The sequence below is a fragment of the Bemisia tabaci genome, chromosome 5 (genome assembly GCF_918797505.1).
Source record: "Bemisia tabaci chromosome 5, PGI_BMITA_v3".
In the NCBI taxonomy this organism is placed as follows: Eukaryota; Metazoa; Arthropoda; class Insecta; order Hemiptera; family Aleyrodidae; genus Bemisia; species Bemisia tabaci.
The window spans coordinates 34,045,535-34,269,051 of record NC_092797.1 but is presented as its reverse complement, the minus strand read 5'-3'; the positions used below and the strand labels follow the sequence as shown (position 1 = coordinate 34,269,051).

The 223,517-nt window shown below is 38.4% G+C and overlaps 8 protein-coding genes and 1 non-coding gene across 22 annotated transcripts; 3 read left to right on the top strand and 6 right to left on the bottom strand.

Moving 5' to 3' along the window:
• Window positions 1-7,585: 7,585 nt before the first annotated feature.
• Window positions 7,586-19,107, bottom strand: LOC109037535 (retinol dehydrogenase 11). Of its 2 annotated transcripts, XM_019052264.2 has the most exons (7): window positions 18,777-19,095; window positions 16,654-16,774; window positions 15,115-15,345; window positions 13,215-13,382; window positions 11,230-11,364; window positions 9,326-9,551; window positions 7,586-7,874 (listed from the first exon to the last, which is right to left on the bottom strand). In XM_019052264.2, the coding sequence occupies exons 1-7, from the start codon at window positions 18,930-18,932 to the stop codon at window positions 7,730-7,732; spliced, it is 1,182 nt and encodes a 393-aa protein (XP_018907809.2). In that variant the 5' UTR covers window positions 18,933-19,095; the 3' UTR covers window positions 7,586-7,729. The 2 variants fall into 2 exon arrangements, with proteins under 2 accessions (XP_018907809.2, XP_018907810.2); XM_019052265.2 differs by lacking the exon at window positions 15,115-15,345 and having other exon boundaries at window positions 18,777-19,107.
• Window positions 19,108-22,786: 3,679 nt separating this feature from the next.
• LOC109037462 (retinol dehydrogenase 12) lies at window positions 22,787-69,352 on the bottom strand. 7 transcript variants are annotated; one of them, XM_019052143.2, is made up of 8 exons: window positions 60,654-60,882; window positions 44,068-44,344; window positions 41,314-41,434; window positions 38,041-38,244; window positions 31,846-32,007; window positions 30,735-30,857; window positions 24,848-25,058; window positions 22,787-23,716 (listed from the first exon to the last, which is right to left on the bottom strand). In XM_019052143.2, exons 2-8 carry the CDS (start codon window positions 44,122-44,124, stop codon window positions 23,593-23,595), a joined length of 1,002 nt encoding a protein of 333 aa, XP_018907688.1. In that variant the 5' UTR covers window positions 44,125-44,344; window positions 60,654-60,882; the 3' UTR covers window positions 22,787-23,592. The 7 variants fall into 7 exon arrangements, with proteins under 7 accessions (XP_018907688.1, XP_018907687.2, XP_018907694.1 ...); XM_019052142.2 differs by lacking the exons at window positions 44,068-44,344; window positions 60,654-60,882 and adding an exon at window positions 68,657-69,352; XM_019052149.2 differs by lacking the exons at window positions 44,068-44,344; window positions 60,654-60,882 and adding an exon at window positions 66,796-66,978.
• Window positions 69,353-74,161: 4,809 nt separating this feature from the next.
• On the bottom strand, window positions 74,162-86,863 carry LOC109037520 (retinol dehydrogenase 12). Of its 3 annotated transcripts, none has more exons than XM_019052239.2 (8): window positions 86,312-86,863; window positions 85,264-85,449; window positions 84,466-84,586; window positions 83,695-83,898; window positions 79,104-79,265; window positions 76,769-76,891; window positions 75,823-76,033; window positions 74,162-74,634 (listed from the first exon to the last, which is right to left on the bottom strand). In XM_019052239.2, exons 2-8 carry the CDS (start codon window positions 85,318-85,320, stop codon window positions 74,511-74,513), a joined length of 1,002 nt encoding a protein of 333 aa, XP_018907784.2. In that variant the 5' UTR covers window positions 85,321-85,449; window positions 86,312-86,863; the 3' UTR covers window positions 74,162-74,510. The 3 variants fall into 3 exon arrangements, with proteins under 3 accessions (XP_018907784.2, XP_072156700.1, XP_072156701.1); XM_072300599.1 differs by lacking the exon at window positions 86,312-86,863 and adding an exon at window positions 85,772-85,906; XM_072300600.1 differs by lacking the exon at window positions 86,312-86,863 and adding an exon at window positions 85,851-85,869.
• On the top strand, window positions 75,043-75,115 carry TRNAV-AAC (transfer RNA valine (anticodon AAC)). The gene has a single exon. It is a non-coding gene; the product is annotated as a tRNA-Val (tRNA).
• Window positions 86,864-93,320: 6,457 nt separating the features above from the next.
• LOC109037451 (DNA repair protein complementing XP-C cells homolog) lies at window positions 93,321-102,273 on the bottom strand. Its single transcript, XM_019052125.2, has 5 exons — window positions 100,043-102,273; window positions 96,542-96,783; window positions 95,393-95,618; window positions 94,748-94,916; window positions 93,321-93,750 (listed from the first exon to the last, which is right to left on the bottom strand). The coding sequence occupies exons 1-5, from the start codon at window positions 101,951-101,953 to the stop codon at window positions 93,464-93,466; spliced, it is 2,835 nt and encodes a 944-aa protein (XP_018907670.2). The 5' UTR covers window positions 101,954-102,273; the 3' UTR covers window positions 93,321-93,463.
• Window positions 102,274-102,336: 63 nt separating this feature from the next.
• LOC109037452 (small integral membrane protein 8) lies at window positions 102,337-104,633 on the top strand. The gene is made up of 2 exons (XM_019052126.2): window positions 102,337-102,620; window positions 103,780-104,633. The coding sequence occupies exons 1-2, from the start codon at window positions 102,525-102,527 to the stop codon at window positions 103,936-103,938; spliced, it is 255 nt and encodes an 84-aa protein (XP_018907671.1). The 5' UTR covers window positions 102,337-102,524; the 3' UTR covers window positions 103,939-104,633.
• A 271-nt stretch (window positions 104,634-104,904) lies between these two features.
• On the bottom strand, window positions 104,905-126,700 carry Sur (Sulfonylurea receptor). Of its 3 annotated transcripts, none has more exons than XM_072300596.1 (28): window positions 126,213-126,700; window positions 124,175-124,556; window positions 123,532-123,750; window positions 122,984-123,190; window positions 122,208-122,357; window positions 121,716-121,877; window positions 120,812-120,949; window positions 120,091-120,253; window positions 119,128-119,306; window positions 118,736-118,861; window positions 117,409-117,856; window positions 116,893-116,998; window positions 116,218-116,479; window positions 115,646-115,783; window positions 114,421-114,642; window positions 113,607-113,878; window positions 113,198-113,290; window positions 112,519-112,637; window positions 111,805-112,007; window positions 110,843-111,064; window positions 109,831-109,988; window positions 109,235-109,430; window positions 108,122-108,362; window positions 107,642-107,766; window positions 107,246-107,433; window positions 106,732-106,835; window positions 105,858-106,054; window positions 104,905-105,173 (listed from the first exon to the last, which is right to left on the bottom strand). In XM_072300596.1, the coding sequence occupies exons 2-28, from the start codon at window positions 124,553-124,555 to the stop codon at window positions 104,979-104,981; spliced, it is 5,214 nt and encodes a 1,737-aa protein (XP_072156697.1). In that variant the 5' UTR covers window position 124,556; window positions 126,213-126,700; the 3' UTR covers window positions 104,905-104,978. The 3 variants fall into 3 exon arrangements, with proteins under 3 accessions (XP_072156697.1, XP_072156696.1, XP_072156698.1); XM_072300595.1 differs by lacking the exon at window positions 126,213-126,700 and adding an exon at window positions 124,990-125,194; XM_072300597.1 differs by lacking the exons at window positions 104,905-105,173; window positions 105,858-106,054; window positions 106,732-106,835; ... (1 more) ...; window positions 107,642-107,766; window positions 126,213-126,700 and adding an exon at window positions 124,990-125,194 and having other exon boundaries at window positions 108,145-108,362; window positions 109,221-109,430.
• Window positions 126,701-129,496: 2,796 nt separating this feature from the next.
• Window positions 129,497-135,330, top strand: LOC109037385 (tRNA methyltransferase 10 homolog A). 2 transcript variants are annotated; one of them, XM_019052012.2, is made up of 7 exons: window positions 129,497-129,632; window positions 129,723-129,906; window positions 130,695-130,851; window positions 131,569-131,712; window positions 132,541-132,696; window positions 133,507-133,612; window positions 134,728-135,330. In XM_019052012.2, the coding sequence occupies exons 2-7, from the start codon at window positions 129,767-129,769 to the stop codon at window positions 134,955-134,957; spliced, it is 933 nt and encodes a 310-aa protein (XP_018907557.2). In that variant the 5' UTR covers window positions 129,497-129,632; window positions 129,723-129,766; the 3' UTR covers window positions 134,958-135,330. The 2 variants fall into 2 exon arrangements, with proteins under 2 accessions (XP_018907557.2, XP_018907558.2); XM_019052013.2 differs by having other exon boundaries at window positions 129,510-129,632; window positions 129,701-129,906.
• Window positions 135,331-136,046: 716 nt separating this feature from the next.
• On the bottom strand, window positions 136,047-220,288 carry LOC109037384 (Cbl-associated protein). Of its 2 annotated transcripts, XM_019052007.2 has the most exons (23): window positions 216,828-220,288; window positions 193,741-193,970; window positions 193,129-193,240; window positions 192,315-192,461; window positions 190,604-190,699; window positions 189,352-189,458; window positions 188,460-188,532; window positions 187,187-187,225; window positions 185,696-185,864; window positions 185,083-185,194; window positions 184,120-184,152; window positions 183,487-183,560; window positions 182,375-182,544; window positions 173,340-173,408; window positions 144,248-144,455; window positions 143,223-143,369; window positions 142,375-142,489; window positions 141,823-141,934; window positions 141,034-141,156; window positions 140,137-140,228; window positions 139,275-139,366; window positions 138,348-138,598; window positions 136,047-138,027 (listed from the first exon to the last, which is right to left on the bottom strand). In XM_019052007.2, the coding sequence occupies exons 1-22, from the start codon at window positions 220,003-220,005 to the stop codon at window positions 138,427-138,429; spliced, it is 5,670 nt and encodes a 1,889-aa protein (XP_018907552.2). In that variant the 5' UTR covers window positions 220,006-220,288; the 3' UTR covers window positions 136,047-138,027; window positions 138,348-138,426. The 2 variants fall into 2 exon arrangements, with proteins under 2 accessions (XP_018907552.2, XP_018907553.2); XM_019052008.2 differs by lacking the exon at window positions 173,340-173,408.
• Window positions 220,289-223,517: the final 3,229 nt, after the last annotated feature.

Sequence of the window (223,517 nt, the reverse complement as noted above, 5' to 3'; positions counted from 1 at the left end):
TACATGTATGTCATCTGTAGTAGATGTAAGATGTGCAAAAAATTATGAAACCCCGAACTTTTAATGTTGTAGAGCTTTTAAAGCTCATGTCACTTAAGTCCAATGTTAATAGCGTGAGAGATATGTCGTTTCCGCTAGAAATGTCAAGGTGTGGGATTCTACCTGAGTGACTCGAATAAACAATAAAACAATGGAAAAGCTCGTGAAGGGCTCCTCGTTCGAAGAGTTGAGGAACGGTGCATCGCTCGGGTTCAAGGTTCAAGGTCCAAGGTATAAAGGCTAAACTCAATTTTTCCTGCATTCTTCCGGCTTCGATTTGTGGCATTGGTCAATTTACTTGATTGCTGAATTTCTATTAATATTTACAACAGATAAACAGCAGGTACAAAGTAAGAAGGCATGCGCTGCGTCGCGCCGGGACGGACCAAATATTATTAACTCTTAACGGTCGAAATCCGTTTTTTTTTTTTTTTTTTTTTTTTTTTTTTTTTTTTTTTTTAAATTAAGCATTTAAAAGTAACATAATAAATGGAAATTTCTCCAGTAAAGGGACTGTGAAATTATGTACATTTAGCTATTCCTCATCATTTACAAATCTGAGTGCTACGTCAAAAATTTTGATATCGACGCAGCTCGAACACAAAATGGTGTATTAAAATTGAAGAACAGTTTTCCCTATACATATGCGTATAGGGTCCGCGAAGCGGGCCTGAGGGCGCGAGGCGCCCTCCCGGGGGCTGGGCCGCGTAGCGGTCAGGGGCAAGGCCCCCTAGTAATATATATTAGTTGCCCGAAATCGGAATACGCTCATATCCGATTGCAACGTACGTCTGCTTATTTTTTTTTCATTATAAAGGAAACTAACCGACAGAATTTCTTAAGACCCGCGGATCCTCACCACTCTTTCAAGAATATTCACGGAAATTTCAAAGAAAATGTATCGTTGGTTTCCCTATACAGACAACATATAATCAAATCCTATAATCCCTATAATCAAACATACTCGGAGATTTTTGAACATTGCAATGGAGTTATGCAATTTTCAACTTTAGCCTCTTTATGCGTGATCAGCACATCGATGGTGAAACTAGAGAATCATTGAGAACATTATTTTCAATAATTCAATCATTTAACATTGAGAATTCCGCGGCACATCTCACAGTTATGGATGACAAGCATGGAGTGGTTTGTAATTCAACTCTGCCTTCACCAGGTCATCATGAAGAATTACCCACAAACATGGGCGAAATTAGGGGCCTTCTGCCCCCCCCCCCCCCCCCAGAAATCTACTCGGCCCCTTCCATTAAATGTAAGTAAGGAATTTGGCTAAACAAGTCCGAGTCATATGTTTGTTTGTGGATATTGTGATTTGATCAATTTTCCGGTGGAACGGATCAAAATTTCTCCCAAGACAACTCAATCTTCCAAATTTTTCCGGGAGAGGTCCTTCGGACGCCCCCTTTGAAGCTAGGGATGTTCCTCGAAATCTCCTCTGGGGCTAGGGGAATCCCGCGGACGATGGTAGATCCCTCTTAATGGACTGTTTTTTCTTGTGCCCCCTAGATCCCCCCCCCCCCCCCCACGAAAAGTTCTTAGTTTCGCCCATGCTTGCAAATATCTCTGAAAACGTATGGTTTAGAAAAAAGGAATGGGTGTAAGGTAAAATTTTGCAGCAAGATTTAGGAGCAGATATGTCTGTTGATAGTTATACCATGTATATACAAATAGGCGACCTTTTCTTGTCCAGAATCCTTATGCGTCATCTTGAAAATTCGGTGTTTCGGGTGCCTCTTGGTTCCCTGCCCCCCCCCCCCGTCCCCCGCCAATCTCCCCCCCCCCCCGTCCCCCGCCAATCTCCCCCGCACCCCCTCTTTCCCTTCAGAGATCATGTCTTGCTCACGAAGACCTCAAAAGTGGAAATGTATTCTCGAGTGCTAAATATTACACTTTTCAGCGACCACTGCTAATTTAAATATAAATACGTTTCTCATATCATGCTGCCGTAATAAGGAAGAACGCCGTATGGGCCTTTAGGCGTTTACACGTTTCCTCTGATAAAACTCACATTTCCTGGTGAATTTATGATTACAGTAGACTCTCGATAGTTCGAAATTGAAGGGAATCGGCTTTTTCTTCGAATTAGCGAGGTTTCGAAATAAAGAGGGTTCGAATTAAAGAGATTTATGCGGAGGGATTTCGAATTAGAGAGGTTCGAATGTAGAGAGGCAAATGGACGGATTTACGTCAAAAGGAACCAAATATATCACTTTATTTCTTTACGGAGGTGAGAATTACACTAAGTTATTATTAAGTATTAATTATTTATTTTTAATTTTAAAATTATTAATTACATGTTTACATTTTGACAATCCTATCAGCTCTTTCAGACACCCAGGTACATAAACAGTTGGCTTCGAATTGTAGAGGGAATGAACCGCCTAATTTCGAGTTATAGAGGGAGGACCATATTTACTTCCCACACTTCGAATTACAGAGAGAATTTTCGTCGCAATTTCGAATTATAGAGGGTCGAGCCAGCTTAAAAATTTCGAAATAACGAGGGGAGAAAAATACATTGATTTTCTTCGAACTATCGAGAGATTTCCTAGGGAAACGGACTTTCCTTTGAATTAACGAGGTTTTCGAATTATCGAGGTCCGAATTATCGAGAGTCCACTGTATTTTCTAGTTTTTCAGATAATATTGTTCGCAATTTCACCTAAAGTTCCTGAAAGTTTCAAGGAAAAATATTCATAACTTTCCACTAAAATAAACATTTTATCGAAGGAAAGAGCTTGATGCAAAAACGGCTTTTTTCGCCCCCCTCTGGAAGTTCTTCAGACTTTGTCTATTGATTACTCATACTTGAGCGCTTCTTTTCCCAAATTTTCAGACCCCCAAAAAATTTTGGGGGGGAGCTAGGGGGGGTGGAAGTCAAAACCTGTGAACCTCGATATCTCTTGAACGAAGAAAGATATCGAGGTCCGCTTTGGACAAAAAATCGTCTAAAATTGCACACTTTAAGATTCTAAAGGTCGAAATCCCGATATCACATTTTTAAGTTAACATATGTGCTTTTTCCAGTTTTTAGGTCTAGAAAATTTCTTTTAAACAAAAAATTTACAAAGATCTCAATTTTTTATTTGAACCATAACCAGTTTTTTAAATTGTTCGTCTTTTTTCGCATCCAACGAGTGGTCCATTAAGCTGGGGAACCAAACGGTTCCGGAGTTATGATCGATTGAAGTTTCCGCTCAACGCGCGCCGACCGATTTTCGCGCGCAAAAAAGTCGGATTTGACTGTTATTAGATCAGATTGAATGTTCAAACTGAGCAAAATGCTTTATTAGGGACTCTTGAGGGTCGCTGAGTTCAGAAATTACCGATACTTCCAAAAAATTCACGTTTTTAAAATTGCAGCTTCGGACAGGACCACTGAGCGGCCGGTCGGCGCTCAGTGGGCGTCTAAAATAGCGCTGCGGAGCTGTAATTTTAAAAACGTAAATTATTTGGATGTATCTGTAATTTCTGAACTCAGCGACCCTCAAGAGTCCCCAATAAAGCATTTTGCTCAGTTTGAACATTCAATCTGATCTAATAACTGTCAAATCCGACTTTTTTGCGCGCGAAAATCGGTCGGCGCGCGTTGAGCGGAAACTTCAATCGATCATAACTCCGGAACCGTTTGGTTCCCCAGCTTAATGGACCACTCGTTGGATGCGAAAAAAGACGAACAATTTAAAAAACTGGTTTTGGTTCAAATAAAAAATTGAGATCTCTGTAAATTTTTTGTTTAAAAGAAATTTTCTAGACCTAAAAACTGGAAAAAAGCACATATGTTGACTTAAAAATGTGATATCGGGATTTTGACCTTTAGAATCTTAAAGTGTGCAATTTTAGACGATTTTTCGTCCAAACCGGACCTCGATATCTTTCTTCGTTCAAGAGATATCGAGGTTCACAGGTTTTGACTTCCAACCCCCCTAGCTCCCCCCCAAAATTTTTTGGGGGTCTGAAAATTTGGGAAAAGAAGCGCTCAAGTATGAGTAATCAATAGACAAAGTCTGAAGAACTTCCAGAGGGGGGGCGAAAAAAGCCGTTTTTGCATCAAGCTCTTTGGCAACTCTCGAATGTTCATACGCGGTTCTTCCTTAGCACGGCAGCAGCATGGCACTCATTCTCCTGCGGACCGATTATTGAAACTGATAGATTAAGCGATAGACAAAGACGACAAAAGGGATTTGGAGGGATCCTATTGGTGGAAACGGGTTGTTGCAATGGACAAAGGAGGTAGGTAATCGACTAAGTAAGGCAACCCACGAGAAACCCGACAGTTAGTCTATCATTTTCCCCCTTAGTCGATGAGAACCACCCATTTCAACCAATAGAATTGCTTTATACCCCCTATGTCATCTTTGTCTATCGCTTTGTCTATCAGTTTCAATAATCGCCCCGCAGGAGAAACATTACTCTCAATAGTGGGGCCGATAAGTGGAAAATATCATAACAATCGTGCACTTCTGGAAGAAAGCATGAAAATTTCAGGGATTCATCTCTACCCTATAGACATTCGATTTAGACATAGACCCCAAAAATCTGAGCCCCCTGGGGGGGCAGGGGGGCCCCCAAATTTTGAATTTTGAATAACTACTGAACGGCTAATGTTAGCGTAATTTTTCTTTAACAGGACGATGGGAAATTTTATTAGGAACAAAAATGATTCTTATGAATTTTTCTGTGGGATCGATATTTAAGGCTCCAGACGGGAAAAACCATCGGGGGACGGGGAGTCGGCCCTTCTGATGCAGATCCGCGCGCTACGCTGCCTGCCCGGGACGCGCGCCGCGGCGCAGTACGGTGTTACCGACGACACAGCCGCTTGTATTGGTTTAATCTCAACGATGCGTGGTTTTAAAAATATTATGAATTTACCGTAATGCCTAAATACTTTGCCTTAGTAATATAAGCCCCACTTTTTATTAGTAATACATGAAAACAAGCAAAAGGCGAAATACTCCAATGTGAGAGCGCCGAGTCAATGGGAGGGGTCGGTTATCGCGCATCACGCGTCTTGTTTTCTCTGAATACAGAGCTTTTCCGACCTCAGTACAGAGTAAATTACCTCTTCCTCACGTAAGATTTGTAAAAAATTACATTTTTTTAAGATACTAGAGCGACATAACAAGTTTTAATACGATTTTGACCCACTTTTTCATGACTATTGGAAATGGCGGATCCTTGATAACTTATTTTTAGCTTATTTTTCATGTTACTTTCGGCGAATGGGACCTTGAGCTGCTTACGTAAGCAAGGATTTCGAAAAAGATGATGCAAAGGCATTACTTGAGGAGTGTGGAGAGGGTGGGGGCATAGAGAAAAAAAGGAGGTGTTTGCATTTCGGGCATCTTGGAGTATTTTGATGACTTGATGACGTAGGTGGGTACAGCTGGGTACAGGGACGTCCCCTTCACACTGTACCCACCTACGTCATCAAGTCATCAAAAAATTCCAAGATGCCCGAAATGCAAACACCTCCTTTTTTTTTCTATGGGGTGGGGGGGCTTCACAGTCTCTTCGCCACTAAGGTTACCAGATTTCCCTCACTTTCCTCTAATATCGTTTTTCGTCCATGTTAAATGGTTTCTCGCAATTGCATAGGTACTGATACATACGGAACATTCCGACAATGTTCTTTTCTCCTCTTTTCCCTCCAACCAGTCAATAGAAGTTTTTATTTTCATGAACTCCCCACTCTTTCAGTCATTCAACAAATATGCATTTTTCAAAAAATAGAAAAAATATATTAAATGAATTAAAAAAAGAAGATATCTGAATACTATCGCTTCTTTTTATCGAGTCACCCTTGAAGATATTATTGGTCCTTACCACGAGACATAAAAAATGGAATGAGCAGTACAAAAAATCCATGTATGTTATCTTTTATTTTGTTCTTTGGAGTTTGGAGTGGAGTTGGTAACATTTGTATTGAAAAAAATATTAATATGGGAGGAAATTTATTTATCATGCAGGTTCTGATCCTTTAAAGAACCTCTGAGAAGGACCAGTACCTCAGGAAGAAATTAATTGCATTTCTTTTTTTTCAACCCGCAAATCTCGTACTGATTTTTGATTTGTATGGAGCTCATGGAAGAGTTATAGGTAAGTAAGATGGAGACAATTGTCAAGAAACGGGACTTGCAAAATATGCAATGCAGAAAACGTACACCTTAAACTTTATCGTAAAGTATAGCACTGATCGAATTAGCTTTAGAGATTATCAAAAGGTCAATTTCTGGTCAAAATATCAACAAATCAGTCAAAATCAATAATCAGTAATCAGTTGCAAAATTACCGAGATTACGGGATATCGTATGATGCGCGATTTAATTGATGACATAAGAGCAGGATAGGTTCCCAGTAGGCGCGACTTCCTATCACTCAAATGGACCGTCTTTACAGATTAGCGGATATTGGCGGCTAATTATTACTTAATAATATTCTTTGTACTGTACAAGAAACAGTCCAACAAAGGTTTTATAGGGGTCTTATATCCGTATCAAGCTTTCTCAAGATTCTTTTGACGTTTTTTTGGAGCAAGTTTTGAAGGTGGTTTTGGTCCTCTTCAAAAAATGCCTAAACGTAGCAATGATGTACCAAAATGTTCCTTAAAGAGAGGAGAATAAGCATGTTTTTATGTGTGCTCATTTTTTACAAAATTAGGTTCCCCGTCTTTAAAGTCTGGCTGGAAGCCGTCTCCCAGGAACTTTAGGGTATGTAAGCATATTTAGATACCATTCTGGTGGCGCAGCACCGAGAAAAAGAAAAAAAAACACTTTAAAATCATTTTTCAGGTCATCGTGGTATACAAATAAGATTTGTGATTTTTAGCCCCCCCCCCCCTTCGCGAGACAACTGTGCGTCAGATTTTATTCCGTTCAACTGATGTCTGATACAGTTATTTCGGATGCTTTAATAAAACTTGACAAACCCATACAACAAAACAGTCCGGAACTCCAGCACATAACCCCATTCTCCTTCTGTTGCCGTGCGCTTTGCTTGTATACCTATATTACCTGCAAAAGTTAAGCCCTATTTTAAGGTATTTAGGCATTACGGTAAATTCATAATATTTTTAAAACCACGCATCGTTGAGATTAAACCAATACAAGCGGCTGTGTCGTCGGTAACACCGTACTGCGCCGCGGCGCGCGTCCCGGGCAGGCAGCGTAGCGCGCGGATCTGCATCAGAAGGGCCGACTCCCCGTCCCCCGATGGTTTTTCCCGTCTGGAGCCTTAAATATCGATCCCACAGAAAAATTCATAAGAATCATTTTTGTTCCTAATAAAATTTCCCATCGTCCTGTTAAAGAAAAATTACGCTAACATTAGCCGTTCAGTAGTTATTCAAAATTCAAAATTTGGGGCCCCCCCTGCCCCCCCAGGGGGCTCAGATTTTTGGGGTCTATGTCTAAATCGAATGTCTATAGGGTAGAGATGAATCCCTGAAATTTTCATGCTTTCTTCCAGAAGTGCACGATTGTTATGCTTATCGGCCCCACTACAACTGCGAAACAGAAAATGCGGAGAGATGAAACACAAATGTGCATTTATTTCCGAAGTGAAGAAATGAGGGTTACAGAAGTTATCATTCATACATACATGGGCGATCAATTTGTTCACTATGTTTACTATTTCATTATCAATCATGGGTTCCTTATTCCAATGACGGCTAATCGCTCACATAAATGCTCTCCTCATAAAAGCCAGGCTCCAGCACCCCAGCTATTGCCAGCTTCCTCATACTAAATTCCCAGAGTTTTTTGTGTTGTGCCGTGTCTTGCGCCAGTTTAGTAGGAGTTTTCTTATGGCAGTTACTGTTAACAGGACCGCGATACAATTATTAAGATGCAATGTACAAATTACTTAACAAGATTTGAAAACTAAATTGAAGTTATACAACAACTAGCATTTAGTGCCCAATGGCACACGGGGTCATGCCATTAATTGGGATACATGTGCGTGGCGAGAAATTAAGCATGTTAAACCACACTATTTTCTCCTAGTAATTTCCAGTAGGGCACGGCGAGCACATCTAATATACATAGGGTGTCCCAAAACAACTGAGACCAAGTCTGTAGTTCCCGAACTATATGATAGATATCGAATTACGGTTTGTGCCGTGGGAGGTTGTAGTCCATACTATTAGCTAGAGTCCCTTTATACACCCTCATGGAGTCACAAACGGGAATAAAGATTACAGAAATTGAACGTTTTTTGTAATCTTTGATCAGCCCATTCTCAAATTCCTTTCTCCGTTCCTCCTCTCGACATTCCGTTTGTTCCTTGCCGAACCCACGATTCCCTGGTCCATTCCAGATTATAATCTTTGCAATCGGTGAAAATGTAATCTTTATTCCCGTTTGTGACACTGTGAAGGCCTAAAATACGGGAGCCAATCAGATATGGATTCACATTGTCTTGACTCTTAGTATAAAGGGACTCTACTATTAGCTATCAAACCTCAGAATTTGAGCTTATTCGGTTGAAAACTCACTGAATTGTAGCAATTTTTCGGGGACGAGTTGAAAATAACCCTATAGGACTTTCAAGTATTTTTTTGTTTCGCGAGCTGTTCCTGAGCCGCGCTGCAGATCGCGACGCTGTGGATTATGTGAAGGGATCATGTGGGCACTATTCTGGATGACGGACCTGTTAACATGTGTTTTCATCACAATCGAGAAACTTCGTCCACGGCAGCGGTGCTGACGTTGGCCCCTGTCGCCGAAATTGACGGGCGGCGCACAGTGGATTGAGTCAATTGGAAAGGTCGGACAAAATTTAGAAACATTAAATGCAAATAACTCCGTTCATACAAAACTTTAAGCTTCTAAAAGTGGTTCCATTGGTTTCCTCGTGAAGTTGTCTTCTTTAAGCACCCCTTGAAATGTAAAATGTGACAAAACAGACGCCAAAATTTGCAGTTTTAGTACAGAAATTCCATGTCCGACCCCTCTAATTGACTCGATCCACTGTGCGGCGGCGGCCATCATGCGGAACCAAAGCTGCCGACTCTCGACGGTCCGGGAAAGCATTTATACCGGCGAATAATAATACTTTTGCTAAGCCGATTTAGTCTATAGGTAAGCAACTATCATCTCATTGAAATTATCAGTGGCAGGAAGACCACGGCGAACGCAATAGCGAACACGGAAAAAATAACATGCTTTTGGATAACCCTGCATGAACACAAACCTGTACACCCTGGCTATTGAACCATGGGACACCCTTTGTGTATCATACATCGCTTCCAAGTGAAGAAACTTACCTGTAGTAGAGGCCAGATTCATCTTTGACATCTGTGGAGAGAGTGCAATACAAAGTGGTTTGAGCCCCCTCTTTAGGTGTCCGGAGGAAGTATTTCATGAATCCTGTTTCAAAGAATTTGTGTAACGATTCACCAACCCACCTCCACTTCTTCACGTTACGGTATAAGGGTGTATGGACGATTCCAGGATGTAAAGAGTAAGTGTTCACTGTTGTAACGCCATGGCCTGCAATTATAAAAGAACAACTTACTTTGGGGAAAAGGCTGCAAAAAAAGAACATAGGATAAACCTAACCCGGAACGTTTCAAAATAGTTACAATTTCATCTTCAACCGGAAAATAAATTAAAAATAAAAACGAGCCGTCGTTACGCTGTTATTGCGAGACCGAGACTCAAGCTTTTCTGCAGCCTTTTCCCCAAATTAAGTTGTTCTTTTATCATGTGTATTTTGGCTGATTAAGTTGTTTTTCATTCTGCAATAATAAAATCGATTCTTTACCATGGCTTAAAATGGGGAAACATCGATAAATCGATCATTCACGCCTCGCCACTGCGCTCATCAAATCAACAATCAGCAAGCACAACAAGCAGAATAGTGCGTGTATTCACGGAAAAAACAAGATTAGTGTTGAGCACTACTGGCCGTTTAGTGGTGAGCAGTTGAGGGCTGGCGTCAAAGCGCTGTACAGCTCAACACAGGAAGGCAGTAGAGGTTGGCACTGATCACCAGTAGTGCCAATCAGATGCCGCGAGACGCAGTTGCGCTTAACAGGTGTAAATTCGCTCACCCGATCTACAATCCGCTATAGCCTGGTGGTAACGCGCTGGTCTACCATCAGTGCAACCCGGGTCCAATCCCAGACGGAGGCGATACATATTTTACGCTCGCCAGAGTTACTGTAGGGTTGGACACTACTATTTCCTTAGTGACCCACCCTCGAACTGTTTAGTGTCCAGCACTACTTTGACTAGGTGGCTCCATTTGACCTAACCCTCGTTAGTGTCCAGCACTAACGTGTAGGTCCCAACCCTAAACTCGTTTTTTCCGTGTTGTTATGCAGCACGCATTAATATAATTTGAACATGTATAAACGCAATAGTTCATTTCTTTCGAAAAATCATTGAAAGAGGGTTCATCTACGAAAATAGTATTGAACTCGATACAGCAATTAAATTTCGTAGCGGATGCAAATTTTTTCCTCAGGGCAAAATCTAGTTTTATTTCTTCGAAAAAGCCGTCTTTTCTTCTTCTACTCTCAGATAACTCTTTATACAAGGTTTTTTTTTTTTGGGGGGGGGGGGGGTTAAAACTCACGGTTTGTCCAAATACTTGACGTACTCTTTACGATATGCCAAACGTCAGTTTGAACCAAACCGGATTCGGGGACAAATCTTTTTAAACAACCGCATAAGTGCTCTCTCGCTACGTTTTCTACCGATAGATAGGTGATACACTGAAAAAAAAATTCTTGTCGTTTTTACCAAGGTCCGTTGGTACCTTTACCATCTCACTTTTTTTACCAATTATTGGTAATTTTACCAAGACAGACTGGTAAGCTTACCTAAAAACCGGTATTTTTACTGGTTTTTTTTCAGGTAAGAATACCACTTTTATTGGTAATCAATTCCCGGTAACTTTGCCATTTTATCTCGGTAATTCTACCACAGTCGATACAAAATATTGGCGTTTTTACCAAGGTCCAGTAAAATTACCGAGAAAGTTAAATAATTTTATCGAGATTTCTCGGTAAAACTACCAATTCCACAAATGGTAATTTTACCAAGAAAAAACTGGGATCAAATAGAACCCTGAATTCTTGGTAATTTTACCCTTTTCTTAGTAAATACACCGATCTTTTTTTTCAGTGTAGATAGGTGATAGTATTTTGCAGATTTCATTTACTTCTGAGTCTACGGGAGAGTTCTGCTGAGAACCAAATGTTAAATAGCTTGCTCCTTGCGTAGGCTTGCCAGCGTGAGTACTTTTCTGGATCCATTTGGAGAGCCTTCTCATTCTCGAAATCTATTACCCCGCCTCCTAGAATACCAAAGAAGGACAAATATGAATTCTGTGTAAAAACTTAATGTCGAGATTTTGCACTGAATTTAGAGGAGGAACGTGATCTCTCACTGTAAAGCCAGAGTCTTTACTTCGATCTGCATCTCTTGCAACTCTCGGTCCATACGTATGTATTTGTATGAACAGTACTAGTTGATCGGTCATGAAAGTACTTTTTCGGGGCTCCGCCGCACAATGGATCGAGTCAATAGAATAGGTCGGAAAAAATGTGGAAACTTTAAACGCTTATAACTCCATTTTTACAAAACTTTGAGGTTTTAAAAGTGGTTTCATTGGTTTTCTCGTGAAATTTTCTTTCAGAACCACCCCTTGTTGTATAAAATATGACGATTTAAACATTAAAATGTGCAGTTTTAGTTAAAAATTTCATGTCCGACCTCTCCTATTGACTCGATCCACTGTGCGCCGGAACCTCTCACGGTGATTATGGCGCTCAGGAGCCACTTTCGAGCCCCACTCAGCGGCCACATGAGCTGAAGTGTATCTATCAACGCAAAAGTACAGCTTTAGATGTCTTCAAACTGTTTGATTTTACAAACTTAGAAGCGAATGGAGTAAAATTACAATGAGGGGGATCATAAAGGGTCACTCGAATTGGTATCACCATGCTTGTGCTTCACGGAGAAGAAATCCTCGTGCGTGGGACCCGAAGTTTAGGTCGCATGGATCTCTGAAGTTTTCAGACTGAGCATCTGAACACTTCTGGTCTAGCTGTCGAGGTTCGGATCACACATCTGAAACTTCAGTTCTTACATTTGAAGTACTTCAGATGTGAGAACCGAAGTTTTTCGGATGTGAAAACCGAAGTACTTCAGATGTAAGAACTGAAGTTTCAGATGTGTGATCCGAACCTCGACAGCTAGACCTAAAGTGTTCAGATGCTCAATCTGAAAACTTCAGAAACCCCAATGACCTAAACTTCGGGTCCCACGCACGAGGTTTCTTTCTCCGTGTTCATATCTCTAGAAACCCTGCAAATCTGTGCGCTTCCCTGATGTCTGAAAGTAATCCTCTGAATATGGGGAAAAAAGCGTATGTTTGCATCACATTTTATCCTCCTCTGTAAACTACTACAAAAGGAAACTTAAAATATACTGTGGTAAATTATTACCACAGTATACTTTGAGACCAACCACTTGTAGAACCTCAAAATAGTGTATACAAGGGGTTATAAGCTTTTAAAATTTCCAAATTTTGTCCGACTTCTCCTATCGACTCGATCCACTGTGCGGCGTCCAGTTGGAAGTCCCGAATATATTGACTTACGAGTCGTCCCTAGAAAGTACCCCATGATATTTCCAAATGGACGTATTTATGCTAAAAGGAACTATATGTATAGGGATTACGTTCGGCATGGTTCTTTTTAGCATAAATACGTCCATCTTCGTATCATCTTAAAAATGTCCTAGACTGGGACTAGCCAAAATTACCAAATTGACACTTTCCAAATGAAGGAGGGCAATCGTTACCTTTTTCCTCCGAATAGCCTCTTGCTCATGAGTAATACAGAAATACAATTAACACATCGATATGCTCAATGATTTGATATTGTATAAACCACTGAAAACTACCATGAATTTATTGTTAATCGGGCGTATTTCTCCCAAACCGAACTATGTGCAATGTGCATTATGACGTGAGCCCTGTTATGCATACATTCTTATGGGTCTCAAGGCTCATGCCTTAATGCACATAGTTCCGTTTGGCAGAAATACGTCCAATCTGACTATAAGTCGCCTGCTTTAATAGGATTTAGTGCAGCAAAATACTGATTTGACTAAAAAATATCATCGAATTTGAATACGCACTCCAATACTCGTGAGCCTTAGATGACACTGTCACGATTCTGGAGGGACCACTTCGGATAAGTCTCGGCAAAAGAAGTATGGTGAGAAAAAAGTGACCCAGGTGGTTGCTCTGGATATGCAATTCTGTCTTGGTGTCTTCTATCACTTGATGGTCAGCTAACATAACCCCTGAAAAACACACAACGAACTCTCTTGAAAAGTAAATCTCATAAAAAACAAGCGGGAAAGTTCTAATACTGTCGTATTAGAAAAGCGCTCAGGTCGCTAAATGTATTCAGTGAAGAAAGGACGTATAAACTCCGTCGACTTGGCTGGGTAATGGAAATAAAACATCAGCGATAGCAAACAAAGGTTACCAAGGAAACCGTAAACGCGTATTTTTGTTTCCCGAAAATGAGCTCACCGTTGAGCTCATCTTGTCATCAGGCGCGTTTTTTTAGGCTTCATTTGAGTTCAACGATCAATTTCGATAAGAATTACTCTACCGCTGAGGAATTTTCTTATAGACAAACGATCGAAAATACCTGCGCATTACGTTAAAAGCATAAAATACAGTTTTCGCAGCTTTATTTATTTTAAAAATGGACCCCCCCCCCCCAAAAAAAAGCCTACACATCGATGAGCTGGTGCGCCATTTAAACGCATTAGCACTAGTATACTAGTACTCAGAGGCAAGTCGAAATCAAAAAGCGCTGCCTATCGGCTGAGCGCTTAATATTTGAATGTTAAATTGTGCCGCAAGTTTAAAAATCCTTGTGAGCTGACTTTTGTTATCCTCTCTTTCTGAATAAAGAACATTCATCAGGTGTGGGCTCTATCAATGTTATCAAAAAAAATCATAACAGTGAAGTGGCGTCACCATGCGCGGAGTTTCTCACGGCGAGTAGAAATGAAATCAGGAAAATGAAGGAATTAAATAAGTAGGTACCCTGGTGGTAAAATGGTGCTGGGTCCGCACTATTTGGCAGGGAAAAGGCCAAATAGTTCAAAAAATTCAATGGGCCTCTTGCAAACTTTTGCTAGAGAAAAATTAAGATTTGTTACTCATAGAAAATGTCTCAAAAATCACGAATAGCGCATTGGCAAAGTCTGCAATGCACTCCTTACTTCACGATTTGCATAAGAAATTTGCGTCTTTTCGAGCTTCCCGCCTCAAAAACGATATCACGGCACAGGTGAACATTTCGTCAGGGAGTCATTTCATCCAACCCCTGCTCACAAGGATACCTACCACGCAATATTCGATCAACATAGCCGACGCCAATCCGCCGAAACACATGTGACGGGACTCAGATTCTAACCACCTTATAAAAAATCGGCGTGTTTACATTTATATTTTTCTCGCGTTGATAGATAGCCGCCTTGATTGACCTCGTGCTCTCCTCAACTTGTAAAGTTGGGAGTGTATTTCAGAGTTTGCCGATGAGTCACTCATCGTGATTTTTGAGACATACCCTATAAGGAACATTTCTTACTTTTGCTCTAGCAAAAGTTTGCAACAGGTCCATTAGAGTCAAACATTTTGAACCCTAATGAGCACCAGGACAAGACTGAGGGACTTTTATCACCTTGTTATATATATATGGGCTAAGTTTCTCGGTGTTTTTTTCTCTCTCTCTTTCTTTATTCATGCAAGTAGACCCATACAACAGATGATAACAGACGCGAGATGAGGTTTCGAGGCTTTAAAAAGCCTCAAACCAATAAAGTTTCATTGAATTATATAGTTTTCATTTAAACTGTCAATTTAAATTAATGCTCTGGCTATTGAGGATGAGTCAATCTGCTATGGTCGATATTATTATCGGTGAAAATGTTTTGATAGATACAATTTTTAAGTATATTATTGAATGTTTGGTAGGTATTATACGATTGCTAATGTACTACGGAGAATAGTTACCTGCATTGTTTATTAGCACATTGATATATTTCTTGTTGGCTAAGAGCCATTCGGCAAACCGTTTGACTGAATCAAGCTGGTTCAGATCCAAATAATAGCACTCAATATGCCCATGCTTAATTTCCTCCTCATGTCCGTCTTTGATTACAATCTCTCTTGGTTGTTCTTTAATTTTTTTAGCCACCGCATCGCAAGTGTCACTGTTGCGATTTCCAATTATCACATGAGCCCCTACACTCAATCAAATTATGTAAACATATAAGTAATAAAAAGAAAAGGAAAAAAAAACAATAAATTGGCAATGGCGATTGGGCGTCGCAGAGCGCGAGGCTGCGCTATAAAAGCGGCTTAATGTATGTATGTAAACAAAGTAAATTTTTATTTTTTGTTCGTTTGAGCGTTCTACCGGGCCGATTTCCATGATTTCTGCGGTTATCGACAAGTGATGATCCCTAGTGGAGCCTGCTCTAATTAGAATTCGAAAATAGGACCCAAGTTTTTATATATAAGAGCAGACCAAAAAGCTTAGGTAGGGGGCCAACATTTGAAGTTCCCGTCAGTGAAATATGGCGGGAATTTCAAATTTAGCGGAAAATTGAGATCAGCGGGAAATGTTGAATCTAGGTCTGTTAGAAAGGCAAGGTAAGTGAATCGAAGGTATGCTCCATTGCTACAGACTATCCGAAAGTGACGAAACGCTCCGTTCGGTTCGTTCCGTTTCGTTTCAGTCTTGGCGTGAAGTTAGATATAAATACCGATTTCTTTATTCGATACTTATTAGTCCAATCGCTTCCGGCTAGAGGGAGATTGGGTAAATGAGATTCGAGTATGAAAATTTTTTATTTTTTTTTGGTCGTTCTTTTGTCGAAGCGGGCCTAAGAGAACGCGAAGCGCCCTCTGGGGGTTGGGTCGAGTAGCGGCCAGGGGGTATATCCCCCTAGTTGCATAAAATTATTGGGAAAATTATGAAAATATGACATCACTGGCGAAGATACTTAACGGAATCCTCGCTTTTGATTTGAGGTCAAAACCATTGAATGTGGGAACTATATTGGACGTCCAAATTTCTTTAAATTTTGAGAATTTTCCGTAATAACCAATCCAAAAGGGCCGAATCCTTTAACAAAGAAGCAAGAAGTTGTCCCCCTGTCAAACAAAAGAATCCCTCATTTTCGGATTGTTATTGAGAAAATTTTTGTGATTCAGTTACACAAAAATAATCGTCATCATTATTTGAATTTTGACGTAGAATTTGAGAAGCTTTTTTAAACGTATTTGTACATCAAACTATGTTAGATAATATCCTTTTCAATTCTTTTGGAAAATACGAAACTTTTTTTACTCCAAGTGAATGTGTGCGTGCCAACAGTGAGGAATAGATTCCTTATTCAACGTGGATAGCAACTCAAAGAGTGTGGAAATCCTAAAAAGTCTTTTTTATCTCAAAAGGGTCACCTCATTAACTTATCCGAGACACTCTTCAGTTTAGCCTCGTAATAAGATTTTCCGTCATGTCTCGACTTTTAAAATTGTTTTTACCTCTTCTGTACAGTTCGGCAGCAGTTTCCTCCCCTATTCCAGAGGCCCCGCCTGTTATCACGACCACTCCATTTTCCAGTCTCTCGGTGCCCTTAAATCGTTTGTAAAATGGTTGCATAATCTGAAACAAATGATTATTTTTTCAATCCATTTTTCAGAATAAATGCAAATACCACCCCTAGTTTTTTTTCTAAAAAAAACTCAAAGTAATTAAGCAATTTGAAACATTTTCTTCAATTTGTCGTCATTTTTGGTGCATTTTGGTGGAATCTGCAGCACGTCGACGCTGCGATGTAAGTCTGCAACCACTTATCTCGTTTGCGGTGTTTGAAAATCTCCGCTCTTATTTTTTTTTAAAGAGAACAAATAACGACATCATTCCTTGAAGTTCTCGCACAATTTTCTTTGTTCAGGAAAGAAAAATCACAGCAGTTTTTAGGCACTGCCATTGAGTAGTTATTTCCATTTAAAAAATGAAGTATGACAGGAAGTCTGCCACGTCGCAAACCGAGATACACACGTGGTTGCAGAATTACACCGTCGACGTGCTCTTAGGAGCTTTGAGAATCATTGCAGCTACTTTTTACTAGGCACGGCAGAATGAGCTCGATATCAGAAAATAACTGCACAAGGAAAAGAGGCACGGGAAAGAGGCACTGCGTACTTTCCTGGAGCCTTTTAAATAAATGCTTACATTTTAGATTAGATATACAGCGTGCAAGAGTGACTCATCAGAGGAGGTGAGAGACTTAGGGGATCAAAGGTGAAAAGCACATCGATGGTGAAACTACCAAACCGCGTACCTCAATTTTTGTCGCTTTTGAGTTGGCTGCACAAATGAGCTGTAGGAGATATCTGCCATCAAAATATTTTCGTCGAAAAAAATCGGGAAGTTACGCAAAAAGAAAGTTAAAACATTACATATCTCTCACCGTCGCGAAGTTATCGTGCACATAGGAGAATCAGGAGCCTTCAGCTGAGGCAAATCAAAAGATTTACTCGGTTGAGATAGAGCAAGATGGGATTTTCTTGAAAGATAATTAAGTCCACTTGTACCATAGAGGTGCAGAAAGTTTTAGTGAATCTTCCCTTAAATGGAATTGACGCTCCTCCATTTTTATCAAAAATCTCAATTATATACTTTTCGCCGGAAGGACCGAACAAAAAACAAAAATCGAGCAAACCCTCATTCTTCCAAGACATTAAGCATTTTCATCCAAAAAATCATATCATGAAAATGAAATGAATTGGTCATTTTTTCGTGAAAATTCAATTCTTCGTATAAAAATACTCATGTATCGATGTGTTGAACTGATAGCATGTGTGAACAACGATTAGAAGCCCGCGGCAACATCAATCAACAAGAAAACTGCAAAAATTAGGAGGGATTTTAGCCCCTTTGCCCCCCTCCCCTCGTGCTCCGGAAATCGTTCCTAGACTAATCTTAAATTAATTTTAAGAGCTTTGGGTCATTATCAGCTTTCATTTAAACCCAGGTATAAAGTTCGGCAAGGCGCCTATTAGATCGCAGAAAATATAGCCAAAATTAAAGGTGCGAAATCCACACTAGATATAATGTATGTACAATGTACGAGGAAGTCAGGAAGCAGTCAATTTTTGCTATGATTTTTCAACTGCAGTATGAGGCTGGAAAATTTCATGGATTGGTAAAGAAAATAAATTGATGGAATTTTCCCGGTCGTGCTTTAATCTTCATTTTTCGACTTGATAACTTGAAAATTCAATACAATTTTAATACCTTTTGTAATCTCCATAATATTGTATTAATCTTAAGACCAAGAATAATTTTGTTAATTGTGGGTTGAGAGGGATTAGGGATATCATCATTTGCTCTTATTATATTTTATCAAAGTATAAAATCAACAGAAAAATTTACAAGGCGTTCTCTTGGGGCGTAAATCCACCCCCTGTCGATCCGATTTTTTTTTTTTTAAAAAAAAAACCCAGTGAAACTTATACTGTAAAATTAAGTTTACTTATATTGCGGTGGAATTGATACGCGGAACTTTTTACCATCTATTCTCCTGAGGCAAAAAGTCAATTCATACATACATAGCTAAGTCGTTTCACAAATATCAAAACAGTCTTGGAAAGATTCTTACCCGTGGAATATGGAGTTTGCGAAAAAAATTTCGGAATCCACCCCCAGATTTAGGACTACGACTTCCGGATTTAGGACTTCCGGACTCCAAATCTCCTGGAAGTCCTAACAACACTAGGAAAACTAAAATCACCGAAAATGAAGATCTCAGATCCATGACGACCTCCACTAAGCACGGGAAGTGAGTAAACTGCCCCTTCGCTGTGCTCCTCTCCTGCCCTTTATTCCGTTTTTCTTTCTAAAAAAGTTGCCTACCCACGTTAGTCATACCATCGTAGAAAAAGTCGCTCAAATTGCCGTCGAGAGTATACTGCAGAATGACGGAATTTCCTGCCAGTGAAATCTGACGTGATATGGCGTATGCGACGACAGCCATTCGCCGTCGCCCGTGATCCGCCCAATGACGTTTGTTTTCCTCAGGTATGAACGCTTTTCATTTTTTTGAGACTTTCATATCAGTATCGTGCCATGCAGAGGTCGCACGCAAAGCTCAAGAGGAAAAAACCAACGATATTATTAAAATGAAAACGTACTGATTGAGACCATATCTCATTTTTAGAGGGTCCGCATTTTGTCCTGGAAAAAGCTGAACTCGATACCTCCCATGGACGGTCAACAATTTCCGTGTTTTTAGTTACTTTTGGTTCAATTCTTTCGGTTTGGTCAATGGAAACAATTTGGTTAATCAACCTAATTTTTGGCTAAATCCAACCGAAATCTTAGGTTACTCAGAGACATTTGAGGATTAAGGAGGTGTCCTGCTGATCTAATATAGTCACGTTTTCCTCGCTTTCATCCGTCAGTTGCGATTGGCGAGTGACTTCATTGGATTGTCTATACGAGAGTCAGGTTCTATTCTAGCCGTCAGTGCCTAGATTATAGTATAGTATAATCATTTTACGACTTTAAGGCTTTTGAACCCGAAAATCTGATTTTATCAAACGTGATCCAGTCAATCAAAGTGGAAGAAAAACGGCCCCTAAAGGAATTAACGCCAAAAGTTTGTGTTATTTCGTTTTCACCCGCTATTTTTACACAAACTTGTGGTTACTTTCCCTCTCTCTGTATTCTCGCATGGATTTATCGTGGCCGCGGTACTAACGCTCAATGACAGCTAAAAGCGTAAACGGTAAACTCTTGTTCTTTTGGGCGTTGTGCTCACATTATATTCTGAGCTAGAGGAAAACAATTTTTTCTCGGTTTAAGGTGAAAAATTTTCCTCGGCTAACCAACCCCCGACATCTTCTCCGGAATCAATCGACGACGCGATATCATGTGATTGTGGAAGTTTCTGTCAAAATTTGTTTCTCAATTCGAGTATTCTTATTGAATTTAAATTACGATGTTACAATTTTCCAGTGAAAAACATGGAACTATAGTTTCAGGCTTAAAGGAGGGCGTGATTTATTTCGCACAGGAAGCTTCAATGCACTGATTTAGTGTCTACGATTGCATTGTTAAAATGGTTTGTATGTTGCCTAGCTCTCATTTGAAGGGGCCCCATTTATTGAAATTTATTGCAGTAAAATTGAAATAAGTTGCAATTTTCCACTGCATTGCATATTGCCTATGTTTTTGACACATGAAACTCATTTTGTTCATTGTTTATAATCGGCATAAATTAACTGAATGGTGCAAAAATATTGCAATTCATGGGGTAAAAAAATTGCAATTTCAAAAAAAAATCCAAAATCAAATTGCAATTTAATTTTAATATTTTTGTTGCAATTTGCTACTCGGGCACTGGAACCGGCGAATGACGTAGCCACTAAATAATCGTATCCTTCATACGTTAGCAGCCCGACACACTTATTCTCACCCTTTTGGACAGCCTGTCAACGTGCACATGCGGGTACACTACTACACTCACGCATCCACAAAATTAGTGCAGACAAAATGGCGTGACGTGAGACGTTCTTGTGCGGACGATATTCGACGTTAATGAGGAGAAAGTGTTTTGGATCGATGTGACGTAACCGCGTGGGAGAAAAAGTCAAAGCCACGGATGGCCGGATGGGTGTGCGCACTGTTTTTGGAAGTCAAATAATGTCTACCAGCGGGGCGATTATTGAAACTGATAGACAAAGCTATAGACAAAAACGACAAAAGGGATTTGGAGGGATCCTATTGGTGGAAACGGGTGGTTGCAATGGACAAAGGAGGTAGGTAATAGACTAACTAACGGCAACCCACGAGAGACCCGACAGTTAGTCTATCATTTTCCCCCTTAGTCTATGAGAACCAACTATGTCAACCAATAGGATCGCTCCATACTCCCTATGTCATCTTTGTCTATCGCTTTGTCTATCAGTTTCAATAATCGCCCCGCAGGGCCGGATTTACCTACTTGCCGCCCATGGGCCGCCTGTATTTTGCCGCCCCTTCTCATTCGTTTTGAATTATCGATGCAAACCATCAAGTGAACGTGCTAGAGGAGGAGGGGTGCGTAAGACGCGTTTACTCGCGTTGGACACAGTTTTTGTGTCATCACTAGCAAAAGTTCACGGAACTTTGCGCGGAAATTAAGTTCCGTAAACCTATCCCTGTGTGGACAAGGCCTTTCATTTATGAGAAAAGAACGAAAAAATTATGAAAGAGTAAACATGAATGTGGTTTAATGATTTTAATTTCTGCCACCGCGCCAACCGCGCTGTGTTTGACGCAATGCTTGAAGTATTCTTGTAGTCTTGTAGGCACTATGAGTTTCACGCCAACCGCTGCTGACAGCACTACGTTTGACGCAATGCGTGAAGTATTCGTCGAGTCTTGTAGGCGCTAATATGTGTTCCATGCTGACCGGCGCGCCGAGGGCTTCTCCTTTCCATCCATCTCAAGTCCTCGTCATCATTTTTGCTCTCTACGCCGCGCCGCGCCGGGCCAAATTGCGTGTTTGGTTTCTCTCTCAACTTCTGTCTCTCGTATAACCGAATGACGAACAAATTAGAAATTACTATACTTTAACTCTCAGGAAATGAGAGATTTTTTAGCCTTTCCTCGTTTGTAATTTTTTTCTGAATCAAATTGTCGTTACTGCATGAGAGTGTCGTGTAAGTTGCCTATCTACTTATTAAAGGGGCACTTCTTGTTAATATCAATGGCATTTAGTTACAATTCGACGGTGAAACTTCCAAACCTCGTAGGTATCTCGGTTTACGACGTTGAAGACTTCCTCTCTTACTTTACTTTTTAGATGAAAAACTGCTCAACGTCAATTCTTGAAAATCTTTGTGATTTTTTTTCTCTGTGCGAGGAAAATTCAGTGAAAACTGCAAGGAATGGTGAAATTGTTCGCCTTCCGAGAAATAAAATGGGAGCGGAGATTTTCAAGCACCCTAAACGAGGTACGTGGTCCAGTAGTTCCACCATCGAATTTTTCTTTGCATTACAAATTGCCTATCCCTCTGATACACGATAAAGCTCATCTTATTGATCGTTCGATATCGGAATTTATAAAATATAAATAATGTAAAAGTTTACAATTTCATGTTCAAAAAATTGCGATTTTATTGCATTAAATCGCAATTTTATTGCAAAATTTTCATTGCACTGGAATTTACTTGGTATAAATCAGGACAACATTGAAATCTTGATTTTAGAGAAAAAAAATCGAAACGGCAATTTGTACTTTTAATGTTTAAGTTGACTGAAAATTACAGCCGGATGTATGCATCTCGCATACTGCGGTGTGTTAAATTGCCTTGGTCAGCTGTACTGTTGATATTACATGAGTAGCTATGTATAACATAGACGTGGAACATGCAATGCAAACAAAAAGTAGGAAAAAATTTTGTCTCCGGCGGAAGCCATATTGATTTCAAAATTGAGATAATGGATTTTCAGGCCCGTAGAAAAAGCGTTGCATAAGTTAATGACTTAATGAGAGCTTAATAGGAAGAAAGGTTTACTTTTGAAGAACAACATATGACGAGTTTGTTTCAAACAGAGCGATTGAGTAACAATCCTGCTGGTGGTTGCGATTCGATTGGTGAGGAAAGGAAAAAACGAAGTGCATACTTCAAAAATGAGATGTATTTTTACGTAAAAAGAAATCACAAAAATCCATGAAAATATGTATTCACATTTAGGATAGACAAGAATGTAGCGTGCAATTGGATTCACGCGTTTAAATTCGATAATACTCTTGTGGGTATGGAGGAACTTCACACACTTAATCTTAATGGCGGCACAATATTATTCGGTGATCAGAGAGAGAGAGAGAGAGAGAGAGATACGCAATGCAAAACAGAGCTAATGCTTTACGCCTTAAGTAACACCTTTGTGGTTTGACGAAAAAGGTGTAATGATTTGGGATTAACTATGCAATGCTCTATCAGGATCAGTGGCGTGGCGTGTTTTGCGATTTGTCGATTGATCGTATGGAAAAGGTAAAGAGTCGCATTTAAACGTATGGGAGAGGATCGATTTACAGGGTGTTCGCAAATAACACCTTAATAATCGATCCTTTACCATAGCTTCAAATGGGGAAATATTGATACCTAATCGATCATTCACACTTCGCCACTGATCAGGGTGGTAACTTTACTGCAAGTACTGAAACCATCGTAAGATATTACATTAAATCACCTTAGATCCTCGTTAATTCAGAAATTATATAGATTCGATTATCTTAAGGTCGTGAGAAATTTTATTGAATTTGGTATTTATAAAGTAGCTGAAAATACCCCTGACCTACATCAACCTTCGAGAAGGGATAGTCTAAATTACGTATTCCCCCTGAGCAAAACAGTATTTTCTTTCAATTATTCGTTTAAATGTAGATTCTCAGCTGACATCTGACTTTTTGACGCATTGAGGTCCTATCCTTTGACGAATGGATCGTAATCCTTAGGTAATCCCACTGCGCCCCAACTATACTCCCAAAGCTGCTGGGCCTTAGCTTCGTTTCGCGCTCTCTTGGCGGGTGTCCTCGGCTTGCAATCACTAAAAAGAAAAAAAATAGAATAGTCGATCAACTATAAAATGGCTATGAGCATTAGAAACCCTCCAAATGTCGAGCGAAAGTATCACTGCTGAAATTTTTCAAAACAGACGTGAGCGGAACTAGTTTTGGGCCGGAAAGCCTGCCCTCGGAAGTTTATTTGAAGCTCCCCAAGAAATGTCAGGAATTTTGCCAAGTGAGTGTGTAAAATATTTTTTATCTTTGAGATTTTCATTCGATTTATTTTTTGGTAAGGACACCTCAAAATTGCTCATGAGACGACTTAATTTCTCAAAAGGCCCCACGCTCCCGCGGGTCCTCCTTTGAAGCGAGGAAACTCCTCTAAACCCCCCTTGGAGCTGGGTGAGTTCCACAGATACACACTGAAAAAAAATATCGGTGTATTTACTAAGAAAAGGGTAAAATTACCAAGAATTCAGGGTTCTATTTGATCCCAGTTTTTTCTTGGTATAATTACCATTTATGAAATTGGTAATTTTACCGAGAAATCTTGGTAAAATTATTGAACTTTCTCGGTAATTTTACCGAACCTTGGTAAAAACGCCAATATTTTTTATGGACTGTGGTAGAATTACCGAGATAAAATGGCAAAGTTACCGGGAATTGATTACCAATAAAAGTGGTATTCTTACCTGAAAAAAAAACCAGTAAAAATACCGGTTTTTAGGTAAGCTTATCAGTATGACAGGAAGTCTGCGACGTCGCAAACCGAGTTATGCGATTGCCGACTTACACCGTCGATATGTGTCAAAAAATTCAAAAGTAAAACTTCATTGGACATTAATGGGTTTCCTTACCACATGATACCTTGAAACGGGGGAAAAATGTGGTATGACCTTTCTGCTCTGAGATCTTAATATGCACCCGCGCTTCTCATTTTTTTAAAATTAAGACCCATGTTTTAGTTTATTTTTTTGTATAGACCATGGGCATGTATATTTCGGGAATGTTTAAAAAAATATACTTGCGCATTTCATTTTATCCATCAACTATCGACTTACCGATTGTTTGTGTATGACCATTGTATCTCTGTATTGACATGTCTTTAGATGAACATGTCTGGACTAAAAAATGTGAACTATTCTTTCTGTGTTGATTGCAAGATGTGTTACCTGTAGTAAAGACCGTTCTCTTTCCCTGCTTTCTCGTCAAGACTGCAGTGAAGAGTTGTTTGAGCACCTTGCCACGGTGATTTTTGGAACATGGTGCAAAGGCGGCTTTGGTACAGGCGTCTGACGATTGGGGATATCGCCGTGTCCAAATGACGAGACAGTTCTGTGTCGATAACTCCAGGATGCACACTGTACGTCGTCACGCCGGTGCCTATGGAAAATTGAAAAATAAGAAAAATAAGCCTATGAAAAAATTGCATTGCCAAAAAATTCACACGGGTGTAAAATAGGATTGAAACATGCATCGAGTTTAAGATAGAGGAATCAAGTTTTTTGGGAAACAATGGGTGATCTGCTCTAGGGAACCTTGAATAAAATCGGGTACTCGCATCGCCAAAAATGGACAATAAGGGATTCCTTGTGAATCCAAATTTATGGTTTTTATGGATGTGAATCATTGGTTACGAAAAAATCGACAAAAAACATGGTTACAAAATCCAAACTCTTTCTGAGAAATGTGCCGGAATGAAAACAATTGTTTACGGACTTCTTTTAAAAATCGGGCCTCCTCGGGCGAGGACCCCGCTGAGATATGTTATACTTAAAGTATTCGGGCCACATTATTAGCGTTTTCCTCTCTTATATTATATTTATGTATACAAATTTAGAATTTTCCAATTTCTGGGAATATTCGTCGATGTTCGTTTTTCGCTGAATTATAACAATCCATATATTGCACGGAGAAAAAAACCTTGTGCGTGGGACCCGAAGTTTAGGTCATTTGGATCTCTGAAGTTTTCGGATTGAGCATCTGAACATTTTAGGTCTAGCTGTCGAGGTTTGGATTACACATCTGAAACTCCAGTTCTTACATCTGAAGTACTTCAGATGTGAGAACCGAAGTTTTTCGGATGTGAGAACCAAAGTTGTTCGGGTGTGAAAACCGAAGTACTTCAGATGTAAGAACTGAAGTTTCAGATGTGCGATCCAAACCTCAGCAGCTGAACCTAAAGTGTTCAGATGCTCAATCCGAAAATTTCAGAGATCCATATGACCTAAACTTCGGGTCCCACGCACGAAGTTTTTTTCTCCGTGTAGCACGTGGAAATGAGAAATTAGGCTACAGTCAATAAGCTTTGGCCCATCGAAAAAGCAAGAACGCACATGCGTCACCGCAATTATCGTAGATTTTAAAATTCAGAAAACAAAACTGCAAAAACAACGTACCAATTTAGGGCACCTCGAGAGTAAACACATTTTTTATATTCACGCAAGAAATGTTTACGCACCCATTTCCGTTTGACGGAGAGACAAATTTCCTCCTCCGCTCTTCCATGATTTTCAGGAAAAATGGAAGTAATTTCTTTTCAAAGTGAACGAATCACAGGCTCTCGCTCTCGCCTAAATAGAGATATATCAGATGCTCACCCGATTGACGCGAGCACTTGCTCAGTGCATGAACAAAACATTTCCACGGTTCCATCAAAAAAACTCCCTCTTGCGTGGGTAGAAAATCAGGAAACGCCGATCCTTTTGAATACTTTCTTTCCTGAAGAGGAAGAGAGTTGTGGAAAAAACCATTGCTCGTCATAAATATATCGACTATTTTCGAGCTTCTAAAAGACCCACGCGCATATCATTTCGACCAAAAAGCGATTTTTTTAAAGCCACTTTCTTCAGTGCGGACAGAAAACTTGGTCCTAAGCTACCCTGTCGATGCATCAAAGCTACAGAGGATCGGAAGAAGCGAAGAAACGAAGCAGTTGTGACTCACAACGTCACAATGTCATAACGACTCGTTGTCAGCTGAGGCAATAATTGCTCTGATTGAAAATTTAAGAATGCCGATGAGAGATATCGTTCCCATGATGTGGATGAGAATATCACAAGCGCCGAACTGTCAACTTTGCGAGAGACAAGAAAACCTGCTTTTCGACGGCTGTATGAATTATATCGGCGTATAACTATCTATGTATACGTTAATATAACATACTTCTCATGACTGCCAAACCTGGCGTTTGTTACATTTTCTCTAGTCATACGTTTACTTTAATAGTTTTTAAAGAATTGAATTACTTTCATAGAACCAAAAAGTTTTATTTTGTACATTGAAGGGTCCAAGAAATTCGGAACCATTGATAACTCAATCAACGAGAAAAGAGCGTGGTTGCTATATTTTTCGCGAAAAGAGACAAAACCACCACAAGCGGGAGTGCATGGGAGCGAATTTTTTTCCCCCTCTCCACTCCTCTATAGAGGCACCAATGCGGAATTGAACGGACCACACTGCATAGAAAACGACTCAAGTTACAGACATGTTCACCACCAATCAACATCTACTTCTTTAAGGAAACACCGAGGCACCGTTCTGTGTGGGTGCAATGAATCCGAAAACAGCTTTTTTATATCCTTAATGATATTAATATCCCTCTCATATTTCATTCAAAAAGCCTGACTACGTTAAGGTATTTGATGAGCGAGGAGTTTGCAAACCAATTCCATGGTCAAAATTTCAGCTGAAGTGCATGACCAAACGAAGTCAAAGTCAGATTGCTAATACATTCGATATCGCCGAGCAAATAATTATTCCTGCAAATTCGGCTAGTATATCCCACAACTTAGGAAATAGTGGTGGTTCGATTTTCTCTCATATGTAAAAACGATGCATCGAGGCCGAACGGTGGCCTAAAATATATCAATGATGACTGCGTGGAATGGAGCCAGACAATTCATAGGGATCTCTTATTATAATGATTGACTAGGATATCTACTGGGCAGAGGCCGTTCCCGATAAGACATGTGGGTGTATAAATTGTATCCCTGGTAAAAATTGGCAGCAGAATCTGTGTTCGTAAATACCATAGACCTAAAGCCGGCTGTAAGATTTTCAATAGCTTCTATAACCGGATGCACAATTTCTTATAGCCTTTATTGGCCGATGGCGACTAAGCAACAGCCAGGCGATAAAGTGTACCTATGCTAAATGTTACTAATAACGGATGCTAGGACTTATTGAGTTTTTGGACTACCGCTCTATTTTTGGGCCATAGTATCTTGATTTATTTTGCGCAGAAAGCTGCGTACTTTTGAAGGATGCCTGCCATTCTTAATATGTTGTTCAATTTCGTATGATACTGTGCAATACCTCTGGTGAGAAATAGTTGCTTCAAACGCCGTGGCGCCGTGGCACACTGCAGCGCGGCGCGGCGGGCGGGTAGCCAGCGCGAAAAGCGCATTAGCGCCTACAAACCTAACAGGGATACTTCAAGCATTGCGCAATGCGTGAAGTATCCCTGTTAGGTTTGTAGGCGCTAGTGCGCGCTTAACTCTGGCAGCACGCCGCTCCGCTCTGTATCAGGCTCCAATATATATCTCGCGGAGTCAGCGTTTTCAGCCCATGATTTTAAAATGTTTGCACATCCTGTATGGATTATTCTCATTTTAATTGATGGAAAAAAATATGTATTAAAGGAAAATATAACATGTGTTTTGTAAATATTAGGGTGGTTCCGTATCAAACTTAATGATTTCCAAAGCGCACGAATTTCGACACAATTTCTTATAGCCTTTTATAGTCGATGGCGATAAAGTGTAAAGCCTGGCTATAGGAGCTATAGCCCGGCTGTATACTTTTCTATCGCTTCGCATAGCCCGGCTGTATGATTTGCTCCGCTTTCTACAGCCAGCTATATGATTTTCTATTGCCTTCTTTAGCCGGCTATAAGAATTCCTATGGTATTTTGAAACGCAGCTCCTTTCGCCAATTTTTACCAGGGATTGCATTTATGAAAGACAGTTCTCAAACGTTTCATGATAATTTCTCTGTATAAAATGATAAATTCTCTGTGAAAAATAGGAAATTGGCTCTTTATTTTAAGCAAACTCAATCATGACTTAAATCTCTCACGTCTAAGCACTAACACTAACATAAGGCTCTTGCTGTAGGAGTGAATATTCTAAATCACTTAGTTTGTTAAATATTAATCCTTTATTCAAGTAAATAATTATTTCTCCTCTCTTAAAAGGAAAATTGATAAAGTAAAATGCAAATCTGTTCGATTTAAACAAACGCCCTATTAGTGCGCGAAGAAAAAGTTCTTCAGGGCAATTTTAGATGAGATCATGCTAGTAATAACGAAGCACAGCTTCCAAGATGGAGAAAAAGTCATTTGCAGTCGCATCCATTTGATTGCAGCTAAACTATATCAAAATCAAGGCGGTTGCCAAGGAGTATCGTCAGCTCTTGAACACAGTATTTTATTCAAATTTAGACGCAATGAGTAATTTTTATTCTAGTATTCCAGTTTGGCTAATTTTTTACAAAAAATCTTAAAAATTGTGTTGAATAACTTGAAAATTATTGGCCTATAGTTTGTACCCATGAAATCATCTATTAATTATAATGATGAGAGCTATTAAATCATAACTTTTATCCACGCAAAATCGCTCATGAATGACGAGCATCAATCTGCAATCGAATGAATTCGCGGCGAGTGGAGGTCAAGGTCTTTCATAAATTCGTCTAATGGGTGCTTAAAAGCTCATTTTAAAATATTTAAATCGACAGCGCTCCGCTGTAAGATAGGCATGCGGTGATGTGATACAGTAGAATAATCTCAAGTATCGTCGCTACTCTGACGTAAAAGCGTAACTCCAATTCCATATAAACCCTAGAAATCATGCAGGTATATGGACAATAGGGCTCAACTCAAAAAGTGTTCACGCCCTTACGTCAGGAGAGCGACAAAATGTGCAACTTCGGAACACCCGGATTTGAAATTGTTAATTTTACAGGTGGGAGGTGGGTTTCATTCATCGAAGTAAACGTCTCGTCTTCCTCTTTTATTATCGAAACAAGTCTTACTTTTATCTTGCTCTTCCTCATTCTGATTTATGTTGATTATTCGGACCGTCTAATCCAACCAGAGCTGAACTTCGATACTGATGTCAAATCAACGCAATAGCCCTTTATACTGAGAGTTAAGGCATGAGGAGTTCATTTCTGATTGGTTCCTGATTTGTCATAAACGGGCAAAAAGATTTTACTCTTCGAATTACAAATTATAAATTGGAATTGTCCAGGGTAGGAACCAATTAAAAAGGCACCACAGAGAACAAACAAAATAAGAGTAGGAATTTCTGAAAGAAATTCAGGTATGAATTCACCAAAGCTTAGAAAAACCCCACTTGATGTATATCGCTGTGGTGGTTAGGCGTCGCAGAGCGCCGGTGAGCGCTGTGAAAGAGACTCTTGGGTGTAAGTATGTGGCAACTCAGTGTGGGATTCAGTGTGGCAAGACATTTTTTAATAACCATTTAAAGGAAATTGTTTGCGTGGATTTACTACGGACTTTCAAAAAGGGTATACGCCCAAACTTGGCCTGACTGTCACTCCATTTCTAGCTACATACATAGGACCGCTTTCGTAGCGCTCTCTGGGCACTCTGCGACGTCTAACCGCCACAAAAATCGGTCCTCCCACAACCCATCATTGAGTTGGCACTCCTCATTTCATTTCATGCCCCCTGCCGCCACTCTTTCACTGCACTCTCTAGCTGCTGAATTCAAAAATTGATATACCAATGAAAAATCTCATCCAAAGTAAAATCGCGCATCATTGCATTGGTGCGAGTAGGATCTGTAATGAAGAGGCATGAATGGCCATCCGGATTAAACGGTTGTAATCAGTGGCGTGGCGTGAATGATCGATTATCGATATTTCCTCATTTAAATCCGTGGTAAAGAATCGATTATTGAGGTGTTCGTTGCGAACACCCTGTTAATCGATCCTTTTCCATGTGTTTGGATGACAGATCAATCGATATATCGGAAAGCACGCCACGCCACTGGGTGTAATGCAAACAGTCCTCGTGCTGCATAGGCTTACCTTGAAGTCTCTTGGCAAGTTCATTGGTGAATAAGATATTAGCTAGCTTGCTCCTCCCGTAGGCTGCCGTTGGCGAATAAGACTTCTCCAAAGTGATGTCATCGAAATGCATGTCGCCGTCACCTATAATGTAAAAGACCAATTATTGATTTACACCCTCAATTTTTGTGTAACTCCTATTTAATTCAACCTCGAAAATACTAAATCATGCACTGCAAAAAAAGTTACGGGTTTTATAGATATACCGTCCGTTTCAGACTCAAAGGCTGAAAGTTCCGGGTGCTAGAACCGTAGCTTCGACTGCTCTGGGTGCTACACCCGTAACTTTTGGCCTCTGCGCCCAGGACGAGGACAGGATGTCTATATAGCCCGTAAGTACGGCTTCCACGGCCGGGGTTTTTTTTCAGGGTGTTTAAAATTTAAATTTAATTTATTCATAATTTTAATCAAAAGTTTAGCTTAAAAATAAAAATTAAACATGGCGTCTCCGGCACTCGTTTCCTCACCACCTCGTGCGTTATGCCGGCACATACTCCCCCCTTCCCTACAATCCATGTCGTAACCTCCGAACCTGCGTCATTTAGGGAACATCATGCTACATCAGGATCTTCAAAAAGACCTCCTCCTCCTTCCCCTAACATTTTTTAATGGATGCAAAAATAGGAAATTGAAAATTTATAAGTGCTATCTGAAAGGAGAAAATCCTATAAAGAATAGAGGTCAAAATCTTAGGGGTACCCTCTCATGGAGGGGCACAGGCCCCGTACCTTTTCATTTTCAAATCGTAACCCCTAAGATGCGATGCATCGTTACAGATAGTGTAAAAAATGACATTTTTGGCGCAAAAGGGCGAGTCTTGAGCTATTGGCGATTCAAAATATCAGCCGGTTGAATTTTTGCAAATTTCACTTAACCGGAACGCCATTTTGAATTGTTGATAAGACAGGTTCCTTTGGGTTCGCCTCTCTCTCTCTCTCTCTCCCCCTTTCTCACTCTCCCTCCTCTCTCTAACTATTCAAAAGTTTAAGGACCTAAGTTAAAGTCGGAGGACTTTCAGGATACCTCGCATTCATATTTCATCAAGTATTTTTAAATAAAAAGTACAACTTACCCCACGTGTGTGCTAGTGAGGAGAGATTCACAATCCTTGCCGGGGCTGACTTGATTATCCTCGGCAGAAGAAGCATGGTGAATAAGAAGTGTCCCAAGTGATTCGTTCCGAACTGAAGTTCATGGCCATCTTCTGTCAGCTCTCGGGGACACATCATGACACCTGCAAAAAAATTTTACTGTAGAGGTTTCTCTTTTCAAACTCCTTATACGTGGACATCATAATAGGATCAGCCAAAAATTACCTGAAACTTTAAACTTAGATGTGTAATCAGTATGAATCTGCGCATTGCTATTGCGCCTTCAATTTCTGAGGTAGACTACGCACCATCCTCTGTGCAACAATATTTAATCATCCAAGATGGTATGTGTCGTGCGTTTTTTGTAGATCTTGCCTCATGGTGAATCATGCAACTTAAAGAGTGTTGATGCTTGTTCTGTTTTTGTATTCAAGTTCTTGTGATAGATGATGAAATAAAAAATGTGAAAAGAATAACTCACTCCCTTTCACACAAAAACAATGCTTCCCTGGCGTAAACAGAGAAAACAGCTCTAAATCGTAGAAAAGTTGAGTGTCTTTAGGCTACGCGGAACTAAGTATGTGAAAATTAATGAAGTCAAATCGAGCTGTGCACTTATGATTTGCGTGATTCACAGTTCATATGATTCGAGTGGACTAAATCTGGCAGTTAGGAGCTACAATTTCTGGCTCGGCTTAAAAACAACGTATGTATCATTAGTTTTCTAATGCACTTAAGTGTTTACACGAATGAGCTCAAAATTGTAGCTCCTGATTGCATAATGTAGCCCGATTAATCAAATGGTCCTGTTGAATACAAATTCCTGTCACACTTTATTTTTTAAGTGGAAAACTATTCAACGGCAATTCTTTAAAACTGCCGTGATTTTTCTTCTCTGTGCGAAGAAAATTCTACAAAAACTTCAAGGAATGATATAAATTTGTTCTCCTTCAAAAAAATAATATAGATGCGGGTGTTTTCAGACACCGCAAACGATCTATGCGTGATTGCGGACTTACGCCGTCAATATGCATTCGGGCAAATTCTTTGAGGCTAAGTGATAGCAAAGTCCGAATGACTGCGATAGGCAATTTCTTGGCACTTGAAGTCCCTGCATGCACAGAATGGTTACTTTGCGTCTGCATCGAGAATCTGTCTGAATATGTGGAAGCAGTGGACATTCCTAAAATCGCAAATTCCATCGGTATTACGTCCTAAACTTTGAGAGCAAAACTGGTGACACTGTCGTATTCTGCCATGCTAAGGAAGAACGCCGTATATGAGCATTCGAGAGTTGCCAAATTTCCCTCGATAAAATTTGTATTTTTGGGGAAAGCGATGAATACTTTTCCTTGAAATTTTCAGGAAGTTTAGGTGAATTGCTAACAAAAATATCTGAAAAATTGGAAGGAAAATATTCACAAGTTTACCAGGAAAATTGTGTTTTATCGAAGGAAATTTGGCAACGCCGGAAGGTTCATACGGCGTTTTTCCTTAGCACGGCAGTATTTTCCGAGAAATTTTTAATATACGATTTTTGTCGAATCGCAAAAGTCCCCGTCCTTGCGGGAATCCCATTCTTTTCAACGCTGATGACTTTATTCACTTGAGTCCACGCGCTGTTTGCTTAGCGCAGCGCATTATTCAAACAAAAAGAACTCTGTATTTACACGTCAATCGTAGCAAATAGACTGGCGTGACGCGTTAACGACACGGGCTGATTATTTTATCCTCTTTATTCCTGATTGATGGAATTAATGGAGGAGCAGCTATATACCTGGTCCCGACCGCAGCAGGATTACAGGATCTGATTGACCTTGAACCTCGGCTGTACTCAAGGACCCGGCGATGCCACACTGAGCAGATCTCATTACAATCAGGTGTTTTCATGAAAATTCAAAAGTATTTATCCTCGACAGACCGTAGATGGGTGTGTGAGGCGTTTATGAAATCAAGTTAGATCTCAGGTAGCGGAGCCACGGATCGGCTAATATAGGGACTCAACGGCCAACACGTCCAGGATGTGAGTTTTCTGTATGAATTTTAGAGCTCTGCAAATGGACTGATTTGGACATTGCCAAGTTACGAGTTGATATTGAAATTCTCGGAGTATACCTACTTTTTTCTGATCCAAATGAGATGGTTCAGAGAAATCGAATAATGGAGAATTTGCACTCTTTATTATTGTCTCGTCTGAGAGTATAGCCTTGGTTCATGAATTAAACAATTATTTGAGGTGATACGTCAAAATTATATAATCTGCTGAAATACCGTCCGATGACGTCACTAGACGGTGCATTTCCTCAATTTCAAATATTGTTTTATACTATTTCCCACCTCGGAAAAATTATTTAAAAATGCGAAATCAGCTCTTTAAGTTCATTCAGTAGTTTTCTCTTCAGTACGAATTTCATCAAATTTCAGCCACCTGCAAATTATCCATTAGATTCATTTTCATGCGTCGATATTTCCCGTTATAAGTAACTTTGTATGATCCAAACCATTCTAGCTTTTAGTTTCAATTAATACTTTAAATAAGTCCCTTTCTCACTGAAATTTTTCAAATAATGGAAATTTCCTAACCACTTTAGACAAATTTCCTAGAGCATCTGTACGAACGTTCAGCAATTTTTCATCGGCTTTATGTTTCAAAATGTTCTCTCGCGGAGAGAGCGCGTTCGTAATGAACGAGTGCGTGGAATAATGGGAGTTGAGGAAGATATTGTGCACGATATCAAAACCAGGTAGCTGGTTTGGTATGGACATGTGCGGAGAATGGCAGATAGTAGGTTGCCCAGGAAGGTATTTGATTGGGTTCCTCCCGGAAGAAGGCGGCGTGGACGTCCAGTAAAAGGTTGGCGGGAGGGAGTGGAGGGGGAGATCAGACGGTGTAATCTGCCCGATGATTTGTGGGAGGATCGATTCCGATGGCGATTTGGAGTCACAGAGCGCTGTAGTGCGCTGAGGTAGCGGCTTGTTATGCATGTACAGGGTGTTTCAGACCACCCGTACCAGGCCTTTTTCTTGGTTGGTATAGGTCGTACGAAGTCGGAGACCGCGAGGTTGAATAGAGAATTGACCCCAAGGAATCCGAATTTCGTGGTCCCGAAACCCCCCCGATCCCCCTTGGGGGGTAAAGGGGGGGTCACGATGCTAAAAGTCACGGTTCCCGACCGAATTGCGGATAGATCGCATCAGAATTGAAAAGCACGGAAAATTTCACGTGGAATTGACCCCTAAAAATCCAAAATCGGACCATCCAAGGCCCAAAAATGACCCCCTAAAGAGGGGGACAGTACCCCCCTCCATAATTTCTCTTTGGTCTCAAAATTGACGTAAATCCTCCAGAAAAAGACGGTTTCCCAGGTAATTGACCTCAAGAAATCCAAATTTCATGGTCCCGAAGCTCCTGTAGCTCCCCTTGGGGGGTAAACAGGGGGGCCAAATTTTACAAATCGGGGCTCCTTTCCAAATCGCAAATTGATTGCATCCAAATTGAGGAGCAGAAAACATTTACATCTTAAGGGACTCCTAAGAGTTCTAATGGACCCCTTGAACGGCAGAAAGTAACTCCCTGAAGAGGGTGGCTTCGCCCCCGCCAAAAATTTCTCAAGATTCCTCTTTGGTCGCAAAATTGACGTCGATTCTCCAGAAAAAGACGGTTTCCTATGTAATCGACCCCGATGACTCTAAAGTTCATGTTCCCTGAGCTCCTCGGGGTCGATTACATAGGAAACCGTCTTTTTCTGGAGAATCGACGTCAATTTTGCGACCAAAGAGGAATCTTGCGAAATTTTTGGCGGGGGCGAAGCCCCCCTCCTCAGGGAGTTACTTTCTGCCGTTCAAGGGGTCTATTAGAACTCTTAGGAGTCCCTTAAGATGTAAATGTTTTCTGCTCCTCAATTTGGATGCAATCAATTTGCGATTTGGAAAGGAGCCCCGATTTGTAAAATTTGGCCCCCCCGTTTACCCCCCAAGGGGAGCTACAGGAGCTTCGGGACCATGAAATTTGGATTTCTTGAGGTCAATTACCTGGGAAACCGTCTTTTTCTGGAGGATTTACGTCAATTTTGAGACCAAAGAGAAATTATGGAGGGGGGTACTGTCCTATTTCAGAAGTCCCGTTATCCGGTCGGGATTCTCGTCGTCGTGAAAAGAGCCGATCCGAACAATAAAAATAAGTTGTCTTAAATAGAAATCAAATGAGGAAATTATCAACAGGAAATTTTTTCTCTGTATACATGCTGAGAAATCTGAGAATTGCTCCCTTCTTGTCAAATGAAGGAGAATAATTCTAGGTTGTTACGAACTGAACTTATTTCCGCTCGTTTTGACGGATGCATAGATTTTGACAGTCGAAGGGACAGAATTTATAGGCAATGCCACGACCTTAAAAAATCCCTGAAAAATCTTCGTATTTCGCTGGTTGGAGTTATTCGTTGAAATCTTCAGCGAGGCGCACGTAGAGCTCAAGTAAATCCTGTCGGTTTGGCTCCTCGCCATCCGACGGAATTCTCGTGCATACAAAAAGAGTTTAAAGAGTAATCTGATTTATCGGATTTTTAAAATGACTGTGCGGGCAGGGTGTATTTTGCAACGCAATTTCGTCTCTTTTTCACTCCTCTCCTCTCATAGTACCGCGCTGGTGGGTAATACTAACTCGGACTCCCCTTAACCTTGTAAGCAGAAACCTATCTTCATATTCCTATTTTTTATCCATTTTTTTTAAAAAATTGTGATCAAGTCTCAGATACTGCCATGATTATTTTGGATTTTGAATTATTACGTGATGCTAAGTTTAATTTTTCCTCTCCTCAACACTATAGAGTAATACTTTTGGTCACCTCCGAAGATGAAAAGTTCAAAGCACTTAATTTTCTGGAACAGTAAATGATGAAAATGCCTCCCAACATAGTATTCATATTGTTGTACGTAATTGTGCAGACCAGCTTAGGTGCGGCTCCCGAAATATCTCAGTTTTTAAGGATTGGTACCCTTTTTTAAGTTAACTGGAAGTGTGATTTCTATTTTGGTCCCTTAAAATTTGGAGTAAAGACGCAAAATTTACAGCGCACGTGTTCCCCCTGCAGTTCAGTCCATATCCACTAATATCTCAACTTTTCGGAAAGTGACGCATGTGGTTTGTGCCCCTTTTCCGACTAGACTTTTATATGCGTTACCTTTTCAGTTTCTTCTTTTCGAAATCATAGTAACTTTAATTAAATCTATACTGGTCCAGCGTTCTGATTCCTAGGTTATTTTGCTGTGCTGACTCTAAAGGAAAGAAGACAACTCAAAAATACAAATCCGCGGTATCAATTTTATAGCAAGACCGGATTATTTTAAAAAATAACGCAAGAATTCTTGTCCTGTCAACTGGACTGAGATTTAGAGCAGACTTGAAATTTGGCAACCCACTTAAAAGGATACTCTCAGTAACGACGGATTCAAAACAGGTTATGAAAGAATTATGAAGTATCAGCTAATATGAAGAGAGCTGGAAATATTTAATAGCCAGCTCTACGTGGACAGGGTCCAGGGAATGTTATAGAAGCAGAGGGCCAAACACCAGTGAATTTCGATGAATTATTGCTGTTTTCTTGCTTTCCAAGCCTGTTTTGGTCAGTTGTGGAAAGTCTCACTCCGCCGCAGTGGATCCTAAAATTAGTCACCTCTAGAATGTCTTAACGCATACCCGGATTTAATAAGCTTTTCATAATTTTACTTCAAAAGAGTGGCCTTCTTTTTATTTTTATACATAAGTGGATTTTCTCAATAGCCTTAGGTTAGCAAGTCCACGCTCAGAAACCACTACTACCTTGGAAAATGCAATCTTTCCTTACGAGGAAAAACTTCTACCATTTTTTTTATTAACCTCTTGAATTGAGGGCGAATAGTGGAATCGTCATTATTACTATAAATTAAATGTGATCATTATTCGCCAAAAGTTCACCTGGGTCTGCAATCCGCCAAGTTAACTAACTTTTCCATCCTCACTTTCCCGTTTCGAAGAGCCTCGCATTTCTGCTATCATTTTGCGTCACTTTATGAATAATGATAAAGTTAAAAATTTAGGTCCTTCGCACCCTCGTCCATATTTACGTCACATTGCGTGTCATAAAATTGCGTTTGCATATCACACCCATCAGAGCAAAACAAGGAGATGCCCTGGTTACCTGCATTGTTGACTAGAAGGTGGATATATTCTTCCGATGCTAGGATATCCTCTGCACATTGACGTATCGATTTGAGGGATGCAAGGTTCAGTTCTTTGACGACGATTTCGCCGGCGTTTTTAACGTCTGCGGTTTGCTGTCGAATGTCCTCCGCGGCAGTTTTAGCTTTTTCCAGGTTTCGACATGCCATTATCACTCGTGCTCCTACATTTCACAAATCAGAAAAATTGAAGATTAGAGTAAGGGGAAATTACAACGGGAGAAGGCAAAATTGAAATGTAGAACTTTTGCTGAAATACTGATTCCGCTTTAAAATGTTGGCTGAAAATGGATCCACATTTCAGCTGTTTCCTCTTGGAGAATTTATTTTGTAAACCCGGGTATAAAGCTTAAAATATCCGAACACGAAATACTGCATCCGATTGGTCAAATTGAATGGTTAATTTTCACGTACAGATACTTTCTCTTGCAGCTCTAAGTCAGGTCTTCCAAATGAGTCTAGAGGCGGGAATGAAACGGCTAAGATATGATTCTGGGAAAAATAAATTCGTTTTTTGCCAATAAATTTAAGAGGTAGCCAATATTTTAATAAAATTTCTGAGATATATCTATGTTCGCTGACTCCCCGCATGGACCTATACACCTGAAGCGCTGGCATCTGGTGCGTGCAATCAAGCCATTTAATCGTGAATCATGTTTGTAGTTGATGAAGATTTTCTTCCCCTTTTTCTTATTTTAACTTAAGCATCAAGAGTCATCGCACACTATCCAGAGCGATTATAAATATACGTATAACTTATTTTATTGCCTCTGATAGGTACTGAATTGTTCTATAACTGGCCGTTAATTGCGTTATAGAGTTATCTACATGATTAGGAGGGCCGCAAAGGACAACGCCAGAATTCTCGATTTCTTACTTAGAATTAAATCAATTAATTTCGATGAACATATCTTGTCCTATGGATGTAAAAATTAGCCGAGCCACTTTTTTCAGGCACTATACTGCCGTGCTAAGGAAAAACGCTGTATGAACCTTCAGGCGTTGCCTAATTTCCTCTGATAAAATACGAATTAATTGGGGGAAATTGTAAATATTTTTCTTCCAATTTTTCAGCCAATTTTGTTCGCAATTTAATCTAAAATATCTGAAAATGTCAAGGAAAAATATGCATGAATCTCGTCAAAAATACAAGTTTTATCCGGGGAAACTTGGCAACTATCGAACGTTCATACGGCGTTCTTCCTTGGCACGACAGTATACTGCTCCTGGTACTTTTTTTTTGCATTCGGTTACGTCAAATGAGCGAATAAAAAAAATTGTAAAGAGATGTTCGAGCTATATTCGCTGATTTCTTGGAAATCCTACTCAGACAGGTCTCCTCCGATATGTGATTAAAATGACGCAGCTGTGAAAATAGGTAGCGTGAATGAATTGAGCTTTGCATGATTGTGCACACGGTTTGACATATTTTTCAATTAGAAAAAACACACATTTACACACCCTCTCAAACTGACATCAAAAACTAAAAAATTATTTGGGTCTATTGCCCTTTTAAAAAAAATTTAAAATGATGTTGTGGCCTTGTGGGACCAAGAACTAAGCTGTACGCACTTTTCAATTTTTACATGCAATCCAGTGAGAATGTAATTCCACTGGAAATAGGCGGCCGCCGTTCATAAAACACGTAACGCTAGACATATGGTTTTTGACACCTCTCCCTTTTTTCTCCTTCGTAACTCACTCGTAAAACAGGTCTGGTCTGATATATCCCCCTAAAATAAATTACTTACAGCTCCGTTTGTCTCCCCCCCCCCCTCAAAATAACGTTTTGTGATCAACGTTGAATGCCAAATTTCCACCCTGGTAAAAATTGGCGAAAAGAGCTGCGTTTCAAAACACCATAGGAATTCTTATAGCCGGCTAAAGAAGGCTTCAGAAAATCATATAGCTGGCTATAGAATGCGGAGAAAATCATACGGCCGGGCTATACGAAGCGATAAAAAATTATGCAGCCGGGCTATAGTTCCTATACCGGGCTTTACACTTTATCACCTGGCTGTTGCTTTTTCGCCATCGATTATAAAAGGCTATAAGAAATTGTGTAGAAATTTGTGTGCTTTGGAAATCATTAAGTTTGATACGGAACCACCTTAATATTTACAAAACACACGTTATATTTTCCTTTAATACATATTTTTTTCATCAATTAAAATAAGAATAATCCACACAGACTGTGCAAACACTTCAAAATCATAAGTTGAATAACGCTGACTCCGCCAGATTAAATATTAGAGCCTAACACAAAGCGGAGCGGCGACGCACTGGCGCCTACAAACCTAACAGGGATTCTTCACGCATTGCGCAACGCGTGAAGTATCCCTGTTAGGTTTGTAGGCGCCAATGCGCGTTTCGCGCTGGCTGCTCGCCTGCCGCACCGCAGCGTGCCACGGCGCTTGAAACAACCATTTCACACCAGAGGTATTGCACAGTATCATACGAAACTGAAGGCGCTCTAATATATTAGGAACGGCAGGCATCCATCAAAAGTACGGAACTTTCCTCGCGAAATAAATCAAGATACTACGGCTCAAAAAGAGAGCAGTGATCCAAAAACTCACTAAGTCCTAGCATCCGTAATTAGTGACGTTTAGCATACACTTTATCGCCTGGCTGTGAGTTGCTTAATCGCCATTGGCTATAAAAGGCTATAAGAAATTGTGTAGCCGGCTATAGAAGCTATTGGAAATCTTACAGTCGGCCGTAGGTCTATGGTATTTTGGAACACAGATTCTACTGCCAATTTTTACCAGGGCACCTCGCGTTAATTTTTTATCTTTGATTTTAGAAAAACCTGCGCCCATTCTAGCGTTACGTATGTAGCCCTGAACGCTCGCCTCAACCCTGTAGGTAAAGCACGTGCAGCCCAGGATTAAACGCCACCTCTTCATATGTAGAGCGTTACGTGTTTTATGAACGCGGCCCTTAATCAATATTTTAAATAATTTTACTAAACTTAATTGTACGCGTTTCAGACGCTGTACTCAATCATCATTATAACGAATGCATGGTGGAAATTAAAAATGATATGTTTAATTCAAATTATTTTAGGAGAGATATCCATATGAACTAAATGTAACATGTTTGTAGTATTTGCGCATATTTTTCACCATTCCGCATTGGCGCATTAGTCACAAACAAGGAGCAAATTTCGGTATTTTTCCGGAATCAAATCGTCATTGGGGGAAAAAATTGAAAAATAAGAGATAACATACCTCTTTTGCAAAATTCCATCGCCGTTATTTTTCCTATGCCAGTGTTGCATCCTGTGATAACTGCTACTTTGTCGTCCAGTCTTGCATTGCTCGTGCATTTTCCACAAAATAGCCAGGCCATCTGTAACACACATGAGAGGTCCGCGGTAATTGTCACATTGAAATTATTGACTTCATACATATACTTGTATAAGAAAAAGCATACAGTAAAAAACTTTCAGGATATAATAGAATGGTTTCTTGTTTGTCCTATTTAATTGGTATACGCGTGTGTTCGAAAGGTATCTTTCTAAACCATTGTTTACTCTAGAATTCACCATCACATCCTTTGATATTAATACAAATTTCAGGGTCGCAAGCGATGGTTTCAAAGTTCTAAGCATATTTCAGAGCCGTAGATAATGTTTGGACACTAAACGAAATTGATGACAAATATTTCAGAATACATTTTGGGGGAAAATGGTGGAAATTACTGTTTTGCTTTTGCTGGTTCTCTCGCGAAAGAAACGGGTACTAGATTTGCCGGTTCAGCTGTTGCTGTACACCGTGTATGAAAAGGAGCTAAAAAGAAGGGTCGACCGCCTAAATCTGATCTACTTCTTACTTTGTTTTTGAAAAGCTTACAACTCCAAAAATTGACGAATTTCAGAAAATGAAGAATTTAAAAAATTTTTGTCAGCCGATGTAATGGGCGAAAGGAAAATACGTTTCAAGTGGATGTTGTTCAGCTCCAAAACAGGTTCCTGTAGCCAAAAACATGAAACTTTCCGGTCCTTGAGTGGGGCGGGGTGAAAGTTCTGAACATTATTATAGGGTTGGCCATTTTTCGAAAAAAAAAAAAAAAAAAAAACACCAGAAACTGTGCCTATCTTTTCAATGTATCATAAAATAATAATTTGTTTAAAAATAAATAAATAAAAAAAAAGATGAGCGAGGCCCTAAGCCCTAACAACCACCTCTCGGCAATGAACAAGAATTTTCATAATCCCGAATTTGGCAGTATTTAAAGCATAGTATTCGAATATGCTGCGACACGACGGAACCGCCCGGAAATACCGCTTCGGCAAGAATGTTTAAGATTTAGAGTTTTTAAAAACAAAAAACACATAACATAACTCACAATGTAAATCTTTAGAATAATCACACAACCACGCTAGTACGAAAGAGAGGAACTTGAAAAAAACAACGTTACGGAAATTGAAGCCCGTGCAACGAGATATTTTAAGTCAAAAACATGAATGAACTGCCTCAAGTGAACTAGCAGCCACAGCGATTCGTCGAACATTGACTCACTACTAGTTGACCTCATCCTCATCTATTTATCCATGGACCAATGGAGTGCGGCCAAGGGTCACCAATTTCTACTTCAATCCGTCCAATTACATCGATTTAAATGGAAAAATTTGGGGTATTTCCCGCGTAATTCACCAACCATGGAGCGGCCGTTGCAACATAACGTGAGCCTGGTTGAACCAAAATGTTTACAGATCTGAGGAATGTAAACAGATCCATCGAACAGATTAAAGTGAGTACAGTTTGACGGTATGGAAACGGAAACGACTTACACGCACGCAGGGGAATATTAGCCGATGAGTTTTTATTAGCATGGATATTAGTTTTTACGATTCGACGAAGCACTCAACTTTGACGAGTGCCGAGACTTATCGGATGCGTAGGAAAATTATTGCGTGAGTATCACCCATTGATTGAGGCATCCGTGGAATAATGCTGTGTGAACTGTTACATGATTATAATAGAGGCCTGCCGGATTTTAGTCGGCCCATATTGTACATTTCTGACAACTTTATTCTTGGACGAACCCTGAGTTCTGTAAAAATGCATGTATTCTAAGACTCTTCAGATGATGGATTTATTCGAATTTAACATCCATCGATTCATTCCGTGTAAACTTGAATACAATACCGCGAGCCCTTTTAAAAAATGGCAAGATGGATGGCAGGTCGTCGATAATTGACAGTCGTATTTGCAACCAATAAAAAAATCGGGAATTTTTTCCTTTACCCGCGTTGTCTTGCTGAGGGAAATGACTGATCATGAAATAAATATCAATGCTTATTTATCTCTGATGATAATTTTTAAAACATTTTGTGGATGAATAGTCGAGTATTTTTTAAACTGAAAATCATAGTAGTTGCTGTGGATTTTTTTTTTTTTTTTGGAGACGTTGTTAAATTTTTGAGAGGCTGGCAAGTTTTTTGATTAAAGTATTTGGAACCTATGAATTCATAAAATTTACGACTGAGTATATTGTCTGAAGCGTTCAACGCAACATTTTGTAAGAAAAGGATAATACCGAAGTTTCCATTTTTTTCCCCGTCAGTAATTTTGGATGCAAACATAGATGGTTCTCCCTAAAAATGGACCTTGACATTATTGCCATTTTTATTATAATATCTAAGAAGGAGTTAATCTCCCTCTTCTTCTTTTTAACGGCTAATGACCGTAAAATTTTACCATTGTATGAAGTGCATGATAAAATGACAAGAAATTACAATGTTTAATACAGGATCCCTGTAAGAGACACCGAGACGATTATTTTGAAAACTTTTAATATAGGTACTTCAAAAAGTGTCAATGATTGAACCTTCATTGAGTTGTTTGGCAGTTTCTGGATTATTCTTTTCTGCGGAAGAAAGAATATGCATGTATAATATGTAACGTTAAAATATATCAAGAACACGAATATAATATGATCACGAACATACAAAAGTATAGTATAAAATAAAATCTTACCCCATTTGATGTGACCTCTCTCAAATAATTTTGAGTCCAGACAAGTGCGTCACACATTTTGATAAGCTTTTAGTTGATTTTTCACTCTCGGGGATCTTAATAATTTTTTTGGTTTCTTTTTGCACAAATATTAAAGCCACGTGAAAAAATTCAATCCTACCAGACAGACTCGATTTTCACAAACAAGAGTTAGGATCTAAATACAAACGTGGATCAATTCATTATTTTATTTATCACACAGTTGAAGGTCCGATCGGTCTTGATATCTATCGGGTGTCTAAAATTAAAAACACGAATATTCAGAAGGTTATGTCAAGCACTGCACGGTGTTTTCATCTTACCATTAACAGAGTTGATTTTTGCATGGATCCTTTCGAGTTTAATTAACATTCCTATAAGAGGCCGTTCGTTGAATACATAACGTCAAAAATCGGATTCTTTGGCTCCGTCTCTGTCCCTCCCCCATAACAGACATGTAACACAATTCTATTCTCCCTTTAAAATAATAAGCAACGCTCAGCTTAACTCCTTCATCCCCAAGTATCAATGCTAAATTTCAATTTTTCCCTTCCTTTTTTTTCATTTGCGAAAAAAATTAACAAACGCAGAGATTAGGAGAATGATAAAGGTAAAGTGAGTAGAGTGGTTCAAACATATTTTTCTCGTAAATTTTGAAGGATTAGATCAAGTGATGAAACTGAAAAGAAAATTAAAAATAAATTAAATTTAATGGAAACTCTAAAAATGAAAAGAACCCCGCTCTAAAAAAAATAATACAATGCCAAGCGTTACGTTTTGCAGTCACGGACCCCTCCTTCTCTCCTGGAAGGCACTCGTAGCACAGGCTCGAACCCCTTTCTCCTTAAAGCGGTATGTATTTTATGAACGGCCTCCTAGCTTCAAAAAATATGTACTTATCAAAACCTATCGTAACGTCAGTTATGTTTTCCCGTAAAGTGAGCCCATTCAATGTTGCGTGTAGTAAAGGCGTGGAGGTCTAGAAGACAAGGATTATAGAACTAATGAATGATTTGAGTTTCCGATATCGTGGACAAAATAGCAGAAGAATGTCATTTTCTACCAGCACTGGGCTCTAATTATCAGAGAAAGTAGTATTTAGCACATTGCTGCAGTTCAGCGAGATATTGTTGGTTTAATTTTAGTGCGTCCCAATATAATCCCACAGGACTGAAAGACCAGTCATTACGACTCACCTTCAATTCGCGTGTTCATTGTCAACGAAAGTACGAGTTCTCCTCATCATATATTCATATACTCGAGTGAATTTAGCTGTTCGCTCATTCTATAGAATGGGTTTATCACTTTTGCATCTAGACTAACTTAGTCTGACGTACTCAGATCGTGCGCCCCCTTTCCCTCGTATTTTGTGTCAAATGAGGACAAAAAAACGAAAATGATTCATAAGTTGCTGAAGTTGCAGTCCAATTACAAACGATTCACTTTAAGTTGTGGTTTAATACTCAGAATGCTCTAAATTTTTGTTATTTTGCAAACAAATTTTGCGAGCTGCAATTCTCACAGAAGTCGCTTAGGGAATGAAAAGCTCACGAGCTCGCAGCTTATGAAGCAAAATAAATGAGTTGTTTAAGAGGAGATAACTCTATTCATGCTCCTTGGTAGGTTTGTTGCCTATGCCCAAATTTGAAGGCGAACTTCAAATCCCCGATTTTTACCGCTAAGTTTACCGTCGTTTATTAGTTCGATCAAAGCTTGAGCTGTATGATTTGGTGTTTTTTGTATAGGCAACTATTCGCGCTCCTCGGCAGGTTTTTTGCCTATTCAGCAGAATTGAAGGCGCCTCTCGAGTTGATCACATCTGCCATGCCAATAGATTTACTAAAGGTTCAATCAAAGCATATATAGCGAGATATTAGATCTTTTTTACATCAGAAAAACACGATGAAGCCTTTCTTTTCCTCAGGTTCCACTTTTCCTCGCGCGTTGAACTTATTCAAAACAAAATTCTCCAATTTTCGGAGTTGTTACTGATTTCCTTACATGCAAAAATATTTATCCTCATCTCTTCGGCGGCAAACCAAACCATGAACCATTTTAGAATGCATCGCGCCAAAGGTGAAGATCCACCTTAATTACCCTCCAAAACGGGAAGAGTCAGGAGATTAGTCTGGAGTGTGCTTTGTCATTTGATGTGAGTGCGCATTTCCTGTTTAATGTAATGGCTTTAAATGACACTGGAATCACTAACGCACTGTCATCACGAACCTGTCGCCTACCCACGCTGATTGAGGCAAAAGAATAGTGCAGTGCCGGAAAATTCATGATGGAAATTTTGATTTTACCCTCGTCGTTCCAATAAATGTTTACAGATTATTGACTTTTGAATAGTATCCGGCGTGAAAAATCCTAAAAATAAATTTTTATAGTACCGACAAAATTTGACTGCAGTTTTTGCCACTTATTGTCTTCTATTTTTCAATACTTTCAAAAGGTTAATATTTAGAATGTTTGTGTGTTCTTTGGGATAAATGATTCAAAGTTAACCCATCTAAACATTAGCATAGTGATCTCTTTTTGCTTCTTTTTCCAACTTTAGGCACATTGTGTCTGCATGACTTCATCATAAATCAAAACGGTGATGATATGCGGAGTCTAAAAACTGAGGATCCTTGCTTAAAAAATGAGGGTCTCAAAAATATGTCCTCGTTGTTTAAACTTCAATATCCAAAGTCCTTCGTGTGAAATTTGACCCGTATCTTTGAATGTCACCGACGCCGCACAGTCGATCGAGTCAATGAGACAGGTCGAACATGAAATTTGTAACTAAAACTGCAAATTTCGATGTTTAATTCGTCACCTTTTAAATTTCAAGGGGTGCTCCCAGAAGAAAATTTTACGAGGAAACCAATGGACTCACTTTTAGAACCTCAAAATTTTAAATAAACGGAGTTATCAGCTTTCAAAGTTTCCAAATTCCGTCCGACGTCTCCTATTGTCTCGATCCACTGTGCGCCGTATGGACCCGAGAAGCGAGTGGCCGAGACCCTATGAACGCATCCAAGTCAGGCTGGGTATTCTGTTACGCTTCGTTTCAAACCACGTAACCGTAATCTCAACCTCGGCGCGGAAACGTTGTTCTTTCAGAACCGCAATCGTGTGCGTTGACACTGAAAGCTCCAAGCTCCTGACCGAGACCGGTTTCTAGCGACAAGGCCTTCGCACCGCATCGAATGAGATACTTTGGTAAATGGCGATGCATTAACGGCCGTTTAGCTATTTCATTCCGGTCCACGCCCCGACTCGAGAAAAGGCCAGTCACCCAATCTAATTAAGGAAAGAATGGGTTTGTTGCACAAAAATGATACAGATGAATGGATAGACGAAATGAGCGGGGCTTGGAGGACAAGGTGCGTAAGTGCGGTTTTTGCTGTTTCGAGAAATACGCATTTGAAGTTTCGATATTGCATGGATCCTTATGGTGAAAAGAAAGTTCAAACTGTCTTTTTGACGCGTGATAATGTGAATTTGGGAGCGAATTTTCCACAGAATATTCAATAAGACTAGTTTTACTTAAAATCATTAAAATCTCAGGAGGAGAGCATTCTGAGGAGTGCATTCCAAACTTTCTTGATGTGGCCATAATGATTCTCGCGTAGATTCACGTTTGAAGAATGTATTCATTTGATTATTTTGCATGCAACCCACGTGCTCTACCCTCGGAAACGGCAACTTCATATTTTCACAAGATCGTTGCATTTTCTTAATTTTAATGAAGCGCGACTGTGTAAGACCTTCCTGTCATTGTCTTTAATGTGTTTGCACATAACTACTTTTACAGCGATGAGAGTCAGGTAAGAAATATTGACAGTAGTGGATGGTGTTAAAAGAACTGTGAGCTGTTCATTTTGAAGCGGGCAGGATATTCTTAAAGGTGTCAAAATTTGATGAGCAGTTTTTCCGTCATAAGCTTTTAATTAAACGCAAATATACAATAGGTGCCAATAACGCTACAATCCGACAACATGGCAAAAAAGCTTGCATTGATATAGCTACAGTACATTTCACCGTAAAAAATAAAACACTGTACGCTTTTCTTAGAGGTGTATGCGATCCCGATCTTCCAACTGACTGTGTTGGGCGTTTATTTATATCCTGAGTGGGGGCAAAGTGCACTCTATTCTAACACCCTGTATTCTGTTCGCTCAACAGTGACATCTGAATTTTTCGGTGGAATCCCAAAAGCTCCAATTTCCAACCTACTCGACTCACATCCCCCTAATGGAAATATTTCGCTAAGTGGACCAAAAATCAGTTGGATCTTTAGAGAATTAAGATATTGATCATTTTGCGTAAATCTAGTCTAAAAGTATTAAATGTAAAAAAAAAAAAAAAAAAAAAAAAAAAAATTTACTCAGGCTCTTGTCTCATAACACCAGTTTGAACTATATTTTTAAACCATAAAGCATTATAGCCCATACAATATTTCAATGTCAATGTTTTCCTCGGATTACCAAAAAATGGCATTTGAGACTTGACATGTTCACGTACGAGACCCTTTAAGTTTATAAATGAACTAGATAATTTGCATACTCGTTCAGTGGTAGTGAACAGTTGTCAGAAACGTATAATTCTATTTTCCTAGAGAAAAACAAAGGAGAAAGACCGTCACACACTCATCAGCTGGCAGAGCTCTCTTATTTCCCACTTTATACTCATGCGAACATACTTGAGCTATAAAGCTTTTCATCAGTAGCGGCACTTGTCGAGATATTGCCCACTATGGGATGGAATAATTGTGTTCGAGGTTATTCAAACTTCCAAAAATGTAGGTCCTGATTATTCATGGCATTTCATTTAAATTGAAACTATTGGGTTGTGAGGAGGGAAAAGAAGCATTGAAATGCATACTTCCTGCTCGTGTCACATGGCTAACAACCTGCAAACTTAGTCTTAGAGGAAAACAATTTTCAAAAACCAATTTTGAGTGTACGAACGTTTTGCGGTATCTAACGAACCTGGGGCGGTGGCTGAGCTCTATAAATTTGATGGCTCTATCATGTCTCGCATTCTAATTTGTACATTGTTTTCCTACATATCGCTTCCCTGTTGGTCAGCTCCTTAGCATCCTTCTTCCTTGAGAATGGAACTATTTGAAATCAAAAGTCCCCTCATGGAAGGATGCACTATAAGGCCGGATCAGCGCTCAGGGGTCCGCGGTGCTGGCAGGTGTAAAGGCCCGCACATTGTTGTCAGTGGCGTGGCGTGAATAATCGATTATCGATATCTCGCCATTTGAAGCTATGGTAAAGAATCGATTACTAAGGTGTTCGCTGCGAACACCCCGATAATCGATCTTTTTTCATAGGTTTAAATGGCATAACGATCGATAAATCGCAATTCACGCCACGCCACTGATTGTTGTATACTTCGTAAATTGAAGGCGGCTCACGTTTCCAAGAAAACGAAGGGTCCTAGATGCCCTTACACTGGTCCCATGAAATAAAAAATACTGATTTAGGAGCTTTAGAGCCCCTTCGAAAAGAGTTGCAGTTTTTGAGGGGTCGCACAAGAACAAAATATCTGAGTCAAGCTGAAGCTCGTTTTCCCTTAAAGGTTTTTTTTGACGTGGGGAATGAGTAAGGAAAGTACATTCTTTAAAATGAAAGGAATGTGCGAAATTTTCACGTCATCAGTGCCATGTTTCTACTTACAAATATTTCTCCTGTTTTTCCTCGTTTTTTTTTGTTTACTTTTTTCTCATGTAAAAGTGTGTACTATTCTCGCATTGGCATTGGTGATGATGCCTTCGTTTCCTAATAAGTAAAATAGTGATGGAGAATTTTCGCTCTGCCTAACAATGGCACACACACACACACACACACAACACAAAAAAAAAAAAAAAAAAAAAAAAAAAATGTGCTAAAGCTTGACTGTGATTTTCTTCTTTCTTCACTGACATTGAAGAGGAAAATACAGTGAATCACTGTACTTTCCTCAAATGTTCTGCTGTTAGGATGAAATGCATGCGAGGTGTACACGATCTTCAAAGTTTTTTCTCGCGAAATTTTGACGTCAGCTGTGCATTTTTTCTTCTTCTTTTTTATTTTTTTACTATTTACGGAGAGAAAGACCTCAGTGTAAGAGGGGAAAATTTTCCAGGAAAAATATGTTTATCATTGTCACTTTTAGGTCGAAGAGACGGATTTTGAAATTTCGATAACAAGCTCTATACAGCGTCCTGAATAATAACTTGCGAGCGCTTTAGTACATTTTTTGTCTCAACAGCGAGCGTAAAATGAATTGTTATCTTGAAATTTCATACTCAAAACATGAAGAATTAGAGTTTTAGATACTTCCCTCCTAGATTACGTTTCATGAGCTGTAAACTTCAAGCCCCTGAAAACTCCTGTTAAACACTTTTGAGAGTTTTACGTCCCTAAATAATCGTAGAACAGTAAAGCACCTCCTCGATACCATGGTACCGGTAACTCAATTTTAAATTTATATAGATCGATGTCTCTTTTTACTGGGACGGCCACCACACTGAAAAAAAAACTGCTAAAATCAACACATGAAATAGTGAAAAAAGGTGACAACTCATCAAAATAGATTAAGGACACCGGGTTGATTTAACTAATTTGGTGATTTGTCACCTATTTTAGCAATTTTTTTTTTTTCAGTGCATGATTATTATTATCTTATGTCACCTACAATTGGACGTATTTATGCTAAAAGGAACTATGTCACACGCAATCCCTATGCACATAGTTCCTTTTAGCATATATACGTCCAATTCTTCGACATATTTGTCAGCTAATGGAGACTTTGCACGCAAACTATCTGTTGCCGCATCGGAGAATGCTTTAAGAGGTGATTTCTCGATTTCTTTCTTCAAATTTCTTAATATAGGGAGTATTAACATAGATTTGAAAGTTAGAAATTGCATCGCCTGGTGACGTCATCTAGTGGCATTTCCCGTCTAAACACATTTATGTCAGCAGATTAGATTATTTTGTCATATCTCCTCCAAAAATTGTCCAATTTATGAACCAAGGGATATCAGTTCTCTCAGTAGCTTCCATTTAGACATGGGACTCATCAAATTTCAAACACATGCAAACTCTCCATTTCAGGAATTGATGTATTTCTGCCAAACGGATTTACGTGCATTATGGCGTGAGTCCTATTATGCATACGTTCTTATGGGTCTCAGGGCTCATGTCTTAGTGCCCATTGTTCCTTTTGGCAGAAATACGTCCAAATAACCCAGCAGTGCTAAGTCCGCATATAAAGTTCACAAAATGTTTCCTTTAACTGTTAAGCATTCACTACTTACGACGTTATATGAACTGTTGCTACTACAAACGACCCACCCTCTCGATTGCCTCACCGAACCACTTGTCCCGTATTTTTTTCGCACTCGACACTCAGTACTGCAAACTGCGCGTGCCTCGTCGAAGGAGGATCCTCCACGGCGTATCGGAGCTAACTACGTCAACGGAGGACGTATAGGACCGACGACGCCATCATACGCGATGAAAGAATAGCGGGATGATAGATTGTCTCCGTCGAATTCTGAATGGAAGCGGAGTGAAAGCGGGGAACTAGGACTGGCCGCACTCAGCCTGACAAGCATTAAGTACCTTGAGTGCAGTGCACCGCACTACACGCTCTTACGTAGCCGAGTTTCCATTGATTCGCTTACGAGTGGCGAGGCGTGAATGATCGATAATCGATATTTCCTCATTTGAATTTACGGTAAATAATCGAGTACTGAGCAAGCACCCTGTTTATCGATACTTTGCCATAGGTTTAAGTGGCAGATCAATCGATACCGCACGCCACTGTTGGTCACGTCTAAAAGTTTCGATTCGACAGTCCAGTCCCCAGCAGCGAAATGAGGGGGTTTACCTTCGTTTGAATGTAGTGTGCGAATGAAGCGGAAGAGAGGGGGAATCAGACCCCGATTTTAAAGCTTGGTGGGGTGCGTGGTCTGCGTGGCGGGCGACCCTGAAACATTTCTTTCTGAAAGGGTTGAATGTGTTGAGCTGAAGAACGAACGCCTTTCAGAGGGTCTCGCGAATTAGCTGGCCAAGGTTCCGATAACCTCGCAAAACAGGGGGTCGAGGACATAGGTTTCGCGAAGGGTACTTTCCGGATTCCGAGAATTTCCGTGAGAGATCTAATTGCTCGCGTAATTTTGGAGGGGGAACGCACTTTTTTTTTAATCTCCGCATTGATACCCCCCACTTTGAAAAGAGAAAGATGTAAAAATATGTACATTCTAACCTGCATGTATTTCAACGCAATGATCGTCTGAATCTATAGATTAGACGTGGCGGGCGACCCTGAAACATTTCTTTCTGAAAGGGTTGAATGTGTTGAGCTGAAGAACGAACGCCTTTCAGAGGGTCTCGCGAATTAGCTGGCCAAGGGCCGCAGGTATTTCAACGCAATGATCGACTGAATCTAGCTCTTTCGTAGGAAAAAATTATGTGAGATCACGAACGCGCACGCCTATGTCGTTGGAGACAAATCAAGTTGTGCTATTGAAACACATACACCATTTAAACTCAAACTTGATGACTTTTATTAATGAGAACAGAATCACCTGTTCACATCGAAAAAATTAGGTAGAACAAAACCTTTCTTTCAGTTTACAGCTCGTAAACGTTCAACTTACATGGTTCTATTCCAATTATTGTTGAGTCATTCTGTAGTGGGAACGGTCCTCCTCACTATTTTCCTTAAGGTCCATGTCCATAATACAATTACTAAATTGTTACACTCGTGATGAATCTTAATTTAATTCGATAACGCTTGTCAGTGCCTCGGTTATAACTGCTATCTGTTACCAACTCAAACTGTGACTCCTGCATGTGCACGGTTTGAAATAGTGCACGCAGCACAGTGATTACATTTAATTCGGGAAATCGGTTGGAAAGGCACATTCGCGTAGATTGCTTGGGGGTTCCCTGAAAAGAGAAAATGGCGAAAAGCGAATCGTTCGTACCACGTTTATTCGATTGAATCATCGTTACGTATTGGAATGGAGCGTGTGGAATTTGTTACCCGGAACAATCGATAAAATCGCCGGTTCCCTCTCACTGTTGATAACACTCTACTAACACTCTCTATGATCAGAATTTGGATTATTCCATTGAGTCATGAAATTTTATCGTCACTTGTGGATTACGGTTGTAGACTTCTGTTTTTTTCTTTCTTTCTTTTTCTTTTCTTTTCTCCATTATTACGGTCACTTGTCCTTCGTTTTCCGAGAGAACTGACATCCAAAAATTTCATCTCGCTAAAATTTATCATTCAAATAGCCTTGCGTAAAAATTAGTCAAGTTCTCCCTTTTGATTTTCTTTTTAAATTTTGTTTTCGTTACTTATTTCCCCCCTCCCTTAAAATATTAAAGCATCACAAGACAAATGAAGCATCTGGGATCGGTCCTGCGCGATTCATCGGCATCTGAGGATTGTTTGTGCCGTTAATATTTAAAATAGGCTTCAGCAAACATCAGCGACTCGGCTCACTGCGAAACTGCTCAAAATAATAATTACGGCCAACTTCAAACAAGCATATTGCTTGCTTGTCTGTTAACAAAATACTCGAAGGAAAAAGAACTGAAAAGTCATTATGTATTTCACAGATTTTGATGTCATGTGCGTTGAACAGGAATAATACGGGGTAACTGGTATGAGCAGCGAGCGGCGCTTGGAATGCTTGGATACAATGAGGGTCACGCGGAAAGCCAGAGCGCCTGCATTGTTTAATGTATGCAACGCGGACAGCTGTCAAGCAGGTTTAGTTGCCTCGATGCGCCTAGTAATGTCAAGTCTCATTTGATGTGCTAAATTCCTATCTGAGGGAGTTTTTTTAAGGCGTGCCTCAAGTTTGCTTCTATTAAGAGACGACGACGACTCCTAGAGACGTCTCGTAGAGACGGTAATGGTTTTTTTTTTTTTTTTTTTTTTTTTTTTTTTTTTTTTTTTTTTTTTGCAAACTTTCTCTGAATCGAAAAGAGGGATCGTCTCTGGGGGAAATTGCTCAAAAACTCTATAATACGCACACCCGCGGTGTTTGAAATTCACTCCTAACTTCACAATCTGCGTTTAAAATGTGTGAATTTTTTAACTTCTAGAAGCTCAGCAGGACCAAGAAATAATTTGACGGTCAAAATGACGTCATCCCGGTTTCAAAAATCCACGCAAAACTCAAAAGTACCGTCGTCTCGCGTCGCAATTTCAAATTAAAAACACGCAACACAAAAAACAGCATCTCTCCCGGACGCCATTTTAAGTTCCTTACGCAAATTGTGCAATTAGGGGAGTATTGTGGACCTTAACGAGTCATCGTGACTTTTTCGTCATTTTCCTGCGTAAATATCAACCCTTTTTTTGCCCAGCAAGTTTTTTTAACACCCATTAAAACATAAGTGCGACATTCCATGTGCGTTACCACGCTTGATCTCAACACTTAACAGCAGAAAAGTTGTTCGGAGACAAATTTTGCAGCTATTGTTGATGACGCGGCTTGTTTCAAAATGCAATGGTCAAACTCCCCATCTAAAATGACCTTATTCTCCCATACCTGCAATGTTACTGAGCACGCTTCCAAGTTTAGTGGTGGTATGCTGGTTCAATAAATGGACGTATCCCTGCCGAACAGAACTAAGTGCATTATGACGTGAGCCCTGTTTTGCATATATTCCTATGGATCTCAGGGTTCATGTCTCAATGCACATAGTTTCGTTTAGCAGAAATACGCTCATGAGATTCTACTCACGCTCGGACTAAACAGTGCCTAATACGGCACGCAAGCTTACAGATTAGTCGCATCTAAATTTCATCCTGCGTTTGTTCAGCCTAATCATATCGAAATTATAACGTCGTCGCTTTTAATAAATCCTCGTCTAATAAGCTCCGATATGCTCTGAACTTCATCTTCAACTAAATTTTCTACATAAGAATGCTTGTCCATTGAAGTGCCTCTAAATTGCTACGGACGGGTCATTTTGGTACGGACATAAACAACCGATCGATATACAATTTTTTCAGAAAAACCGAATTTAGTGAGTCGCTACTAGACAAGGCTTGAACTAGGAACAATTGTCAAACGTTTCCTTTCTAAAATCTTACTCAGAAAATGAGTCACACAACGAGATGCGTGGGAACCAACTCCTGAACGAAATATAAACATGTATTAAACCCCGATCAAATGGAGGTAGATTATACAAATGACGTTATTGGTATATTTTTGTCATTCAACCAAGGTTGATTGTTAACACTCATGTCTTGTTTAGGAGCTGATTTCCAAACTTCCTCCGAGACTTTTTTTCCTCGTGAGATTTTGAAGAGAAAACATGATGCAAAGTTCTTTAATTCATACCTTTTCTACAGACACACAGTCTCTCTTTTCCAGAGAATTCACTCAATCGCTCTTCCATTAAAAAACTAGTTGTGAGTTTGCTAATTCTGAAACGTTGCGGTAGACTTGCGTTTTTATGCAAACAATCTATACAATACGTCGGTATATTTACATGCGAACAGGATTCGGAGGGCTTGTATTCCCCCCCCCCCCTCCCCCTCGAGGTGCGAGCATTAAAGCTCCACGTGGTTATATGATCAGGGTGGTATTAAATTTTATTACGACGATTTGATTACCCTTTTGACTTGTCCGTTCGAAACAAAAGGAAAACAAATGGAACGAATACCTCATGATCACCTTCATATTTTATTGTCAGCGTGATGACTTTGTTGCAACGCCTTCGTCTAGGTTCATTTTAAGAGGAAATATAGGGAATCAAAGTACTATTATGTGGAAAAGTCAATGACGGGTATCTAAAAATAACTGTATATACTATCATTACTGAGCAAGTAAATCAGTCTTACAGGTAGCTGCCAGCAGATTTATCTACATTTTAATTATTAGCAACTACGCACTGGGAGCAATTATTTGTACTTGATAGAATAATTCCATCGTCAATGTAGGATCTTATCCACGACTTGCTCGTTTCTTCGCTCCTCTGCCTGACGTAAGGGCGTACCTCAATTTCCATGCACGTGAGCCCTAATTCACATATAAATCCATGCTTTCTAGGGTTCATGCAGAAATCGAGATACGCCCTTACGTCAGAGGAGCGACGATTTACTCATGCAAAAATGTAGCAAGTTTATATGATACGACGGAAACCTCAATTACGATTGGATTAACATTTGCCTGCTGAGATATTCGCATTTTCATTGCGAAGGAAAATCATTCATTTAACACCAATCTGAGTCTTGACGTGAAAAAAATTAGTCATTACTGATACTGCTCTGGGGAAGAAGGAGCAAGTATTAAAACTCCATCTGAATCGCATCTGCAGCAAAATTCCATCATTTTCTCCTGGTATTTTCATTAAGATGATGAGTTGTTTTCCGCCAACCATAAACATATTACGCACGCGATAAAGAGAAGTATCGTTCCTCAGAGGGAGGGTTGGATTTCAGGTAATGTACACAAGTATTGTAAAAAATACACTGAAAAAACAACCGTCAAAAGTTGACTTAAAAATAAAGACGATAAAGACGTTGGTAAATGAAGACGATTAGTTTTCATTTATGTAAATTTTTAGGTCAATCCAATGTTTTCTTAACTTTTTTTCTACTCAGCACCAGAGCTAACAAAATTTCCCATGCAAATTCAACCGTGCAGATACTTTGATTAAAAAGTCAATGGGGACATTGTGTTAATGAGTTAGTGTTGATAAGTCTAACCAATTTCGCCCTTTCAGTAAAAAAAGTGCATGAACGAAAGGCAGGTACAAGTGGAGTCTCGGCATCAGTTCAGGAACGCTCTCATCTAATCGATATCCAGGTGCGCTGAGCGATTTTAAAATCTGCGTTCCGACGACCGCATAACCGCATAAAGACATCAGGAAACAATAATGTAATTGAAAATGCAGTTAAGTCGCCGTCACTTTTCTTTTTGCATCAATAAGAACTGAAGCAGCCAAGTTTGTTTCCTGAACCACAATTGACTATTTCATTGGGGCCGAATGAATTCAACTGGCAACTGTGTGATTCATTCACCCTGTCTATGACCCACATTAAGGTCGCGTCGCGAAACCCTGACAGTCAGATACTTGCCGTGCATTATACTTTTATTTCCATTATTCTTGCATATTTTACACGTTCTGACGGATTTCCATACCAAGCGATTGCGCATAATCGCTCACTCTCGTTCTCTTTGAATTCGAAGGAGATTTAGAGTATTTCCAGTAATTCGCAGAATATTTTATGAAAATTCCCTTTTTTATCTTCCTCGCTGTTTTCGAACTTTACAGGATCAGAAAATAGACGGGCTGTGATATTCTAAGTATAAATAACGGTTAGGACCGTATTTTAGAGTCGTTATGAATAAAACAGTTTTTTTTCTCTCTTTAAAAACCTATTGAGGTGTGTATCGTGCAACGGGACTATTCAAGGAGATCTCCTTTTTAAATAACTGAGTATTTATTTCGCAGGTGAAACTCATGGATGAAATTTCGCGTAAGAATATCTGAAACGGCAAGTAATGCAAGTGAAAAGAAATACACAAAGAAAATTCTATGAAAATAATAAAATTTAAAAATCTTATGCATGAGCTCTCAGATTCCCAAGTTTTCTTGTCTTTTTCTCTTTTTTATCATAGGTAATTCATTCTGCAAGCCAGCCAAGCCAGAACTCCATGATTATTTCAGATCAGCAGGCAATAACGTATAGAAGAGTCCGTTCTCTAAAAGTTTTGATTTACGACAACGATTTTTAAATATTAGGAGATAAAATGATGAATTTTTACATCGAAATAATGTAAATTTTGGTTTCTTCACAGTTCGATCTTATGACCTCATGGGCCAATTTTCATTAGTTTTATGGCTACTGAAAGGCAATAATCCCTAGATATGATCGTTTTCTTTAAATTTTTGAAACATGATCCAGAACACTGCCTTTGGAGGGTGCGGAAGGTTCTCTGGAGGTTGGATAGGGGATGAGCAGTTGAGCACCCTTACCATCTGCTTAATATTTAGCGGCGTGGCGCGCTTTGCGATATATTTATCGATCCGCCGTTTAAACCCACGGAAAAGGATCGATAAACAGGGTATCCGCAACGAACACCTAAATAAGCGATTCTTCGCCATAGCTTCAAATGCGGAAATATCGATAATCGATCGTTCACGCCTCGCCACTGTTAAAATAAGTAAAGTGTAAGGAGAGACTTCCATAAGTGAATGAATCACCAAAATCGCCATCATGATCTTGCACTCCTCAATCAATTGACTCTATCATATAAATATCCCTCACAAGTTTGCAAATAAACCGGCCAAGCTTGGTTCCATGCACTTGAGCCCTAGGTTAATGCCCTACCGGAACATGTTTGACTCAATTCGAACGTGGAGTGAGCGTTTCCGTTACATGTTTTCAAGTGTAATTGCCTGACCGAGAGCGGAGGTCGGCATTCGCACTCCGTTCCATGCAACCCACTAGCGCAGAATTGCAGCTAATTATAATTGGGCCAGGACCAGAAATAGCTATTGAGCTCGACTAAGAGTCATTCACTCATATTTAAACGCCGACAGAAAATTGGGGGCGTTTTTAATGATAGACTGCCTCGATCGAGAGGACTTTGAATGTGCTTACTTATTTAATTCATATTGCCTACCAGGTTCTTAAATGTATAATTGGAGGTATTCATGCTATGAGGAGCTTTGAAGCACGCAAGCCCGATGTACATACTGCCTTTTCTATTTAATTCAGTTGCATGTAGTTCCTTTTGGCATAAATACGTCCAACTGAAACTACTCAGTCTCGTTGCAGGTGAAAGTGGTATTCGATGAGTAAGAAAATCATTTATAAGTAAAAATATTTTTAAGAGTTTTTCAGGTTCTCATCAAATAATTAAATTATCAAAACTTCACGTCTATTGATAGTACCATTGATATATCTGACTATGTTGCGGTCTCCTATACCCTATCTCAACATTATTTTCTTCACTATCGTAAATATCATGGCCCCTTTGTTTTCTTTTTTGTATCATTTTTCATTTGCTCAATAATTTTTTCATCAGTTGATGGTTTTCAGGAGAGCTCGTAATAGTTACACGAGATTTAGAAATTGAATAAGTCAATGTTAAAATACGTATTATTTTTTTAAAAGTTATTTTCACATCATATTTTAAAAATACTTTCCTTTAATACTTCGTCTAACATATTGATTTTGTAATGCAGAGATAATCTCTATTCAAAATATCAGCACGAAGGTTGGTTTGCACCTCTAATGTTCAAAATTAGTGTTTTTCCTTAACTTTTATTAATCATGTAGACCTCTGATTGATCGGTTGCGAAGTTTAGAATCATTAATAAACACGCTGGTTTGTTCGTAATTCGCTCATAAGGTAAGAGCTGTGAAAGCTTCTGCTGAGAGCATTAGTATCAACTCTGCCTTGCTAAATCAGAAAGCCGTGCGAAAATTCAAGAGTTGCCAAATTTCCTCGGACAAAACATGTATTTTGAGGAAAATTATGCATGTTTTTACTCGAAATTTCCAAATTTTTTAGATTAAATTGTGAACGAAATTATTTGAAAAATTGGTAGAAAATATTCACAATTTCCTCAGTAAATTCGTTTATTATCATAGAAAATATGACAACGTCTGCAGGCTCATGCAGTGTTCTTCCTTAGCACGGCGTACTTGTGGTGTACTTTTACAGTACGTTCATAGGGTACCTATTTTGAATCAGTTCATTCTTTTCCTACAGAATACTCATTTTTTGGAGGGAGCATTCGTCGATTTCCACGAGTTCCATTTTTATATTTTTTTTGTTTGTGTAAAATTTCACTTTCGCTTATTATTACTTATGTTAAGGTTATAGTTTTTCGGTTTTAATAACGATGTCCAGCTGTATTTCCAGACGTCACTGATAAAAGTCACACGTGATCACGTCATTGGTTTTTAGATAGATGTACCAAATTTTCTTCTTCTCTTATCAATTAATCTGTTTGATGAAGATCCTTGTAGAATCGTTTTTCTGGATTCGCGAGATTGGTTGTTCCATTTGACTACCTGAGTAAAAATTGAGATATTTTTCCGCAAACTTTACTGAGTGCATGCCTTATACCGTTGAGTCCATACTCAAGCAGTCCTATGTCTCAACTTCGCCAAAAGTGGTACAAATGATGTTTTTCAGCTCGGCCATGTAGATTGGCTCTTTTTCAAAACGCACCCAAACTCTATGGGTCTATAATGCAGAATAACGAGGAATGACGCTTTTTTTTACCTCCAGCCTATATCTACACGCAACAAAGTTCTATAGTTAAAAAAAAGGAAATTAAAAGGAAAAAATTTATCACGAAAGCAGATCACAGTTTAACTTTGCCATCGATTCATTCATCATTGAATTAAAGGGAAACAAAGTTAAATGGCAGTTACTGCAGGGAAATGAATAACTGGGGGCCAAACAACACATGTAACATGAGTTTATCCCTTAAAAATATAAATTGATGAGAAAATTTTGTCAGTCAAAATGTCGCTCTACAGGATCCCCACAAAATCCATGCAAAAATAACAATTTTATCACAAACCGGCATTTTGAAACTTTTTACACTTGAACTTAAAGCGGGAAAAATTGGTGACGCACAACGTAGACGCGACACTAAATGGCCTGAGAAAAAAACTGACGGCAGCGGCGGAACTTCGATTTTAAAAAAGAAGGGAAAAGGAAAAAAATCGCAAATTAGTTAAAAGGGAAGAGCATCACGTTCGCTGGGTATTCCTCGATGGTGAGCTGCCAACACTAACACTGTCCGCGCCATAACTGGAGAACTACTGAACAAGGCGTCTCGGTTTCACAGAAAACGCAAAAGCAGCCTCCAGAGCTCCCGCGTTCCGATCATCCGGTGCACGGTTCGTGAACCGAGGGCCCCTGAACAAGGTGAGGCGGGGGTCCGTCGGGGGATGAATAATTATTGATGCGAGAATATTGCCAAATCTATACTTCGAAGAACAGTGGCGTGGCGTGCTTTGCGATATATCGATTGATCGGTCATTTAAACCTATGGAAAAGGATCGATAAACAGGGTGTTCGCAGCGAACACCTTAATAATCGATCCTTTTCCATAGGGCCTTTACCATTGGGTTAAATGGCATAACAATCGATATATCGCAATTCACGCCACGCCACTGTCGAAGAAATAATAGAAAAAAGCGTTTTTGCTTACTCTGCCGGGTTCTTTACTTCACAGATGAGAAAAGAGACTTGTTATTGTTAAATTTTTCACAGTGGAAGGTCCTATCTACTTTTACAGCTGTTGTTACAATGTTACCTTCCTTCCTCGGGGTACGCCAGATTTGGGGGGAATCGATGTCCCCCCTCGTTAGGCGCGAGAGAGCAGATTCTACTTTCAATTAAAAAAAAAAAAAAAAAAAAGTTACCTTGGTGGTTGTGGTAGCAATTCTGCCGTGCTAAAAAGAACGCCGTATAAACCATCAGCCATTGCCAAATCTCCTCCGTCAAATCATGAATTTTCGGGAAAATTTTTTAATATTTTTTCCCGATTTTCCCAGAGAATTTTGCTCTTAATTTGATCTGGAAAGTCTGAAAATTTCAAAGGAAACTATTCATAACTTTCTTCAAAAATAAATATTTTCTGAGAGAAAATTTGGCAACTCTCAAATGTTCATACGGCGTTTTTCCTTAGCACGACAGAATTCTTTTGGACGCAATGGCAGTGATAAAAATAAAAAATAAAAAAAAAAAAAAAAAAAAAAAAATGTTACTTTAGTGGTTGTGGTAGCAATTCTTATGGACCCGGTAAAAATGCTGACCGGGACCGGAATAATTGTCACCACAAAAGTGACATTCTAACTCCGACTGGAAAAGTGGGCAGGATCTGAAATCCACCATGAGCATTGTTAGTGAAAGGATTGTAATTGTTTTGTTTTTTTTTTTTTCAATTTTTTTGTTTTAAGTACCTTTTTATTTTGTTCGTGTGAACCGAACGCGGTTTCGTTTAAAAAGTTAAACGAGTATTTCAGGGACTGAAATTATATGTATACTGCGTACCTCCAATATTGTATCGTTGAAAATCATTCAATTTAATCTGACTTAGACCCACATATTTGGATTTCTTCTTCTCCTTTTTTGGCAAAATGATTGTAAACAGCTCCTTAGGAGCAATGTTGTCAATATTAAACTCTCCATTTTTTAAAAACTGATTTTCCTCTGATCTTTTCCTCTGCACAGTCACAAATTTAATAAATAGATTTCAATGTCAGCTCACCAGAGCTCGGCAAGAGGTGGCAACGGTTACAGCTACATCTCATTGCATCGGCATGCTCTGAATGAACGAGAAAATGCGGAGCTGTAATTGGCGGGTAGGTGTCAGTCTGGAGCGTGTGCAATCACTGGTGATTATCACAATTGTCAGATCGCGGCGTGAAATTTTTTATTATATCCGCTCGCGGCTGGGTTGAAAAAATCGAAAGTATATCAGGTGAACTCGCAAGCTTTTTGAATCGCAAAAGTGTGAACGAAGAGGTATAATTACTGGGTTGAAGGTTAAGGTTGAGGTTTCTTGTAAAAAGAAAAACCAGAGAGCTTGTAGCTAAGAAATAATAATTTGCCTCGAGGAAAACTCTTCCTTCCATGTCAACTTTAAATGGTTTTGAACATCAAGCTGTGATTTGAATTTACAAAAATGAGAAATAACAAAAATTGGATATTTTATAGGAGAAGGTGAGTTCTCATTTTGAACTTTATATGGCAAAAACTGCCAATGAGTGAAATGATCTTGCGTGCTTTACCTTCAATTTCTCCCACTTCATATTTATCAAAATTACAAAAACGTTTGAAACAGCAGAGAACCCTAGTTTTGGTTAAAAAAGTCAGTGACAGTGATTTACTGATAGGTTCAAGATATTTGAGATAAAAGTTTCAAATTAGGTTGCTATATAAAACCTCAAAGTACGTTTTACCTAGATTAATAGAAAACATACAAATGGCAATAAAGACGCATAAATACTGTTGAGGCGTTTCAAGGAGCCGATGACCTTAAATTGAGAGCATATTTCATTTAGGACCTCATACTTAGACCACTAAGAAGTAAAAATGTGGCAACTAAGCCCTTGAAATACTTAAGTCGTATTGATATCAATGTATCATCGGCTAATTCGAGTTGATTAGTAATACGTGAACATTTTTGTAATTTGGTCCTAAATGAGAGACGGAATTTTTTAAATAGTGTTATCCCTCCGACTGTCCGAGCCTAACTCCGGAATGCTTCAAGATGCAACATTGTAGAGTGTCTCGATAGAAAAATAATGTCTTGCCTCGTGTGCTCCTTAGATCTAAACCAATCCGATATCAAAAGAAAAAGGAAAATTACAAAAAGTTAAAAAAGTACGTGTGTTTAGGCCTCTTAATAATACTTTGATAAAAAAAAACTAAAACAAAAAAAAAAAAAAAAAACACAAAAAAACAGGGAAATGATTTTATAACAATATGGTTTATTTTTTGAGCAAAATTTCGACTTAAAGCGCCTTCAAATGCCCGTGATACTCTACGCGTTGTCATGCAGTTAGTTTAGTTGTCTTTTTCACTCAAATCCGACTTCTGGCCCGAATATAAAGTTTTCGTTATTCTTTTTTCAAATACGATTTGTGTTTGAAGCGTCCTCTCTGTGAGGGCATACTCTCTATCGCCATGCATGATTTTCTACTGGTTGATCGCAGAATATCCTGTATTCTGAATGTAATACAACTGCCCCTGGGTTTTGACGAGTTGAGAGAAAACGCGCAGAAATTAAATATAAGCATTATATTTGGACTAAGATAAAGATTTTTCGTCTAAATCCTCGTTATCTGCCCGAAATGTTCCCAAAAAAATGTTACGAACGTCACTATGTGCCACGGTTGCCAAATTTTGATAAAAAACCAGATGGAAAAGAGAAGTTTTGAAATTCCTTAAACCTGAGATGACGTGCATACCAGGACATGTTTTCCTTTGAAAAAAGATCTCTTTAGGGCTCTATACTTGGCTGTATCCGAATTGCGTCCCTGGCCATTCCGAATTGCATCCCGAGCTCTATCCGAATTGCGCCCGGCGCATATTAAATTGGGAAGGGGCAACACCGCATATGAAAGGCGATGTCAATCGATGATGATCGAGCATGTTCAGGGAAAAATTGCCGGTGTTTTTTAAAAGTTAGTATCGATGGCGAAATTACTGAATCTAATACGAAACAAAATCACAAAAAACTTGACGATAACGATTTGACGAGACAAAAAGTCAGCAACTCTGTAGGAAAAAAAAGCAGCAGCAGCAGACATTTTTTGCCAATAAAAAAGTATTTTTTCAAGTGAAACTACCGTGACGAAAGGGCCCTTCACACCCTGGATTATTTGTTTCAAAGTGGAAAAACTACCGTGACGAAAGGGCCCTTTACACCCTGGATCATTTGTTTTAAAGTTTATGACGAGCCTCTCTTGATCTCCATTCGCCAAACGGTTTTCGTAATGTGGGAACGTTATGTCAACCAAACCCTACCATTCACCGCTCTATTCCTATTTATTTTATTCTACTTTCCGGACATTGGTAACAGTATGAGAAAAAGGTGAGCAACGTTGTCATTTACACCTTTTTCTTAAGAATTAAATGGACGCGATCTGGGACACAGTTCGGAGAGTCCCACCGGACGCAATTCGGAGTCTTCGGGACGGAATCCGGACTCACCTCGAAACTTTTATAGGTAAAGATCCTCCCGCATGAAGAAATATTGAAATGACGTTTTAACATCCTAGCAGAGGCTTTTGTCTTTACTTAGGTTTCATCTAATCCACATGTCAAAAAAATCTCAATGGGCCCCGAAAAAAGGCTACTTTGGAGGAGGCTCTTTCAAAGCTAAAAAAAAAAAAAAAAAAAAAAAAAAAAAAAAAAATCAGTCCCTGATTCAGGTCACGTGGGTTCAAAAACTTGGTCCTCGCAAATAATTAAATGTGAAAACCTCCAGGAAAATTTACTGCTATCGGGCGCTTAAAATTATTGTTGCCCTGTTTTCCACGATCCCCGAATACAAACCGATCATGAAAACTATGATGCTGGAAGGGCGGGTATCCAGGTAGACGAGTTGAAGAGCAATGAAATGATTGACTTCGAAATGTCATTAACGAGGAGTTTGCGCGGTCGTAATAAAGTGTTAATGATGCAAAGAGGCGCAAAATGTTTACACGGTGTCACGGCCACCTATAAAATGTTAATAGCGCACGAATAATTACCTCACGATATACTGTTGGTTAATGGGGAATAAAGAAATTGTCGAGATACTACTATTATTTACTATCGTTTTTTTTTTACGTAAAATTACTGAATGGTTTGTCTCTGAATATGGACGAAAAATCTCCTTAAAAAAATAACAACGGTGTAAGTCCACAGCCACGTATCTCGGTTTTCGACGTCGTCGCATACTTCCTGTCATACTTTATTTTCAAATGGAAAACCACTCAACGGCAATTTTTAAAAACTGCCGTGATCTTTCTTCTCTGTGCGAAGCAAATTCTCCAGAAACTTCAAGGAATGATGTCAATTGAAGACTTATCATCAATAACGTGCTAAGTGCCAAAAAATGGAAAACGGAGTTAGCACTGGAAATGCATGCTATGTGCCATTGACAACATAGGGTAAAGCGTGCTAAGTGCCATTGCAACGATTTGCAACGAAGTGCAATGACACTTAGCACGCTTTACCCTATGTTGTCAATGGCACATAGCATGCATTTCCAGTGCTAACTCCGTTTTCCATTTTTTGGCACTTAGCACGTTATTGATGATAAGTCTTCAATTTTTTCTCCTTTAAAAGATGATATCCCAAGTAGCCGCAGAGGTTGCAACAACTTGCAACAAAATCGTTTGATTCTTTCAACTTATAGATTGATGTGCAGATTGCCTACTCTCTCCTCAGAAGGAGCTATCATTGTTGGAACTAGTTGTAATTAAGTTGAAACATGTTTCAACTTCAAAGTATTGCTGGTTGCCTATCTTTAGATTTTAAACAACTTTGGTTCAGCAATTTTGCAATCTCAGCAGGTGGCAACTTTGTCTACCGATCATGCAGATCGCTGATAATCGGCACTAATCGACCGAAAGTTGACCGAATACCAACATTGTTTCAGCTTTTTGCAACTTTTACATTGAAAAATGATACTTGGGATGGAGGCAGATATTTTCACAACACCGCAAACGAGATTCGTGGCTGCGGACTTACGCCGTTAATGAGCTCTTCCTATTTTTGTGTTTGACGAAAAAAAAACATAAAAAATTGTGCTAAATTATGCAGTATACTAAGGAGCTATAGTATGTAAACAAAATAAAATAATGATATGTTAGTGCGAAAAGAAAAATTCACTGATTAAGGCAATGATGTCTACATTAAAAACTTTATAAGAATGCGCCGAGACTTACCCTTGGCACAAATGTATCAAATACAGCAAAAATCCTCATGGCTTGTAAGCTAACTGTGCTTTGGTATCTGGCACAAAAGAAAAATAGAAGAAATACGATCTGAGCTTCCGAAATCACTAAATTACCTCGCACATTTCTCTAAAATACCAATAAAGTATAGAAATCTATGGATATTAAGGTAAGTATTGAACTAATCGTCTTTAAGAGCACAATCTGTAAGATTCGCTGAGGAAAAAGCAAGTTGTGTAATTTGCAAAAACTGTGATTTACCTCTTTCGATAGAAACGAAGCAGAGTTAAGTGAATGGTGACAGAAGTAAGATCTCAACTGAAACGAGTCGATGAGATAATATTCGTCTCTTTTGTTTTCAGACTTGCTTTCTAACCTCGGGGTATCTCCGACTGAGCAAACTTGGATTTCAACCACGGATAAATTAGAATGATAGGATTCTTTGATCGGGCTGGTTTATCACTCATTTTCACTGGAAATTTTTCTTCTTTTTGGCGGAACCTTCCACTCTCCAAAGCGTGGGTCCTCCCATTAACGGTTGAGTTGAGGGCACCCTTCTCATCCCGCCAATGAGAATCAGTAGAACATACGACGAACATTTGCGACGTGTTGCACGATTTCTCGTTTTATGCCTAAAAATATTTTCCATTTTCATCCTATAATGTTTGTTTGTTTTTCCGAGATAAAATCAAGTAATGGAGGACATATCAAGACAACACCAACTAGAAACTGTGTCTTTTTAGCATAGTGTAAATGTACTCTTTGCTTTTTAGCTTCATAATTGATGCGTCTTGTGAATGTTCTTAATGGACCAAAAATTCCTATTTTAAGGGGTTTTTTGAGTTCTCATCGTTCGTTACAATAGACAAGGCGGGGGTAAAAGATAGGAGACACAAATCCCAGTAGTATTTACAGGTCAACGAGGTGGACGTTGCAGTGATGCCCTCCTCTATTTTACCTCACACTTCGAGATACCCCTTTCAGGATGCATCTTCATTTTTGACGCTTTGATAAAAGTGAATCATGACTCGAGCGAGATAAAATCATTACGTCTACACCAAAAGTAGAGAAAGTGTATTTTGAAATTAACTCCACAGGCTGATTCCATATTTTTAGTAGGTATAGTCAATGAACCCAACCCTATACCCCTTAGTTTCCGAAGGAAATACATTATTTTTAGGGCACAAATGTACCTACTCGCAATTACAGAACTTCGAGCATGATAGGAGGATGGGTTTATGTGCACAAAAAGCTTATTAAGAAATCATTTATACCCCCCCCCCGCCTCCTCTCCCCTAAATACTCAGATCTCAGATCTCTCATCTTCATAGGAAGAGGTCATCTCAAGTAAATCGGGGAGGGGGAGGGATAAGCTGTTGAGATGCGACTAAATTCGTTTGAGGAGAGTAGTATTTTCAAGAAAATCTTTGCAAATTCCTTTAAAGTGAGCCAAGTTGATGAGAGATCCGTAAAGAACAGACAACTTTAAGCTGTTGCAGGAGAAGAATATCGACGGTGAAACTACCAGACCACGTATCTCGTTTGCGGTGTTTAAAAATCTACGCTCGCATTTTATTTTTTTGAAGTAAACCAAATCAATATCATTCCTTGAAATTTTCACAGAATTTTCTCCGTGCGAAGAGGAAAAATCACAGAAATTTTCAAGACTGGACGTTAAGTAGTTTTTCATTTAAAAAATAAAGTATGACAGGAAGTCTGCGACGTCGCAAACCGAGATACGTGGTTTGGTAGTTTCACCGTCGATATGTGGCTCTCTCTTGACGTCCTAACGTAGGCGGACCTAGACACTTCGAACGGGGGTGGAGTGGGTCCTGGCGGCTCCCCCTAGAAAATTGTCGAAATTTTAAAGCATCTGACAAGCAGTTTGAGTCAATTTTGTCATGAAAAATTAAAAAATACAGGCGTCCTTCCATCTTCTTTCCTCTGTTCCTTCTTTCTTCCTTTTCCCCCTTTTTCCTCCGCCCTTTTCGGGCGAACGGGGGGTGGGGGGGGCTTACGCTCCCTCCGCCCCCCCATTTGGATCCGCACATGCGTCCCAAAGCCCATCAGATCAATCATAAATAATAGTTAGAGCATTAGAACTTAATTCGACCGTACTTACATTGACGTCAATAAAAAGATCCCATAAATTGAGCAGAAATCCTGGGAGAATCAGATCACCAACGTACTCGGTCAACATCGGTGACAACCGCGTGAACTTTCGGAATCAAATATCACACATTGAAAAAATCACCATCAAGTTCACAGTGAACACGACGACTGGGAGCTAGAGAACGATGGCGCTCTTAACACAATAAAAAAAAAAATCACTCGCTTACAACCGCGTGCCGACGCATACGCACTGTCGAAATTATCTTGGAAAGTTTTGATAACACAACAACGTATTTCCAGTTTGAAATTTTCAATGTAAACAGTTACAGCCAGCCCGGACGTCTCGTCGCACAGCACGCCGTGATTAAAGCAAGTGCACCTCTGATGACAGCGCACTCTGTTGCTGGGGAAAACACCTTATGAAAGCTCTTCAAAATAATTACACTTGCAATTAGGAGCCTCCCGCGATGATGCCTTAAAACGAACCCGAACAAAACGCGGACGACACAGTTGAGGTGTCAACTCCTTCGTCTAACGGGAACTTGATACCTCTTGTCCGGATTTTCTACGGCTTCGCACTACCGGTGTTGAACACTATCCAATATTTTTGCCTGCCTCCGGATAAAGAGAAGGTTAAGACTCACGCTGACGAGGGAAAACGCTATGAAATACTGCTGCGTGCGTGTCGCAAATTGAAAAGAAAATTGAGAGCCGGGATAATGAGAAGATCAAAGGGGCTCGTGGATGAAAATGGGAAAACAAGGCTTGCTATTAGATGACACGAAAACGCAAACAGAGTCAGGTGCAGCCTTGGGTGCATCGCGGATGCGCCTAGCCTCAGATTTCAGCGATCGATGTTGCAAGCTTACGCTATAATTACACCAAGTTATGGTCGCGAGTTATGGGTTTTCTGGCCGCCATTACCAGGAACAAGTAACATTGTTTTTAGCTTTTGTTTTCTTAGATTTTTAATTCTTTTCGACAGTTGGATTACATTTTGCAATAAGGACCCACTATCTCTGGCTCTCCCATAAAAGCACGTATCTGCATAGGGAAACCAATGGCACATATGTTGTTTCTAAAATGGGCCAGAAATAGTGGTTCCTTATTGCAAAATGTAATCCAGTTGATAATGACCGGGAGACCTGGTCAATACGTTCCATGATTTGTAATTATTGTGTGTTTTCTCAGCCACGTCCCCGCCTTTTCCTGTCTATTTTTATTCTAGTTATGGAATATACTGTCATTCCAAGGGAAAACGCCTTGTGAGCCTTCGAACGTTGCCAAATTTCTCTAAATAAATCACTATTTTCTTTGGAAACTTGTAAATATTTTTCCTCCAATTTTTCAGTGAATTTTCTTCCTAATATAATCCAAAATATCTGGAGATTCAGGTGAAAAATATGCGTAAATTACCTCAAAATTACATTTTTTATCACGTTGTATTTGGCAATATTGGAAATCTCTTACGGCGTTCTTCCTTGGCACGGCAACATACGCTATCGTGTTATCAGAGAGTGCAGTGACGGCCGAATTCTCAAAATCAAAGTTTCTTCAAAATGTCTTCCATCCAATTTGAATTGACTTGATCAATTCCGCTAAAAGTACAAAATTTGCCCTCTTTGTAAAAATACTCGGGTTGTTAGAGATCGCACCAAGTGCGTAAGAACTGACGTCATTTCCGGAGAAGTAGCAGGAAGACCGGCATGATGTCACGAGAGAGTCATACTTACTGCTGTCTTGTGCAAAATAGAGTTCATTTTTCTGCCAACATCTGCACCTAAAATGTGTTTGTCATTTGTTTGAAACGTAAATAAACAAGAATATCGATTATGGAACTGCACGAATGCATACCTCGGTTTGCGGCGGTGCTTTCCTGACATACTTTCCTTTCCACATGGAGAGGCATACGGCGGTCTTGCCTATAACATGACATTGATATGTCATTTTCTAGTTACAGTTGAAGCCTGCGTTCTTTACCGATTGAACGATAAGTAAAATGGTCCTTCAGATGAATATTGAAATCTTACGAAAAACGGAAAACTAGTTCAGTCAAATGTTCCTCTCGAACTGCAACAGGTCCATCTCCTCATTCGTGGACTTACTGCTAGATATTCAGTATACGACAAAAAGCACACCGCACGCGGTATAAGTATTTAAACGTTTTCTGAAAAACTTATACATTTTTTCTTAAATATTTTATATAGCATTTTAAAACATTTAAAAATAAGTTGTGAGGTGAATGAACCATTTTAAAAGGTTGTGTAGCTGTTAAAGATTTTAAAATGTTTTACTTCGCAACATGAAATATTTCGTAGTTTGATCTCTGCAGTTATTTTGCGAAGTAGAAGTTAGATCTATTACGGTATGATCAAAAATCAGTCTAAAAATTGAGACCAATGTGTCATTAAATTACATCATTCCATCTGATCAGAACACGTACGAGACATTAGGAGATTAAACGACTAGACGTCTTATTGACGACTAAAGATGTTCATTAGAAGGCTCATGTGTTTTTTACGCCAACAAAATATGAACCTCATCCTCATGAGTGAAAACGCTAAGTGCGTCAATTTTTTCGTATGATCGACGGCTATACGCAGACTGTGTATATCATTACATTTTAGTGTACGTTCAAATCGATTTAAGTGCAGACTCCCCATTGACAGCATCGAACGATGGATGAACCGGATGATGAGAGAAGTATCCTAACTCTTAAGCTAATGAGCGTTATACGCATTGCAAGCGTTTAAAAAAAAGTCCATTACTGTTTCGTGCATGAGCGTTGAAAAGTGGAACAAGTTTTTAAAAAAAAGTTTAGAAAAGAAAGAAAGCGAAAAACGACTTCGTTACTCACACTTTTTCATCAAGAAAAGTTGCGGTCATTGCGGTCAGCGTGAAACGGATAGCGCCTACAAGACTGCGTGAATACTTCACGCATTGCGTCCAACACAGTGCGTTCAGCAGCGGTCGGCGTGAAACGCATAGCGCCTACAAGACTGTCTGAATACTTCACGCTTTGCGCCAAACATGGAAGGCCTTGTCCACACAGAGATAGGCTTACAAAACTTAACTTTCGCGCAAAGTTCCGTGAACTTTTGCTAGTAGTGTTGACAGGGCTTTCCCAAAAAATGTGTTCAACACGAGTAAATGCGTCTTATGCACCCCTCTCCCGCTGGCACGGTCACTTGATGGCTTTTATCAAGTTTCAAAACGAATGAGAAGGGGGCGGCAAAATACAGGCGGCTCATGGGCGACAAGTAGGTGAATCCGGCCCTGGCAACAATTTTTAATGAGATTGACGGTAAGGTGCGGTATAATTGGACGTATTTCTGCCAAAGGGAGCTATGTGCATTACGACGTAAGCCCTGTTATGCATACATTCTTATGGGTCTAATTTGATTCACATCGTTTCTTTTAGCAAAAATACGTCTAATTAATACTATCAAAGTCGCGCGGAAGCCAGTAAAATCATCCTGGTGAAGGTATATTTCTGCTTTAATTCATCAGTCATAAACTCTCATGAGAATACGACTATGAGGAGTCCAGTTTACGTAAAACAATAACGTGGAATTGGGTAGGGATAGAGTATTAAAATTGTTATTTTTCAAAAACCCGCATTAATTAATTGACCAATGAGAGAGCATTGTTACCTATGTGCACGATGTTTACCCTTCACTTAAGCCACATGACATTTATTTTTTCCCCTTCCTTGGTAAATAACATTTTTAGGCGAGTCAATGTACCTTTACTCTTTCTTTACATTGATCTTCAAGTTTATAAATAACCCTTACATATTGCAGAATGGTTCAGGAAATACAAGGGTAACAGGTTGACATAGTTCTGAAGCTCTTCTCATCCCTTTTTAACTAGGAATGTTGCTGTCCACCCCAAAACTCCTTAAAATTCGCATCGGCATAGAGGAGGATTAATTTAATACTGTAAGTAAAGCAATGGGTCGAAGCAAAAACGGGAGCAGAGAGATTCAAATCTGAAAATGTAATTAATAGGGGTTCATTTTTGAAACCGTTTCCCATAGGACTTTCTCCAAAATCAATCCACCCTCTCTCACTATACGCATATGATGTGAGGTTCTCCACCTTATTGACGCTACAGAACAAAAATAAAGTGATCGTCAAATGTGCCAGGTATTGAGCATACACACATACATGTATGAATCATCCCATTGGTCGCAAAATTACCTGATCGTAATAGGCCCCGCACAAAAATGAAGGTACGACCCTGAGTATATAGGCTCGGATATTCCGAAAAATAGGGAGGGAGCTGCGATAATGATTAATGATAGGATTATCGCATACTTGCTTTTCTTCGCCGTTTGAAAGTCCCTTCAAATACCTTAGCTGCAACTGTTTATACATAATTGTGAGCAACGAGATTCGATAATAACCGGCGAGTTCGCGTCACGGTGGTAGCTTTCACGCACACTGCATGTGCTCAATTTTGTAGCTGAATAATCTGTTGAACAAGCGCTCGAAAGTGCCTTCAAATACTCTAGATGCAACTTCCTATACATGATTGTGAGCATACATATGTAGACTGCATCGAACATGATGAATGATTATCGATAACAACCGGCGAGTTCGCGTCACAGTGCTTTCACGACTGCTTTTACGCTGCATGAAACTTCCAAACCACGTATCTTGTTTGCGGTGTTTTAAAGTCTCCGTTCCTATTTTGTTTTCTTAAAGAAAAACACCCCTACATAATTTCTTTCTTTGACTGATTCAGTTTTTGCTTTGTACGAAGGAGATAAATCACAGAAGTTTTTATTAATTGACGTTGAGTAGTTCTCCAATGAGAAGTTATAATGACATGAAGTCTGCATCGTCGCAAACCGAAGGTCGCGCTTGGTTTAGGAGTATCACCATGGATGTGCTCTATTTTACAGCAAAAGGGACTGTTGAACATACAGTAATATTCACCGTCATAGCAAGTCTTCAGAGTAATGAACTTGCATTGTGTTAAAATAATCAGAAATTGCCTCAATGAAAAGATCTTTTTAAAAATGGCTTATTGAAAAGTTCCGTGTTACAACACTTACGGTCACATGCACCAATGCTCTGATCAATAATTCATCAAATTGAATCTCATATATTTGAAGGCGCTCTTGGCATCTACACACACGTTCACATTTACCAATTTACCAATTAGAAATGTGCCTACGGGTAAGAATAAGTACCTATTTTTTCGCTATTTGACATTAGTGTGCGTGTGGAACAGTTCACTTTCCATCTTCACGTATGAAAATCCTGGAAATTTATTGAAACAAGGACATCATAAAATATCCGTAATGAAATTTAATACTGCCACATGACATTTATTAGTGTTCTTAAATGAAAGAACTTTAATTAGTTTCTTTCATCACTTGACAAACCATCCACTGGATATGTTTTGTGTTAAGCATGCAAGTTCGGACTTCTTATACTTAAGTATTGGCAGTGCGGAGTTTCCCCGAGGGCAGAGAGGAGAAATATCATGCAGAACGGCGAATCAATTAAAATAAATAAAATAAGTTATTTATATTTGTATGTGCTCTCATGGCTCTCAGGTAAAAATAATACTTTCAGTAAAAAATTAACATTTAGATATAAATGCAAAATACCTACTTATATTCAATTTTAAACGTTAAGTCTTACGTCGCATTATGGTTGTTCGACCATGCAGTTCGATTTAAATAAGAAGAAGAAAGATATGCTCAGGCAAGATCAAACTTTCAGTTTTCATGTACCCTTCTTCTTGAGCTCTTTGATTGGCAAATCAGAACATTTCGCTTTTCTGCCTTTTTATACACTAGTATCATTTACATTGCATAATTAATAAGGGCTCTGCTGCAATTTTTGGGATTAACCTTTTACGAATGGATCATAATCCTTAGGTAAACTAACTGCATTCCAGCTGTATTCCCATAATTCCTTAGCCTTTTCCTGGTCCCGAGCTCTTTTGATGACTACTCTTGGTTTGCAATCGCTGAAAAAAAAAACAACAAATGAATGATTTAAGAGAAAGAAGAAATAAATTGAATACTAAGGAACCAGCCGATAACTGGCCGTAATCAAAGTCCAATATTTTTCTCTTTCATACATTTAGTTTTGATACAGGCAACTTTGTATTATTTTTTATCTTTTTTTCAATCAAAATCTTCTTATCTACTAGTTAATATAGGTAAATAAGAGACTAAAAAATCTGCCTCGAAGAAATGGTTTCGTCTTCTGAATTATCCTGCTCGGAAAGAAAAGTGAGCTGTATTTATCAAATCTTCGGTCGCCAGTCCGTGAAAGCCAATTTTTCGCTGTATCATTAATTTTTATTGACATTCACTGAGAATACCTATCTGCACGGTTCTTGGAGCCGCGACGATTTCATTTTACTCTATACGTTTTCGTGGTGTAGTGGTTATCACATCCGCCTAACACGCGGAAGGTCCCCGGTTCGATCCCGGGCGAAAACAGATTTTTAGTTATTCGTCATTATTTAAAAAAAAAAAAAAAAAAATCACCTATCATGTATGTAGCGATGGCTAATCAAAAATCTTGAAAAAAGAACATTCTTTGTAAAATTATGAAAAAATATTTTAAAAAAGCAGTGAAAGCGAATCCTAAAACGAAAGGATAAATCACATCCATTTTCCAACATGGATAAAAATACTGACTTTCTTAAGATATAGTTGAGAATCAGTCTCTAGTTTGAAAAATCCACTTTATAATTTATACCTCAAACTTTGAAACGGTAAGTATATTTCTTACGCACAAATTCACAAACAGAGCAGTCAAACATTAAATACTGAAAAAAAAAATGCACGCGAGATTTTTTGCAAGATTTTTAAAATTTTATTCTATTTTTCATTTAAATCAGAAGTTTAGATTCTCGGACTATTTTTGGACTAGATACATTTTGCAATTAAGAACTGCAATTGGACTAGATACATTTTGCAATTAAGAACTGCAATATCATTGTTCATCCATAAAAACACTTAGGTCCATAGGGAAAATAATGGTACATACGTTATTTCTAGACTGAGCCGGAAATTGTAGTTCCTAATTGCAAAAGGTGGTCAATTTATGCCAACTTCCCCTTAATGTTGATTCTTACTGAGTGATTTAACCTACCACGGCTTAAATATCTTAATTCGACTGACACTGCACTTATGAAACTCACCAGTAGTAAAGCCCACTTTCTTTTCCCGCTTTTTCATCGAGACAGCAATGTAGAGTTGTTTCAGCACCTTGGCGGGATGATTTAAGGAAAGTTGTGACGTACCGACTTAGAAACACATCTTGAAAAGTCGGAGACACCGTCTTATCCAAATGACGGAACAGATCTGTATGAACTAGCCCAGGATGCAGGCTATAAGTTGTCACTCCCGTGCCTGCAACAAATAGAAAAAAATGGCGACAAAGATTCAGCACAATGATTAGTTCGAAAGTGCGCGAGGAAAGTCGGTGCGCGCCTTCCTCATTTTGGATATGCAACATGGACATCCGTCAAGTTAAAATAGTTGCATGTATCAGGCGTTCATGAATTCTGCAACTACACACGAAAGAATAGGGATGTTGGTTTAACGTTCTGGATGTAAAAAAAGTGTGCGAGAACTCACAAAACGCTAAATTACCCGCTGCCGCAGTTAGTTTTACATTTTGACATTGCTGAAGTAACTGCTGTAGCGGTTAATTAAGCATTTTGTAAGTTCTCGCACACTTTTTTAACATCCAGAATGTTATATCAACTTCTCTTTTTTTGGTGCACCCAATAAGTTTTAAACGCACGAAATTGTGCATTAAATGACGTTTCATGAGCAGTTACTGCGGGTGACTTACCCAATTCCAAAAGGAGGCTTTAGAAAAATGTTTAAAAATTGAGGCGCGTGACTTGAAAGCAATTTTGAGCTTTTCTTGCTGAATGGATTGAACTGCGATTTCAAACACGACAAAAATGTCACGCACTTTTTCCGTAGAATTCCCTAGAGAGAAACAAACCCGGTTTTAATTTGAGGAGAGGCTAGAGATTGGAACCCCCCCCCCCCCCACTTCTCCTAGTTCCCCCATGTTCACATGTAAATATCATGTGTACATCTACATATTTTAGTGTGAAATTATTTACTTACCTTCGAGTTTTCTTGCTAGCTCAGTTGTGAAAAAAATATTTGCTAGCTTGCTTCTGCCATAAGCATCAGTGGGTGAATACGATTTTTCGAGAGTGATATCATCGTAATGCATTTTCCCATCGCCTGTGCAAAGGATGTAATAACTTCATGTGAAAAATGTGTTTGGCTACATTAAAATCTTGAGTTCGGGAAGAAAGCATTAGGTTTTTACAAGATGTGGATCAAGGTTTCTGATAGAGTTAGGCAAAATGCGCTGGGAGTTGAAAAATGTGGAAATCTAAATTGCGAAAAACCTGACTTTAAGTCAAAAATAGGTATCCATTCCATTCCCAGTCCATTGTAAAATAATGTTTTGTTTCATCTATACTTTTTGCGCTGCCTGCGCCTCTATGCATTTCGAATGCGTAAACAAGGCATAATGTTTAGAATAATGCTTTCGACAGTTCATCCGTAAGAGATTTTCAGACTTGTGCGGGTTATGATCTAATTTCAATTTTGTTGAGAGATCTCGATATTATATCTTGTGTTGCGCAAGCTGTTCAATAAACCCGATACCTTATGATATTATTTTAAAACTCTCGTTATCAATCCTACCCTTAAACATCCCTACATCCTTACGCAGTCGTCAGTGCTGAACCCTTTCAAATTCGCTGGGTCAAAGCTTCAAGCCACAATTCTGTGTACGAGCATTTAAATTCAATTGTTAAGAAAAGGAGCAACAGCACTGGCAACATTGAACAGTGCTTTTATCTGACTTCTTCAATTTTGGTCCTCCAACTTTGATTTGCTACCAAAGCGTAATTTTTGGAATTTTTAGGTATTCTTTGCGTCAAATAATACAGAAATAATCCCTTTCAAGCTGTGGCATTGTAATCTCGTTTTATTGCTCATTTTTAAACACATTTCATCAAAATTCACCAGTTTTAGCGGGAGAAATGGCGCTCAATGATTCCTGCTCATTACGTGGAAAAATCATGGCACTTTCAAACACCAAAGATTCAATCCCTGGTAAAAATTGGCAGTAGAATCTGTGTTCCAAAATACCACAGACCTACAGCCGGCTGTAAGATTTCCAATAGCTTCTATAGCCGACAACACAATTTCTTATAGCCTTTTATAGCCGATGGCGACTAAGCAACAGCCTGGCGATAAAGTGTATGCTAATCGTTACTAATTCCGGATGCTAGGACTTAGCGAGTTTTTGGACTACCGCTCTCTTCTTGGGCCGTAGTATCTTGATTTACTTTGCGAGGAAAGCTCCGTACTTTTGAAGGATGCCTGCCATTCCTAATATGTTGGAGCGCCTTTAATTTCGTATGATACTGTGCAATACCTCTGGTGTGAAATAATTGCTTCAAGCGCCGTGATACGCCGCGGCGCGGCGCGGCGGGCGGGCAGCCAGCGCGAGACGCGCATTGGCGCCTACAAACCTAACAGGGATACTTCACGCATTGCGCAATGCGTGAAGTATCCCTGTTAGGTTTGTAGGCGCCAGTGCGCCACCGCTCCGCTTCGTGTTAGACTCTAGTATTTAATCTCGTGAAGTCAGTGTTTTTCAACTCGTGACTTTGAAATGTTTGCACACTCTGTATGGATTATTCTCATTTCAATTGATGAAAAAAAAATATGTAGTAAAGGAAAGTATAATGTGCGTTTTGTAAATATTAAGGTGATTCCGCACAAACTAATGTATTTACAAAGCACACGAATTTCTACACAATTTCTTATAGCCTTTTATAGCAGATGGCGAAAAAGCAACGGCCAGGCGATCAAGTGTAAAGCCCGGCGATAGGAATTATAGCCCGGCTGTATAATTTTTTATCGCTTCGTGTAGCCCGGCCGTATGATTTTTTCCACTTTCTACAGCCAGCTATATGATTTTCTATCGTCTCCTTCAGTCGGCTATAAGAACTCCTATGGTATTTTGAAACGTAGCTCCTATCGCCAATTTTTACCAGGGATTACTGGATATTTTAACACATACGTATATTTAGGTAAAATCAAAACAAGTTAGAGTCTTCTTTTTTTCGTATTTCTCATCATCTCCTCCTTTTTTTTCTTCTCCTCTTTTTCATTTTCTTCTCCTTCTCCCGATTTCTAAAGTTCCTCATCCGAAATTCTTACGATTTGAGTCCGTCATATTAAGGTCTATTTCAAATATAAGTTAACCCCCTTTTAACTGCCTGCGTGAAGAGCAGTTTTGCCTTGGTTTTCGCACAACCTAATAGATTAGCTTAATTTCGTATAGAATGGAATCTACCTAACTTCGTTTTTAAATAAATCCACTAAAAATGTCTCAAAAAATAAATTAAAAAATAAAATTGCAGGTCCTTACCCCACATATGAGCCAATGATGCGATGGTAACAATCCTTGCTGGAGCAGACCTGATTATCCTCGGTAACAACAGCAAGGTGAATAAAAAATGCCCCAAATGATTTGTTCCGAATTGAAGTTCATGACCATCTTCGGTCAGCTCTCGAGGGCATGCGAAAACACCTGAATAAAAAATTTCATACGAACTAAAGTGAACACAGCTTCTCAATATGTTCAGGAAATGATTGGAAAAGGGGGAAGAGGATAATGAATGATAAATTATATGTTTATAATTCTACATCCTCAATTCATTTTTTATCTATTCATTTATTGTGTATAGAGATCAAGTCAATTGTATATAAGTCTACTTGTATCTTAATTTAGTCGAATGTAAAATCTAGCATCTACTTTTATGCGGAGAAATTGTGTTTTTACCGCATGCACCTGGCGTTAAACACAGTATTATACTTTTGTGATGGCAAGGATAATGTTCATTTAAGGAAAATTCCCCCATGCATACACGTGCACCTACTTTACGATCGAAATCATAATTAGAAAAGAACTGAATATTTATTCAGTTCTTCTCTAATTATGATACATCCGCACTAAGGAGGCCGTGCGAGCATTCGTATTTTGCATTTCGTAATTTACTCAATTTTTAGGGGAGATAGTATGATTTGTCCTTTAAATTTTGGAGTATTCTTAATCAAATTTTGAATGAAGTTGTTTTTAAAAAAAAATAAATAAAAGCACTTCACAATTATTTTCCAGAAAATACGTCTTCCGTCTAGAGAAATTTGGCCGCAACAGAATATCTACACACTAGTCCAGTCAAATAAGCCATGAAAGGGGCCATAGCCTGCAAAAATCCCGGGTAGCAATGTTTTCATCGATTCCTATGTAATTTTTGACGCTGAATCCGAATTTCAACTTTGCGCCATTAAATTCGGACCGGAAAGTTGCCAAATTTGGCAAAAATGGCCTAAAATCGGCATTTTTTGCGGATTATGGCCTGTAACTCGCCAAAAATTGATCTGACGACAAAATTAGTTTTTTTCAGAAATAAAGCTCGTTAAATTTCCTATAAAAGAGATCCTATACATTTTTTGCCTAAGGGCAAAATTAAGCGCGCTGGCGGGCGCCAAACTTTGAAAAATGAGTGAAAATTGCGTTTTTTTGCGGATTATGGCCTGTAACTCGCTAAAAATTGATCTGACGACAAAAGTAGTTTTTCAGAAATAAAGCTCGTTAAATTTCCTATAAAAGAGGTCCTATACAATTTTTGCCTACGGGCAAAATTAAGCGCGCTGGCGGGCGCCAAACTTTGAAAAATGAGCGAAAATTGCGGGGTTTTTTTGCGGTTTTTGCTTTATGTCTCCTTTTTTACCCGTCCGCAGAGTAATTTCTGGACAAATTAAGTAAAGATAATAAAATTTACACTGAGTTCCATGAATCGATGTGAAAAATAAGGAGCCCAACACATTGCAGTGTTGCCAAAATTACCTAAAATTGTTTGTTGGCGGTTTTGGACCATTTAATTGCCTTATTATCCGTCTATTTGTTTAGTCTCCATTTTGTAAAGCGGGGATAATGAATCGAAATCAGCGGAAAGGAGGATGAAATAATTCTTTGTCACATTTTTTTTCATCAGAATGAGGTGGGAACACTTCAGAGGGTCGTGCGTCCACTAAAGTGCTCTATCGTGACACTTGTAGTGCAGTTGCGCCAGGACATCGAGCTCCTTGAAAATGGCATAGATCGAAAAATGCAAAGTATGAAATTAGTTTGGCAATTTATATAAAATTGATTAACTTCATTTTATATAAAAGTAACTTACATATTAAGGCAGAATATAAAAATATAATTATTAGTACTTGCTTCCACTCCACCCAAGAGGTCCAGTGCATGGCGCGTTTTATTTTTGCGTGGTGTCCCCACAACCTGAGACCAAGTTTTTCACGAAACTTAAATTCTTAAAAATTACTCTTCTCAAAAATGGTAGGTATGTTTTAGTTATTATTGCCTTACATATAAACACGTGCACGCGTACATTCACATTCAGTCACTCAATCATCAGCGGCCAAGAAAAGACATTCAAAATCGGCCATTTCCAACCTCGGCCAAATCTTCCTAATATTTTCAGGGTTGATAGAGGAATACTTCCCAAGTCCAAAACACTGACGATTTTTGAATTTGGATAATTATGGCGGGTTAAAGTTAAAACTTTATACGGGCATATCTCGTGAACGGTTTGTCGTAGAGAGATGGTCTTGGTCTCAAAATTTAGAGAAAATTATCAGATTTTAGCTGGTATTCACGAAATTGGTCCATTTTGAAATTTTCATCCATTGTTGCCACGTTGCCGTAGCTCAAAATCTCAATTTTTTACATTTTGAGCCGCAACGTTGCAGGGAACGCACGAAAAATTACAAAACTATTATTTTATGAAAGTAGACCGTCTAAGCTTTAAAAGAAGCTCAAGATCATCCATCCAGCAACTGCACTACAAGTGTCACGATAGAGCACTTTAGTGGACGCACGACCCTCTGAAGTGTTCCCACCTCATTCTGATGAAAAAAAATGTGACAAAGAATTATTTCATCCTCCTTTCCGCTGATTTCGATTCATTATCCCCGCTTTACAAAATGGAGACTAAACAAATAGACGGATAATAAGGCAATTAAATGGTCCAAAGCCGCCAACAAACAATTTTAGGTAATTTTGGCAACACTGCAATGTATTTGGCTCCTTATTTTTCACATCGATTCATGGAACTCAATGTAAATTTTATTATTTTTACTTAATTTGTCCAGAAATTACTCTGCGGACGGGTAAAAAAGGAGACATAAAGCAAAAACCGCAAAAAACCCCGCAATTTTCGCTCATTTTTCAAAGTTTGGCGCCCGCCAGCGCGCTTAATTTTGCCCGTAGGCAAAATTGTATAGGACCTCTTTTATAGGAAATTTAACGAGCTTTATTTCTGAAAAACTACTTTTGTCGTCAGATCAATTTTTAGCGAGTTACAGGCCATAATCCGCAAAAAAACGCAATTTTCACTCATTTTTCAAAGTTTGGCGCCCGCCAGCGCGCTTAATTTTGCCCTTAGGCAAAAAATGTATAGGATCTCTTTTATAGGAAATTTAACGAGCTTTATTTCTGAAAATAACTAATTTTGTCGTCAGATCAATTTTTGGCGAGTTACAGGCCATAATCCGCAAAAAATGCCGATTTTAGGCCATTTTTGCCAAATTTGGCAACTTTCCGGTCCGAATTTAATGGCGCAAAGTTGAAATTCGGATTCAGCGTCAAAAATTACATAGGAATCGATGAAAACATTGCTACCCGGGATTTTTGCAGGCTCTTTTCCTTGTTTGCCTGGACTAACACGGTTTTTCCTAAGCATGGCAAAAAGATGGTAAGATCGTAAACTTCAGGAGCTTCAATCAGTTTTGAATTCCGCTTGTAAAAAAAAACCAGTCAAAAAGCGAAAAATGCCGAGTTGGGTAGTTTCATTTTGATCCGTGCTCTAGGTTTTCTTTGAGGGAGGGGGGAGGGGGGGATTCGGCTGAAAAGATGCACAATCTAAACATCTATTCAAGTGCTTTATTCCTTTCAGCAAAATCAGCACGTACACATGTATGCGTTTTGAAAGACCCAACTAGCCATTATTGTCATTATTTTTTTATTTTATTTTTTTTTTTTTTCATTTTTGGGGTGATTCTTTTTTTTGGTCTCGAATTTAACGAAGACTTTTGAGGAGAACACAAGCGCTGTGGACCTAAAATTCCAACTTTGTGTACTGACTCCTTAAACCGCGGAAGAGAATCGTAAACTTGTTGACTACTCATTAGTGCATCGAGCATGTAAGAGAATGACACGTAAGAACTGATCTGGTGTCTAAGAAGATCTGAAAAATGTCCTCGACATCAAGACATCGTTATTTAAACATGAGCTGTAATTATCAGATAGTCATCCTGCACGTCCTATTGCATGGGGGGGGGGGGGGGGGGTTTCTAGGGTGTGGTAACATAGTACACACTGAAAGATTCGTCTGCCTTGGGTGTTTTCCCCCCTTTTTTTCGCTCTCAATCGCTGTGAAGTTTTCAACACCACTCAGCCGCAGAATAGCGCTGGCCGCTATAATGATAATTCAACAAGAACCGGTTTTTCTTGTATTTATGTTGGTATGCACAGCTTTTGTAGGTTTTGTTACTGGAAAATTTGCGAGAGTTTTCCTTCCAGAAATAAAGCTGGAGCATTTATCTTATTTATATAAATCCCCGACCTCGTGACTACGCGACTGGCCGGTGGAGAGTAATCGTTGGCGAAAATAAGTTCCAAAAACGGGTTTTAAAAATGAAAGGACCGTCCACAGTGTCCCTTGAGCATAAACATTTAGCTTTGGCAAAATTTAACCACATTTTCTCGAATTTCCTAATTATCGTTCTCTAACTTCGAAATGATGGGGAAGGGTCAAATTTTTGGTGTTTTTTCCCCCTTCATGGTACAGAATTATCCTCACTAGGCTATGTTTTAGTTACATCATTTTTACTTAGATATACCGTAAATACCATTAATTGGCTTAAACCGTCATGGATAAAATTGATTTTACCTGCATTGTTGACGAGAAAGTGGATGTGCTTTTCTGAAGCCAGGATATCATCTGCGCATTTGCGGATCGACTTAAACGACGCTAGGTTGAGTTTTTTAACAACAATTTCGCCAACATTCAAGAGGCCCTTAGTCTCGTGCTTGATGTCCTTTTCAGCTGATTTAGCTTTTTCTAAGTTCCGGCAAGCCATGATCACACGTGCACCTAAACATTTTATCGAAGTTTAAAATTAAAATTAGCCGTAGACATAAGTTTGCAATTAAATGTAATTGCGCGTGCCAAAAAATTTACCATCACAGAAAAAAAAAATATTAAACATTACGATTCTGAAGTGGCAATAAATGCCACGATTCATTTGATACGTTATTGATTTAATCAATTAAGGATACAAATTTTCTTCTAAAATTATTTGTGGTGGCTGATTTTCTTTCTTCCTGTCTTGATATTTCAATCTTTCTTCCCATTTTGTAACAAAATCTGTACTCCACTCACATCACAGAGATGTGAATGGCGCCAAAGTTGCTCAGGTACCTCCATAAAAGGAGCAAATTCCACTGCTCCTACCCTCCACTGCTCCTCTTTCTCTTCATTGTAATTTCATCAAAATTCTGAGAAAAATTTCCCTTCAAACCAGTATCAGTCTAAATAGTTGTCGGATGAAATTTTGCAAGGTCGCAGTGCAATTAAGCCCCTCTGACTCTCTCCATTTTAATCTGACGTAACAGCAGTGCGAAAAAAAAAATATATATATTCTCTCTCTTCATGGCTTACCTCTTTTGTAAAATTCCAAAGCGGTTTCTCTGCCAATTCCTGTATTGCACCCCGTTATGACGACCACTTTACCATCCAATCTCGCCTTGCTTTTGCATTTGCCGCCGAATAAACATGTCATCTTTGACAACCGAAAAAAAGGAAGAAAAAAAGAAAGTGTTAAATTCACTTTTAAAGCAAATTATTCTAGACCAGTAACATATTCTGCATGCTCCATTGTGGCGTAGGTATACCACCCAACAATATCCACTCCGTTAGAAAAAAGCGATCTCCTGAGGTCCATACCTTCATTTTTAGCGCATAGGCAATAAATCTACCTGTTATCGCAAATAAAACGAAGCAAATGCCTATTTGCAAATCTCACATCTTTGTAGCTCCATCAGCTTTGATTGAATGGATGAAAAATATTGTAAACCTATTGGTATGTGTTGTTAATTTGGTGTGCGCCTTCATTTTCGCCGTATGGGCAACAAACTTACCGGGAAGCGCGAATAGTTATCTATTCTAAAACACTCAGTTTTATCGATCCATAATTTTTGGTGAACGTATGAACAATATTGTGAACTTTGTACCTGTGAGTCGCCTTCAATTTAGCCGCATAGGCAACAAACCTACTGGGAGGCGCGAATAGTCATCTAATCAAAGAACATACACTCACTCCGCTCCACAAGCTTTGAATAAACAGGGCTGTAGGCTTTTTGTCCTCAAGGTATATCTTCCGGGGGAATTGAAGCCCATCGTTAGGTAATGCTTGGAAAAAAATAATATTGTATGAAACTGAAATAAGAAATTTCTCACCGAATTTGCTGCTCCGTCTCTTAGATAATGCCATGCCCAAATGAAAACGTCGCACATCTTGATCGATTTCTGCTCCTCTTGTCAAAGAAAGTTCTGGCTCATAATTACCAGGTTTAACTCGTATTGATATCGATGACAATCTTAGAGAGCTCTAAAAGCCTTTATTTCCGAGGTCGATTTTGCGAGCTGTAAAGGAAACAATGTTTGCAGTTAGTTTGAAGAATTTTTGTAGTTCACGGTTCGAAAACTTCTATCTTGGCGAAAGATTTCATTTTCCAGACGGTTTTATTATGTTTGCCATGAGATATTGTTAAGAAACTTTTTAGATATGGCCACAATAAGCTAAATAAAGTAGAATTAGATCAAGTTGACTGAATCCTATTCTGCCGTGCTAAGAAAGAACGCCGTATGGGCCTCCAGACGTTGCCGAATCTCCTTGGACAAATCACGAATTTTGTGAATAATTTGTAAGACAATGTCTTCCAAATTTAGAGAACTTTGCTTGTACGTAGTGTTGTGTTCCGCGTTGATGAGGATGACTCAAGTCGGCGAGGATCACTGGGAACACGAACGAACGGGAAACTCACAGTTACGAGGATGCAAAAGATTTATCTTGGACGAGAGACAGACGACTGGTGCACACAGTCATGACATGATGGACAACAGACGGCAAATATGGCGCTGACAGTGTAATCAAAACTGCATTTATTACAGGTAGGTAATTTAATCGAAAGTGTTTGAAAATGTCAAGGAAAAGTTCTTCAAAAATAAATGTTTTCTTGAAGGCAATTTGGCAACATCCGAATGCTCATACGCAGTTTTTTCTCAGCACGATGGATGACAGTAATATTCATTATGACGACATTAAAACGAGCCAAGTTACTATAAAAAATAATGAGAAGAGAGGGAATGAAAAATGAATTTTTAATCACTTAATTAGATGTTTGGAAGTAAAATTAGCGCCGAGAATAACTAAATATCCAAATAGCTAAAGCTTGTAAAAAGTCCTATTTATAAAATAAATGAGGGGAAAACCGTACATAATTACCTAAATGTTTAGTCACCTTGTCACTTCATTTCGTGTATAGCGGTGGATACGGCTGATGAATCTTGTAGTGTATCTATATAACTTATTTTTTGAAGCACAGAATGAAGATCGTCACAGTCACTATAAATAAGTAACGTACACTATTTAATCGAATTTCTTTTTAAATATATGTTTTAATAAAAATATGAAAAAAGGAAGAACTTTAAAATTATGAACTTAATTATGAAATTTATGAACTTTAAAATTTTGCTATTTCCCCGTAGAGAGCCCGATTTAAAACACGAAATTTGACGAGAAACACCGCGAAGTTATTTCATTGGAAAATCAAAATCAAATTGATATTTTTTGTGTTAATGTCGCACAAATGTAAGTACATGCCAGAGAGAGTTAAAGCCGCGTTATAAACGGTGCCACAATTTATTTACTGAATTGCGTCTTGATCGAGAGCAATCACTACGAAATACAACATCACAGGAAAGCAAATTATTAGCGATTACAGCAGCATAGCTTTACATACGGGAGAAAGGCCGTCCTCGCAGTCCGACTGAAAAAAATGATCTGGTTCAAGATTCGCGAGGATTCGGCTGCGAGGTGATCGGAAATAAAGCAAGGTCAATTCCAAGTCCAAGGCCTAAGGCCACCAAATGATGAACGAATCTCTATTAAGACGAAATGTGTAAGTCTAGAGGTCATTGAGCCTTTCGCTTTATTGTTATTTTGTAATTAAAAAGCTACTGCACGAAGATTGGAATCACAATGCGTGAATGATGCATTGGAGAGCGCGCAAGCCAATCTTGGGTGGGAAATCCTCTCAAAATCTCCCATACTACCGTGCCATGAAAAACCGCCGCGTGGGCGTACGGAATTTACCATAATATCTTTAATTAAATACGGATTTTCTGGAGAACCTTTTGAATTTTTTACAGTATTTAATTCGCAAGTGAATCTACCTACAGTTTATAAAAATTTCTTAAAACTGTCTTTTACAAATGTTTTTTGCGGTGCAGTTCACATGCAATCTCTTTTCTTTCAATTAGATTAGTATGCGTAAATAATTGGCCTCCAAGCCGTTCGACTGCCTGAACAGGTTCCGATAATTTGCAATACAAATGAAAAGCGTTAAGAAAAATGAAACTATACTAAGCAGTTCTAGTCATATGGTGATGCAGGATGACCTGATAATTGATGGTCGGGCTTTAAAAAAATAGAAAATGATGGCTGGAAATTTGGTAACAGTCGGAAGTTCATCAGACGTTTTTCCTCAGCAAGGCAGCATAGTTTTCATCCCTAAACTACGATTCCATTTTCATCGCAAAATAAGGATGATGCTGCTACAAATAGCGTAACAGTTAGAGCGCCGCATCGATTGGAAACGAATAAGCTGCTAGTTCGCCTTCAAAGGCGATGCGACGCAACCCAGCCCCACTCCGAAGTTAATCAAGTTGTATCCACCTATTCGCTGCATTCCGAATGTTTCTACACATCCTGAGATGGACATGGGCAGTACTGCCTTGCTAAGGGAAAAAGCCGTATGAGTCGACAGACGTTGCCAAATTTCTTTTGATAAATTGCGAATCTTTCGGGAAATCCGCGAATATTTTCCCTCCAGTTTGAAAATTGCGTTCACAATCAGGTCCAAATATTCTAAAATGTAAAGAGAAAATATTCGTAACTCTCCTTCAAAATTAACATTTTATCGGAGGAAATTTGACAACTCTCAAATGTTCATACGGCGTTTAGAAGATGGACATCTATAAGGAGACTTTAACGCAAAACAAAGAGCATAAAAATAGAGGCCTCTTTTAAACTCTCATTCTCTAGGTATTTCAATCTCGCATCATTTCATCTCATCTTTTTCTTTCATCTTTTCATCTATATAATTCATTATTGATTTGTATTTTGCTTATTTGGACATCGGTAAGTAATACTGATTGTTAATACTGAAAAAATCAAATTAATAGCAGATTTTTTTGCCTGCGAAGTGTTATTTTATTTTCCTGATGTAATGTCAACGATCCATCACCACATGGGGACCGTGACACTTGCTCCAATCTCAATAGGTAAGTGAAACTCTTTGCGCTGGAGTGGTTTTATTCCCTTTCCCACTCACAAAAAAAAGTTGACTGTGAACTTTAATTCTGTTTTTAAGTACAAACAAACATTTTCTGTGATTTTAAATACATTCGAGATCCCGATAACTCGTTCCCTTCGGATTGTGACGGCGAAGGCTTTCCCTTTACATTTTCGCTCGGTCGAATATAAAATAGGAGAGTATTTTGCGTAAGAAAATGTCATTTTATTTTCCTGGTGTGATGCCAAGAATCCATCAGCACATGCTTCCTGGTCATTCGCGGTTTCTTTGATGTCCTTTTGTTTTCAACGAGTCCATTGCAGGTTCTCGACCCCGCGACAATAAAACCAGAGTTGATAATGGAGACAGGGTCAAAGCCGGGGAGTTAATTTGCTTTGAGCCCGCCAGAGGCAATCCAAGAGGATAGTTCTGATCCACAGTGGCGTGGCGTGCTTTGCAATATATCGATTAATCTGCCATTTAAACCTATGGAAAATAATCGATAAACAGGGTGTTCGTAACGAACACCTTACTAATCGATTCTTTACTATAGCTTCAAATGGGGAAATATCGATAATCGATTGTTCACGCCACGCCACTGCGCTGATCCACGGTGGTCGGAGTTAGTCCCTCTTTTTTTGGCAGCCACCGATCGACCTTTTGTCGCTCCAAGATGGCAACTTATTTTTCCTTTTGAAAATCCTCATCTTGTAATTGAGAAAGGTAATTTTTCTTGAGTGTACCATGTTTTAAATTTGGATATTTTGCCTTAAGTAATCTAAAAAAAGAAAGCGCGCTTCCGGGGAGAGATATTTTTCGATTCAAAACGGAACAATGCCCGGCCTCCGAGAATTTATTTTGCAAGCTGTTTCGATCGAATCGATACAATCATCAACTTCCACGGTACCATAGAGAATTTTATTGGATACACTGAGGGGTTTTAAGTGCGGTTTCTATTGTAGAATGACCGTAGCGAGGGGATACCTGCGGATACGGTATAATTGAAATTGAAAATGAGGATGAAGAAACTGAGTAGATAATCAAGGAACAAATTGACAGAACAAGGGGTTATAGGACATTTCGTCAACGATTTTTCGTCCGCGCTCCTGTTTTTTCCAGTAATTTACGTCCACGCGTTTTTTCGGCACGGGAGTTTTGGTCCAAGTGCCAGTTGAGACCCAAAGTTAATTGGCCCACATGTAAATACAAACGACAATTGCTCACGATGTTTTTGGATGGAAAATATATACCTAATGTCTTGGAAGAATGAGGGTTTGCTTGTTTTTTTGTTTTGTCTGTTTGGTCCAACGGAGAATAATATATAGTTGAGAGTTTTGGTAAAAATGGGGGAGCGTCAATTCCATGAGACAAAATTCACTAAAACTCTTTACACCTCTTTGGTGTAACAGGACTTAATTATCTTTCAAGAAATTCCCACCTTGTTATACCTGAACCGGATAAACCTCTATACTTATTTGCCTCAGCTAAAGGCTCTTAGATTTTTCCTGTGTACGCTAAGTATCTTGATTTATTTTGCGAGGAAAGATCTGTACTTTTAAAGGATGCCTGTCATTCTTAATACGTTCAATTTCGTATAATACTGTGCAACACCTCTGTTGTGAGATACTTGCTTTAGGACCCTCGAATGGCGGGCGGGTGGCCAGCGCGAAACGCGCATTGGCGCCTACAAACCTAAGTGGATACCTACTTCCAGCATTGTGCATAGCGTGAAGTATCCACTTAGGTTTGTAGGCGCCAGTGAGCCTCTCGCGCTGGCAGCACGCCGCTCCGCTCTGTTCGGCTTTAATACTTATACTCGCACAGTCAGCGTTTTTTAACTCATGATTTTGAAATGTTAGCACACTCTGCATTGATTATTCTCGTTTAAATTGATGGGAAAAAAATATCTCACACAAAAAACACACTTTAAAAACACATAAAAAACTCTCTATGAAAAATTACGTTACGCTATACGTGACATAAATAGTATTTACTATAAATATTTAACAACCCGTATCAGCAGAAAATTTTGTCCTCTTGATTTTTCCTTTTTTTTTTATTGAATACTGCACCAATAATTACAATTATTATTTGTTTAACGTAATCGAGACTTAAGTGATTAGTTCGTCGGCAAAAATATAGGTATCTTGGGACTAATCCTTTCAGTCAAACATTCTATTCAACCTCATCGTTGAATCGGTACGCAGTAGGCACGCGATACGGAGACTTTTCATTATGAGTTTAAGTGCTTCGGTGCATGGAGAGAGTTAAGTTCGTACATCTACAGTAAAATGAATGCGTTAAAAGTAATTTTCCTCCTTTTTTTCCTGGATATTTCGCTCTTTCGTGACCTTGGCGAACGAATGAACATCTTTGGTCTGAATTATTTATTCGTATTCACACAAAAAATATATCATGCAGTTATGTAATCCGAAGATCTATAAGCATTTTGACGGTGTAAGTCCTCAACCACGTATCTCGGTTTGCGACGTGGTAGACTTCCTGCCATACTTACTTTCTTTTTGGAATGGAAAGCTACTCAACGGCAATTCTTTAAATACCGATGTGGTTTTTCTTCTCTGTGCAAAGAAAACTCAAGAAAACTTCAAGTAATAATGTCGATTTGTTCTCCTTCAAGAAAATAAAATAGGAGCGGAGATTTTCAAACACCGCAAACGAGATACCTACGTGGTTGTAAACTTACACCGTCGATTTATCTTTTTTACATCTGACTATTGCCTAGTAGCTGTAAAGATAGTCCTATTCTGATTATATCGTAATTTCAGACTTGAAAATGCGATCGCATACAATCAGCAGTTATATGTTTTATTTTTTCGACAGATCGTTAAAAAAATTATAGGAATTGGAGACATTACTGGCCAATTTTTTTTCTTATTTACTTATGTTTGCACTCTGAGCTCCCACGAGATCGAATAGTTGTATCACGCCCCATGGGCACATAAAGATTTATTGCTATATAATCCGCCTTGTATTATAATTGCATTTGACGCACCGACCAGCGACCGCACTGTGTTAGGCGCAATGCGTGAAGTATTCATACACTCTTGTAGGCGCTAATATGATTCCGCGCCGACCAGCGACCGCACTGTGTTTGGCGCAATGCGTGAAGTATTCTTGCACTCTTGTAGGCGCTACCTAATATGCTTATCGTGCCGACCAGCGACCGCACAGTGTTTGGCGAGATTAGAAACGATGAAACAGCATTAGATTTGAAAGAATCTGTAGAAACAGAGGAGAGATAATAAGTTTGAAGGACGGCTGGGTAAAATTAATGAAACGGTTCATGCAGAGAACAGCCAAAACATTCGAATAATGAGTCCGTTGAAAATTACATGAAAACAAGAAGCAGAAGCTAATTCGAGTAAATTTTCACCGTGAAAAAGAGACTTTGATTGGAGGAAAATTGTGACGTAAAGAGACAACATTTATTTTGCCAAAGAATTGCGCTGAAGAGTTTGAAAAGGAAATAAGGGCAGATTTGCGGAAAAAAGTGAATAAATTTTCATTTAAGAATGTAAAACTACCTAGACTTCTTGAAAAATTGGAAAATCTTGAGGAGGAATAGGCTAAAAACTGATTGATCTCGCAGCGCAGCAACACACTATTCACAATGCATTGGTAAGTTATATCGTGGTTTTTATTCTAATTTACCGCTTACTGAAGCGGATAATGTAAATTTGAATGAAGAATAACGTTAGTTTTAACGTACCTACAAATAACAATTAGGTATGAGTTTCTATTGAAAGAATCGCCTAAAGACAGAGTAAATATTTCAGAGGAGACACTGAAGTCAAAATTACTTGAAATACTTGGCAAACGCACCTTTATAAATAAGCCTGGATTAAATCTATTGAGGAGAGAAAGTTTTACCGAGATGCCTGGTACCTATGCGAAAGTGCCACAAAGAAGGAGATAAGCGACTGAGAATCGTGAGCATGGCAACTTAATTAAAGTGGTTTAAAAAGAAACAATTCTGATTAATACTACCCTTATTCCTGTTACATGATGTAAGGAACGGAAGAAAAATTTCTGAAATCCCTAACTATATTTTTAAATGATGTGATTGCTCTCAAATGATAGGTCATTGTAATGATTGTTAGGGCACCTAATGAGGAACTGGCTATTTATCAGCAGTAGAACAAACAAATATGAACCAAAAGCAATGTGATTACACATTCGCAAGTCGCTAAAAATCAGGTTTAACAATACCATAGAAAGATGTAAGCCATTTTAGTGGCTTAGGATTACTTAAAAATGAGTTTCTTGAGACTCCTTCATTGGCGGCTGAGGCTGTGGTAATGGGGGCCCGGCGGTTTTTCAGCGGTATAATCCACAAATATCAACCAAAAGAGACAAAACAGCATATTAGAGGTAAGTAAAATTTATTCAATAATTAGGAAATGCAGCTACTTCAAAAGTAGATGAATTCTCACCAGATTTTTACTCCATTATATTTATGATAGTATATGTATTGAATTGAGATAAAACATACACTTCAATGAAAAGACAGGTGGAGGATCCAGCCAAAATCTTAGTTAATTTCAAGAGAGTAGATATAATACGTAATCCAAGAGGCAACAAAGAGAGCTTCATTTAAGTTATGAAGTTATGGCACTATAATGATGGACCATTATCCACGCCAAATTTTGGAAAACGCAAGCTGAAATGTTGCCAAGCTTTCTGGAGTTCACATGAGATGATTTTTTGAAGAATGGAATCTTAGTGATGGGTAACTGTCTTTTAAGATGGGCCAAATTTTGTACAAGCAAAATTTAGAGCAAACTTATGCACCCTGGTAGTAAGATTCTAAAAATTGGACAAATTTCATTGCAAAATCAAGTAATACTGACAGTTTTATTTTAAACTTAATGATAGTAAGTAGATAATAAAAGAGCGTTCAAGGAATATTCGAACAACTTTTAAAGTAACAAGCCAAGATGGTTTCATTTTTTATTTATTACGAGTACGGACTAACATTGAGCAATCTTTTTAAAGAACTTCATTCATTAAATTAACAGGTACTATACGGCTTAAGAGTTAATGTTTTATTTCTCTGTCTCTCAATCATCATTTCTCATGTACCTCAATTTCACTCTGTTAAGAATGAGAGCACCTCTTATCAGGCGTTTCCAGTTTTTATAAACTCTAGCAAGTCTCTTTTCTTCCTCCTTCTTGGAAGCATTATCCGCTTCTTCATTCCAGGCATCAAGAATTACATCCTTGAACTCCTCACAAACTACATAGCCTCCAATAACTGGATGAGATCCTCCAGAGTGAAAATCAAAACCAGTGACAGCTGCTGCACAGTCAATATTCAACTTCCGAGCTACCCGATACACTCCAGGTACTGAAAAAAGGTATAATTATTTTAAAAACTATTTCCAAAAGAGGAAGAAGGGTTTGTGTAATCATCATAAAATTAGTGGCTGTTCAGGGCACACCTACGGGAGCTTTCGCAGCCAGCGAAGGGACTTTTGCCACTTGGACCCCAAAACGAACACTCTACTCTTGTTATGGCAAAATTGCGCATGAGCACGGTTAGTTTAAAAATCACTTTTCTCATGAAGTTTAAGTATTTTTAATAGAAGTTATACCGATTTGTAAACGTTTTTACCTATTAACTGTGGACCAATTCTGGACCAGTCACCTTATTTGCATTAGCGAGAAATGTTCAATTTTAAATATTAGCCGAATATTGCCCCACTGCTTAGAAGTAGCAACAGAAGTAGAGGTTTACAAGTAGTCCACCGGTTATGGTAGAGTCATCTAAGCGTTTATTGTAGGGATTGTGCGGGACAGCCTAGCAATGAAGGTCTTCCCAGATGGAAATACCAAGAGAATGGATAAAATGACTTTGAATGCTAGAGATTTCTGGTGCTTTTAGCATGAACTGCATGGGTGGTGCTGGGGTGTTCATGGGTTCAATGATGACACTAAAACTGAGACATTATGTTGAAAACAACATCAATGTTGATATAAAGTCTCATGAAGAGTTAAGCCAATAAACCTCTTATTCTCTTCACTTTTTGAAGAAAATGTGGGTTTCACACAGGAGAAAAGTGCTGATCTATAGCCAAAAAAATCGAAAATTCGAGATCAATCCTGTTTTTTGAAATGGACATATTTTTGCATACTTCTAAGGATCTATGAACTTGAAACGAAATTCCGTGTAATTTTTTAATTTAAGGGCCCAATTTCTTACTCAAGACAATTTGTCACAAGGGTTTTCATATTCTACTCATTTTTTGGAATATTTTTAACTGTAAAAAGCTCAGTACACATTAGAATCGAGAATTTAACATTAGAATAGAAGAGAATGTAGTCTATCTATACAATTTACTTACATTCAAGGTAGACTGTGCCTACTGGTAACATGCTAGGCTTGAACAAATCAACATTCCCATACGCATTCCTCGGGACAATCCCATCTTTAGCAATAGGAGGCATATAGTCTTCTGTTTGCCATTCTCCAAAAAGCTCTAGAGGTATATCAGTTTTTACAGTTCCTGTGAACTAAACAATTGTATTTATTTAATGATTTGAAACAAAAAAGGCGTTCATAGTTGGCTATACCTATGAACGATTAATATACTGATCAAAAGGTAACAACAAGTTTCATAAATTCTGATCATTTATTCGACAGGAAAAAACCAGTGTGAACTAGAACTTCAGCTATTGCTTTTTATTAATAGTCAATATGGTTTAGGAGAGGTCAATACTTAGTGTGCTTCCATCCCCTTAAGGCTTGACGAACTCATTTTTCAAGTCGAGTCATAGCAGAAAATGGATCGCCCTGACATTTTAATTTTCAGGAGATGATTAGAACCAATACCAATTTCAGTTATGTTCTGCTCTACATCAAGCAAAAGTTATTTAACCTTGAGTGGGTAACAAATCAAGTGAATTACAAAGCAATAAGATCTTTCATCGTACTAATTGTTCTACAACAGAAGAGAAAATACATTTTTAGAATTGACAAGATTACTCACTTTATCATACTTAGGTCTTGCTTTAACAATTTTGTAAGGGGTCTCATTCACACGAACCAATTTTGCCTCTTTGAGCCATGTTTCTCGGGAGTGAAGTTCTCGAACACATTCTCTAGCATAAATTGGTTCTCCCTTCAAAAATCCAAGAGGAGGGGCATCCGGTGGATATATTGCTTCAAATTTCAATAAATGCCTTTTCAGGGCATACAGTGGATGATTTTTATACCTAAAAAATGAAGGTTTTTTGTAATTCATTTTATTAAAAAAAAACAGGCTCCAAGGAGCCCAAACACACACAAAAATTACAATTACAAAAACCAAGGCGAAAATCGTGAGGATTTTCCAAAATAAATATGTAATTGAAGAAAAGTTGGTTGCTTATCAAGGGTTATAGAATTCTGTTAACAGCAAATTTGGATCTTTTTACAATATTTTTAAAAGGGTTTCCACAGCTTGAGAGTTTTTTCTTTAAAAAAAACAATAAAAAAATGGTTGCAGTGCTCCAAAATTTCTGCTCTTCCTCTAAATGCTCACCCAAAACTAAACTGCATGACTAGAATTCTACCACGAAATTTTGAAAGAATATCCTTACATTCTTGGTTTAAGAAAAATGGAGAGATTTCATCAATTGAAAACAACTGGTTACTTTGCTGCGACAGAAACGGATTCATATCAAAGCAATTCTCTGAGGGTGGCCTAGCTCTCACTTCTCCAGAAGGGGTCTGGGTCTACTAGGTAGAAAGAAGTGTTTTGGCCCCCTCCCTCCTTAGAACATGTTGAAAAATTGACCTTTCATTGATGCATTTTACGGCTTTCTTGATGCAAAATTTAGTCTTAAGCAATCTTAAAGTTCAACTCTACCAATAATCCTTGAAAAACATCAGAAACGTATGAAATGAGACGCGGAAATTTACAAGTTTCGAATTTTCAGTTGAGCACATTTTCTGAGTTGGGGGGGGGGGGGGAGCAGATACTACTATTTCAAATTTTTGGGGAGCCTCACTCCTTGAAAGTCAATCCCATGAACAGAAAAATTTACAGGAGGTTTGTACCTACCACCTTGAGATTTTTTCCAATTTCCTTATTGATATCTGATATATTATATCTGATTATATATCTTTAATAGTATCCAGATGTATTGATACTTACTCTGCTATACTGAGTGGTTTGGGCTGATCATGCATCAATTTATCAAGATCTTCATCCTCTTCTTTATCTCTAGCACTGCGGGCGCCACGATATGGCCGCAAGGTCTTCTCCATCCAAGCAGGTTCCACTCGAAATTTTTTACCAGCACTGTTGTAATTAATTACGTAACGACGAGTAACATCTTTGATGGTTCGATCATTGTTCCATGCCAGCACGTAGGCTACCGGATGGGTGGCAGCATTCTGATAGAAACAGACGCAACAGATCATGAAAAAATCAATGAAAAGAAAACCAGGATTTGATTCAAAATTAGTCAGAGGTAGCAAAGATTGGTGGTTCTGCCTCACATTTTGATGATGTATTTTTGTATGATGTAATGTTGGGTAATTTAATTATTATTTTTCTCTTCGAATTTTTTCTTGTGAAACAAAGAGCCTCCCAAAATAAGACCCCTTTTTTGAAACTCGGAGATTTCATTCGTATGCGGCTTAAATGAAACGTTATGATAAGACAAGCCTCCAGTAAAAATTTTAGCTTGAGTATACGTCTGGTTTCCAATATACAGCGTTGCAAAGTTTGCATATTTAAGCTTCAAAAATTCGCATATTTTCAAATATCTTACTTTAAAGAACAACTCCATCGTGTATAATATGTTATTTTGTGACATTTTACCTACAGTCAGTCTTATCTTTAAATCCATATTTCTATTGATACGGTAATACTGCTAATTCTCTTGATACAACGTTGCAAAGTTGACACTAAAGACCTATGAAAATTGCTCATTTTTGTAAGTTTCTGAATGAAAAAACGAACTTATTGATCACCAAAAGATCGGTGTATGGTGTTTAGATGTAATTTTATAATAAAATAAGTATTCCGTAACCATGAGCGTTTAGTACACATTTAATAATCGTTGCTGGGTTTATACAATTGAGCTTTAAAAATGTTTCTATTTCTAAGTTCCGCGTTCAAAAAGCGACTTTCGTGGATCTTCTTTAGAATTTGAACATGAATCTACCAAATGTATCATTTGTAGCTCTATGTTTGTATTTCAACAGGGATACTTCCTGTTTTGACTCCCTGCTCATACTACCTATGGTCGATTCGATCGACGGACACGTTGGTCAGCGGTGAAGGGGACTTCATGCAACTATTTAATCTTGTTGGATGTCCGTATCGCAACGCCGTAAGTGCGAAACCTCGTATCTCCATTGCGTAGTTTCAAAATTTCCGTTCTTATTACATCTCTTCCATTAGAAACAGTCCAAATTTACGACTTCAAATTTTGAAGCAAATATTCAGCAACGAAAATTCACGGAAAATTTACGCTTTATGTTGACTAGCTGCCGTGCGAAAAAAAAAAGTTTCATAGGAGGTCTCCAACGTTGCAAATGAAGAAACGTCGTCTCTCATCTTGACCAAAAATATGTATTTATAAAATCGAAGGCATTTTGACTTTCCTCTCTCAACTTATATTCGTCTGTAACGATAAACATTGGGACGCGTCTGCTACGGCGCCTTGATAAAACTATACAACCTCGACGGATGTCCGTATTGCGTTCAAAAAATTGAAGGCGTTTTGACTTCCTACGCACCAACTGAAACTGAGTCGATCGACGAACGCGTTGGTCGGCGGAAAAAGGAACGTGATGAAACTAACTTAACTCGATGGATGCACGTATCGCAACGACTGAAGTGTGAAACCGCGTATCTCCATTGCGGTGTATCAAAATTTCATCTCTTCCAAGATAATCAATCCAAATTTACGACATTACATTTTGAACCAAATATTATACTATCGATTACGAATAATCATAGAGAATGTAAATTTTATGTTGACCAGCATCTCCAAAAAAAAAATAAATAAACATTCTTAGGAAATCTGCAACGTCCAAATGGAAAAACGTCGTCACTCATTTTGCCCAAAAATATGTAAGTAAATTGAAGGCATTTATACTTTCCTCTCTCAACTTATACTCGAGTGTAACGATAAACATTGGGACGCGTCTGCTACGGCGCCTTGATACAACTATACAACCTCGACGGATGTCCGTATTGCGTTCAAAAAATTGAAGGCGTTTTGACTTCCTACGCACCAACCGAAACTGAGTCGATCGACGAACGCGTTGGTCGGCGGAGACAGGGACTTGATGAAACTAACTAAACTCGATGGATGCACGTATCGCACCGACTGAATTGTGAACCACGTATCTCCATTGCGGTGTTTCAAAATTTCCGTTACTTTTTCATCTCTTCCAAGAGAAACAATCCAAATTTACGACTTTAAATTTTGAACCAAATCTTCTGCTATCATTCCTATACAAACAATGGGACGCGTTTGCTACGGCGCCTTTACGCAACTATTTTAAGTCGATGGATGTCCGTATCTCACTGAGTGAAGTGTGAAACCACATAATTATCTTCATTGCGTTGTTTCAAAATGTACGTTATTTTTTCATCTCTTCCAAGAGAATCAATCCAAATTTACGACTTTAAATTTTAAACCAATTTTTATACCATCGATTACGAATAATCATTGAGAATGTAACTTTTATTTTGACCAGCATCTCCAAAAAAAAAAAAAAATAAAGTTTCTTAGGAAATCTGTAACGTCGCAACTGGAAAAACGTCGTCTCTCATTTAGCCCAAAAATATGTAAGTAAATTGAAGGCATTTTGACTTTCCTCTCTCAACTTATATTCGTCTGTAACGATGAACAATGGGACGCGTCTGCTACGGCGCCTTGATACAACTATACAACGTCGACGGATGTCCGTATTGCGTTCAAAAAATTGAAGGCGTTTTGACTTCCTACGCACCAACTGAAACTGAGTCGATCGACGAACGCGTTGGTCGGCGGAGACAGGGACTTGATGAAACTAACTAAACTCGATGGTTGCACGTATCGCACCGACTGAATTGTGAAACCACGTATCTCCATTGCGGTGTTTCAAAATTTCCGTTATTTTTTCATCCCTTCCAAGAGAAACAATTCTTATTTCATCTCTTCCATGAGAAACAATCCTTTCTCTTCTCATAAGAGAGGGGAGGCCCAAATGTTTTCTTTCAGACTCCCTCACTCGACAGGTTCCTTCCTCATAAAATTTACAAAAAATTGGATTCAAGAAATTTTATAGAGGGGTGAGAGCCAGAGAAGCATAATTGCAAATCATCTCAATGTTGCGGAGTCTCATCCATGAACTTTTTTCCATAACAAGTGCATGTATTATTTTGAAAATGTAAGCAAAATTTTGTCAAATAACAAAGGAAATTCACCATAAAGTTTTAAACAAAATCTATGACCATGCTAATATAAATAGAATTTTCAGGAATAGCTTTTTTTTTTCTTTTTTTAATAATTACTTAATTTCTATCAAGAGGACCAAAGGGACCCTCAAGCACAATATACGTCTAAAGATTAGCATCCCCCAGAAATATGGAATCTTTGAGCCATCCTACAGTAAGGCTTAGATGCCTTATTTTATAGACAGAAAAACTTACATATAGCTGCTGTGTCACGTGGATTTTGGTGCTCACAACATCAACAGACAACCACTTCTCCTCGGCCTCAGCGAACACTTCTGCCCATACATCGTGTCCTTTTTTTACAGGTTTCTTGTACTTCGCTTTTTTAGGAACTTCAAATTCTTCATCATCAGTGGATAATACTTTTCGGCAAATTTTCTTTTTTGGAGTAGCGAAAGTATCAGATTCGCTATCATCACTTGTGAAATCCTCTTCGATCACCAATAAATCAGAGTCTTTCGAACATGACGCTTCATTTACTTGCCTCTTATTCCTGCTTGCTCTTTTCACAGGCTTCTGGTGTGCCTCTTTAGAGGTTTGCTTTCTGTTAGAACTACTTGCATTTTTCTTTTCTTCTTTTTGAGGTGAAGTTTTTGAATTGGACGACTTACTTCTGGAACTGCTACTCTTAGAGCGAGAACTTTTTGAAGGACTCTCTGGACTGTCAGAAAAATAATGAGATTTAGAACTCTTACCCACATCTTCACGGTCTTTAGAGGTTTTTGTTCTGGTGGATTTCCTGCTTGGACTGGGCTTTTCATTACTCCGCTCCTTGTGATCTGAATCTTTCCGTTTATTCGATTCGGAGGATTTTGTTTTTTTAGGGGTTGACTTTGACCCCGAGGAACTTTTTTTGCCGTCACCGGCAGCAGATGACATCTGTTCTGGTGTTAAGAGATCTTCCTGAGGGGGCTTTAAAGGGACAGTGACAAGGTTTAGTACAAGTCGGCACTGAAGACCAAGTGCTCGAAGAACACAAATAAACATCAAAACTAGGTACTTGTAGTCAGGTATTTCTTTATTTTCGAATGCTGCCAATAAGTTATCATTGATTGTTCCTTTCACAGCTAAGTCAGGGTTTACAGTGATTTTTTTCTTGAAGAATTTAGTGAGTTTTTCCAGATAATCAATATCCATATGTTTACGCGGGTAGCTATCTGGTGATGGAATTAGTGATAGGGCAGCGCCCAAAAGTTCTTGAGAATTTAATACTGAATTCAAAAAATTTCCATGAGCTATCCACACCAATATGTGCACTTTATGCATGAGAACTTGAGTTTCACGTCTTTTGGCATTTAGTTTCAACCTCATTATCTCTTTCAAGTCTTTCTTTTTTTTCTTTGAATGAGGCTGTAAATCTGGTAAGGCTATTGTAATTTCTAAGTCTTGGCTTTTTTTTTCTTCCGGAGCTTCTGCCTTCAATTGCTGTACATCTTTGTCGCTGGTAATATTTTCACCAATCAAAAGAAGTTCAGCAACACTAAGAGCATTAATGTCACTACAAACAGAATTTTTAGAATCGCCCGACTTATTAGATTTGTCAGGAGATGGCAACTTTTGGCTTTTAGTGGCTCTTGGCTTCTTTCCTCTAGAGCTTGCTTTTGAAACTTTTGTTTCATCTTCTTTTTTCGAGACTGGCACCTCTGTTTTAACATCTTTAGATGATAACTCATCTTGAATAGATTCTGAGGCTGTCTTTTGTGATTGCAAAATTTCTGTGAAATCAAAATACTCTGATTTAACGGGTTTTTCATCTTGATCAGAATCATCGCTCAAATTTGCTGCTAATGGAGAGTTATTGAGCTCAACTTTAATTTCAGATTTTTTCTGACATTCTGATGCAAGACTGGCAAGTGAGGTAGTATTCCTAGTTTTACTGATCTTTTCTTTTTCACTGTCCTCACTATCCGAGTCTTCACTTAGGTTTAGGTTTTCTACAATACCATACTTGTTTACTTTACCATTGCTGCCAGCAGAACTGTTAGAATCCTCATCTGAATCAGACTCACTTTCAATCCGGTACTTACTCCTCTTCACCGGCTGAGTTTGAGGGGCCTCCACATCTTCCGAAGTAGTCCTCTTGACGCTGCTTCGAGTTCTCCTCATAATGAGTTCTTCGACAAATAAGAAGATGATGAATCAAGGTGCATAAAATTCACTGGTAAACATTTCCAAACACTCCATGATGCATAGAGAGTTAAAAACTAGTCGGAATGAAGGGTTTAATCAAGGTGCTGAAAACTTGGAGGCAAATAAATTGAAAGTAGAAATAATATACAGTCAGAGGCGAAGCAAACTGCTTGACGGTGTTTCAAAGGCTACATTCAAATAATATACTGCCGCGACATGTCTTAGATTTATTTTAATTCTTCATTCATACCGATTATGAAAACACTTCACTTCAATACTTTTTGTTGACAAACTTCACAACATACAAATGTGCAATTTTGAGGTTAGACTTCTTTATTATGTAAACAACACGTGCCCTTCGTATGTCCGAGGACCTAATTTATTAGTTATTTTATAAATTCTTCCACCAAATTTATTAGTTATTGATCGTATAATGCTGAATTAGAATCTTTAGTTTAAGTCAACTTATTTTGCTTTATGGAAAATGAGTGTCATATCGTCACTGTGAAAAATATTGCAGGGTTCCCTTGCTCCCATCATTGAAGAGATGACTAGCAAAGAGCCGGCTCCGGGCGATGGAATTAAATCTCTCAAAACCTCCACCGCTTTCAAAGCTTTGAACTTTGAACTCTATGCTAAACCAGTAAGTACCTACCTAAACTTGTCGAACTAACATTATTAGACCGTCTCAAACTATGAGGAATACCAGCGCTTAGCGGTGAATGTCCTATTTTTCAGACAAGTTCTACAAGGCAAGCCCATTACAATATCTGCTGCGAAATTATCTTTCCCCAATCTGTTTTACCGAAAGATTTTCCCTGGCGAAGAATGTCTAACTACCATTTGTACTCAAGAATGTGAAGACCTTTGACTGATTAGTGTCCTGATGGAAACAGCTGAAACTAGAAATGAAGATTTTGAAAAAAGTGGTTTGAAATTTATGGGCAAATCTTCTATAAGAGAGCACTTATGCGATAAAGGCTAGAATCATCACTTCCCAATTTTTATGCCAAGCGATCTGTAATATATCAATGAATTGAAGACGACTTACTACAGGGCACGATTGTGGTTGAGCCGGCATGCAATATATCCCATCAATCTGGTCAACAATTGGCTTTGAGTTCCAAGCCCAAAATAATGATGGTTAGCCTTGCACTTGAGAATCATTTCCACTAAATATGTGCGGAACTTAAAAGTAATAGAAACAGGATTCGGCTACGTCAATAGTACCTCCTTCAATACAGGAATATTAGGGTCAACGACGACACTCTTTATGTGGTAATATCCTGTTTGTGCCTCTTCAAATTTTGCTTTTTTTGAATTATGTTTTTAACAACATACACAGGAGCAATCAGAATACCCCGTCCCCATAACGCAAATTTTCCTGATGCTGTTGATGCCAGTGCATGCCAGTTTGATCACAACCAGAGATCAGGAAAAAATACCCTAATATTTAGCAGTAATTGCATTTCCCTTACTGAGTTGGAGCTTTATGTTCTAGGTAACACAACACCCTGTTGAAAAATTGATATTGCTCTTTTTTCTTAGTCAAAGCCTGTTTAAAAAAAAAAAAAAAAAAAAAAAAACATGCACCATTTACATTAAAGAAGGAGAATGGCAAAATTTCACCGAGAGTGCCAAGTATGCTAAGGCTTGCTCTGTTTGTCAAAGCATAATTTATACTTATTCCTGTAATATTATAAATGATTTTAGTTCCGTATAAGTTGAAGATAATGTTTTCACAACCTCTCTTCCTTTCAATATGTAAACACCTAATTTCCAATGTTTTCTTTTTTGCCCAGAATAAAGTCATCATGGGAATCGGCCTTGCTGCTTTGCTAGGAAGTATGGCTTACATTGCATACATGAGAAAAAAGTATGAAGGCATGGGCTATTATTCGGCAATTGCAGAAGATGGACAAGAAGTATTCACCAAAAAGAAATCAAGATGGGAGTCATAATTTTCTACCTTGAAAGATAACCATCTGACAAACCTCCAAAAATCAAAAGGTTTACCTAATTTTTTTTTATTCAACATTAAGCTCGTTTCTTTCAATAAACGAAAAGAAGTTTGATATCAGATTCTACTCGTCTGCAAGGTTAATGAATATAATGAATAATATTATGAGTGCTGTTTTTTTCAACCTTGGTACCTATTATCTGTTCCTGACTTGGTATTATGTTATTTAGTACAATTATGAGGAAGAGGATAAAGTTCCCTCTCGGTAAAAATGTTTTCACTTTCACATGCACTGTTTTGTGACATGCATGAGAATTTTTGCCCTTTTTTGAAAGCCCTTAATAGATCAAAAGATTTTAAACTCAACCCAGTCTCTGAACTGATGAGGAAATAGGTATGAGAGCTGGAAAATAATGTTTCTGTTAATTTCTGAGAGGATCCAAAGAAGCTCTTGTGATATGCTAAAGGCTGTAGAAGTCAGGATTTGCCACTTACAATTTCAAATATTTCAATTTCTTCATTTGTTGTCCTTTTTTTAAGATCTCATTTTCCCTCAAATTCAGAGGTCTTGTTCATGTATGCCAATCTAGGAATTTGCCTGTTTTACTTGTTATGGATTATTTTCTTCAACAACTATCAATGTTCCTTAAAGAATGAAAAATAAATAATATTTTCATGTTATCTGTAAAAAATTAATTTGTTGTAAAATGTAATACCCTGATACCGCAGTATTTTTTTCTTTGTAGGTATATGACTACATGCTGATACAGAAAATTCACCCCAGTCAAGCCTGCTGCAACTTGAATTATTTGAAATAATAGAAATGAATGTAGGTTATTTAAGGAATAATATTTAACTCAACCTAAATATTTTTGGAAAAGTAAATTCTTGAAAAATACAATCGACAACAGTCTCTAAACTAAAGAATTTTAGGTAGGTTTTAACAAATGATTCGGCTCTAACAAGCTGGAGGAAGATAGACTTTATTTAAACAGAAAACATCAATTATTTTTAACAGATATTCAGGGCACTTCAGATTCGTTAATTTGGGATGCTGTTCTGAAATGATTTGATGTCTTCAAATTCTGATGAAGTATTTTGCTGAGACGCTCTTAACATTGATGAGAAAAATCCAAGAGGGCGAGAGAGAAGCTGAGACGGAGATCCCTCTTCAACAATTGATCCACAGTCCATGACAATAATTCTATCGTATGACATAACACTTGACAAATGATGCTGAAAGAAGGAAAAGGTTTACTTAAAAACTGTAGTTTAATTAAATTGATATTGTAGATTCAAGTAAGTATATTGAAAACAATTCAAAAAGAACAAATTATCCTGATTTCCCCTTTCAAGAGGCTATTCAATTTTAAAGTACACTTCTATTTATATAAATATATAGCTGATTGGCTCTTTATAAATAATGTGTCTACAAATATTTTTAAATATCTTAATTGATGTACATCCCTACACCAAAGGTTTAATTTTCTGTTTGCATTATTTTTAATTATTCAATACCTAATAAATTTTGAGTTTATATAAGATGAGCCACTGGTCCTAACAATTCCAATTTGTTCATTTGATACTGATAAACTTGAGAAATCACATTCACCAATGCAATTAAAAAGTTTAAAGAGACGAAAAGGGTCACAGTTGCCAAATAAATCCTCGGAAAGAGTTTGATTTTCCTCAATAAAGCACCAGATTTTAGGTCCCCTCTGCTTTTTTGTTCCACATTAGCTAACTGCTGGCCAGTAACACAATTTGACTCACTCAATACGCTCTTGAACCTAATGATTGCTTTGGTGCGTGTAACATATGTTTAGTGGTTTCTAATCTGCTAGCCAAGATTTATTTTTAGCAGGCGAAACAAATCGATTAGGTTATTTAATTTATTTACTTTTAATTCCGTGCACTCACCGTAACAGACAATACAGTTCTGTTGGCAAAGGCTTCTTCAGCAGAGGCGAGAAGTTTTGGTTCAATAGCAGGACTTAGAGAACTTGTTGCTTCATCCATTATCAAGCAGACTGAATCCTGCAGAATAGCTCGTGCTAGACAAAACAACTGTTTTTGACCAAGGCTAAAATTGAAACCTCCCTCTTTAACTAAGCTGTCTGAAATGAGAACGCAAATATTAATAGACAAAAAGGATCATGATTTTGATACACATCGTAGTATAAACTTGCTAATTCAAAACTTAAGGTGCAGAAGAAACTTTTCTAACTAAAATTTTTGAATTAAAGGGAGCAATTTTGACAAAAATTCGAAATAAACATAAAAGCTCTATACTTCAAACTCAATAAATTGAAATTTTAAAGTTGTGACACTCTCGCAACTTTTGTGCTATACAACACTGAATTTTTAGATGTTTCCCTTATCTAGCAGCTGAATTTAGCAGTTGCGTCCTGAATTATTTTTTGCAATAATATGGGGAGGCAAAGGGGTACAAAAAGTTTTAATTAGCCTTTACAATTTTCAAAGAGATCTCCTCAATTTTCTAGAATGCACTAAGTTTTCGCAAGAAGGTCAACACAATGCGCCATTGTGCCAATTAAAATTGTGTACACTCTTTTTATTAGATTTGAAATTTTCATTCAGGTATTCACACAAATCTCTGAAAATTCTTCTGACTGCTTAACAATTAGAGTAAGGCTATTTGTAGGTTTAGGAGGATTTAGCAATTAGCAGTTTTGAGAAGTAAGTAAAGCCAGATTTCTTTTTTGCACCAGAAGACCCAGCAGAATTTTGACAAATTGCGAGTGAGTATATAGAAATAAGGTTGAATTTTTACCTAATTTACTGGGAAGTTGCTGTACAAAATCTGATAACTGAGCCATTTCCAAAGCTCTCCAAATTTGTTCATCTGTGTACTGATTGAGCAAGTCAAGATTTTCTCTGCAAAAAAATACATAGTCCTTGAGATGCCACTTAGGGAATTCATTTTTGAGCATTCTGAAGAGAGCCCAGGAGAACTCTATGATGAAAACACATAATATGATTCTAAAAAATAAGGGACGCTGAGTAATGCGAGTTTGGAGTTGAGATTTAGATACACAGCAGTAACGGTTGGCAAGAAGAGGGAAAAAATTAGTGAAGTTGAGGTCTTAAGTCTTAACATTTCTTAACAAGAATCAACTCACATTTCTGAAGATAAAAATATGATTTAATTTTGTGTCATTGAAATTCTTGATCAATATTTTTCGTATTTCATATGTTACACAAAAATCAAAAAATAATTCATCAAGTTGCTTTTCCTTCAGAAAAAAGTAAGAGGAATATTCTCCCTTAGCCTGTATGATATTTACCTGATACTACCACTAAACATGATCACATCCTGTGGAATAACAGCTAACTTTGAACGTAATTGTTTCAAAGGTATTTCTGAAATATCTTCATCATCAATTAAAATTCTCCCTTCTTTAATATTTGCCATTCGAAAGAGCGACATTATGAGAGATGTTTTACCGCTACCAGATCGTCCACACACTCCAACCTAAAAATATCAACAAAAAAGTGTTTTCATAAAAGATTAGACCAGCGCATCACCAAAAGTATTCTGGCGAATAAAATTCCTGAGATAGTGCAAAATGTATCCCTTTTTTAACAATTTTCTCAGATATCAAACGAGAATAAAAAAAAAAAAAAATGATAAAAACTTTCATTTTAAACTAATAAAAGAGAGTTAGTAAAAAATATATTACCTTTTGACCCGCATGGATATGTAAATTGAGAGATTTGATGGTTGGTTGGTCATTCTCTGGGTGGAAAATTGTTACATTCTCGAAATTTATATCTCCTTTAGAAGGCCAAAGTCGTGAGATCTGAGCTAAAAAAGACCAGAATCAAAGCTTTAGGTACAGAAAATATTATAAACCTCAAAATATTTTAATGAGAAATAAAATTCTGTGAGAAGAGGTGACCGTGGTTGAGAGAAATAGTCTAATTTGTGACGTAAATTAATTAAGGGGGTTTATAGGTTTACTCTTAAAATTTAAACCTCCTAAGTGAAGCCTTTACCAACAAGTCTGATTTTTTTTAAATGCGAAAATAACGTCAAAGTATTATTCAGCCCAAAGGAACTATATTTTATCTTTCCACCTTGTTAACACGATTACTAAAGTAAATAAAGTACAAGTACTACAGATTTTACTCAGTATCCAAAAAACCTTGAGCTTTATTACCTTTCTTTGACTTATAATTCTCTGGCTGTTCAGATGCAAATTCTAAAATTCTCTCAATTGCTGCCATGTTCATTTCCATGTCTGCTAAAAACTTGACGACCCAGTTCAAATAAATAGGAGCTAGAAGAGTGTAGTTGATAGCCAAGCCAACTAAGGATGATGACACGATTTTTGGAAAGAAGGATGCAGATATTAAGGACATAATCATTGCAGTGAAGACAATAATGGCTCCCAAATAATCCTGAAATCATCAAATACATGTCAGTTAAAACTTCAACAAAAAGAGAAGAAGTAATTTGTTTTATGGACAGTGAAAAATTTAAACACATAAAGCAGTGTTTCAAAATTTATGCCTCTCCTTCATTTTCCAAGAGAGTGTTACCGGTCTTTTATGTATGAGATTTCGAGGGAATTTTATTGAAAAGGAAAAGAAGAATCACACAAAGGTAAGTGCAATAAAGATGATTAATCATTCTCAAAAGGGAGGACTACTATTTAGTTCATGTTATTGGTTATTTCAATTTAGTAATAGTTAAATAATTAATTTTTTATTTTATTTGATAAATAATATCAGTTTACAATCTTGCATTTTTCAAGATCTCTTTAAAGCCATTCTATAGGTATTAATTCAGTATCAGTAATTGATATATTTCAAGGAATTTGAAACGTTGGAAACTAACATTCGTCACCTCACAGTTTCACCATTAATATGAGTTATCTTGAGATGAAAAATATGGCTTTTTTTCACAAAGATTTTTCATCCTACAAAGAAAGTTGTTGAATCACTGGATCAGGAAAATTTCATGTTGTCCTAAGAGTCCTTATTTTTTTTAAGTAATGACTAATGAGGCTTAATGGCGCGAAAGACCAATATTCATTGGATAAGCCGCATTTTGAGATAGGGAACTACCATTTCTGGCTCATCCATAAATGTGACTATCTGCATAAAGAAACTAATAGTATGTATGATGTCCCTACAGAGAGCCAGAAATAGTGGTTCTTTATTTCAAAATTTAGTCCAACCATAGGTTTTGTTCTTTCCTCATTTAGAGGAATTAATTTATAAAAAAAAAGGAGTTAGATAACTTGAAAAGTTTACATTGAAGATCTTACGAGTACTAGACCCAGCCAACGATTTGCTGCGTTATGAATGATAAACGCATTGGTGTATATATTCAGTTTATGAAAAAAAGCTGCTATGAAATAGTTCTCTTGTCCATAAGCTCGAATTGTATCCACACCACGAACTGTCTCGACAAGATGAGATATAATTGGCGATCTTGTTATGCTCTCCAACCTTTGTAATTCTCTGGAGGAACAGACAACAAATGAAAATTGATGATCGTAATAATATTGATGTATTAATGAAAAGCCTTATACATAATAAAAGCAGATAAAAATTTGCTTATCATTACAATAGTCAGCATAAACTTATCATCGATGGTAATGTGAAGAAATCATAAATTAATAATCTTCAACTTGACTCCTTAATGCTGCATTTAGGACACCTTATACTGATTATAAAAACTTTAATTTCATTTAATAGTGAACTGAAGCAATGCAATCAACTTCAAAGAAAGTTTCTAAAATTTTGAAAATCAAAAAAATTCAGAGATTCACAGCGGTTCATTTCGATCCTTACGTAGTATTTCAACAAGAAAAAAAATTACAAAATTCAGCTTAAATCTGATGTGAAATAAAAAACTTACCTGGAGGATCGGCGATAAAATTTTTGAATAAAATGATAAACCATACAAATAGGCACTGCAACTGCCAAAAACCATGGAGAGACTATGCAATTCACGACAATGGCAGAGAAACATAGAAGAAGAAATTGGAGAAGGCGCTGAACTGATGTAGCTAATTTCTGAAATTTAAAGATTTCAAATTATTAGAAATACAAAAAATTAAAATCTGTGATCGCATTAAGTTTAAGTCGGAATTATTACAAACGTTTTAGGTAATGAGTCACATGCATCATCCAGGAACTTTCAAACTTGCTGTTTCGGAAACTGTAAGCTTTGTTCACGCTTAGTCAAGTTTTTATCTAGAAAGTTGAGTTTTAATTTGCTGTTGGCAGAACTAGGGCACTTTGCATAATGATCTGCACATTTTCATTAAACTTGTAGAATTTTTGGTAAGGAATCAACAATTTTTTGCCTAAAAACTTTTGTATAAGTGTAATGAAGATGGCGCTGTTTTCTTGCTTGTTTACTTTGAAATCAACAAAGGCACCGCAAAATGACAGAAAATTACTATCTTTACCACAGAAGCAGAGAAGAAAAGATACAGAAACTAACGTTTTGGAATGGCTAAATGAAAATGGTTCCAGAAAGGATCGCGTCAGGAATGAGACGATACGGGAGATCATGGATGCCAAGCAGACCATCGTGCATGACATTATGACAAAACAACTCATTTGGTATGGTCATGTCCAGAGAATGGCAGGAGACAGGTTGCCGAAGAAGGTCCTTGACTGGGTTCCTCCTGGGAGAAGACGCAGAGGGCGCCCAATGAAAGGTTGGAGGGAAGGGATTGAAGCGGAAATGTTAAGGTGCGCAATCCCCCAAGATTTGTGGTTTGAAAGAGAGCAGTGGAAGTTAGGGGTCGTAGAACGCGAGGGAGTGCTGTAAAGCGACTTGTATGTATGTAAATGAAAATACACTGTAAATATTTAGAACTAGAATTGAAGAGGAACTTAAATTATCTTAACAAACTCACTTTGTCTAAGATGACGATGTCATTGGAGAATCGACTTATGATTCTGCCTAATGGTGTAACTTCAAAAAAGTAAACATGACAGTGAAGAAGATTGAATAAAAGTTCATTGTGCAATTTTTTTCTGGCCACAGCTCCGCCGTATTGTCCTAATCCGATGGAGGCGAAAGACAATACAACACATCCTATGGAGTGAAAGGCGTACGCTGAGAGATAGCTCCATGCCTGGAAATCAGTTCAAATTAATTGAGACATTCTGTAAGGAAAAGAAAAAATAACTTTTCTTAGAAATAATAGAGTAAATGATTAAATGAATATACTGGAAGTTGGAAGGAGAAACTTTAAGTTAGATTTTTGTGTAGAAGTTACAATTCTTGGCAAAATACCTGCGTAGGTACTGTTTACAGTTATTGTTTGGAGGTCAACGACAGATGTGTTCCCTCTCTTTCGATAAGTTTTGGCTTGGTCCCCTAGCATATCAAACTGTGATTCTTTCTTGAACCTTCAATTTTTAGCCCTGCGTTTCCAAGAAAATATGTGAACTAGAGACTCAATGCCACTGTTGAAGTGTCAGTGTCCCTTAATCCGGTATGACTTTCTGAATAAAAATCATTGTGAATAACACATAAACTGGCTCAATGGTCTTCGCTCATTGTGCAAAGTATTTTTTTTTTTTTTTTTTTTTTTTTTTTTTTTTTTTAGCAAATAGAACAAACAGTTAAGTTAGGATATTTATGTCGGAAAATTAGGATGAAGAGACTGGAGCAGAGCCAAGTACCTCAACAAGCAACGAAACAAATTTTTCTGAAAGAGGAGTCACCAGAGAAAATAATTTACTCGATGATAATGTAATGAAAATAAATTTTTTTACAAAATTCCTATGAAAGCTCCGTTTTGCAGAGAACTTAGGAAAAAGACATAAAAATAAAGGTAAAATAAAATACTTGAATGTATCTGACTGGTACCTGCTCAGAATTATCCTCTGAATAGTAACTTAGCCAAAAGTCAGTGTAAACCTTTAGAGCCTGCCAAATCACTGTGATTATAAGAAATAGAACGCTTACAGACAATCCACAAGCCTTTACGTAAGTCCAATAAATTTCATGAGATATTTCTCCATAGCTCCTTGAATCGGAAGTTGGAGTTTTATTCCAAGAAGAACTATCATCTGAAAAATAAAACAAAAATTTCCAGAGAATGAGGACCAAACAAAGAAAAAAGGAAAATATATCATGTAGAAAATAAAAAGACTTTCCCCACTGGGTATTGTCAAAATTTATTGTCAAAAAAAAGTAAAAAATTTGATCAAGTTTTTTTGAGCATTTCCATCACTCTCTGAATCATCTGGCGCTTAATAGAGACTGCAGACAGGTCAAGAAGGAAAAGACTATTGAAGGATATTGAAGAATAAAGTGCAAAGAAAGCTGAAAGAAAAGCCTCATGGATGATAAGAAAGGAAGGAAAAACTGAAATTAAGGAGGGAAGAAGCAAAGGATTTAAGCCTAATGAAAATGGCTCCACTATTATGAGCCAGCAGCAGCAGCGACATAATTGCCTCTAACAGAGATTTGCCACAGACTCTACTATATAGTGTATGAAAATGAACGTTCACTGGCACAAATAACTAGCATTAGTACACAGCAAAGCAGCAACATAGATGCACATAATTACGCGATTACCATGAAAGTTATTGGTATCATCCTCCTCACTAAAATCTTCACTCCATTCTGAGGCAGCAGATGGAGCTCTTTGCAGCAACGAGTGGTTATTATTTTCTCCAAATGCTGTTTTTCCCAGCCTGAAATGAGACATGATATTCTTAAAAACATGAATTGGCCAAAAAAGTGGCATTTCAAGGAAGGTAAATTTACCTACTTCATATCTCCTAAAATACGATAGTACAGACAATCTGTGAAACGGATCATAAAGGCACTACTCTTAGCTTTATAAAGCAATACAATTTGCTTCAGTGGAACTCTGAAAAGGAGGATTTTCAGAACCTTTCTCCTCTCCTTGCATTTTAAATTTCATGGTGCTTTTAAGCATGCAATCTGTTTTGCATCTTGAGGTATGGATGCAGCAACTCACATGCTAACTCAATTTTTCCGATATTGTGAGTTCGGTACTTTTCGACTCTGGGGTGCTGAAGTCATTACTGGCATTTTAATTATTAATAATTTCCATGCATACAGCTCTGAGAGGCTTCTGGTGTGCTTGAATGGATGGGGGTGTTTGAGGTCTCAACTTAATCACTGAAAATTTGAATGCAAAACGATGAGACCTGAAAGTTGTGAGAAAAATAGGAGTCTAACAAAAGTTACTGGAGGACTCATCTCTCAATAAAAATAAAATAATTACCCTTTTGATTGGTTGAATGCAAAATGTTTCCTCAGAATTTTTCGGCGTAAACTGCCATGACCAAATGATGAACCATAGGTATTTACTCTTGGTCTGAAAAAATAAAAGTTCACTACGATCACAAAAAACAATATTCTCTTAAGTTATATCAGGATGGAAATGCTCTGCAGGTTTAAAAATATTAGAGGTGCTCGCTTAGCTAGGCATGCCAAGTATTAGTTCAGTTTCTCATTTTTTTGGGAATTATTTCTTTCGATAAATGGGGTGAACATTGAAAAATATGATGAAACTCTTTAGCAATCAGTTTCCACTGACAGATTTACACTATGAAAAACAGTCATTACAAAAGCATACTGCAAAAATTAAAACAAAGAATAAAATTAATTGAAAGATGGTTGAGCAAACATACCGTAGGGCAATCGGTTGAATATTTGAAGAGGAGGACTGTCTTAAAACTAATGAGCATTGATTGAACTGATCTGCCTGAAGAGAAGTGCATCTTGATATAACTTTGTGATGATTACTGCTCATGATTGAATCTCTCCATTTTTTAAAATCCATCCATTCTGTTTTGTCATCTTCATTACATTCGTCTGTAGGCAGTAAGAGATCATGAGCAAAATATCTTGACCCAGAGAAAGTTCCGAGACGTTTCCGAAAAGGGACAAACTGCCGAGAGCTCTGAAATGAAAAAACGTGATGTTGCTTTACTCATTTTAATTATTTTCCTCCCAAAAAAAAAAAAAAAAATTGTTTTGCCGCATTTTGGCAGGATACAGGGGAAAATATGGTACTTTTTTCTGTTAAAATTTTTAACATTTAAGAAGTCACCTTAAATTACAGAACAATTTGGTGCAAAATAGTCTATCGGCCAGTTCACCTCGAATTCGTTTCAAAATTCTCTAAAATTTTGGTTCATTAAAAACAATTTAAGAAAATTGATAAAAATTAAAAAGGAATGGTATAAATTAGTTTTTTTTTTAATTTTATGATTATCATTATCTAATGATCTGAATATTAATGATAATACTTACGTAAAATAAAAATAAATACAAAGAAAGTTTTTCGAAAAACAAATTAATGATTGGAAAATTGAAAAGGATCATTACAATGGTTCTGCTGAAGAAGATGAAATCAGTGGGTAAATACTTGGTTTTTCATTAATTTTCCATTAATTCTTTTCAAGCATGCTAAGTCTTCAAGTTATGTCAAACTTTCATTACCATGCTACTTGAGCTCTGACAAATATTGCTAATGCTGATTGTCTGCCTCTGGTGGAAACTGAGTTTAGAGATTAATTTTAACAAATGCCATCTTTCTGTAGCTGTGCGTTTCCGAGAACCTTTGTTCAACAGAGCTTCCGAGTTAATGACTTGATTTTTGAAGTTGTGCACATCACTTTTCTTCCCACATATGGCTACTCGGTTATCCTCCATTATTATATACTGAAAAAATAAAAACACAATAATATCCTGATTAGAAAGGCGACTGATGAAAGGCCATAATTGGAACAGGCGGAAGACTAGATTTTTGATCAGTTCCTCTGAAGTTGTAAAACTGGCATTTTTAGTTGAAGCAACTGTTTCAGCTGCAATTAAATCTTCTTTCAGTTGACATGGTTTAGTTGCCGCATTTGGAACATCTTCGGCATTAAATTTTCAGGGAAAATGAGAATATACATTTTATTTAATTACATTTTTCAATGATTGGGGCACAATGCCATACTTTTGCTCAAATCTGGGTAAAGTATTTCAGGGGCTGTAACTTAATTAAGTCACCTTCGTTGCTTGTGGTTGCTAGGAACTGTATGCAACTACAAGGGACTGCAGTAGCTAATTATTTCAATCGAGCATGGCTCACCTGATTGAAAGCCTCTTTGACTGAGGCAACTAAAAAAATTGAATATTCCAACTGATGCAACTACATTTTTTGGTCACTCTGATTGAGGCACCTAAAAATTTTAATCACTTTGACTAGAAGGCAACAGAAATTTCTGCTTTTAATTCGTAATCCCCTAATAATATGGCAATAGAGTTAAATTATGAGATGGTAAAAATTCTATTTAGGTCAAGCAGCCTGAGAGAGAGAACTTTAACATTGCAAAATGAGATTTTATACATTCTTCAGTGTTTCCACTTTTTTCCTGAAATGTTAGTAAATCTTTGACTTCCAGCACTCAAAAAAGCTGGAATAAATTTTGACTTTCACCACTTGTATCTCTGCAAGTTCATTAGATAAAAAGTTTGATAGAGAGAAAATTTGAGTGCATTAAAATAAATGTTCATTTTTAAGGTCTCTTAAAATCTCTACTGTAAAAGCAGTAGTTGCATGTACATATCATATAATTTGTTACTTTTTTTAATGTTTTAAAACAAAGTGAATTAACAGAATCAAGAAAAAAATTTTCAATGGTTGGCATTTGGCATGCTTACAGAAATCAAACGTTACGTGATAAATGGTGGGTAAAAGATGGAGAGAGTGGGTGACCAGAATTACAGTTCTGTTATGGTGAATTGAGAGTTTCTTGATGCTCCTTTCAAAAATATATTTTGCCATTTTATGGTCCAGAGCAGACAAGGGATCATCCTGGAATCAAAATAATAATTTGTTTCTATCGTTGATCCCTAAACAGACTTCTTCAAGAAAACACTTGTTATATCAAAGAGCACTCAAAAATTTGACAGAAATCTGAGCCTTGGCGATAGATCCTATTTGACAGCACAGGATAACACAAAATTAGTGAGAAAACATGAAATTTTAGATAAAAAATGAATATGAAGAACAAAAATACACGTAGCAAGTTGGTAGGTGCCAAGACTTACATTTTTATCAAGAGTGATGAATACAAAAATAATGAAACCAAATAATCCTGAAAGTTTAAGATGTTTTATACTGGGTATCTTATATTTAAAGGGAAACAGGTGAATTTCAGTCTCAAAAAATTTGTTCAATGAAACTAAAACAATTGGTATTAATTTTGATAATCACATTTAAAACAAATTAAAGAAAATTATTTTTACCATAATGATGACTTGAGCTCTTGAATAAATTGCTCTAGCGATTGCAATACGTTGCTGCTGTCCTCCTGAGAGAGAAACTCCATTTTCTCCAAGTAAAGTTAAGTCTTTAGCAGGCATATTTTCAATATCTGGTTGGAGTGCGCATGAGGCAATGACTTTCTGAAAACGGTGATGGCGGTATCGTCGACCAAACAAAATATTGTCCCGCAGAGTAGCATTGAGGAGCCATGGTTTTTGAGATACATAGGCGACAGACAACCCCCTTAAAAGGAAAATTCATCACAACCGGTTAAAAAACACAAGTAGCCTCTTATAAAATATTGTCTTTTGTATAAGTGTGAAGCCTGACAGTAGAATGGAACATCTGCAAAAAGTTCTTGGATGGTAGGAGCCACAGACAGGAGGAATGCATACTGTAAATGTTTGTGGTCATGACGACTTGCATGTATTTTAAGAATTTTTCCTTGGATTTTTTACAGAGGTTGGATCCAACTCATGTATCGGTGCATATTAAAGCTCAACTATTTCAAAATGATGATCTTGAAAAGCTAAAAACCTAGGAAGAGATTGGTGCAATGAAGATATGAGCTTACTGTGTGAGTAAGAACCATGAGCTCTACTCCATGTTTTCGTATAATCTACGCAATAAAATAATTTATACATTTATTAACTTACGCCTGCCATTGAATACAACCTGAGGTACATTCCATTTCACCCAACAGGGCTGCCAGAAGGGATGTTTTGCCACTCCCTATGTTTCCAAGTATGACTGTTAATTGGCCTATTAAAAATGATACAATAGTGTGTAATGGTTTGAGAAAATGCAATTTCATTAAAGCAAATAAAAGCATCAAAGATGCTTAAACATAGATGGGGAAATAATTGTGTTTGTAGATGCAACAATTGGGCATCAAATTCATTTAATGTAGAATTTGATGGGAAAAAATAGGTAAAATCAATAGGTAGACCTCACTCGAGAGGTAGAATAGTAGATACGGTAAAAAATAAAGGATTAATTGAATGACATTATTTTATTTTTTGAAAACTACGCTATGTAAAATTTACATCAACATACTTCACTTTATAATTTTATGATTAAAGTACTTTTCTTTCCATTCAGCTTGTTTTTTTCAAGTGTCTGGTTCAATAGTAATTTTTGACATTAACTAGAAATAATCACAGTGCAATCACCTTTTGGAATGACAAGATCCTTGACATAAAGAGTAGCTTTGCTTGAATCTCCCCATGAAAACTCTGCATTTTGAACAAGAATTACACTCGTATCTTTATGTACTTCTGTAGATGTTGTCCGCATCTTGGCTTGATTCTCAGTATTTTGGATTTCGTGAGTTTCGTGAGGAATTTCATGTGAATGGAGTGATGTGGTCGATTCACTTAGGGATGAATTACTGATTTTATCGATACTTTCATTGGACTCTCTAATATTTTGTAGATATGGTATCTGTTTCAAATAGGGGTGTTTCAAAGTTTCCAAGTCCATTGCACCATTGACATGTGTGCGGTCACTGTTTGACAATGAATTTCCACTCCTTACTCTTGTGAGGAAATCATCATCACCATCTTCATTGATTTCTAAAATATTGGCTAAAATTTCAGTGCTTTCTCCATTGATGATAACCTGAAAAAAGCACACAACTTAAAAAATATGAATTGTGATGAGTACCTTTTTTTACCAAATTTTTGAAAATTATCGATACGGATCGATATAAAATTGAGAAATCCTTTGAACGTAATTAAAAATTGAGTTCCAAAAACTTTTAATTAAGAGGAAAATATTATTTGTTTGATGCATTCATCTTGATGTTAAATACATTAAATGGACAACAATCATGTACCAAAACACGATAGCAATAGGTTCATACTACTTCAGGAAGTTGGGGGTCAGAAATTACAAAAATTAAAGGCAGTCAAATTGGTTTTGGTTTCGTTCAATTGGTTGCCATCAATGCATTTTCATGCTTTTTTGCATTAAGTAAAATACCCACTTAGTGTGAACCAAAATTTAAGTTGGATCACTATTTTGCATTTTCTGTCTGTTCGACAAATGCAGAAGATTGAAACTGACGTAGTAATATGAGAGGTTTTTCTGTCTAACCAATTTCAAGAAGTAGACTTTAGGGATGTAATGAAGAAAAAAGTTGCCTTCTCATCAATACTTGAAAAAACAAAATAATGTACAAGCATGATAAAGCACACTTGAATAATTACTAAAAATTCTCTATGATGTGCCACACTTTTACTCGTTAAACTAAAAATGATGCACAAAATTTATAATTTGATTGGGAATGGATCAAGTAACTGCAAAAAAAAAAACTCATTTTCTTCTGACTATTTTCAGCTTTAAAAATTCACAAAGAATGTTCTGGCGACAGAGGTGGTTTCAGTTCTGGAACTCATTGGAGCATACAACAGCTTAGTTCCAATAATGTTTAAAATTTTTGACTTATGTTTAATAGTCAAAAACATATAAAAAGGAAATAGGATTTAAAAAGCATACCTTTGTTTGACTAAAATTCATGGCATCCAGGGTTTCGAAAACATCATTTACTCCATCACCTCTCTTTTTATGCGATGAAATGACTTCTGGTAAAGATAAAAATTCTTCTATCCTCCGAACACTATTCTATAAAAAAAACAGTTGGACTTGTATCAAAGAAATATGAGGTAACTTCAACAAGGCCATACAATAAAAATAATCGTGATAGTGTCCAATAAGCAATAATTCTGGAGAAATGCAAGAGGTACATTAATAAAAATTTGGAGGATTCGAGTTTAAAAATACATTAATGATCAATGCACACATTTCATTAATTAATTACTGAATTTTAAGAGAGTTAGAGGAATGTTGGAAAAGTAAAAATGGTGAGCAACAAAAAAGTAAATACTTACGATGGCATTGATAATGATGGGAACAGTGATGGGAAAAATGAACAGGGGAACTGTTAGCTGATTAAATAGTGCAAGGCCAGCAAAGACATTGCTTGGCATGAGCGGGACTGTTTCAATCAATGAGTATATTCCAAAAGTTAGAAGGGCTATGAGGACTGATGATGCATGAGTGAGAAAAGCTGAAAAAAAAAGCAAGAGGCAATAAATTAAAAGTACCACTAACGCTCACGGCGAATAAATATGCTCTAAGTAACACAGCTTTATCAAACTGTGGTGAAGTTTAAAAGTGAAATTTAAAAGGATAGCACCTAGGGGTGTTTTGACAAATCTTTGGCGGTAAATTATCAATGACAGTTCGTTTTGAAGTGCAGATTTAATTTGATAAGGATACTGCTATCGGAAATGGCCAGCTCTAACAAAACTGTGTGAGCCTCGAGTGAATGGGTGGTTGCCTGGCATACCTCTCTGTTGGGTTGATTGGTTCCTAAAGCTAATAAACAAGGCAACAGCAAATTTTTATCCGCTCACAAAACTTTGATTATATGTGTAAGAGTCTCCTTATCATTACTACTTCTTAACAGAACTGTTTCTGTAGCATACCGAAAACCAGTAGGGCATCCCCAATAGTACTTCAGCCTTCATTATCCGAAAAATTCATGAGTGACTTGAGGAAATCAAAAGAAATAAAGAGGTATCCAAACTTGAACTTATAGTGTTAGTTTACCTAGTTAGAACAACATTCATTCCATTCTTTCAACTCTTAAAATTCATTCCTCTTCTTCGTAAAGGAGAGTAAATTTACTTCTGCTTTAAGTTTCCGACAAAACACTTTACAAGCCTTTTACATTGTAATCTTGAAGTCATTAGAGCAACAGTCAGCCTGTGATGAGTGCTGATCCTTCAAAATGGAATATTAAACCATACTGGTATATTTTATAACAAAAAATTGAGACAAGAACACACTCATTAATGCCCAATACAAAGAGTCTTTATTTAAGTAGTTGAGTTCCGCATCTCTGCTTATTGAAATCTTCTCATAAAACTTGTCTTCCCAGCCACGGAGCTTCAACAACTTTATTCCCTGCAATGATTCATTGATTTCTTTCATTCTCTTGTCACTTGCTTCCTGTAAAAATAAAAATAAGGCATATGATTCTAACATATACTCTTTTAAAAGAAATAACAGAGAAATGTAAATCTACAGCACTTTTTTAGGTGCATTTAGTCTTTTTATCAAATACTTTTAGAAATTAACTTCAAATAGTGATGCATTAATGACGGTCAATTAGAATCTTTGTAAAATTGTTGCAGAATTGAACGTTTAGAGTAAAGATGTCCATTGTGGGCGATCCATGATCCTTCTAACTAGCACAAGAACCAATTGACTAAATTTTGCAATTAGAAACTACGATTTCTGGCTCATCCATAAAAACATGTATGTGCATACGGAAATTAATGGTACATCAGTTGTTTTTACACTGAGCTAGAATTTATAATTTCTAATTGCAAAATGTAGTTCAAATCACATCAAATATGATTTCTGAAGATTAAATTACCACAGCTAATTAAAAGGCTGAAAGAATCCATAACTTTCTTCTAACTTTTTAACGTTTCAAAAGGTACAATTTAGAACGGTTCCATCTGCAATACAATGAAAAATTAAGAAAGAATAAAGACGATTTACCATGATCAATTTGGAGTTGCTCGACATATTTCTACCAATCAGGAACTGAAGAGGAATTACAATGAGGATACAGCATAATGCTCCGATGATAGCACTGAAGCCAATTTCATAGTACAGGAGAGTAATCAGGACAAAAATCTGCAAAGAAATGAATGATTTGAGGGATGGAAGATCATTTAAAAAACCATTTTTATTCTTAGGGTACTCCTATTCTCAAGGAACTCCTATAACCAGACCTGAGGAACTGAGGTTCTTGCCAGCATCATGCAACAAGCAGGATCGCAGTGTGACAAATGTATCCAGCGCAGACACTTAGAGCGCTTCAGTCATGCACTGCATGACAGATTTGATACTGGTCTGAACCAGCTTTGCTGATAATCCTGACTCCTTACATCTTTTAATGACGCTGCCTTACTCTGTGAACCGTTTTTGGCACACCGGGCAAGTGGCATCACTTTCCAAGGTCAAGTCATCAGCATCGGCAACAATGAGTTTTATAATTTGTGTTTTTGGCTCACAATGAAAAGACATTAAAATGCTACTTTTTAGACGAAATGATATACTACACTTCCAGCTATTTTCAGGAGGAACCATTTTCCTGATTTTCTTGCCTTGTTTTATTCATGACGACGAATGTCAAAGAATATACAGCATAGTGCTTCATGGTCCAAACAGGCAGATATGAAAATGTTGTGAAACATCTCTTATTTCTGAGTGGACATCATCTTAAAAAAATTAATTCATATTATTTTGTATAATACAGTCCAAAAAGTTTTGGCTTTATGTGCTCCTAACAATTTTTTTGGCCAAGATTGGTTTTGCATTATGTAGAAAACCCATATTAGTTGTCACTAGAATTAACAATGAAAGAGAGAATATTGGCTGAATGTATGTTATTTTTTACCTTAACAGGGATTGCCCAGACATAATTTCCAATCCAGTAGCAAGACATAATATTGTAACAATCCTCAGATACCAGATTAGTTATATTTCCTTGATTTTTCTCAAAGTCTGAGTCATTATCGGCAATCTTCCTGGATCTCAATATTTTGTAATAAATAAATGCCTGAAAAATAATAAAAAAGATGATTAAAGTAAATAAGATTATAATTTTAATTGAAATTATAAAATTACAACAGGATATCTTCGGCACATGATCAGCATTATCATTCAGGATATCTACCGAACACTTCAAAAAAACGATTCTTTGATAATTCCATGATTTTCATTACTAAAATGTATGAAATTCCCTAATTATCACTAATTTTCAGAAAAATAGGAGAAAGAAATCCATAGCATATCCGTATAAAATTTTGGAATCCGCATAAAATTTCCCGATTAAAGGTCCAAGAAATTGGAGTTCTTCATAATCAAGAAAAGATTATCAGGCGATTACCTGTAAAGAATTTTTAAGATGAATTCCTTCAGTGTTTAGAATATGAGTACTAGCCTGTGAAAGGCTACCCTGAGCGATGGAACTGAGCAACACAATGATGGCCATGACGTAACCATTTCTTAAAAATTCCGAGAAGGTTAAAGACATGACCTGAAAAAAAAAAAAAATGTCAACCCTCATATTATACCAACAATTAAACATTAGAAGAAAAGAATTACAGTACTTTATCTCTATAACAACAATCAGTTAAACAAACAAAAAAATTCTGTATTGAAAGAACCATCCAATCCCTTGAACTTCCCACGTTCACTGAGCATTGTTCTGCTGCTCGATATAATGAAAATTTCTATATGACGAAAAATCGTTCCATCTGTGGTGGAAATGTTAAACATATACCTACAGAAAGTGCTGTACGTGTACTATTGAATTTTAATTACCAGTCTGAACTAGGTAATTAAAGGTAAAGGTGTAAACAAGGGTAGTAATCAAATGGCATTTTTTAAGATATAAACACACAAACTTTTTATTTATCAAATGATCAAGTTTTTTTAATTGAACAAAATAATAAAAAGTCAAGTTTTTTTTTTTTTTTTTTTTTTTTTGACCTTGAATACAGCTCATTTTTTCAGAGTAAAATTTGATTTACATGCCTCTCCTTTTTTTTTCACAAAAAAACCTGATTCGAAATTTTTACAATCCTATTTTCACCAATGCTATGAAAGTTAAAAAACAATTAGAATGTGTAGAGATCAAACTTATATAGATATGTTACCTACTTGTTGTTTTATGTTCGCTTTTTCAGATGGTATTTGACTTGATTTTCCAATATCCTCGATGTATTTCAGTATTCCTGCCATACCAAGAGGTCCAATTAAACCAGCAGCATCTCCAACTAGTTTCAGGATACCACCATACACAAAGGAGCGAGAATATAACTTGACAAAGCACTTCCACAGCAAAAATTTGTGAGTGGTGTACGTACTCTGAAAAAAATATAGCCTGTCAGAAGTGTCAGATTAACAACCTGAGTAGAGTGGGAGAGTAAAAGCATGAGATTGTGGACAAGTTGCTGAAATTGGAACAAAAATACATCACTCAACTTGAAAGCCTCCTCTTTGATGAAGAGCAATGATGTTGGAGTCTGATTAAGGCATATTGATTTGTTGTTGTCCATTAAGAAGGAAGAACAACAAGACAATTTTTGGGCTACAAGACTGGCCTTGAGGAAAATCGACTCCTACGCATCTTGCCAAAAGCCAACTGTAAAAAACTCTAAGGTGGGCCAATTAATAAGAATCAGTAAAAACCAATAAATTCAACTTACCTTTAGGGAGTAATACACGTTTGTGAATCGTTTGAACTGATACTGAATACGCTCTTCTTCGGGTAACTGACCAAGGTCTTCGAGTTCAAGAGGCTCCTTGAATCCTTTGATTAGCAATGGCATTAACCAATAAAAGGAGAGTTTTGACCACCAATTTGCAAAATTGTACCGATAGCTCATATGCTCATCAGGATTACTCTTTTTGGAAGGAAATTCAGCCTACAATAAAAAGATAATATTATACAAGCTCTTTTGACTCATGAGCGATATTTTTACTCCCATAAAAATTTGACAATTTTACCTTGTGCAAGGCTGTGTGCAATTTTGATGTTATATTATCAAAAGAAAGTTAGGAGAAAAGTCTTGCACTTTTGAAAGATCCTTTAGCCATTAACAAGTTGTTACAGATATTAGGCTAGAATAAAATACCCAGAACAGGGGAGCATGCAACAAAAAGTGGTGGTTGAAGGGCGAAGAAAAGTAATCAGCTTGGTCTGTTTATAGAGGTTGATTGGCAGTGTATTACCCCAAGAGGCCCTAGGCACAAGTTATTAGTGTTTCAACCTTTAATTAGTGAACCAAGCCGGTCATATGACTCTACCCCTCAACCTGTTAGGTTGAACAAACACTGATTTGAACTTACTTCTATGATGTATGCTGAAATATCTAGAAGGCTGAGCACCGAGAAAATGATGACCAAAGTGATACAAACAACCATATTTACACGATTGAGACTGAAACCTTGCAAGCTTAGAATAGTGATAAACGAGAACAGCCTGACTAGAGAGCAAAGAAACCATAAACAGGCTGAAATTCCATGTAAGATCTTCCTGTAAGAAGATACTTCAAGTAGAGCATAGAGACACTGTGCGACTATCCACGCAGTTATGGCTGTCAGAAATATCAAGACGTTTCCATGACCCAATATGCAATCACCCAGGTCGCACAGTAAAATGATCAGTGAGAGACAACATAGAGCTGCACAAGTATTGCTGTGGTGTAATCTGGACAGTTTTCTCCACATTCTGAAAAATAATAGAATACACAAAAGTTTGAGATTGTTCAGAAAAATTTCTCTGGAACGATCAAACTGTCAAAAATGGTCATGCCACAATTCATATATTTACATAGAGCCTGTTTCAGATAACTGTGCCCTTTAAGCTGTAAGGGGGGAGTCCCTTATCCCACGCACATGGGAAAGTTATGTGAAGCGGGCTCTAAGAGAGGTAAGATAAGAGCACCAATGAGCAGTAATGCGACTAGATTGCAAACAATGCGACACCACAATGCATCTGGAGGACAGTATGAAAATGTTTCCTGTCACGGATTTTTTTACCTTAAAATATTGCGCGGGAAGCGAGATGGATGTAACAAATACGACTTAAAGTATTTTTGAAATATGATACATAGTAATTCGCAATTTCTGTTATGATATCACAATTAAAATTGCATTCTAACCTTCATTTTGAACGCTGTCAACGCTAGTCAGTAACAGTCTCACGATCAGTACCGTGACTTCAAAAATTGGCAATGAAGATAGCCGTCCACTTGTGGGAATTTTTCGGGTAGCAATTACACAAATTTATTGCTTGAAATTGTATAAAATTAACTAAGTATGAGGAACTTTAGATGAAAGCGGCACGACATGCGACAGCGACATGACCAGACAATAGACATGGCATTTGTTTGTAAACATAAGCACGTGAATCAGGCTTGCTCAGAAAGGAATTTATGTATATTTATTCTAAGCACCGACAAGTTTTTATATTGTTGCTGAGTATGGATTTAGTGTTGATTATAAATTTCCTAAAAAGTGAAGAGAGACTTGATTTATCTAAAAAAAAGACTGAAATTCATTCTACCGTGAATTATACAGCCATATTAATTACGCACGGGAAAATCTTTAATCGAACAGTGGAAGTATTGAGTTGGCAACTTGGAAGGGCGGGAATTCTCATTCTGTAGACGCGGCAAAATTTAAATTGACGGGCTTTTGAAAATCGAGCGCAAAACAAAAGTTGTCATTAGTAAGACTCTTTTTTTCTCAGGAAAACTTCAGATCGCGAGTCTGTTGCATTTGTGGAGAAAAAATTTCTGAGCTCACCTCCAACAGAATTTATGGTTTAAGATTAGCTTGCGGGTTTTCTATTCTATGGCCAGTTTCAGATAACTTAATTTTTTTTTCGCTTTATATCTACGCGACGGTGAAACTACCAAACCACGTATCTCGTTTGCGGTGTTTTAAAATCTCCTCTCTTTGTTTAATTTTTTTAGAGAGAACAAATCGAAATCATTCCTTCATCATTTTCAGCTATGCTAAATTTGCATGCCAAATGTCCGATTAACGTATTTTAATTGATTAGGTCTAGAATCGATTTAAAGCAAAAAACCATACAAAATTCCAAAATTTGATCCTTTGGCAGCAATTCAAGGTTTGAGGAAGAAAATGGGAGACAAAAGATAAATAATTTCTGAAGGAACAAATGATACTATTTTCAATTCTGATGGGCAGCCCCCCCCCCCTGGACCCCCCCCCCCCCTTTGATTGCGCCCATGCGATATGTTCAGCATCGGAAACTGGATATCCATAATATTCATCCTGATCCTATTTTCTATGTGTACCGGACAACTTCGTTTAACTTTACCACAATTCCAGGATCATAAAATGCAGCAATACATACTTTTGATTATCCTTTCAGCCTCGGTAATGGAAACTGTCAGAGAGAGTTAGAATCGTCGTAATTCCACATTCAATCATTCTAGAAATAAATATTTGTATAATATATATTTTTTTCTACACACAACGGGGGAGAAAATGAACCATCCTCAAAAAAGTCTCGTAAAAACACGTAAGTGAGAGGGCGCGAGAAGATGGTGAAAAAGCACTCGATGGGAAGACGAGATCTGGGAACTGAGGAATGTCTAAACGCGAGCTGAAACAATGAACCGTGCCTAAATTGTCATGTCCGGTGTCGGATCTTACTTGATGACCCGTCATCGGGCCCCAGAATCAGCTATCCATCCCTCTCGCCTACATTGGAGAACCCTGATACGGGCCGTTCGCTTTACTGTTTGAGCTCTTTTATCCCTATTGCCAAATCACCTCTCAACTAAAAATGGTTTGAACGCACATCTTTTACGTCCTTTATTAGCTAGATCTTTATCGACGGCGTAAGTTCGCAACCACGTATCTCGTTTGCGTTGTTTGAAAATCTCCACCCTATACTATTTTTTAAATGAGAACAAAATGACATCATTCCTCGAAGTTTTTGCAGAATTTTCTTCGCACAGAGTAAAAAAATCACGGCATTTCCAAAAAGTTGCCGTTGAGTAGTTTTCCGTTTAAAAAATAAGGTATGACAGGAAGTATGCGACGTCGCAAACCGAGATGCGCGGTGGCGGACTTACACCGTCGTTTTGCTGGAATGTATGAAAGCTTTTTTTTATCCCTTCCCTCAAGGTGACTTTTACACTTCAACGTACGAATAGTATTTATTCTTAATTTTATTGAATTTACGAACATGAAGGTTCAAATGTATTGTCTACTATTTCTATGATGTCTATTGTTTGGAATTTTACCTAATTTACTAGAACAATCAGCTTTTTGCGGTTAAACTTGTGACTTCATTGCAGAGGTGTGGCCTCAGCCCAGCCCACTGGGCTGCTCCTGTTGCTAAGACACCGCTTCAAAATCAATAAATATTCCTACATCTACTCCTTACTTATTTTCTCTCATCCTTCCTTTCCCTTCCCCTCTCTCAAAATGAGGGGCTTGGAGGACAAGGCGTATATAAGTGCAGTTTTTGAAAAAATCGAGGTATTAATTATTTCAAGTAAAGCTAGTCCTAATGCAGACTCCGTGAAAAATTCGCTCCCAGATTAGAATTTTTAAGCATCAAAATGTAAGTTTGAGCTTTCTTTCCGCCATTAGCATCCATGCAATTTCGAAACTTCAAACACGTATATCACGAAATAGCGAAAGCTGCACTTATGCGCCTTGTCCTCCAAGCCCCTCAAATGATACTTGATTTGTCCAGAGGTGTAATCGAAAGTCCGCAGAACGATTTGTCGCCACCTTAAGGCTCGTCTTCCCGGACTCCATCACACATATTGAAACAACGTAACACAGAGGCTAAGACGTTGGACTTAGGTGATTTCCGAAACTGTTGCGAGTTCATTTGGCGCCGTTGCTGGGGATCTGCTTAAACTCCGTTCATCCTGCAGATGCGTGTCCTTCAATCTGGTGATATCAAGGCTCATGAAAGTGGGTCGATCTAAATACGGCAGCCAATGATGTGCACGAAAGGGAGGAGATGAAGCGTGTCAACCTCTGCCTTTCTCTCTCTTCGTTCGGCCACTTTTTATTTTTTCGCTCATTTTTACGGACGGACCTATTTTTGAGATGTAATAAAGATGAGGGGGATGTCTAAGAGAAGTAGACTTTTTCACTTCTCTCAACAAATGTCTAGCTACGCTACTCGGGTACTTGAAATAATTATTCCCCATTTAGGCATAAACTTTTGCATAATACGACCCGACTTGGAGTCCTTAGATTTAATAGATAATCGCACCACCTCACAAAACGTTTTAAAGATAACAATCACTATATTATGACTCGGTGATTGTTGAAGGGATGAGAGTCAAATGGGCTCAATTGCATCATAGACATTGCTGAGGCTCATTTAAAATTTATTCATTTACTGAGGTGCAATAACAAATTTTCTTAAAAAAAGTTTCTGTAAATTTTCTTTGTGATTTGACGGAAATGTCCTGAAATTTTTTATCTAACATACACACTCGTTAATTAAAAAATAAAAATAGAAAAGGAAAAATTATCATACTACTTAAGAGTTGGCTTATCTAGAGACAATTGCCCGTCGATAGCCGCAAAAATCATGAAAATTGGGCCGGTAGAACGCTGGAACTAAGCGTTACCAGTTACGCAAAATTAGGAGGTCTCGGAGCTTATAGTATAGATTCTCTACTTACTTGCAGCTCATTCTTATCATTACAATGCTTAAAATTTTCTACACCAAATATGAAACGTTGATTTACGTCAGTTTGCATGCGTGGAATTTGAAAGCAAATGATCACTTATTTAGGAAAAAAATTTATAATTAAAAAAATGAATATAAATAATAGTGAATCAGAACATTAAATTTTCTGCAAGGAAAAAGCAATACCTTACATTAGGTTTTTCACATGGCGGGGGGAGGGAAAATACAGTTGTAAGAAGAATCGTTGCTACTCAGCGATCATTCCCACGTGACCACTTCAGGTGGTGAACATGTTTTCTGAGGATCAGAGACAATGCTTACCTGCAAAATGAGAGTAAAAAATATTTCATTCCTAAACTGCCGTGCTAAGGAAGAACGCCGTATGAACATTCGAGAGTTGCCAAATTTCCTTCGATATATAAAAAAAAAAAAAATTCTACGGGACTCACTGTGTTGCACTATTTATCAATCCATATATTCGCAAATTATCTACGCTTAACTTCTATGGTCCATTCCCTGTGAACGCGTGAAATGATTACGTTCATTCATATTCAGTGCCAATCATCCACTTACCAGCTATAGTCGAGAATAAAAACGACCATCTCACCAAAACAATCCCAGTCCAAATTCTAAAATTTGATATAGACATTGGACTAAATTTTACTTTTTTCTCTCATTTTGGGTTATTAGCCCACATCAAGTAAGGTTCAGATTTTCCATTTCCTTTTTCAAAAAGATGAATCCATTGCCTTACTGAGGTCTAAACAATAAAAAAAAAATGTTCTAAAACCTCCAATGATGGTTTACACCATGGTTTTGTTATGATCTAACACCCCAAAGGCGGAAAAAATAGAAATTTTCAAGTAATGAACGTGAAGCGCTCCAAAATGTCACACGCGCAAATTTGAATTTACGCGGGGGATTTTAAATCGCCGCCAAAAATTTCCAATCTAGCGCTTCACTCTAGCGGCGAAACTAGTAAACTCGAATGTAAACATTTCAGCACGATCCGGGAACCCTGTAAAATGATAACAGATATCACAACTCTTCCGTTCATGCAGATCAGTGCATAAAACTGCAATAATTTGTCTTAATATTTCATCAGTAAGTACTTGATTTATTGTAATCATTAGTTCTAAGAGTTACCTCCGCCTCTTTACCGTTCTTTAAAGTTAATCTTTTTTCCCGTTTCAGACTGAGTTCCTGTCTTTGACACTTGCTGTTCTGTCATTGCTAGAATGGAGAGTCTTAACTCAACGGAAACCAATAATTCCAGTGACGGTATTGTTGAAACCACTGACATATCCTCCCTTTCTAAACGTCAAAGGAAGAAGTTAGAGAAACACAAAAAATTTCTGGAAAATCGAGCGGTTAAAAGGTACAAAAGCTTAACCTGTCTTCACTTAATTCAAAGTTAAGCGGACATTGTTTTTCTCCCATCAATCATTTCATCTTTGTTCCACAAGAAAAGCTGGCCTGAGTAGATGCACTAGTTTCCAAGAACAATATAAAATTGATGTGGGGATAGGCTTGTGTAAGTTTATTATCTTCAACATGTAAGAACAAATTGTCCAAACTGCATCCGAATGTCGCTCATACTTTGACAATCTTGGCTTGCACGAGGATGAAAGAAGCAAGACAACGGCGTAAGTCCGCAATCACATGTCTAGTTAGCGATGTCTGAAAATCTTTGCCTCTATGTTATTTTTTTAAAGGAGAGCAAATTGACATCATTCCTTGAAGTTTTTGCAGAATTTTCTTTGCACAGGAAAGAAAAATCACGGCAGTTTCAAAGAATTGCCATTGGGTATCTTACTGTTTAAAAAATAAAGTATGACAGGACATCTGCAACGTTGCAAACCGAGTTATGTGATTGCTGACTTACACCGTCGAAGAGCTGTTTTAAGCACCAACTCCTTTCATTTTTCTTGCCCCAGGTACCTATATCGTTTTCCTCCAAGAGGAATTGTTGGAATGGGTATCAGGGCAGCAGAATTTCTCCGTACTTAGTTCTCATAATCTTTAGGATGTCTCATTTATCATCTCATCATTGAGTTTCATTTTAAGTATTTAGAGCTTGGACATCTCAAGCAATTTTGTGCTCCTCATTTGTATTTTTTGTATGTAAGTCGTTGTAATTTTTCTCTTTTGTTTTTTGTTTCACAGAAAAAAAGAACGAGAAATTCAAAAGCTAAAACGGAAGCTAAATAAGGACAATGATAAGCCAAACCGTAAATTTCTTAAGTCTCAGAAAATGGCAAATAGTAGTTGTAAAACAAGGATCGTTGTTGATTGCTCTTTTGATGATCTTATGAGCTGTAAGGTAAGTTTTTACATGAATTTCAAGAATGTTGAAATATCATCCTTCAAACTACAGTGTACTTTTTCACGCTGTTGACAGTGGAACTACAAAAATGCATATCTTGGTTTTTGATGCTGCAAACTTCATGTCATAATTCATTTTCTACATAAAAACATTAAATGTACTATCTTGAAAATCGTTATTTTTCCTCGATGTACGAAAAATGTTCTTTGAAAGTTTTAAGGGACAGACTTTGTTTGTTCTTCTTTGATAAAAAAAAGTGAGACTGGAGATTTTGAAACACAGCCAAAGCAATATGTATTTTGGCAGTTTCTTTGTCTGTATCAGACTGAATGCACAGGTGGCAAAGCGTTCACAGAAATAGGAAAATTTTGGTTAGATGGATAGCCAGAGTCATAAGTATCATTTAGACACCTAGATAAATCTTCAAAATGAACAACCCACCAAGCACTCATTATTGAGTTTAGCACTGAAGGAGAACCACAAACCAAGCATTTTTCTACCAAAGCAATCTAGAGAGATCGTTCATTTTCTTGATACCTGCTCAGAATATAAATATCTATCGCCTCTTGGTTGTTTTCTTATTTGGAAGGTAAAAATTTTTCCTAATTATGGAACTCAAAATATTTTAGTTCTAATTCTTTCTTACCAATTTTGTACATTTCCAGTTTTACTCCTGTTATTTACATTTTTTTTATGAAAATGTCAATTTTCCAGGATTTAGGTAAATGCACCAAGCAGTTAAACTTCTGCTATTGTGTCAATCGGCGAGCAGCAAACCCTGTCCAGTTTTACGTTTGTGATTTCAATGGCAAAATAAAAAAAGAAATGGAAAAAAATGAAGGTTTTGGGAACTGGGATGTGAGTATTTATCATTTTCTTGTACCTGATTTGAATGTAATTCATCCTACATGACAAAGGCTTGCCTTGCTGACTGCAGAGACGTTTTAAAAATGTTATTTTGGTCAATAAAACTGTGACAATGTTTTTGCAACGATCCTCGTTGCATAAATAATCAAAGTTTGATGCACTGGGTTAAGAGGAGAAGTTTTTGCACTAAAAAATGATCAATCAAGCAGTCAGCAGATTTTGACAAGATGGCCTGGTAACTTGTCCAGCAAAACAAGAAAGGTGATCACTTTCGAAAACTGCCCCTTTTTTGTGTAATTTTGCCACTTTGGGTTCCGTGCATCCCCTGTGGCCTGATTAGACTGGTCTCACCTTCGGCATGTAAAGATTGAAAGATGAGGAATACAATACGTCTTGAGCCTTTCCACTTTTTTTGTGCCCTTTCTAAGTAAATCTCTTGCATTTTTTAGAGCACTTACTGTCTCAAATTTTTGGTACCATTGGCAACTTTAGAAGCCAGCATCTATTGTTAGTATTGCCTCCTCACTGCATTTGGGACTCTCATTTCTAAAACTTGAATTCTTTTCTTTTTATCTACCCTTGACTCTCTTTTCAACAAAGTAACGGATTTTTCTCGAGTAATTTTTTTTAATTAAAATAATTTGTATAACAAATAGAGGCTAAAATAAATATTTCCTAAATTAAAGGCCAGCCCCATCATACTGTGATGTTGGCATTTTGTGTCGAGATCTTTAAATTATTTTACGCATCTCTGGACTTAATAATAGTGTTTTGTATCTTCGTTCTTTAATTCATTGATTCACTGGTGTCTTGTGCTAGGTTCATTTTGAGTCAGATCCTTACGACAAGGTCTTTGCCACCACGAAGAAAGAGGATTTAGTCTATTTATCAAGTGACTCCGACAATGTAATCGAGGAATTAAATGAGGAGAAAATTTATATAATCGGTGGTCTGGTGGACCATAACTCTCATAAGGTAAGTAAGCAAGGCATATATGTGTAGAATATTGTAATTGTTTGATCCATTCATTTTAAAGAGAAAAAGACAAAACTGGGCCCAGCTCATTATCAATTTACAAGTGTGTCCCTGATTCGGTAGAGGATGAGGTGTTCATTCATCTCACAAGTATTGCAGATGAGTAGACCCAGTTGAAGTAACTATACAAAAATTTAACTATACCTAGAACTAAGGTTGAACAAAAACTAAACTGGAAAAGCATCGACCCGCGTTAAGCAGCAAGGAATAATATTAGCAGTCAGAATTAAGAGCAGAAAAGGGAATAAGCTTCATTCAAAGAGAAAAAAAAAATATTCAAGAGTAATTTGAGGTATAAAAAGATGATCCACACTCTGGCATAACTCATTAATTGGGAGCCCACCCGCAGACTGTATTTCTAAGCCCCCCTCAATACCTCCCAGATGTGATTAAGAGATTTTTAAAACAAATTTGTTAAAATTTCAGCAGACATCTGGACCCCTTAGAGCCTTCTGCCCCCTCTTATTGCGGGTCCAACATTTCTGCCACTGCAAAGGAAAAAGGGATTTCATCGGTCTGCATCTATGTACCGACCTAAGTTTATCTCCCTCATTATTCTTTAAGCAAAGCCAAGTCTTGAATTTTCTGTGGTGTACTATGGTGCACTATTTTCTTTATTTTCTTGATAATTTATTTGCCTGCGGCTTTGTTTTTAGATTTTTGTGTTGTTAGGTATGCAATGATTGTCAATGTCAGTTCACTGAGACACACAGGATGCCCTCTCTAATTTCAGGAATCTTTTAATTTCAGGGGCTGTGTCTTAAAAAAGCTATGGATCAAGGTATCTCTCATGGAAGACTTCCCATTGACTCTTTTCTTAAACTAAAAACCCGGAAAGTCTTGACTGTTAATCATGGTAAGGAGGAGCAGAATCTTTTAATTTACTTTAAATAAAAGGGATTTTTTATTTCACCAAGATTTTAGCTGCATTTATGTGGTCTAATGAGTCATCAATTAGACTAAAATGACCTAGGTTGGGACCAATTATGGTGGCTCCTATGAATCTAATACTGATATCTGAGCTGTCAAGAGCAACATCACCTAACTGTTTGGGGGATAGATAGAATAAAGCATGACTGAATCATTGAGAGTTCAAAAATTCAAGTAGAGTGCAAGTTAAATGAAAATTACCGAGATCAACTCCTAAGTAAGATACTAATTTTTTAATTTAGCACTGGTTACAAAAAATTTCCTGCTAACAAGAAAAACCAGGGTTTACATGAATCAAATTGCACACCACGGCGGTTTTGGCAGGCATCTTATTAGAGCAGTGTCCCTTCCCTAAATTAGTAACATTATGCCGTAGAAGGTCAAGCTGAAAGGGATTGGAATAAGTAGGGAAGTTGAGTGTGTGCTTGTTCTTAAGTAGTGGCGAGGATTTTCCTTACAAGTGCCAAAGTCTAATCATGAACAATCAAATCCTATTTCCTCCACCAGGCCAGGGGCCCAATTATTGAAACTATGTCAGCCTGACACGATAAGACATAGCCCTATCTTAACCATGCAGTACATCGCAATTCGATGTCTTATTAGGCTGCTTTAAACTTTCAATAATCGGCCTGCTGGCATTTTTGGCCTATTTGCTCAAAAAATTCGTAGGCCAATTGTTGGCCATTTTTTAACCCTCAAATCAATCTAATTCAACTTTATTGCCTAATGGGAATCTTTTAAGCAGCATTTACCATTTTTTCGTACAGTGTCCTTTTCAATTCATCATGAGGTTTAAAGAAAAGGCCAGATTTGGAGAAGTCGTATAACCCTCACATTTTAAGAGCTTCATTTTTCAATACAAATGTCACTTTTTTAAATCATCCCTCTTTAAATTAAAAAATGTTCCAAGTTTGAGAATTCTCAGCGGCAGTTTCATGGCACCTGAATATATGTGGCTTGTCTCCATAATTAAAGGAGTTAAAGGTTTTCAGAATTGTTTAATTAAAATTAGTGAAGTAATTCAGTATCATTTTTTTTCAGTTTTCCAAATTTTGGTAGCGGTCTGCAATGGATCCTCGTGGAAAGATGCGTTTGTTCAAATTATTCCAAGTCGAAAGCAAGTAGGAGCTACTAAAACTGAACCTAAAGCCAAAGACATTGGGATGGAAGTGGTCGAAAACAACACCACAGACAACACCAGTGACATGCCACCAGATGAATTAGACAATCTCCCTTCCTCTAAAACAAACACAGACGAAGATAATCGATAAAATTATTTTCTCTACATTCGTTTTAATTTGGCTCTCAAAATTATCTGAAGAACGGTTATTTTCAGAGTTATTTTGATCCTATGGGTCAATTTTACCGTATGTAAATTTCCACTGAAGTGAATACATCTGCTTTAAGATTCAGATTAAGCGGCACCATCCAGGAATTTTGTGAAAAGGAGTGTGCTGACACTTTTTGAAAACAGACATTTTCAAAAATCAAAATTGTGTCACACATTTTTTTCCTAGCCCTCTGCACTAATATAAAAGTTGAATCTTGTCTTTTCACCCGCAAAATTAAGCGATTGAATCAAACATCAATCCATCCCAGTTTTTACTAAATAAACAATTTTGTTTGTAAAGATTGTATAAGAGCATGTAGATTTTTGTCGGATGTTGTCTTTCCTGCACCTCGTGAAAGAGCGCATTACTTCCTCACAGTTACCGCACTGCAGAGGTACCAGGCCTCTGCATTTGGTTAATGTAAATCCTTCTAAAAATAACGTTTAAAAAAACAGCTACTGCTTTTTAATTTGCAATGTAAGTGCATTTTTGTATGCATGTAAACTGACTTTCAATGTGCCTAAAACAGGAGTAAAATTTTCTTCAGATTTCTAACTTCTAATGCACCTTTGGATTTTGCGTAGAGTACATAGAGTTGTAATGTAAGTGGGAGAGCTGGCGCCATGTTCTACTAGACAAGTTCCGAGCCCGGTATGCGGGTCATTTTTTCGATACATATTTGATCCAAAATGGCGGTGTGGAATATGGCCGGGTCCCTGTGCATCGCAAACAATCGATTATGTATCGAAAAAGGGACCTGGCGCCGCACAGGAATCTTGGAATTTGGGTCCTGGAAATTGCTTAGAAGTGGCGCCAGCTCTCCCACTTATATTACGACTCTATGTACTCTATGGGATTTTGTTGTATCTATTACTAAGATGTATTGTTTCGTAATGTCTAATACGTTATTGAAAAAAATTTCTCATTTCTCATTTTCTCATTCAAATCATTGGAGGTCTTTATTAGTTGACGGAAGTGTATAAAATTTTAAAAAAAAGGAAAGGTGAGGAGAACAATATAACAGCAAAATTACTCTTGGTAAATATGTATATTAAATTAGCTAAAATAAAAACAATTCTTGGTAATAAAAGTAAAAGATTCATGAAAAACATCTAACAATTCTATAAAGGCATTTTGATCAGCTAATATTTTTTTATAATATTTGACTTAAAAGACAGATAAGTAATCCGGTAATACTTATTATTTTTAAGCTGCAATAATTTTGCTCGTCCAGATAGAAGTAAAAACCTTATTGATTGTATAATGCTTACATTCCTATGAGTGCCACCCTGATTTTGGAAGATTAAAGAAAAAAAATCTTTATTATCATGCCTAATCTGGTCATTTATCATTCCACTATGCAAAGAGGTAAATAATTTACGATATACATAGGTGTTTATCAATTAAACAATCGAGTGACTGATACAAAAAGATACTTCTTCTTTAATAGTTGTATAGCTTTGGCATCATGGGTGAAGATAGCCACTCCTGTTTCAGTTTGAAGGACAAAACATTTTTAACTTTATCTGAATCTAGTTTTGGAGGCTTACAATATAATTTTCGTGCACAGCTTACACAGACAACGAAATTTTTACTTAAACGTTTTAGCAAACAAAGAGAAGGAGTGGCTATGAATTGCAACAGTAAATATATGCGCAATAATCTGCCTCTGGTTAAAGATAAACATGTTTCTTATAATTTTAACTTGAGTAACACTTGCGTTTGAAATGAACAGAGGTAACAATATTAATGGGTATACCAATTTCAGATTCTTTGGTTGAGAGCCTAGCATATTTTAACTCTAAGCCAGTGGGTACTTTCAGGAAAAAAATACAAACCAAGCATGAAGATACCTAAGCAATTAATGCGCACACACAAAGTTTCTTTCAGAAAAAACTACGGCAAACTTTTATGCTTGATGAACATATTTTTAAAATAATTACACAATTCATCTTAAAATCACAAGACTTGATTGAAAAGGAGTTTGAAAGTACTCTTTGCTTGGTTTAAATATTTTGAAGCAATAAATACTCTGAGGCACTACGGAAAGAGAAAAAAAAGTTTGGTTGATCTGATGAGGATGATTTTGAAGTGTATAAAAAATTTGCATCATCTTTCAGTAAAGTACATTTAAAATTAATTTTGAAAACCGATTAATACTAGAGGGCGAAAGCAATCAAAAATTTCGGCAAGTTAATACTTCCATAAGTGCTTCAGAAGTGCCATCGATCTTGATGACAAAATCTTGGGTGAGAGTGACAACAGGAAAATAAGGTGGATGTGCCCCCCTCAGGCACATGATGGAAGTACATACAGGAAACTAATAAAGAAAAATTTTCAATTAGTTGAGTGCCTATCATTTTTTCTCTGAAAAGGCACTTACATTCATAACAAAAGATAAATGGAAGGACTTGGTTTGACATCTCTTAACCACCTCACTATCGTTTAAAATGAATCCTGTTTTAAGAGAGATAGGATAAAGCTAGTCTTAGAATAATAAGTAGAATTAATTTTTTGGAGAGTTCACAGATTAACGTTTGTAGAGGAGGACCTTACAAATATCATGCGTTAGCCTCTGTTGTCACCGTGGCTCAAAGCAACAATAATGCTTTTTTAAGTTGGGGAGAGAACTGTAATTAACAATCCTACCGATCTTTGAGTTTATAATTTTCCTGACTCCTGAAGCACGAATGAATACGAAGAGTTAACAAAAATAAAAATCTTCAGATTATATAAATACACAACTGTAAATAAAAATATAGGTGTAGCATCATAGCTTAATGCCTAATATAGACTAAAAAATAAAAATTTAAATTTAACAAACAAAACAAATCAACTAGTTATTTGGTGCACAGTATTTACATAAATAGAATTAATGAAAAATAGATTTCTTTTTATTTAGAATACATGGAAGTATTTTAAAAAAATAGGTATGTATCCAGTGACAAATTAGGCCAAAATTTGAGGGCAAACAATTTGAAGGAGTATTACATGGGAGAAAACTTCAAACCTGCAACAAAAACCAATTGTGATTGTGTTACACATTATTGTGTACAAATTAATATTCCAAAACCTCATAAAAAGAAAACAAGGCTCTACATTATATTTTATGAGAGACACAGTAATTTTCTGTCTTATTATCTCACACACAGAAATTTAGTCACAAAATTAAAAACAATTAAGTGAGCTTCAAATAGGACTTTAATTATTCAAACTGATTTTTAAACTTGCTCTAATGGGATAAAGTTGCTCTAATTTCGCTTTTTTTACTATCAGTGTGCACTAATTGCATATCAAAGAAAAACGAATAAGCAAAATAAAATGACTTACCATAGCAGATTTATGAAGATTGCATTTCAGCACCTTGGTTAATTATACATAGGATTCAACGGGATTAAGTACAGACTAGTTACGCAACGCGTTGAACATAGTTGCCGGGAAAAGTACCAAAGGCACCTGTACGCTGGCTTGAACCAACATACCATCCATCGTCACATTTTTCTATGACATACACTGTATCGCCTTCTTGCAACTCAAGTTCATCTTCATTTTGCGGACGGTAGTTATAAAGAGCTCGGTATCTGAAAAAAGAGCCAATTTTCATTACTTCAGGGAACGATTATTTGAGCTCATTTTAGAAACAATGTGGTGAGAATTGAACCTATGAGACCATTCTTTCAAAAGAGAAAATTGCTTAAAAGTATGTTCTTTGCGAGTTAAAAAAGAGTTGCAGCTTTATGAATAAAGGCAAAATTATGCATACTTAGGGAATTATAAACAAATTTGATCTTGTGAAATTAAAATGGAAGGAAATTTGTTGTACTGTTTTTTTTTCCCCCAAAAGTGCCCCCAGTCAGAGCTACGCCCCCTCCCCTTAAATTTCGGAAAGTAAATCTTTTTCTTGAATTTTGGCAACGGCTGTGAATCAAATCCATGAAAATTTATAATCCCCTGTAATTTTATGCCCTGAATTCATGAATGATCTAAAAAAATCAAAATCTCAATTTAAAGAGGAAATTTGGGGGTCTTTCAGCTCCTGCAGTCTGGCCGTCTAACCCTGGATAACCCTGTATATGAGTAATTACAATTCCTTACATTGGTGCGTAGTGTTGTTAAAAAGTTTGCATTGCAAGGTAAAGACTAAAGATATTCAAGCTTGAAACAAAATGATGTTTCCCTAGGCTATCAGGAAGTCAAACAATCCAGCAATGTCTTTGGACTCTCTCGAAAAAAATAAAAGGAATGAGTCCAACTTACGGTATAGGATCTGACTGGGTGTCTATGTGTAATGTTTGATTGACTAGAGACATATCTTGTTTTCCGTCAAGTCTATCGCTTGATCCATCGCTCTGAAAAAAGATAATTAGCAAAAAATTGGATTATTTCCTTCTTACAGTATGTAATATCAAATCCGAGTTCAATGATATATATTGTAAATTCATTTGGTTGAAAGTTCAGCAACTTTAGCAATATTTTGAACGCCAGTTTAGAAGACCCAGCGAAGATTTCCAGTTGTTCCTAAAGAACTACGACTACAGTCTGCGACATGAAAAGCGGGCAGCTAAGGAACGATGTCAGGTAAGCGGCTTTATCTATCGTTTAGAAGTGAAACGCAGTCATATTGGCACATTTAAAGGACCCTAGCTTGCTAAAGCCAATTAATCCTTGGACATGTTTAGACAATAGGTCGAGTTGCTCACCTGACTACACGCCTTGGTTGCCAATTTTTGTGTTGTAGACTTAATTTTTTATGAGAGAAATTACTGGAGGTATTGTAAAAAGACAGATTTTATACACTGATTTAAAAAAAAATCCGTATAAAACAAGTAAACTCCAATGAAAGGAGCACATCGATATCTTTAAAAGTTAATAAGTTATCGAAACCTCCTGCAAGCCGCACTTCGATATCTAGTTCAATTCTCTCGCAGGAAAATTTAACTCACTAATCACAAGGGAGAGATCATGCAGTGTCCCTCCTTGATTTTAAATGGAACTTTGCCAAAAGTTTCTTTATACAAGGCTAAAGGACTCTTATTTAGCTGTTTTTGCGAGGGGCCGAGACGACCATAAAATTAGGAGAGAATGGAAAAGAGAAGGAAATACTGAAATTACAACAAACCATTGAGTGTAGTTGAATAGGCTGACTTGAACCATTGGAAAGACTTGAATGGGTGACCGGAGTGGCAGGAGTTGTGGGTCTTACAGGACTGACTACAAGAAACAAGAGAATACCAAAAATAAGATAAGTCCATGACGGAAAATTGAACGAGAGAATGAAAAGTTTAAATAACTGCACAAAGTTTACAATGACAGCATAAGAGGATGTCAAATTATGTTAGGATTTTGTATTTTTAGGATATTACTTTCCATTTTAAAGAAAAAGTAAGGATTACATAAATAAATGTATTACGAGTCACTGGTTTTATGACTCATTAAAATACAAATAATTTTTTCTTGGATTGAGTCTTCAGGTTTGATTCAAACAGATTAATCATAATATTCATCCATCTCATACATAATAAATGAGATTGAGGATCACATGCGTGAAAAAGGGAAGAACTTTATTTTCTACGACAAATTAGACTCAATTATGCTAAAAGGAACCACGTACAAATACATAGGCTCTGCATGCTACATAGCTGCTTTTGACTTGAATGCATCGATTATGACCTCTATAATGGCACCCATTGCTTCAAAGTTGCAAGTGCCCACCACCAATGTGTCACTGCTGGCCTGTAGAATTTTTCATTCGCAGGCTACGACTGGCTATTACTTTCACTACTGGTACATGATTATTACTCGGGTGATTGCAAGAGTGCAGTTTATAAAAGGAAATGTCATGAGCTCATAGACTGCAAAAAGTCAACATTTATTCACCAATAACCTATGAACATGAACATTTTTTGCAGAAGAGTATCCTGACCTTCGCGGAATGTAAATGCATATCCAGCATTGAGGCGACTCCATAGAGTCTAAATCTAAAGTGAAATTCAAAGACATACTGAGAAATACTTACAAGCTCTTTCTCCTGGCTCGGTAAGAACTTCAACATAAGAGACAGGAAAGATGCCTCGCCTATTTCCTATTCGCCCTTCAAACCAATTACTGTCAACTCTCCTTGTTAAAACTACCAACTCTCCTGTAAAATAAAAAGAAATCAGTAACAAACTTTGATGATGTAAACTTCAGAGGATAACATCAAATTGCAGTTTCAATTATCTTTAATTAATATTAATCATAAATCATTTTGTAGGGGGAATGTTCAAGTAATATGCAACGAATTCTTTATCATCTCTGACTTAAGGCTTCCTCTCATCAAAACGCAAATGAGAAGTCCCTTTTATGACTTACGTAACACTCAGCAGTGCCTTCCTTCTATTTTTAGTGGCTTTCTTGACAAAGAGACACTTTCATAACTTCATCCCCCAAAATATTGCGCTATCTTCAAAGTAGGACTACTACATGACAGCCCCCAAAATTCAAAATGTACTGCTCAAATGTTCTTAAATTCATACATCAATTGAACCATTTGTTCATAAAAAGGCTCCAACATCAAAATATCTTCAGCTTCGAACACTGTGATAGATAAAGGAAACCAAGGATTACAGGGTTTTAACACATACACCTTTTTGTGAATAAATGGTTCAATTCCAAAAAAATAGCCGTAAAGTTTTACTCCTTACTTACTCTTCAGCAGGAATCTAAAATATTCATATTCACACTTTTTTCTTGTTTTTCTAAAACTGAGATTCACAATGATTTATGACTACAATTTTTTATTGAGAAAAGAGAAAAAATAATTTACCTTTCACAAGTGAGAGCTCAAGGTGAGACTGAGCGATGAAATTAAACTTTGCTCTAGCTTGACCTTCGGTTGGTTTTTTTGGTATTGTTCTGATATTGTCGTACGGTATGATCTAAACAAAAACAAGGATAGAAAAATTAGGCATGTTTTTATTAAAGAATTATTGACATGTTAAAAGAGATCATATCGAATCTTTTACAGCCCATTAAGGGGTCATTTGTGATATTAGAAGGAAATTAATGCTTCTTGATTTTAAAAAATTAATAAAAAACTGTGATCTTGAGCTAATTAAATAAAACAAAAAGAAGTCTCCCGCTAAGTTTGAGGAAAAGGTAATTCTAAGAGACAGATTAAAACAATCGATCGAATACTTTTTCAAAGTGAATAGTTTAGCAGGAGAGTGTCAAAGATATTTTATTGCGGATTTAGTAGAAAAACTACACACTGTAAGAATTATTTAAAATATAGATATAAATGCAGCTTTGATACTCAGGCTGGTGTTTTTTCAAAAAGGAAAAATCTTTGAAGAATGAAGAAGCTAGATAATTTTACCTCAACATAGTTGATTGGGAAGAGCCCTATCATGGCATTATGTTCTCCTTCATACCAATTTTTGTCAATCTGTCTCCGTACAAATATAATATCACCTCGGCGAAAAGACAGCTCTCTGAAAGCAAAAAAAAGAGGAAAAAATTAGAACTTTGATACTTTAACTGAGCAAAAATTCCCTACTTCAAAATCCAGATGAGTAAACTTGCAAACAAGAGGTTGCCTTAGAGCTATCTCTGTGCTGAAAAAATTTTTATGCACTCCATAATCCATCTCATCATCAACACTCAACAGGGTGTCTAGTTTTTTTTCATTTCGGGAAATCCTGATATTTCCGGATTTTTTACTGCTAAATCCTGATTTCATAAACTTTCCAAATCCTGATCAAATTCTGATTTTTTGCGGAGAAAAATTAAAATTTCTGCATAAGTGTATGCGAAAGCATAAATTAATCCGATTGGACGGCCGACTTTTCTCAAATCCTGATATTATGACCGATTTTTCCTCAAATCCTGATAAAATCAGGATTAAATCTTGCTTAACCTCAAATCCTGATAGAATCGGGAAAATCCTGATGCTAGACACCCTGTCAACATCCATGACATAGTAGATGGAAAATTATTCCTCACTATTGTACTTCACGAGACAAGAAAATTAAACTTAAAGATTATTTTTGATCACTATTAGGTAAACAAAAACTGTCCAGGAGTACTCTCCTTACAAGGGCAAAATACAACTTGTCTCATTATAAATTTACAAGATTTAATATTCAAGGATACTTATACATATTTTCTAGTTCTAAAAGAGGAAAAATGTAAAAAAAAGAAAAAAAAAAGAAGAAAAATATTTACCTGGATGATTGTCCAACAAAATTATACAAGGCTCTTGCAACTAATTTTGGTTCAGGTGTTCGATCGCGTTGTCGAGAAATGGTGGGAGATTCATCTGGGAAGAAATCATCGTATCTGTTTAATGGGATTGGAGACTTCTGGGATGGTCTGTAAAATGAGAATAAGAAGTTCCGATCATGGTAGGGTGTAGACAAAGGCACAGAAAATAAACAGGAAACCAGGATGAACACAGTAAAAATATTTGAAATGATGGCCAAAGACTGTGAGGAAAAACAGCCACATTTTTAAAATATTTTTCAAAGGTACGAGTAAATATGCCATTCCAAAACTTTTTGGATTTACTTAGTACCGAGACTGGTTCTATAACTCAAAAACCAAGATAGCTAGAGGCTTGATCTTGGTTTCATTTGAAAGATCAATTCAATATCTATCGATTGAGACCAACATCAAAACTTTTGGTCAAATATTTCAAAAGTTACAACAATTTTTGTAAAGAAAATATTTGGACCCCCTACCGTTTTTAATGACTATTTTCTCTTGCCAGGAACACTCTCTAAATAATGAATGATCAGTGCACGGTTCTTTTGCAACTAGTCATGGCAAAACCTAATTGATTTGGAAACAATGTCAAGCCGTCGTCGTCCAACTACGGGTATAAGGGTTCGAAGTCCACGGGGAAAGAATGAACCGTCGGTCAGCCACCCACAAAAAAGCTGGGAAATTTTCGGCAGTTGTTGACAGTTCACAGTGCGTGCGTGGTCTACGCTACAGATATTGAGTGATTTTGTTTCTGTGTTCGAAATGTTTGATACCACTGCATTATCTCTTTCCATGATGATATTAAAATGTAGTTCTCTATTTTTAAGATTCATTTAAACTTGACCTTGTTTTCAAACCATTACCTGTGATAGTGTTCTTCACGTTCGATTCAATTTGGCAAAATTCATTCTGCTCTTGATTAGTCATGATAGACAGTAAAATAAATGCACTTAGCAGTAGATAGGATGAGAGGAAATAAAACTTACATAAAATGATCAGTGTGTCTTCTGCTTGATATATCATGTAACTCTTGAAGGTACTTGCGACGCCTTTCCTCTTGGTAAAGGCGTTGCATTGCTTCTGCTTGTCGCCTAGCCAGTTCATCTTCTGAGAGGGCCTCTTTCACTTCAGCAAGAACGGGACGCCGGTACTGGAGGGTAACTGCAGATTCAGCATAGCGACCAGCCGGTGATTCTGTTGAAAAAACAAAATTCGTAAATTAATATGCAATCAAAAATATATTATAACACTAAATCAGTAATGCTCCGATCAAATCAATGTTGATTGGAAGAATCAAAATTTTGCCTAAGGTCGATCGTTTTTTCCCCCTTACCTACAAGCTACATCTACCGATTAAAAGACGAAACAGTCAACAGATTTTCAAGTTATGATAAATAAAATCTACTCTAAGTATATTGAAAAAGGAAAGTTTTTCCATTGATAGAGGGAAGAGAAGCCTACCTAAGAAAGTTTAAAAATGCTATTCCTATTTTCCAAAGTAAATTCACTATTGCAGTTGATTAGAGGAACTGAAGGTACACACCCTTAGAAATCCTATTTTCTCTCTGTTAGCAAAAGGAGAAGGGATACTCTTTAGATTGCTTACGTTACTTCTGCTAGTCATTTCTCAGCCAAAAAAAGAAAAAAATCAGAAAGAAGAGTATGTTAATAAAATTTTAAAGAGCACTTTAAGTGCTTGTACGAAACAGTTATTGAGTAATCTGCAGTAATAAAAAAAACTCATCAAGGCATGCTGCACCATGCAGAAATATTGCCAAAGACAAAAAGCAGTTATAGAATTACTTTTTGAGATGAGAAAGGACCCAGTGACCCCTACAAAGAGGGCGTAAGGTTTTCTGCCGGCATGGAGAGATCACTTTCCTTCAGGACTACACAATATTCTCTTCTTTTTCAACAGACAATTAAATGAGTGCGTAAATCAAATCATTTTCCGACATCGATGTCACCTTTTGTGTAACATGAGGGAACCTAGAAAAATTTTGTGGCGGAAACAAGGACCCGCATTTACCCTTCGTGGGGTTCTAATAGTATTGAGAACCTACATACGAATACGATCACATCTTTACAGGGGAGCCTTTCTGGGGGGGGGGGGGGGGGGGGCTTTTATGGTGACACTCCCCCCCCCCCCTCCCGATTATTGAAACTATGTCGGCATGACAAGATATAGCCTCATCTTAACCATGCAATAAATCGCATTTCGATGTCTTATCGGGCTGCTTTAGACTTTCAATAGTTGGCTCCCCTCTTAGCTACGTCTATGCTTGTGTATACAATTTAAGAAAAACAATTATCAAGGAGGGCTTTTACATTGTGCGGTCACGGTAATAAACATCTACCGGATAATGTCCGGGCCGCGTAACGCAACCAGTGGCGTGGCGTGAATTGCGATTTATCGATTGTTATGCCATATAAATCCATGGAAAAGGATCGATGAACAGGTTGTTCGCAGCGAACACCTTAATAATCGATTCTTTACCATAGGTTTAAATGGAATAACACTCGATATATCGCAATTCACGCCACGCCACTGAACGCAACGTTGCGTGCTTCTTTGTCTGACGAGTCAAATCAAAGCTCGGAGCTTCTTGGCCGGTGCTATTTAATCATAGGACACGCACCTGCGGGTCGATTGTTGAATTGTTATCGAATGCTTCTGATCGATAAATCCCTATCTTACCAACGTTATATATCGATCAAGGTCATTCGATATCGATTCAACAATCGAGGAGCTGCTGATATCTCTGGTAAATGGACGTATTTCTATCAAACGGAACTATGTGCATTAAAACATTAGCCCTGAGACCCATAAGAATATATGCATAACAGGGCTCACTTCATAATGCACACAGTTCCGTTTGATAGAAATGTGAGATAACGCCTGGCGCTAAAAAATACCGAGTCTCGTTGCTGATAACGCTGTCACCGTTTGAGAAACCTAAACTGACAAATAGCACCTGGTGCGGTGCGATCATCTTCAGCGAGGTAGAGTAAAAAGCAATCTGTTACGATGAAGAATAAAACTTCAGACGGACAAAAATGTAAGAATGGGAGAAAAATCGTCTCAAGGGAGAAAAAAACTACTACAAACTCTCGATGTTAAGGCTGTTCGGTCGGCTGATCAATCGCCTGTCTCGCGTGTACGCATTAGTAAAAGTTTCTCAGGCTCGAAAGACTTTCCTATGCCTGTAGCTCAAATAGTATAATCAATAAAATGAAGGCGCACTGAGATTCATGCTCTGCATGTGTTCTCGCCAATTAACGAAGGCTTTGTTTTTCTCTTAGAGTTAATCTGTCAAAATGGAGAGGGAATAAAGGAAAAATGAAGAAAAGTAGAGAGAAGAAGGAATGAAAAGAATTAATTTGAAATTATCAAAAGAACGGAGAGGAAAAAAAATAACCCCAATTTCACGATGAGCACGTCAGGAAAATCCAAAAATCCAGTCTGTAACGCAGAATTTACGCAGTCTGTACCACGTACATGTTCAAAAGCTTTTCCAGCACTTTTTCCTGTATCGCTCTCGTCGTTGTTGGCAACCAGCGGGCTGATTATTGCAATTGATGGACAAAGCAATATACAAAGAAGACAAAAAGGATATGGAGGGATTCCATGGGTGGAAGCGGGTGGTTGCAACGGACAAAGGGCGTAGGTAATAGACTAACTAAAGGCAATCCACGAGAGACCCGATAGTTTGTGCAGCATTTACCCCCTTAGCTAGTCTATAAGAACCACCAATTTCAACCAATGGAATCGCTCTATATTCCTTATGTTTTCTACATCTATAGCTTTGTCTATGAAAATCAATGATCGGCCCTAGATACTGATAACGAAAAAAATCGTGCCAGCGGTGCGGGAAAGAAAACTCGCTCGGATCCGGTCACGCAAATTGAGTGTTAAGGAGTGCATCTCAAACTTCCCTGTGAATCGGAATTTTCCTACGATTTTACTACCGAAAATTCAAGTAATTTGTCCGAGTCTTCAGGGCGCAACAGACCAATTTTATTGATGTCCAGGCCGACGAAAAGAAAAAACGACTGTCAGAATCCGAAAGAGGTTGTTCCATCTACCATTGAAACTGGGCCCAGAATGAAATCTCCTCATCTTTTCAGGTATCAAAGGGCATGGTCAGGGACACCCAAAAATGGTTGAATTTTTTCCAAATTCCCCCCTGGGGAGGGGGGGCGGGGGGTTATATGAAAAACGGTTTTTTGGCTCATAACTTTTGAACGGTTTGAGATATCGATTTGAACTTTTTTTAAATGAAAGGTCGTTTAAAGAGCTTTCTTTTGGTATATTATGTTTAATAGTTAGGTCAATTTTTGACCAATTTATGGCCTGTCAAAAATTTTCCATGAGTCCAAAAATCAGATTTCTGTAGTTTAGAGCAGCGACGATCGCATGCAGATGAACAAAAAACTGTTCAACTTATAGCCCTCTCTCTGACGGTTAAAATGAGCCCAAGATCATCTTGGGGAAACGATTTGTCTCCGAGTTATGCTTCTTCAAAGTTGGCGCGGCGGGGTCCGCTTCCGCGGGGCAGCGCTCCGGAGTACGATAGTTCACTCCCACCCCCCTCCCGTCATGCCACGCGACGCAAACCGAGGAAGACTACCTTTAATGATCATTTGAACAGATAAATGCACACAATATACGCTATTATGTTGTACAAGTATTATTAAAATTATATTAATATAATAAATAGAAGAGTGGAATCTCACCGAATTTATCATCACCGCAATCCATAGGATCATCGGCAGTGTGATCCGCATTTTCATCCTCATCTTCGTCGTCTGAAAAGCCAAAATCGACTTTTCTGAGAGGGAAGCACTCGTTCAAAAAGGCTGAAGGCGCTGGTTTTTTGTGATAGCGCCCGTAAAACAAATACCACAGTATAGTTACGACGTGAGCACAAGGATTGATGGTACGCGCACCGTTCTTACATGTGCAGTAACTTGCTTTAATGGCCTCGCTGGATTTTTTACTGGTGTCGATTAATATAAATATATGATATTCTTTTTTTGATTTATGCCTCGATAGGATCCGCGATCGAAGAAAAAGAGGCGAATTTACGGAAATATCATATTTTTGAAAATCTGGCAAAAAGTTATCCTTCGTCACTTGAAAGCAATATTTTCCATTAGCAAAATGGTCTGCAATATAACTTGCTGCAAGTCCAATTTGATAACTTCCCGAGAGGGTGTCAAGATCTTCGCTCCTCCACTGTTCTAATTGTTTAAAATGATCTGTCGTCAGGTTTTCAAAAACTACTTTTTTTCGGAGCCATTTCTCGTCCTCAACAATTTGTTGCACAATATTCGGCTCATTTAATTTTTGGAGCATTTGAATGGCAATTTTTGCGTCGTCACCATCACTTTGCAGGCGTTGAAAATATAAATTATGTATCGCGGACACTATGCGATAGTCGTCAAACAAATTGCCGGATCCAGGTATATTGCTTCTCATTTTATAGAGCGTTTTCAATATAATTTTAATAATACTTGTACAACATAATAGCGTATATTGTGTGCATTTATCTGTTCAAATGATCATTAAAGGTAGTCTTCCTCGGTTTGCGTCGCGTGGCATGACGGGAGGGGGGTGGGAGTGAACTATCGTACTCCGGAGCGCTGCCCCGCGGAAGCGGACCCCGCCGCGCCAACTTTGAAGAAGCATAACTCGGAGACAAATCGTTTCCCCAAGATGATCTTGGGCTCATTTTAACCGTCAGAGAGAGGGCTATAAGTTGAACAGTTTTTTGTTCATCTGCATGCGATCGTCGCTGCTCTAAACTACAGAAATCTGATTTTTGGACTCATGGAAAATTTTTGACAGGCCATAAATTGGTCAAAAATTGACCTAACTATTAAACATAATATACCAAAAGAAAGCTCTTTAAACGACCTTTCATTTAAAAAAAAGTTCAAATCGATATCTCAAACCGTTCAAAAGTTATGAGCCAAAAAACCGTTTTTCATATAACCCCCCGCCCCCCCTCCCCAGGGGGGAATTTGGAAAAAATTCAACCATTTTTGGGTGTCCCTGACCATGCCCTTTGATACCTGAAAAGATGAGGAGATTTCATTCTGGGCCCAGTTTCAATGGTAGATGGAACAACCTCTTAGAGACGAGAGACTTGATTCGGCGGCACGGCGCGGCGCGGCGCGGCGCGGCGTCGATGCGATCTCGCGCGTGGCGACCGACCAAGGTTGCCAGATTTGAAATTAAATTTGGATATTTTACACAGGTTGAAACGGGGGAGAGTGCTGATTATTTAGCACAATCTGGCAACGATGCGACCGAAGCCGCACAGTTGTCCGAGTCGGTAGAAGAAGTTGGACTTGTTGTGCGGAGGTTAAAAGCTCACATCTTCGTCAATACGAAGCGTCGAACAATTCGAAACTGGTCCCATGTTGGTTTTCTCTTAAAATTTATTTCAAGAGGCACCGCTTGCGATTTGAAATGTGACAAAATTTACGTAAAAAATCCAGTTTCGGTAAAAAATGTCATGATCGATTTTTTCTTGAGACTCGTTCCCACTGAACGACGTGACGCCGCGCCGGCCGGAGCGATGCTCGTCGGTCCGACACGGCGCACAGTGGACCGAGTCAATGGCGGAGGTCGGACAAAATGTTGAAACTTTAAACGCATATAACTCCGTTTATACGAAACGTTGAGGTTTTAAAAGTGGCTCCATTGGTTTCCTCGTGAAATTTTCTTCAAGGAGCACCCCTCAAAGTTGAAAATGTGACAAAATAAACATAAAAATTTGCAGTTTTAGTCGAAAATTTCATGTCCGACCTCTCGTATTGACTCGATCCAATGTGCGGCGCGGCTGGTACCCGTTCTGGTGTTCTGGACTGTGGAGAGTTCAAGGGCGGATAGTAATTAATGGACTCCGGCGACCGGAAAGACCGGAAACAATGTTTTTGCTTCGGATACTGGAACAGAGCACCGGGGAATCACCGAACGGAACCGGTTGAAATCCGAGAACAATATGGACATCCAAGTTGAGGCCTCATTCAAAATGCATTCCGCTTTTCGCTGCATTTCCCGAAATACCTGCGTGCGCAATCGATTCGAGCACGATGCAAAATTAACATGGAAGAAACAAGGCGTAGCTCGACCGCAAAGCGTTATGACTGCATCCAAATGAGCTGGATTCCAGCCGCAATTATTTAAAAAAGGCCATTTCATCCAGCGCTTAGGTCCAGACCGTCTCTTTTTCCCATGGGTGGAGAGAAAATTCAGAGATGTCGGAATTTCTCAACCATGCGAACAGTGGGGCACGATTGGATGCGCGCGAAGATGGGGAGGCTTCAAAAATGGATTTTAAAGGTGGGAAACTCGCGGAATAGTGCCTTGAAACCCTAGAGGGCTGGCTCTATGATGGCCTGAAAAGAGTGCTAATTCCTTACTTAAGGGTAAACAAAATTCATCGCTTTAAACATTTTGGGAAAATGCGTCTTTAAAAAAGAGAGGTCAATTAGAAACATAGGAATGATGACCACTCTCTGCGTTCCCGATTAAAGTCTATCTCCGGCAGGAAAAGTTGCCTGAAGTAAATGCGAGATTTCTGACAGTGTTTATCACGCGGCTAGTAAACGTCAGGGGTGCAGAATGTTCTAAGCTTCCACTTTCTCACGCGCCCGGCCGCCGGCTTTCCACATTTCTTGTTTCATATTCTTCGAACTTATTCTCTCCCCTCTGCTTCTACAGATTCTTTCAAATCTAATACTGTATCATCGTTTCTAATTTCGTCAAACACAGTCGGCCACAAGTCGGCGCGTAACGCATATTAGCGCCTTCAAGAGTGAATGGATACTTCACGCACTGCGCCTAAAATAGTACGATCGCTGGTCGGCGCGAGAGGCACATTAGCGCCTACAAGAGTGCATGAATACTTCGCGCATTGCTCCTAACACAGTGCAATCGGCGCGAGGCATACTAGCGCCTAAAACGCAACCAGATGAAAGGTTAACACTGACAACGATCTAGTGTTGGTTATTAGATTTCCTGGGAATCACATGATTATAATCAGGAATCTTGAAACCGCAAACATTTTCTTTTATTCGTGTAGTTAACGTCAATCACCGTGTACTTTGAATGAAATACAACGTCGCCGTTGTGTTGAACAATAAACTTAACACCTGGACGAACATTAATTGAACCGATTTTTTACCAAATCACGTAAGCGTCAAAATTGCGAATGCGAGTAAAACAAGAAAATTTTTATTCGCTTTGTTGACCATCATCGAATTAAAAAAAAAAGTATGTTTCTTGAGAGGGCTATTTTGAAATCAGACATGATGATTACACCGGAGAAAACCAAGAAAAAACAACCCCTCTACCATCAAAATAGAGATTGGCGCTCTCATGATTTGGAAAAACATCGATTCAATTGTTGTTGGTTACTCTATGAGATTCAACCATCAAAACACGATTCGGAGAAGAGCGCAACTGACCGATTCTCAAGTCCTTACATCCGATGATAGGTTTTTGGAAAGATTGCTCCGACCTTGATTCTGATGACACAACGAGAGAGGAATCTGCGAGAGATAAGGAATTTAAACACGATTCCAAATTTCCAAAGCAGGAAACGTTAGATGAGCCGGATGGGCGCTTTCGAGCACGGGCGTTGGATAGATTGTTTACAGCTGATGATAGTTCGATTCACACGCGTCTACGCTTTAACGGAATTTTAATCGTTTTATCAAATACCTCCGCCGCCGCTGGCTTCTTTTCGGAAATGATGTCATTCTGAATCTTCATCGCCAAGGAGTGAAAATTAAGATATGCTTGTTGATTACGAAGAAGCAATTTGACGCAAATCTGGCCCTAATCGATGTTCAAAATAACGAGAAAGCCTTACTGCTACTTGACGAAAATCGGACAGATCTCTCGACGAGCTGGCAAAGCTCTTCTCTTCGTCAAATTTTTAACTTGTAAAATGAATACCAAACTTTACCTTCAGTAATTATAATAATACTCATGGGTCGAGAGAGAAGAAAAAAGAGAGAAAAAGGAAGCAGACGAAGAGAATTATGTGGAATACATTTTGCAATAAGGAACTACTATCTCTGGCTCTTCCATACAATCACCTTTCTGCATAGGGAAGCCAATGGCATGTAAGTTGTTTCTGAAATGGGCTAGAAATAGTGGTTCCATATTGCAAAATGTAGTCCATGTAAGAATAATGAATTAAAGCGCGTAAATTTAAATAATGGGCAAAACTCATCATTTTAAATTCTGGAAACCTTTTTTCTCCCAGACAATTCTTGAACGACGCAATAGGTTTACATTCGAACTTTCGTCGATTGGAAGGGGTAAGTTTTTTCTTCTGCATGTCCTCAAAGGGTTATTTATTAAGTGGGTTTGAACAAGGGGCCTCCAATATTTGAAGGGATTGAAGAGTTCGAACTCAACGTGACAAATGAACAACCGCGGGCAATCCTTCCTACACAGAAAACGTGATCAATCAAAAATCACGCAAAAGTCTCTTTACGCCCTTTTTTTCTCACACCCCTTGTTCATCAAACCAACATCTGAAGGGGTAAGAGCCAAATGTGTTTAATTGCACTGGAATGTTCCCAAGTTGAACCTGACAACTTATCTTTTACTTGATGAACGGATGCATGCAGACAAACAAAACCTCATAAACTTCCCGTCACATTCCTTGCGAGGAAACATTTTGAGGAAATATTTGCATCAATTCTTGAGTGGATAAATAAATTGTCGAATGAAATTTTGCAAAGTTGCAATGCAATTAAGGCCCCCCTGGCTCTCACTCTTTCAGTTCAGCAGCGACGTGATGTCGCGGCGCTCACACAAATGCGCTTCTAGCGTAACGCGGGCAACGGAGGTCGAAGCGCCTTCAATTTTTGAATATGCAACCCGGACATCCATAGAGTACGTAGAGTTGTATCAAGGCGTTATTATCAACGTAGTCTCTTTCTTCTGGCCATAATTAACAAAATAAATGTGCCCCGTTTGCTTACAGTTTTAATAGGAGAAGGAAATTGTAACTTTATTCTTCTGTTTTCGTGTTTTCCGAGTGCAGGGGAAATGTTTTGAAAAACGACCCAAGTTTGATTTTTTTTTTTTTTTTTTTTTTTTTTTTTTTTTTTTTTTTTTTTTTTGGCTACAAGATTAAATTATGGATTCCACCATTTCAGCATAGTGAATTTTCATTTGGTGTCAGGGTTTGTCCTGAATCTCATGGGTTAATTTTTCCATGATTTTTGCCTTTATTGGCAGATAGCCTCTGAATAAGTCCACTTTCTTTAAATTTTTGACAAATGACCCTCGAAGCGTCCTACAGAGATTAGGCCGAACACTAGCCAAAAGGCTTAGTATAGCCTCCTTGTAGACCACTTTCGTTGAATTCCTCATTTAATCAATTTTCAACAGGAAGCCGAATGTTTCCGTCGACAAAATGAATCTGAAGGCTCAAAAAACTTACTGTAAGGTTTAGGCCCGTAGAGGAAGGAGGGGAGACTGACCGTCCGGGTGGGCAAGAGCAGAGGTTTCGTCTCGTTCGCGTTGTTCTCGACGCTGTGAGCGAAACCCGAGCTCAAGTTGGCAGAACTTGTCTCGACCATCTTCAAAGTTGTCGCACTTTCAGGTTTCCGCTCGCGAATCGATTGAGACGTCCGATCACCGATGTCAGTGTAGCATCATTACATCGACCGGGCGCCTAATTGCACGCTGCATCGCGTCCATCTTTCACTTTCCCGCTTTTTACTTTCCACCACTCGCGCACCAGCATTTTGACACAGGAACCGGCTCGACACACGATGGATTTACAGTTTCACTTTTAAACGCTGCTCCGGTCTGAGTTGGGGTTTCGCACTAATTCGAGCCGGGGGCTGGCCCCAGGATCGCAAGGCGTAGGTGCACTGAGTTCACTGCTTCAGTTTTTATTAAAGAGCCACTGGTCTCGTTTCCACGTTATGATACGGTTTCATAACACTCTGTGGAGATTTCGAGAAGAGGAAGATGAAAAAATATCGTTAAAAAAATTCGACATTGCTAGGAATTTCGTCGCTTCCCGGACGGAGGAACGTAACTCCATTCTAAGGTTGCCAGATTGACTCAAATAATTCGATTTTTTCAGAGAATGCACCTGTTCAATTTTCCTCCAAACTTTTCCTGGTTTATAAACGGAATCAGAGAAAAATCAGGTATATATTAGTTAAAGTACCCAAGATTCTACTCATAAAATGAAATTTGCGCAGGGGAATTAGGCAACGTTGAACTTTAGTTACGTTCTTTCGTGAGGAAACGACGACTTGTTCCTCTCTCTGAGTGAAAGGGAATATTTGTGCAGTTACTGACTCAGCACTGGAAAAAAAAAAACACATCGGATCTAGAGTCCAGACTCTTGAAAACATTGACAAGAAAAAGGGTTCTTGATTCAATCAAATTCAATTCAATCAGATTTAAGCTTAAATCAAAAGGAAATCCGCTCAAATTAAGAGGCTTGGTTCTTGATTTAAGCTTAAATCTGATTGAATCAAGAGTATTTTTTCTTGTCGATGTTTTTAAGAGTCTGGACTCTAGATCCAATGTGTTTTTTTTTTTTTTTTTTTTTTTTTTTTTTTTTTTTTTTTTTTTTTTCCCCAGTGAGTGGTGAAATACTCTAAGTAAAATAGACTCAGCTTGAGCGTAGGGGTCCACTGAACTCTCTTTTGAATTAAATTAACGCCTCGAGAGGGCTCATGCAGCGATCGAACCTGCTTTACAGTCTCAACCCTCAGAGAGGAGTCTATTTCACTTCATACCAAACGCATACACACATTGCACCAATCACTCAAAAAGAAGCAGATTTCTGCCCTATTCTCAAAGCGCAAAAAAATATGCGAAGTATGAGTGCAATCAGAAAGATTCCCTTGTAAAATCCGAAAATTTAGTGCGTTTTAACAGCGACGCGACCACTGCGGGTACGAGTATCAGTATCAGTACGTTCACACCAATCGCAGGTGTAAAAATATCCGACCACGGGCACACCTATGATTGCTCGGTTTCTTTACACGAATCATTACACAGCAAGTGAACAACTTGCGAATGTTTGGCACAACACCTTGTGATGACAAGCAAACAGACGCACAGGATCGACGAAGATAGTGATTGAGTGGACCTAAGGAAAAGAATTCGGTAAAATTTTCTGAACGAAAGAACCTGAGTCAGATCCATCATAAAGACAAAACATGAACGTGCGAAGAAACGGTGTGAACTAATCGAGGTTTACGAAACGTGATAAAATAGTTTCTGACGCTACCTGATTTCGTCTATTCGCGAACTTATACAGCATGGCTCAACATATGTACCAAAAATGAAAATAATTTCCGAACAAAGGCTTTCAAAGCCCACGAAATGGTATCTCCTTCATACAATCCTACAATGGTGTTGAAATCACCACGTAAATGGAAGAGCGAGAAAAGAACTCCAAAGAAATTTTGTTGAAAGGAATGCTCGGGCCTTCGAAAAGGTCCAGTTACACGGTCAAATTGAGCCATCAAATTGGGCCTCTCATTGGTCGCATTCTGAATGCGACCAATGAGAGGCCCAATTTGATCGTGTAACTGGACCTATAAATAAACAGTGACAGGAGATTGGCGACGTCGCAAACCGAGATACGCGGTTTGGTGCTTCCACCAACGATATGCCTCCTACCTAGAGGGATATCAAATACTGAATGAACTGTCATTAATCTGTGAATGAGTTTAGATCAATCGTCAGATCTCCTGGTATCCCTGCTCGAACACGACGAGTGAGTTTACGTCAATTAAACATAGACTTTCGAATTCATGTTAAATATTTTCCAGAAAAAACGAGATAGTTATCCAATATCCAACTCGTAGGCGCAATCTGATGTAACCTGTTCCATGTATCCTATGACCCACAACACTGCCGTACTAAGGAAGAACGCCGTATGAACCATCAGGCATTGCCAGATTTCCTTAAAAAAAATCACGAATTTCAAAAAAAAAAAAAAAAAATTTTATCTTGTTTTTCAGAGGATTTCGTTCGTAATTTGACCTAAAAAGTCTAAAAATGTTAAGGAGAAGTATTCATAACCTGATTCAAAAATACACATTGTCTGAGAGGAAATTTGACAAAATTCGAATGCTCATACGGCGTTTTGACTTAGCACGGCAATACTGCCATGCTAAGGAAGAACGCCGTACGAACCTTCAGGCGTTGCCAAATTTCCCTTGATAAAACACGAATTTCTTGGTAAATGTAAGAATATTTTTCTTCCAATTTTTCAGATAATTTTGGTCGCAATTCCACCAAAAAGTCTTGAAAATTTCAAGGAAAAATATTCATATGTTTCCTTGAAAATGAACACTTTATCGAAGGAAATTTAGCAACTCTCGAATGTTCATACGGCGTTCTTACTTTGCACGGCAGTGAACGGCAACGCTACAATACGACGAAGAAGAGAAACGATTACAAGAAGGATTGATGGAAAGTATTGATGCTATTTAAAGTAGGAGAGGGTCGATTCACAAGAAAAAAATTAGAGCTAGGTTCGAAGAGGAATGCGTTTTTCATTCGCTGTCGGTCAAGTCTGAGCCCTCAGTCATAAATTTCGTTTAATGTTCAATCATTCGGATGTATTTGCACGAGGGCGAGCTCATGTTGCGCATGCATCCCGATCCACTCCGAGGTCACTCTCCAACACATTGCTGGTCAATAGTTTAATAAACAAATGGGGTTCCAATTATACAGACTCGCGAACATTTTTCACGCTGCCTTGCGTGGATAAATCAATTTGCCGAAGAGCCGATGAGACCGGGTGTTACGAATTGCAACGGTTATCCGCGAGACTGTAGCAATGCTCCGGAGTAAAGAGGTGGCACAGCAAAGCAGGGATGAAAACTTTGAACTTTTACCTACAGCAAAAGCATGTACGGACGGAAAACAAAGAAAAAACAAGCAGTGAACTCCAACACAATGTGTTGATAAGGCGCGTCATTAACTCGCACATATCAACCCCTTTAGTTTTCGTTTACAGAGATTTCAAAAAAGGCAAGCAGCACAACAAGAGAATTAACGATCTAACAGTGCAAGGTCAACGAGGCACCTTGACGAGACCGTGTATTGTAAATCTAGAAAGCTATTCGAACAAATTTAAGTTTTTTGATCTGCCTCAAGCAAAATCTTATCAGATTCTTGAAGAAAAGTGCTACGGAAAAATTTAAGCGAAGAAAGGAAAAATTCTGTCGAACTCCTAGAAGATAAAGTCGATTTAAAGGTATTTTTGGGCTAAAATACCCAAATCACCGGTATTATAAATCCCGTTATATTATTGAAAAGAGATTTATACTCGATATAAATGCAATTGTATTAAATATGTCTTGATTTTTTTATTTTAAACGTCTTTTCATGCAAAGAAGCTTAACCATGTCCATGCTTTATTCATTCATGAATTGAAAGTAAGCAATCCACATCCCGAAAATCTACCGATTTGCCATGAAAAATTGCAGAAACTTGATATATCAGGTAATCCCGAAAAACCATACATTTTCCGTATAAAATCGAAAAAATCAAAATATGTCGACTCCCTGACGTGAAAATTAAATTCTACGTGTGAAAATACTTATGTATCGATATGCTGAACAGAATGCCCGCCTCTCCTCGTAATTTACAAACCGTTCCTATACTCATCTCAAAATTTTTCTCAGAGCTTTGTGTTATTATCAGCTTCCATTTAAACCCCGGTTTGATGGCCGAATCGGCTGCCCAAAAAGCGAGCCATTTTTGAAGGGCTCTATGAGAAATTCGTGATATTATCAGCTCTCAGGAAATCACCCAATGGGTAAAATTGCTGGTATAAATTTTCGAGAGCTTAAAATAATCGTATTCAAGAAACTAAGGCATTAAACTATGGAGTCAATTTCGTTTTAATAATGTAACGGGATTTACTTGTCTTCAGGTCAAAACTCATACAAGGAAGCCCCTTGCAAGAGGCTAATTTTTTGTAATTTCACTCAATTTTTTCTCCTTTTTATAATTGAATTGCTTGTCACATTCTGAGGTCAATCATATTAAATTGTAATTTATACATTTCTTTTTTTTCCCCTTCATTTTATTTTTTGTTTGGAGAAGTTTTGTTGATTTCTTCGGATTTCGAATACTGTAACTTCTCTTCTATTTGGCCGATTTTTATGAATGAGACCTCTTTTAATTCGTGTTTCAACGGAGAGTAAGGAAAAAATTGCTAAAAACTCGCGAAATAATTTTTTCGAAAATTGGGCGAATCCTAGCGTGACGGTGAAATGGTTAATGAAGCGTAAGTAATTGGGCGAGGAGCTGAGGATCCCGGCCTAGCTTGGCGACCGTCATTAGCTATTGTTCGTCGAGACGCCGCGCCGACGCAGTGATCAGGAGCGTGGGGAAGAGAGGGGTAAGTGGATTCCTGTATGAGCCACGTTTAGCTAATGGTCTAATGAGTCTCGAGGCTCATCACAGATTGCACTTACACAGATTGCACTGTATTTCTTAGTTTTAATAAGAAATAAAATATAATTCTGTAAAATTAGTAAATAAATACCAAGACAATTATTCAGGATGTCAAAGACTGACTGAAAACTTTTTATTAACCTCATATGATAAAAATATTATTATCAGCTGACACTGACATTGTTGTCAGATGAACAGCACTATCAGAGCACGGGTACCAACTTTTGAAAAGTATAACAGAGGTTTGGAGATCTGTCAAAGCAACGTTCTGAACAAAGCGGAGGAGTTAAATTCTCATTCCGAGAGTGCCGACCTGCTCAGCCATCCTCGAATCAATTCGCTTGATTCTGCTTATATATGCATATTTTAAATCAGCGCGTCGTACTCTTAGGCTTTTTTTAAGAAAACCAAGTAACGTAGACTCTTGGTATTCACTGCACATAAACTAGAGAGCCCCAGAATGAGAAACAACTTTAAATCATAATTATTGACGGATAAATAAACTTTTTACACGCTTTGGAAAATCTCAGAAGTTCGCGGTAGTCACTTTTCGGTAAGGAACTAAGGGACTCGGTTATTGTATCGAGCAAGGTTCGAAACGATCGCAAAGGCGGTATACTACGTATACGCGCCAACTAGGAATGGTCAATGTCTGTATCAATTTCCCTTGTGCTTCTCAACTTTTCAAGAAATGAGTACTGCTCGTCCGTCAAGAGATCATGATTATTACGGCAATAATATGACCCGGCCATACGGAAAATTCTTCTTAACATTATTTGCTAGGGGTGACATGCCCTGGTAAAAATTGGCGATACGAGCTGCGTTTTAAAATACCATAGGAGTTCTTATAGCCGACTAAAGAAGGCTATTGAAAATCATATAGCTGCCTGTAGAAAAAGGAGCAAGTCATATGGCCGGGCTATAGGAAGCTATAAAAAAGTATACAGTCGGGCTATAGTTCCTATCGCCGGGCTTTACACTTTATCGCCATTGGCTATAAAAGGCTAAAGAAATTGTGTAGAAATTCGTGTGCTTTGGAAATCATTAAGTTTGATACGGAACTACCTTAATATTTACAAAACACACATTATATTTTCCTTTAAAACATATTGTTTTTTCATCAATTAAAATGAGATGGTCCATACAGAGTGTGCAAACATTTCAAAATCATGAGTTGAAAAACGCTGACTCCGCGAGATTAAATATTAGAGCCTAACACAAAGCGGAGCGGCGACGCATTGGCGCCTACAAACCTAACAGGGATACTTCACGCATTGCGCGGCGACGCACTGGCGCCTACAAACCTAACAGGGATACTTCATGCATTGCGCAATGCGTGAAGTATCCCGGTTAGGTTTGTAGGCGCCAATGCGCGTTTCGTGCTCTCTGCCTGCCCGCCGCGCCGCAGCGTGCCACGGCGTCTGAAGCAACTATTTTACACCAGAGGTATTGCACAGTATCATAAGAAATTGAAGGTGCTCCAACATATTAAGAATGGACGCAGCTAGAGGGTCCCGGGAGACTAGCTGCGCCCTCCAGATAGCTGGTGGTCCCCCAGAATAGTTGCGATCATGTAGTCACTCCATGTTTCAGTGGAGCCGCTAGGAGGGTAAAGTGGCCCTTGCCCTTGGCCATTCCTTCAAAATTTGTCTAATTAACCTTATGCTTATTCGGATAAGTATCAGGTTTCAAGCATGGTTAGCCGATTATATAATTCGACAGAAAGAGGGGTTGGATATAAACTTAATTCAATCGTGATACGTGTTGCATTGTTGCAATTTTCACGGATGTCTTCACGAAGGTCATTCAAACACGAAATCGGGGCGATCCGGAGAAACCAATATCAATTTTTCACGCCCTCTGTCTTTCCCGCGGATCGATGAAAAGGCAATTGAATTAGGCCGGCGTGGAATCGGGGGCGAGCTAATGAAATAACCCATCATTTCATGAGGGAATCTCCGCGGTGGCGCTCGGAATTAAGCTCGACTTAAAATGATGAGAAGAGCGAGACAACCTACTTTCTGATACACGGCGGGCCGGGGCGAGCAGCATCGCAGCGCATCGCATCGGGCCACGTGAGAATAGCTGGCATTCCTGTCAAGTTCGCATTGTGCCCCAGACTTGACGCTTCCGACTCTCTATTTCTCCTGCGGCTCCGGCTTACAATCATCTCCTCGGATATTCGACAACGCATTCCCTATTCGTCTGAATGCCCGCACGAGTCTTTGTATCTCCTATCGTAACGGGAGTCTGGGCCCGAATTTTGGCCCAAAAAAATGAGCGCACTGACATGTAGGTAGGTACCTGCGGGCTGATTATTGAAATTGATAGACAAAGAGGGCGTGGAAAGTGTGGAGCTATCCTATTGGTTGAAATGGGTGGTTCCTATGGATTAAGAGTGAAAATGGTGGACTAACTATCAGGTCTCTCGTGGTTTGCCGTTAGTCTATTATCTACCTCGTTTGTCCATTGTAACCTCGAGATGCGCTCAAATAGCATTAAGATTTCAAACAAAATTCCGGGGGGCCCCGAACCCCCCCTAAGCTGGGGGTATTCTATGCCCCCCAGACCCCCCGGTGGTGGAGGACCAGCCCCCCCCCCCCCCCCAGAGGAATAACCTAGCTACGCCTATGTTAATCTCTCTTAGATTTCCTAGGGGTAGAGCAATTCAAAGCCAACCGCTTCAACATGTTCATGAAGTTCTCTGAAGCGATCGACGAGGAAACCTCGTCGTTCTGCAGACAGAGGTCAACAGAAAAGCTCGGTTTCTTCCTGCTAAATTCGGTCCGATTCTGCCGTTCATAGCAACCACAACCGAGACCTCATTCAACATTTCGCATTTTTCTTCCACGCAAACTGCTAGATCACGAGAAAACCTGACTATCATCATGCCTCAATCAGTCACTTTGAGTTCACAGGAGTATGCCACAATTGCTCACAGTATCGGTCAGGCTCAAAATTTATTGGGATGCTGATACGTTTTTGGGGCCCCTCCTCTCGGGTGGGACCTCCTCCACCCAACCAAAGGTCCACCTTTCGGTAGGTTTTTCAAGTTAGGGGGCCTCACAGAAGTCCTGCCCGGACCCCCTGAGCCAAATTTCTGGGGTGTTGCAGCACCTATAGCCCCTGATTACGCAAAGCATATTAAGGATAAATACGAGTTGGTTTTCCTGAAAAGAGGATTTTTTGTTTGGCCGGCAGAATTGGCCTCCAAACCCGACGAAAGCTCGGCAATCGGCGGAGCGAAACCAAACTTGGAGGGCAAAGCTTCTCATGAGGGTACACTATGCGTGAGTCCAGCTGGCTCGGAACTCGGCGCGCAGAAATCACAGGAAGATTAGGCAATAAGAGTGAGCTAACAGCTTGGCACATCCCGGAGCGTGATTATGTTACGCGGCAGTTCATCAACATGGCGGCCATTAAGGAGCCCTCCTGGCTATCCGATCCAGCCATCTTCCCCATTAATCCGCCGCTTTTACGATGCCTCTGACAGACTAGACTCGGCCACTGCCGCGATCCAGCGCAACTTTTTCGAGCGTTTTCCAAACTGCGTAACAACCGGAGACACGGTCGACCTTCGACAAAAGCCATCGCCGCGTGCCATGCCGCACAGTGGATCCAGTCAATGGAGATGTTGCAAGTGTGAGGAATTTGCGATTTGACTGTTGCTTCTTACGTAAAAGTTCGCGAGAAACACGATGGTGCCACTGGTTTTCTCTGAAATCAACTCCCAAGCTCAAAAAAAGCTCTCAAGTTGAGGCCAAAATAGAGGGGATATTCCACCCTACCCTGACAGTCCACGTCTACATCAAGACAAACTCTCCTGCAAAGATAGGGAGCAAATACATTAGAAGGGTTGCCGTGTTTTCAGTTTTGGAGTCCTTAAATAAAGTGGCAGCCCTGTCAATGTATTTGCTCCCTATCTTTGCATGGAGAGTTTGTCTTGATGTGGACGTGGACTCTCAGGGTAGGGTGGGCTATCCCCTCCATTTTGGCCTCAACTTGAGAGCTGTCTTGAGCTTGGGAGTTGATTTCAGATAACCAGTAGCACCATCGTGTTTCTCGCGAACTTTTATCTACGAATCAACAGCCGAATCGCAAATTCCTCACACATGCAACATCTCCATAAGAGAGGTCGGACATGAAATTTTTGACTAAAACCGCAAATTTTGATGTTTACTCCGTCACATTTTAAACTTTAAGGGGTGCTCCTAGAGGAAATTTGACGGGAAAACCAACGGAGCCACTTTCAGAACCTCAAAATTGTGTATGAACGGAGTTATAAGCGTTTAAAGTTTCCAAATTTTGTCCGACCTCTACGATCGACTCGATCCACTGTGTGCCGGTGCGGTGCGGTGCCAGCGTGCCTTCTTGATCAGCCACCGCGGCGGGGGGCACGGCCAATAGAACCTATTATGCAGAGTGCCCCACGGCGCTTTTGCCCGCTCCTTCGTTGTTTTTCGGTCCGACTTCAGCCGAACCGCGATTCCTATGAAGTAGCTTGAGGGCAATTCCTAGGCCTCAACTGTGCTTTCTAGAATTCATTTTAATTCCCCGAGCCGAATTTTGTCGGCTCTCTCGCATGGAGGTGCAGCATCCATCGATGATCGGTTGGAGGACCGATAAAATTCGGCCCCTGAATTTGGAATTTCTGACGAAAACACAAAGTTTACACGGAAAAAAAAAGAATTGCTGATTCAGCAATTCACTTGCTAAAAGCAGTGAGTGCAATGTTTTAATGTAGATTTCACAACACAAAAATGCTACTTAAACCACCCCCGTGGTTAAATTAGTTTACAATGTGGTTAAAGTAGCATTTTTTTTGTTAAATTAGTTTACAATGTGGTTAAAGTAGCATTTTTGTGTTGTAAAATCTACATTGAAACATTGCACTCACTGCTTTTAGCAATTGAATTGCTGAATCAGCAATTCTTTTTTTTTTTTCGTGTACTCTCATGACCAGATTCTTTAGATTTCCATCAAAACTAAGAGCATTGATTTTTTTCATCTCAAGGGTCATTTTGTAGTCTACGCGGTTCGCCAACCTGAATGTTTCGCCAAGCTTCGATGATCATACGGCGGAAGTTCTTGGAAGGGGTGGGTTTATGGGGTGGAGGCTAAGATGAAAGACATGAGCGGGACGGGTCGAGGCGAAGAGCTTTTCGTCCTTGGCCTCTCAAGAACGATCTAGAACTTTCTGACGCCAATGATGACGTTGGGGCAATTTCACTGAGTGCCTAGATTCCGGTATTTAACCCTATTCCTGAGTGACTTGGGTCTTTGAGACCTTACTCTTACTACGAATAATTGGACGAAACTGAGCGAGAGGGTTATGCCTTCAAGGGTAGTTTACAGAAAAACTCAAAGGTGCAATTGCCGAGGACTTCTGAAATATGTCGGAGGAAGACGTATATGACATTCGGAGACCAAGGGGTAGACGAAGGAAAAGGAGAGGAAGAGGAGGATGGGAGGAAAAGGTGAAGGGAATGGAACAGGAGGGGAGAAATAAGAATGTATAAAGAGAGGAAGAAAAGGAAAAAAGAGGAGAATGAAGCAAATATAGAAGAGGAAGAAGAAGGGGAAGAGGAAAGAGAAAATAAGAGGAAGAAGAGGAAGAAGAGGAGGAAGAGGAGGAAGAGGAGGAAGAGGAGGAGGAAAATAAGAAGAGGGCGCAGAGAATAGAACAGAAGCAGAGAAATGAGAGGACGTAGAGAAGAAGGAGGAGAATAGGATGAGAAAGACGAAGAAAAATACATTCTGCTTGTTTCCCTTCTTCAGCTACTCTCCATTCTGTCTCATCATTCTTTCTTTCTTCTTCTCTTCATCTTCTCCCTCTTCTCTACATCATCCTTTCCTCTTCTTCTTCCTCTCCTCCTCTTTTCCCTCTCCTCTTTATTTTTCTCCTTCTACCCATCTCGAGTATGTCCACTTCTGACATTTGTTAGGAGTCCGACAATTTAAATCTATCAGACTAGGGTTGATAAAAAATGAAAGGGGGTATCAGCTGACTCGATTTATCCGAGCAACGGTGATGTTCGACCAATATTTTATCACTCGTGATAAGAGAGGGTGGGCGGGTGGGGGCGCAGCGGGGGTCCTAATGGAATTGGCGTTCTTCATGCCTACGTTCTTCCCCAATTTCCTCCTTTCTGGTAACGCCCTCCCTCGCCGACCGCTAACGCGCGCGTCTGTTTATCCCTGGCGCGCGAAACCGATAGCGCGAGATGATGGGAAGTCGATATGAAGGCCTGGCATTGATCGCGTAAACAGCGACGACGATGATGAGAGTCTCGCCGCGCGCCGCGACGCCAGCCGGTGCCGCGAGGAGAAAGCATCGCCGGGAACATAGACGCCGGCTGGAGAAACAGGAAAGGACGCATCTTCTTCGGAAAAAAATGTCGACGAGAATTCGAGTGGAGGTTCTGGGTTCGACGCCGTGGCGAAGACGATCGCGCAACAGGGCGGCCGTCAAATCTGGGTGAACTCACTCGACGCGAGACGCGCGTGAAAGACATCGGTTACTTGGAAAAAACGCCTGGGCAACGTCACGCAAGTCACTCGGAACAATTGAGCAGAAATGACGAACTGTGCCCGCAACTTGCCACGATAGGCACTCCGCGGCTCGGTGTCGGAGCGAAACGAGAGTGACCTCTCGTGCGGCCCGATTCCGGGGCCTCTGAACATTATTAGGAGGAGATTCTGGACAAACAGGAGGAAAGGTCAATGTCCGCGGATGGAGGTGAGAATCCGGAGGCTTTCCGGAAAATTTAAAATTTTAATACGTTTACTACTCCATTTGGACTCCGAGGCGTTGATTGATTTGGTACCTGAAGCAAAATGAATTACAGTGCAGTCTCGATTATCCGCGATTCCGAATATCCGCGGTCAATTTGATTTACTTTCGTTGTTGGGAAATGCTGGACAAGCAGGAGGAAAAAGGCGCTACCATCGGACATAGGTGAAAATTCGGAGGCTTTCCCGAAAATTTAAAATTTTAATACGTTTACTACCCCATTTGGAGGCGTTAATTGATGCCGTATGTTATGCAAAATGAATTACAGTACTGTCTCAATTATCCGCGATTCCGAATATCCGCGGTAAATTAGAGTGAATTTTTTATTTTGGAAAATTCTGAAAAAGCAGAAGGAAAAGGTCAATGTCCTCGGACAGAGGTGCGAATCCGGAGGATTTCCGGAAAATTTAAAATTTTAATAAGTTTGCTACCCCATTTGGAGGCGTTACTTCATACGGTATCTTATACTTAATGAATTACAGTTCTGTCTCGATTATCCGCGATTCCGAATATCCGCGGTAAATTAGAGTGGCTTTCTTATTTTGGAAATTTCTAAAAAGCAGAAGGAAAAGGTCAATGTCCTCGGACAGACGTGCGAATCCGGAGGATTTCCGGAAAATTTAAAATTTTAAAACGTTTGCTACCCCCCTTGGAGGCGTTATTTGATACGATATCTTATGCATAAATGAATTACAGTACAGTCTCGGTTATCCGCGATTCCGAATATCCGCGGTCAATTTGACTGACTTTTTGGGGCACTTCTAGGACTTGAAGACAAGCCTTAAAATACTAGAAGCAGTACACCAGACAGATTACTGCTCCTCGTGTGCACAGAAAAAGTTACAGCTCAAAAATGGAGTAAATCTTTCATCGAGGGTTCTTTCGCAAATGATGTTTCCATACTTTGTTTAACGCAACTTCATTTTTAGGGTTGTCACGGACTATCTCAGGTACCTTCGGGACTCAACTGACTCAAGAGGGGAAAAAGCCTCGGTATGAAAATAGACGGCTTTAGAGTTTGAGAGACGTGGGCCAGAGACTTCTCGCTTACTTTCCGTCAAAGAAACATTTTTTGTATTTTTTCGGTGGAGAGAAGGTGTCCTGAAGCGAACGCTGAGCAACCCGCGCTAATATCCAGCCCGATCGCGTCAGATTTGGACATACGGGTTCCGGTAGACTTTCTTTGCCGAATGAGAGGAACTTTTTTACATTTAGCTAGATAGATTTTTATATTCTTCTCAGAGGATTGACATCAAGGGTGCAAAAACTTCTCGATCACGCGATCGGTCTCGTGTGAAACTATGAAGGCCCCAGAGGCCCGAAAACGATGTTTTCACGATAAAACGCAGGGAAAATCGCATTTATTTGCAAGAGTTGCGGTAAATATCACGTTTATTTCATTAAGGAACGGTAAAAATCACGCGTCTTTCGCAAAATCGCGGCAATTTATACGTACAGAGCCATAAAAAAGTCATATTTTTGAAGTTTCTGCGAAAAAAAGGGGTTTTGAAAATGGAGAGGCCAATTTGAAAAATGAGAAAGCAGAGAACTTTCTGCATTCCTGGTTGTCAGCAGGAAAGCCCTCAATGTCAACCAATACCGGCTCGTCAGGATTAGGGGAGGCAAAAGCAATAGCTGCTGGGGGTGAAAAGCCATTACCGATAGCTAAGAATAGCAATTAGTATGGTACTTTCAGTCACTTAGGATCCAATAAAGTTTATGGTAACCTTAGTGTTCGCCATTATTCTCAACGAATCAACGAGCGAATATGAGGAAAAAGCTCATGAGCGATCTTTACTTCACACACGCTTCGTCTACTTTATTAACACAAGTTAGACGCGATAAATTTCAATTGACGTCATAGCTGAGGAAGAAAATCACTGCGGCCTTCATTACTCCTTGAGGCACTGCGCTTAGACATACATATATACCTGAGTATGTACACAGCGAGTTCCATAAAACAGCTGCACGCTAATTTTCTATACCACGGTAGAGAAGAAGAAAGGTGTCCGGGGGGAGGGGGAGATGGAGGGGTGAGGGGGGAGGGGGCGGTTGCTCCACCTTCTCCGCCTCCGCTGCAGTTGACAAAACACTTTTCACACATGACACGAGGCGCCGCGCCGCTCTGCCGTGCTAAGGAAAAACGCCGTATGAACCTTCAGGCGTTGCCAAATTTTCTTTGATAAAACGAGGAGTTCCTTGTAAACTAATGAATATTTTCCTCCCGATTTTTCAGATCATTATGTTCGCAATTTTATCTAAAGGTCCTGAAAAACTCAAGGAAAAATATTCATTACTTCCCTTAAAAATGAACGTTGTATCGAAGGGAATTTGGCAACTCTCGGGTGTTCATACGGCGTTCTTCCTTAGCAAGGCAGCGCTGCTCGCGGTTTCGCGTACTCTCGTATATTCTTACGTCAAGGTCAACTACTTAAAGGTCTTCCGTCCGTAAGTGCTGTCTCCGGAGAATCGTAAAGCGATTCGCTCGCCGAGGAATCGAGGATCCAACGAAATGGGGCAATAATTATTGCGCTGCTATTCGAAAACTTCGCGAATGCCACGGCTCTGCTCTCATTACGAAACGGGTACTCGGTGAATTACTCAGCAGTTCAGTCGTGCTAAGGAAAAACGACGTATCAACATTCGTGCTTCGCCCAAATTCTTCTACCTACACAGTCATTTTCGAGAAAATTTCTGAACATTTTCCTCTGACATTTTCAGATACCTCAGGCCGAATTGTTGTGAATAAATGTTCGTGAAAAAATCTAAGAAAAATATGGATGAATTTCTGAGAAAATTAGGTTTTTACTGGCAGAAATTTGGCAACAACCGAATGTTCATACGATGTTTTAGCACGGCAGATTATGCACGCGTTTTTCGGCGGATTCCGACGCCGAATCGTCGGCAAGTCATGCCGACAAAAAGCGTTGCTCGGGCCATTCCTCGGTTTGCTATGCCGTTAAAATTGTTTTAAGGAGAAGAATGGGCAAAAGAAAACTGATGGAAAACAATGAAAAAACCAGCTGACAAAGGTGGGACACCTTTCTCAGGCGGCTCTCGAACTATTTTTTTCCTGTTTTTTTCCCTTGGCTAGTTCTTATTTAATTTACTGTACATATTTACCGGACACATTCGCTGAATGTGGTACTCATCAATTTTCGTTTTAAAAACAAAAAAGTGCTGAAAATATTTCCCGTCAATAGAGAGTAACGCTTTCAAAAGAGGAGACGGAAAAATAAATAAGAGACGTCTGGAAAAAAAATCAGAGAACAAGAGATTCAAATATGAATGAGCACGTATCGCGATTTTCCTGAGTGTTCTCGCAAATGATCGTAGTAAAGATAGTTAACACAGCAAACAATGCTCATCTACAAGAATCACATCTAGTTGCTATGAGTATGAGTCTCATGGGAGGAAAACCCTGAAGTTGCAAAAACAGATTTCTGAAACTCTCGCACCAGGAGGATAACGTGTGATACAATGGGCCTGTTGCATGCAAGAGATACAGCCGCGCGAATAGACTTTTCAGAGGTTAAATGACACGAAAATTACGATGGTCACATTAAAAAAGTCTGAAATACACTCCTTACTGCGCAATTTGCGTTGTTAGGAACGCGCTTTTTCAATTTTCCCGCGTCTGGAGGCAGTTTTCTAATCACCGGAAACGAGCAAACGGCGGGCTAGGTGATTTCCGGAAGATGCCGAATCGTTGTTGTTGTTGTTGTTATTTTTTCCTTCAGTTTGTTTACAAACCCAACGTGATCTCTTATAGTGGTCCATATACGCTTTATGCGGTAACCAAATCGATCAACTTTTAAATATCCAATGCAATCCTTCTACATTTCATTTCACGATATCACGAGCTCCGATTTTTAGGTTGTTGTCAGTTTTAGTTGACCGGAAATAGCCGCGAGTTGCCGTTAATTGTTTCCGTTAGAAAACTGCCCCCAGACGCGGGAAATTCGAAAAAGCGCGTTTCTAACAACGCAACTTGCGCAGTAAGGAGTGTATTTCAGACTTTTTTAATGTGACCATCGTAATTTTCGTGTCATTTAACCTCTAAAATGTCTATTCGCATGGCTATATCTCTTGCATGCAACAGGCCCATTAATTGTTGGGGCTCTAAGGGGTAGCTCAAATTGCATAACCGCCCAATTGAAGGAAAACTTCTCTATGCCCGTATTTCAGTTTTTGTGCGAAGGTTCCGTTCAGATCTAGGCTCAGCAGGACAAGGAGAAAATAAAGATGTATAGAAACGAGATACAAGAAGGAGAATATAAGTAAAAGATCGGAAAATGGTAGGGTATCTTGGCGTATCAAGGTGTGCGGCGAAAATGCTGGCTAGAATTGAGTTTTCCTTCAACTGGAGGGTTATGCAATTTGAGCGGCACAGGAGTTAAAATTGTTGTATCATACTTTTTGCTCCCAGCGGATGAATTTCAACAGATGGCTTCCTGCATTCCTACATGAAAGCAAGAGATGAATCCACCGGACATAGCTCTGACGGAAGCTGGATTACAATTAATTACATCTGATGGAGTTAATAGATTTCTGCGCTTTCCGGAAGATTTAAAGCGGTGCGAAAATCACGCACGAATCTTCGTTCCTTTCTTTCATTTCCTCTCGACGGCTTCTTTCTCTCGTTTCCTCCTTTTTCGCAACTTGAAGCCATTACTCCTTGTTGATGAAAAACACGTTTCCAACTCTTCGTTTCAATTAGTATGTGAATGTTATCTACAAGGCTTCTCACAGACTTTCTGCACACTTATAAAAAAAAGGCATACAAATACGAAATGAATAGAGAAATTTAAAAAAAAAATGCCACAAGCGCTGAAAAAGACGAAAAGTCTGCTAATAATGGATTTTCAAAATTCGAATACTTTTAAAAATGATTACGCCGTCATTCGATACTGTGAAGAAATACTCCTCATTGGATCAAGATTTTGGCTACTAGGATCTAATAAAGAGTTGAAAGGAGACTATTGTTTTCAGACAAGAAAAAGACGATGGTAAGCCGAATTTCTAAGAAGCACTAATGCCGATGGTCAACACCAAATTAAACGGGTCAAACACCCCCTCTGTCCGACACTGAAGTCGTACAGAAGAAAACAAGCCACAAAATCACATTCAATATCGGATCTGACCGCACAAAGCCACGATAGTGAAAACGAGTACAATAGGAAGCATATAACAACAAATCCACAACGCTGAACTCAATGGAGCACACACTCGATGACCTCATCCGAAAGGCGAGTGAAAAACGATACACTTTCCGCCATCCAGAGGTGACGTCACTTCATTCATACACAACACCTACAAACGCAACGGTGAGTCATGCGTTATCGGAAATGCACCCTAGGCGCGTGATTCAAGCACATCGAAAGAATTAACTGGGGCAGATCGAAAATGTCGTAACGTGTTTTCTATAAGAACCTGCTATAAACTAAATCCAATTTTGTTTATTTTTTTCATCGAAAACGAGTAGACGCGGATAAAAAACGCACAATCAAAGACGAAATGGAGACGCGGTGGTGTGGCGCTAGTGCACCGAATCGGAGCGCGGGTCGGGTCGAACTGGTCGGCGTAAAAACCCAAACAAACTAGACGCGAAGGAGAGCGGATCCGCGGGAGAAAACACGCAACTGACTCACGAAATGCGCGCGCAACTCATCTCAAACTGAATGGAACAAATTCACCGAGTGAATCACACGGGGGATATGTGCTGAATTGAGTCGATAGAGGCCACGGAGGTTGATTAGGGGGCGGGGGGGGGGGGGTGAGGGGGGCGCTCCGGCACGATCGAGGTGGCCCGGGAAGGGGGGGGGGGCGCCGCGGAACCACGATACGCCGCCGAGGCGAAACTAGAGGAGCATAACCGACCCGCCATTCATAAAAAAAAGAGGAGTAAGTAAGGTAAGGTGAGACGGTGTCTTCGCGAGTAACTTGCGCATCGTTTGTAGGTATTGTAGGTGGTGCGCCGCGGAGCGTCGCGACGCCCCCCCCCCCCCCCCCCCGGGGACCGACGGTACCGGCCGCGAGCCGCGGTGGATAATGGTTCTGGTCTTGAACGACCATTGACTGCAATTAACCCGATGGTCTGACGGACTCGGATCCGAGGACTCCTAAGTCCTAATATCCACGGATAAAAAGGAGGAATCGTTGCTTCTACAAAACTGATGCTGCCGTGCTAAGTAAGAACGTCGTATGATCATTCGAGAGTTGCCAAATTTCCTTCGATAAAATGTTTATTTTATAGGAGAATTATGAGGGTGTCTAGTATTTTGTAATTTTGAAAAATCCTGATATTTTCCTGACATTTTATAAAAAATTCCTGATTTTTTCATTTTGAAAATTCCTGATATTTTCCTGATTTTTCTCGACTCCTGGCACGGTAGGCAAAAAGCAGTAAGACTTTCTCTGCTGAGGAGATTCGCGTAAGAAAAATTCCTGACAAAACGTCCGATTTTTCCAATTTTCCTGATTTTTTCCTGATCGGCCAAAATTCCTAATATTTTCCGGGTTTTCCTGATGCTAGACACTCTGATTATGAATATTTTCCCTTGAAATTAGACGTTTTAGATCACATTACAAACAAAATTATCTGCGATTTTGGTAGACAAATATTAGCAATGCCAGTATCTTAACCGGAACCAAATTGAGAATTTCTACAAAAGTAGCATCATAACCAGTGGAGTAGTGAGACGAGGGGTACTCTGAATGCGTAGCCCCCATGAGTAAACAATTTTACTAAAAAGTATCATTTTACGTTGGTTACAAAACGGTTGGACACCTCTGAAGAAAACAGTCTTCCTTTCTGCAGGTGATATTTTGGAAAGAAAATGACTATGTCCAGTGCAATTACTTCATTATTGAAGCAAGAGAATAAGAACCAAGTGTATTTTAGATCTTGTCAAAAACTTTACCGATCCTACTGATACTCAAGTTCTGCTATGTTTCCCTCATTTAGATGTCTACACAAGAACTCGAAAGATTTGCTAGAATTACATCAATTCTGAAATCCTTGAGTTGTTCAATTAGACTTAATTTTGCAGATCATTGTGAGTATTTGCGTTAAAAATACTTACTGTGGGAAAGTAAACGAATTGAATAATTTTAAATTTTAGAGAATACTCATGTCAAAAACTTCGGCTGGTTTTCAGCGAAAGAAAAATCTGAATTGTGATTACGGTGTTAGGAAAAGAGAAAAGGAAGAAAGAAATTATGCATTCGTTAGTTGAAAAATGCAAAAATTCAATTTGAGGACATCAAAACCCTCTGGAACCATATTTAGAATTTGTAAAGACTCAACAAGCTTCGCTCAAGAAGGATTAGTCAAGACAGCATACATCCAATTGAACAGAGAAACGAAAAAAGAACATGAATGATAATATCAGTCCACACAAAACTTCCAGACAATATTTGTATCTGAACTTTGGTAAACCACCTTTTTTTCAAGACAAGGTATTTCCATAAATGCGAAAAACATTGACTGGTTAGATGCAAACACATGAAAGTTTAACACATCAGCACAAATCATGAAATGCCACCTTTAAAAGTTGCGAGCAACTGTCATAGACAAAATATGTATAGCAGACAAAATATGAAGCGCACAAATGAGATGAGAATGAAGCTTCTCGACGCAAATTAAGACGACCCGGAAAAGAAAATGAAGACTGCATGAAAGACAGAACGAAAATGTAAGAGATAAAAAATAAACTGTCGGAGGTTAGTGTCGCAAAAACATTTGAATCAGCACCCTCACATTACTCAAAATAAGACAGATTTTTTCTGTGTTTACCTGGCTGTGGCTCATACGAGTAGAATGGAGATGAGGAAGGCGAAGAGGGGACCTCTCTTAAAACAGGTTCTATAGAAAGATACATCATGCATGACAATTAAAAAGCTTACATCACGATACCATGTTGCTAAATAATACTGAAGCTTAAAGTAGGCACATAATGTGAAACAATTTTTTCAAAAGAAAATAAAAGTCTACTGTGCAAATAGATTTATATCGTTGAAAAAATAGGGTGCCAAAGCCTAACAGGCACCAAGTAAGTCTATCTGAATTTCGTTGACAATGCTAGAAGAAGCCTAGACTTAAAATTTGATTCAGCGCCTCCTTGCACCACAGTAAAGTGAAGTTTCAAGTTTGAAGGTGAGACGGACTGACTTGAGAGATTCATTCAGTCACGAAAGGGGAAAAGATGGAATGTAGGCAATGAGACTATCCTGCGATTTTTCAAATCAATTTTTAAAAAATTTGATTTGAGCAATAAATTACTCCCTCAAAGGAAAAATATCGTGATACCTTCCAGAATGATAACAAGCTTTAGAAGCGTAAACTATTAAAAGAATAGAATAGAATTAAAAATCGGATTCTACTGGTTACATTATACGTTTACCTATGGATAAAATTAAAAATTGAAGAATATTATTCTTCCTATTTCAATACGGAATGGACCACTAGACAAGGCACGAATTTCAGCATTCTGATACATGTTTCGTAACTAAAATTTCACGAAGAACACGATGCGCACAACGAAAATTACCGAAATCAACTCCTTACGAAGATATTTAATGATTCATGATGCGTGAATTCAAACCACCCGCTCATGAAAACTCAATGCTCTACGTGATTCACGTCGTGAGCTAAACGTTATCATGACAGTCTCTGTGATATAAAAATCTGGCAACCTCAATCTTGAAGCTTTGGCTCAGCAATAGCAAATTGCTGATAGTTTGAACAACACATGGTGGGAAATGAACATTGCTCGATTGAGAAGCTTGCTGAAACCGTTGTAGTACGCGATTTGACTCACGTAGAGCTTTGAGTTTCTTGTGAGCGGGCAGTTCAAATTCCTCGTAACCAATGTGAGATAAAAACGTTAATATCTTCGTCGGGAGTTGGTTTCAGTAATTTTCGTTGTGTGAATCGTATTCTACGTAAAATTCTGGTTAAAAAACATGTATCAGATCACTTAAATTCGTACCTTGTCTAGTGGTCCATTATGATACTTCTCAGAGACAAATTGTAAATTGGATACTCCAAGCCCACAAAATAAAAATTGAATTCAAGGATCTACAGACCATCCAAGGCGAGGAGGGGTTGGGAAGAATATTGATTCCAAGGAATCTATGTCTAAATGGCTGCATAAAAAACCCGATGAAGTAAGAGACATTGATGTATTCAACTCTCACGGGAAAATGTATTGCAGGGGGCACCTAATGAACAGCCTTCCAGAGAGAAATTTTGGAGAGGTCAATTTTTGATGGACAGGTAACTTGAAAATTCAACAAGTATCTAACAGAATCAAAAACTCATCAAATCCATGTATGTTCTTGGTTTTAAGGGAAAATTGACCTACTTATTGATGAGCTGTTGATAACTATCTAATTGATGTAAGGCAGATTTTGCATGACACAGATTTAAATGAATTAGGTTTTTGTGAGTTCGTTTTGCAATTACACTGAGAGATAGATATTGAGATAAAGACTTGTAAAGTTAATAAAATGGTAAGATAAAATAGGCACCTTTGAAAGTGACAGTTGGTTTGGAATGGAAGTACTTGCACCAAAAGTGAGGATCATTTCTCCAGTGCCGGAATCTACTGTTCAATCGAGGAGAATACTCTGGTGTAGGTGGCTGATACCGGAATGTTGGCTGATGGATTGAAGGATCGAATTTTTGCTGAGCAAACATGTCCTTTGATTGCTTCAAGATTGATAATTGTCTCTTCCGAGTTGGGGAGGCTGACTGTGGTCTAGGTTTCAATGAATACATAGGGCTGTGCTTCGAGTCTGTGTCTGGCGAAGACAATGATCTGGCATGATACGTCGGATCAGGATGCTGATGAGCTATCCACTGACATTCAAGATACGGTGCTATTTCGTTCAGTTCTCGAATATTCGGGGCTGAGGTGTACATTTGACCCATTAATGAAACATTACTCAATGATGGCTTCTTTTCAAACATGCGTCTTATTCGATCAACAGCCCCTGGCGGTAACTTTATTTCAGTTGTCCGGTAGGGTCGCTGGGCTATAGTTGGACGAGATTTAGCCTGTAAGGATGCAGATTTACTTATTATATTGATATGTGGCATGTAGCGATTCCTCATCAAGCTTTTAGGAGATATCGGTCTATACCTTGTTCTTTGCCGCCTTGGATTGGTGATGGTTTCATACTTATTTCTCAAGAACTGTACATCTCCACTTTCACAGTCTCTCACACTATGAGATCTACATCTGTCACTTTGGGATAACATATTGCGTGTGAGCTCTGGATCGCTTTGGAATCTTTTCAATGACACCCATGATGATGAGCAATGGCTGTCCAGTTCATCTAAACTTTCAAATCGGTCTCTTAGTTTTCTAACATCTCCTGATTTGACCATATTCAAATATGCGCGATAGTATTTCATCGGATCAGGAGTGGTGCTTCTAGATCTAAAGATACTTTCTTCGCTGCTGACAGTTGGCAAGGATTTAGGACGTGCAGCATCTGATAAGGAAGTAATTGATTGAGTTGGGGATCGAGGAGGATAATTCTGATATAATTGTCTTTCGCCAAAAATCTCTTTAAAATCTGCAAAAGATTGAGATGGGCATACATTCCTATTTTCTTTTGTTTTTTCCTTCCTGCAAACCACGGAGTTACCTGAGTCCAGATGGATACTCCGGCTGCTTGATTCTTCGACATTTAAATAAGTTTTCAGCAGGTTCCCACTGTCAGGCGAATGACTTTTAGCTTTCTCGACATTTTCACGATTACCCAAATGAATAACTGTGGAGGCATCTGAGCTACCACTCTCTGTTTCAGAATTTGATACAACATGAGTTCCTGCATGAGATTCAACATGCATTTTTGATTCTTTACAAATTTCTTGATCATGACTGGGTTTCAAAACTAGCATATAATTATTTTGATTATCCTCGGTGGTTGCGCAGTGCTGACTCTCCAAATCTGAAATTTCCATGGAGTAACAAGTTCTCGGAGAGGAAACGGAAGATATAGAGCAACCTGCAGATGGCACTTTTTTATAGCTTTTGATAGACGCAACTGCTCCCAAAGTTTCTCTGGGTATGACTAAGCTGCCTGAGTGTCGTTTTTTCTTCATACTATTTTTTTTCGTAACTCTATCCAAAACTTCATGGCTGAGTTTCATTGATATTTTTTTCTTGTCTGTCTCCGATAAAAAAGGTTTTTCACCTGCACTTTTCCAACTGGGAATGGAGCCGATAGAGTTAGATTTCATGCACTCACTTCGCTTGCTTTCTTTTTTTCGAACCAAAGGGGAATAAGTTTGGTCTCGAGTTAAGAGAGAATTGCAACGAACATGCAAAACACTGTCTTGAGGCTCAGGAAAAGATTGAGTTGGTTTTTTCACTGCTGTGACTTCAATTTCATAATTTTCTTTACCTTTGTTCACCCGATTTTGTAACATTTTATTTATGCGCTCTCTCTTTAAGCTAGAGACAGTGCTGTATATTTCATTCAGTTGAGATTTCAATGCATTGACCTGATCCATAGACAAGCTACTCCAGAGTCTTGATCCAATATATTTACCGTACTTCATGCTTGACGGTCTTGGAATGGTGGATGCAGATCTTTCAACTTGAGACACGGGCCTTCCATGGCGAGAACTTGTTGAGGAAGCCAGACTACTAGCTAGATCAACAACAGAGGATCCTCTCCATAAAGGTTTGTAAGTATCTCTCTCTATTGAAAAACTTCCACTTTTTGAAAGGCTCCTTTCTCTGTTCATTTTATAGAACTGCTGTTTAATGTCTTCCACTGATTTTTCACGACTTTTTAGTCCTCTATCTCTATCAATTTTCCATCGAAAAGAGTCGATGTCCTTTGGCTGGAAGACCAAGTCTTTTTCTTTTTGATCCTCTTTGAGCCTTCGGTACAACGCTTTCAACTCTTCTTCTGCTTTTTCTTTCTTTCTTAAGCTCTGCCACCGGTCAAAATCGATAATTTCTTCATTCTTCAATCTGGGTCTCAAGTCGTTATTGGAGGCAGTTTGTTCAAGCTGGCCTAGTCTTTCGAGATTTTTATAAAACTTGTGCAGTTCTTTAAACCTTTCGCACTTTTTAGTCGAATGCATGAGCTCCAGAACATAGGCTTGATAATCAGTGTAGTCATTTAGCTGAGACAAACTCGATGAGCTGAGGCTTTTGATATTTCTAAAATGTTTCTCTTGGAGAGGACTCTTTTGTAACTTTTTGGCTCCGGCCTTCTTGTTGAGGGATTCTGACTCAGCATCTGAACACTTCACGGATGATTTGGCACTTTGAATTCGACGAGAAGATGGTGATCGAGAATGAGATGAGCTTAATCGATCGGAAGTAAGCAAAGCACTTTTTAGTCCACAGCAAAGAGGACTGGGGGCATTTGAATCATTATCATCAGATGGAGAAGACATAGGCGGTTCACTGGAGGACCTGCCTTTCAACACTGGAGGGCTTTCATGGCGGAAATATGATCGCGAACCTGCCCGTGACCATACATTATCTACATCAAATTTTTCAATTTTGTCCAAAAATTCAGCTCGTCGAAAAGAATAACTTGGGCTCAAAGAGCGACTGCTTATCTTGGATCTTAAATCTTGGTCTAAGCTTTTGAATTTTGATTCGGAGACTGGTTTTTTGTGAGCTAAATAAATGTTTAGAAGTCTCAGAGATGGTTCCGATTTGTAACTAATCTTGTTCTCCTCCTTATACAAGCTTCTCGTTCTTTCTATCACAGAAGGTGAGCGATAGATGGATCCAATGCTAGAGGGCGTTGGAGATATTGCTACACGCAGCGGAGCATTTTGAACCGATTCACACTGAAGAGATGAATGTTTCAGATCATTTGAGAGATCACTGAAAGCAACAGGCTCATTCGAAACACTTGGAGGCCGAGTTTGGACAATTTTGATGTCTATAGAATGAATGGAGTTATTAGCGGCACCTTCATTTTTCTTGGTTTTGCCATCTTCGGCTTGAGATTCTGTGTCACTTTTAACCTTTCGCACTTTCTTTTTTCCATTTTTAGGGCTTTTGCTCCTGGAATGTTTATCAGTTGTTGATTTGAGAAGGGATTGCTTTTCAGCTAAGATTTCTGCACTACTTTGCTGCTTTGAAACGTCTGCTTTCCCTTTGAACCGTTTCTTGGCTGTGGGCTCTGGGGTGTCACATTTTTCGACTTTTATTTTCGGCGCAACAGAGGGGGAGGACCAACTTTTATCAGGTGACTGAGAAGCGGGAGGGCTTGGACTTGAAGTGATCTTGACGACTTCTTTGCTCACAACAGTTCTCTTCCGTTCGCTGTTTTTAGCAGAAACTTTAGATTTTTCTACACAACTTTTGGAACTTACAGAACTTCTTGAGCTCAAAATAATGTTGCTTGCTGTTTTCTTGGGACACAAGGATTTCATCTCACTTCTAGATTCTATGCTGGACACAGTAGTCGGTTTCAATAGCTCTCTTCCTTTAGCAGAGATAGCCACAGTAACTTTCAATGCTTTATCTTGGTTTAATTTTGACGGGTTATTAGAATTATAATAAGTTGTTGAGCTACGGACAACAGTTCCAGGAGGATATTTGCTGGAATTTCTGAGCGCTCTTTCCCTTTGATCTGTAATATAATTGCGATTGAGAACCTTGCTGACTTCTGCTGGTGATTTTAAGTCTAGTGATGCATACAGCTTTTTTGAGCTGGCTTCTTGTTGATCTTTCCGAGATCTTAATGAACTGTGCGTTACCTTACTCAGAGGACCGTCTGAGAGACTTGCCGTTTTTGAGAGAGGTTTGGTCACAGTTCTTTTGGCACCAGGGCTAATTGACTTCTGTCGCGACGGTAGACTTCTGGAGAAATTAAGACATGAGGTGATAATTTTCTGACTTTTTTTAAAATCAGATGAAGGTGACTTCTTCTGGCTTTCCTTTGGGACGCCCAATTTATGTTGCAACCTCTCTTTCAAATACTCAACATTCGAATCAACTTCAATGCCTGATGAAGACCTTGCAAGTTTGGTTTTTGATTTTGGTGGGCTCACGGAAATCTTCGATACTAATTGTAACATAGAATTCCTCCTGGATGATTGTCGTTTTGGTGGAGACGGAGGCTCCGATGATTTTTTAACAGCAATAGATGCAGGAGGTGCCGAACGTTTGAACTGAGAAAAAACAGGCTGTATGTTGGAATGCTCGATAGATGTTACTGGATAGCAGATGATTTCCCTCAGAGGCTCAATTGGTTGACTGCGTCTGGATCTGTGGACTCGGATTTTAGTCAGGTGATCCGAAATTGGAAAATATTCAATAACTGAATCATCTAGGATAAAAAGAAAAAACGCTTTTAGCACATGATTCTTCTTTGTTCAAAAATGGTTTTGCCACACTTGCAGAGTCCCGTCCACCAATGCTGCTGTTAGGTGCTGTCTACAATCAATAAATTTCAAACCGTGAAGAGGTGAGTTAAGCAGAAAATTAATGATGTTTCCCAGCCGATCATTGAACAGTCTGTGTCACTGTTTCTTTTAAAGAAGAGTGATTTTGGTGCCAAATAGAAAAAAAATTCACTCCATGCAGGTAAGCTTTGGAGCAGTGCACTTGCGCTGGACAAAAAATACTGCCCTTCCGTGAGGAGAAAAAGGCATGAGTTTGCACTTAGATATTAATTTTCTGGATGAAGTGCTTCAATTTGATAAACCAACTGTCATCTTTCTTCAGTGCTCATTCCAACCAGAAAATGGAGTTGGGCTGAAATAATTTAGAAACATAGAGAGAAGGAACAATACTTCATTTTGAAGATCAATCAATCAATAAGAAATTTTTAAGATGATAACATGAATAGAATATTTGATTGATAGGACTACATTAGTTACTAAAAAAGTTAAGTAGTTATGTGAGGGTTCTTTGCCAATTTTCAAGTTTATTGAAGCTATTTGATAACTGATTTAATTCAAGGGAATTGAAATTGAGGTTTTGAATCAGCAAGAACTTTATTCATAAAATTTCTCATTGTACGGCATTGTGGATATTTCCCATTATCAATTTTTTTTTCTAAGATCCCTTGAATAATGAGGTAAGGGAAATGGATCCGATTGAACATAAAATCTTCATCCTTGAATTTTCAAACTTCAAAGAATTTCACGCTGAAAGGTTCCTAACTCTTACAGTATAGTTGTAATTTAGACCAAAAAAAAAGGAAGGGGGGAAGTACCATGAGAAAATCCATCCTTGGCAAATAGGGCAAAAGCTAAATGCTATTTAAAGCAATACTTCCTGTCCTAATATACAATTTATTCCTGATTCATTCCAGTCTACAATCAGTATCAATTTCGTATTGATACAGTAGGAGAAAAAAGGAGTATACTCATGAAGCAGCTCTGATTCATGTGGCTTACTTTTCTTATAGATTTAAGAAAAAAGGAAAAATATGGTCATGCAAAACCTACCTCACCCTACTTTTATTGAACTTACATGCAGTTCTAGCTTATCAAAAATGTACCTCCCCCCTTTTTAAAAACCTATCTTTGACTACATCTAGTGTGCATTTTGCTTGTAAGATTACTTTTTATAGGGTCTACCCCTAAATGTCATACTCCTGCGTGGAGGGAGGGAGTGGCAAGTGCTACATGGGAATGTTGGACAAGATTATGGTAAACTTTCAGCAATGGTTGAATGGGAGTAGAGTTACCCAAAATCGCTTAAAAATTACAAAGAGTGCAAAATCTGATATTCACTATTCACCTCATAGGACATATCGATGGTGAAACTTCAAAAATGTTCATCTCATTTGCAGTGTTTCAATATCTCAGCTCCTATTTTATTGTTTAAAAGGAGACGAAACCAGCATCATGGCTTGAAACTTTCACGGAATATTCTTTACGTAGAGAATTAGAGTCACCGGAAATTTCAAAAAATGACATTTGGTAGTTTCCCATTTAGAAAATCAAGTATAACAGAAAGTCTGCAACACTGAAAACCGAGATATGCATTTTTGCAGTTTCTCCGTCAATATGAAAATGTCTCTTTGGTTTCATTGAATTACAGCAATAACTGAGGGATAAGAGTGTGCAATAAAATTAGTTTAAGCAGCTGAACATGTTTTGCTGAGATCGTGTTAACTTTTGGTTCTCTTTATTAATGGTGGGGGCTCTCGCAAAGGTGAAAAGAAAAGTGCTTCTTTCTTAAAATAACACATTACTTGGAGAAGAGAGAGGGAGAGAAAGATAAAAAAGTAAAAAAAAAACTCAAGGGTGCACTTCAAAAAATCATGGTGAGTTTATCAATGACTGTCATTGGGAATGAAATGCCAAAACTACCTTAAATGCTATCTGCCAATCTAACCAGAGAATAATATCAAAAAGTTAGTGTAAGAAATCAGAGATGATTTCAATAGAATTTGTGACTCAAGTCCAAAAACAGTTTTCTAGAATCGGAATCTTTCTAAACCAGTCAAAAATTTCATGATAAGATGTAGACTTCTTTGAGCATGATCAGACAAGACAGTGTGTAAAACAAATGGCTCTCAGAGTAACGACTGTGAAGAGCTATTACAAGCTGCGCCAGCTTTGAAAAAAACTTGCATATTAGTGCAAAGCTACCTAGTGGCTAGACAAATGGACCTCTAGACAATGTGCGAATTTAAGAATTCTAGTTTAGGTTTCCTCTTCTAAATGTCATATAGAGCACATCTCGCACCATTGAAAGTACTGAAATTAACTCTCCATTCAAATTTGGTATAGTTGTGATTATCTATAATATTCTCATGGTGACAGATAGAATTTTCAGTAGTTGGATTTGACCTTAGAAGAAAAAAATTGACATTAATTACCTTTTGGTCGTTGAGGAGCTGGCTTTCTCAGTCCGTGAAGTGGCACTTCTCCACCTTTTTGAATTTCTTTGTAGGCCATTTTTTTCTCCGTAGGACTCATGTCACAATTTTCATCTCGCCGTTTAAAAACTAGACTAGAGTCACTTTCATACCCACCATCTTTAAGCGTACTAAAAAAGAAAGAAAAAAAGCACTCACTTTACAGAGTCGATGCTGAAAGATTGAGATTCAAAGAGAACTCAAGTTGGACAACCAAGAAACTGAAAACCATGTAATTAAATTGAAATTCTGAAAATAATTAGGTATTAGAAATAGGGGCAAAAAGGTATTGATTTGAAGCTTTAGAATGGGTCAGTTGCACTGGTCACAGAATCGTATTTTGATGCTTGATTCTTGTAGATTAGCTGAGAATAATAAGTTTCGTCCAAACCGCAAATTTCTATGTTCAATATTAACCGAGATATCGCCCTTTGAGAAGTCGAGTTTTTGATGTCATCCACCACTGTAGTGACACTCTTGATTTTTTCCACCTTGCTTTCTTCCAAGTTTTACGTTGTGTAACCAGTGCGTCACTCATTGATGACAGCAAGGTAGAGGAAACCACAGGTGTCACTACTGCAGTGGGCGACGTCAAAAACCTAACTTTTCAGAGGGCAATGTCTTGGTTAATATTGAACTTAAAAAGTTGCGGTGAGGACTGATCTGATTATTTTTGGCTAATCTACAAGAATCAAGCATCAAAACGCCGATTCTCTGTCCAATGCAACTGGCCCACTGCGGAAAAATAAAGAATAACGGAGTAGAATTGACTTCTTTGCAGGACCTCATTTTCAGATTTTTGGACGACCATAGAGAAAAAAGCAGAGGGTTATCATTTGTACATTTACAGGTAACAAACCCTGAACAATCTTTCCTTCCCTTACACTCCTTACTTTCCCATTGGCTCTTTGCTCTCTTTCTCTCCCCTATTACTTAGATCTTTCTACATCCCTGAGGTGGCCGCAGAAAAATACGAGCACATCCTTCTTTTTCCTCAATGATACATAGCAAGAGATGATCTTCTAATTGTTTTGAATTTAAGAGTCATGAGCCATACAGCACTGTTTACTTACTATGTCATGAAATGCTTTTTCTGTTGTGATGGAGGGTTGCTTTGATTCCGATGACCACCAGTTTCACCATATTGCTAAAAAAAATATTAACTATCAGATAGAAGTATCGATAAAAATATTAATAGATGGAGTGATAGTAGAGTATGGAATTTATTGGTTTCAGAGTATCTGAAGCTGCAGTTGAACATTAACTGAAATGTAGCACATGTTCATTACAATGATCAGGGATAGTGGTATTTCTACGTCTGGTCATGAACTATGAATAACAATGAATAAAGAGTTCCTCAGATGAAACTAGAAATTGTATGGATGACGATGCTCAAATTATTGTGGTGTCTTAAATGCACTGCATTTTTTTAAGTTTACACATCAATCAGGGAAAAATGTGCACAAAACAAGATATTTAGACGTTTACAATTAAACTCTACCAGGATTCGGTTATGAGTCATTATATGTATTAACTTTCTCTTTTTCTTATCAGCCTTGAAAGATAATTTTAAAAAACTTCTGTTGTGAATAAAATAAAATTTTAATAAAAAAAAAAACTTTTAGTACTTTATTTAAAAATGTTTGAACGCTAGTAACGCTATAAAATAATTGGAATTAGAAATATCAATAGTATTGTAATAGTACCTTATCAAAGATCTCCATCATTTCATCCCACCACTGTAAACAAATTATATTTGAGGATTAAAGACAAATAGATCACATACATTAGTTGTCAAAAATGTCAAATATTAATCACGCGCATTGAAGTACCATTTTTAAATTGCACTTGAAACTAAATGACTGATCCAACAAGATAAATTGTTCAAAGCAAAAGATTTTTCACTTTTGAAAACAAACTGTAGACTCTAAAAACTCTTTCCTATCGAAAGCAAAAATTCAACGATATGAGAAAATCCCCATGTTCAGTTTTGTGCAATCTGATGAATCAGAAATTGGCACGGTATTAAATTTAATCTGACAATGAAACAACCACATGAGTCCATAGACTGATACGTACATGTTTTGGTGACAGAGATACCTCCAGGCTCAAATGATAATAGGGCCATAATGTCGATCACTAGTGCCTAACATGTTCCAAAATCAAGTTCCTGCCCATTTTATTAACTACCGTCAAAAATCACAGGACTGAATGATTTAGGTCTAAAAAACATGTTTCAGAGATAGTTTATGGAGTTATGAGATCATAATTTTTGGACTGAAAGATTTTCATTATATAGTTTGACATTCACCTGTCAGTTATTGAAGCCTTGCGCGTACACAAATTGAGAGCGCTGTCAAATATTGGCAATCAAACATTAGCAAAAGATATTTTCACCACAGAGATGAGTAATTGCATTTTGAGGGTTGCTAGTAATAATCTATTGAGGTTTTAAATCTAGGATTAGTGCAAGATATATTTATAGTCGATATATCTATGATAGATATATCTATGATCGAATGTCATTATTCCTTTACTAGGAATAAAATAACTGGCGCCCAAACTTTTTCTCACTGATTTCCTTCAGAACAAGACTGTTTACTTATTATCCATTTTAAATCAGGTTGGTTTTGCGAATAAATTAACAAATATGTAGGTAAAATACAAACTTCTTTGGTTTCTTTATCTGCTATCGAACAACGACCAGGTTCATAGTTTTCTATGCGCCCGGGTTGGCTATTGTAAATTTCTACTGCATGCTTCAAAGCTTCATTACTGGGCCTGTAATGAAATAGATATGAACATTGTGAGTTTTTTCCATGAAATACAAAAGATAAAGTAAAATAGGCTTCTTGTAATTTTTAAACAAAAAAAAAATTCTGAAAAACACAAAGAGAGAAAGAAACATGCAGAGTCAAAATTTTACGGATCCACTCCAAGGGATATTTCCCTCAATTCATTAACCGATGACTGCCACGCCGGCTTGTGGGGACTGGCATATAAAATGATCTTGATTTCCTCAAATTTCTATCTACAGGCTCTTGGCCGAACTAGAAGTTACTTGAATTCTTGAAGTCTTGTAATTGTCATAAACGCGTGTAATTTGATATACTAGCCACTCCGTCTAACTTCACTCTTCTAAAATTGGATTTTTTAGCGAAGGAAACAAGATATTGACTTGCTATTACTCCCAGCAATAATCAAAAGGTGCAATAATTCCAAAAACAATGGTAGGCCTCAATTGTGACTCTTTTGAAGATGTCCTCGAAAAAGATTACTTACTTTGTGCGAGGAACATAGGATAGGCTAGCATCATTTTCTTTCGACTGGTTTCTTCTCCTGTCTAAAGTTGCATATTTGGCAGCTATTTTGTCAGAATTGTGATTGGTTGCTTCTGGTTCCGAGCTATATCCACTATTCCCATTACGAATTTGTTGTGATGCACGGTCAACTAAAAATTTTAAATGACAAAAGTCAATGAATGAATTCACTCTTCCTGCTGAAGGAGATGAGAGAAAGGAAACTAAGATAGGTGGAGGCATGTACCACAAGGATCGCAAAACAATGTTCATTTTACAAAATTGACGCCTCATTTTATTCATGAAGTCTCTTGACAGTGAAAGGAAGTATAGGTAAGCTTATGATATATTTTGAAAACTCAGAGGCAACATGAAAAACCGCCTAATGAAAGAAGAAGTAGCGTTAGCTGACTGGCAAACCAAATTTCCCGTTTCAAGCAGAGACACTCTGATAGGAGGTTACGACATCCTCTACGAAGCAGGAAATTTGGTTTGGCGGTCAGCTAATGCTACAAATATGTTGGAGGAGAGTAAAAATATCAATGTTCTTAAGCTGTCAGAAGAAATTAGTGATTTTCTAGCTTGTAATAAAACTACAGGTAAGATATTCGATAGTTGGAAGATATATATTAGTGCTTTGTTTTTTAAAAGATTTGGCATGGAAAAGAATTGAAAGAAGTCAAAAGCAAGCCTGGATAAATAACTGTTCTGATGGACTGTGAGGGATGGATCCACTCAGATAAAATTTAAGTGTTCTACTCTGGTAAGCTGATGTGAATCATGCCAATACTCCCCTTGAATAGGTGGACAATTGAGACGATATTTATTCATAATGTGATTCAGTATCGTATTCTAGGATCAGAAACAGTGCCTGCCATATTGATCTAAGATAAATTTAGGTAACTCTAAAATCAGGCTCTCACAAATGTAACATTGCATATTAAGTTGGTCTGTTACACCTATCATTAAAATAAATCCTACTTGCCACAGCGGGTAAGTAAAGGCCAAATTAAATGAAGTTATAAAGCTAGTTTGATGATGCATTAACAGATGATGAAATTGTTAGTTGTCCAGTTATTCTCAGAGTATGCTACGACTAATTAAAAGAGCAGTGAAGGATGTTTTTGAAGATAAAAGATTCTTAGTTGACAGTTTAAAGGCACAAATTTAAGATGTTTTTTGAAATTTGACTCAATATGAAACGTGAGAAATTCAAACAAATGAGAAAGAGGATATTAATTGCATGATAGAAAGACACATTACAAACGTAACTTGAAGATTTTAGAGACATTAGTTACGTACAAACTGACACGTTAGCATTTCATGAGATGAGAGTGGTTCGACCTGATTATGCCGTTAAGACATCAAGCACATTAGTTCATTAATTACTAGGATTAACTTGTGAGTGTTTTTTTATTTTTGTAAAAATACGAATGCTAAATTAGTCTTTCCAAAATTGTTCATAGTTAGTCACCTGGTTGGTTTGGCCAGTATCGAACAGTAACATTTGATTCTGTAAAATTAAATATTTTCTGTACTGATTTTAACTGACAACACTCTTTGATCTTGCTCTTTGCATCGACCTTTTATGTAATACATACACACAAATAAAAGTCCTCAGATTTAAGAGAAGAAATAATAAATGCAATGAGAAACTATTCTTTTTAACGCGGTTTTTCTTTTTTACACAGTGGATAAAAATAAAAACAAAAGGTCTTTTGGATTTGATCATAGATTTAGATTTATAAGTTGAGATAAACAGTCAGGATGTCTCAGCTTTATTAAGCGATTCAAGAGGGAGCCTGACAATGCAACAACACCCCCTTTATTGTAATGTAATTCTAGCTCTTGCAAAAGATTGATATGTACCCAAGAGTAATTTTTTTTGATAGACCAAAAAACTAAACTTTATATCTCCACTATCACTGCAGAAGTGCAACAAATGTTATAAAACATAGTTGCGTTGAAAAGATTGAGTGTTCATGTAAGATAAAGACCAAATGTCACAAGTGGTCAATAGCTACTATGTGTACCTAAAAAATCTCAGCTGTTTTAACGTTGAAATGATATTTTGTCTCTATCTTACATTCCAACAGATGCCCAATCTCTAAACAAGTGAATTGCCACAAATGTGAAGTAAATCTTGCGTTGAAAGGCAATGTGCAACAAGGACTAATTTTTTTCTATTCAATTGATTCTAGACTTTGAAAAAATGCTGTGATGCAAAACACTAAATTACAAGACATTATCAGTGGTGTGCAACTTTTCAAACCGGTCCCACCACAGAACAGGTGCACAGTTCGTGCTACCGACTAAAATTATATCATATAATAACAAGTGGGTTTCAATGAAATTAAACCACTGAATTTTTGGCTTCTTAAGTGCTCATTTTGACACATAGTATTCAAAAACTGTGGGCTGTAAGCTAATAAAGCCTGCCAATGAGACAATAAATACATGCCTCATTAAACTTTGTGATTAAACAAGTTATTTATCTCTTTTTGTGAAATTAAATTTTTCATTACATATTAATTGACTTATGAACCGAGTGCCGACTAAAAGGACGAGTATTCTCGTTTTATTGAACATAGTATTGTGACTTTCGAAGTTATTCAATCACGTTTAATCCCTTAAATTTACTGGGTGCTTGGCAATGTGGACAAGCAGATTCTCTTGATGAGTTTAATTTCTGGTATTCCTCTTAGAAGATGAACTTTAACTTTTAAATATTCATCAAGAGTACTTACTATCTAAATTAGCTTGATGAAGCGACTCGTACATTCGTTTGTACCATTTTTGTTGATTTTCTTCTCTACCACCCTAACGAAAAAGAGAAGGGGAAAAAAGTGAAAATTAGTACAGCATTGCAAGAACATCTTTGCAGTAGGAAGAGAAAATAATATTATGCATACACATCAATGGTGAAACAAAACATCTGTTTCATAACCCTAGTGCTTCAAAACTTTCTTTTGAAGGCATTTCATTATTTTAAAAAAATTTGCTAAAAAGTACTCAAAATTTCTATACAGCTCAGAAAAAACCTTGCGGAATTTTACAAATCAATGATGGTTGTATTTCATTTTCTTGTTTCACTTTCATAATGAAGGTGAGGTTACCAGTTCTTGGATTTCAACCAAGTGCGGTCGACAAAGTATGGTGTTCGAAGTGTTACACCCCAATAAACAATTAAAATATTTTATGCAACGATGGAGTTTGTGTTGTGGGGGTACATTATGCAAGAAGTCTAAGGCCTTTGACTGAACACGCAAAAGAATAAATAGAATTATGCGGCTGTTAATCTCTCTGTTTGGTATCAGTAAATCAAGATCAAGTTGTATATAGCAGCACTAGCAAAACAAAAATAGACAAACGTCTATTACTGATGTAAGATTACATTCTTCCAGGTGTGGCAAGCAAACTATGAAATGCAAAGTGAAAAATGCAAAATCAACATTATAAAACATATATATATGTTTTACTCTCGTGGTCTATACTCAGATTTCCAAATTGAGAACCCCCGGTAGGAATTGTAAAGAGAAACAATGCCCTACTACATTTTCAGCATTCATAGTCGTTACTTTTGAATCATTATACTATATTATGGCAGAGACTGAATTTCATTTTCAGTTGTCAACTTACAGGAACATTATTTGATGAGATTCTGTCTGCATTTGATGATTTGGTCTTTTCCGTTGGTTTTTGCTCAGTATTCATAACTTTTTTGGATTGAGCTTTGGATTCTTGATCTGAAAAAGAAGGAAATAATAAAAAGTTGTTAGAAAGTACCAGCAAACAGCAAATTAGCTACTTTATGAATAAGAATTCCCAAATCAAAAAAATAGATGAATTGCGGAAAACAAAATGATGATAAAAATCAAGTAATGCACCAAGGGAGAAAGAAAGCTATTTTTGAAGATCATAATTCACAAGGCTTAATAGTAATAGGTACCCTCATTTTATTTCCTCCAATTGACTAAATGAAATCAAGCCTCCTCTTTTGCATACTACTAATGATAGAATAATGCTATTCTAATTTTAAAATAAATAAATCAGTAAAGTCTATGCTTTTATCAAACTTTAAAGTGCTCTTCAATCTTATGGAAACCCCACAAATCCAAAATAAGTCAAAGAGGCTTGATATAGGTTTTTGTACAAGTTTTAATGGTTGTAAAATTAAATGAAAACAAACCAAAACAAGCTGTAGCTTGAATCATTGTTTTTGATTTGCAAAATTAATTGAAACAGGGTTGCAAAATTTGTTTTTTCCCTGTTAGGTAAGAACAGGGAAAAGACATAAGAGCCTGATGAAGTTAAAAGAAGCTAAAGGAGAAAGGTTAAAATAGATAAAAGGACTTACTATGGCGCAGTGAAAGGAAAAAGGAAGAAAAATATGAGCTGAATAGGCCACTTTTAAGTTCTGCTATTTCATAACCGTTTCTCTTCAGCCTCTTATCATTGAGAAGAATTCGAATGCTGGATTCAATATTTACAATGCCTTATCAATGATAGTACAACAGCTGTGATAAAATGACACCTATTCAATGAGGATCAGAGCTCGTTATGTATGAACTGTCATCAGATCAAGTACTTGTCTCTTAATCTTCAATAGCTTATTATTAAATGAATGAGAATCATTGATTCACAAGTTGAAATCATGGAGGGGGGAATTAGGGAGTATACTGTAATATAGTGTGTTAATGTGATGAGCCCCTAAATCATAGATTGATCATATCAGTGGAGTTTTACATTTCTATTGACTGCAGATATTTCTATCTTTCTGTTTTTACTAAAAATAAAAAAAAAATAAAAAAAAAAAATAAAAAATAAAAAATAAAAAAAATAAAGGATTACGGATAAGTAATATTCTAGATGAAAAAGATTGGTGACTTACTATTTTCAGGCTCAGAGGTTTTGGTCTTTTCAGGAGTCTCTTTGGTATACATTTTTTGGTCATCTAAATATGCAGCACCTTTGGACAACTGCCCCTCTGAAAAGAAATAAAAAATGAGAGATTCAGATAATAGAATTTTATGAAAATGGCTGCATGCCGAGGAATATGTACAAGAATGGGCTTGAAAGTACCGAACTTCATGCTACAGGTACAACAATTTAACATTTTCATCACACTTTTCAGTACATTTCTTTACATATTTCACAGTTGAAGTTTTTTACTCTTTTGAAAGTTACGGAAAATATCTTTCATTTTGTTAGTAATTAAAGAAAAAAAGGGGAAAAATATCTTTCATCATCTCTCCAACAATAAAAATTACAACCCAAGTGTGAGGTTCATTGGGACAAGGTCATGATTAAACTAATGCACACTCATCACAATAAAAACTGATGGAGATCAAAAACAAAAATCTGAGCCAATGCACAACAATGAAACAAACATTCGAACTGATAGCCATTGAATTAAAGTAAACAGAAACAAAAGTAAAAATTGAACAATTCTAACTCACAAAATTATATTAAAAAGGAAGTAAGGTTGAAGTTCCTTCTTCAAGGTCTCTTGCCGCCGTTTTACTAATGCTTTTGTAAAACTGAAGCGTGAAATTTTTCTGCGTGGTTTCTATTTGTTTAGCTATGTGCATCTTCATATTTAATCAGCGATGAATATTAGTGGCTAAAAGAGGCTCAGAGGAAATTCAAAACTTTCCAGAGGAAAATAGAAAGTCCAGTCAATAAAGCTGCAGTTAAAATGGATAGCTAATTAACTTGAAAATTCTTACAGTAAGTAATGAATTTAGGATTGCTCTTTGAGGAGAACAAGTTTGAGAACTAAGGCACCTCATAAAGAGAGATTAGAATATCAACCCTTACCTCAATTGAGCATTTTAAGGTAAAATAGCTAATCTAAAAAGCAAAAGAAAAAAACAACTGTCTGACTGCAAAATTCAAAGCACATCCAGTCTATCTTGATGTACTAGGATAGGAACTTTAAATTTTTTTATCATGCCTTTTGTAATCACATCAATTATGAAATTAAATGGATAAAAATATTTCCTTGAAAATCTTTCAAACCTTTTTATCTGGGGAAGGAAGTCAAAGATAAAACAAACACAACTCAAATACTAGCCAGCTAAAGAAAAGCAAAATGAATTCTGAACAGAAAAAAAAGAATAAGAAAGTCAGGAAAGCAATGAATTGAGTTGTATGGGAGAGCGGAAACTAACCCTTATGCGTCTGTGAATTTGATCCAAACATAATTTTAATACACACTTTCGAACATGTGGAATGATAATTTATCAGCGATAGAGAGAGATTGATTTTCTCGTTAATAGCTTTTACACAAAGAGTTCATCAACCAAACTCATTCTCAAACATTCTACAGCAACACCAAAAATGACAAAAAAACAACAAAAACCCGCCGATAAAATTAATTGTGATGACTAGAAAATCACTGGCAGTTATAGAACTTGAAGTCTAAAAAATACTGACCGAATGAAACCTCTTTATTCTACTCCTGATATAAAAATCAAAATGAGGGTATAAAAAAAGAGCAAAAAAATGGCACTACCAGATAGTTTTAGTGTTGGGAAGTTAAAATCAAAACCTTCGTAAGAGAAACTTAAACTATGATAGGATTAAGGGTAAACATGCACCTCGGGCTTTTTGAAGCAGAGTTATGGTAGGATTTTGAGATTTGGGCAAAGCCAGACCACACTGACCCAACACAGAATGATCTAACGATCGAAGTTTTGAATTTTCATTGTTATTTTGGTTCTTTATTTCGAGTCTCTTCCCTGAAACTGAGAAAAATAACACGCGATGGTTTGTCAAAATTCAGAAAAATGCGATCCAATATACCTCTAAAAATAAATTCAGACAAGAACTGAATCAATCCGATTGTTAACATTTTTGCCTTGAGAGGCATATTGGAACAAAGACAGGCCAACATAAACCATCACATTCAAGAAATAGGAAAGATGCACAAGGGAAGGAATGGGAGTTAAATAATTTACATTCATCTTTCAGTGTCACAATGAAAGAGAGTAAGACGAAGAAGATTGAAAGTAAGACTCAGAGCTGTATAGATGTAAGTTTCAATTATCCGCCGCTTATTACTCTTAAAATTACTCTGATCAACATAGGATAGATGAAAGAAGTTAGTATACTAGCTCTTTCAGAGGAACTTTTGATACAGGAATGAAATGGCAGACATAGCCTCCTACCAGAGAGCGCATTCAAGAAAAGTTACGATTCTATTCCAAAGATTAATTCCTCTTGTTACACTGTTTCACATAGCAAACAAAACAGGAATACTGTGATACCAAAGTATCAAGATGTGCCATTGACGCCATTCCATTAGGAGTTTCAAATCATAGGTGACAGAAAATGATATTGAGATAAAATGACGGTGCGTAAATGTTCACCTATCAAGGAAAAAAGGAAGGATGAATAAGAATAGGTCCTCACCTGAAGAAAATGCCGAGATTCTTTCTTTGACAGAGGGTCCGACTACCTCCTCTGATTTTTTCTCTGTCCCATTTGTAGGGATTGGTAACTTTGATTGAAACCCTCCTGATTCCTGCAACAATTTTGGAACAAATATTAAATACTTTAAAAGATAAATAGTACTGAAAAATCCTTAAAACCGAAAACCCTAACTTCAGTGCCTCAAGATGAAGAATATTCTATGGAATAAAATAAATATTTTTCTTTCTACGAAATTGCTACAAAAAGTAACCCCATCCTTGGAAATATTGCCTAGAAAATTCTGAAAGAACGGATTCCAACAAAGCATCATTAAAGACAGGGTAACCTGTTCAGATGAATTGCGGCATGGGCGAACTAATTTTTGATACCACCATGGGTAAGACAAGACACCCTCTCTCCCCAAAAAGGGTATCCTGAAAATATAATAGCCATCACAAACTAATAATAAGTGATAGCCAACCCTCTCAACTGACGATTTAAAGGTGACCTTAAAGTGATAAAAATTATATTACTTAAATTTAGAAGTAAATGAATATCAGAGGAGATAAAATCAGAAACTAAATTGAGATTAAGGTCGAAAACCCGCATTACCTTATTCACTTTGGAGGCCTTCCTCGCAGGAACAGGAGATTGAAATTTGACAGGTTTGAAAGTTATTTGATCAGACGGGGTGGCTCGCCCACTGCTCTTCGGAGTCCATACCGGGGGGATGGGCTCCGTGTTCCCATTTTTCTCATCTTTTTCCGAGTTTTTCGGCTCTAGCCTCTGATTCTCGTACACCTTCCTTGGAGCCTCAGGGGTGACCGCTGGCGACCAGACACCTGCAAAAAGTCAAACGGAATGTAAAAATAAATTTTCATAGGTGAAAAAACATCAGATAGGTACATAACATTTTGGTGCAGGGAACAAGTTGTTCAATTCTTGTAAACCAAGCTGTAAAAAAGTTCATCTTTATATTGGAGGAAATATTTTTTTTTTAAAATATGTGCTGTTGGAATGTATCGTCACTGCCTTCCCTCCAAAAAATTGAGTTCCACTTCTTATAGAACCAAGTAAGACTGATGCGGTTGTTTTGCATTGAGAATTCCAAAAGGACAATGAATTTTTTTTCCAGGTCTAAGACGATGCAGCTACTGCCATTAATTTTTCTTTTCTAAAGCAGAATATGACCTTGGATTTTTTCCAGCATTTACCGAAAATTGAATTTTTAAAAAGACATTTTTGGAGCTTCCTAAAACCCCCTGCCACCTGCTTTGAAAAATTCGAATTTTCGAAAAATAAGTAGGTGCTGGAAAGAAACCAAGGTAAGTTCCAACTGCAGCGGCAAAAATTTAAATGAAGTAGCTCATTAGACACAAGGTGAAAAAAGTGGCCCGTTTTTTAGACGCAAAACGATCGGATCAGTTTTAAGTGGAAGTATATCAACGGATTAAGCCATTTAACCGGGAAAACTTCGGTATCAGACAGCGCAGGCATACCGCAGGCAGTCCGTGGCATACCGAGGATATATTCTGAGATATTTTTGGCTGCTGCATTCAAAAATGGCTTTACTTTTCCTCTATTATACTAAAATTCCGGAAAATTCAATTTTCTCCGAAATAGCCCGATTTATCAGGAAAATTCCAAAGATTTTAAGCCCTCCATAATTTTGTGATATGATGATATTATCGTCATTAATCATTTGATAATGAGTTGATTAAAATGCAGGAAAGACTGGGGGTATCTGAACCACCTCGTACATTACTGTCTGAATATTCTGGAAGTAATGCAAGCTTAGAGCAAAAATAAAGACATCCGCTTGGATTTACCTGCCGATGCCGTCTCGAGTGAATCTTCGCTCTACAGATAATTGAAAAGAGTTATTTTTGGCTTAGCAACACGCTGTACGGCAAATGTAGAATGAGCTACGCATGAAAAAAGTACGGGCACTAATAGGTTCTTTATCGTGCGAAAAGAAGACATAAAAAAGATGTGTATTTTTAGCTCGCTCCTTGCAGTCCATCACCAAAAGGACGTCTTTAAAAGTAAGAGCGGATTTTGGACACTCGAAAGGGCACAACCAGTTTCATATAGCTATTGAACTTTTACATTAGGTACTCTATGCGTAGTCTAAATTTGAAAACATGCAGCTCGTGAAATTCCTTAAAATTATCCGATGTTCTTGAATTTTCTCCGCATTTGTGTTGAAAACATCGTATGTCAAACCCCCGCATGGAAGATTACAGAGCGACACATCGATCGGGTTAAAAAATTCATATTGTTTGGGATGATATTCGATGTTATTCGGCATTGACGGTGAAGCTGCCAAACTATGGGTCTCAATTGTAGTGTTTAACAAATAATCACTCATATTTGGTTTCTCCAGGAGAGTGCTGCTCAAATTTTTTGCACGAAATATTCAGAGAACACTGGAAAAAAAAACACATTGGATCTAGAGTCCAGACTCTTAAAAACATCGACAAGAAAAAGTACTCTTGATTCAATCAGAATCTAGCTTAAATCAAGAACCAAGCCTCTTAATATAAGCGGATCTCGTTTTGATTCGAGCAAAAATCCGATTGAATCAAGAGTACTTTTTCTTGTCAATGTTTTCAAGAATCTGGACTCAAGATCCAATGTGTTTTTTCCCAGTGCATAAGAAAAACCTCGGACGCTTGTGAGGCTGATGAGAGGCGAAATACAAAACACCTTCGGTTGGGGAACTTACAGGAAACCGAAGAGAAAAAGAAAGAACAGCGTTTCCATTTATCAATGACATGGGGTCAAAGAGGGGAAAACTGAAGAAAAGCAATTAAATATTGACACAGAAAGAGGGAAAAGAAGAAAAATTACATGAATAGCATGCGGTCAGTCACACTCCACATCAAATCTACGAAAACAACGATAGCATTATGTCAAGAGTTAACTTTAAAGTTAATGACGAAAGTTGTTGAAAGTTACTAAAATAAATTGAAAGATGCAATCAGAGACTTTGACGGACACCTCGCAAATGAGGCAACTCAGGAAAAATGTATTTCTCATATTATTGCCTTAAATTACTCGTTGGGTCATGAAACGCTCTAAAATCGTCATTTAAAAAAGGGAGAAATTGCGTTTTAACTTAATGAAGTGATGCAAATTCAACTCTCGCACACGTGTAGAAGTGTACTTACTGTATTACTGCGGCCTTTTAATTGATTTAATTCTTCCTTTTCCATTTCTTTCTTTTTTTATTTTTTTTTTCCATCCGTTTCCCACCATTTCTCCCGACATAATTTGGCCCCGACTGACGAAATTCGGTGAACTATAAGATCGGGTGCTCAGATAGCGATGAATCATTAGGAATCTTTGATGGGTAGCGCTTGATGGACAAGGTGGCGAGTCTGAGTTCGAAAGGGGGAGGGAGAGAAAATAGACCGAGCTTAAATAGTGCGAATCGTTTGAGGATGCATCACGAGATGAACAACCGCCAAGGAAAGAGATTACAAATCGCCTCGATTGAAAATAGAGCGCTAGTTTTGATAACGTTCGATGGATCGAAAATATTCGAGATATTGACATTCCTGGGCCGAGGTAAAAAGTATCGAAGTCAATGTCGATGCAGACAATATAAAAACGATGTCATCGAGACGGAGATTGTCTCTGAGTCGCGCCTGAGCTTTGAACTTTCGACCGCGTGTAGACGATTTGAGTGACTCACGGGTCCGCGAGGTTGGACCTTTGTTCCAAGCAACGTTCGCTTGGATCGTGGAAATCAATCTGGGACGAAAATAAAAGAAAAAGGACGCCAGAGTCTAGTTTTTTTTCATGAATGGAAATGAAAGTTCGTTTACTCCGTCGTGACCTCCAGCACGTATAGAAAGGCGAGATTCTATCCAACGACACAGTCATAAAAAACGCCTATCTTGCGCTGTAAAAAATTAGGTTTCATGAAGGAAAGTTCACAAAGAACAAGCTATGGAAAATGTACAGTTACACAGCCAGCATTACTGATTAGTCGGAGACAGTGGTGTGGCGTGCTTTGCGATACATCGATTGTTATGTTATTTAAAACTATAGAAAAGGATCGATAGACAGGGTGTTCGCAGCGAACATCTTAATAATCGATTCTTTACCATAGTTTTAAATGACATAACAATCGATACATCGCAATTCACGCCACGCCACTGGTCGGAGACGGTTTTCACACGTGATTGGATTTGTCCAAAGAGATCATAACTTCGAAGAGAATTTTCAAAATGTTCAAAACAGAAACAGAACAAAAAATTAATCTGAGTGTCATGTAGGTATAACACAGCAAAAGCTCTGAGACAGCTCGATATTTTTGTGTTGAGGCTGAAAGGTGGGCTCATGTAAACACTTACGCCCCTAAGTTTTAAGAGGGAAAAATGGCATAAGGACTACAGTTCTCAGATGTATTTAATACCTTTAAGGACTCTAAGGGTGAAGCAAAAGTTTCTTTTAAATTTTTAGAGATCCAAAAAAATGAAAAAACGCCTGAAAACATGGCTCCGCGACAGCATATGCTTCTGAAACCACGAAAATCCGCTTGTTTTGCCTCTTTTGTTCAAATCGGGGGAAAAATTACTTGACCGCATATTCACTTCTGACTTATGACGTCGTATGGCAAATAACACCCGACTAAAGAAGCAGTCACAGAATTGACGCGGCAAAATGAGAACCTGCAGAATAGGTATACCCAAAACCATAATTTGGGGAGGGCAACACGCAACAGCCGGGAAATTTCCATTCCTCCAGTGAACTAAAGAATAGACATTATCTTGTGGCAATACCGATCTTTTTGGGTCGATTTAGGGAATATTTCAGAAATTTCTGAAGTTTCAGATCCCTCGCATTCCAAGAACACACCCCCAAAGTGCGCCAATTTCGGGGGGGGGGGGGGATTCGCTTCGCGTTCTTGTTGTAATCTATGCGCAAGAAAGCAGATTCCACTACCAATTGAAAAAAATGTAGTCTCCTTAAAAACTTTTGCTACTCCCGCCAAAAAAACTTGCTCGTGAGAACATAGACTAAAATTACTGGGGATTTGTACGCTTTCATGCGTGTGCCCCGCAGTTGGACTAAATTTTGCAATAAAGAACTATAATTTTTGCCTCACTTTAAAAACAAAGTATGTATCACAAATTTTTCTAGGGACATATGTTTTTTTACGGATGAGCCAGGGTTGAAACTCCTAATTACAAAATTTAGCCCAGTTCACAAACGAACTTTCAGTGGGAGCGCGAAAGCAGTCACGGATGAGAAAACCTCCCGAGTAAGCAGAGACCAAGAATACCCGTCAAACATTATTGCGCAAAGATCCTGACTACTGACAGGTCTCCATAAACAAATCTCGGATTCAATGGCGACGAACCAATCGAATCCATTACGAAACCGCTCGACGTCCAAATTCCCCCGCAAATTCGGGGGCAGCGTTTCGGACGGAACGGAACCGGAAAGATAGCGAAACTAATGAAATTCAATTTTTCTCTTTAGTCATGGAAAATTTGAAATTTTCCTCTTTGATACGATCTGACAACTGTAAGGGGCGGGGGGGGGGGGCAAACAGCTGAGCTCGGGCGGGCGGTGGAACCGACGCACGGTGGATCGAGTCAATCAGAGAGGTTGGACATGAAATTTTTGACTAAAATTGCAAATTTTTAGGTTAACATCGCCAAATTTTAAACTTCAAGGGGTGCTTCTTGAAGAAAATTTCACGATACAACCAATGGAACCACTTTCAGAACTTCAAAAATTTGTATAAACGGAGTTATAAGCGTTTTAAGTTTCCACATTTTGTCCAAGCTTTCCTATTGACTCGATCCACCGTGCGGCGGCGCGGCGTCGAGGCTTGACTTTGGAGCCCTCCCCACCCCCCCTTTCATTCATCCCCACCGCACACTGTCCTCAATAAGTTTGGCACGCTTGGCACAGGCCCTCAAATCCACCGCGGACTGGAACCTGGATGCTGCGTATACGAAACTTGAGAGAAAAAGATAAATAGGTTCGGGACAGAGTTGTCTGGTGTACAACGTCGCGGGAACTTGCGCGTAATGCGCAAAGCAGGCCGCATTACTATTGCTGAATTTTCTTTGCGCTCAAGCTGCAATGGCTAAATTTTGGAAACGTTTAGCTAAATTGCAGCTTTTTTAAACTTTGTTCAGACTTCCGTTTCTTTCACGGAACCACTGGCAATTTATAATGACTTGGGGTCATGAATCTGATTTATACGGTTGAATTAAAAGGAAAACTGCTTAAATTAAGAAGCTTGGCTCTCGATTCAAGCAAAAATCCGTTTGAATCAAGAGTACCTTTTCTTGTCAAAATTTTAAAAGTCTGGATTCTAGATCCAAGAGACTTTTTTACAGCGAATTCCTTTTTCGCGACGTACCTGGGCCTTCATAAGATGTAACAGGGTCCAGGAAAATCGAAGAAAATTTCCAAAATAATAACGAGCCGAATGTCTTTTGGGAAATGCAATACGAAAGAACATTTTCATTTGAAGATGCGTTTTTTTTTGTTTTTTTTTTTTTTCAAATTTTGTCATCGTTATATGGGTTGTCTTGAGACGAATGATAGTTAGGCGAATCGATCAAGAAAGCAAAGTCAACAATTTTTATGTCATGGATATCTTCAAAAATATCGAACGAATTGGAATACAAACGTGTTCAATCACACGGTATGAATTGACGAATGCATCGTTTCATCATTCGAATGCATGATTCTGCAACGTTTGGTTTTTCGGCAGGTTTTTTGGTGGCTGGTGAAGAGGCACTTGACAGTTGGTTGACAATATGTCTGGAACATAGTGCTGAGTGAGACAGGCCAGCATCAATGTATGGCAACTTCTGAGATTTTAGTATGGTGCCCCTCGAGACCGTTCAACCGTTCGAGACCGTTCCAGAGTCTGAGTGCCCGAATAGGGACTAGCGGTTTGGCCAGGGCATGACAGACCCAAAAGGAGCAATTTGATCATCTCGACAAAAAATTTCGTCATTCACTCGTTGAAAAAAACGGCATTGAAGATTGATCATCAACGGCTCATTTCTTTTTGCGCACCTCAAAATTTAAAGGGACCTTTTCTATTTCTGAGGGAAAGCCGGATCTGCCTCCGGATCGATTAAGTTATCAAGAAAAAAAGAAGGAGGAACCGGTAAAATGATTTACTAACGACGAGACTTGACGAGAGACCACGTAGAATCCAAACTAGATTCTGATCGAGGTAACGCCACGAAACTATTGGACCTCCCTCGTACCACTACTGCACCGAAAACCACTTCACTGCTTCAGTGCTCTATCAGAGAAACACGAACAGCAATATTTGGATTGCATTTTGCAAAAAGGAACCACTAGCATTGCAATGTTGCTAAGATTGTGCAACTTCTTTTGTCTTGGAGGAAAAACCCGATTATCCATTAATAGTTTCTATTTTACTCGCTAAAAACTGTAAATTTAAGACAAAAATTACCATCTAAATTTCATAGTTTTTCACGATTTCCGCAATTTTATAGCAAAAGTTGAAGTTGCACAATCTTAGCATCATTGCAATGCTACTGGTTCCTTTTTGCAAAATGCAATCCATTTGGCCAGGGCAGCGAGCGATCCTATTTGCAAATCTTTAGGGAGGTCTTCCGGGCGGCCTATTCGTGAAAACGGGAAAATATGGGTTCAAGAGTTTCGTAGAAAGACACTTTTGGCCACACTCCGGTCAAAATGTAGGTAGGAAACTACATGAGTTACGCCTATGTCAAAAAAACGATGCTCTTCCCCCATCATTTATTAAAATACTCCGGATTTACGGAATAATCGGCAATCAGCCCAAAAATGGCAAACTTATGATTTCAAATATTTGTGTTCGAAGAAAATTCAGTTAAATTCCAGGAATTTTCCTTTGACCCGGCAACGAAGCATTATTATTCAAAATGTAAACAAGCTTGGAAACTGTTAAAATATATACGAAATAGAATGAAGAATCCTAGATATGTCTAAAACTCGGTCACAGTCCACAAAAAACAAAAAGAGATGAAAGGCAAAAAAAGAGAAAAAAAGCTCTTTATCTTCTCTGCCGAATCCATTTAACAGTTCATCGCTCTCTTAAAACTAATTAAGTGAATAAATGTGTGAGTGTAGGAACCTTAACACTCACTTTTGAAGGAGCGAAAGCCAGATGAGCTTACTTGCATTGCAAAATTGGAAAATTCCATTTGGCATTTTATTAATTTACTCAAGAGCTGTTAAAAATTATGAGTTTCCTTGTAATTCAATGAAAATTTCCGAAAGTTTTCGATGTAAAACATGCACCCATCAGTGAATAACTTGTCAGATATAACTCTGAAAATTTGCAATGCAATTAAGCCCCTGTGACTCCATCTCTTTCATGTTTGCTTTATCTTCGATCAGACGTAAGGATATCTAGAGTAAGTTTTAAGCCAGCAAAATCGGGGTTAATTATCGACTGAATCCGCCATGTTTAACCTGTGCGTAATCTATGTACTATAGACTAATGTATACTGTGAATTGCTGTGCTGCACAGTCAGACTTAGCTCGGTAAAATCGGCCAAGGGCATGTTTCGTTTCGGCTGTCATCTAAATGATCTATTTATCCACGCTGCAAGCTGTAAATCTACTTGCAAGTATGAAACCTCCCTTAATTACCAACAGCTCTGCATAATCAAAAAGAAAGTAAAGAGGAAGGAACGAAACACAAAAAAATGTAAGCAAAGTGACGCATTTCTTTCAAGAAACCCTCACCTAGGGTGTTTCACATGTGTTCGGTAAGGGAAACTTGGCCGATAAAAGGAAAACATCGAATAGGTAACTATTCGATCACGGAGGTAATTAATTTTGCCTACCCTGGCATTTGAAGGAAAATCTTAGGACCGGTCATTTTCCATAGTTTATTAATTGGTTTGTGACCAAAAATACATGTACTTTGGCGGTTGAAAGTAGCAAAAATACATGTACTCAGGCGGTTTTAATGTACAACTGATCGGCATGCGTCTAAAAAATCCGAACAGAGCGTTACGCGTAATTGTTTTAAGTGGGTGCAACCTGTGTTACGGGTGCGTACGAAGGAAAAGAGGAAGACGAAAGATCCAATTTTTAGCGTTACGTATTGTATGAACGGTTTCTTTTTTTACCAACTAAAGGGCTATACCCCCGACCGCTTTGCGGACCAACCGCCCGAAGCACTTCGCATTCAAAGCGTTAAGCGTTAAGCGTTACTCTTGTGATTTTACAATATGGAGTGCGATTTTGAGAGGAAATATTTGACGAGAGCGTAATAATGTTTGAGAGTTTGTAAGAAATCAAAGAACCATTTCCCAGGATTTCTGATTGTGAGACCGGCCTTAAACCAACAACATTTCCTCACGAGATTTTTATCGCTGTTTGTACATGCTTTGTATCCGTGCTTTGGATCGTGATTATTGTATCTTTTTTAACGACCTTTGACTTCAATGAGCGAACTTAAGCCGCCGACTTAAGCTTCATTATTAATGAGAGTAACTTTACGAGCTGAGAAATGAGTCACTCGGACCCCGAAAGTTTTTCATCACCTCGACGCTTCGTACTTGAAAATTCCGACATGAGTGCCCCACGATCAGATTTCTCATTTCCAATGCCTGCGGGCCGATTATTGAAACTGACAGACAAAGCTATAGACAAAGACGACAAAAGGGATTTGGAGGGATCCTGGGATCCTATTGGTGGAAGCGGGTGGTGGCAAATGGACATAAGAGATAGGTAATGGACTAACTAACGGCAACCCGCTAAAGACCCGACAGGTAGTCCATCATTTTCTCCCTCAGTCTGTAGGAACTACCCATTTCAACCAGTAGGATCGCTCCATACTCCCTACGTCATCTTAGTCAATAGCTTTGTCCATCAGTTTCAATAATCGGCCCGCTGGAAACGCTGATATTTGTGTGAAGCGTTGAACTATCCTTCCGATTACACCAGTGGCGTGGCGTGCTTTGCGATACATCGATTGATCTGCCATTTGAACCTATGAGAAAGGATCGATGAACAAGGTGTTCGCAGCGAATACCTTTAATAATCGATTCTTTTCCACAGCTTTAAATGAGGAAATATCGATCATCGATCATCTACGCCACGCCACTGGATCACACTACCCGGCACAGCGTTGGCGGTAACAACTACGCACTGGCTAAACTTAGAATTTCAGCAGCTCACCGACTTCAAATTTTAACGAGTCTCCCGGGAAATGCCCCGTCAATATAAACATTTCGCAATGTAAGTGGAGATTGAAAGTTTGCCACTGAGAGAGAAGAGTTACTTGTGAGTTCAAGTGAGTTCCTTGGTGCTTACAAGGAGCAAGTAACTTACTGAAAGGCTACCGAAATCCATTTTTTATTGAATTTTTTTATCACACGGAATCATCAATTTTGAAAATTCCCGGAGAAGAATTAACACGCGATTTACATTCCTTCTCATTCAAGGCATTAAGAACCTAAAAAAACTGAGATAAATTACTGATTCATTGAACGACTCAGTGGCGTGGCGTGAATTGCGATATATCAATTGTTATGCCTTTTAAACCTATGGAAAAGGATCGATAGAAAGGGTGTTCGCAGCTAACACCTTAATAATCGATTCTTTACCCATAGGTTTAAATGGCATAAAAATCGATACATCGCAATTCACGCCACGCCACTGGAACGACTGTGGGTTCGATGAGTAAAGTTGAAGCGTCCCATGAATTGACGACGAATGGATCAACTAACTGACAAACCTCATATAAATGGTCGAATAGGGTCTGTCCTCCTGACCACACTCATCAATAGCGCACTGACTAAAGGAATTGTCTCAGTATTTTATACTTGTGACCACCCTTGGAATTTAAAAAAATCCCTCGAAAATTCCGATTTTAAGATTTCGACAAAGAACGCTCAGAGCAAAAGAAAGCCATGCGGCCATTATTCTGCCAAGAATCACCACGCCGTTTCATTAACATTCGCCAATTTCGTGTGCTGAACATAGTGTCTTAGAATTTTAAGAAGACTTTTCTTAGAATTGCGTTTTTTGAACCAAAGACACTGAATCAGGGTTGGTTCCACGTTAAATGACGTTTTTGGTGACTCGATTTTGAGTTTTTGAGGAAGAGAGACCTTTCTTCCATGGAAGATCACATTATTGATCAACCGGTATCAAGTCATACACTGCGGGATAATCAATCCATTCTTACGCCGACGCACTGATTAAAAATAGAACAATAGTAATTAAAGGAACCATTAATGAGTCCGGACTTAATTAACATCGCCCTTCTTATCAACTCAATAATCGTTGAAGTCTAGAGACAACCATTGACTTTTGAACCGACAAATTCTTATCGATATTAGGACAATAGTTCCATCGATTAGAGTGACACATTCCTTCCTAAACATTTCCTTCATGCAAAATGTCACGTCCATCAATTTTAGGACTGAACTTTAGTTCAAGCACATCTTTACACATGTTACCCACACAAGTCGAGTTATATGAATCAATATTAGAATACACGCTTGCAAAACAAATGTGGTTATGAATTTCCAGATCTGAATGTAGTGTGACTAAAAACATGGAAACCAAACCCTGATTATTGCAAAATTTCAAGCGTATTGAAAAAAGAATGCCGATTTTCATCGAACAAATACATTTGCGTAAGGCCATCAGGATAATCTCAAAAACTTACCAGGGATCTTGGAGGCAGGTTTAAATTTTGTAGGTCGAAACTGAACAGCGACGGGCATTTTATGGCACTAACTTTGAGAAATTTGATCATATAATAGTTACACGAGGAAGTTCTGAAGACACTGTCAGTTCGTATTAAGTCGTTAATCAAAATGCTGATTATTAGCGCGGAACATAGAGATTTACCGACAGATAAATGGATGCTGCAAATGAACTGTGTAATGAGAGCTAGGAGTAAGAATAGTTATCGAAATGATTCATTCAATTACAGATTTCAAACACTTAAACACTTGAAGTTGAAACTTTGAAACTATATTTTTGCGAGAGAGAGAACAGACTTTAAGGTCTCAATGAGAAAAAAGTGACGTGAAACAAAAAATGTTTTTGAATTCTTTGGCACGGTGAAAAATCTGTTAGTGGCCGAAAAATCTACACCTTCCGACTCGAATTGCACCTCTTAGACGCATAGCAGGGAATAGCCTTGACCTAGTTACGGTCCCAAGAGACGGGCTAAGACCTAATTGCAAGATGTAAAATCCGTCTCGTTGAACAGTAATTATTCTCGTTTGTTATGAATGATTGAACGACAAAATGAATAAATTGTAATGAAAAAAGTGGCATAAAACGAAAGAAGAGAGCTATGAAACTACTTTTTTATTAAATATTGTGGAGCAAAGAATTCAAAAATATGTTTTGGTTGCTGCTTTTCGACACACAAGTTTCAAATTAAGACAAGCTGCTTTCTAAAATCATCCAACGTATAATTAGAACTATTTGTTCCTAAAGATATATTGATGGATGTGCTGTGCTCATAAAAATATTATGTTTTTAGGGGTAGTAGGTGCCCATCACCAGTAATTTTGACTCATCTTTTTTATGCTCGAGTGAGAGAAAATTAGGCCGAAATTGGACGTAATCTCTTCTCGGATAAAACTGGAAAGGTCTCCAATGTTTTCTGCAGCGAGCAAAAAGTTGAGTACCTACTCCGGCCTAATTCTATACGGGGCCAAGAGAGATACTGGGAAGAAAAGGTTGGAAGATACAAACTAGGACAAGTCAAACGAAGCCGATTAAAGACAACGTAAAAACATCTGAGCATCCACTGTTAACTGGTCGCATTCAAATTCGCCATTGATTCGCAATTTAAAAAAAAAAAAAAAAAAAAAAAAAAAAAAAAAAAAAAAAACTAGGGCAGGTAAACTAAAAGTTGAATATTTTAGAGCTAAAACGTTTCAGGATTTTAAACGTAGGACACGGCAAAGAGGAGAAAAGTGACACTTCAGGTGAGACGGACGTAGAAGAAGAATCAACCAAAAGGGGTAAAAATAAGTACACAAATCGTAAGGTATCGAGACGTCAAGAAAACACACGGAAAGGTAGAAACGTCAAAAACCGACTAAAGATTTGAATTGTGGAGCCGAACGGCGGTTATTTTTAAAATAGAAGCTCTAAACCGCCACCGCTTCGTCAATGGCGCATGTACAGCCTGAGTTTCCTATCCGACGTACGATTTGGCGCCTAACTTCGAGCCCCAAGTTCAGTACGACTCCAGAAGGACCTCCATTCATTCCCTAATCGTTCCCGCTCAGAAATGTAACCTGAAAAATAGTATTTCCAGGCTCAGGATTACGTCACTTGAGAAGCTGCTGCTGTGCAATTCTTTCTTTCCTCTATCTTCTTTTGGACCATAGAGAAAAAAAGGAGGTGTTTGCATCTTGAGGATTGTTTACTCTTTGACGTAAGTCTAGGTCGGTACAGGTAGGTACTCCAGCAAAATCCGGAATTCGAAGTATGAAAAATGGACCATAACGTCCAGTTTTTTTGCTTCAATCAACTCATGATATAATTTTAAACACTTTATATAGAAGGATTTTTTTCCATAAACTACACCGTTTCCACGAAAATCGATGATAGAAACGTCATCAAAAAATCCAAGATGCCCGAAATGCAAACACCTCATTTTTTTCTCTATGCCTTTCGACAGAATATTTTTCAGTACTGATTTAGCTTCTATACTCCTGCGAACCATTAATCATTGTATGGACTACATTCAGCAATTAGGAACTAGAATTCCAGGTTCATCTGTATAAACACCCTACCTGCAGGCTGATTGTTGAAATTGGTAGGCCAAGCTATAGACAAAGGAGATAAAAGGAATATGAAGGGATCCTATTGGTGGAAGCAGTTGGTTGCAATGGACAATGCAGGTAGGTTCGACAGAACATTTTGCAGCACTGTTTTTAGCCTCTATACTCCTGCGAACCACCAATCATTAAATGAACTACATTTAGCAATTATCCAATTGTAACCAAAAGACTAACAGCAATCCACGATAGACCCTAGGGTTAGTCCATCATTTACCCCCATAGTCTGTAAGAACCACCCATTTCAACCAATAGGATCGCTCCATACTCCCTATGTCTTCTATATCTATCGCTTGGCCTATCAATTTCAACAATCAGCCTGCTGCACAGGGAACCTATGGCGTAGACGCTGTTTTTAAGTCGAACTAAACAATGTAATTCTTAATTGCAAAATGATGTCTGTATAGACCACTGGCCAAGGTATAAGCAGTAAAGCACCACACGAAATTTTTCCTCGTCAAAAGTTCATACAAAAAGGCAATTTTGAAAATTTACAAAAGCAACTCCTGAGAACGATTTTGGTGATAATTGCTCACTTTAGAATTAGTACATGCCAAAAAAAAAAAAAAAAAAAAAAAAAAAAAAAAAAAAAAAACCAGCATCGATGCAAGGCATGTAAGCCACGTGGGATATACTTTTCGTTGGGCAAAAACATAAGTTGGGTTTCAAAGAGGATCTACTTTTATTTGCAGTACTTGTAAACTTGTCAAGAACAATTGGACATAGATGCAAAATTACAGTAGTGCACTGCTTAAATATATTCAAGCGGATATTGTTACTTTTGACGAGCGGAAAGTTTAAATTCAAGTGCACCGAAACGCTAATTTTTAGCGGATTGTTTGAAATTTTTAACATGCCCACCAGCCCGCCGTGTTCTAAAATGTTTAAAGTCATATCGTAAGGATTGCTAAACCGCAGACTTTTAAAACTTATTATCAGTTCCGTTTCACTGCAACCGCAAACTTCTTCCGATTTTTGACCCCTTCCCTCCACGCCTTGTGCATTATCATTCGGTCCCTATTGAATAATAATTTAAAAATAATACAGCTAATAGCTGCCTCTCATATCGTTTCATTTCAACATCGAAATCAATTTAACATGTGTAAATACAGCATGTAACAATCATGAGTCAACCGGTCTGTTTAAAAAAAATGATTGACATGAACAAACGAAAATCTAAAGAAAATTGATTAGGGGTGGTGGCAATGGACGGTGTTTTGATCTACAGCGCACTGAGAGAAGAAAAAAAACAAACACCGCAAAATCTGAAACCATATCCCCGACCAAAAGACAAGGATACATAGTCTTATCAGAGCTGAAAAGGCGGCCGAGTGTTTTTCCACGGTTTGATTACACAGAATACAATTGTGAATGTTTGTGATTTGAAATCAAAAACGCGATCATGAGCAGGAAAACTCTCGACACAGTGAAATGCGGTTGGCCGGCGCTATCAGCGATCGGTTATAACAGTCCTTTTCAGTTTATCGCTCACCGGGTCAAACTGTTCATTGTGCATTTTGACCTACCTACCGAGAGGTCCGACCAATAAAAGTAAACAAATAAAAAATTACGGGAGTAAGAATAAGAGTGTTGAAAAGATCACAATTGAGACGCGTGACCGGAAACCGGTTGCAATTCGTAACGGCTTTTATAATTAACAATCATGTGAGAGTTGCACTTTCGAACCATTCGTCTGTGGCTCGTGAGAGCCGAACTCTTCTTTCATACCTCGAGATCAGTTCGAAAAAATGAAGCGGGAATCGATCTTTATTCTCAAATAATGATACTTGCTGCAGAGATTCTAATTATCACGAAACGAGAGTTCATGGGAGGTATCTGGTTTCTTGTGCGAACGAGGGTGACTAAGTTTTTCGGTACTCCACTTTAAAATGAAAATTGCAACATTACTATCAACTGTAGACAAAAGTAATGGTGGAATAAAATTATCCATATAATTTTACATTGGAAGAAAAAACACATTGGATCTAGAGTCCAGACTCTTAAAAACATCGACAAGAAAAAGTACTCTTGTTTCAATCAGAATCAAGCTTAAATCAAGAACCATGCCTCTTAGTATATACGTGGTCTGTCCGGAAAGTATCAGGACTTTTTGATTATCTCGGAATGTAATGCATATAATGAGCTGAAACTTGGGTTAGACTTTGCCCATGTCCTCTCCAATGCAGCCACACAATCGGGCTTTCACATCTTTAATCAGTCGATTGCAATCAACTGATCAAAGTGTGTGTGTCAAGTGCTATCGTCGCGTTTTTTTTTCTTTCGTGAAATGACCGAGCGTGAAGATCAGAGAATTTGTATTAAATTTTACTTTAATCTAGAAAAAACTGCCAAGGAGACCATGGAAATGATTCGGAAAGCTTTTGGCACTGATTCTATGAGCAAGAGCAATATTTATGAGTGGTATAATCGCTTTAAATCGGGTCGTGAAACAGTCGCTAGTGATCCGCGGTCCGGAAGACCTTCGTCGACGAATTCTCCCGATAATGTGGAAAAAGTTCGGGAAGCTATTGCCTAAGACAGTTGGTTAACCATGCGGGAACTGGAAAAGCAGCTAAATATCCCGAAGACCGTCGTTGCGGAAATTTTAACTGAAAAACTCGGGCTCCGTAGCGTGGCAGCGAAATTTGAGCCAACGCTCCGGCTCATTCCTCCTGTCTTGTGCAACAGATTTTGGCAAAGCACGGTATTCCTCTGGTTCCACATCCTTCATACAGTCCAGACTTAGAACCTTGCGATTTCTGGCTGTTTCCAAAGCTGAAATCTCCAATGAAAGGGACTCGATTTGACTCCATCAATGACACAAAAGAGAATACGACGAGAGCGCTGAAGGACATCCCAGAGGAGTGCTTTTTGGACTGATTTGAACAGCTCAAAAATCGCTGGAACAAGTGCATTGTGTCTTACGGAGAGTACTTCGAAGGAGATTAAAGCCACAATGTCATGGGTAAGCTCGATTTCTCAAAATCTAAGAAGTCCTGATACTTTCCGGACAGACCACGTATATAAGCTGGTTTCGTTTTGATTCAAGCGAAAATCCGATTGAATCAAGAGTATATTTTTTCTTGTCAATGTTTTCTAGAGTCTGGACCATAGTTCCAATATGTTTTTCTTTTCCCAGTGTATTTCAGTTCCAAAAATAATAAATCAGTTTCCGTTGCAACTACCACTAAAAAAGCACTTTTCGACACTTTTAAGACAAATTAAAAGAAATTAGTATTTTATCAAGCTTTTTGAGATTTTTTTCACTAAAAATTACGTTAAAAAGTTAGTAAATAATTTTTGTTTCTATGCCAAGCGATTTCAACTTAAAAAAGAAGAAAGTGTGCTTTTGAGAGCGCAGAGATTATCACCGTTCCACTTTTTCGGGGTGGCTCGGTGGGCGGAGAGGGGAGCGGGGGCGATCGTCTCCTAAACTTTAGCAAAGGGGGCCCTTCAGGTGCTAAAGTTTAGGGAGCCAGGTTCGGTACTTTTTTAAAATATCTTGCAGATTTTATCAGGGAATTTTTTAGCTTCCCATCTTCAGATGGAGGGACCCTAAACCTTCTTTCGGCGGGATCCGCCCACCTGGAAAATTCGAAGCCAGCCCACTCTTTTTGCATTTTGGTTTAAATGCGTTCAATTTTTTTCATGACGTAACCATTTTTCATGTAGAGGGGTAAAAAATAGATTCCTCGAAGGTTCCGGATTGATCGATTTCATTTCATTTCGCGACCATGAAACGTTCAACTATCGTGTTGGGATGCCGATCCCTCGTTTCCCTGACGAAAGAGCGTAACTCAAATCCGAGGTTGCAAAATTTACCTAAATAATTCCTATTTTTTCACACTAAAATGACCTCGCAATTTTAGTCCAAAATTTCTCTGGATTCTCCCTGCAATCCATCGAAACGTCATTGAAATTTTCGACGAAAAGCCCCGACAGGCTGATATAATACCCTACACGGAAAAAAAAGCACGAAGTTGTTGGATGATATGGACATTCCCAATTAATTGTGGTAGTACCCCAATTAATTATGGTACCCTAATAAATTAGGTAACTAACCCAAATGTTGCGGTACTACCCTAACTTGAGTTGCGGTACGAGTACAATTGATTGGAAAAGTCCATATCATCCATCAAATTGGGGTAGTACCACAATTTTAGGGGTAAACCCCCGACACTTTTTTTCCCGTGTAGTAGAAATTAAAATCGCAAGTGAGAAGCTGACGTAGAGGAGCACATTTAGTGTGTTATTAATAGATGATTAAAATGAGTAGTCTTCTATTACACGCTAGTAAAATAATAAAAGAAATCAACAAGCGTGTAAGGCAAGACTTTTCATTTTACACTGTGAAAAAGTTACGGGCTATATAGACACACCATCCGCTCCGGGCTCAGGGGCACGAAAGTTCCGGGCGCTGGAGCCATAGCTTGATTGCTCCGGGTGCTACGTCCGGAACTTTCGGCCTCTGAGCCCAGAAAGCAAATGGTATGCCTACATAAACCGTAAGTACAGCTTCGGCGGCCGAATTTTTTTTCGGTGTAATTATCTGTAAATATGACAACATAGAAATGAAGTTACGTTCTTTAGTCCGGATTTCGGGTGACGACGGATCCCCGAAGGGTGTGAAACGACGCGACACAAGCGCGGTGCCCGACAGGACCGGGAGGTCCGCGACCGCTCTTTGATATGAAAATAAAAATTGATATTTCGAGAAAGCCGACGAGAATTGGACGGTTGTCAACAACAATAATACAACCGTGTCTGGCAAATAAAGACGCCGACGCAAAGGTTATTTTCAGACTCTACTCATCAACGTTTGGTTACACCTTTAACGAATTGCTATTCAATCCGTGCACGCCGCGACGCAACGCACTTACAACGTAGCCGGGCGTTAGCGCCGCGCGTCGGCGCGGCGAAGCAGCTCATTCTTAAAGCGCCGAGTGCGTTTGAGGTGTTGCCTACTCGCGGTGTGGAAGGCGCTTCTTGGAGCGCCGCTTATTTGAAACGATTGAGACTGGTTCCATACATGGATTGCATCTTGCAAAAAGGAACCACTAGCATTGCAATGATGCTAAGATTGTGCAACTTCATCTTTTGCAATAAAATTGCGGAAATGGTAAAAAAACTATGAAATTTAGATGGTAATTTTTGTCTTAAATTTTCAGTTTTTAGCTAGTAAAATAGAAACTATTAATGGATAATCGGGTTTTTCCTCCAAGACAAAAGAAGTTGTACAATCTTAGCAACGTTGCAATGCTATATAGTGGTTCCTTTTTGCAAAATGCAATCCACTTTTTCATTCCCTTAGAAGGCGCGAAGCGTAGTTTTCCCACAGTCTGAGTACATTAGATGTAATTCAGTTTTTTCTATTGTTTATCTTTCAAAAGAAAACTGTGCAACATTCAACTCCGAAATTTTTTGACAGTTTTCTTTTTATTTTATATACCTGTAATCCAGGGGAAATTTGCGTGAAGTTTCTGAGTTACTGTGTTGTTCAGTTTTCTAATTGAAATACCTGAGCATGAGGGAATTGGGCTAAATAAAATGGATTGCTGGATTAGGGGTTTGAACACAATCCAACTGCTATATTCAGACAATTCGGCTCTCGTCTTGACAATGTAAATTTAGTAAAGAATATCAGCCGATCGGTTTGGTGGCAACCTTCCACGATTTCATATTCTAGCATTGAATTAATATGCGAGCTGATTTTCGTATTATGCAATTTATAGGAGTCTATGGTCATGGTTCTTATCCGATTCCAGCCTATTTTATGGCGGTCGACAGGTTCAGTAAAAAATTCCTAGGGCAATTCTTATACTGAGAATCGCGCAAAAACAAAGAGAAAGCATACAAGAGGAGAATAGGATCTGTTCCGACAGCAAAAGATCCTAAATTCAAATAAAAATACAATTACAAGAAACTAACGACCTTTAATAGACGACGATGGCCACGGCAAGATACTTGAATGACAAGGAGAGCAAGTATACGAATAGAAAAGAGACAGGAAAGAAGTGCAGTAAGAAAGACAAGGAAGAGAAATTGGTATGAAGATAAAATACAGTAATTCGTTCCGAATAAAACGAGTAATTTCTCTCGCGAATGGGAACTTGATAAAAAAATTAATTGTCATGGCATTCATTTCAAAATTTTTTCAAAAGCATTTTAAGGACAACACGAGCACAGTGACGGATGCAGACGGCACTTGAGGATTGAACCCACAAAATTTACCTTTGCCCGATAAAAATCCTCGGAGAGCATTGTCTATTTCTTGGTACAGAGATAGGGATCGCCGAAAATCTGCAGATAAAATACCCGTGAGAAATGGCAAATTATTACTAAACATCTGGAGAAAACAAAATAGGTAACATTTTTTATGCTTTTAAAATTTGACGGACCTTCTTTATATGTTATTCATTTCTTCGTAATCTCTGCTATGGATGGATTATTTTCATGGAAAACCATTTTCAAAGTAACGAAGAGAACTGTGTATGAGTTTAGAGGCTAATCTCTAGTTTGAGAGACTAGGATCGTACGACTTCTGATGGTTTTCAGATGAGGAGGCATCAGAAATCGAGAGAAGAAGAAACTAAAAAAAAAAAAAAAAAAAAAAAAAAAAGAGGAGGAGGAGGAGATGAAAAAAGAGGAAGGAAAGGCAGGTGATAAAAAGTGGGAACCTTTCATTCTCTTCTCTATTCCTCTCTCTCCAATTTTCAATGCGTTTCCATAAGAAATATGCTGCGTGTCCTCCAGTGGCGTGGCGTGCTTTGCGATGTATCGATTGATCTGCCATTTATACGTATGAAAAAGGATCGATAAACAGGGTGTTCACAGCGAACACCTTAATAATCGATTCTTTACCATATGTTTAAATGGCATAACAATCGATACATCGCAATTCACGCCACGTCGCTGGTGTCCTCGGCAATTCATGTTTTTATTTATCTTCAAAACTCTCCACGTGTGAATGACCCAATATTGATTTCATCCAATTGGCAAGTCCGGGTCAAAAAGTTTTAAGCCGGTCAAACTGGGGCTGAACACTTGATGCAATAAGTTTTTCTCCGTTCTCCAGGAACTGCGCTGCAGTCATTCTTCAACCTCTTCTAACGTGCAATCAATACTAACGATCCGTATGTTAATTGGCCGTTGCGGGGTCGACTCAAGAGCCATCATGGCTAATTAAAGGACTCCCACCCACCCTCTTAACCACCGTAAGAACTTGACGCTCGTCCATCTCCGCCGCAGCAACCCTTTCGTCGCGTGGGCGGCGCTTTTGCCTATCCGCCGCTCATGAAGGCGAACACAACGCATTGTGTCACAGAGCGTAGTTTCCGATAAGGGACGAGGCGTGACTCCCACAAATCATCCTATCCGTCGAATAAATGGACTACATTTTGCAATTAGGAACAACAATTTCTAGCCCATCCGTAAATACACTCGTGTGCATAAGAAAACTGATGGTACATATGCAGTTTCTAATCTGCGCCAGACATTTTAGTTCCAAATTGCAAAATAAAGTCCAAGTAGCATCCTTCACGTACTTGACGCTCTTCCAAAATGGCCTATGTTTTTTCAGGTTTTCTCAAGAAAATCAGAATTCTTCCCAAATCTGGAGATTTTCCGGGAAAAGTTTGGTCTTATAAAAACTGGTGCATGATAGAGGAAAAACGAAGGTTTTTTCCTTGATTCAGCAGCTAAAATACAGAAAAAACATACATGGTATGCTTGAAAATTTTCCTTGCTGTTTCTGATAGAGGTTTTTCTAGGAAATCATAGGACCCGCCCCGCCAATATACTACCATGTAAAACTGACCCGATTGAAATCAAGGAAGTCTCAAAGCATGTAATTTGGATTTTGAGCACTTAATCGAAAATGAGCTTAGTTTTTCCCATTATGCACTAAAGTTCAACAAAAAATTGAAAATTTTCCCGTTAAGCCCGATTAATTGGGGAGTAGAGAGATTTTTCCCAAGAAAACCAATCAAATCGAGAAAAAAGATCATTACCGGAATCTGCGCTGAATTATTTTGGCAAATCGATCCGTGGTAACGAGTGTTATTTAACGCTGATTAGATTGATTATAGCATACGCAATCTAAGCACCTTTAGAGATTCCACGGTACAACTTGAAGAAGAGAATAAAGACGAAAAGAGAGAGAGAGGAAAAAAGAAACCAAACATTCTAAACGATGTTTATGCACTCCTCAATCAGGGAACTCCACACGGCAAGATAAATTAATTGATTTATTAATGTGAGGAATTAAAAAGCTGGCTGTTGGATCTGGTAAGTGGCGACGCTGCGGGACGCCGCGCCGCGTCGCGTCGCGCCGCAATGCGCGCCGACGGCGGCCTTTAATAAAGTGTGCCAAACACCCCGGAAGCTGGATCCATTTCAGTTCCTTTGGCTCGTTTCAACACTAATTTCCTCCTCGTCTGCACTTTGGAAAGTGATAAAGGAGAAATTGCATCCGAGTGACTACTTTTTACTCTTCTTTCCTCTGGGGCTATACAACAGTCTTCTCTATTGATCATAATCCAACCGGTTACGTTACTGATTCTTCTCACTTGTCAACATAAAACTCGTGGTTCTTATTGTAATCAAAAAATGCAAAAAGACGGCCGATATCGTCAGACAAATTGATGTTTTACTTTCTTTCGAACGAAAAAGTTGATTTGTTTCGGCGAATTTTTTTCTACACATGAGAAATGAATCATTCAATCTGACCGTTCACGAACTAGGAGACTTTCATTTGGACTTCATTTTGCAATAAGGAACTACAATTTTTGGTTCGTTCGTAAAAACACTTATTTGCCCAAGGAAACTGGTGGTACTTACGTTTTTTCTAAGCTGAGCCAGAAATTGTAGTTCCAGACTGAAAATATAGTCAAATGATGATATCGGAATCTGATTTTTCAATGACACATAATCTAGTAGGTATTCCAAATGATATGTTACAGCATGCGAAAAAGGGCAAGCATTTTGTATTTAAGTCCGACAATTTTAATCCCTCTACATGAGAAATGGAAACTTAAGACAGCCTTTACTGAAAATTTGTATTTGTTTCAACGCAAACGTATCGAACATGGCTTCGAGTTGATTATTTACCTTGGCATTTTTTAAGCTAAAATGCTCCTAAATTTTCTGTAAGTGATGGCCCCAATACCTCAATGTGGTGAGCTTTTCGGCTCTACAGTCCCATACCTCATATTAATATAAAACTCGCTGAATTTTTTTCCTTTCGTTTTCGTAGTTAAACACTGCCTGCTCGCCCCCCTCTCTCCCCCCCCCCTAAATACAGTTTTGTAATCGATGGATGTGCAAGAAGAATTCTCCTATTTTCTCGATGAAAATTGAAAAATGTCTCTAAAAAATCTCTAGCAGAATGAAAGATGCATTGAAAGTTGTTACAGAAAACCTATACGAGGGCGAGAGAATGAAAAAAAAATGATAAAAGAAAAAAAAGAGCAAAAATCCGAAAAAACCAGGTAAGTCCTCTATTTTCGCCCTCCTATCAACAATTATGACTCAGCTTGAATCTTACTGCCAATTTTATGTTAAAATTACTTTGAAGGAACTGAAGTTAGGTAAAACGAGAAGACACGTTGCACCTCATTTAAAAACACTCACGCACACACACCATAATTGGGAGAATTTAAGTTTTTAGTCATTAAGGCTAAAAAGAGTTCACTCTAAAACTTCACACAGAAATTACGATTAAATAGATTAAAAATGGTTAGAATTATTGGGTCAATTTCGGCGAGCCGTACGTGTTCGTTAATTTTCAAAATCGTAACACCAGAGTTAGACATAGAACACACTTCGTCCCGGAAAGGACTCCACACGCTTTGCAGAAAAACTCACCGGTCTCAAAATTGGTGTGTTGAGTGACAGTAGACTGACATCCTGAGAGTTGCAGAAATTCTTGGATATGCTTAGGTAAATTAGAGGATCCTTTCCTTGATGGAATATTTTCTTCTTCTTGGCTGTTAGTAGCCGCAATCGTTGCCTCCCCATCGGTCAATTTTGAATCACTTTCATCGGCATCTAGCCCATATTTTTCCATTCTTTGACGAACTTTTTTAATGAATTCAGAACCAAGATCATTTTTGGACTCACTCCAGTTACTTCCATTTTCGACACTTGAGGTAGGACTTACAAGCGCTTGAGGTTGAGAAACTTTGATGACTTTGTTACTCCGCCTTTCTGACCTCTCAGCCAACTTGAGCATGTATTCGTTGTACATGTCTTGACGAAAATTTTCTCCGCTTTGACTTTTGGGTTCAAGAGAATTTTTTCGGGAGCTTTGATTACTTTTACTGTCGAAAATTGTTTGGCTTCTACTGATTTCGAAAAAGTCACCTTGCTTTGAGATTTTCGGCTTTTCATTTTGAAGCTCGTTAACGTTAGGCAAAGAGCTTCTTCGAAAGTTGTTCCAGGAGTTCCGCTGCTTTATTTTTGATAGGTTTTCGAAAAAATGTCTACTTTCTTCGATGCTTCTTTGAATCTGATCTGAGTAATCTACAGCATCAGTCCGCTTACCCGGTACGTCGTCTCTTTCGGGCGAAATTCCGTTGGAGTTAAAAAACTGCAAGTTATTGACCTCGCCGATCATGTTTCCATTTTTTGGAGAGCCAAGCGCTGCTTTTTCTTTATTGATAATTTGTTCGGTGCACGAATTGTCATCGTAATTGAGAATGACATTTTCACAAACAATTTTACTATTGTCAAAATGACCGAAAAATCCGTCATTTTTCTTAAAAATCTCGTGATATTTATTCACATTCAAGGAGGCCGGCTTGAAGGTGTTATGAATATCTCCATTCACACCGTGGTTGACATCGAACGCCGTATCTTCGAATCGCTGCTCGGGCATGTTTTCAGGTTGCACGAGACACCGCTTGGATTCCTCAAATATAGATGGCGCTACGGGCGGCGCTCGGCCACTAAACTGAGTTTCACAAATTTCAACTTCACTCGACTTAGACGCGCACGATTCGAAACGAAACGACTCCGGGAGGGCATTTGAGTTGGACGCACCTTTACGCACTAGGCACCCAGGAGTCGAGTCCAGTGCACTTTTACTATGACACTCATTTGCATTTTCTTGGACGATGGCCAGCAGTCTTGAATAGCCCGGTTCTATATTTGACGAGACTTCCAGACTTGATTTTCTCGCTTCAACAACTTCCTCTCCTCGAAAAACGCCGGGATGCTGCCTTACGCTCCTCGGGCTCGTAGCGCTTTCGTCGAGGTGAAAAACGTTCGTTTGTTTACGCGAATCCAAGTCCAGTTCCAGACCGCTCGCCCTCGGGAGAAAGGTCTTCAACGCTCCTTGATGAATGGTTGATGAGCTCTCAGTGGGCATCGATGTATCGCTCGGCCGGCGAGCGTCTCCTGATAAACGATTAACACGGCCGCCGGCATTTCTATCAACCATCAACGTCGCCGCGGTATTTCCGTCATTCACATTTCTTCTCGCGAAGCTTGAATTAGACTCGGTCGACACTTGCCTCGCTTCGATCGGCCTGAAACTCGACACAGGAGAACAGGGGCTGTTTTCAGAGACCGTGGTTTTTTGCGCTGCACTTTTCCAGTCCAGCTCATGGTACCCGCGCCTCGCAGAAAACTTGTTATGCAAGTCTAGTAAATTTGCGTTCTGCTCTGGCGACGGGGGAAACTTATAACTTTTATATTGTGATGGAGAAAGCAGAATTGTTGAATGTGTGTCAGTGGGCAGACCGATCCACTCACAATCGGAATGACCTTCGATTAAACTATTACTATCGGTAGCCTGATCTTGCTTGTTTGGCTCGTCTGTGTTAGTGCCCACACTGGTCATTTGAACGAAACTGAAACTACGGTACGGAACGAAACTATTGCAACCTTGTGATTTTGTTTGCCTGGGTGGCGGTTCCAGATCTAATTTTTGACTTTCCGACCTCGAGGAACTGGTAGCTTCACTGAGTTGGATGGAGGAGATCCGTTGTTGGTGCGGATTGGAGCACCAGTCTCCCCCGGAGTTTCCGATTTCGTTGCTGATTTCGAGATCATCGTCGTCGTTGAAGCCATTTTCAAAAAGTAAATCGCTTAAGCCGATATTTTCGAGGATATTCAAACTGTTAGGAAGACTCAGCACGGTGATTAAACACAACTCTTTCAGCGAAGGGATCTCGTTGATTCTATCAGGCCTGATATCGTTGTTATTCGCGGTGAAAATAGAGTCGCTAGAATTATGACGGACGGTACTCAAAGTGGTCGAGTTGCTGCTCGAGGATTCGTGTCGGGAATCGGAAAGGTCCGACTTGGATAAGTTCTCTTGAGAGTCTTGTTGCAGGTGCGGTATGAGCGAAGCGGATGCAAAACTGCTTGCTGATTCGCTGCAAATAATTTCTTCAGCAGACTCGAGCTTCACAACGTTCTTGGTCGAGTCTCGTCGAATGGTTGTCAATGCGCTGTTTTCGGAAATCGCGTAATCGAAATCAACATCGGATTCAACTGACCCGAGAGCGGTTTCTTCTTCTTTTTCTTCGGGCTTTGATTGGTTCCCACAATCCACACTCGAGGAGTCTAAGGACAATTGCGGAGCAACCAAGTTCTCATTCGGATCTTTGAGAGTCGCTGTCACTGACGAATTTGTCTGCTGGAATGTTACGATGTCATTCCTGGGGTGCTTCACTTTAAGAGCCCCGGGATTACCATCATTAACCATAACTTTATAAATTGAGTGATCAGAGCTCACCGTGGCATTTTGCGAATTCGATTCGGTGCTTTTCGGAAAAATTGTCAACTGACTTTTGAATCCGTTGCAAGTGACACTCTCGCTGACTGTTGGTCGATCAATACCTCCGTCCACTGGATTTCCATTGACATCTGGATTTTGCAATGCCGTATTTGAACTCACTTCTATCGATACGGAATTGCTTTCTACGCAGTTGTCTGTGAGAGGAAGGTCAGAGTTACTCATCTCACAAAGGCCCGATATTCTCTTTATATCTTCGATTTCATCGCTGGAAAAATCGTAGACGATGGAATCTTTCATTTGTTCCAGCCTTTCAGCGCAATGGAATGAATAAGCGTCAAAACACTCTAGTTCGAAACTAGAATCGGACCCATCAGAGCTGCAGCTTTCATTTGGATCTTCTTCCTCGTAATTGCAAACCTCGCTGAGAGAGTCAACTTTCCACGAGACGTTGGAGACTGCACGATCCTTGGAATGTGGCAAGTTTTCCAAACTATCAGCAGCACAATCTTCATTCAGAGTTTCTTCTTCACCAGAAGAGGCGAGTTCGCCATCTTGATTTTCACAGGAATCACCAGGAACTTCATTTTGAGATTGGCCCATTTCCTGTTTAAATTTAACAGATTCAGATGAAAGCTCTTGGTTGGCCTTTGATTCTGCTTCACGTTCAAGCTTTAGGAACTCCAAAGTTTGGGCAGACTCTGTAACTGCATCCTCTCTTAATGGGTGATCATTTTCACTGCTAGCAATAGCTGGGTTAATTTCTTGAAAATCATCCGAAACATCTGGAATCAGATTTTCGTATATATGATCTGATACTTCAGGACAACCCACATGAGCTTGGCTTGCTTGCACATTATCTAGGGAGACGTTGTCATCATCTAAACATTGGCTCGAAAGTGGGAGGGCTGTGCCATGATACGGGGGCATCTCATGTTTTGGACAGATCAGACTTTCTTCAACATTTTCATACGTAGGGCTTGCATATGCAGGATACCCATAACAAAGACGATCCTCACTCGGTGCTGAAACTTCACGACTTGTGGGCTCTTCTACTTCGATCTTTCGTGGAGCTGAAGCGCTCTGAGTTGGCGAACCACATCTGAATTCGGCATCTATGATTTCATTCAGGAAAATAGGAGAGGCTAAGGGGGGTGGGTTGTCATCGTCGGCTATGGAAGACGCTGTCATTACGTCAGAATCAGAGTCAATGGTGACACAAACTGCTTCAGCGTTGGATAAGCTTGTAGTCTGGACGATATCTACAAGAATATTTTCGGTAAACTCATTTGACCCCGTTACGGCGAGCTCGGTCGAAGGGGGTGCTTCACCATTGGTTTGTGGGAATACGTCTCCGACATCGACGATTTCAACATGCTCGACTGGCTTGGAGTGGAAAACGTTCACTCTGCAATGCTGCATCGTTTGTGCACCAGGCTCTCCACATTTAGTTGTGGTTACAGGAATCGAAGGACCGACAACGGTTTCAGTGGCTGACTCAGCCGTCTCGCAACCCTCTTCGTTTATAACCTCTAAATAAGGATCGTAACTTTGACGTGAGTGAAACGACCCGCCGTGTACTACGCCTGGTGGGAACTTGAGTACATTATGACGTTCGAAAATTACTTCCCCGGTTATGGTGTACATTTGTTTCCCTCTTCCGTTGTCGTTACTACAGTCCCTGCAATCGAGAGATTCATCCTGAACGAAAATTTTCTCTGCCGAGTTAGAGAAGGTGACATTTTTCTTGGGCTCTGCGTCAGTGGTGCTACTTCGGCTATCTTTATTTTTAATGATGGATGGTTTTGCAGGAATAGTTGGTGCTGACAACGTATTACTGTTGAAAAACTCGTGCCTGAGTCTGCTTATGATGCTGTTTCTGCTTAATCCTTGAGATTCGTCATTGGAATCGTCGTCTATGTATTTGATATTGTTGAATACAGCGGCAGTGTACGCGTTTTCTAATTTGGAAGTTTCCTCGCTCGAGAGGTTGTTCATGGTACTTTTCACTAATGTGATTTCTTCTCCATCCGGGGTTTTCGTTAAATTTTGTTGAATATTTAAAAAGGCTTTCAAATTATCATCGACACTTGTATCATCTTCTTCGGCTCCGTTAAATGACTCTTTCACGATTTCGTCAATGTCTTCGGCACGCAAAAATTCTGACTTTAGTTTTTTCTTGGCTTTGGGCGACTTTTTAGGGGTATGATGCGTTTCGGTCTCGGTTAAAGCATTTGCAACCTCTGCAGCGCTTGCATCACTGGTTTTTGATGCTTGTACATGCTGCTTGCTTTTCTTCTCATGCTGACGTTTTTTCTCTTTTAGACACGGGAGATTTGATTTTATTTTGACAGGAGCTGCATTATCGTTTTCTTTCAGACTTTCACTTTTACAGGCATCCGAGTCCGGTAAAGATACTTTCGCGGATTCTTCTGCATTAGGAACAATATTTTCTTGGCTTTTGGCTGGAACTGGGTCACATTTAGATTTTTTGCACGCATTGAGAGTATCGCTGTCAATACTTTTCTTTTTTGTCGACTTGGATGCCTTAGTTGGATTCACTTTACTGTTTTCTTTTAGCGGGATTTTTGATTCGGAAGAAGTAGGCGGACTGATGATATTTGATTCGGAAGAATTAGGCGGGCTGATGATTTTTGATTCGGAAGAATTAGGCGGGCTGATGATTTTTGATTCGGAAGAATTAGGCAGACTGATGACTGAAGGCATTTCTGTTTTGGATGGAGTTCGACCTTTTTCTTCTGGTGCTTTTTGGCAGGGTCTTTTTGCCGGAGTAGAAGTTTCTTGACAAGGAAAATTTTCTACAACCGATACATCAAAATCCACGTTACTTCCTTGAGGTTGATTATCCGATGAACTATTACTGACTAGTACTGGATCAAAAGGAGAGCATTCTTTACTGGCAGAAGGGCACGGATGTATCGACTCACTGTCAATGAAGGTAGTGACTTCCTCTTCGACTACATCAGATTGAGTAGTAATTTTAGGTGCAGAATTTTTCGATTTGAATAAAATAGGAATGCTTGAGGAACCTTTAGAATTGACTTTCGTGTTAGAGGCTTTCGAACTTTCTATATCGGCAACAGATGTGGTGGTATTGCTATTTGTGGCACTGAGTTGATGATTTGAGGTGGATATTAGGACGTTCGAACTATTGGCATTGGATTTTTTGTTCGGCCTCTCTGATTCACCCAAAACTTTTTGGTTGCTTGAGCTGCGGGTGGAGTCCTCTTTAGAGCCAAGATTTTTTTCGCAGGACTCATTAGTTTTTCCAGATAGTTTACGGGGGAGTCTGCTCTTGCGGTTGACTTCATTATTATTTGAAAATGAAGATTCGTTTTTAGTAGACTGATTGGAGGAATCAGTCGTGACACAATTAGGGATTCCACTGTGAGAGCATTCATCACCTACTTTTTTTCTAGACTTTTCATTGGGCGAAGTAATTTCAAAGGCGGTTGAGACACTTTCTGTGACACTACACGTTTCTGTTAACTTTTTTTGAGAATTTTTGGAAAGTTTACTTTTTTTAGAAGAATGTTTTTTTGAATCAGCGCTAGTTTCTACAAAATTTTCACTACTATTTACTTTAAATTCTGAGTCGAGTTTAACGTCATTGGAAACGGGAATGTTTGTGGGGTTTTCGTATTTTAATCGTTTAATAGATTCTTTTTTAGGTTCTGTTGGAGGTGAAAAAGGTGCTTTTTCACTACAAACCCGAAAAAATTCATCTTGAACTTTTTTCGTCTTCGTCCCTTCCGCGGCAGACTTTGACCTATTTTTAACTTTAGAAGTTT

What these genes read in the sequence shown, in the direction of transcription:
- LOC109037451 (XM_019052125.2), bottom strand. Translation starts at nt 101,953, where the DNA reads ATGAGGAGAACTCGAAGCAGCGTCAAGAGGACTACTTCGGAAGATGTG. An exon ending in ACGTGACACAGCAGCTATAT is followed by an intron (nt 96,784 to 100,042) that starts GTAAGTTTTTCT and finishes TGTTTCTATCAG; the next exon opens with AATGCTGCCACCCATCCGGT. An exon ending in AAACCACTCAGTATAGCAGA is followed by an intron (nt 95,619 to 96,541) that starts GTAAGTATCAAT and finishes TTCATTTTTTAG; the next exon opens with GTATAAAAATCATCCACTGT.
- LOC109037535 (XM_019052264.2), bottom strand. Translation starts at nt 18,932, where the DNA reads ATGGATCTGAGATCTTCATTTTCGGTGATTTTAGTTTTCCTAGTGTTG. An exon ending in TGTGCTAATAAACAATGCAG is followed by an intron (nt 13,383 to 15,114) that starts GTAACTATTCTC and finishes TGTGTTTTTCAG; the next exon opens with GGGTTATGTTAGCTGACCAT. An exon ending in TAAGGCTCACGAGTATTGGA is followed by an intron (nt 11,365 to 13,214) that starts GTGCGTATTCAA and finishes TTGGTATTCTAG; the next exon opens with GAGGCGGGGTAATAGATTTC.
- LOC109037452 (XM_019052126.2), top strand. Translation starts at nt 102,525, where the DNA reads ATGACTAGCAAAGAGCCGGCTCCGGGCGATGGAATTAAATCTCTCAAA. An exon ending in TTGAACTCTATGCTAAACCA is followed by an intron (nt 102,621 to 103,779) that starts GTAAGTACCTAC and finishes TTTTTTGCCCAG; the next exon opens with AATAAAGTCATCATGGGAAT.
- LOC109037520 (XM_019052239.2), bottom strand. Translation starts at nt 85,320, where the DNA reads ATGTGCGACGTTTTCATTTGGGCATGGCATTATCTAAGAGACGGAGCA. An exon ending in CTTTCTCGTCAACAATGCAG is followed by an intron (nt 79,266 to 83,694) that starts GTAAAATCAATT and finishes TTTTTTATTCAG; the next exon opens with GTGTTTTCGCATGCCCTCGA. An exon ending in GCTAGCAAGAAAACTCGAAG is followed by an intron (nt 76,034 to 76,768) that starts GTAAGTAAATAA and finishes TATTTGTTGCAG; the next exon opens with GCACGGGAGTGACAACTTAT.
- LOC109037384 (XM_019052007.2), bottom strand. Translation starts at nt 220,005, where the DNA reads ATGAAAGATTCCATCGTCTACGATTTTTCCAGCGATGAAATCGAAGAT. An exon ending in TCTGCTTCAAAAAGCCCGAG is followed by an intron (nt 190,700 to 192,314) that starts GTGCATGTTTAC and finishes ATTTCTTTTCAG; the next exon opens with AGGGGCAGTTGTCCAAAGGT. An exon ending in CTATTCAACTACACTCAATG is followed by an intron (nt 139,367 to 140,136) that starts GTTTGTTGTAAT and finishes ATCTTTTTTCAG; the next exon opens with AGCGATGGATCAAGCGATAG.
- Sur (XM_072300596.1), bottom strand. Translation starts at nt 124,555, where the DNA reads ATGTGGAGAAAACTGTCCAGATTACACCACAGCAATACTTGTGCAGCT. An exon ending in ACGTGTATTACTCCCTAAAG is followed by an intron (nt 123,191 to 123,531) that starts GTAAGTTGAATT and finishes TATTTTTTTCAG; the next exon opens with AGTACGTACACCACTCACAA. An exon ending in GAGCTCAAGTCATCATTATG is followed by an intron (nt 115,784 to 116,217) that starts GTAAAAATAATT and finishes TTTTGATTCCAG; the next exon opens with GATGATCCCTTGTCTGCTCT.
- LOC109037385 (XM_019052012.2), top strand. Translation starts at nt 129,767, where the DNA reads ATGGAGAGTCTTAACTCAACGGAAACCAATAATTCCAGTGACGGTATT. An exon ending in ATGATCTTATGAGCTGTAAG is followed by an intron (nt 130,852 to 131,568) that starts GTAAGTTTTTAC and finishes TCAATTTTCCAG; the next exon opens with GATTTAGGTAAATGCACCAA. An exon ending in AGTCTTGACTGTTAATCATG is followed by an intron (nt 133,613 to 134,727) that starts GTAAGGAGGAGC and finishes ATTTTTTTTCAG; the next exon opens with TTTTCCAAATTTTGGTAGCG.
- LOC109037462 (XM_019052142.2), bottom strand. Translation starts at nt 68,734, where the DNA reads ATGTTGACCGAGTACGTTGGTGATCTGATTCTCCCAGGATTTCTGCTC. An exon ending in ATCTTTTTATTGACGTCAAT is followed by an intron (nt 41,435 to 68,656) that starts GTAAGTACGGTC and finishes TGTGTGTTACAG; the next exon opens with ATGGCCTGGCTATTTTGTGG. An exon ending in GATGGAATTTTGCAAAAGAG is followed by an intron (nt 38,245 to 41,313) that starts GTATGTTATCTC and finishes TGTGAAATGTAG; the next exon opens with GAGCACGAGTGATAATGGCA.